A 288,358-nucleotide genomic window follows, 5' to 3' on the forward strand; every position below is an offset into this window, starting at 1 on the left:
AAGTGCTAATCAAAAACAGTACAAAAAAAACTTAATTACGAATCTAATATAGTTTTAATCTTCAAATATTTCTGTGTGAGCGACTCGTATCATCACTGCATCGTTATTAGTATCTCATCAAAGCGACGTATTTTATATTTCTTTCAAAGGCCGTTTCAGGACAACGACCGTAGATATAAAAAAACAAACAGAGAGTTGTCATTTCTAAGGCAGATTAACAAAGAAACTGTTTTATTTTAAAGTATTTAAGTGAGATTAAACTCCCGACAGGAATATATATATATATATGGATATATAAAAGCTCAAAAATTTAAAACTCAGGCCAGCTCCTAATGGAAGTTCCCGCCTGTCTACTACTCAAATAGTTCCCTCCGCCATGCGTTCCATCATTCGCCTGAAGGAAATCTACGGCAACTGAATTCAACCGGAGATACCTTCTAGCGTCTCTTCCTTCACTCGCCCATGTCATTAACCACTCGAGCGTAACGATACACCCAAAAAAGTAAGGATTTTATTAAGTCAACAGGGACCAGAATAAAACTCCTTTCAGAAACGACAGAGGGAACGAGACAAAGGGAGAAGATACAAAAATCGATATAAAATCGGTTTTAACCACGAACAAATGATGTGGGCCTTATATCAACAGAACAAAAGATTCGGGGAAGGACATCTCATTTCTGTTCGTCTCTTTGGTCGGAAACAGGACGGTACGATTTATTTTTCTCTTCCTTTCAAGTCAATATTTGGACAGATCTCAAATATCGGTTTTAGGAGCTTTCACTTTCAAATGTGGCTCCGATATTTGCAACTCTTTTTCGCTTCACTTCTCTGTCATTCCTCCTCTTGCTTTCTCGCCTCAAGCTTCGCTGATTTCGGTTCCTCGATACTTTTTGTATCAAGGTTCTTTTTTTTTTTTTTTTTTTTTTTTGTGAGACAACACCAGACATTGTCAGTTATTTCTTAAGACTCTCGAAACCTTTAATTACCCATTTAATGTTCTGCTACAGTTATGTTTTGTTTTATATAACACCACAGTTTCCTCAAGAAGTTGTCCATAATATGAGTCGTCCATTATATCGAAACAAAATTAGACGTACGTACCCAGTTCGTATCCAAAAGTCTTAATTGGTCTATACAGTGGGGTATTTATATTAACGAGACATACTGCATAACCAAGTTCCATGCGAGGGCCAAGGGTATAAATGTTATTTAATTAGTGAATTATAACTTTTAACAATTTATCCAGCATTTAGAAAACCACCTTAACAAATTTAGAATTTCTGAGTTATGTATTTCTCAGCCAGGCGTATTTCTTTGAAGTCAACCGTTAGTATCAAATATTCATCGATTGTTTTGGTGGTAATAACGATAGAGCTGTCATAGTCATAGGATCTTATCGAATCAAATGGTCATAAAATAAGACTTGGCGTAATACATATTTTACAAATATCAATACACGTATATTTCTACACATAGCAGAGGAAGTTTTCATTACAGCGCTCTAAGGATAGAAAGCAACCGCGAGACAGGGAAAAAGACAAAACGCGGAAAATAATATATTCCAACGTATTATTGATTTTTTTTTATTGATTTGTGGTGGGAACTACGTAGATGAATGGGCCGTATACCATATAGTGATTTTTAGCCACTGTCAACTAAAACGTGATAGACCTGACCTCGCGGTTGCTCAGCTTGCGATGTGACCAACATCGCGCACGTTGTTTTCTTTTATTGCTGGGACATCTACCTGCAAATATAGTCAGAAATGGTCATGGACAACTTAAAAAACGACGAGCGTGGCGAGTTTCAAGCAATAATATGATCGCCCGGCAGCCAATAAGATCGTTGCGTGACTCGACAAGAACGCCGATGAGCTAATCACATAGAAAGAGACCTGAAGGTAAGAAGCAACGCCCTAGGTTCTTAAACTGTTGGTGAATAGTGTATTTAGTCGTCCGTACAGCCACGCAAATCAAGTCAAAGTCCAAAGCAAGTCAAAGTCCATAAGCGGCGTGCTAACGACTAAAATTGACGCGAAGTAAGGAAATTCTTTTTAGCACCGAGCATTAATCATTTGAGGTTATTCGTTCAGTTTGGGAGTTCGTAGGTGATCGTAAGTTTAAGCGTAGATTGCGGTTGATTTAGAATTAACAAGACGCTTATTAACTGGGGTCAGAATAGGTTACACAAGGTTACGTTATGGCGGAAGGAATAGCGGTCGTCCCGTCCGTTTCGTACGGCGTTCCGAAGTCGTCTCTCTTGCGAAGGGGCTTCTGCTCGTCGATACGTAACCCGACGACATGTTCCTCTCGCCTTGGAATCCACCTGGGACACGTAAACCGGGGGGCCCGATTTTGGTGCTCCATGGAGGTGCAGTGGGAAAGCCTAGCCTGGACGAACTTTAATGCGAAAGCATTAACTGTCCCATGGAGCGAGCCGACGTCATCAGCTTTGAAGCCGCGCCAAACGACACCTTAAATCCATTCTCCAAGTGAAGCCAGCTCCCAGCTATGAAACCACGCAGAAAGCCTAGCTAAACAGCACCTAGTTTCCCCGATCCCAAAGGTGAGGACTAAAGCTGATGGATTTCAGCTTCGGTCCCATTGGCTAACGCGCGTCGACGAGGCTCTCATTGGCCGCTTCTAGTCAGTTTCAACGACCGCCCCCCCATGGCACTGCTTGTCCGCGGGGCAGCGGCTCCACCGCTCCACGCCCAAGGTCAGCGCGCTGAGGACAGCGCGCGCGCTCGACCGTCGATGCAAGTCCGCCGCAGACGAAAGAAGGGAGCGGAAGAGCGGCGTGCATGCTTTCGCATTCACAGCTCATAAGAAGTGCTTAGGTGTACCACGAGCCTTTTTGGTTGACTGTCTGGGTCTCTGCCTGGCAGCCTCGGTGGCCCTCCGCGCGGAAGGCGCGTGACGCTGACAATCCTAATAAAACTTAACGATCGTAATTCACGTGAAACGACGTCCCCTTGCGTCACGTTAGTTCTTCCGGCCTGCCATTTTCCCGTACTTTTTAACGCATAAACTTTTAATCAAAACTGCTAAAACTCACAGCGTGCGTGAACAGCAGCACAGTGACAACAAATATACCGATGCAAAAGCCAAAACCGATACAAATATGCTCAAGAAAACAAGCATAAATATGTATTCTTTATAAATTTCGGTAATCTATTTATTAGCGATGTAAGTGAACGGCGGAAAAGGGGGCAAACGTATCACTGACACACTAATTACAGTGACGTTTTTGCTAATAATTTTCTGTACATATTTAAATAAGAATAAATAAAACTTCTGTAAAAACCTACCTCCGAAATTTCACCGAAGCCCGAATGACGTCACTGTCGGTAGGGTGTTCGGGGCAACGTTGGTTCGGTGTACTCCAGAACGAACTGACGTCTGTCCAGAGCTTAGGCAGGAGACCGTCTTCATTTTATTACCTTTACCGGCTTGCACGGCCAGGCGCGATTGGTGTCCCCTCCACTGGCGTGCTCTTATTGTTCATCTGCCATACCTGCGCCCGCGACTGCTGAGCGCGTGCCGACGGCGAGCTTCCACACTTCTTTTTCAACTTCCGTTCCGCACCATCCAAATTTCTGTTCTGAGCAGCCCATAAATGTAAGCTCGTTCTCAGCATGCTCGTCTGGACATGCGAGGGGGTCGCAGAGCATTGTAACGACGCCATAAACTCACTCCCTGAAGAGGCAAGACCAGCTACGTACAAGGACTGGACCCGCCCCAGGCTCGAGCACCCGCACCGCAAACACATTCTCGATTCCCTGATTAGTTTCGTCCGCTCATCGGGGATCGCCTGTTACATTTAGCCTCCTCCCCCTACCCTTCCCACAATCCCCTTCCCCCCTCACGATTGGATGACTTTATCAAAAAATCGTGATATATCCCATTCCTTTAATAAATACGTTTTCTCACTCACTCATGCGCTTTAAAAAGCGCACTCAAATATGGCGTCCAGTGAATAGCCCCTGCATTGGGCTAGTATTCACTGTACGTCATATTTGAGTGAGCTATTCAGAGCGCATGCTCAGGACGAGCTTACATTCATAGGCTGCTAAGACCGGCAATCTGGACGGTGCGGAATGCACGTTGAAAGAAAATGTGGAGGCTCGCCGTCAGCACGCCCTCAGCAGTTGCGCACGTAGCAAAGGCCACTATCGCCGCTTGGTGGCATTCTTTCACAACGCAGATTGAGAATACTCATAGCCTCCTCTATACTGACAAAGCCTGGCAGATCGCCACGAGAAGCGGCCGCCGAAATCAAAAAGGTAGAGCGGCAGACAACGGATGAGAGGAAAGCCACGTGACGGGCGCCCCGCTGCGGCGAGACGCCGAAACACACTTCTGCCGAGCGATGGAATGTCCGCTCGTGCTCTTCGCGTTCCTCGCTCTACCGCTTCTTTTTTCGTCGGGTTTGAAAACCATGTTTCCTGTCCTCGCAGCTGCAAAAGCTGTGCACTCGCGACCAGGTTCCCCGGGAAATGCTCTGTGCTACCACCTCCTCGCGCTCCAAATCTGCGACCGGGCACTCTATGGCTCCGTCGTCAACCTGCCAGACTTTGTAATTATAGAAGAGGCTGTGGGATACCTCGACTTCCTCTGCTGGTACAAGCGTGTGCAATGCCAAGCTTCTAGGCACTAAGAAAATTAAAACATAACCGCGTGGGTAGCACCTGCACTACCCAGAGTGAGAAAAAACAGACGAACCCCTAGCGAGCTTCTTACCGCATATAGACCATTCCAGAAACTGGCTTCTGGTCGGTGCTATTTTCCGAGCTACTGCGTATGGTGCGTGTTTTGCTAGCTTTCGGGAGCGATGACCACGCGCGTGCTGGGCTGTAATTTTGTAAACATTGGAACCGTTTATTTGCCCCATTTCAATGTTTCCAAATCCGCAGCCCAGCGTGCAATCTCCGCAGGACAGTACACCATGTTCGTCACTTTGCATAGCGAGCAAATCACGCGCCATACGCGCACATGCTGAAAAGGGCACCGCTTCGCCTAGAAAAAAAAAAAGAAATTCGTCCGAACCGATCGCAACTCAATAACACCGTCCTTCCTCGAAACAAAGTACGACAGAGAGAGAGAGAGTTGTAAAGCAAAAAAGGGAGAAAGAAGAAAAACAGAACGTCTAGTGGGGGGCGTCTCTGTCTGCATCGAGAACGGGAGAAAGGGCACACTAGAATTCGCTTCACGTCTCCCATTACGTCGGCCTACACGCCGCCATATTGCAGCGTCTCCCCATCGCCGCCGCCGCTGCCTAGCCCCCTCCTTTATGCAACATCCATAAACCCAGATACGTGATCGCCCCCGACAGCACGGCCTCGCAGGTTTCCTCCGGCTCTCGGCGCATCAACCGGCCCGATTCCAGACCTGGGCACACACGGCGTCTTTATTGCAAACCCTGAGCGGCGATCGTATACTACACGTGGCACTCCCACAGTGTCTGCTTCATCCTGCTCCTGCTGCTGCCCCGATAGGACCGCGCGGACGTCTTCTGCACCCCGTTCACCCCTAGGCTCACAGCGCGGTTGAAGCTAAGCGTTCGTTGGACCAATCATAAGGTCCGTCTATCGTCACGTGATCGCGATCCCGTCCATACCCACGCGCAGAGATTGAAGTTAGGCGATGAGAGAGAGACGTTTGATTGGTCCCTCCATGCACGTAGCTCCCTCCGCACTGTCAGCCTATAGGGTTGAGGGAAGTGTACAACTCCGTTTCACCTTACGATGGATCACAGCGTGTGCGCGACGAGTAATTCCAGCCAATCGAGCGCTGCGAATTTGTCACGTGACTAGTCGTCTTGTGCGTCGTTGCTTCCCTCCCGTGGGTCACGTGACTCTTGTGCGGCTTTCGATTGGTTCCGATTGCTCGTAGGGATCTCCATGGAGTCCCTGGTAACGAAAAACGGGGTATGCAACGCTGCGTGTATGTGTGCGCTTGGGGGAGAATCTCCTCGAGTAAATAAAGGAGAGCCCCCCTCCGTATTAAAAGCGCTACTGCGGGGGGTAATGAAAACATGAACGTGGGGAGAGGCGATCAGTGAAAGAGGGGTCGTCGTATGGCGGCAGCCACGGAGTCCGTAAACGACGTTGTGATCTTGGAGGATTATCGCGGGTCTGTAATGGGGTAATGGGCAGAAAAGCAAGAGACGGGAAGGGTGCCCTCATCTATTGATAAGAGAGTCCAAGGTAATAAAGGCTGTTTATCGAGAGACGGGCTAATATTTTTATTGCTGATATTGTCGCGGCGGCGGTATGAAGGCGCTATTGTGTCTTCCCCGTCGAAGCGGCTTTTTTGCGAAGTGCTTTGTTTATTGTTAAGTGATATCCGATTGGGACGATGAAAGAGATATTACGACGTATATTATGTTTACGTCCAGGTTCTTTTTTTATAAATGACGTTGTTTGTTGTTGTTTTTTTTCTTTTTTTTGTTGTTGTTTTTTGCTTTGGGGGAATGAAGGAGTTACGAGTCTGAGCTTTCGTGAATGTTTCTACGCCGAAAATGTAGTGAATCGAAGTCGTCTTTCAGAGCCCTGAGCCGGCGCTTCGTAATCTTAACGACTTGTGCCCCCTTGAGTAGGATGTTAGCTGATGGAGGCATAACTGATACATAAGTCGTCTCTTTTGTTATTATGTTATTTTACAAACTTTTCACTTCTCTGCAGTGTTAGTCCGACTTAAATGTAAAATTATTGTATTAGACTTGCTGAGTATGAAGGTGGCAATTGTAAAATATTATATTTTTGTAATGTACAGCTATGGTAGACTCCAAAATACACTTCGCAATTAGGACATAGACACTTTTCTGTTTTACTCTGGTAGTGCAAAGAAACGCACTATTTTTTAGAGTTTCTTAGAGCCCTGAGTGAGCGATTTCTGCCACTCTATAGTAGCTTTGAATGATGTCTTTTAATATTAATTCTAATTAAATACAAAGAAAAGAAGGCGACCACATCAAGGCGCCACCTCTGTCGCGCCCTGTATATTATTATCCTTACAGAGAAGTAAGGCATGGTAAACATAAACCACTCTGGCGAATATTAATTTCACTCTCTAAATGGGCTAGGATCGTAACCCAACCGCAAATAGAAATGGCGCCGAAGATTCATAATAAACACACAGAATGTGTCTTTAAAAAAAAATTTACACCTGTTCGAACGCAATATAGTGCCTGTTGCATTAAATGTTTTATCGACAGTTTCTTTGTTAGCAGTATTTTGCTGCACACGGTATTGTCATTTACTTGAAAATTTAAGCCATTCTTTCGGGAAATTAGTTAGGTTTTCATTGGCTACTTAGCACAATATCAGAAGCCTCTTGACAATCTCTAAATTAACTTTTTTTCTTTTATTTCATTCTACCATCTTTCTGTTTCTTTGCTTTCTTGAAAATCACAATGCCATCTGCATGGTCTACTTTGGTATAAAATAATAGGTTGTTATTTAATAAAGTAGGACACTTCAACTCAACAATATTTAAATTGATACTCTGAATTTATATTACTTTACTCGAATCCAAAGGCTTCTTTATTTTTATTGATTAAACATTCATGTATATCTCACCCAAAGCTTTTAAGTATTGCCCCTTATTTCGCACGTTTCTTTCTTCTCTTTCGTATATTAGTCAAATATGTTTGCCAATAATGTTCTCCAGTGTATACACAATTGGTGACTCCTAGAATTCGTTCGCTATGAAACCAATACATAGATCACTTGCATCGAAGCTTTTTGAAGAAGCGAGCACACCGCTCTACGCTGCAACTCGAGTAGGCAATTGAAACACACTTTAAAGCGAAAACAATAATAGCAAAAAAATACACTTATACAAAATCTCATTCAAGGAGTAGGGGAAGGAAGAAACTTTAGTTGAAGCATCTCCGCCCCTTCAATATCTGAATCAAGGTTCCGAGTGCGGAGGCCTGGACAGAAAGTGCGTAAGCCTAACGCGGCGAGCAAGCTCTCAGAGGTCGGCGAGAGTTTCCAGCGCGGTAAAAGTTTTTCCCAGATGGCTTCTGGCAGATAGCCGACACAAGCCAAGCCAGGCTGGTTGTCGGTGACCGCAAAGCCAAAGCTATTTATCTGCGAACGTGGACCCATGGTAGAAAAGGATAACAGTAAAAACAAACGAACGCAAAAAAAAGAAGGAGAGATGGGAGGGTCTGGAGGCAACCTCTCGTCGGAATCGCGTCTCACCAGTAAATCTCATTGGCCCAGATGCTGTCAAAAAACAAGAAGAGAACACAAAAACACGAAGCGAGGAAAAGCAGGGAAAAGTAGGGATACTAATGGGGAAGAAATAATAAAGAGAACATCGCAGTCTCCGGGGGAGACTTTTATTAATAAACTGCTCCCCAGAGAGCGCACGTGTGGATTCGTTCCCAGAACCTCGCTAATAAAATATCGCCCAGAGTAGAAGCTCTCGGCTGTTCTTTTCTTTTTCGTTTGCTTTTCCTCGACGTGTGCTTTGGTGTGGTGGTCGTATTTAGCGTCCATTTTGGCGTCCCCTTTGGGTTAGATTGGCCTCGCATGGTTTAGGTACACGCGCAGTTACTTCGTTTTTTTTCTCTCTCTCTGTAACTCTCCGACCAGAGAGGAAGTGAATATTCAAATCAAGTGCACTGCGCACTTGAACTGACTATGACTTTCGTTTTGTCTAGGATCGATTCACGTTAAATGCACCACTGGTGATTGCGCGGGGACTACGTAAATGCATTACCTTAACGCCTGGTCGAGATTTATTTTCACTACCACGTATACACGCAACGGCACGTTTCCCACCTTTTCTTTGTGATCGTGATTGCCGATTTTTCTAAAGTATGGTATTTTTTTTTAATGATTACTGCTTGAGTTTGTGGCGTCACGTTTAATCACAACAAGGGGCTTGGTTCTTACTCCAGGGAGTCAACGCGCTTTCCACTTTTGACCGCCTCCTCCTTTCCTGTATCCTTTGCATGTTTTACCTTGCCCCAACTTGGCTCCCCTCGCAGCTTAGGAGAGGGGATGTGCTAAGAGGATTTTCTTCCCTGCAGAAAACCGAGGTTATGCGTCGGCCTTTAAACAAATGCGATATCCTCACCTCGTTACAAACATTTCTCAAAGTATTTGAGTGCAAAAAGCCCCACTTCAACCCATTACACGTACACGCAGATGCACATACTTATATGACGAGATGTCTTGTGTGGGCCTCTTTTTATCTGTCCTTCCACGTGTTGCACATTAGCGTTTCGTAGAGTATTATTTTTGGTTACTATTAAAAGAAACACTGAATTCCCGCCCCTCACCAATCTTTCAAAATACAAAAAGAAACAAAAAAATATTTTAAGTGCGCAGGTAAAGCACGCATGCCCCAAAATATATTACAAATATATTCAAGCGCAAGAATTACGGTGCCAGGCTCATTTTGTGTTTCCTATGAATGCTTCTATTTCCAACGTCGAACCGGAAAAAGAAGCTAGAAATAGAGAAGCACCTCGCGTGAAAACCGACACAAGTCTAGAAACGCTAAATATTGTGGTAACCATTTGTTTCTCGGGGAAAGTTAATGTTTTTGGCATACGAGCTCGTAGAGTTGTTCTAATATACGCTAAAGGTTTCGCTGGTGCTAGCGTCAATGCGACTTCCGAGATGCAAATTCAAGCAGACAGCAACCAGTCTACTTTTGCTGTGCTCTTGTGCATTCCAATAAAAAATAAAAAATATAAAAACTTTTTTATTTTTTTTTTATTTTGTTGAAGGAGGACCAGCGAAGCTGTACTCTGGTGTGAATGAAGTGACGGCCGGCCGCAAGTCGGCAAGCCAGAGTGGAAAGGCTCGAAAGGTTGCGCCATCTATGGGCAACGGTGCAAGCGGACAACCGGCAAACACAACACTCTGGACAGTTACCGCCATCTATGAGTGACGGCGGCAACCAGAGTTTTGTGTCGACATTTCTTCGCGGGGGTACGATCCTAGGGAAAGTAGCCCTTAACAGCTTTGCTGTTAAGGGCTAGCGCGTGTATTTTGTCTTTTTTTTGCCAAAGATTGACAGAGATCGCCGTTGCTACTTCGTACGTAGCGAATAGTGCGCGCATTTATAAGCATTGCAAATGTGTAATTGCTTTATTTACATCATTTTTTTTATCAGTTAGTGATACTCAACTTCGCCATATATATAGGTCCAAAACTGCGTTCCACAGCAAGCGTGTAAAGCCGAGAAACATATATAAACGAGCTAATAATTAAAAAGAACGAAGAGTGTTCTCAGGTTTGCCACCATTCGGATGACGTTAATATATTGCTAATATACCAGCCCTGTCGCTATATGAACATCGCCCCTTCGTGCAACTTCACAAGCGGTAAGAAACACTCAAAAGGAAAAGAGCAAAGTACGTTGGACATAAAAAGTGGCACTTTACTTTTTATAATTTATTATGCCGGGCAGCTCTCATCGGGCGCCTGTTTTCTGACTTCTCCCTATGTTTGAGGATTTTGAGCGTGCAGATAATGCTTTCAGCGTGAACCAGGCTTACTTTCACATGTGCATGAGCATATATAATAAAAAAAACTTATTAATTGTAAACCAGGGTTTACTTACTACACCTCCGCTTTATTTCGGTCGTCTATACACGGGGAGTTACTGATCCAGTGTTATTGCGTAGTACGCCGTCTCTGATGTTCCAGATGCCCTTCGCTGGTTAATTGGACACGTGAGCCCTCGCTGCAAAAAAGCCCCAATTCCTTGATCCCGCTAACAGTGTCCGACAGCGTAAATTAATGCATGTATGAAGTTATTTTAAGATTGTGTTGAATCCCACGAATTTGAAAGAAAAACATTCTAACCCTTCAATGTATTCTTCTATGTGATTGAGAAACCATCAAACTATATATTAGGTTAGTATATTTTGTAATATATGCTCTTATAAAATTATAATTAAGCGTAGAAACAAAATGCACCCAAGTTGTTCCACTAGGAATGCATTACCGGAAGCCACTTTAGACTGGTCGCTGTTTACTTCAGTTTGCATCAGCCCACTACCGCCAGCTGAACTTCTAGCGTATATTGTAAGAAGTTTATGTACAAATTCTTATCCACGAACTTAAAAAAAAAGCTTTTTGCGCAAATTTAAGTGTTTCTTTAAGCGCGATAAAAGCTGTAGGTCATTATTGTAGCCGCGCAAAACAAATCAGAACCCCATCAGCGTGGTCTAAATACCGAGAATGCGCTTCGAGATGTAAGCACAAAATTAAGAAAGCTAAGCATAAGTTCTTTAACATCGACCTCTTTAATTTACTGAAAACAAACCGCAAAAAATTCTGGTCAACTATAAAACGTAAGCAAATTAGACCATCCCCCCGCATTGTTGACTCAGACGGAAATGAACTCTCGGAAAGAGAAAGCTGCGAGCGCCTCAACTCTTACTTTGGCGACGTCTTCACTGAAGAGTCTTTTCCATTACCCGACCACATCCCTCAATATACAACCGTAGCCAGTATGGACTCTATTTCTGTTACACCGCCTGGCATCGAGAAACTGATCGACGACCTTCCTAATAATTCTGCCCCAGGCCCGGACGATATATCAACTAAACTGCTCAAATTAACCAAATCAGTTTCTAGTACTCTTTTATGTGGAATATTCTAACAGTCTATTGACTCCGGTGACATACCCCTTGACTGGAAGCATGCTAGGGTTTGCCCAATATATAAAAGCGGTGACAAAGACTGCCCCAACAATTATAGGCCTATTTCTCTCACTTGTGTTGCAAGTAAGTTGATAGAGCATATCATTTACTCAAATATTATGAACTACATGGCTGATAATGGTCTACTTTTTGTAAACCAGCACGGTTTCCGGCGGTCTCTGTCCTGTGACACCCAACTTTTCGAATTCGTAACAGACATTCCTAAAAACCTACATCTTCGTGCAGAAACACATGCTATTTTTATAGATTTCTCCAAAGCGTTCGACAGGGTTCCTCACCAACGTTTATTGTTAAAACTACGATCGCTTCAAATTGATGAGACTCTGATTAATTGGGTAGCTAACTTCCTCTCAAACCGAACACAATATGTCACCCTCAACAATAGTTGCTCGTCATCTATAGTGGTCAAATCTGGAGTACCTCAGGGAACCGTGCTGGGTCCTTTGTTATTTCTCATTGATGTGAATGATTTACCTTCGCTATTAAGTCTTCAATTAGGTCAGGGAAGGGCAAAATACATGCAAATATGTATCGAAATACAAATACAAAATACGTCGTCAAAAATGTATTTAATTACAAATTTAATTACATTTCCAAAAAAGCATTTAAGTACAAGATACAAATACAACCAAAATGTATTTGGTCTCCTCCAAATACTTTTCCGAATACATTCCTCAAATTTTTGCGTCAGCGACTTCAGGGCACCTGCAACCTGTTTCTGGGCATCTCATTTTAATTTTGCATCGCACACTCGGGAGTTGGTGTGCGAGGCTCTAGTAACGTAAAAGAAATATAATTTAAAAAAAAATGTAATCAGCTTGGACCGTATAGGTGAAAAAAGTACAGAGCTTCAAGATGCTTTTTTTTTTTGTCGATTACATTTTGGTATAGACCAAAAAAGAACCGAGACGACCAAGACGCGCAGCACTAGCTAGAGAATTTTTTTTATTGTTGCAACTCGCACCATGCAGTTACGAAAATCTGGACGACCCGCGCATTTAAAATGTTCCAGGCAAAAATATGGATGGAAATCAGGCTGGAAAGCATCACAAGTTGTCACATTTAGCCAGTCTGCCTGTGAACGTCGATTTCGTCACTATTCTTGCCCTAGACTAGCTCCGTAATTACAAAGTTACTAAACGCTTGTGCTTGATTGAGAGACACTGCATGCGGTGCAGAACATAATTTTTGTCCTGCTCTGGACAGTGACAATAAATTTGAGGGATGTATTTTCCCCCACAAAATTATATTTAATTACAATTGTATTCAAAATACCCACGTTTTAGTATTTAAATGCCCACATCAAATACATTACCCAATTTGTAATTAAATAGAAAGGCAAAATACACAAAGTATTTGAAATACGTATTTCAAATACTTGTATTTGAAATACTGCCCATCCCTGAATTAGGTTTTATGCTGACGACTGTGTTGTGTATTCTAAAGTAACCAATCGCTCTGACTCTGCGCAGCTTCAAGCAGATCTATGTGCTATTGAATCTTGGTGTGAAAGGTAGCAGATGCAAATCAATGGAAATAAAACCAAACAAATGACCTTTACTACGAAATATAACACAATAAACTTTCAACACTCCCTTTCCGGTAATACGATAGAAAATATACCAACTTACAAGTACCTCGGTGTTAACTTAACAAGCAATCTCTCATGAGAAAATCCTTTAACCCCTATTATTAGCAAAGCTAACCAGACACTCGGCTTTCTGCGACGCCTCCCTTGCCTCCAAGGAAACTAAATTATTACCCTACACCTCACATGTCCGTCCCCGAGTACGCCTCATCTGTCTGGAATCCCCATCAGGTATTTCGAGAAGATATGGTAGAAGCAGTCCAAAACCGCGCGGCACGGTTTATTCATCGAAATTATACCTTCCCTACTAGTATCACCATTAAAGCTCAACTTGGTCTTCCCTCTCTCAAACCGCGTAGGACGTATCCGCCTTAACTATCCTTCATAAATTTTACTACCATCTTCCTTTCCAGAAAACGTTGTACTGTATACCCGCTCCTCATATCTCCCGTCGCTTAGATAATTCCTGCAAACTATTTTTATCCACTCCCAGGACCAATACCTTTAAATTTTCTCCCCTGCAGCTTTCCGTTAGCAATTGGAATAAACTGCCAGATCCAATAGTAACCATATCGAAAACTTCAAAATTTAGAGAAGCACTTGCCACCTTTTACGGCGCGTAACTGACGTTTTTGCTATCTTTTGTTTGTTTTTCTTGTTTGTACCGAGTACTTAAATCTCAGAAATATTGCCCGCCCCCTTTATGTAAAGCCCCACGTGGGCATTTAAGGGATAAACAAATGAAATGAAATGAAATTGTGTTTGCTATGTCGTCTTCTTAGATCGGTTCATTAGTGCAACAAAACTTCGAAAGGCGGGAGACGTTATGTCTAAAATGAATAGAGCGACCTGACTAAACATACAAAAGAAATTTGTTAAACGTTTCGCCTCCGAATCGGGAGGCATAAAAATGCGAGATGAACCTTTATATGTGAATATATTTTAGTTATGTGGTGCAGTAGGCGTCATATATACGAAACTGTAGATAGACAAAATGTATTTAAAGTCCAAGTTTAACAGTCGTACACCCCGCTGACTAAAGTGACCCATTGCACGGGAGGTACAGTCCACCTGACAGGTGAGCGGCTTTTGGCAACTTTCGGTTCCTTAGGAAATTTTGTTTAGCTGTTGACAAACGACGACGATGATCTGCAAGCTCGTCAAGCATGGTTCTGAAAACTACAGTCTGGTGGTTTAAGAGTTATGCGCCCACAGGCTAGCAGCTCATTGTCGACGTTTTGACCGTGCACCAAAATTACCTAAGGAACCGGAATTTTCCAAACGCCGCTTACCTATTCTAGCGCCGGTTCCCTTTCCACTCCCTCTAAAATTTAAAGAACAAGTGTGCCAGCGGGTCTGCTTTATAAAACTAATGTGATTTTTTTTTTTAATCAGAAACAAAAGTTTGCAACTCTCAACATTTATGGTTTCGCAATACTGTCTACCTGTATATTTTGTTTTTAAATTATTATTATTAATAAATAATATTATTATTAATAAGAAAAATTTAAAAAAAGAACAAATCAAATGTTAAGGCCGATGTAGACCAGCCTGGCCCTATCTTTTACCTCTCGCATCCATATATTATCGATGGCTTAAATATTTGAATTTTTAAATGTATTGCTGCTGTTAAGAGAAAACGATGCGCCGAGAAACTGAGGGAGAGGACGAGACGGGAGGGACGTCCGAACGCCGAGCTCCGGTTGGTAGGATTAGGGGGTAGACCTAAAGCTAGCTGCCTTTGTCTCCCTGTACTCGTCGAACGCGTTAGAACGCGGAACGCCGGCGTCCGGAGCTTGGCTCCTTTCTTCTATCGCGTTCGACGAGTGCAGTGGAGATAAAGGCAGCTAGCTTTAGGTCTACCCCCTAATCCTAGCAACCAGAGCTCGTCGTTCTTAAAGCCCCTTCATGTTTCAAAAGTAGTGCAAGGTGGGTCGATGCACGAGGCACGTGCAACGTGCAGCCCTTGGGACCATCACGGCGAAACAGTGCAGCCCCGAGATAGATTTCGGACGCCATGTTCTTCCCAGAAGTGTCGCGCGGCACGTGTTCAGAGCATTTGCACAACAATGAATGGCGCCAGTTTGCCCAGGATAGCGGGGCTTTACTAAAGCCGCCGTTCTGACGTCCCCGCGTCCTTCATCTTCTCTTCTCCCTCATTTTCTCGACACAGAATGCGCGAGTACTTTATAATTCCTTTCTATTCCGCATTGGATCTATTTTAATGCATAGAAATGCCAAATTATAAGCTTTATTTATTGCAAATTGGCCTTAAATTATTATTGTGTCCGAGGCTTATTCCAGATTTCTTTCCCGTCTCTGTGTCTCTTTTTTTTTTTAATACATTATATCACCAGCTCGAGCACGCACTTTATGTGTCCGATCTGATATGTAGCCTCAATAGACCTTTCACAAAATTTGCGGTGCCCCCGGCGTCTGTGTTTAGGCATCGTGGCGTTGAGATGTGTACGGCACATGAAATTATTCACGAAACAAAGACGAAGAGCTCGTTTTTTGTGGTTTTACAACACAGAGAAGGCAGAAGGTAAGCAAAACAGAGTATTATGACCTTCTATTACGTTTGCTTGAGATTTTAATGCGAAAGCACTCTTTAGCTACCCCCCCCCCCCCCCCCCCCCCGGATTTCTTGGATCAAATACTTGCTTGGACCTTCTGGCCTCCTTTCGGGCCTCCCGCTATGCAGTAGATCATTTCAGCTCCTATTCTCACACTCCTTCAAATTGGCGTCCTCTTCGAAGAACCTGACAACCTTGACGTCATCCTCGGCGTCGCACTCGAGGTCGTCGTAAAGGTACCTAGACGTCGTTTGTGGCGTCGTCTTCAAAGATTAGATTCATGACGTCGTACTTGAGGTCGTTCTAGAGGTCGTCCTCAAAGATGTTATCCATGACGTCGTACTTGAGGTCGTTCTAGAGATCATCCTTAAAATTGCCCGAGGGGTCGTCCTTCAGGTCGCACTAAAGGTCGTCCTAGAGGTAGTCCTTCATGTCGTTCTAGAGGTCGTCCTAGACGTCGTCTTTCATGTCGTCTTCTAGGACGTCATCCTCAACGTTGTCTTAAAAGTCGTTCTTAATATCGTCCTAGACAAATGCTATAGACAACCAATAATAGTGGTTTCTGTAACATATTTTGTATGTTCTGAGCTTCTAATGATAAGAAAAAATAAATCGTGCCGCTACCAGGATATACGAAGCGTTCGAGCCGGCACGAGCCGTACGTACACCCGGACAGCCTCACAATTCCTATCGTTGCAAGGTCCGGGATATTCCGGAAAGTGCGGGACAAGCAACTCGCGGAGCGCGCAGTGGACGATTGCACACTCCGCGTGCCATTGGCGACTTCTATTAGGGAGAAGACTTCTTCTCGATGTTCGCTACAGCTTGGAAAATAAAACGAAAGCTCGCGCTGCCAAGCCCAGCTATCCTGAGTTGAGTCCCCACCCCTACCCGTTTCGACCTGGATAAGCCTCCTACTGGCGAGCGGGCGTATACTCACTACTATGTAATACACGTTAAAACCCCGGGCTAGCAATGGTACTGCAATGGCAAAATTTCTCATCCCCCGTGGAGACATTGCAAATGTCCATTGAGGTTGACCTGAGTCGTGTACACAGAGGGTTTGGTCTATGGGAGGCGCGGGCAGAGCCAGGGCGCGCACCAGACGCAGAAAGGGGGCTTGGCATGCTCTATTGGCCAACCAGAAACCTAAAAGAATCCCCTAGCGGTGGTAGCGAGAAACTGTTTTAATCAAAGGTATGTGTTCCTATATGGTTTTAATAGGCGCGTAGGAGTGAAGTGCAGTAACCCTTCCTGGTTGAAAATAGGGTGCACGTGATGTTTCGATCATGATCATGCAGAAAGATGTAGGAAACGAATGCGCCGCTAAACTCTGTTTTGCTCGGACAGTGTGTGACCGCTCGGACGGCAGATTCCCGGCCGTCGGCGCTTGGCGTACGGATTATGTCGATGGTTCCACTAGTCGCACTTTTCCATCATGATTTTGAATGGCCGCGATTAATACATCCCGTGCACCATACCTTCAGTCACCGAGAGTTACTCCGATGCACTTATCAAGTTTGTTTCTCGCGACCACAGCCAGGGTATTATTTCCGGCTTCTGGTTGGCCACATTCGAATTTCTGAAGACGCCCTGGAACACAGCCAGCCCGCTTTCGGCCAATGGCGCCTCCTCATTTGCCTCCTATACTTCCCAACGAATGGCGAAACTCTCTACATATACGGCTTTACGGTTGACCTTATTTCCGCTGCTTAAGGCCACGGTCCCACTGAATGTGGCAGTTTAGGTACTTTTCGGCAGGCCATTACTCATCTCCTTTTAAATACTGTTTTGTGGGATTGATGTCATTTGAAAGACAATGCAATCCTCTTTCATTTGATATTATGTATGTGTTGGTTTTTACTGTTCATGCGCATTTGTAGCGTTGCGAATATGATGGCGCGGACCCTCACTTGCTCCTCTAGTTCATGTTTTATGAACGATCCATTAAAGATAGCACGGTTCCAATATAGCAGTTTTGTTAAGATGATGTCGGAGCAGAATCTAACGATCCACTTTTTTGATATTTGCAATACTTTGTTTTTTTCATCCCTCCAAATATTGCCCTAAAATTGACATTTTTCCGCACAAATATGTTTTTAATGAGAAGAGCTAGAGCAATGAAATTAGATACACATGTAGTGCTTATAATTGGTAATATGCAGAAAAAAATTTAATGTTGTGTAAATATTTTTTGTTTAGATATTTTGTATCAAACGTAGCACTTTCTTGTGCTTCGTGTCATGGTAGTTCAAATGCCGCCGAAGAAATAATTAAACTATGATAAAATCTTTTATAACATTTAGAGCTACAATGGTTGCCCAAGAGGTGGACGATGGCTTTTTTTTCATTTTCAAAGTCATAACGCTCCAGGAGCCCTTCAAACTTACCTGTTTTTGACGCATATCTGTTTTGGACATCAAACAGATTTATTGGCATTTAATAACATTTATAGTTTGGAATATATATACCTTGCGATGTATTAAATTTTCACAATGATATTGCTTTGGTTTCTTAATAGGTGTAGAGCTTAGCTAATTATAAAAACAATTAAAAACTGTTTGGGTGTTTTGTTGCGCTACCTGGCGGATGGCAGACAAACTGCTGATTTCTAATGTTCAAAAAATTTCCGAGGGCGGCGTTGGCGTCTGTATCATCATCAATCTCAGTGTCTTTTTACCCTCACATTTAAAAAATATATTGGAAGATTTACTATCGATAACTGAATGGTTTAAGTACTGGGTCAGGCTAATAAATCTAAGACCAATATTTACACAAGCGTAGCGTGATATAATGTGTTCATTATTCGATATTATTGAAATCAATAAACAATGAAGACGAAGAGGAAAAGAATATACCCGAGTTCACTTTATGCTTAGAGTCACTAAATGAGCTTTAAAGTATCGGCACTCCGTTCCCCAAAATTGTTTTGGGCGCCGCCATTTTGGGTCTTGCTCAGAGCAAACGCAACTGCCGATCATCGTGATCTAAAAGTATGACTTCCTCAGCATTAGATGCGGTGCTAGGAAGCTGATGCAATATTGCAATGCTCTGTCGCGGGTTGTTTAAACATTTGTGAGGGAGGGAAAAGCGTTTCCTGTGATTTTAGATAAAGCTTCATATAACTGGCAACCATGATTTTAAGCCACAATATGGCCAAGTGTCGTTACTCTGAACCGTAGCTAATTTACTGGCACAAGCGGGAACAATGAAGAAGAGGCAGGTGTCAAAAGGTAGTGGCTTGTGGAATCCATGGGGCTTACGATATGGCCCCTCCAGGTATTACTGGGTGGAGCACTTCATGTGCCCTTTGCTTAGGGTGGAGCACGACATCTGGCCATTTTGTCCCCCTCTTTTATTTTTATTTTTTGTTCAGAAGCGCGTGAAAGAGCGTGTCCCTGCACGCGCTCGTGGCGCTGATTGTCCTATGGCGGCATTTTGTTTTCGTCGATTTCTTTGTATTTTCCCCGTGAGCGCGTGCTGTCGGCATCGGGTACTACAGAGGGTGACATCACCCTAAACAGAAGGACATTGAGGCACCCTAGGTATTGCGAGCCTCTTGAACAAGAGCATGAATAGTGTTATTAAATAAGCTACGCTTCAGAGTAGCCACGCTTGGCCTTAGTATGGCTTAAAATTATGGTTGCCAGTTATTTGAAGCTTTATCTGCATCACAAGAAACGCTTTTCCGTCCCCCACTTTAAACAGTTTGCGACAAAGCAAAGCAACATTACATGAGCTTCCTAACACCGAATCTAATGCTGACGATGTCGCACTTTTAAATCATGACGATCGGCAGTTGCGCCTGCTCTGCACAAGCACCAAAATGGCGGCGTTCACAACACTGTCGGGGAAGAGAGTGCCGATACTCTAAGCGCAGCTCATTTATTGGCTCTAGTTGCCGCGAAACTCCTTTTCCCTGACTGAAACTGAAAGTAAATATGAATAATACACCATTATTATAGCTTATTTAGTTATAACCAAATACACATAATGAGAGGAGGAAGCGGGCGGGTAGGAGAAACGCGGGTTTTATACGCGACCGTTCTAACCGTCTCAAAAGGGAGAACGCACGAGCTTGCGCTGGTTTAGAAAAAAAGGCATCCAAAGAAAAGAGGCGGCACACTGTGTTCTTTGTTATTATGCGTCTAATTGCAAATTGTTGCGTGTATGTTTATTCAGCCGGAAGTTAGTCTGCCTTAGTGGGCGTCTGGTGTCTCAGCTGTAGATGAGCAATTTAGCCAGTGCGGTACAACCGAAAACATGGAGTCTTCAACGTGCGCCACGCAGTAGTGATGCACGACCGCACGCCAGTACGATGCTCTTCCAGATCGAAACGGGCAGGGGCGGAGTGGGTTCTGCAGCGCGAGCTTTCGCTCCCAGTGCTCCGAGCTGGTGTGCGCTAGACCATGCACTCGGCAACCAACCCCCCCTTGTGCGTCTAATTTATATACAGGTAGAAAAGTATTTGAAGATCGACAATGGACGTCGATCGTCTCGAGGTAATGTAACGTAATAACATTATATAAATTATAAACTGGTTGAAGGACTGAACGACTTAATTTTTCAATTCTTGGATTGTAATCTGGCGGTAGCCTATTGTACTTACTGTTGATGAAGAGCAATATGAGGTGACGAGGTAATCATTAAATGATGAGGCTCTATAAGGACGACGTCATTAATGGGTGTTGAACCACAACGTAAAGTGCCAGACTTGTTTCAAGTATCGTGTACCCAAAGACTTTCTTCACCCGCAACAGTATATGGTAGAATCAATGAGGATGTTGCTTTACAACTATACGTGGAACAGGAAAACTGCACTGTGCAGAAGCGCGGCTTATTCGTTAATATGAGGGACGGATTTCTAGCAGCATTCCCTGATTGACTACTCGGAACAAATGGCCTCGTTGACGTAAAGTGTCCCCGTTCCAAAAGATTCTTGAAGCATACTTAAACCGCAAAGGAGTATGAGGCGAAAAATAAGAAAAAGGAGTCTGGTGTGAAAGGTCCAGATCACCACCGTAGCTTCTACTATCGAATACAAGGGCAGTTACACAATACACAAAGAAAGGTTTGTGATTTAGTTATATTTACACTTAAGGGCATTGATATCCAACCTATTCAGAGAGATGACACCTCCTGGTCAACCAACATAGAGCCTTTTCTACTCAAGTTTTACATGGAAGGCCAGACTTCCGCTGAAATTCCTCACGTAGACGAGTTGTCCGACCGAATAAACTGCCATTACTCCCGATGTGGTTATCTCTCGATCTTTGTTCGTAAGCGATAGTATCATGAGATCGAGGGGTGTGGCTGTTCTTCCGCCGAATATTGCTTCGGCGGGTTTTTTTTTGTGTAAGATGAGACCGACGCGTGCTGCCGGAACAAGAACCTGGCGATTCTTCACTGAACTGCTTCTTCCGTAAGCTTCAAAAGGGATTTTTTTTTCGTTTCGCACACCATCTGTTCTGCTTGCCCATTAGTTGCAGGATGGTATGGTGCACTAATGTGATGCCTGATGCCGTTTTTTTTTTCTTCAAAAACTTGTTTATTTTATTTGAAGTAAGATTTGGCGCGTTATCAGAGAAAAGTATTTTCGGTAGGGCAAAAGTAGGTAAAAGAGACCGTAGAACGTCAATGACGTGTTTGGACGTCGTGGCAGACATCGTGTAAACTTCCAGCCACTTAGAGTACGCATCGTAGATGACTCCGCAGATGTGAATACGTTTCGCCACCCACCGACTGAATAGTGGATCGTTTTCAGTTAGTGTTCGAGTCTTTCCACAAGGTTATTTCAGGTGCCAGGACTTTTGTCGAAAGCGGTAAGTGTTCGAAACGTCGACAACGTCGGTAGCCACGTGTTGTGCTTGAAACTGGACACTTACCAATCGCTGAGAAGAAACTTGCTTGTTCGTCTGCCATGAGTCGTCCTATATCCGGTCATCACCACAACACCATCTCCCGACAAAACTGGTCTTCATTGTCCGCATGTCCATGGTTAGCAATCACGTCAGCTTATAAATTCCCGAACGCTCATAACTTGCCGTCGCTAAACGCCGTTCATTCATAGCGTCTTCATTGCAAATAAACGTCTTCCTATTTCTTCTGATGGTTTCCCTAAGCTGTACTTACAACATAATGTGTGTCGGTACTTCCGAAAATATTGCAACGGCGTTTGTTTTCCGGGAACTATAATATAACAACCTTTACAACATCTTCCGGAGCCCGTGAAACACAATATTTCGTGACGTTATTTTAGTCGTCATTAAAATGGTGAGGTAAGTACCGTAAATCGCGAAGCAGTTTACTGGACGTCCGCTTCCACTGGTTGAGTCTACTGAGCGTGCATTCCTGCAGAGGAAATTTTCATTGATAGAATATTGACACGTCAATCAACATTTGATTCCTTCTGGGTAAGATTTATTGCGAAAGCACGTTACAACCGCCGACCGCATCTCCCTATATCAGAGAACAATTTATACCCAGCCTGACATTCTCGCATACATCCGTTTGCTGGGCCACGCTACTTGAGCTAGCTGAGCACAGCTGGCAGCGGCGCGAGCAAGGCCACGAGGGGAACGTGATGGTGCTCGAGCCATCCCACTGTGAACCAATGTTTCGGCCACCCCACGGGTGCGTGTCGCCATCTATTGGTTGAACTAACCCCTTGTTCAAGATGGCTGCCGTGGGACCGCAGCCTTAAACATACAGGCCACACAATTACTCAGTGGGCGCAAGACGGCAGAAAAGAGAACTACACGTATCTACGAAGGCTTTGCTAGCGGGCTTTGTGTTCACCACCAAATCCCGTAAGCGACAGCGACGGGCGCAGGAAACTGAGGAGAGAGAAAACAGGGACACTGGTGGCAAAACCAGAGCGACGGGCCTAGCAGCGACAAGCAGCCAGTCACTGTTACACAGAGATCGACGGGCAGTTTATGTGCCACCACACGCACAATCCGTTCTTCGCAGTAATTGTAATATGCGCCACGTGCTCTGGTTCTGAGCGGACGTGAGCAAGCGCGTTCTAATATTACGCACTTAAAACGCCCTTGGGACATGCCAGAAAGACAGCCATTGGTTTCTTATGGTCTCTCCTCCTCCCCTTCGCTCCAATATCGCAAATTGAGGCGGTTGCTAAACCAATTCCAGCAGAAGAATTTTTTTTTATATATTTCTAACGCAAAGAGCAGGTTCCGATTTTCTTACGTGGCCGGGTGTCAGATCATGCACGTAGTCAGCGACACTGCATTATTACCAAGGCATCATATGCTTATTTTACGCCACACTTACTTCCTACTCTCTCAACAAGAATAGAAGAAATTGGACTTATCGATGCATGGTATTTTGTCTTTTCCAGCCGTGTGTCGGCCTTTGCAAAGACCCCATGCCATCGTATTTCTAATAAAGGTTCATTGATGAATTACTGCCTACATCAAATACCCACTCGTTGTTTCCGCGGTTTTTCTTTCTTTAATGTCCAAACTTTTACCCGGTTTCTGTTACCAAAGGTGACCCTTTCTGCAGCGGCGTCCGCTCCTCGCAATCTGTCGGCATTGTGAAATTGAGACGTCCCCAGTCACCCCCCTCTTTAGAAGGGCCTGTCGATCGATAAATGCATAGATCAAACCTATTCTCGTTCTTGTTTTGTTGCTGTCGCTCCTTTCTTTATGAGAAACACGCCGTCCTCGATCCTTGTTAGCCGCCCTGACCCTGGCGAAGCGGCAGCCACCTCTGGCCGATTTGTCGGCGGTTACGGCGCCCGGATCGACCCGGATAGGTCACACGCCGCATGCAAACGACCTGCGTCCTTCCCCCCACCCCCGGCTCCGAAAGTCGCAGTCCATCCAAACAACATCGGGACGCCGTGCACTTCCCTCAATCGTAGCGCTATTTCCTGCCCGGGAAACGTCATCTATATTTCAAAGGAGTCGCTCCTTCTTCTTCTTCCTCGGGGACCCCTCTCGTCATATCTACATTCATCCCACGTATTTGTTGGGGAATGCGGGACGGAGTCCTTATATTTCTTTTATATTTTTTTATTAAGATGTTTGGCTCATTTCCTTTTGTCGCGATGTGTTCCTATTTCCCCTTCCATCTTTTATTTCTCCTTTCTTGTTTCGAATGCTGACTTCCTTTTGCTTCGCACCGCGGGAGAATTTGTCGGAGCGTAGCTGTGTGTATGTCGCTGCGCTCGCTCTAACGATGTGTATATTCAGCCTTCATTTTCTCTCTCTCTCTCTCTCATTCTATTTTTCCCCCTGTGTATGTCACTCGTTCTCTCGCGCCACGTTTCGCGAGCGCTTCTCCGCGCCGACAGTTTATTTCCGTATATATATATATATATATATATATATATATATATATATATATATATATATATATATATATATATAGGTATGCATGCATACACTGTACCGTCCGAGCTGTAGCACAACACCTATTTTGGTTGGATGCGTTCTCTAGCACGCATAAACCTAGATGCATATATTCTAGAATGAATCGCGATGGGGATATGTTCGACTTTGCGCGTAGCTTTTTCTCGAGCCAAAATTGTCGCGCTACATTTGACTCTTTTCTCATTCTCTCTCATTTTGTTTTCAGTCTGTCTCTCTCCATTGACGCTCTTCACTGATGCAGCGACGATGACGAGCTGCCGACGTCCCCTGCAATACATCTTCCCCATCCTTTTTTTCCTCTCCTTTCCGCGTTCGCAACACTGCCCGTTGCAACTCTGTTTCTACGGCTAACACGTTGGAACGAAACGAGTCACCGTTTCGGCACACGGCGACCTAACGTTCTCCGTCCTCGTTCCCTGGGGTCCTGGCCTCGGCTCCTTCATTGTTCCCACACGCATATAAACGCAGAAAAAAAGAGCCACGCAAAAATGGGACAGCGACGTGTTAGTCATAACTCGAGCCCGCGTGATTTATGAGGACCTCTCCCGCTGCTCCCTTTTCAACCCTCCAAGAAGTGCCCAAAGAAGAAAAAGAGCAGAGCACTGCGGTCGGCTCCGGGCTGACTCCAGCGTGCGGGGGAAGCTATCGCTGACTGCGGAAATATGACGGCTTGATTGTAAAGACACGGAGCGTTCCTCGTGTTCGCTAAGTCTCGAGATAGGCCCTGTCGTACGAAGCTCGCACTTCAAATGTAAAAAGTGGGACATGCCACCATTTTGTTTCACTGGTCTTCCACTTTGTTCTATTTTGACTTGGTACGGGGCGTGTCTGGTTAACGGCATTGTTTTCTCGCGAATTTAGGGCGCAATCTTTACATAGGACTACGGAGCGAACGACTACGGATAAGAAAAAAAAATCGGTAAGCAACTATTGAGCGCTTCTTTGCGGATTATTCGTCTCTGTGGTATTAAAGCTGTCATAGTCAAGCTCGGTTCCCGCCAGCGAGCGAAGCCGTCTAAAGTGGAACTGGTGGAACAGCGGCTGAAGCTCGACAAATTACAAAGTCAAAACCTCATCCCTAGGCTCCTCTCTGCTCAGATATGAGACGGTAATTTAAGGCGACGATAGAGCAAGGCAAAAAGGGGGTCACTATGCTAAGTATAGACGACAGCCGGAACAAGATACTAGGTGCCAGAGGCGTATACGGAAACTCGTCACAAAAAGGGACGTTTAAATTTTAATTTTTTATGCGTCCTTTGATTCATTTCTATTTATTTTTAAAGCGTATTTTGAAAATTGTAAAGGCTTATATTGCGCGGCTTAAAACAGGGGTGATTAATATTCACGACACAAACCTTAGTTTTGCGCGGCTACAATAACAACAACAACAAAAAAAAGAAAACACGTGACACAGATGCCAAGGATCCGGTGTTTCATACCCTTTTCCGTACCTTCCAATATTCCTTCTTCCGGGATACATGCCGCTGTCTGAACCGTTATCTTGTAATCCCAATAAACTACTTTGCATTGCCGTTGTTTATAAAACATCTTAGGTAAGGCAGCTTTTCGTAGTGGAGCATGAGATGCGAGAATACTTCGTCAATGGTAGCAGCAATGAAATATGCCAGCAATGTTTTGCAGCATATTTTTGAGATCAAAGCGCCGGAAGAAAGAACTTCACAAACCCTTAGTTTCCTACATAAATTAAAAAACAAACTTTTTTCTTATATTGTTAACGTTTATTACGCACCATCAGGACATACCTGCCTGGCATTATTCGAATAGAGTATACCTTAATGAACGAGCGCATTGGACTGTAAAAATGTCAAACCAAATCTAGTAATTAATCTGTAATTTAAAAAAACGACCTAAAACAAGAGTTTCAAATCATTTTTAGCGCATTTCTAGCGATGGATCAAAAAAATTCCAACCGTCATCAAAAAGGTTGTAATAATAAAAACTATTTTCCGAACCATATTCATCAACCTCGCACTAAACGTGTGCTGTGACAAATATAGGCATAAAATATTGTATTCATATACGAAATCTATTCAGAAACGTTAAAGTGATAGTAAAAACGAAACAAAAACTTTCAATATGTTCAGAGCTTGATTTCTTCATTTCGATGCGGAACTATACGCTCATGTCAGAAACGGCAGTTAATCACCTGCGATTGTGGGTGCGTAGAAAAGACCTTATATAAATACGTGCCCTCAGTGTGTACGAAAGCTTTGCTCAGAATCTTTAATAACTCAGCTAAGGCCAACAATCAACCATGCGTTTTGAAAGGACTTGCCCTTCGGAAATCAAGAGTTCCGTTGACAAAGAAACACACAAAAAAATCGGTGGGAGTTTGAAGTGCAAATAGTATGCTTCTCTCAAACCAGAAATAAAAATACATGAACTGTTGGCCCAAATGTAATATATTCTTTCAACGGAACAAATCCATTTCATTAAACCAGAAAGCAATCTCAGCAAGAGCACGTTTCATACTGCACAAGGCTTGCTAACAGTCACGGTGTCACATCAAAACATAAACCTGTTAGTTCTCAAAACGTTTTCTTTTTATTCACTTTTTTTTAGGTATGTTTGAAAATAGTTGCAGAAACACCCGGTATATTAAATGTACACTGAATCGCTCCCCAGAACCCTAAGTTCCTGGACAGGTTTCGTACAAAGAGTAACATTTAAAAAAAATAATATTTGGAGCAATATTTACGTCGAAAACTTTATTTCATACGGGAGCAAGTCCCAACCAAACTTCTACTTCAGGGTTGACGTCTTTAGACACAGGCATGTTTTGAACTGCTCCGAACTAAAAATTCTGACTCTCAACGTAAATGTTTTTCTTTCATACTTTTCTTTCCTTTTTTTTTTTTTTTTTTGACGGGTAGAGTTTTTGTTGTCGCACACGTGTTCCGTCCAGGAACTCAACAAAGAAATTTATATTGGAGTTCACTCTCTTTAAGAACATCAGCCTAAGTTTCCCATTTAAGTTCTAGCTCTCTCCCCCCCCCCCTCCCCCCCCCCCCCCCCCCCCCCCCCCGCCCTTCGGTGTACTGAAAATCTTCAGTTTTCCTTCTTACCGTCAGAACACGCAATTAATTTTAAGAAATGCTTTGAGGAAAGCACTTTCCGCCAAGAATATGTAGAGACATATAGCACGCGCCTAAAAAATCCAAGAAGTGTTTCTGTTTTCAACAATTATTACGAAATGCCGCTTAAATGTACGGCAGGCATAAAGTTAAACGAAAGTTTGCCTGTAAAAAAGCGAGAAGAGAAAAGTAAGCTAACTAACGTAGCTATACAAATAGAGGTTGACACAGCATATGATTAAATCAGAGTAAAAAAGGGGTATAAATAAAGTGAAATTAAATCAATCTAGAAGAATTGAAAGCCCGCGGTAATAGTGGCTCGAAGGGAAGAAACAAAGCAGACGGAAATGCAGGCCAGCGCGAGGAAAGACGGGACGAAAAAGGTCCCCACGCGGACACGTTGGAACTTTGAAGTGTTAGTAACAACGAAAAAAACGTTCAATATCTTCAAAGTTTGATTTCTTCAGTTTGATGTGGAACTATACGCTCATCTTAGAAACGGCAGTTAATCACCTGCTATTGTGTTTGCATAGAAAAGACCTTATATGAATACGTGCCCTCAGTGTGTACGAAAGCTTTGCTCGGAATCGTTAATAACTTAGCTAAGGCCAACAATCAACCATGCGTTTCGAAATGACTTGCCCTCCGGAAATGAAAATTTCCATCGACAAAGACCAACTAAAAAAAAAAAAAAAAAAAACGGCGGCGTTTGAAATGCAAACATTATGCTTATTTCCAACCAGAAATAAAAATGCATAACCTGTTGGGCCCAATGTAATTCTTTTTTTCAACCGAGCACCTGCATTTGTTTAAACCAAAAAGCAATCTCAGCAAGAGCACGTATCATACAGCACAAGGCTTACTAACAGTCACAATGTGACATCAAAACTCAACTCTTAAACGCAAAAAAAAACGTTGCCAACAGAAATATGCCGAAGCCTTATTCTCCTAATTGTGCAAAGGGCGTGAAGGTAATCTACACATGACAAAGGCAAGGGAGAAATTTGCTACGACTGGCCGACGGCCACCGAGCTCGGTTCCTTGTCGTCACTGCTCACCAGTTTTGTTGATTACAGGTAATCAAATCACTTGTAATACTTTTTGAAGTACTCTTGCAATCGTGCGATTTCTTTTCTTATGTAGTAATTACAATGGTAATCTGAATATGTTTTAGAGTATTGAACTTACTTGTAGCAGTTACTATTCTTGCCACCTCCACCCCGACCTCGGTTTCTGGATTTACGTTAACTTTTCCACCACACATCAAGGTAGAAATGCTGCGAAATGTCCGCTTTATCGGCATTTATATTTTGCTAACAGCAAAGAATAAAACAACTTCTACCGAGCTGTGCGAAGGGAGGTCAGGCTCTTGGTTTGAATAATTCATATAGTAAAATTCTTTGGTTTCAAGCTGGGACTGAAGTAGCTGAGTCCTCTGCAAAAGCCTTTTTGGTGTGAAATTCGAAGCCTAATGTAGCATTTGCGTCTCTAATATTTGTTCGAACAGTACCCTTTTTTCCCCCCATAAAAAATCTAAATCCGGCTCACAATACTTTGACCCCCCCCTCCCATTTCCCCTAAAGTAACCAAAACCGATATACGATGTCAAAGATAATGCCAGTTTTCAACCGTCGTATGGGTGCGGAATTTTGACAATCTGAAGTAAAAAAAAGAGTAACGGATTTTTTGTCAAATAACAGTCAATTGCTTTTCCTCTCAAGTGTTCAACTAATCTAATTCAAGACATTTTAACCAAAAGCAATTGTCATTCTACTCGATTAGTTTCTTTAGTAGCCTGTTTGATACTCTTATCATAGCCACGTTTGCATCTCCGGCCCTGCGCCTGCTGCACGTGTGGAAACTTCAGCGCAGCCCCGCTCTTCCCACGTGCTTCAAATTGACATAAGGAGTTTTTGATGACACTCAGCGCGTTCCTCACTGACACCATATTAATGCCACGGGCGTTGGCGAGCAAGCGCGTGCGTGGCCGAGTGGTTACCGCGCTTGACTGTCCTTTTATTTATTCTTTCAACTTGGCCTTCTCGCAAGTTCGAGAACATTGTCGTCTGACCAAGTTTCGAAAGTTCTACCACGGTCACTCGATCCCCCCTGTTGGTGCGGCCTGCCGATGTCTTTCCGAAAACAAAAGAGCGCGCGTGAGAGGAGAACTTCTCCTATTTTCCGTGGGGGCGCTGCACATCGGTGAGCGGTCTTGTGAGCTGAAAGCTATACACTGTTTCACCCAGTGTACCGCAGGAAAGGCTGTAAGCGCGAGCTCCTTGCTCTGGGGCAGATCTCGGCGGCACAAGCTCTCGTGCAGTAAGGGCAGCTGTCAACGCTATGAGCTCGCGCTTCCAGCCTTCGCTGCGGTACAACAGAAGGTGAAACGGAGAAGGCGCCCAACGCGCTCTTGCTCCGCTGCCCAGATAAAATATCTGCCTGTCATTGGCTTCGCCGATACCGAGGCGCTGCCGTGGTTGCAGAAGGCAGCAAAACTCGCTTTCCCCCCCACCTATGCACCGCTGTGCTCGGCAAAAATATCATAGTGTCACTCTGCGCTCGTGTGTGTGGTTTGTGTTGGCATTTTGGAAGCTGCCGGAAATGTAAATGCGCGTTCTAGTTCTGAGTGCAAGACGGTGGCCTTCGTTTGCGAACAAAAGGTGACCATTTCTATTTGTAGAAATTGTCGTAATTTCAAAGTAATTAGCTGAAACATTCAACCTAACAAAGCAATAAGAATTTCTCAGTGAAAGCAAGGAAGGCTAATGTGTAGAACCCGCTAAACTTTGCAGGTGACGTGTCCTGAATGCAAGCGCAACTTAAGGGAAATGCATCACATGACGGAGCATATCAGTCCATGTTTAGCCTTGACCAAGGAGGACGCAGCTATCCACGACCTGAAGCTGTCTGGCTGTGCAAGCTCGTCTGCGCCTTTGTCGAGAAGGCTCTACAGTCGGCAGAGATTCGTGGTTGTGGAAGGATTTGCAAGGTCCTCTCGAGCGCTGTGCCTTCACACCTTATGGACTGCCCGCAGATGTGGTGTGTTAACTGCCGAGGCCCCTACCACAGTGAAGAGCTCTGCAAGCTCTTTGTCAGAAAACTCCTCAGACCTTTTTTGGCAAACTGGGCTGGTGACCTAAACAGCCCACTAGAGAATATATTGAGGCTTTCGCGGAAGCCTTCCCGAAAAGTACTCCGCTTGTGAACTATATGACTCCCTTGGTCTGTTTTTTTGTGAAAAGTGAAGTTTATATTGCTGAAGTTATGCACGCGGAATCCGATTTTATATTGTCCTTCACAGATGAATAAATGGCACAGCTCGCGCGTGCTCGAGCGTCAGTTAAAACCGGAAATCATACGGCCTAGCTATACCCAACTATAACTCCTATATTACAGTGGTAATAGAAACGGGGCAACAGTAACCGGAACAAGAAAACGACAATTCGCTCATACTGCCAGCAGAATGGAGCTTTAACGCGCAGCCTGCAGGTGAGTGAGCTTTTTGCAGAAAGAATCATGTGCTTTTATTCTACACAGATTTGTCACATCATTCATGCAATCTGGCACTCGTTTCAATTGAGACTTGCGGCTTCACGAAAAAAAAAATCTAAATAGCCACACCGGGCCGGGCGTACTGCTCCTCTCCCACTATATTTCGTCTTACCTTAGCATGGACTAACCGCGAACGCTGTGCTAGCACGAGCGGCTAGCCTTTACTGCCTCGACTGGAGCACTCGCTGCGCGAGCGCTCATGCAGCCGCCGGGGCTTCCTTTGAAGCAACTATCTCGCGCTTTTAGTGCGCGCGGCTAACAAGTACATACTAACGTGAAACGAGGAATAGAGTTCCTCGATATGCTCCCCCGAAAGGAACTCGATCACTCACCGATAACGAGCGCCACGGCTGCCGCTGCGGGGTAAAGTAGAACTATCGCTCTCACCGGCGGAGTGAGGCATACGGCAGGCCGCTCCCAAGGGGAGTCCTAATCGAGTGGCCGTGGTTCTACGCACCGAACGTTCTACGCCGAATGATCCAGAAATCCACGAGGGTACATAAGGGACTCGGCATGGCGAGCGGAGTTAGTCTTCGCCCCTCCGTTCTACTCTGTTGACACGCCGACTTCGACGCCCGCGACGCTCTGCTTTCTTCTGTTTCCTTCTTTAATTTTTGGGCGATTAAACGTTTAGTTTACTCAGTTATTCGCCACCTCATCACTTGTCATTCGTGACAATATATTTACTTTCACTTATTTAAAAAAGTTGATTAGTAAATTTTAGGCAATTATTTTGTTAATTTGTATTTTTTTTAGTCCCTGACGTCCGCCGTGGCTGGCACTTAGTTCCCAAAGAGTTTCTTCTTTTCTTTTTTTTTAATCACTTTTTTTTACGAATGTTTGAACATATTCGCAGAAACACCGAATATATTAAATGTACACTGAATTCCTTCCCAAAAAATTTAAATTCGAAGACAGGACTCGTACAAAGCGTAACCCTCTAAACAAAAATATTCTTTAGAGCAATATTTACGTCGAAAACTTTAATTTCAGTTGGGAGCCCGTACCAACCAAGCTTCTACTTCAGGGTCGACGTCTTTAAACAGGGGCATGGTTTGAACTGCTCCGAACTCAAAATTCTGCCTCTCAACGTAAATGTTTTTCTTTTAAACATTTCTCTTCTTGTTTTCTTCTTTTTTTTCCACGGGTAGAGCTTTTGTTGTCACACACGTGTTCCGTCCAGGAACTCAAGAAAAAAACTTTAAATGAGAGTTTACTTTCTCTAAGAACAGCAGTCCAAGTTTCCCATTTGGGCTCTAGTTCCCCACCCCCCTCTCCCCTTTCCCGTGCTCTGAAAATCTTCAGTTTTCCCATTTACCGTCGGAACACGCAATTATTTTAACAAATGCTTTGAGGAAAGCACTTTCCGCCAAGAATCTGTAGAGACATATAGCACGCATCAAAAAAATCCTGGAAGTGTTCGTGTTTTAAAGAATTATTACGATACGACGCTTAAATGTACGCCAGTCATAAGGTGAAACAAAACTTTGCCTACAAAAACGCGAGAAAAAAAATAAGCTTAACTACCGTAACTTTACAAATAGAGGTTGACACAACATATGATTAAAGCAGAGTAAAAAAACGGTGTGAAATTTAATCAAACTCGAAGGGGAAAAAAAGCAGAGGGGAATGCAGGCCAGCGCGGGAAAAGACAAGACGAAAAAGGTCCCCTCGCGGTAACCGTCCGCCCCCCCCCCCCCCCCCCCCCCCCTTTCCAGATCCGAGCCTCCGCATCCATCGCGTTCGGGGCGTTGTCCTCTCCTGGCAAGCGTAATGAGGCGCAAATGAATGGCGCAATTAGCATTCTTCGCGCTTTTCCCTTCTTTTTTCTTTCTCGCCACGACGAGCATTCTTGTGTCCGTGCCCGCGCACGAGGTAAACTCAATCTACCTCCCTCACGCGCGCGCGTCCCCTCGCGCATGGCCGCAGAAGCATTACCGGGTGGCGGCGTGACTGCGACCTTAATTTTCTCCCTTCAAAGGGAGAACCGAGCTGAACAAAGGTCTCCCGGGCTCAGCAAATGTGTACTCGGCGGGGGGAGAGCATATACTCGGTTGCGTAGGGGGGCGGTTACATCCCGTTTGTTCGCCCGTCCGCCTTGACGCAAAAAGCGCCATCGCCGACGCCGACGCCAACGGTTACGAGTCCATAGGGTCGCCCTCGGAGAAATCCGAGAGCATTTCAGAGGCGATTCTGCGGTGGGACAGTGTCCCCTTTCTCGGACTCTGAGAGCGAAGAAACTACGCAACTCGCGCGGAGTCGGCCAACGACCGCTAATGACGCTCGGGAATTAGAGGCCCTTTCCTCGTCACAAGTTTGCGGGTCTTCGCATGATGAGGCACGAAAACTTTGGTTAGTGTATTATTAAATTTTCAAACTAGTGCGGTAGGTTATGCCATCCTCCGATTGGTCATTATACAGTAACCGAGATGTGTGTCTGCTTCGAGGATGATCTACACTTAACTTAGCTTTCTGAGGCTGCTCTTACTATCAATTATTAACTTTGACCGTTAAAATATTTACCAAACGATATTATTGGCGTTCAGCGCGTTAGATGCCCATGAATTAAAACATTTCATGACACCAAGTCTTCAGCACGGTATAAAGACAGATACTCAAAAGAAACACGTGATGCATTTAAAATTAAAAGTAAAGGAACGTGATTCAATAAGATATAGATATCACAAAGGATAACTGGTCTAATTTCGCGTGTGTTCTTATAATACAATTCAGTTGCGTCCAAATTGTCTCGTCCTTTTCTGCGCCTTGTCTAGAGATTGGTTGAGAAACCTTAACCCCCGAGCTGGATGGTCGACGCTCATTCCGTCTATTAATTGCAAGAATGTTGGTTTTGGTGTGATTGCAAACGAGGCAGCTTACGTGATGCAGCGATGTTGTTTTCGAGCATCCGTTCACTAACAACAGGATGAAAAAACAGCTGAGCTTGTTGCCATCATCGGCACTAAACTCGCCCGGTGTATGGTAGCGAGCCGAGTGCAGGTGTTCAAAGCTCAGCGATAAGTAAAAAAATGCTAAAAGATATGTCTAGACGCTATTAGAACTAAACGCGAAAAATAGCGGCCAAGGGGACATTGTATACAAGAATGAACGCTCATGACTAATATCAATAATAACACAAAATCTTACAAAGGTTTTGATTAAGTTTTTGTTTCCCTAGCGTCCTGGTTTCCTCGTTTATTCTCCTTGTAATATGTGGGCCCATTATTATTTGAAGGTTAACGGCATTACTTCAGTGCATGAGAACAGATGACACTGCAGAACCCAGAGATCCTGGGTTTAATCCCCACCTGTGCCCATTCCGACCTGCAGATGAGCATCTTACCTCCGTGAGGTCGCGTAATCACTAGCTACTGCGTGATTCCCGCTAAAACCCCCAGGCTATTGCCTGGGTTTTGAATGGTATGGCCTGGGGTGGCACTGCAGTGGCTAAAGTTTGCATCTACAGCTGAGACACTCGACACCCATTGGGGCTGTTTAACTTACCGTCATATAAATATGCACACATGACATTTACCAAATAAAACATGCGTGTGACTGTTTGTGGGAAAACTACCGTGAAGAGAATTTCTTTTCCCGCCTTCTAAGCATAGAGTCTATGAAGTATAGAGCAGTCCCCAGATATTACGACGAAAGCCACTGGTAATCTCAAACGCTATGCTAAAGTTCCGAAAAAAACAAACAAACAAAAAAAGAAAACTTGCAGCCTGTCTCAAAAAGAGTGGTTGCCTGAAATGACCAGATATCTAGAAGTTTATGTTTGTATCTTCGTGTATTATTCTATCGGGATGGATCCAGAAAATGAGACCCAGTTTTTCCACTGCCGAAATAAACTACGCATTGCGGAAAGCTGAAACTCTGTGATTATATGACGTCACCTGGGTCAAAAGATACGAAAGAAAGACAAAATTTATCTATGAGCCAACGTCCACCTAAGTCTGATATTCATATCGAACCGAAATTTGAGGTTGTCGGCACTTGCAGGATTTGTTTCAGTGAAAACACTTGTCAGTATGAAAGGCGATGCAGTTGCCTTTCTTGCTGACAAATCCTCGTTTCTTGTTTTGTTTTTCCTTTACTGGGGCATAAACCCTAGAAAATACCCCAATTACGAATTTCGGTTTGATAAATATTACAATTAGGTGTACTATGTCGACTCATACAAACAATTTGTTTTGATTCGTATTCTTTTTATTTAGGTAACGTTATATCTGCTCTAACTTTCGGATTTCATTACAAGGACTACAGGCACATTCTGGCAGAGTTTCCGGTTTCTACGATGCGTAGTGTTTCTTTTGCGGGCCGAAAAGCCGGGTTTCATTTTCCCAAAAGATTTATGCATTATACCTTGGTTTAAGAACATTAACCTTCATTGACTCTTGTTCCATCACCCCCTGTAGGCTACCGCATCACCCAAATACTCTTTCGCGATAAAAATAAGTGCATCTTATAAGAAATGTCATGATATACGTAAGTCCTATTCGCCTAGGCGCGGCCACTCGAAAATGATTTTGCCTCGTCATTCGGCGACCCACCATACTGACACACTTTATGCGACTATGCCCAATAAACATATGCTAACATATTTGATAATACAGGATCTTATATACTCATTATACGTATATTTGACATAAACTCATATATCTTTTTTCTATAATTTTATTTTTGTTTCAGTAGGGCATACGTATACCTCACTGATTGGCTCTCCTCCAAAGCAGTGTAAATATACAAATGGGATTACCATTTCTACAGTGTATGCTCGTAGGCTATAAAAACATAGAAAAACATTAGGTCTTTACTGTTACGACGTTGACCTAGTCAATCTTTGCTGACCTGAACAGCGGAAGATTGCTTGATCGCGTTAAAACACACTGACCGGATTTTCTTGACTTTAAGCAGGCTTTGGCAAGTTTCGCAGTTCTTCGGAGACTCGAGCCTTCCAAATACGTACATCTTCTGCATCGGAGGATATACTTATACTTCGCTTCCCCTTACGATGGACCGCGGTGGACGTTACGAGCCTCTCCCAGCCAATCCGACCCCGGAAAGAGATCACGTGACCACGCCCCTCCCGAACGCCACTTGGTACTTGCACGGCATGGAACTGGCTTCGCCGGCTCGGAGCGATTCCAACGGTTCGTTGTTTGTTGAAAAGAAGAATATTAAGGGGTAAAGCTGGAGCCTGGCTCGACATCATTTGTTTTAGAGGCTCAGAAAGGAAGTAGCGAGAGACACAGGAAGTGACGAAGGGGAAAGAGCTGGAAACATTGTTTCACGGGACCGTCATTAATCATAGAAACGACGGACCGCCATTTAACGACCTGAACTTTACAGGATAAATGTTGAAAACACCAAAGCTCCGTTGGACGCAAATAGTGACGTGGAACTTGATGTCGTTACAAAAGGTTCCCACATCTTGCCTTTTTAACAATTTATGTGTACTCCGTGAACTTGAGCCACGAAGTAGAAACCGAATATTCGTAATGGAAAGAAAATTTGTGTGATAGCGAAAACCTTGACTCCGGTTAAAGCCTGGACAATCAAGGATTCAGGTTAGCTAGTTTACCTATGCATGCATAATAAGCAATATTATAAGCTTAAACAGTGCTTCATTAGTACGATGATTACTCGGGCGTCAAGAAAACCAATTCGTAATGCATTCATACCTCCCCCCCCCCCCCCGCTTCCCACAACAAACGGCTTGCATAAATCGTGGCTTGTAATGATCACTAGTTGCCATTTTAGCGATTTTCCGATCATTGCAATCCAATCAACAAAAAACAGGAAGTGAGAAGTAGAAATCATACGAAGCACGATGGCTACCGAGCAGAAATGCATGCATGTGAAATGCACCGCTGCTTCGGATTTGCTTCATTTGCCTTGGCTCTACAATTTCTCTCTGCATGTTTACAAGGAACTTCCGATAGCCCAAAACTAGACAGACGCGCCACTCTATCCGCCATTGTAGTCAATCGAAAGGCGGGAATCAGGTGTTGAGAATGTGTAGCTATTCATCTCCGGCTTCACATTAATTCAATGCGATTTGAGAAAATCTTATGGCACATGGTGACAAACACAGGAAACTGTCGAAGAAGGGTGTCATTGATTGTACTTTTAGTTTTCCGGTGATTACAGGGGAATACGGACGTACAAACTTCAAGTCATAAGAGAACAGGCACGCCTGATCTGTTGCAGGGTACGGCAAATTACTTCCGATTGCCACGGCACTCGGATTGAATAAACGACCCTCTGACTCGTCCGAGTCACGTTGTTTTGCCCCAGTTACAGCCAAAGCGGTGCTTTCATTTACCACTACACTCATTTTTATGTTACTATAATCTAACTTATTCGGTGCTGAACATGCTTAAACTTAACGGTTATCGCCACTTACCCCATTTCAGAAGTTATGAAAATGTTTTTATAGATTAAGTCATCTGTTTGCCTAATACTAGTTTATGGTGTACAAAATGGCAGTTAGGTTTATAGAATGCAGCACTAAAAGTGTTAGGATGGCTCTACAAAAATTTTCTAGAGAAAAAACAACCGAACCTTTAATGTACGAGGACACCAACGCTCAATAGCCATCCCAAATAATAAAAATTAAGCCATTGTAGCTTTGTGCTGCTAGAAACATTCCTGTAAAAATAAGATCACGGAAGTCTTGATAACGATTACACAATGTTGACACCTCACGCTTTGTTTATTAAAATCTTGGCGTTGCTCTTAAAGACGGGATTCAAGCGATGCTCTATATGATTTGTAAACCATTCGGTTATATTTGTTTATCACTTGTAGAAATTCCTCGTGTTATTTTTTCTTATCAATAGTTATTTTTCAATTATAATATCTTTTTTTAGCAGAAATGCTGTCCTGTGCCAACACCATTTAGAATGATTAAAGCCTGTGCGCTAGAATTTTGACGTCATCACAGTGAATCGAGCGAAGGCACCGATTGGACACGAGTGCTGCGTCAGTGCTCGGCTGAGTCTCGTGTCCAATCAAGACGGTGAAGGACGCTCGGCGTCGGGCTTGGTGGCATCTGACTTTGATGACGTTTGACGGAGGAAATAGCGGGGCGTTCGGAGGCCTTCATTTCTCTAGATGGCGTTCGCTGTGCTCCGTTGCTATTACCGTATGTGCTCTGAATCCGCCTCGTCCATTCCCTTGGCTTTATTTCCCACCAGGCGATTGTTACATTACCTAAGTAACTAAATGTATACTCCTGCGGCCGATTCAAGTATCCTAAACTTAATAAGACAATATTATCAGCTAATAACATTACCTGGTGGCCGCCACTTTCCCTGCGCCTGGCACCCGTATGAATAGGCAAATGTCGTTCTGAAGTATTATAGTGAAACTAAATGCATACCTAGATGGCTGCTTTTAATAATATGTATATCGTTATTTTCACAGTTATGTCAAAAGTAGAACCGCGGCGCCAGAAAAAAAAAAAGGACTAGTTACCCTCTCCAAGAAGGCCTATGGTGCAGCTTCAGAAAAAGGCGACGATTAGACGAATAGCTACAAATGGAGGAAGCCGTGGAGTATATCAGTAGAAAAACAAATGATGCAAGTGCGGAAATGAAAAACTACTTCTGCGTATTGGGTTGCAGGCTATAGTACTACTCTCTTTAAGGCAGACCCTTGAGTATCCACACCTCAGTGGATCGATGCTGAAGGACGTTGCCTCGCAAGGTCGGCGTCGCTGACGAAGGTCCAGGCGTCGCTGACGAAGAGGGTGACGACGAAGGTCCAGGCGTGATTGACCAACTCCGGAGCATCATGAAGACATCATCTATATTGGCCATTGCGAAATATTGATGATATCCTTATGATGAACCCGAGCCGTAGTTGTTTCTTCGCTCGCTGGAGGGGGACTTGGTAGCGGGGACCCGCCGGAAGGAGGACGGTAAAAAAAAAAAAAACCAGGACGCAAGAGTTTAATCAATTTTTATTTCCCGGAAAATGTGTAGAAAAGTAAAAAATACCTTTTCAAACTAGGCTACTCGCATCAATATTTTTGTAGACTAATCAAATATATTACGTTCACAACCTTTATTACAATTCAATTGTGCCTGTAAAGAACGTGTTTCTGAACAAACAGTGCATTCTAAAAGATGTAAGTGGGTTTACTTTCCCGCGGAGCACTTGCAGAGCCAGTCGCTGCACCCTATAAAGGAAGCTGGGCAAAATAGATGGTGAAACTTATGCCTAGACATAATAATGAAGTGGGCAATGGGATGTTGAGCAATAGAAAAACTGGCTCAGTGCCCCACCACAACTTCTGTTTTGAGGCCTCAACATGATCTTAATCTCGTGATTCGTCTAGTTTATTCTGCAGTCCTATGCCCTATTCTAGATAGTAGACACACGGACATTTTTAAAGGGCATAGCAAGAAATTCGTCCAACAGATTATAAAAAATAGTTTAGTGGAACCTTAACAAGCAGCCGTAAAAACGCAACCATTCATGCACACATAAATGTTGTGTATTTGTGTTGCAACACACAGGTTACCAAACTTAAATGTACTGAAATAAAAAGGTAGGCATAGCAGCATAGACATAATGCGCAGAAGAGGGCACCAAGGGGCAACAATCACTAGTTAAGATTAAAGAAAAAAATGTCGCATATATTTGTACAAATCAAGTCCACGCAGACGATCTGTTTCACTATGTCTAACCAGGTTGCTTTGCAGACAGAGTTATGGGGATGAAGAAAACGTGATTTATTTTATTTCCAGGTACGACTGTCATCCAATAACCCATCAATATTTTATGTTACAAAAACATTTTCATCGGTGCCAATTAAACAAGCTTTGTTTTTTAAGTAAGTTTATATTTCCGCATTCTATTTCTGGCCGATTATTTTATTAAAAAAAGGCGGATAGTTAAAAAAGGCGCATACATTGCGAAGGTTTGCACGAGAGTGTGAATGTATATAGCGTGCGTTGTAGCTTTGTAACTTGATATATTATAGTAAAAGAGGGCGGCCATTTTTTTTATTTTTTAAATTCTAATTTCCGCAGAAAAAATCTGATGGGCATATATATGTTGTCCAGCAGGTCGCATAATGTTAATAGATGAAACAATTTTTTGAAAACAAAATAAAAGTATGTAAACACTCGTGAAATCGCCAAAAATTAAATTGCGTTTTTCTAAAAAGGCGTTTCTCTAACTGGGGCTACAAGTTTCACACATTAAAACCGCTAGAAATATATCAAAGAGGGTTGTATTTATGTAAGTGCAATTGCCCAGACCTTAAAAACAACATGCCACTCTTTCAGTCTTTTTTTAATAGAACCGTTTGATTTGAGACAAGCTTCCAAAACTTCGCAACTAAAAAAACAACTTTTTTTTTTACTTTTTTTTTACATGTACACAGTTATCAACTGGAACGAACTTCCCGGATCACCTTCTTTGTCTTCCTCCTTTGTTCTTCCTCCTCCTAATGGGTCGCCATTTGCAGACACAATGTGTTAACGACTGCACTGTCCGATATATGCATTGTTATCCTTCTGTATCACTTAGTCGCTCGCGTGCAGTCCTCCTTTATGTAATGGCTGCAAAAAACAAGACCACTGCTACTGTGTGTGTTTTACTTCCTTTTTTGTTCTTGACTTTCACTGAGCGTCAATGAAGGCCTTGCTCCTCTGACCGGCGTCTGTACTTTCACACGTGACACAGATAAAAAAGGTATGTCATCTTGGATACAACTAAAAGTCATTACTGATGTACTGTGTGCAATTACTTCCTCGGTGGGGTCGGTTATACGTCAATGATGGGCTGCACGTTGTGCGATTTGACATACGGAAAGAGCAGGTGTAATGAGTATTCATTACGGAGGTCCCCCAGGTGATGAAGCGGCCCCTAATCACCGATCTCATCAGTCGGCGGTCTGTATGACAAAGCACCCCTTCTACACCCTAATCAGGTTTCCCTTGAGGCTCAACTGCCGTAAACGTCGCCGTATAACACGGGCACAAATATAATACATGATCTTAAATTGCCGCGAGTGAGGGCTTCAATATTAATGTCCGCGTACAAGCTCGAGGTAATGCAGTGGCACTAATAAATTCCACCATATCGCGCAAAGCGATGCCCGGAGTTCATCATGGATGACTACCAACACGAAAAACATAATCGCGTGTGTTCGTTCCAGGTTTAGTACCAACACTTCTAGAATAACCTAAATATTTTCATAGTCCTTATCAAAATAAACGAAATCGGCATCTTACCTGCATTCTGACCTGTGATTGGTTATATGAACAATATTATAGGAACAATGCGTAAACGTGTTCAAGACCCTACTTGCTTTGGTTATTGTACATTATAAAAATACAAATAATTCGGTTCTTAATAAGTGTACGGTATGTATAGATCCCGTGACATACCCGGTTCGTAAAGCTGTAATGTTGTTTAGTTCATTTCCGCTCAACACATATAAATGAATAAACAGTTCGAAAAGGTTCCAAACATCGGCGCGCGAAGCCCTTATCATTGGTGTAGCGACCACGTGACCCTGAAGAAGACAAGATAGAAAGACAGCAGCGAAGTTGCCCGCGTCTCCTCGCCCGCGTTTTCTCCGTCGCCTCCGTCGTCTGCTTCAACCGCTTCTGCACCTAGACTTCCCGGCATTCCATTCGGCGCAGCGGACGGCGCTGCACGTTTTGAAACAAGTCCATTGTGGTACTAATAGTACATAAAGAAACTTCGCGACTCCTGCATGACGGACTGCGCATAGCGGAAAAACCCATGATATCACATAAACGGAACTGGCTGCTTCGTGACGATAATGCAATTAATGCAAATGTGCAATCGAGCTGGACAAGAGTGACGATAATAATCTCTGGAGAAAGGGAACGCCTAGTTGTGTTTGGAGATTTGTGTTTGTCCTAAGTCCCCCTTGTTTCCCTTCTTCAGAAATTATTATCGTCATGCTTCATGACATTCCCCTTGACTTTCAACGCTAAGACAGAGCAACCTGTTGGTTTATACGAGTTTAAAGTCTCAGGAACCGTCCAAGAGAGAATAATTAAATGAATGAAAAGTAGTCCCGAGAAAACCAATACTTAGCCCTACTTCCGGTATGATTATGCATCAGCAGCAGACATCTGCGTCACGCGTTACTTCTACCTAGTTACTTGTTTCGGTAACGAGTAACCTAGTTAGCTATTTTTTTTTAGAAAAATAACGAGTGACGTACTTAGTTGCTTTTAAGGCCAAGTAACGAGTAACGGTATTTTGTTACTTTCGAGTAGTAACCTGTGCTACACCGTGTAAACAGCCTCGCTTTTCTTTTTATCTCATTACGCGTCTATTACGACAAAGGCAGATGGGCAGACCGAAAAACAGCTAAACCGTAGGACAGTATATCAACGTTTATCGCTGAGCCCGTCAGTTGAACTCTACAGCTTGGAATGTCCTTTACCCAGCGAACACAGTAAGTTTCGCTGTTTGAACCTTCTAGAATCGTGTACGGACCGAATGTAAAACCGGAGGTTACAAACACGGGAAAGCACAAAGCCCATTGGCAACTTCGAACTTTAGAAGCAGAGAGAACAAATGAGAAAGGGTAATCACTGATTTATTAGCTTTTCCTGAAGCACAGCACTTTCGAGCGAGTCAGTAGAACCACTTTTCTCCACCGCCGAAGATATATTCCCAAAGAAACGGGGAAACATAACTGATGAAAACTTCGAAAGGCAACTAATGCTTAAGTGCAACGACTTCTGAAAAGCAAACAATAAAACACGAAATAAAAGCAGTGGTGTACTTAGTTTACAAAGCAACGTGAAAAATGGCTCGTTACTTTTGACGTAAAGTAACGCGTTCCTTATGAGATTCGGTAACGAGTAACGTATTTAGTTACTTTTAGAGGGAGTAGCGGGTAAAGGTATTTAGTCACATTTCGGGCGGTAACGTGTACATATCTGATCATCGGTTGCCTACGTTTTGGTTCTTATTTTAGCCACGTGGACACGGCTACGATGGGAGCCAAACGCAGGCTACCTGGTAATTAATAATGATAACAGAAGTAACCGGAAAAAATACCAAGATCAACACTGCCCCGTGTCAAGAAGGCGTTGCGGCGTTGTATAAAGAAGGTGGCGTAAGATTGTCGAATTGGCCTAAATTGAAGCAAGGAAGGATCCAACAGGGTCGCGTAACCAAAAACGAACAAAATTTCGACTCAAAATTCCTCAGATTATCTAAAGAGAATAGAACTCATTCGGGTATATTTGTTAGAAAAATATTGATACGCTTCCGTATACATTGTTTGAGCGAATGAATAAAAGCTCCCCACCTCAAAATGTATAAAACAAGAACTCGGATTCTGAGACGCAGAAAAAAAAAAAGCGACTCCTCGTAGGAACCAGTTTGTTTATTGTTCTGCCGTTTTTCGTTTTATTTTTCTTCCTCTGTAATATTGAGCCCTTGTTTTTCTGAACTTTATAAGAGACAGTGTGCGAGACCTTCACCGAAAAACAGAGAAAAAGGAGGAGACGTGATGACGCCGAGTTCTGGTTGGGAGGTTAGTGGGTAGACCTAAAGCTGGCTCCCCTTGTCTCCACCGCACTCGTCGAGCGCATTCGAATGCGACAGCCAAATGCCGGACGCCGACGTTCCGCGTTCCAACGGGTTCCAAGAGTGCATTGAAGACAAAGCTTTGGATCTACCCACTAATCTCTCCAACCAGAGATCGGTGTTCTGACGTGTCCTCTCGTCTCCACCTCTCTCTCTCTCTCACACTTTCTGCCCGCATACACATTTTCCACAAGGGCGCCGCCATCTTGAATGTCGTCACTTTCAGTAGGGGCGAACACATTGTTTTGTCATCCTTACGCCAAGAGAAGACGTTCAGGATATTAGCGCAGGGGCGGATCCAAGGGAGGGAGGGGGGGGGGGGGGGCGCGACGGGGGCGGCCGCCCCCCTCCCCCTCCCCCCTTCTCGGACGGCGATTTGACATGGGTGGACCCTCCGGTGCAAAATAATGAATGGGAAAATAATATCTTTACAAATTACCCCCCCCCCCCCCCAAAAAAAAAAAAAAAAAAAAAAAAGTTCTGGATCCGCCTTTGTGTAAGCCTAACCGTCGCCCATTCCCGCCTTGCCCCACCTCTTTTTCTTTACTATTTGCGGGTTGAAAGGTTTTCTTTTTCCATCGTTTCTACCAGATACGTCTACCATGTGGTTGGGGAAAAGAGTAAACGAAAAAGTTGTATAGCAAACTTAGGTATTTCTCGCTTCATTCATATATGGTCGCTTCGTTTCTTTCTTGGTCGTACCAAACCTGTAGCTTTGAGCGAACCGCACTGAGAAAAAAGATTGAACTTGCTTGTTTATGCCACACGAGTGTAGTGCTAAAAAAAATATGACCACCCAAGATTCCTTATCGATACCCCGCGCTTTAAAGAAGGCACGCTCGCTGTGTGGCACAGTACAGCAACATTAGGACCCACACACACTCAATGAATCTGGCGGAAACTAAGCCACATTAAAACGCTGTGTATCTCTTGGGTGTGATCTCTGTCTGCGTTGTTTTCTTTGCACTGTTGTTAAAAATCATGCTAATCCACCGGATCATCCCAGCATTGACGACTTTCGCATCACATTCACCCTCGATGAGCAGGTTGTTTGTACAGGCTTCATTGGTATTCACGTGAAAGCCAAATCTTAAGTTTTAATCCTTCGAAGAAAAAATCTATTGCGTGACTTTAATGTTGTATATCTTTTGTCTATTGATATCAATTAAAACCCTTCAGAGATCTGGGCCCGTTTGCTCGAAGCGCGGTTTTAGCGCTAACCGCGGCAAAATTTGCCGCAGTGCCAAGGTGAGGGATTTTGAAGTCACGTGACTGGCTCGGTGGGGATGCCGGGAGCCACGCAAGACCCCGTCGCTTCGTTCGACGAAATGGCTGCGGCGTACGTAGTTTCCACGTTCGCGATCGCTTTGGTGTTTGTCTTCAGGGCCCGTTTGCTCGAAGCTGGTGAACTTTAACCGCGTTTAAAAGTTTAACCGACCTTCCCTACTAGGCACCTAGAAGTACCTAGCCAAGTTTGATGAGGGCTGGATGACCGATAGCTCCGTGTTTTATCATAGGGTGATAGCTGGTGTCACCTACTGGTTCTAGCGAATATGAGTGGCTTCCGTGGAAGAAGTTCCCAAAAAGTGGGGGACCCAAGAACGCGCGCTAGCGAGTTCTCAAGACGCAGCGCGGCATATATTTGAACAGACAAATATTTTCTTACTCGTAGTCCAGATATTAGGTTAGGTTAGTATTCACCCTTGTTTGGAAATTGCCTAGATGCTTGGCTGTCGGAATTGAAGACAAGCCCAGTTGAAATTTCCTTCCAAGTTCAAAAGAGGACGACGAAGTTCAGTCTTAGAATCGATAAGAAAGAAGTGAGCAGTGAAAGGCGGGCGATACACCGGCAGCATGGTTGGCCAACGTGTAAGAACTGTGTATTGCACCATCATAAATTGAAAAACCTGTAATTAGGTTCCATTAAAAATACACCTATTAGTAAATTACCCAGCATCGAGGAGAGCGCTGGAAGTGTAAATCTACGGTCCGTGCGCGCTGGCCTTCCAATTATAAAATATTCGAAGTAAATCATTATTAGAAGGCTTTGACTGACACGCGTGCCAGGCAAAAAGATTTTTAGACTTTTTGCTTTACAACATTTACTACTGCAGACGCAGGCACGTGCAACGTCTGTAACTACACTCGTAGCGTGCACCTCGGTGCTTGGGAAATTTAGAGAAAGGTTTATGGGACGCTGTCAGCTTTTGTGCGCTATCAATACCCGGCCGATTGAGTCAAGGCAATCCACTTTCCAAAGACGTTGCCATGCCGACAATTATCGCGTTTATTTAGGCTCGAAAGACTATCTAAAAAATGCGGCGAGGTCATTGCTCATGCTTTGCAAGTTAAGTGAGGTCAGGCAAAGCGAAAGCCTCCGGCACCATTGAATGCTGACTAACGCGGCCGATATCGCAGCTACACCGACATATTAGTTCCAAAGCGAGCGGCTCTCACTCACCGGGGCACCGCCATGTTTCCCCGCATCCCTACCGAGCCTAGTCACGTGATTTCAAAATCCCTCTCCTGGGTACATGCGGCACACTTTAGCCGCGGTTAGCGCTTAACCGCGCGCCGAGCAAGCGGGTCCTGTTAACTATGAAAATAACTACTAATCTGAAAAGAAACGAAATTGTCAAAATTATAGCGACGTTTTTCAGTTATGGCGACAAAAATTGTAGATCCCATGTACTTGTTTCATGAAATCAAAAAATACAAAAATTTACGGTCAAACTTAGTTACTGAGCAGGAGGTCGCGCTACAAAAGCATTTCTCAGAGCGAAGTGCTCAAATTCACAGTATTAGGTGGCAACTAAAACCGCCGATATAGGAAGCACGCGTTCTACTTTTGTCAACATAAACAACAAGTATTGTGAAAAACCACATGGTTTTTTCCTCCCACCAAGAAATTAAGGTACCTTTCATTCCTCTGAATCCGGACGTCGCTATTTTTCCGCATGACTTCCTCTTGCTCTCCCTGTTTTCGTTTTTACCGAATTTCCTCGCGACAGTGTTCTTTCTGGGTAGCAGCGTCGCCGCTTTGCCCCCCAAGTTGGACGTTTCCGAAACGAGTTGCTCCATCATCGCTGGATCTGGGACTCGACGAACGACAAGTCTGACAGAAGAAAAAGAAATTACTTCAGAAGCAAAACGAGTACCACGTTTTAACTCGAGTAGTCGACGTTAGAAGAACGAAAAAAACAAACCAAAAATCTAATTCCGGAAAAATTCAGCATAGCGCACACAAAAATAAAAATAAATAAAAAGATAGCGTCTGGAACGGACAGGCGGAGCTCCTACTGAGCGTCAATCACTCCCTCCGGCGCAATATCTGAAGCTTTTGTTTTCCACAAACTTCGCGGGTACCCGTAAGCTTGAGCTCAGTCCGCCACATCCGCCAACCGACACCCACACTCTGACGGCACCCCCCGCCTATGCCCTTACCAAATTCCCCAAACCCCTGGCTATCGTATTTCTGCGTAAAGAGAAAGAGCACTTCTTTCGCATTTGAGAACTGATCCGAATTTCAGATGAAACTGCCTATCGTTTACCCGACACAGCGTCAAAGAAAAACGAATCGTCGGCTAGCACGCGCCTCACAGAACGTACAAAAGAAAAAGCGATTGGGAAAAAAAAAAATAATGGTGTCTAGAAAAAAAAAAGGGGGGGGGGGGGGGGTCCTCCTCTTCTCTATAAATCATTCGCAAAATTTTAGCCCTACTCCATTTTTTTTCTTTTTTTTCTTTTTTATTATGATTATTTCATACATCTCATTCAAGAACGCGTATCACACTGCGACGGGCTGTATCAAAAACTGCCAAGATATAGAAAAAAACTTGACAGTTTTTTTTTAATGCGGGAGTATATGTATGTGTGTCCGTTCGGTTTATTTTCGTTACGGGGTGCAGGAAACGACGCGCTATTCGGTTTTTCCTATTGGTCCAATATACGATACGTTGAAAAGCATACTTTGAGGGATACGAATTTACAGACACGGAAGGTGGATCTGCGAGGATGAGGAAGAAAGAAAAGAGGAAGCGTACTTCTACTTAACCTTTCAGGCGTTGGTATTTTTCTTTCTTCCGCGCTTCTTGTTCTCCCGATATCGCAAAAAAAAAAAAAAATATATATATATATATATATTCCGTTTTCTAGCGGCATATATGTTTCAGAAATAGACAAAGTAAAATTTCAAAAAAAAAAAGGAACTAAGAGCGAACCCCTTCTCCGCTAAGCTTCCCCTCCCCAAGCCACGCCACGCCGGGCCATTACTTTAACGTGATCATCTCCCTGATCCCGATAAGAACACTGGGCCTAGAAGTCCCTCAAAACGTGCCTCTCACCGCACCGACCGACCGCGGCAGCTTACACTTTTATCTCTCCAAAGAGAGCTATATAAAGAAGGAGAAAAAAAAAACTCCATCCTGCCTTATTTTTCGTTTTTTGCAATACTTTCTTATTTAGACAATTCTTCGCACATCTCTCTCTTCTGTTCAGTCGTTGCGTACTTCTATTTACTTTCTTTAGTTTTCTGGTCCTGCATTTGACGAGCAAATGAACTAGAACGTCGGAGGTAGTATTTGCGGTTATCGCATCCCGCTGTGTGGAAAAGGAAAAAAACAGTGGAGACTTAGAGGCTCGCGATTTTGACATCTTATGCCGGCGGCGTCCGCGAGCTTATCGCTTCAGGTGCCAGAACATATGACACTCGGTACTTTGGGAGCTCGCTTTTGTCTCCTCTCCGGGATTCTGGCTCGATGGCGTTTTGTTCTTCCTTAAATCGACTCATATCGAAGATTATAACTATACGAAAAAAAAGTGTCGACCGATTCTCCCTCTTTCTCTCTCCCCCTCCTTCTCTTTTTCCCTATCACACGAGCCATTTGTGGGGAATTCCAAATGAGTCTCGTTCGTCTGAGTTATGAATGCTCTTTATACGTAAGATATCGAGGGTGTCGTTAACGAGGGGACTGGCGCCATCACTGCTAAAGCGTAGAGCCCGGAGGAGCTCAACATCTTTCTTGGGCTATGCATTGAGACAAATGACGCTTCACTATAAATGTGTTAATTTATTTATTGGATCGTTGGTTATGAAAAGTCTGAAGCGCACGCGAGAAAGGAAACAAACAAGTGATACAGCAGAAGCGGACACGAAAACAAACACACACACACACACACACACACACACACACACACACACACACACACACACACACACACACACACACAAAGGAAGCAAAGCACATTTCCAATAAAGCGAGCGTTTACAACATAGTGTGGCCCCCTCATTAAATTTTCACACCAAATATTAATTTTAAAAAGTGTGCGTGTTCTTCGATTTAAAAGTAGGTAAAATACAAAAATACCGTAATTCACACTTCTTGAGTAATTATTTGCTCTTCGGATGACCCATTACGGCGCTGAATTTTACGCGTTTAATTATTTTTTTGCCCGAGACGCGAAAAAACAAAGCATGCACCTGAGACTTTTTTTTTTCTTCCTATAAGTGAATTGTTTATTTATTTCATATGATGCACACCAAAATTGTAAACTAAACTAAGTCTTTATTTCAGGTAATTAAGAACTAGGCTATTACAAACTAAAAAAACACTTAGTTATCCCAAGCAACTCGTACCCAGAATAAACCCCTTGAATGCGAACGCAGCCTGCGTTCGTAGTTGGCTTCGCAATTCGTAGTTTCCGCAGGATGATTTAGGTAAGAGTTGCGTGAAGTGTAGTAGGTGTAGAATTGGCGTTTCATAGCTAAAGCAAATGACATATAGTCCAAAGTATCTAAAGCGTTTGTATATAAAGTAAATAACGAAAGGATGCAAACGTCATGGCGGATCTTCTCTTGTTCGGCCTCTAACGCGAGCTTCCCAGCTTTGACAATGCTTCGGCGTCCCGTGAGCCTTGCTTGAGTTCGTGCAGCCAAAGAACTGCGAAAGCATAGCCTCCTCTATACTCACAAAGCCTAAAAGTTCGACGACGCAGCCATAGAGCGTCCGGTCGTAGATTGGGAGCGCGAGGATCTGGTAGCACAGAGGATTTCTCGGGGTACCTGGACGTCAGCGCACAGCTTTTGCAGCCGCGAGGACCCGAAACACATTCGTTCACTCAGGAGTGCTTTCCGGCGTCTTGCCGCAGCGGGGCGCCAGTCACGTGGCTCTCCTCTGATCCGTTGTCTGCAGCTCCACCTTTTCCATTTTGGCGGCCGCTTCTCCTTGCGATCAGCCAGACTTAGGCAATATATAAGATGTTATGCCGAAAAGCGACAAGCACGTGCTGAAGGACGAACATCGCAAAAATTTACAAGGGGCAGGGTTGGGCAGAAATACTCAAAAATGTATTTGGAAATACAAATACTGGGATACATTAAAATAGTAGCTAAAATACTGATACTAAGATACATCTGTAAAAATGTATCGCGATATGTATCGGAAATACATTTTAAAAAGAGGCAAAAAGTATTTGGAAATACAAATACAGGAATACATCTTAGGGAGGGCAGAAATACAAATACAAAAATACTGATAGTGCAATACATTTTCCAAACTTTCTGAGACGCAAACTAAGATGAAGCTTGAAGTTTGAAGTGGATGTTTTCGATCCCGAAATTACTTTTCCTTGAAGGTAGTGGTTTCGGACGACAAGGATTCTTCAATGGGCCCAAAAAAACGTTCCATCAAGGGCTGACCGCGGTCCCTTCCATGACATCTTGTCTGTTTGACGAGGGAATCCTGCCAACATTAGCCACATGATGTCACGGTGGAATGAACTAATAATCTTTATCTGTAGGTGTGGCCTTGAACATGAAACTTTACCAAGCTGCTGTATGAAAGGACAATACGTACTTTCGTTGTAGGTTACCTAGTTGAAGATCGTGCGTACAGTGTCATTTGGAATTTTTGAGAATAGTGGACCACCTGAAGCATCTCGGACTACATGTCTTATCTTCTGTCACGGTTGAAAAAACGATACGGTAGCATCCCTGTTCTGAAGGTTCTTACTACCGACCCTCCGCCGCTGACGCACGGATTGCAGTCCTCAAATTTTGCCTAGCATTATCCAAACAGAGACCTCGTGGATTGCGAGCTGATAGCGCCGGCACAGGTGCGAGTTGTCCGAGAAACAGCGGTCTCGAGACGAGTCGCGGGAGTACGTAGTCTGGGATGGCACAGCGAGGCCACTTCTGGCCTCCTTCTGGGTTTCGAATCACCAGAGCAGCGGGTCATGTTCACGTCGGCTGATGACGTACCCTTGAGCCGTGCAATGTTACGGGCGCAACCGCAGATGCATTCGAATATGTGTTGAACTTCACAGCGTGAGTCTTCCTACTATTTTAAGTCAACTACCGCCAGGCTCGCGCTGCAACGGAATGCGACTCAGCTTTGCCGGCTTGGTGTACTCTGTACGCAAAGGCGAGAGAGACGGTTAGCAGCGGGCATTGGATGCCAGCAAACAATGACTCAAGATATCCCTACCTGAAGACCTGCGGCAGAAGATACTCTGACCCCGCTCCTGGCACTCCACTACCTGGTTCCAGTCCCCGACTACGCAACACTTCTCAGAAGAGAAAAGAGGACGCATCGAAAAATAGTTAGCAGAATCAAAAGGAACCTTGGTCAGCACAGTAACAATGCCCCAGCATCTCCTTGACTCTAATGCCCTCAAAAAAAAAAAAAAAATGCGTTCGGACTTGTTTCTTTTTTTTTTTCTCGGGGGGGGGGGGGGGGGGGGGGGGGGGGAGTATTTCTCAAGAAATGTAACGAAATACATTTCATCCTGATTGTATCGCAATACAAAAAAACATTCCAAATGTATTTCGATACAGGATTACAAATACTTGTGAAAAAAATGTATCGCGATACAGAAATACAGATAGGAAATGTATTTCTGAAATACTATCGCGATACATTTGTATCGCGATACTGCCCAACCCTGACAAGGGGCGATGCAACGATTTTTGTTCTTTGCCAAAATACCGCTTAGAACGGACCCCTGACGTTAATGTGCTGCGAAACACCCGTTCGTTTTTCACCCCTCGCTACAGAAGTCGCAGAAAAAAAAAGTGAGCAGCGTTTACGCCCTTAAGTCGCAGTCACAACAAGCGGCCACGTGACCTGGAGCCGATTATACTCTGTCAATGTTGATCATAGCCACGCGCTGGGGTTGGCGAGGCACAGGACACACTCTAAGTTTCAGACATCGTTATAGTTACGCTATTGTCGTCATTGCAGCGATTGAACACGGGCCACTACCCGAAAGCTTTTCAAGCTATCGGTTATCACGAGCCAAAATAGAGTGCCCAAGCAATGCTGGGGTCCTATCTATGAACGGCGTTCAAATATCGTAACTGAGGGGTATTGCGATCCCCCGATTACATCATCAACTTTCGCGAAGGAGAGATTGAATGAAAACGCTAGGTTTCGTCTTTAAAATTACACCGCAACAGAGGAGTTTCTTGTCCAGTGGTGTTGTGTAAGAGTATCCTTGAATCCCACTAGTGCCAGTAAGATCGTGTAAAGTGAAAAACGTTCCCATTTTATATCGTTCCACCGCTCCCTTTAAGCTTCGCCTTTAAAAGTGGAACGCGAGAACTAAACATGTAAACTCCCCCTCGTTCCCAAGCAGTGAAAACGAGTCTGCGTGGCCTAGTCAGCAGCTTGTGTGGCTCGCTACCGAAGGAACTTGGGTTCGAATCCCACGTACAATTCCTTGAAAGCTATTTTTTCTTTCGACAAATGAATTACTTTATAAAGTGAGATCATTTTAGACATGCGGCGACCTTTAATGCGCATTACATGTCATGTTTTTATTCACCTTCATTTCACGCGGGACGTGAGGTCTCACGTGAGCGTTGTCTGCAATTCCCGCGCGAGGTCGTGACTCTGACGTCGTGACCCATTCGACCAATCAGGATTTTCCCGTCACAACCGACGCCGACGCCGGGTTTTCTGCGACACAAGCTCCTTAACGCTTTCGCGCTTAAAGACGCCCTATTGATTACACCTGGTCAATGTGAGGTACTGGTCACCTCACAACCGGCTATGGGTACTCCCTAACGAACGGTAAGAATATAAACAAAAAAAAAAGCTAGGTCAAACTAGGCTTACCTGCAGCGATATTGGGGTCAATTAGTGTAATCTCTGTATAAGCTGATCAGAGGAACGGGAAGAACGAAACCAGCTGTCACAAATTAAAAAAAAAAGGAACTACCCGGGGAGATTTATGTTTAGCATTAAACGCATGAACCTGAAGCATTTCAGTGTATGACGCGTTCTTGAAGGCACAAAAAGAAAACACTAGAAAAGCTATTACTCCTCAACTATTAAATATATATATATATATGCACACATATATATATCAAGAATAAGAGGAAATAATTAACCTCGTCCCATTTATTTTTTTCTTCCTTTTTTGGACTTGATCTAAGTGATTATTCCGAATTCTTCGCATGCCAAAATTTTCTTGTCGCACCATAAAGCAAACTGAGGAGACAAAAAGACATTCTGAAAAATGGGTCACGGTCTACGCGTGCTTTGAGAGTGAAGGAAGTCCAAGTTTTTTCACTCAATTTTTTTACACACTTTTTAGTTTTAACCCTGATTCCACCTAATGACCCTGCCCGTTCGAAAATTATGGCTCGAAACAACTTTTCTGCGATTAAGTATAATTATAAATCAATTAGTATCCCCACCCTTGCATCGTTGCTCGGTCCTGTTCAAGACGTTTTTCGTGATGGTCTTTCCTATATTAATAGTAGTTTCGGCTTGCCCCCTCTGAAGTAAAAAAAAAATATTATTTGCGCCTTTGTCAAACTTCTTGCAACCGTCGGAGAGTATGATAAAATGAAGAAGCTTTCTAAATATTTTTTTTATTCAAATCATCATGGAATCAGCACTTGTCCCTTTTTAGAAAACCACTGACGGTAGCTTCTAGAAATGACTAGGCAGATTATCGGCGATCAAGATACGAAAAAGACAGGCTGTATTGATTCTGATGGCCAAAACTTTAATTCTTTCATATGTCGGCCATTCATTGCCAAAGGAGACGCCGCAACTTTTTCATGTCTGGGATCGGCACGAAAAAAAAAAATAGTAATAATATGGGTAAAGAAGCCCCTAAACTTAAAACAATATTTTTCAATAAATTTTCAGTTTGCTGATATCATTCTCTAAATTTCTAGATAATGCATAAAACCTATGTAGTTAAAAAAAAAAAAAAAACATAGAAGATGTAGAAAAAAAAAGCCATAAAAAACGGTTGCTTACCACGGAAATTAAAGTCGGCACCGAATTACTCAATATTATGACCTATCTTACATTAAAATACAAATATTGAAAGAAGCCATTTTGAGTCCCAATAGGAGCTCCAAAAGGAAGGGACTGAGATTTCTTTGAGTTATTTTTTTAGTCAGCTTGGATTTAGGTTGCAGCTACAATACCTTTCCCCTTTGTTCTCTTAAAAATAATAATTGAATTATTCGCAATAACTTTTCAAAGCCTTGTTTTTGTTGCGTTCTAAATAAATGACAAAATTTCTAGTGTATTCAGAAACGGCACTATTGAGAGCCATAAAAAGCAAATTGAGCATGGGTGCCCGGAACTTTTGAAATAGCTAAAATGTTCAATTCACCTCATCTGTTCAACATATCAAAAGATTTGAAATATATTGTTTTTGTTGTTGCCGAAACTTTTTTTTAAAGAGCCTTTTTGATTATGTTTCAGGGTGGCTCCCGCCTTGTAGGCGACGCACCCCGGCGTTTGCTAGCGAGATGTCAACGGTGTGAGACGCCGCCGCAAGTGAAACACGTTTTATTCAGTTGAGGTGGACGTTATCCTGATTTCTATGAACCCGTAGCCTGTTCGCGTTACGTAATGATACCGGCGTCTTAAGCTTACTCTACTCCTGCCCAGGTAACTACGGACGAACGCAGGCCTGCATCGTCTGCTTCCTGCGTCTGGGAATCCATACTGCGCGTCGGGCTCGTCTGTCGTGCTTTCGTATCAACGAGGTAGAGGGCCTTAGAGCGATAAACTGGAAGCTGAAGTAACTCCCCATTGGCCGCCGCCATGTTGCACATTTCTGACTGCTACACACGGGACCTTATAGTTTTCCGTCTAAATGTTAACGAAGTACCACGCACAAGTAATTGCTAATTGATCTTTGATATTCGTACCGACGAGATAAGTTATGTTTCGTTTGTTTTGAAGTCCGAGATGTGCTTTTACGACAAAAACTCTGGCAGCTTCGGAATACCTCCACTATATGCCGTCAGCCGCGGTGCTGTATTTTGGGTCTTTATCGGAGCTAGACACTGCATCTTTGGATAACAGTATTAAAAAAAAAAAAAGGTTTATCATGCTGTTTTTTTTTTTTGTTTGTTTTTACAGCGATCGCAATACAACTCTCGGCTTAGCTTTGCGTAGAAGCCTCGGGGTTAGGTATTGTAAATTTTTTAATAAAAAAAAGGCTGCTTTTGTTCTTGTATGGCAGGTTTGGACCAATAAAAAGTAATTAATTCAACTGTGCATAAAAGTTTAAATATACAGTAATTGTCTCTTCCCTTTTGTTTTCAGTGACGCAAGAGACTGAATAATCATTGTCATGTTTAATAAAGCATACAGTGATAAATAATCACGTTTTACGGGGATTTAAATCAAACTAATATGACCTAAGTCAAATAAATTTGTTTTATATAATACGAATTTGATTTAAATCAAATATTCCAGATTTATTTAATTTAAAAAAATCTATTTTTTTCTACTGTGGTTACCGGTTAATTTTTTCACTGTTTCGGCTCCGGTTAATACCCAAATCTTATATCAGTTGCATTCCGTTTTCGGTTACCAAAAAGTAAATACCGTTCTCTATCGGCTTTCAGTTCGGGTGGCGGTTCTGCCCTTCTCTCAACCTCGTCTGTATAATCGCCACTGCAACGCTCGAAACACGAAAAAAAGTATCACAGCAAAAAATCAATACATGGGAAGAATTTTAGTTCCAGACCGTCGATGACAACTCGGCACCTCTCATCTCATGAAACTTGGTGCAAAACATAGTCGCGTCCATAAAGTGCTACATGAAGAACGAATTACGTTCTTGGGGCTTATAGTCGTCTCAGCCCAGGGCAAATAAGTCCCAGCCCGCGAGGCCCAAGGTCGCAACAGACGTGTACAAACAACCAAAGGCAGCAACACCAGCGTTGTGCAACGGCGACAAGAGCACTAGCAGAGGCGTCTCTGCTAAATCCCAACGAGGGGATACCATACAATACTGACGTGAAGCAGCGTCTTAGCGTCCCATTATGCACGTTCCAAAGCTATAAACTAGCGTATGTCAGCGTCCCTCGGCGCCTGTCCCCGTGCACTGACAAAACATTTGAAAGTATGCAACCTGGCGTACAAGAGATACCCGACCTAAAGATGACGAATCTTACTCGCCAGGGGCGCTGTTCGAAATCTTGAGAGCTACATCTCTATTAAGAAATTTAAGTGCGATGCATTCGACGATCACGGAAGGCAGAAAAACCGGTTGCGAGGAGCGCGTGACTGGCCGGGAGTGGTGGCGCGCTCCTGTAATCCAGCTTCCCGGAGGCCAGGTCCAGGGACGGCCCCGGTCCGGGGTTGTGGCCCCGCGCCGTGTCCGTGCCGACAGGGCGTCCGCGCTAAGCGGGGCGTCGATATGGCGGGCCCGGGGGAGCCCGGGGCGGCCAGGTCGCCTAACGAGGAGCGCACCGGCCCAGGGCGGAGACGCAGCAGGCAGAAGCTCCCGCGTCCCGCAGTAGCCGGATCGCGCCCTGGAACGGGACACGCGGGGCTGCCCGGACTGGGAGTCCGGACCTGGACCTTTTTGGCTCACTTTTGATGCCCCGTTACGAGATAGGAGCTTCATTTTTGTTTTGGGCACTTCGGTATGCCCCATTTCGCTTTCGTTTGCTTCTGTTTATTTTTATTTGTTTTTTTGTACGAGCGGGATTTAGAAAGTAGGGTTTAGAATTTTACAACAAAATGTGTTTTAATTATAAAAATGATAATGCTTATTTCCATCACAAAGTTGGTGGTGGCAATCAGAAAAAAAAAAAAAAGTTTTAAGATATAGCTTGACGGCCTGACCGCCTTAAGCAGTGGCCACAGAGCGAGGAAATAGAATAGTAAACAAAAGAAAAACATAACTGTACGATCACCATCATAACATGCTGAGCAAGTGCTTTAGATTATTTCATCGTTTATATATCAAGGCATGATGAACAACAAAGGTAAGTTCATGGTGATAAAAAAAACTATGCACAAACACCGACAAAAAAAAAAGTGACTAAAATTAATCATCAGTGAAAAGAGCTGATTTAACGTCTTTTAGCGATGACTTAGCACAATAGGTACCTTTAGCTATATACAGATTGAGTAATTTAGGAATGATGTATATCAGCATTTGCGTGTCATAAATTTGTTCTCGGTGTGGCCTCCTTCCAGCTTTCAGCTCCGCGGGTAATGTAATTGTGAATATGTTCTGAGATTTGTCCGAAACTTATTCAAAAGTTTTTTATTTCTAACCTGCTCTACTTTTAGGCTTGTAGTTGCTCTTGTTTTAGGCTACTGTTAAGCCTATATTGATATAATGAATGGACATTTACGACATGAAACTTCTGGAATAAGGCAGCTGCATTGAAATCAAACGATATTTTATAGGCCCTACTTCCCTGCAAAAATTATGACACGTCAATTTCCTCGCCTAATTTTAGAGATTAAATTTTGGTCATGTAATGTCAAATTCATTCCCAGAATAATAAATATCATCTCTAAAGCTAAAACACCTCTTCTCCACTCTGTCTCCGAAAGCTCAGACTGAACCGAATGACACATATAAGACTTCATCGATGCGAAATGATGATGGTGATCTCGCTTTTCTATTGAACTTAAATGTATTTTGATAGGATATGTAGTGCTACTGAATAATGATGGCAAAAGAATTTCACTCTTTGCGGCGGAAGCCTCGCACCCCTGAGGTTCCGTTCATGTGCAGTAATTTAGACTGCGTCATACAGTAAAGGCCAGCAGAACATATCTCGAATTCTGAAGTCACAATTATTTTTAAAGGAAGTGCGTTTGATAAGAGGTACATGTGACATCTTCCACATCTGAGTGCCAGGTTCGGCGGATATTAGACGACGTTATAGCCGTCATGGTAAACCGTTTGTTTATTTATCGAGTTCATTAAATTTTTAAATAATGGTTTTATGGCGTTTGACAATTGCAGTATTGACGCCAACACAGTATTATCAGAGGCTTCATCAAATAACAAAATTTGCGATATGGCAATAGATTCTTAAATACTCTTTATCGATTATTTTCGCGTTTTCCATTTCGATTTCAATAGTCCGCGCAGAAAGATTGCCACAAGCCCCGTCCACAATGCGCCTAGAAGAGTGACGTAGGCGTTTTCATGACGTCGTGGCTATATCGGCAGCGCGTAGTTAGTGGATGAGCCAAAGGACTCCAATACATCTCTGTTCTAAGGAAATGCATTTATGTTCAATTGGGAAGTGACATCTCTGTTATCATTTTGCATCGGTAAACAGCTATGTGGTCTAAATTGTTTTTTTCATCTGGACATACGACAGACGAGGAAGACGCGTTGTACGCATTCCCAAACTCGGGAAGCAGACGACAGAGTCATGCGTTCGTCGCAGTTACCTGGGCAAAAGTAGAGTAAAATGAAGACGTCACTATCATTATATAGCGTAAGGAAGATACAGAAGCACGGAAGTCAGGATAATGTCCCCTTCAACTGAATAAAACATGATTTGCGGAGATCGTTGGAGAACTCGCTGTGGTGTCTCACACCGTTGACACCTCGCTGGCGAACGTCGGCGTGCGTCGCCGAGGCGGGCGCCTGGAGGCATGGTCGGAGAGGCTCATCTTTAAAAGAATAAGTTCTCAGCAAGAACAAAAATTACGTTCCTATTTTTATTTTCTTTTATGTGTTGAACAGATCAGGTCAATTTAATATTGGGGTATTTCAAAAGTTCCGGTCACCCATGCCCACATTGCCTTTTATGGCTCTCAAAAAGGCCGTTTCTGCATAAACTGGAGATTCTGTCGCTAATGAAAACGCAACAAAACGAGGCTTTAAAATTTTAATTCCAGCAATTCAATTATTATTCTTAAAATAACAAAACAAAAAAGAATTTATCTAACAGCCTAATCCAATATGACTAAAAAATCTCATAAAGTCTTTTCTTTTTGGAGCTCCAATTTGGACACAATATTTCTATTCGAATGTAAGCTAGGGCACATTATTAAAAATTAAGCTCTCGCCTAAAGTTGTGTGATCAACAACGTTTTGCTTACAATGTTTTCTTTAATTACATAGGTTTTATGCAACTTCCACAAATTTATAACATGATATCGGTAAAACAAAACTTACTTATCCACAATATATTTTTTTTAGTTTAAGGGATTTTTTATTCAAATTGTTTTTTTTCGTTTATATCCCAGACATGAAAAAATTGCCGGGTCTAATTCGGCGTGGAATGGCCCATCTGTAATCATGCTTCGAGTACAGTCATATTATCATGCTACACGGCGAAATTTAGAAACCATAAAGTGACTTACCATCCACTGTGTATTAAAAGAAGATGTGTTTGTTTTGGTAGTGATGGTTGTATCGCAGTAAATCGGTTTGCTTTCAAATGGCAGAACGGGTAAACGTTTGTAGAACGCCGGCTTCTCAGACATCCTGGGGCCATACCCGCAGTTGAGCCTTCTGGTAAATCATGGTGTGCCCCATACGAAACCGATTGGAGTAACACATGCACTGTTTGAAAACACAAAACCCGCATGTTTTTTTTCCTTGTTTTTTCTTTTCGTTAGAGTGCACGTATACACTTGGTCATTGTCCTCGACATAAAAAGCCCTATGAAGTAAGGAGGTCGAAAAAAAAAAATTGCGGTGGCTTAGCTCGGCTATGCCAGGATAGACGTTGCGTGAGCTTATGCACACGGAATGAGAAGCGCTATCAAGCGGCTCCGGTGCAGCGTCAGACTTGGCTACTGCGCAACGGAGGCGCACAGCTGGGCACGCGGCAGCGCCAGTGCTTCTGCCGCGGCTATGATGTCACTTCTCTGGAATGCGCAGACCGGCGCGAGGCGGGCGAGGTGGGCGCGGCGGCGGTGGAGCGCGCGGCGGCGGCTTGAGTGGCTCTCATAATGAGCCGTGCACATTATGAGAGCCGTGAGAAACTGCTCAACCTTGGCCAGTGTAGCTCACGCTACAAAACGATGCTCCACGAAATTTTTTTAAGATTCCAGATTGTCAAAAGTGACTTGGGTAAAAGGGATGATTGCGTCGAATCAGTCCTTTGCTGAGCGTCAGATATCGTCCAAAACGTTATTTTCTCCCTTAAAGCTGCGCGACGATCTTCCCTAACACACTACCGCAATTCGCAACTTTGCCTAGAGGGAGCGCGCTGACGCCTATCAAAATGACTTTCGTCTGCATGATCGACGCGGGACCATAGTATACCAGGTCGGAACATCGTACGCGTACGTGAGTTATCCTAATTTTATTAAAATCCGAGCGATTTTAGAGCTTTCCATATCTTCCGAAATTGTTTTGTTCTTAATCTGCAGCGTCGACTTATATGCAAGGCAATTGAGAGAGTGAATGGCTGTAATTTACCGAGCGAGCTGGGCGAGTGACGTGGCAAAGAATATGTCTAAGCCTTAAAAAACGTGTATCCGGTGTGACATTGATGACGGTGGCGAAACGTGATGCTGGGTGCCACCACGCAGACTTTTCTTTTAGGTCTAAATATATTATCCGTCTCATAATTCGCCCCACTCGTTCCGTAAATTGCGGCGAATCGGTTCTTCCTAGAACTTTGCAAGAAAGTACACGCATTCTTTTTTTTAGTGAGAGTGCATAAAAATCTAGACAAACCTTTTCATCCTGAATCCACGAACTAAAAGGAGCGCGTTTGTCACACCGCGATACCATAGTTTCTGAAATCTGCGAATATGAAAAAGTAGCAAATTAATTGTTCGCGCCTTCGTATTGTAATTCCGTCTATTTCGCAATCCACGCTCCGGAGTTGTACACACATCACTGAGACCGACACCGCGAAGTTATTGACCCGCGCATATACTGGAGCGCTGCAAGGGGATTACAAAACGTGACAACTCAGAACTTCAGACTAACGATTCGCAAACAGATTATCCACGCAACAATAAAAGTATCATAGTTTTCTTCTTTTTTCTTTCATTTACTCACAACGCGTTTGCGCAATCAATCAAAGACCAGGACTCTGGCATGTTGCTAGGTGATTTTTTGAGCGTGTGTGTGTGTGTGCGTGCGCACATTATACACGACTAAACCAGTCGAGCAACGGAAACATGTCACGTCACGTGACATTCTTGCGTTCGTGCGTGCGTGTTTTTTTTTGTGCGTCTGTGCGTGAATGTGTGTGTGCGCGTTTTTTCAGCCCTCGCGGTACTGGGGGGAACTACGGCGAAATAAAATACGCTAGAAGAAGAATGCAACGCGAGGCAACATTCCTGCTGACGAAGCAGTCCGAACCTACCGGTGGCTGCAGTACAAAACAAAAAGGACACAAAGAAACCTACTATTCCAAAAACAAAGCAGTCAAGAGTTTTTCTTATTATTTTTTTTTTTTGTGCTTGCGACATTTTTGCGTTGCCTACTGTTTTTTTGTTGTTCCATGGCGCAATACCCGGGACAAGAGAAACGTTGCAGAGATATGTTCCGCTCTTACGAAAACCTGCAATTTGGTTGTTGCCGTTTTTAGTGAGGATATTTTTTTTTTTTCGGTTTGAGTATAATAGGATACAACATTCCCGGGTATGCGATGTGTGACTACTTATACTCTTTCAACACAAACACGAAGCAAATAAATATTGGCGGTTTCACTGCTACAGTTTTGTTATTCGAGGCAAAAATAAATTGAAATTATAAACTGAGAGCAATAGGCTTGAGGGGTAACGTGTTTCGATTTTTTTTATATTCAATAGTTATTATAAAATGTTTCTTACACAAAGAATAGAATGAGATACGCGCTAACTAATACTCCCACAATATACACTTTGGTTATCTAAAAATATTATTCTGAACACAGCCTTAATTACGATATTTATATTTCAACCTATGACAAAAACTTTGTCATAAGACATTATTAACAAAAAAATAAAACACTTCTCCAAAAATAAAGATATTGGCATGTATACTTGGTGTAACAACTTCACAAAAAAACTCATGAAAGGACTTTATGAAAGGCATTTGTCTCTTTTGAAGCTGGCGGCGGTAGTACTGCTAGTACTTGAATCTAAAGGGGCGCAATTTAAAAAGGGGAAAACCAACGTGCGCACCACTAAACGTAAATGTGCTCTGTGTAAGTTTAAACATGGGGACGTATACGAAGACCCGATGGGTGTCTGGGGCATCCGCTGTAGATAAGAAAGAATCTAGCCAGCGCAGTACGCTTAGTAGCCTAGTAAGCTAGTAGCCGGTTTTTTTTTGTTTTTTTTTACGTGCACGGTGCTACAGGGGTACACGGCCGCACGCAGGTACTATGCTCACCAAAAGTTAAACGGGCAGGGCTGTTGGATTGAACTCGTGATCTCTGGATATCTCCAACGCAACGTAAGGATTTGAAGCTGAAAAACTATGAAAAGATTGGCCGTTTATTGGTGATTTTCATCGTGGGTTTTTGAACCTATTTTCACGGCTTCGTATTTAGACAACCAGACACAGTCAATATCTGATTCGCTCGAGAAGGCTGGCGAGTGAACCTACCGCCACAGTTTTCCGTTCTAGCCGCCAGCCGCCGTCAATTGTGCTGTAGTGGCTAAAACAAGTACTATGAATGAGTAGAGTGCTGAGGAAGTTAGTCACATTTACTGGCGGAAGAGTAGGAGTGCTGAGCGGCGACTGAAACCAAATAACAAACGAAAAGATGGCAAATACTCCAAAGAGGCGACTGCGAACATACAGCGTCGCCGCATAAGAATCGCCATCCCCCTTCTTTCAACTAAGACGCGACAATCGTCTCACTCTGACTAGGGTGCCTTCATGTGCGCTTTGCTTAGGGTGGAGACATGTGGCCATTTTGTCCCACACTTTTATTTTTATTTTTTTCATTCAGAAGCGCGTGAGAGAGCGTGCCCCGGCTCATGTTTGTGGCGCTGACTGTGCTGTGGCGACATTTTGTTTTCGTAGATTTCTTCGTAATTTACCGTTGAGCGCGTGCTGTCGGCATCGGGTACTACAAAGGCTGGCATCACCCTAAACAGAAAAACATTGAGGCACCCTAACTCTGACCATCTGCTATTTACAGCGATGTGGGGAGGGTCATCAGTTTGAGGGCATTTCTCATCGAAGTTCGGGTTTCTCACGCGGCACACACAGTGAATTTATATTTTAGTTTCATCACTTCTTCGAAAGTAAAAGACAGAATAAAATTCACAGCCCTTTCTCGTACAGCGAGTTAATCCGGAAGCAATAAATGCTTTCAGTAAAACTGTCACAGAAGTATTGCCGGCAATGCAGGTGACACAGCTGGAGCGAGAGTCGTGGTGACACGTGATGCGGAAGCGTGGCCTTGACAAGACCCCCAAGGCGCTGCTGGATCGAGAGGCAAAATCTAGGCAAGCAACGCGGAAGCGTGGCTTTCACGAGACTCGATGGCGCAGCTGAATCATGTAGCAAAATTTTGGCACGTGACGCGGACTTGTGGTTTTGGCAGGATGTCATGACGCAGCTGAATGAAGAGACGAAATTCGGCACGTGTTTTGGATGCATGGTCTTGACAAGACCCCTCAACGGAACTGGGTGGAGAGGTGGAGCATTGATACGCAACGCGCAAGCTTGTCCTATACAAGACCTTATGGCGTAGCTGGATCGAGGGGCGAATTCTTGACACGCGACGTGGAAGCGTGACATCGGCAAACTGCCATGACGCACCTGAATCAAGAGACGAAATCCTAACACTTGGGGTGGAATCGTGTACTTGACAACGCTCCACGACGCAGCTGCGTCGACAGGGGAAGTCGCGACACGAAACGCGGAAGCTTGGCCTTGATGAGACCCCAGGGCGCAGCTGGGTAGAAAGGCAAAATCATTGGCACGCAACGCGGAAGCGTGGCCTTCACAAAATTCGACGACGAAGCTAAATGAAGAGGCTAAAACTTGAAAAGTGACACGGAAGTGTGGCCTTGACAAGACCATACGACGCAGCTGGGACGAACGTTGAAGTCCGTACACGCGACGCGGAAGTGCGACCCTGACAAGATTCCACGACGCAGGTGGACCGAGCGGCAAATCTCAACTTGCCAGCTCAACAATGTTTTTTGTACGCCTAAAGGCCCGTTCACACTCTTGCGATCTCTTAAACCTGGGTTCCAAAAATTTCTTAAACCAGAGAACACACTGGCGCCTACTCTTGGGAAGCAGTGTAAACTCGGCCGTCCGGCATATTTTTTTATTTCTCGCGCATTATCCTTTCTTTCTTGGCTCGAAAAACTTTTGTCAATGTTATAAACGAGCCTTTCTATGGGTATTGCGCACATTTGACCTCGGAAATCCCGCAAAACCTTCTTTTTGGTGAAATGCAGTTCCAGGGTCACCGCATAGATGGCGCCACAATGGCAGTGTGTTCCCTCATTCTAAAAACATTTACGAAGTTTTAAGAGATCTCGTCTCTCTCAGTCGTACTCGGTCGCAAGAGTGTGAACCGGCCTTAACGCGGAGGCGTCCTTGGCGAAAAAAAAAAAAAAAGAATTTTATCGTATAGTACTTTTTGCCAAGCCGTCAAACCCCCGCGTACGATAAAGACATCCACGGGGTTCTAGTCCCGAGCGCATCCATGCACACTTGTTCACCTACTTCCGTTTGAGTCCGCTTGAGTACGTTGCGTTCCTTGGTAACCGCTTAACTAACTGGTTCCCTGGCACCATCTTTTACAGCCCATCTCTCATAGATAGTGCTTAGATTTGACCTCGCAAATACGGTAAAACACGTCCAGTATAGTGATACGCGGTGGTTCCTGGGCCCCCTGGTAGATCTCCCCAGTGTGCCAGTGTGTTTTCTCGTAAGTGGTTACAACTAAACGCGAGGCAGTCGTGCACAGTCAAACGCAAATGTGCCAACCAGCCCATACGCACCGGCACCCGTACACACGCTCACACATGATGCGGCTTTTCTTATCGCAGCTCGCCTCAAATCTCGTTTCCAAAACACGGTCGGTAGACAACTAAACCGTGGAAAAAAGAAAGCTCCTCCGACAATGCATTATAGCTGGTTAAGAGTGCGGTCAGAGTGAAAACCAACAGGATTTCCGAGAACCAGTTTCGCACAATGTCAGTTAGAGTGGACGCAGACCAGGAGCAACGCTGATACACAACCCCCCCCACCCCCCCAAAAAAAAAAAAAAAAAGAGAAAAAGCTTAAGATGAAAAAAAGCCCGTGCAAAACAAAACGCCGAATAAAAAGCAAAATAAGTTAAAATATTTCTTATTCCTTTTTTTTTTCTTCTTTGTTTTTTCTTTTTTTTTTTTTGGGGGGGGGGGGGGGAGGGGGGGGCTTGGATAGGAGCCAAGACAGAGAAAGGTGGGCCTGGGACTCGGGTCTATAGCTCTCGCATGGCTTCCATGGAGGGGAGAGCTGCGATCTCTTCTCGTCCATCTTAATTAGCGCAGGCGCGGGAGCCCCTCCGGGCGCGCGGCGCGTGTCGCGTTGGCAACAGCGTCTTTTTTCTTCTTTTCAAAGCGAGGCGGCAACTCCGGAGCGAAGCAGCGCACCGACGAGCCCAGCGAAAGAGACACCAGAAAGCACTCACACTGGGATTCTCTAGGTGGCGGCAGCGCGCTCTACGTAAACCCGAAGCGTGAGAACGCCAATCCGTCCGTGAGGACGGCCTGACGTTTCGTATCGTTTGTCAGCGCCCGAGCTTCCGCGCAACGTCGCCCGTGACGAAACTCGGCGGACGTTGGTTTGGTGCGAAAACGAAATGCCTCGTGAGCCACGCTTGCAGCTCTTTGTTGCATTAAATCTTTTTGGCACACGCTTTAAAAAGAAAGTCTGCAGCGCCGACTTTGTATTAAAAATCGGCAAATCGTTTGGGAGTGTAAATTGTCGCAATATATTCGGTGCGATATTAGCGAATTTTTAAAATTCGCGAAATTTAGGGGCACGCGCAATTTCGGTTTATAGAAATTTCAATGCAGGTGTATGTAATTCGCGAATTTAAGTGTCCGCCATTATGTCTTCTGTGACCGATTTGGTAAAAATAATGGCCGCGAAATGAAGGGTTTTGTATATGTTTGATCCCCGAAGTTCCAAGTGCGGCCCCGAAAAATGGTTGGAGTTTAATCAACAATGCTTCCCCTCTTTTCCATTCCTTCATCCTCATCCACCGCACGCACATGCACGCAAAAATGACGAGTTCTTTTTTCCCCACTATTTTGTGCCTATCTTTCAAGTACTTGCAGAAAAACCACAAAGATTGGGTTTCCGCTTCAATATAAGACGTTTTGACAACAAAAACTACCGCACCAACATAAATCAATAACAATATAATCTCATAATCTGGCTCTTCCTATTTGATAGTGGTTTGCAACAGCAATGCTCATAAGCAATGAATATTACTTTCTGCGTATTTCAATTGTGCAAAACTTGGATTCTTTTTTTTTTATTTCAGTCCTTAAATTACTTAATGTAAAATCCCGTACGCCAATGCATAATTGTATTCGCTGGTCCCAAATTACCCAAGACACAAATGTTATTATTAAGTTGTTGGGTAACATAATGCCTTACACATAACACAACAGCGTTGCTAGAACGATGCTTGGTCAAAATCCTAGCTGCTACGAAACGTCCCACTTCTACAGAAGGTTGCCGTAGTCAACCATTAAAAGCGAATATCAGAGATATCCCGTAAAACTGTTTAAAGCTACGACACACAGGCCCATGTATGGCTGCAAACTATTTTGTATTAATCGATTTTCTAATTGCGATTGCTGAAATCACGAATAGCGAACCGGCTGGTTAGATAAAAGATTTCAGCCCCATCGTGCGATAAGTGTGAAATATGACCATTAAAATAACCCGCACTCACTCGTTTCAAATGTCGTAGCACATTCAAAGTTCTGAGCACGGACGCGCACCGGCTGCACAGCCGGAGCAGGCATTTCTCGAGCTTTCATCGCGAGCGAACAAGTGTTCCCAAAACGCGTATTTCGTGCATCAAAGCGCTAAAAGCGGGACGAGCACCAGTCAAAGGACAACATGAAGAAAACGCACGGAACGAGCGATGAACGGGCAGGCAGGCGAACGTCGTCGTTGCTTTAATGTCGTGAAGAAAACAAAAGTATGCGGGCGCATTTCATGGACGCAAAAACGCACAATGTACGCAAGAAGCAGACGAACTGTCGCGCAGTATGCATGGATAGTGTCAGCCGAAAAATTGGTTGAGCGGTCGCGCTGCCCCTCTGGTTGTTTTCGTTGAAAGGATCAAAGTTTGGGTCTAACGGAAGACTTTTCAACCCTGGTTTCAGGAGTGTCGCCAATCGGCTCACTTTGCTACCGCAAGCTCGCCACAAAATACATAGATAATAACAACTAAACTATGATGGGAAGGACGCGTGTGCAAATAACGGATCTTTTTGGTTGAATATCCGGCAAGAAAATTTTGGAACCAGGTCTTTGAAATGATATTCGAGACGACAAACCATTCAAAACCGTTTTCGCGACGAACTGCACTTTCAAACTTCTTTTTTTTTTAATTTTCGTTTACTCTTGGCCGACAACGTCAAATCAAAGCCAGCGACCCAGTCAAGAAAATGTCCGCAAAAAACACGAAAGCCCAGTTCAAATTTTCTGCTCTCGGAGTGTGTGTACGCCCGGGGCCACCAACAACGCAGCAACACAACGCTACAACCAGATCCCTTTAGACCTTCGCAAATGCACTGCTGAGTTTGGTGTCGACGCTGTACTTGCAGCAGATGTCCAGTATATATATATATTTCTTCAAAGCAGGAAAGGATGATGCACCCGAAGCGCCGCCAGACTAGATTCTAATAGCAAAAGAGAAACAAAATGGTCGCAGAGAAGGAAATGAAATGACAGGAAGACGCGCCTGCAGAGTCTAAGAAGAACGTCGGCAATACGCTCAACTGGGACGACCGACTGGTCCGCTCGAAATGGAATTCGGCGTCCTTCCCTTTCAACCGGAGATCTAGTTTTTGTTTTCTGGTCTTCTCGTCCTCTTTTATATCACGAAGCTAAGCCGGCCGAGGTTGCGCTGAAGGAACAAACAACCAGGCGACCTAAGTACAACAAGCCCGAGCTGCGCATCACCCAGTGAAGGGTCCACGTAGCGCATATCGTTATTGGCCAGCTCAAGAAGACGTGGGTCGCACACAAATTTCCTTCTCTCGGTTTACCTCGTCAGCCTTCTCTCGCGTTCGTCCTTTTGTTTAAAGCCTGAACCAGCTGCGGTTGCCTCTGCCTGTGAAAAATACGCACTGTTTTTCCCTCCCTCCATCATCCTCCGCCCCTCCCCCCCCCCCCCCCCCCCCCAATTGCCTTCACCGCACCTCGGAGGTAGGGGAGGGTGCGTTTGTTCATTCCCAAATAGGTGTGTTGCATCGTATATGGACCGCAGTGAACGCTGCGATCCACCCCAGTCAATCCAGCTTTCGGATGTGTCACGTGACTGGGCGCTCCGCACGGTGATGTGCCCCTTCCCAAAGTCACTCGCACGCCATTAGATTGGCTCTGCTGGCTAGTGGGGTCCTCTGCAGTTCATCGTAAAGAGAAACGGAGTATAACAATTCCTGCTCCTTTCTGCTTGGTCATCCTCTAGTCTCTGTCTTTCAACGAAACCTTCCTTTCCGCCTTCCACATTAACGAGACCGTCCCTCCTTCTTTTAGAGAGAGAGAAAGGGAAGAAACGAGAAAGGGACGGTGAATTTGTGTCGTTGCAAAAGAACGACTATTTTATTCTGGTCTTGAAACTTGCTTCGACTTGCTCGACTTTGGAGCAGTTTCTCCTCTTGAGGCTGTGGTCGAAAAGACCGCAACTTCGTTTGGCGGTTATCATGATCGTTTTTATGGTTTTCTTTTCTGCTTTTTCGTGTGTTTTCAATCGTTTTTTATTCGGTACATTCGTTTTGTTCAAGTTGAACGTGAAGTGTGAAGGGCCAATTTGAGGAAGTGCTTCGACGCATTTTCGAGTGCGAGGGATTTAGAGCCTTAAAGTAGAGAAACGATAACGTCTTCCTTTTCTTTCCCTCTTTCGGTTTATCTTCCTGTGTTTTTTTTTTTTTTTTTTGCTTTTTCTTTCGATTTTCAAAAGTTTGACCTACTATTATTTTTAAGCGTGTCAAACATCTGAAGTAGCTTTGGTGTTTGTCGTAAATGGAATATCATGTTTCTTTTTTTTTTCTTTTTTTTTTTACTGGTTAAGATAGCTTTAAAAAAAAACTGAAAATGTAATTCATCTTTATTAGATGTGTGCGGCCGTTGCATTTAAAAACATTGACGTGCGCACTCGTAAAAGAATTACCTAATTATCCTTGACTATAACATATCATATCTCACCTCCAGGGGCAATTTGCTTTGACATATAAAGGGCCATATCCTCCTTTTAGTTAAGTAGAAACACCCTCCTTCTCAGTTAAACAATAATTAAATTCATAATGCTCAAGACCTATCTAGTGTCTAGAGGAAAGTTGTTTTATTACATCATGTGTGTCACGGACCATTGTTTAAGAAATTTAACGAACTTGATGGTGTTTTTTTACGAAACAATTCGTGCAGTCAATATTTAGGCATCTTAGGCCGTTTTCAGTCAAATTTCTTCATTTTGGCGTTTATTTATGACAATATTAGACGTTAATCGGCCTTTCTTTTTAGCGTTTGCGGCACTGAAGCACCTGTGATCGATGAAAGCATTTTTTTTTTTGGCATTAAAACAAAAAGCTACGCACGGAAGGTTTGCGAAGATGTTTTAATTCAGAACACGTGAAATGTACTCCTCCCCCGTTCCGCTGCTTGAGACGTTCTAATATACCATACCCGTAGGCAGGCAGCACTATTATGATCAGTGTTTCTGTGACAATCAACTCTGACGTACTTGTATGTAAATAAACAACACCAAAAATTGGCTTTTCTTTCTTACATTTCAATTGGTATAACAGCTGTGCCCACTAAAAGAAAAAAAAAAAAGCAGCGCTACATTACAGTGACATTGTCTCCTTATCCCTTTACACTACAAAAAAAAGAGCTTCTAGTTCTGCGAACAAGTTTACTGTCTGACGTGGACAAACACTGCCATTACCTAACTAGGTAAAGTAGTACTGAATAAATAGCCCATTCGTTTTCACCAAAACAAGACACAATAGCCTCCAGAGATAGCATGGGTCTTCTTTCCGTTTTTCCTTGCCGTCCCGGGAAACTCGCTACATTGCCGCACCGAGTTCTAAACAAAAAAAAAAAAAGTGACAGAAAATAACGTGGTAGTCAAAAAGCACTCACAAAAATGCTGATTCTCACCAACATAGCCCAACGGGATGGCAATGGCACACGAGCCTTTCTGTTTACACTCTCTCGTTGATGAAGGACCAAACTAACTTTTGTTTTGTCACCCTCCCCAGGCGTTCTCTTTTTAGGACGAGTTCCCCCTACCCCCGCTTCCCACACACACACAAACGCACACTCTGTCCCCCGGTGCTACCTTTTGTTTCGAGCGCACACAATGCCGCCAGAAATCACACCAGCCCCATACTCCGTTCCCTTCTAAGCTGACAGAGTAGTTGGTGCAGAGTGACTCGCCAAACCTCTCAACCACTTTCCTCTCGTCGGCTGACCCGGTTTTTTCGCGCGGTAGTGTGGGAGAAAGCGTGCTCACGTGGCTAAAGACAGACGTGTGACTGCTCCAACGAGCACGTAGCTTCCACCGCACTGCCAGAGTAGGAGTGAACGGAGTACACGGACGACAGCCGAAAGAGACTAAAAAAGATGGAGCTTAAACAAAGGGACACGGTCGGAGAAAAAGCGAGCTGTGGCCAGCCTTGGCTATCCTGTCCATTGTGAAAACATTTCGGGGCTGCTGGTACGGACGCTTATCAGCACCCTCGCAGGAACCTCGCCAACTCCAGCCGACTGGGCAGGATTTTTTTTTTTTACGTTTTAATTGATTTTTTTAATGTTTTTGTCATTTCTCCACGCGCTGAGGATCAGGGACTTCCCCGTTGAGCCCTCACCAGGTCAAAGAAGGCTGCTTTTGCGCAGTGGAACGATGCGTTTCCGATTCAGCAACTACTCTATGCAGTCTTAAGGAAATGCGAGGCATTCAGGACATCCTATTATCGTTCCGAAGCAATGACATTGGTGCATTGGCCAATCAGAACTCTGAAAACCAAATCTTAAAGCGACAAGTTACAACCCTATATAAGCAAAGCGCTGCGCTTCTAAGCTGTAGGTGCTATTATCCACCCTCGCTTATGAGTTATAAACCCAACTTCTATCATGTTACACAAAAAAAAACTTTTGTGCGTTTATTTTTTTCATGAAGCATTGAAAGAAGTGATTACTATACTAAGCTACGAGGGAAGTTCGTGGGAGGACAATGCCGAAAATAGGCCTAGGCAAGGTTAGGCATCATATCAAGTGTCACGTCCTCGACTCCGTTTTCGGGTATGTTTTAAAGTGTACACTTTAAAACATACCCGAAAACGGAGTCGAATCAGAAACTACATAGTTTCTGATTGAGAACGATAAGGAGGGGAAAAAGAGGGGGGGAGGTGGGGGGGGGGGGGGGGGGGGGGGGAGGGGTCATCGGTATTGTAATTTTTTGCTTGACAACCCAAACGCTTAAAACAGCCTCCAATTGTGACGTACCACACACCGTCATTACCTGTGGGTTGGTAGTGCCAATGGCTCTAAAAAGTGACATCTTGCTAACGATCATAATATGGTAATACGATAGTGCTCATAAAAGAGCAAGTGAAGAAGAGTGATTTCTCAAGTAGGCGGGCTAGAAGGGGAAGTGTGAGAATCACGAGAGTGGTCCGGCGATTCTAGCTTACACGTTAGTTAACAACTGTGTGTCCACTTTCCTACGGAACACGAACACAGACAATTGCGGCAAACAATAGAAGGATACCAGAGAATCGCAAAACTCGGCATACGATTAGATAAAAAAAATGTAATGTGCGTAGGGAAAATGAGAAAATGAAACGTGGTGCTTACTAGAGAGCTTTAATGGGGGAACCAGATCACCCGTCACAATCCCACTCGTCGCCTGAAAACTTGTCGCAGAATAACTGGCCACACCTGCCTTGTGGATCTAGGTCACTTCGTCAGATGAACTCAAAGCACACGGGGGCCGTTTGTCACGGGAACATTTGTCGCAAAGCCTTCGGTGTTTTTGTGGGAATAGGGTCAACCTGGTTTTACACTAAAGAAACGCAACGCCGGCAATCACCTTTTTTTTACTGACAAATGAATTTGCACCCCACTTAAATTTGTGTAATGACGAATGAATTTGCACCCCACTTAAATATACGCCTCGGGCGCTTTGTAACACAACATTAAGGAGAGTTTGAAACTAACGAACACGCAACTCACGAAATTTCAACCCTGTGGTACCACAACTTTTGTGTCATTGTACCAAGAATTTTCGTACACCACCAGCAAAAAACGCAGTTCTGTCATTTATTGGGTATGTTGGGATAAGAACAACTAAAAGGCAAATAAATAACATGTTACGAGACCGTTATTCTTGTGACCGTTAGCGGCACCCATACTTATCTGAGGGATCCAACTGACGACCCAAATGAGGTACCTTTTAGGGTATGGCATAAAAAACGCTAAGGTTTCTTTTGACTGTTTTCTTTGAACATAGAGAGTGAAAATGTGCCCTTCGGTTATTTGTCATCTCCGCACTTGATTCTTAAACTATATTTCGCGCTGCTTGTTTGTTTAATTAGGGAGAGTAAATTTATCGTCAGCATTAAATTCAACTTTATGTCCAGGTGTTTCCTGGTATTCAAATATGTTTCCGCAACCAGCACACTTCAGAATATTGCATAAAACGTCCAGTTATTTGTATGACATTTTTGTGATCTGCTTTATTTTTTCGAAACGGCCGATTTTGTTCTTTCATTTACTAGCTTTGAATTTGTCATACGGTCATACCCAACATACTGAGGATTTGGCATGCCAGTTTTTAAGATCGTTAATACGATAACCATTTATTCGAAAAATATAACCGCACGCTGTTGAGCGTGCTGCGAAAGTCAGAGGTACGAGCGAGCAGCCGAAAACAGGCTTGTTTGTCGAGGCCTTTTGCGACGAAACATTCGTGTCAAAGCTACACGCCTAGCCTTTGGTTTCTGGTTCTTAGTAGATACAAAATGTATTACTACGAGTATATATATATATATATATATGTACTTATTCTTTTATTTCTTTTAAGTCTGTGAAAAATTTCCGGGATTGTGTCATAATAATTATTTCGCTTGAAACTGAAAAATTTAGATCTCACCTGTTATAGATATAAAAAATACCGCAATAAACAGATTTTTTTGCAAAAATACATTACTCGTTCACTTTCTATAAAACAAATCAGTTCCTAATTCGAGTGTACCGTGTGACCAGTATTCCGGCACGACAATAATTATTTGCACAAGGAGCCATGTGAGGTGCTAGCCCACCGGACGAGTTCACCTATGAGGCTATGACCAGTTAGCCAGTGACGAGTGGGCTTGTGACAATTTTTCCTAGAAACTTTAATAGACCGTTTCGATTTACCGCTCCCCCCCCGTGACAGTCAAATTGTTATACGAGGGCATCCGAGTTGTAAGTTATTTATTATTTTCTTTAGAACTAAAGTAAGTAAAGGCATGAGAGGAGCATTAAAATAACTGAGAGTTAAATGGGAAGGACTTCCAGACGCACCGGCACTGTCAAATCCACCCAAGTAGCACAACTCGCCGGTTTGGGACTGGGGCGGTACCGGTCTGCCGGTAAGATCCTACTGGGGCGACGCTGGAAACGCACCGCGGGGCGACAACGGGCCAGTGAGATTGCCAGTCACTGGCCAGTGACTGGGACTGTCTGGGACGCCCGGCACTGGGCGTCCCAGCGAGTTCCCGGGATGCTGCCAGCACAAATCCCCAGCGTAGTACCAGTAACGCGGTAAGATACCAGCAAGACCCCAGGCTAGCGGCTTCAAGCCATACAGTCCCCGGGCTTGTTTTGTCCCAGCGAGTTCCCGGGCTGCTGCCAGCACAAATCCCCAGCGTAGTACCAGTAACGCGGTAAGATACCAGCAAGACCCCAGGCTAGCGGCCTCAAGCCATACAGTTCCCGGGATGCTGCCAGCACAAATCCCCAGCGTAGTACCAGTAACGCGGTAAGATACCAGCAAGACCCCAGGCTAGCGGCTTCAAGCCATACAGTCCCCGGGCTTGTTTTGTCCCAGCGAGTTCCCGGGCTGCTGCCAGCACAAATCCCCAGCGTAGTACCAGTAACGCGGTAAGATACCAGCAAGACCCCAGGCTAGCGGCCTCAAGCCATACAGTTCCCGGGATGCTGCCAGCACAAATCCCCAGCGTAGTACCAGTAACGCGGCAAGATACCAGCAAGACCCCAGGCTAGCGGCCTCAAGCCATACAGTTCCCGGGCTTGTTTTGTCCCAGCGAGTTCCCGGGCTGCTGCCAGCACAAATCCCCGGTGCACTACCAGCAGTACCGCAAGATACCAGCAAGACCCCAGGCTAGCGGGCTAAAATCGTACAGTTCCCGGTCTTGTCATACAGCCTAACATGTGGTTTTGTGTGCAATTTACACCTGAATAGAAATGATGTAGTTCATAAGAAGAATAATTTTAACAACAAATGAGTGTAAACAATTATGTTGCACTGTACATGAAAGTAAATTTCTGGCATAGGTATACACCTTATTGGTAAAGCGGCTGCCACAGCCATCTGTCGCTCATACACATGATAGCAAATAAAACATACAAAATTGTTACCGTAATTGTTTATTGTCAGCTCCAGTGAAGCTACAGCTTGGCTGGTCATCATGGGCTTGTCGCTAGAGGAGTGCGCTGGATGAAAGAGGCTGCATGTCACGGGCCTAGGAAATGTTCTTCACACTTTTCATGCAGCTTGTGATGTAAGTCGACCATGCACCCAGGAAGGGGAGTCCTTCATTAGAGCACCTGCAAAGAGAATCAACAGCACAGTAAAATGACAGGGTAAATAATTACCAGCTGCACATGATAATCCAGAAATTCCAAACTGGGCAAGCGCTTAAAAGGCTAAAACAGCGCAAAGGACGACGGACAAGGTAAAGGACACGGACAGAGCGCTGACTCGAAACCAAATTTTCATTGAACTCAACGGCGCAATATATACACACTATTGAGAACAAAAAAAAAGAAAATCAGCCTGAAAAACACCCAAAACAAAAGCACAAGAGCTAAGTAAGTATCACCTCTAAAAAGATAAACCAAGCTAATCAAGTGGCCAGAAAACCAGAGGCATGACACAAGAAGCCCATGTAAAAGAAAAACTTTTTGTAACCAATGCATTAATTGTCTTCATTTCATTTTCAATCTGGAAACTATATCAAAACAAAAATACTTTGATTGCCCTAAGGGACACCTGTTACAACACACTGGATAACCAAGCGGCAAAAATGGCCCAGTTATCTCATAATCAAGGTTAGCTATTTGCATGAAGAAGGCCCACTTCAAAGAAAGGCTCGTGGAAATCATCTACTTTAATTCAAAAGGGCATGTCGAGAGACGGGCAAACTCGCCGGAGTAGTTGGCATGTAGTTTAACATTGCCGTTCGTCCCGATAGGTGCGAGAGATCCAGCATTTTTAGGTAAATATAGCGATTCATTAGTCTTACTGAGACAATGACAAATCATATCCTTGACATATTCGCGACCCTAGCAAAACGGACAGCACCAAGCAGGAAAACCGGGAACCAGCCAGAACAGGTCGCTCTGCGCCTCTCCACGTCTCTGGCGGCTTTCGCGGACACGTGTTGTCGACGCGGTGGCAAACAATGTAATTTGATGAAGGTCTGAATATTTCTCAAGTTTGCCTGAGTGTTCATCAGTGTGATGAAGCCTCAGTAAATTGTTTTTTTCTATCACGTGTTTGAAAGCCTGTTTACTCCACAACACACAATCGCGTGCTTTCAATTTCTTGGATGGGGAGGAATCAAGGAAAAACGTTTTGATTTCTTCTCTGTCTCGAATGACATTCAAAGTGACGACTACTCGGTAACTGATAAGTGGTATGTAAAACAGACGAGGTGTTTCACTGGAGGGAACCCCAATGCTGCAGTCAAGTGAATGGGAAGGTTCATTAGCTGCTTTTCTTGAATTTGGCTGTGTTTGATTAGCGTCAAGATTGAGCCACCCACGCTGGTCGGTGCATTGGCTATTCATCTTGGCAGCTTTTCACCGAAAAAGCCTCTGGACCACACCGAAAAAGTTGGGCTGATTTCGCATCTACTTGATTCTCGAAAACCTCCTCGCTGCATACGATTAATGAGGGATATTGTCTGCTTTCAAAAAATGGAGGACGCGTCTCGCAAAGTTAGAAGCTGTCACGACATTATGATCTATTGCGCCTCCAATATTTATAATATACCCTCGTTGAAGCCAGCAGCAATATTCGTCTACATTGCTCAGGTTGTCCGGCCACAAAAGATACTCTCTTTCTCCATTCAGGATTTGAAGTCAAGTTTAATGCAGAGGGGTTCTGCATGAATCTCCGATGAAGACTCTCTTCAAATTTGTCCGCAATCATCTCCGTGCTGCCGGCTAGAACCATATGGCTGAGTTTAGGTAGTATCTCTCCGTCTGTCAAATATACTTTGATTCAGCAGTTCACCTAATAGCTTGTCAAGTAAGCTCATATTTCAGCCCAAATAACATACTAATATCCCTTTAGTGGGACATGGTACGTAATATAATGCATAACCCGCACATTCGTCAAAATGACTTCGATTGCCACTAAAACCTGAGTTGAAATACGAGTATCAGCTCCTTAGTGGGGCTCAAAAGCTCAAGCTTGGCTCAAGAAGCGCTTGCTTAATTTTCGCCATTTTCCTGCAGCCTGTGTTGCTGATCGAGCAGACGACTGGAGCTGTTTCTTAATACGCACAAAAGCTCGATTTCGCCGACAGATAAGTTGTATGGTCGAGTGATGCGAGTTAGTTGAAAATTACTGTCGGTGGAACAATTCTGTAGCCATCGCTGCTTTCCTTACCTGATCAAAACTGATTAGAGTCTATTACCGTCTCTCCGGAGCCCATAGTTTCGGTAATGAACAAAACCTCCGAAACAAAAGTTTGACATGAAAAGAACAAAAAGCACCGGGAAAACAAAACTATGCTCTGCAAGTTTATCTGCACCGGCTACACTTAACCGTTGCAGTTGAAATACCTATAAAATAGGGCATTAAACAAAAGAAAATCTGTTAAATTGAATGCGCTACCCGTTCAGGCGGCCCGGCCGAGCCGACGCGACCTGTTCCCAGCCGCCATGTTTGTTTGGTGGTGGCGCCCCCTATAGATCGTTGGAGTCGCGAATACAGCTCATTGTTGTACACATACTAATGAGATTGGGTAGACACATGTAAACATATAATATATTGCAGAGTATGGCCCCTGTGTTCCCACATAATGGCAACTTGACTAAAACTCATCTGCAGACTTCACCAAATAAAAAATAGCGACTTACCCAGAAACTAGTATATATTATTAGCGTCTACCATAAACTCACATTGAGTGTTTACCATCGGCATGCCCCATAGCCCTTGAAAACGCCCGCAAGCCTCACTTACTTTAAGCATATGACATCATATGACAAGAAACGTTCCCTCGTGATCATCATTAATATCTACAGGTGCGAACAGTTCAGGCAAATCAATAGAAAGATAACAAATCAGTAGTGAGGTGGTGTACAGTGGCTGGTAGGTGCAGGTTAATTTGTATGGGACATCTATTTTCTGAGTAATATTGCTTATCTGGTCAATTTTCTTCACAGACCCATCACATACTGAGACAAGGTTCTCAATACAGTGAAAAACAGGAAGGAGGAGTGAGTTCCAGATTTAGCTTTGCGCAAGCTATGTGGCAACTGACTTCATCCTCTTAGAATTTATTGGAGTGGATCTGGGTATGATTATGTCTAGCCCAACAATACTGCTAGGAGCACCTTCAAAACCTTCAGAAAGGGGTAGAGGAAGTTTGAATCATAATTTCCGTATTGCGATGAGAGCTGCTTATACTGAGAATTGATGTGAGCCAATGTCGGCCATCCTTCTGCCTGAAATATCTATGTGTCAGCCACCCCCTATCAGAAAGAGTTTTTGCTGAGCGCTTTTTACGGGCCGCTCCGCTCAGCCACTGAGCAGGAAAGTAATTAGGCACGCACGTAACGCTCAGTCGGCAGAGGTCATCGGGGTGCAGGAGTTGTCTGCTCCATCGCCATCTGCGCTCCGACTGGTCGTTGCTGACTGAGCGTTGTGAGCATGCAGGTGCTTTCCTTTTGAGTGGAGCGGGTCGTAACAATGCTCAGATAAAACTATCTAATGTCTATGTCGCAGCCTCAACAGCCAAACGAGCAGTCTTCTTCCTCGCTTGCACAATAGACCAAAATTGCACTGCATACTGCTTTAGAGGCTTGTTGGCATGTTTCACACTTACTCTCTGCAGACAGCTAGGACTGTCGGTAAGCGAGGAAAAAAAAAAGTGTGAACACATATCATGCACGCCAAAAGAAAACATCAATGGAACTACACGATACTGCATTAAAGTTGCCAATTGGGCGCGTTTTATACCGCACAGCCACTGTGTGTGCACAAGTAAACTAGCTCTACATATACCGCTCAGCACACCACAGCTAGGCTGAATCACATAAGTCTCACACTTGCCGAGCTTGAAGTACAGTCGTGATCTCTACGAGTGTGAACAAGCGATCGTCGACTGCTCAGTACTGGGAGCATCATGCACCAGCGCACTTGCTCTCCTTTTAAAATGCCTTGCGAACCAAGCATGGTAAGTCATCTGATAAGGAGAGAACGTCACCACGGACAGCACTGAGTAGTTGATAATCGCCTGCTTACCTTCATATGTATCAAGTCTCTACCTGGCCGAAGTAGGCAGTATGTGTGCAGCAGAAACGGCTGTACTGAAATCTCAAAAGGATGAAAGATCAGAACAGGCTTGGTAAGCTTTCACGTTGCAAGTATGCCCATGCGAATTTCACTTTCTAAAACATAAACACGCATTTCAAATTGTCATCCAGGACAAGCTGCTATTACACAGCTGTATATATAAGGCAGCTTACCATCAACAACCTTTGCAGACTGCCATGGACCTGATCCTCGGGTCGGCTGGTGATGCAGGAACGAATTGGCCTAGTCGATGCTAGCTTCCGTTCGGCAAGGGCTGCACTGAGTATAAAGGTGAAAAAAGTGTTGTAGATAATGTGAACCAAACAAAAGCAATCCTAGCATCCACAATTCGCTAGAGGCACTGAAAACAAAAATCAGAGGTTGGGTCAATTATGTTAATGCAATATACTTCGGACACATACCATGACTGCAGGTAAGATATTTGCTGCCTTCAATCTAGATCTGCTTGAAAATTTACCAGCCAAATAACAAATATTTTATAAGCTGAAATATATTTCGATGGAACTACAAAATCTGAAGACTATCTCTGCAAATATGGTGCTATCTAGTACACCAGGGATGAGTAGAATTGGATTACAGCATCCCCCTTACAAAGATTGAAGCAAAACAAGTATAGAGTCTGCCGTGCCACTACAGTAAAACCTCGTTAATTTGGATCTCATGGGATCGGCAAAAATGTCTGAACTATCCGAAGGTCGAAATATCGAAAGAACAAAGAAAGCTGCGCGAAAACGTTTCCTTTATTTTGAAAAGAAATCTGTTATTACCGCCTGCTTTCTGGACGACACTTGGGCGGAGACGGCAACTTTCCTTAGCGCGGTCGAGTGCTCCACCGCACTCGCACTGTCGGAGCTACGCATCCCGTGCGCTGACAATGTAGTACAGCAAGGCCTCTTCTAGTTTCGGGTGCACCACCTTCCAAGGCCGCTTTCTTTTCGTGTTGAACTTTTCGCTCTCGAAAGCCTGTAGGATATCGGCCACAATTTTTACGTATGTAGCCAAAGTGCTTCTCTTGACGTCGCAACCTTCCATCACTTGTCGAGAGACGCCGCCCTCCAAGGCCCTCAGTATTTCCACTTTCGTCGCTAAATTCTTAGCCTAGTACAGCTGCAACGGAAAACGAGTAGCAAAACTGACCAGTAATCGGAGCGGCGAAATCGCGACAGCCGGCGCTATTTTCCCCGAGCGCCGATAGCGAGAGTGCCAGTCACGTTGCATTTTTCAATGCAGGGGTGGCCGGCGAAAAATTGAGGGATAGGATAGTTGTTAAAATGGCGGGCTTTAGGATCCCCGCGTTGAGGCATAAAACGTGACTGTCACTCTTGCTATTGGCGCGCTCGGGAACAATAGCCCCGCGTGTCGCGATTTTGCCATTCCGGTCGTCGGTCAATTGTGCTACCCTTTTTCCGTTGCAGCAATGCTTCTGCTGCTTCCATGCCAGGAGAGTAACGCGCTGAAGCACGGCGATCCAGAGCAAAACTGGTGCGAAACACGGAGAACCGAAAGAGCGAAGAACCATGGGAAAACCGGAAAAACCACGTGCGCACTTCGGATGGATAGCGGTCATACCCTTTGGAACAGACGGTAGCTAGCACCACCTGCCGAATTTGTCCGAATTAACCATAGTGCGCCGCGTTCCCTCCGAATTAATGAGCGTTTGCTGCCATTGACTAATACATATGTTTGACGGGACCGGATCGACAGTTCAAATTATCCGAATTAGCAGGGGTTGAATTAACGAGGTTTTACTGTACAACAGAAACGACTCTACTGTGATTTCGTGGAGATCAGAGTTCGGAACAGGCATGAAGGATTTGGCACGAGAAATATGCCAATGTCATTATTCATTTTTGCAACATTAAAATTACTCTGAAAGTGTGACCAGCTGCAGGGTGTATTCACGCAAATCTTGCGAGTGCTGAATTGTAGGCACAGTGCCGTGGTTGTGTTCATGTGCGATATATGACCAAATACCATCGAGACCAATACTGCAAACCTCTCCGAAAACCAATGGGTGCGGTGGCGAACGGCGTGAGTGGCGCTGTTCACCTCTCTTGCCGTCCATTTGTGTTTGCGTGTTGCCACTTCCAATGGGAAGGCTGCAGCCATTATTGGGAACATTAAACAAACAAATAAAAATACAAACACAACACACACAGCAATACTGGCAGCAAGTTGAGACGCACTTCTGTTGTAAACTCAGCATTCCGCTTACGAATGGGATGCGCAATTCCGCTAGAGTGTTTCATTCCACGTGAGTGGCATCGGAATTGCTAAAGGCCAGTCCATAAACACAGTCTGCGTTAAAAACAATCCTATCAGCAATAAGTTGCTATTATATTGCTCAATATATAGAGCACCTTACCATGAATAGCCTTGGCAGTCTTCCATCAAGCCTGGCCTTCAGCAGAGGAAGCTGTCATTCTGTGTCGTCTCAGGACACTCACATCAGGATGGTGAAATTGAATGCCAACTTCTACTTGGTAAGGACTGCAGCAAGTATAAAGATGAAAACACAGATTAGAATATACGATAAAAAATATCATGGACCAACTTGAAAAAAGTGCACAAAAAGACAAGGACAAAAGGACAGGAACACAGAGGACGCAGACTGGTGCACACTCACAACTTGATCTATTGAGCATAAAAGAAAAAAGAAAAAGAATCAGAGAAATCAGAAAGGCTGTGTTCGGAGAATGTGAGCTTCAGAAACCGGGGCGTGAGCAAAAGATGTCAGGTAGATTGTTTTACAGACACTTTGGAATTAACAACAGCCTTTCCATGTAATAAGGTGGTGAGTTCATTCTGATTGAACATCCTGAAAAATAACAGACAAAAAACAAGGAATAAAGGAGAGGAATACATACACTACATACGAGTGTAGACTCCCAACTCACAAATTGGAGAAGAAAAAAAATAAAGAATGCGGAAGGAGCTTTAGCAAAAGTTCGAACAGGTCCAAGTGGAACGTGCTGACTCCCACCCATATGCATAAGACTGTAAACACGATTTTCTTGGCAGCTCAGGTAACAGACGGATGTGCGAACACATTGGTGGCCCATACTATGAATAATAAAGGCCTAAAATAATTCCCTTGTATGTTTTTCACAGTATCTGCTAATTATTCACGTTTTCTCTAAAAGCCTCGTCCCACTAGAGTGACAAACACCGATTTTTGTCCGACGACACCACAAAGTTCCGTGTCGCCGATGCTGTCCCACTGCAACGGCCAACACCCGCGACAATCGCCGACAAACCATCGACGACGGACGAGTTCTTGTCTGTTGTTGGACTTGAAGCGCAGCAAGCAGTCCCACCGAGGAACATCTGTTGGATACAAACTTATCCTCCTCGCCCGCTTGTGCCCTCTGTTGCTTCTCTTTCCACCCTTCCACCCTTCCTCCCGTGGCTTGCTCCACCGCTCGACCTTCAGAGAAGCCCTTGGCGGCCTCTCCTCGTTCCCGCAGTTCCAGTCCCTCGATTGCTCATAGTGGTCGCGGGCGCGGCTTGCTTGCTGGCGCTGGGCAGTCATGTTGCGAAAGGCTTGTCTGTGGCTGGTTTTGCTTGCAAAAACTTGGTGCGCGATTTGGTGCTTCAAGACGCCGAGGTCTACGCCCCTAAATCAGGATGGATACACCCATGTTCGAGGACTGACCAAAGACCGCTCACCACGAAGTAGGACACGACGTTCCGCGGCAAGCCATTCCGGCAGACGAGACTTGTCATTACGTTCTGTGATGATCGGGATGCTGTATTGTCCCCCATAAAACGCCTGCCCTCGATCATTCGGATATGAAGTTTTAAACATCCTCAAAATCAGGGTGAAATTCCTTGGTGCTAACTTAGAATTCCTCGAACGACCCCCCCCCCCCCAAAAAAAAAGGAACGATTCGGGTATTCTAGTTCAGAAAAAGTTTAGTGTCAATTGTCACGACTGTTTGTGGAAAGTCGCCAACGGCAAATGAAGAGAAGCGGAAGCTTTAATCAAGAAACAAAGTAATTGTCTCCACTTTCACCGTGTTTGTCGGCGCATTTAATGCCCAAAGAGCAAAATATGAAAACCGCATTGCCAGACTGTTTATCTGTGTATTTTGAAGTGTTTTGTTGACAACTCCAATCCCACTAGGAAAGAAGTTTCCTCGTCCCCGTGTCCTGCGTCGTGTCCGCCAGGTGGGACAGCGTGCGTCGTGTGTCGCTCGTCGTGTGTCGCTGTCGTTTGTTGCTGTCTGTCGCTCTAGTGGGACGAGGCTATAAGGATGACACACGAGCAGTGTAAATAGTGCATAAGTAGGTGACAATTCATCGTAGACTTTAGAGAGAGATTAAGCTGTCTTTATGTATTGGCCATCAATCTGTTGCCTTAACAGACAAGGAAATTATGGTTTTAAAATCTGCTCTTGCTAATGGGTGAATCGGCGCATTCCACTTGGGCCGGTGCTTGAGCTCCTTCCGCATTCTTTATTTTTTCCTTCTCTGTTCATGCGAGTCGAGAGTCTGCGCTTGCGTATGGTTTACACGTAACTCTGCTTGTCTCCTTGCCTTTTGTGGTGAACTGTTTTTCAAGCTGTTCAATTAGTAAAGCTCACCACCTTACTACAATCATGCAACAACTAAAAACAATTACAACCTACACCATTCGCTCAAGGCAGTACCAAACGAAAAAATACAGGGATTGGGTGAGGCATGTCTAACACTATATACTTACACTGAACTAAATATACCTCTCATAAACTGGCGAGACACTACCTTAATCCAGGACATGCTTGTAAATTTCCCCAGAAGCGGCATCAAAAAATTATTTCGTGGGCACAAAGTTTTGCGATCAGGAGCGGTATGCTATGCAAATCACCATGGGATGAATTCATCGCGGCACCAATTTTTGACAATTCTTTTCTGATAACGAGTCACGAAAATAAAGCCGTTTGCAGACGACTGCGCGGCGGAAGCTACGGACTTGCTCGATCCTCCTCTGCCTTTTGCCTGGCTCAGCTCTCCGGACGCAAATACGCACACGGAATCCACCCGTAGTGTCTAACCAAGAGCTTAGACGATGGAGGGGCACCGCGCTGAATTGAGTGCTGTCTATTTTTTTTTTTTTTTTTTTTTTGGGGGGGGGGGGGGGGGGCACCGCGCTCTTCCAGACATCCTAGTTTACCAGTGAACAATACGGTGGAGGGAGGCAATCAAACTTCCCCCCCCTCCCCCCTCCCCTTTCCGCCTCCACCCGCCGGCTAGCCGGCTGGCCGGCCGGCCGGCCGCCCGCACGCCCGCCGCCGCCGCCGGCGCCGCCGTCCCCCCCCCCCCCCCATCTCCCAAAAAGTTCCGCCGCTATTGATGGACCTGGACCGAGTACACAGCCTATTTGTGAACGAAGCAAAACAGCCTCGCATAGCACCATTCGCGCACAATTAGTAATACTGGTAAAAGCAAGCGATCTAGACAATAACAAGCATTTTGAACGGAAAAAAGAATAATCTAGCCCTAACGGGCAAAGAAAGGAACTTACTTTGAAACGACCGTGCCATGATCTTGGCTGTTGAGCAGATTCGACGTAGTTCCACGGCTCACAGTCGCTTCCTTCTTTTTCGGACACATTTGAAACTAAGTTAAACTCCACGCATCACGACTAATCGGTAAATTGACCTCAAGACAGAGACGTGAAACACACATGGCCAACACGTCCGGCAAAATAAGGCTGCGGATTGGATTGGATCGCGTTCGTTGGCTATTATGGATGTCTAACGACTTCTCTATGTTCGCGTATCTTCATCACGCTTGCAATAAAACGATCAGCAAAGCGCATTAAAAAACTATTAAAAGACACAGTAATAATAAATCATTGAGTATGCAAAAATTGCCACAATATTAGAAATACGTCCTGAACACGTAACAAAAAATTACATACGAAACTAACCGTACAATGTATTCAAACGAACTGAGCAGACATATAAACTACTAAAAACTACGCGTTTTTGATTTGGCGATTTGGTCTTGGTGGTTAACGCGCGATGCGGGTGATCGTGTGGTCGGTGGTTCGAATCCCGGAAGCGCGCAGTTTTTTATTGTTTTTTTTCCTACGTTTTTTATTTCTTTTTAATATTTTTTTAATGTTTTTTGCAGTTGCCGGCCCCTTACTTTAGGGTACAAATCACGCAAAATGTGGAAATAAGAAGTGCGAGCCCAAATTTAAATTGATGGAATGCACAAGCCGTGGCCCTCTTGTTTTGCCGGGATAATTCGCTCCCTCCGTGCTAATTTCTGGGTCAGTGTAGTAGGCAAACAGCGCAAGTCCTTTCAACGAAGTAAAGAAGGTTATAATAATGGGAATATTGAGAGCAAAATGAGAAAATGTGTAAGTGGTCAAACTGCCACAGTGATGCAGCCGAAGTTTGTCTGAAGGTGGTCAACTTTACCCACTGTTAAAACAGAAATACCGCTATTTTAAGACAGTTATTTAGCTGAGCTCACAGCGCGGTACGTATTAAGCACATCTCTTATTTTTCTAACTTACGGAAAGTAGTACTTAATTTTCTTCTGGTACATCAGTGATATTTCCCTCGCCTGCCGCCTGATTGTACTTATCGAGGTTGCGCTCCGCAGTTTTACTTTTTTATTAGGCCTAGACATGTTTTTATTCCTCAGATCCAAGAACAGTGCGGATAATTAAACTAGCTTTCAGAGACGGCATCGTTCGGTATTAGAACATTTATGTTTCGCAGCGTCAAGGGGTCACATTCACGACCCGGCAGTGTAAACATCCACAACGCCTTTATCGTGTTAAAAAAAAAAAAAAAAATAAAAAAAATGTTTTTATATTTGTTTTTTTGTTTTTTTTTTTTGTTTTTGGTGCGGTATGTCGTATATAACATAAGCTACCGGGGGACAGATCGTCTGGCTATGTCAAAATTTGAAATATTTCTGTTAGATGATCGTAACTACCACAGAAAACAGCCGATTCTTGACTGAAATAGCATATTTTCACACTCAATTAAAATCACCAATAACACGATCTCAGGAGAGTTATGTACCTCTCGTAGCGTCATAAGCAATACACACATCCCTTTCTTGTCCAGATTCTGCAATGCAATGCAAATTATAGTTTTTGTAACTCAAAGCGCGTGCTCAATCATGCCACGTGTTTGTTAATTGTGGTTGTTGCTCTTCATTCGGATTCTGCGCTATACCGTTTTTATTTTAATTTTCTTATCAGAGCCAAATACGTGCGTATACCACCGACCTTAAGTATAGTGCATCAAATTAAACTAGCTTCCTGAAAAGGTATCGTTCGGCGTTGTGTAATTTATTCTTCATGGCGTTGGTGGTCAGATTCTCGAATCCTGAACTGCAAATGTTCCTCGCCGCAGTGTTTTTTTCTCGCGTTTTCGCAATAAAACACGGCAGCCTTGCCATGCTGGGATCAAATACACCAGCGTCGGCAGTTATTTGCGAAGGATCGATCTATGCGAGTATTTCCACTCGCTATTCATGAATTGCCACAGTTCGTCAGAATCTGAATGACTTGACTGCATAGTAAAAACGGCCAAAAAAAAAAAAAAAAAAAAGATAAAACGATGTCGGGTAGTAAACGGAACTTCCATGGCGGGGCTCGCCAGCCTAAACAGCAAAGCGCCGATGCCGGCCAGTCACTGAACTTCCGTGTAAATACTGGCCATCAGAGACAGCAAAGTGCCGATGCCGGCCAGTTACTGAACTTCCATGTAAATACTGGCCATCAAAGACAGCAAAATACCAATGCCGGCCAGTTACTGGAACCTCCATGGAAAGACTGGCCAGCAAAGACAGCAAAAACCCGATGCCGGCCAGTCACTGTAACTTCTTCGGCTGAACTGGCCAGTGAGCAAGACGAAACCCCGACGCCGGCCGGGGCCGGTAGCTCACCGGCGCCAATGGCCGGGCGCCGCCATCCTGTTACCGGGACCGGCCGGCGTAGTCCCGATACCGGCCGACGCGGTGTGCTACCTGGGCATCGACCGCACGTAGCGCCACCTGGCCTCATCAATATTGCAGGCACTAAAAATGGCGACGTCCGTTATCATGGAACAGCGTGTGATACATCCTGTTTTTTCTGCGACTCCCCCACGCCGAAAACTCTCTGCGCTACCGCCTCTGTAGAGAAGATTATGACGGCCGCGTTTTGAGACAGTGAAGACGTCTTCCTCGACTATCGTGTCCCAAAAGAACATCGGTGATAGCTGCATCCTAAAGAGGTGTAAAAAAAATGTTTTTCGCATTAGAAAAAAAAAAGACGACCGAAAAAATCAGCAACCGTGGTCGTCCTTCATGATAATGCTCTAATTCATGAGGTGACACGAATTCAAAATAATCCTCAGGCCCCATAGCCCCCTGAACTTGCGCTCAACAATGTTTGGCTGTTTACGTCCGCGGAAGACACTCTCCGCTATCGATTTTGCTTAACCCTATACGTTTACGTCAGCAATATCCCCGTGGCTCTAACTGACCCGAAACGAAGTATTCGCAGAGGCCATACAATAGAGTCGTTGATGTTGCCAAAAAAATACTATTTGTAACTGCAGGGTTAATACGTAGCAGTCTTGTACACGTTACTAAACAAGTAATTGATTACAATTACAAGTACTCTCGAACTAAAATTAAACAATTCGATTACTTGATTACTTCACAGGAAAAGTAATTCACTGTTATTTAAAGAAAAGGTAACCGTTACCTTTCTGATTACTTCAAATTTTTAAACCGACAAATGTATCTGGCTGTTCGAAAACGAGCCTTTCGTGCTGACAATTATTGGATTAGAATCACGGAAATACAAACTACTCATCTTCTCAACGCCACAATTTCGGCAGGCCATCCTTTTGTCGGAGACTTGGTTAGAAGACACCTTCGAAGGAAACTTGTAGAAACAATGCAAGCCATCAGGAAAGGGAGGGGAAAGAAGTAATGGTTACGAGTAATTTTAGCACTTTGAAAAGCAACCAGATTACTCTTGCGATTACTTTCTTACAAAAGCAATCAAATTATTACAAAACTACTCCAAACGTCGACTAGACGTCATTTAATTAATTATAATAAGTACCGTGAAATTTTGCTCTGCAAAAAGCGATGAAGTTTCGGCTTTCTGTTACAAGAACTTTCTCGTAAAAAAATATTAGACCTTTTTGTTAGATTGTCCTCCGTAGTTATGAACGTCGTATAATCCGTAACAGATTTCGCACTAAAACGCAACGCCTGACTCAGGAAATACAATATGAAATGGCACTGGAACGTTATGAGCACATTACATCTACGTGGCGCTCCGTAATCTACCGACTTCGTGCAGGAGATTATGCCGTGTTGAGGTCTCTAAGATGCCAATTCCCATTTCTCTCCAGAAGTATTTCTTAAACATTATTACATAATCGGGATTTCTATTCTCAACGCTTTAGAAGAGCAGGGGAGGGTATGCTCCTCCTTCCCTTCCGTAACCTCCCCACCTCCTCTCCCGCTTCCCTCCCATTTAGCGCAAAATTTTCGCTAAATTTAGCAAAAATTTCTCCTCTAAATACAGCGGGGAAACTTTCCCGCTAAATTTAGCGGTAACATTTCTCTCCTGAATACAGTGGAAAAATCTCCCTGCTACATTTAGCAGAAAAGTTTCCTTCTAATTTTAGCGGAAAATTTGTTTCACTAAACCCTCCCGTCCTCTTTCGTTCCTTTCCCCTCATTCTCATCCGTGTCCTCCTCCTTCTCCGTATCCTTCCCTCCTCCTCTTCCGTACCCTCTTCCTCTGTACTCTCCCCTCATCTCCCTCCGTGCACTCCCCTGCTCCTCTCCATACCCTCCTCCGTCGTACCCTCCTACTCTGTATCCCACCCTCATCCTCCGGCGTACCCTGCCCTCCTCCTCCGTACCCTCCCCTCCTCTCATCTTCTTCCGTACCATCCCTTCCCCTCCTCCTCTTTCGTATCCTCCCGTCCTCTGTACTCTCCCCTTCTCCTCCTCCATACCCTCCCTCCTCCTCCTACGTATGCTCCCCTCCTCCCCAGGTTACGCCGACGGGGACGCCGACTCCAACGCCAACACCGCAAAACACCGGAACTAGCACATAAGAGCTGCGTTCTAAAACAAAATATCGCTCACAAGCTTTTGTTTTGCTTCAAAATATTTACCCATTTCCTGGAGAATATATAAGGGAGCTAAATTAAACCTCATCTTCAAGAGCACTTCAATAATTGTTCAGTATTACGCCGCCGATACGCCGCAACAGGTAACAAACAAAAGAAGCAATGTTGTGAGATAACGAGAGAGGTCACGAGGCGTTCTTTCAACCGAAACGCCTTTTGAATAAACTATTCGTTGTGTTTCGATGCAGCACTTTCGAGTCACTTAAATATGATCTCCCAAAAAAACAAATTTTAGTGTTTTAAGTTAGGAACTCACGGAAGCCGCCCAAAACACACGCACACACACATAAAGAAAAACATTTCTGCGTCTATATGTATATTTTTTCCACTAGACTAGATTTATATGCAACGCCGAAGTGATCCTAAAATTTTCTATTATTGCGTTTGTTTGGTGTTCGAGTGTAAACAGAAGCCGAAAAGTCGCACACGAACACGCAGCATAACCCGCCTTTACGTGTTCAAGGAAGATCTGTCTCCTTGTTTTTGTTTGGCGTATGTAATATAGTGAAAACAGTATATGCTACACACAACACACTACAAACGCTATAGATATCTTAAACGCTTGTTAGGCACGCTTTATCCCTCTATTACATTCGTGGAACAATAAAAATATAGTAAGACGGCAAAAAAACTTCATAAAACCCTCTTTCTTTTTTTTCTTTTTTTTAAGAGAGCAGTGGCCCTTTTCAAGAACCCTCTTTTCCACTGACAAGCGTTGCTTCGGGCGCTCTTCATTAATCACGTTTAAGAAAGAAAGTTTCCCGTGAAGCCTCTCGAAGACGTGGTTTCGCGCCTCCCCGGCGAGAAACTTCTTACTCCTATCCGGCGAGACCTGAGCCAGCCGCCGGGACGAACTAAGTGCGCCCTTTATTATTAAATTCGCGTCCCTCCTTGGAATAATTTAGGGACATCTAACCTTCTTCAATTAAGGCCTATCTTGCCACCACCGTTCGCTGAGCGCATGGCCAGACACCCTTATGGCGCAACGACACCGAGGTAATTTCGAAGAACGTTATTATCCTTGAGAGTATTCGCTAGTATTGTACATGGCATCAACAGGACTTCGGGAAGATTGAACTCAAAGCTGAATGTTCTAGCACGTGTTGTACATTAGTCGAAGTTTTGCACTTGTTAGCGCCAAGCTTAAAAAAATACAGGAAGATCCACTGGTGGCTTCTAATGAAATGGGATAGCATGGACCCTTCGGAAAGCCATACACGTCCCTCTTTGAAAAACGCTAATGCTGATTGCTTCACTTTTCTCTTATGACTTTCTTTTTTGCTTTCTCTATTTCTTGCTGCCACTTTTTGACCTCGTTACGGGGTCAGTGTTAACGTTTCCCGAAGGGGGACCAGTGTTGTGTTTCCCAAGGGTGATGCTAACGGATTTTCTAAGAATACACCAATGGATTTGCCTGTGATATTTTTCATCCCTTTTCTATACTCTGCCTGTCAGAGTACGTCGACGCTCTTCGATACGGTCATCCATATCACTCGTGCAAAGAACCACACCCATGCCACTGGTGGTTGGAACTTCATTCATAACTCTCATGGAGGGAACCGCATTCATCGTTTTAACTACACACACACACGTCACAGCCCACGTACCGCTACTACGGAAACCCAAGGCGAAGAACAACCGGCGACGGCAGAGCGGCAACTGGGCACGCCCGCATGTCACTGCGCCGCGGCGCAACACCTTCTACGTAGATAACAAAGCGGTAGTGCTGAATGAGGTGGCGTGGTCAGAAAAGGCCAAAGCTGGGCAAAGATTGTACACGACGATTGCGTCAACGTTCGGCTCAAAACGTGACTCGAAGCCGAGCGCTGACGAGCACTCGTTTCCAGTCTGTGTCCTGTGTTGGCCCTCTCTGACCACGCCATCGCATTCGGCACTACGGCTTTGCTACATAGGAGGTGTTGCGCGCCGCCTCCTCCTCTCTGGCTCCACGCCAGCTGTGCCAGTGACTTTGACGAAAAAGAAAGGTCTTGTTTTGACGAAGAGGTACACGCGTGCTGACGTCAGCGCTTTGGACCAATGTGTGCGTCCCACTGCGTCAAGCTCTCTCTCTTCTTTTCCCTCTTTTCCCGGCTCTGACAAACGAAAAACACCGCCGGGTTTTCGTCAAAACGAGCGTTCAAATGCTTACGCATCAAAAAGGGTTCCAGTGACCAGTGCTTTTTCTTTACCGTAACGTGAGAAAACATCCTTAATCACAGCGAGCGGACCAAGGAAGTAATTTTTTTCTGGTATTTTCGGGGACGTAGCCTCTCTATACTTGGTTTCAGCTTAAGTCCAGACGCAGCCGACACTATATACAAGCTAATGAGGCCAAGCAAGCAGCGTCACAAGCACAAATCACTGGCCTTTTTTTAGAATTGGTTCAGCGATAAAAAACACGCACAGAAACATACCGATCACCATGATAGTGCTCTTCTGAGGCTGTCTTAACGGTCCCATCAGCTCAGCACACGCGTTTCTTTGAAAATAACTTTACCATAAAAAAAAAAAACAACGTTCAGCCTTTCCACTTTCGTGTAGAAGGAAGACCAGCGGAGCTGTACCCTATACACGGAGTGTCGGACGATACGCGGAGTGTCGGACGAGAAAAAGCGGGAAACAGGCGCACGCGCCCGTTTCCCGCTTCTTCTCATCCGACACTCCGCCGATCCTGGATACGTCTCCGGTGAACCAGAGTCAGTCGCACACGGCGCACGTGACGCCAATGGGTAATCCACGAACTCCCTTTGGAACCTCGCCGTCGCGCCCGGGAACAGTTCAGCTGGCGTGGAGTGCAGTCGTCTCCGGGCCTCGCGCTTGCGCTTGGCCTCCGTGGCACAATCGTCGTCCCTGGCGTTGGCCCGCCGGCGCCCTTTACATCGATGGTTTTGTTCTCGGCGGAGGCTTTCCAGGCGAGCGATGTGCTCTTCTTTGGCAAGGGAGTCTGAAGTACTCGACGCAGTGGAAGTCGAGGCGACAGCGGCTTTGCGGGGGCGACGGACCCATTCGCGCTGCTGCGTACGTCGCCGCTTCTTCCGCAGCCAGTCTTCTTTCCCCGAAAGGGCGTGCGGCCGACTCATCCTAAGTTCAAAGCGAAACGGTATGCGTCTTTTTTGCCGTCGTCTGTTTTTCGCGCTGTTTCCTACGATGAATTCCCACCAAAGTGCCTATCTATTCCTTCTATGATAGCTGGAAGGGTTGGCGCCATCTACGAGCGACGGCGTCAACCAGACTAGTTCAGAGCTTGCCGCCGTCGCTTATAGATGGCGGTAGCTGTCCAGGTAGGTTTGCGTCGACATACCAGACACGATCCTGGGAAAAGTAGCCGTTAACAGGTCCCCTGTAAAAATCATTTCTGCGCAATATTTACGCCGTTATACGCAATTTAGATGTAGGTCGCGGCACGCTTTAAGCCCCGCCACAGAGCAGTGGCCCCAATCATTACTACTAGATTGGATCGGCTCCTCGGACAAACATGCTCGGAAGCCTAGCCTCTCCATTTCGCGACGTCTGGCGCGTCGAGTCTAACATCTGACACAATCTGCTAGTCATGGAGGTAGGAAGAAAATTAGGCTACATTCCGGCTCAAGCCAGCCAAACGAGAAAATCACAAGTGAAGCCGGAAGTGGAGGTCCCGAACAGTTGGAACGCCCTCAAGAGTGACCACTGACCACAATAGCTGTTGGCGCCACATCAGCTCTCCTTTTCGTCCAATAGCGTCTTTTGGTTTCGGTCTTCGTTGGAGGCGTGTCCCTTCAAAACGGAAGTCTCCCCCAGCTTCACCTCTGGTGGCGTCATGCCACCTCCAGACGCTTCCCACCTCCAAGCTGCTTGATGTGCAAGCAGACGCGCGGCAGCCTCCTGCATTTTCGGCTATTTCACCACCGTCTATCGTCTTCTGAAATGCCCAGACGTGGACATGAAAGCTGCGCGTCGGCGTTCATTTTCGGCTTCGTCCGTCTGCTATTTGCCCCAGTCTAAAAAGGTGTCCAACGCTCGAAGGCTGCGATAAGGAAAGCGGCGTCGTAGCGTACCATCGTGCACGAGCCGTGGTCCAACACCAGCCTCTGTCAGCGTCTGTCGATGTGCGGTAAAAAGCGACCGAGGGGACGGACAATTAAAATTCGACCTATAGGTATTCACTTCCGCAGGCCAGGTGAAGTGCAAAACTTGAGCCACTTGCCTTTAGAAGCGAAATGATGGGAACAAACCCGGACAAACTAGATGCGAGCCGAACGCCCGATTGTCCCCAGCCAAACTGCCTCGCAAATTCTTACCTGGGTAGGTATCTTCTCGGGTGTTAGGATAAAGGTCGCTATCACGATGGTTCCGCAATCCACAGAGCAGCGGGGCCGCTTTTACGGGAACCAACATCTTTATTCAACATCAACACGCGCAAAGAAAGAAATCAAGAGAGGTCGATCGAAGGAGTGAACGTGGGACGCTAGATTTGGGCCAGTCCCGGTACAAAAACAAGCACCCGCACAACGCTTCTGAAGGCGCGTACTTGCGAGAGTTGGTTGCAAACTACGTCGATAGAGGAGATCTTCCCCTAAATACCTCGGTGAACGCCAAGCGACTCGCACTCGCAAAAATAGGCGAGCCCGACGAGCAGCGGGCGTTGCGCACACTGCAGACGCCGACAGTTATCTGCGTCATCTTTTCACATTGATGCGGAAAAGGCAATATTTGGAAACATTTTGAAAATAACAATGATTCTATCTAGATTACTTGTTTCTCAAACATAAATATATTGTTCATAAACCTATTACTACGGCACTGAGAACCAATTTTACAGAGAACAGTCCACACGTCAGTCATCTCACCAACCAATGAGAGCCGAGGAACGGAGTGTAGATAACTATAATTTCCTGGGCAGGTCCAAGGTCGGGCTATCGCCCTAAATATGGCCTAACGACGTAAACAATGCAAAACAATATAGTTTCGTGGGAAAATGTACAAAAAATGTGAACATTTATGCCCTTTAAAAATGATTTTCCTTCTTTTTCGTTTTAGTATCTCTTTAACTTGATACGTAGTAGTTCTTATGCTGCAGCAGGCTATACACCAGCTCACCTTTCTGACGCCACGTCACTGCGGTGGCGCTGCTGTCAGCACTGCACATGCGCAGAAGCTTCGCGTCACATGAATCTCATTCCTGCACACGCGCAGAGCCCCCCGGTGTGTGGAAACACTGGTTCGTTTGTAAACAGACTGGTGATGTGTATAGCCATAGCCTTCTCAATACTCGCAAAACCCGGCAGTTCGACGACGGAGCAATAAAGTGCCCGGTCGCTCGGGGAACCTGGACGTCAACGCACAGTTTTCGCAGCGGCGTGTGTTTCGGCGTTTCGCCGCAGCAGGGCGTCAGTCACGTGCCTTGCTTCTCATCCGTTGTTTGTCGCTCCACCTTTTCCATTTCGGCGCCCGCTTTTCGTGGCGATCAGCTAGGCTTTGCCAGTATGTAGGAAGCCATGGTATAGCATAACTCCGTTTCAGAGGTACGTGCGACCTCAGCCGCCGCAGTACAATCTGAGGGAGCTAATCAGGCACGCTAAAAAGTGCATCGCCACGCCGCTTGTTGTCTTTGTGAGTTTGCTTTCACTCGCTTAACCACACACACACACACACACGCACACACACACGCACACACACACGCACACACGCGCACAAGCGCACACACACACACAAGCACGCACGCACACACGTACGCGCACACGCACGTACATACACACGCACACATGCGCACACGCACACAAGCGCACACGCACAGAAGCGCACACGCACACACGCACACACACACACGCACGCACGCACGCACGCGCACACGCACACACACGCGCACACACACGCGCACACACACACGCACGCACGCACACGCACACGCACGCACGCACGCACACACACGCGCACACACACGCACGCGCGCACACACACACACACGCACACACATACACACACACACACACACACACTGAGGGTAAAAGCCGCCATTCTGCACTTTCATCAGCGCGCGATTGGTCTTGCCGGCGATGGCAAACCCACAAAGACTGTGACCATGGCGACGATTCACTTTTGGCGATTTTTTACAAACCACATGAGATTGCAACGTCGGCTGAGCTTGAAGTCAGACGTAATATGGCTCCACCTGTACGAGAAGTCAGTCTGCTGCCAGTGTAACCAGCCGATGCTTTTACGTTGCAGAATCATGTCTGAACGGAATCGACCTGGGGATAGAAATCCATAACATAGCCTCGTTTCCCACTTACATTTTGTTTTTCTTTTTTTAAGCGTGTAAAATATGAAAAATTTCGTCTAATTATTTGCTTCGTGTAACTCTTTTTGGCGTGAGGAGTGTGTACACTTGAACGCTCGAAGTAATTGCGCAATCACTTCGCTACACTAACTAGGTTACTGAAGAAAGCAGAACACAACTCTTTCACCGAAAACAAAATAAAAGTCCACGACACGACATTGAGCAAAAGGTTTGACATACTCCTACCATGCTCAGAGACCTGAGGAACCGTTTGTGTGCAGGCATTGCATAGAGTGTACAGCACAGTTCGTGACAGCTGATGCTAAACCTTGTGAGAATTGTTCTAAAACGCAACGAAACAGAAACGGCAACCTGACGAGTTATTTCCTCGTGTGTCAACTTTTTTCAAAAAATTACGCCAAATAAAAGGTGTTTCTTTAATTATATAATTTAATAGTTTTATTTTGAATGCTTCCAGAAAACAAAACTTCAACCTCTTCTGCAGCGACAATGACAAGTTTGAAGAGAACAAGAAAAATTTAAAATGATGCTCTTAACTTAATTGGAAAGTTTGAGCTGAAAGCGACATAGAAAAAAAATTAAAACGGCTTTCCTTGAGGAAACCTGTTTTTCTGAAACTAAAACAAAAGCGATCGGTAGATATCCTTCTTTTTTTACTTCAAACTAATAATGCATAAATCCACTAAACATAAGTTCCGCTAAAAACTAAAGTACTACGGTCAGTCGTTCTTGCTAAAAAAAAAAGTCTAAACTAATGGTAAAAACGTTGTGTGAAGAAAAAGGCCAAGTGAACTCGTGTCATTCATTCTCATAAAAAGCATCACTTCGCCAAGGAACACTTTAGATAAAAACTTTCTTGGCACTAAGTAGATGGCGTATCTTTACTGGACACTGGTTTTCTTAACCGGGCTAGACATTTATGAAAAAGCGTTTTGATTGAATTAGTTTGTAACTAAAATGAAAACTTTTTTATCCCGTTGCCTCGTCTTTCTGTCGTTCCAATCGAGTGCAATAAAGCTTCGCCCGCTCTGGGCGTATTCCCCGAAGTACTGTACAGACATTGCACCTAACGTTGTGTAAGCTTAGGTCGAATACGTATCGTAGAATGTTGCGTTATCCTAACGCTGATCATTTGACAAAGGCTCCATATAAAACAGTTTATTAAACTAGCAACCAGTGTAAGTAGTCTCTTTCCAATGATAGGACTTGGTAAAAAAAGGTGATAATTGTAGAATTACTTGAGACTGCAGTGATGACATGGAAACAACAGGAAGAAGAAAAGAAGTCTCAAACTGGTGCTTGTGGTTCTTGTATATATAGGAGCACATTTTTAAAAAAAATGCAACATTTGTGAAAGTTACAAAATCAAATAAATGCACACAGCTACCCCGCTTTCCACTGTGTCAACCACTTGAAAGACCTAATTTGAGATAAAGGACTGCGCAGAAATATCTCAGTGGATCATAACTGAACGCTTAAGAAACAATGACAAGAGGAAGAAGGAACGAAACGCTGGCGTGCTAGCTACAGAAGGTTAAATTTGAAAAAACGACACGCTTATATCCGGTTCGTAGCGCACCGCGTCATTAACCTAGCCTCCACGTTTTCTACAAAAGTACAAATTCATCATCAAGAAGAGGCAGTGAAGGCTCGCTGACACGCTTGCTTGTGTCGCTTGTTTTTATTTGAAAGGCTTACAGTATTTCTTTTGGTGTTTTACTCCCATGCCTTCCGAGGATCTCAATCTTCGAAAAAAATGTGAAGTGCACTTGCATCTTAAAAAAAAAGTTGCCCGAGGGTGACTGTTTAGTCGCCCTCGGCAGTTTAGTCGCGCAGTTTCGCCCACGTAAGACCAGCCGCATGAAAGTGGAATGTCATACACCACGCATGTAGAGCATTCCACAATTTTGTTTGTGTGCTTTTTCTTTGAGCCATCCAATCCAAAAAGAGGGGAATTTATTTTTCGGAAGAAACAAGATAGCTTATTTGGAGCAGAAAATCTACCGAGGCATCATAGCGTTCAGAACCTTTTTTTTTTTAAGTTGTGAAATAAGGTATGTATGTAAAAAATTATTGCGAGCCTTTGTCTCAGGCGCTCTCGGGGGATCCTCTCGGCGCCGGTGAGCTTTTTTTTTTTTTGTATGCCTTCTGCAAACTCAATCAACGTCTGGTGTGGAAACCTCGCACTCAAGAGTCGGTCGACCTGTCTTTGAAAGCTGCTTACCGGTTCATCAGGACATGATTTCGACAAAGAGGCCTCGAGACAATAAGTTTCTACGCCTATTTTTACCAGTTTGGAGGGGGTTCAGCTGTATGGCAGTACAGCTTTCTTTGAACGGGGTTCATAAGCCCAACGAATGTTGTCAAGCGAGAATTTAAGTTTTCAATACAAAAGCTGGATTCTTACCTCCGAAGTTCTCTCATACGTAATTTTTAATTCATGAGCGCAATCCGTAAAAATGACCAACAGATCGGCTGAAACTGCGTCCGAGAGCTCAATGGGTGGGAGACCAATAACCAAGTAGTCATCTACATAGAAGACACTTCTCGTTCTTCACAACGTCATAGCTCACTCCTCGTTCATCGCATCGTTTACTTCCTGCGAATCAAATCATTTAAGAAACAAAATCCGTCTGGCAGCAAGCCTCGGTTTTCGCCGTCTAAGATGACACCATATTAGTTCTAAGAAACACTATTACAGGGATACTGACACCCTTAATATATTTTTTTTTATTTCTTGCCAGGCGATGTATTATTGTGTGAGAAGACTACACTTTCACTAGTTTGCTACAGCGTAACGTGTATTTTCAATAAAGTGAAAAAACGCTACTGTTCAAAACCGAAACCGAAACTGGACTAGGGAAGAAGAAGAAATATAGGGGCGTAGAGAGTTGGCGGAAGTCACGTGGGTGTGCAACTTTTTTTTTTTCTTCTATCATCGTATATGCGCCTTTTTAGAAGACACGGACAATGGGTATCATATTTCTTTTACATTCTTAATATTGAGTGAGTGCCTTCGATGACATATTACTTTGATCATATTTGCTGGTTATGTCTAAACCATAGAAAACGGCACGTGGCTACGGAGAAGAGAGTGAGCCCGACTCAAACCGGCCAGTCCTCTATCGGCGGTATTCCGGAGGAAAGAAAACGAATTTTGAGCTCCAAATAGTGTTCTGGGTAGCTGGGCTCTCATATGTCATGTACAAATAAAAACCTTGGCGAGCATACATACCCCCCCGTAAGTGTCCCTTTAAGCCTGAGTTCTCAAATAGTAAAATAACACCAAAAACTATTAATGTAGCCTGCAAGTCTTGAAATGCAAGAAAAAAGAAGCGGAGACTGTGGGTTATCATAGTTGTTTACAGCTAAAAGTGGTGAAAGGACCTTTCTAGCCCTCTGGGTCACGCGGGCCACGCTAGTGGCATCACCATCAGCGAAATAGAGGTGGCCATGGAGTATTCTTTGAAATGGCGTAGAGACAGAAGGCGATAGAATATGCAGGCTTCCCCACTGTAACACTTCAATTGAGGAGAAGCATACTTTTTGGCCGCAGTTTTTTATCGGAGTCGTCAGTCCTGATTAATCACTGAATAACTTACGGTATTGACACTACATTTCCCGATTAATTGGAGGCGGCACCATTTTTTTGCCTAGTGCAGAGCGAATGCAATTAGTGACAGCTACGGCAAAAGAAAATGCGAAATGTTTGCATTTAAATTCTACATCTACGGCGCTGGTACACTCTGTCGTTTGCTCTCGTTTCCGCGTGACCGCAAGTCGTGACAAGGAGCACGCACATTGGAAATTGCGCAGACGGTGATGTTCGATACATTAGAGGAAGAACGTAGTATTAGTACATTGTGAGTAATTATCTAATGCCTCTCCCAAAAATGTTTGTGGGTATTCATAAGTCGTTTTTACTTATTTACAACACCTGAAGCATGAAAATATTGAAAAACAATACTGTAGATTTGATTTACGTGAAATATTACTGAAAATTACATGTATTTTTGCAACAAACTTATATTTGTAAATTCCGTGCAGAAAATAAAATGTATACTCTCTGAGCACTTCGGAAGCATGCTTCTATATTGGGGTCGACGTCTCGATAAAGAAGCCCGTTTGAGAACTGCTGCTAACGAAAAACAAGCCTCGCAACCTAAATTTCGGACAACAGCGTTGCTCTTTGGGGAAAGATTTTTCTGCAACATATGGGGAGTGCAAGTTTGTCTGCTACTTGCACGGGGGTTGCGATGATGTCAGAACGTCAAACTCTTAATGGCTGATTGAAAAAAATAAGTAGTGGGTAGAACTAGAGGCATCTAGCATTGAGGTCTACCCATTATCCTTTCAATAACAACCCAAGCAGCACGGATTTTGGACAAGCAATGGCCAATGTCGGGCGATGGTCTTTTGGCCAGTGGCCAAAGAGTGGCCATTCACTGGACAAGGCTTGGCCGATGGCTGGTGGCCAGTGGCCATTGGCCAATGGCCAGATACAGGCCAGTCACCGGCCAGTCTCTGGCCACTGTCTGGCCACTTGGCCAAGGACCGCCAGCCATTGGCCGATGACTGGCCAACTCTGTGCTGCTTGGGAACCAATCAGAGCTCGGCGTCGTTCTGACGTCACCGCAACTCCTGCGCAAGAAGCAGACGAAATTGCTCTCCTCATACATATTCTATTCAGGAACTCGAAAAACAAATGTATCCTAGAGAGTTTACACGTCTTTAATATAAATTTTAGAAGGGATGTCGAAGAAAAAAAGTAACTCCTCGATATGCTGATTTATTCGACACAAGAAAATGTGTTTACGTATGATGCCCAATTACTTCAACTCAAAGGTTGCTGCGAATAACAAAATATAAAAAATCAACGAACCTATTTTTTCTTAAACGGTACCTGTCATTTTCAAAAGTACACTTTTTCAAAAAAGAAAAATGGCGACTGAGGCTTAGCGAATTATGCCCAACAGTAAGATTGAAACGGGGGCGAGAAAAGAAATAAAAGAAACACACAATGGCACGCCTTTTCGAACACGCAACCTAAGAGATTTTGAGATAACATATTGGCGTGTCTAGGGCCGCTTGTGAGCATCGTACACCAGGACACCCACGAATATCCGGGCTGCGTTGGAAGGAGAGCGTTTTTCCTTAAAGTAATCTTTCTCACCGGAGCTTGGAAAAACTTTGGCAAACCCAGAGATTGAGAAAAATGAATCACGAAGAAATATTCCTAACCCCTGATATCTCCGTGCGAGATGCACCATCTGCCCGGCATTTCGCTTCTTACCATTCAATGTTATTTTTTTTTATTATTATTTATTTATTTATGCTTTCCTAAACCCTGACGCGATTGTATCTCAGTTTCCTTTTTATGCTTCCTTGCGTGAGGAAGCGTTGTTTAAGAAAAAAAAACGCAATTTTTTTAACGTGTTCTTATAATTTTATTTTGGTTCGCTACCATCACTCACGCAAGTCGTCGGCGAAGTAGAAGAGCGGTAAAAGTTTAGGCGAACGATACAAGCGACATCCCGCTGGGCATAAGGTGCACCATAGTCTCCTCTATGCTCACAAAGCCTGGCAGTTCGACGACGGAGCCATAGAGTGCCCGGTCGGAGATTTGCAGCGCGAGGATCTGGTAGCACAGAGCATATCTTGGGGATACCTGGACGTCAGCGCACAGCTTTTGCAGCGGCGAGGACCCGAAACATGGTTTTCAAGCCTGACGAGAAAAGAAGCAGTAGCGCGAGGAAAGCGAGGAGCACGGGTGGACATTCCATCGCTCGGGAGAAGTGTGTTTCGGAGTCTCGCCGCAGCGGGGCGCCCGTCACGTGGCTCTCCTCTCATCCGTGGTCTGCCGCTCTACCTTTCTGATTTCGGCGGCCGCTTCTCGTGGTGATCTGCCAGGCTTTGTCAGTATTGAAGAGGCTGTGGGTACGCATAGGGTAATTTTATCTAGAGCGTTCTTAATTTCTCTCGTGCACGTTTTTCGTGGGGCTGACTAAGATCAATCCTTGTTTTCGATACTTAATCACTTTTGGTATAAAACATTTCTTTCCGAACACCTCTCAATAACCTCAGTCCTCGGCTAGTAATCTTATGCAAAGTAGCAGATGTTCAGAGGAAGAAAACTGCGCGACACCGTTACAGTATAAATGACGGCGCATTTTCGCACCTACTTCGAAAGGGCCGGTACTTAATGGCGGAGGCAGTTATGTGCCCAGAGTGTTCGGTATACCTCGCGGACCCGGCGTGGTTAGACCAGCCAAATAAACGGGCCAAAAATGACTTCTCCGAACCGTTCTAGGGAAGGCTTCTAAAGCAAGCAATAGGCTCGACCGCATCTACACCCGGGGGGTTCGACCGGCCCATTGTTCCTTGGGACGAATGAAATGGTGCTTGGCGCTGGTGGGCGTGGAGACGATACTTGGACAACTCGGATACCGTCTGTGCTGCCTGCTTCGTAACATTGGATTCTACCATCAAGAGGCTTCCACTCGCCTTCTTTATAGTTTCCAACCGACCTGCCTTCAGTCGCCCAAGGTTGCGGCTCCATCCGCCGCCGCGATGTCGGTTTTGACGCAACCCTTCCCCTCGTCATTCTCAAAATTTTCTCTTTTATCAGCTGTTACCCCCTTCACCCCCCCCCCCCCCCCCCTCCCTCCTACCCAAATAACAGTGACCGTCTTGTCTCCGACTATGACATACGTTTTAGTATTTCCTCTTTTGCAAGCCTTCTTTCTCTCTTATGTGCCCCGGGTGAGTGCTTTCCATCTCAGAAGTATTTTTGATGACAGCGATTCGATTCTTCGAGAAAAACAAGAGAGCATCGGATGGTCGCTTCCTCGAGCTAACAGCGTCGCGCGATGTACGTAGCAAGGACTAATCAAGTTATGGGAAAGGGGCACGCCCGCGGCGTCGCCTCTGTCGCATATTGTTCTTAGAGAGCCTAGATTGTAGAGAGGGTCCAACTCGAGCCATAGCGAGCGTTTGCTGTTTAATGGCGGGCGCCTCCCTCGGCGATTGGTCTAAAGTGCGCATGCGCTGCGTTATCGCGTTGCTATACTTCATTTCAGCTTAGGTCCGGACGCAGTTGACGCTACAAGCACGAGCACGTGGCCCTGAACAGTGCTTGCACAAGCGGGCGGTTCTGCTTGGCACGGACGATGAATGCCCGGAGCTCGTGCTTGTAGCATCGGATGCGTGTGGAATTAAGCTGAAACGAAGTATAGGGGGAAAGCAGGCTTACAGGCGGAAACGCTCTCGGGCGACCAAAAAAAGTCAGGTGCGTATGCTTCTACAGCCGAGGATTTAGTCTGCCTCAACGGGCAACTTGTTTCCCAGCTGTAGATGAGCAATTTAGGCAGTGCGGTAGAGCCGCTAGCCTGGGGTCTTTAACGTGCACGACGCAGCAGTGATACAGGACCGCACGCCGGTACGATGCTCATTCAGATCGAAACGGGCAGGGGTGGGGCTCGAACCCAGGGTCCCTGGGTTCTGCAGTGCGAGCTTTTGTTTCACGTGCTCCGCGCTGGTCCCCTGGACTAAAGTTGAAACGAAGTATAGCTCTGGGATGCCGCCAATGACGTCACGACGCTCTGGAGTCCAGAGCGTCGTGAGTCCAGAGTCTGGACGGATGACAGGCGGCAGAGAAGATCACCGCACGCTGCGCATGCCTGACGACAAACGCTGCACTATTTTACCAAAATAAATGCCGTTTACGTTTACTTCTGCCCAACATAAGTGCGATAACTCAATTCACGGGACAGAAAGCTATGCGGAGAGCAAGTTGTCTGCTTCGTGCGCAGGAGTTACGGGGGCGTCAAAACGACGCCGAGCTTTGATTGGCTTTGCTTGAAAGGATAGTGGGTAGACCTCAATGCATGATGCCTTGAGATCTACCCACAATTTATTTATATCAGTCAATCAGAGCTCGGCCTTCTGACATCATCGCAACCCATGTGCAAGAAGCAGACGAACTTTCGCTCCGCATAGAAGTTCGCTCCTAACTTATATTTATTGAAAAACGCTTCAGCTTTTCTTTAATGCGGAACTCAGCGCCAGACGTGGAAGCGTTCCTCGACGAAAGGTAAAATCAGAAGTGGCTGCAACCACTGGATTGGTAGGTTAAGCTATCAGTTTTCGGGCGCTCGGTAATGAGTTGGCTGGAAAAAAAAACAACGATAAGCAGTTTTATTTTACTTCACCGAGCACTGTTAGTATCAGTGTTGACTCAGGAAATGCCGGCCAACTAAGTGGGGAATAACGAAAAAAATCGAACAGCCGCTGAAGTGCCACTCATTCACACGATCGCCTAGTTGATAACTCAGCTACCTTCCGCTAGATGGTACTGGTGGTCTTTGGAGCCAAGCGCTCGCCGGGGATTCTTCACGCCGTCCGCGACCTACCAAGTCTCTTCTCTCGCCATGAAGGAAAACGAAGCGCTCTGTCAGACTCAAACACAGATTGGTGAACCAGGTTTTAGAGTTCTTATCTTCGGAAAGTAAGGAAGGTGGCACGCGAAAGGAGATAAGGAACGAGTTGATTAATCGTGGTTCGGGCCCTTGTTTCGCGAAAGTGGCGGCCTTCAGTCGACATATTGGGCGGCGGCGAGTCTGGGACAAAAGTTACAGCGGAACGCTTGTACGTCAAAGCCGAGAAAACGAGGACGAACAAAGGAGCTACAGATCTCACGACTCGACCGGAAATTAGAAAGCAGCGTGAAATTGGAATCCCTCCCTTTTTTTTTTTTTTTTGCTTTTTCATTGCGTCTCGGCGCACAGCTTCACTTCGGGTTTTCGTGCCGGCTTTCTGGCCCCGTGAAAACGGAAGTTAAAATTTCAGTTTTCTTCTTTATTTTTTCTAAACAACCCTCGCACGCTTCCGGCTAACAGTCTACCTCCCGCTCTGAGTTTCACCGGAATTACTATTTTGATTGCCGGCTTCGCAATTTTACTTAAAATGTAAGTTTTCGCTTTTGTTCTCAGTTTAGCTTAAAATTTGCTTAGGATGAGAGCGAAGGAAATGAGAGTACGTTTTACTGACAATGCTAAGACGCGAAGGAACAAATCAAACAAAAAAAAACATTGAAGTTCATTTCTCTTTTACGTGATATATTATACTGTTGATTTATTTTTTGTTAGTCAAAGCTGCCTCGTAAAATTACGGGTACATTCAATATGAAAACTAAAATTCGTTTTTATTTATATCAGAACACATAAAAGCAGTGACACGAAAAGACGTATGCAATCAGTTCCCTCGGTGCCTTTCCGTGTGCGAGTCTATCAGCTTATATGCTTTCCACACTTTTCACTTTGAAAGCAAATTACCCTTTTTGTTCTCGCGCGAGAAAATGCTGCAGAGAATCAAATTTAATCACCCGGTTGCACACGAGAACGCCGAGTGAATTTTAACGTGGTTTCTTTGTGTTTTATCTGGCGTGTCGGACCTAAACCCCAAATTTTGAACATCCAGAAGGGTGCAAACAAGGTATCTCAAGAACTTACACCCATGGCTACATTATTGCAGCGAAGCACCCCCATGCTACTCTTTATTGGAGACCTTAATTTGAAGAGTACACGGAGTTCTCGAGAAAAAAGAGACCCGTGTTTTTCAGCTTGGCTACATAAACTATGCTTTGCAGAAACCTCACACTCCGTGAGAATGTGACGCAAGCGGTTGGGGTAGAACGCGAAAGCTCGCGAACATGGCGGTACCTGAATTAAAAGATAATTGAGAGCGACTAAAATTCTTTATGAGCGGACGTCCCCCTAATACCCGTGCCACGCGGGCAACTCGAATGTCATTTGCAACGGATGACATTTGAGCGGACGGCAAATCAGCGCGCGACAGTCCGGGCGTAGCGCATTCCACGCGCGACAGATTGCGAGCTGATTCTCCGACCACACAAATGTCATTCGTTGTAAATAGTATTCGAGTTGCCCGTGTGGCACGGGTATAAGCCTAATATCGATAAGACGAGAACTGACATTGTGGACGCTCGTGCGATTTATATCAGTGAAAAACTCTCGTCAGCCAGAAAGTGGATATTGTTTTCTTTTTTGCTGACAAGTTTTCTTTCACTGAAATGAATTCTACCGGCGCTCAGATTATTTTTTTGTTTTGACAAGGTTCAGCGTGTACTTCGGTCCATAAAGAAATTCCGTCTTTCTCGATTATCTTTTCATCCAGGAAACTTCAGGTTATAAAAACTTTCGCGTAATATCCAAACTACTATCGCCATATTCTCACGAAGTTTAAGCTTCCTGCGATGCATAGTTTACTTACCTGAGCCAAAAAGCTCGGTTATCTTTTCTCGAAAACTCCGGGTCCATTTTTCTTCTTTAATTGTAAAGGCGGTACATGGTACACCCTTCGCTCTTGAGGAGTGCGAAAAGGGTTTGAAAAAGGGTGCTTGTGTTCAGTCCGGTGAAGCGACGATAAACTCGCCTTAAAGGGGCCCTGCAATGACTTTTTTACTAATTTTTAATTTGCACCGCACCTGAGCGCACTGAACGTAGTAACTTCGTGAAACTTTTCTTTTCTCGAAATTCTCTTTATTTTAAAAGTTATAGGCAAATTAAAATTACAAAAACAAGCAAACAATAACCTTTCTCATGACGTCCTTGGTTGCTTGAGAGTGGCCGTGAACTAGAGGAGAAGTAGTTAGCTCATCGAGCACTCACGGCTGCCGCACTCCGAGTCGACGGCGCAAGAGGGCGCCATTAAAGCGTGTTCTGGATAGGCTGTATGCAGCGGTCAGCCAGAGCGGCTCTCATTGCATTTGCTGCGCGATTAAATACTAGTTCGGCATGACACTTCATTGGTCACAAACGACAGCAAACGCAGGGTAAAGATCAGTTCAGAACGGGAGCCACTTCGCGCTGCCATACCGCCAAAGGGCTAAATCGCCAGCCAAGCCCGCGCCGAGAGCCTTGGGAACGCTCGGAACCGGTCGGATCCTCGAGCCGGTATACGACCGCAGCGCCGCCGCGTACATCCGGGAGCTTTCCGTGTCGGCGCCTGATCCCACTATTCCTTTCTAGTATGCGCCGCTTTTTCAACCGCTTGGTGGCGGGTATGTCGACGGGTCATTTCTTGTTTCCGTACTTTATGAACTGCATTCGTTTCTTTTTTTTTATCTAAAATACTGAACAAAAACTACTTTTATAAATAATTGAAACGGTTCGCGCCACTTGTATTTTGTATTTCGAATAAAAAGAAGCTTTTAACGGCTCTGACTAGTAGTAAGCCCAGGACCAAAGACGTCACATTTTGCGCGCTTTGGGTACCGCGGGTCGCCCTCGTCGGTGGAGGAGGTTTCCGCGTCGTCCGGTTAAAATATGACGCACTGATATTTAGTTACTCTCTCCGTGCCCGCTGGCTTCCCCGAACCCCAAGAGACGTGGAAATCGCAAAAAGGGTGGACGCTTGAATATGATTGCAGGGCCCCTTTAAACAACTTTCAGAAAAGATTGTTTTTCCCGGATATGTCAACTACGTTTTGCATGTATACCAATGAAACTTACTATAATCGCAAGCAGCTTACCGAAATCAGGTTGTGGCTCAATATTTGAATGCTCCTGGCTTCGTGATTGGGTCTTGGGCGCTCATTATCGGCCAACGCCACAATCTGATTGGCTGCAGAGAGATAATGAGATGCACGGGGCTCGCCACGCCATGCGTTTCTTAGCAGTCAGTGCTGCTTTACACGAGACAAATCCCTCGATCCCGGAAAAGCTATTGTTTTTGTACAATGGGAACGCGGAAAAAATATAAAAAGGCTTCATACAAGTAAACTTATTAATGAGGTTATCACGGGCGAATGAGTACCTTGAAATAAACCCTTTTTAAAAAGCCCACCAAGCAACATCGGCGGTCGCCATTGCTTCGACACCAAGCGCTCGATTGAATCCGAGTCCTCCCTGAATGCTAACGTCAGCACTCGTGTCCAATACGATTGAGCCGAGCTCACGCCGACTGTTAACGGAGGCCTCCTGTCCAGTACATGCTCGGGGTATGTCATCGAGAAAGGGCGGACAGGCGTCGGCGCGGACTTCTGAAAGGGGTCTAGTAAATTGTCGAGTCCGAAGGCGGTGATGGAACAGTAAACAGCGCCGTCGTATACAATGTCTGGCGAATGCTTCGTGGCGTTCTGTATTTGTTGTTCATGTTTACGCGAGCGGTGCCTCTTGCTCGCGAACTGTGTGTCGATGTTCTGAGACACCTGCAGACACGGCTCCCAGAAAAACCCTTTTTTGTGCGGAATGTATCCTTAAAAGTGTGCTAGCCGTGGGACAAGCTTATTTACATCTTGAAGGATGTAGAGATTTTCATTTTTTTTTTTTGGTTGTATTATAAGTCAACAGGCTTTTTGCGAGTGCCGTCAACGCGACAAGTTGGATTTATTAAAAAAGAGAAAAGTCACTATAAAAAAGAGTATGATAAAAGTTTTGATTTTTATTTCCTGTACCAGTGCTCAGAATCAGCTATTTGCGTTCATAAAGCGCAAAAGAGATACAACGTGTTGTTTTCAAACTCTGTGTTTGTTAGTACTAGAAAATATTAATTTATAAAGGGCAATTGCTTTTTTTATCGAATACTATGTATTTTCCTCGCACAACTTTAATCTCAATTAATCTTCGTTCAAAAGAAACGAGTCAAAAAAATTCTCATTGACCTTTCCGGCATTTACTGAAACGTCAAGCGCTAAGTTTAAAGTTTCTGAAGGCGGGTTTAATTTTAAGTGAGGCTGGCAAGTAAAACCCTTCCTATGGTGTAAGTTTGCGCCTCACAAAAAACTGCCTACAGTTTTAGAAGTGGATGCATTTCCCACGTAGGGTGCTCAGAAATCTTCTTATCTTCACACAAAGACAATCTTGGTTGCATCAAGGGCCGCCCGTACGTGACGCATATATTAAACTTGAGCAGATAAAATGGCGTGAAAGCACTAGCCAAAGCTCCACGTTCACGTGGAGAACTACCGAAAAACGTGCACTTTGCAGACATACAAAACATTGTGAAGGACAAAATGGCCGTTTGTTTAAAGACACGTTACAGGGACGTTACCTTAAGCACCAACAAAGAGAGCAGAGTACGCCAGCGTGCGACTACAGACAGGATTGGACTGCGCGCGACCTCTCGCGCAACAGAAAGGCTTTAAAATTCATACCGCAAACAGGACATACCACTTTCAAGATAAAAACGGTAGTCACGAGACGTAAGGGCAAAGACGTGCTTAATTTTTTCACGTTCATGTTGCTATTGTTGCTGTTTTTCCTTTGGTTTTTGTTTTTGTTGTTGTTTGTGTTGTTATTTTTTGCTTCTGTTTATGTTGTTGTGTTCGTTTTTTTTTTGTTTTTGTTTTACTGTTTTTGTCTTTTTTTTTTTTTTTTGCTGCTGCTGTTGTTTTTAAAGAGAGTCAGTTCAGTTTTGTGTTTGAAGCAGCCCCTTCACTTTCGTGCGACCCTGACAACTTAAGAACCTCAGGGCGTGGTGAGGCCGTTTTATAGACGGGCAGGGGTGGAGTTCATTTTTGTTTTCTTTGGAATTTTACATTATGGTAGATATTAAAATTAAAATACAATTCTGCTTTTCTTTTTTTTTTCTTTGCGGTGACTGGGTGTCAAATTGCACGGGCTCATCTAAACTTTAGCGAGTGTTCAGGACCGTTCGTGGGATCTTGTTTCTTCGACTACACGCCAAAGTACAAACATAGGATCTCTAGTTCCGGTAATCACCCGAATCTGTCACTTGGAGGCCTGTGGGTTGTTTTCTAATGTGTAATTGCTCTGGAACTACACAAACTACGCAGAGTGTTTAGTTGCAACTTAATAGTGACGTTGTCGTGTTTTTTTGTTCTTGTTTTTTTTTATCTCACGGGCCTTTTTTATAATAGGCTACGTGCGTTTTTTCCCAATTACAAACTCTAAAACAAATTTCTGTATTACTTTCATGCAGATCACGAAGACAGCCAATCATGGCCAAATCACATGAAAATCCCAGGAAATGACAAAACTCTGGATACGAATAGATCGGAAAAAGTTAAATGTGAGCATAACGTTTAATTCTGATCATTGTCCTTGCACACATCAGATTCTTCGAACCTGATTGTATTTCAAACTTTGACATTTACCGGGACCGTTTATGGGTCGTCGTACCTGACCGTGTTTGTGTTCTGCAAAAGCGTGAACACACTTTCATTTTTTTAGAGTTCATTATGCAGATTTGGATGGTATTCGTTACAAGTATTCAAATGACTTGTAAACAACGACTCCTTAGAATAATCTACACTTATTAGACAGTATTTGCTTGTGAAATTTGTGTACTTTTGTCAGTAATAAGATTACTTATAACCGTCACTATCCCCCCCCCCCTCTTCCTAGTAACGCCAATTCTTTGTACAAGTTTACTACTACCAAGGAAACCTCGAACCAAGTCTCCTATGGGAGGGTCGTTTACCAAAATTGGTGAATTCAGAAGATAATGAGTTGATAATTTGGTGATTCTAATCCATTAATAGGCAGTACGAAAGACCCGTTCCAAACAGGCACAGAGATTTGTCGTTTTGAAATTTTGAAGTAATTCGTAATCGCAAAAAGTCAGAGGTACTTTTTTTAAGTAACGGCCATTTACTTTTCTTTTCTTAAATAATCCAGTAATCTAATTGACTACGTCTTAACCGAGAGTAGTTTTAATATAAATCGATTATTTGCATTATGTAAATCTACAAGTAGGGCGAACATTTCCGGCTCTGACATTTCTTGCAAAGTATTGCGGCAAGGCCTCGCTTTTCAAAAAACCCTAGAGCTAAGTTGATTTTTTCTTCTCGGCTAGAAGTAATTTGGTTCATTTAATCTGTACTAGAAACAAAAGAACGAGAAACAAAACTCTCTAAAAAAATCTAAAGCCATTCCGCGTGTTTTACTCAATTAACAAAGACGAATACCTCCTCTACATCCGCGTTGGAAAAGACGGTATTTAAAATAACCATAAAAAAATACAAAGCCTAACAAAGACCAAGTCAATGCATTAAAAAGGTACGCCTAATCAACGCTATAGCACAAACACGAACAAGAAAACGGAAGTTATAATAGTGCCTTTCATGAGAAGAAAGTGGATTTTTAGCCTCAGGACTTTGAAAAGACTCGCCAGTAATTAGATATTTTTTTGTCTGTATTCAGTCCTGTTTAAATATAATTGTGTTTATGACATCTAGGCAAATTAGGTCCTTCTGTCAAAGCTAAAGCAGCGTAATATAATATTACGCTTAAAAAATTGCGTCTTCCCTTCCTTGTAGAACCCGGAAAAAGCCAATCAGAGCCAACAATCGAAATACTGCCAACAAATGAACTAGATCTGAAAAAAATGTGATGCCAGCATAGGCAGTGAACTAGCAAAACGTCAAGCTCATTGTTCCCGCGCGGATCTGATTTTTCCAGGACTTATCGTACTCCCCACTTCATCATTGGCTTGGATCGTTTATTGTTTCTCACATCCAGATACACCGGAGTAATACTCCGTTTCCCCTCGCAATGAAACGCATCGGAGTCAGTCTCGTTTCGCGTGGGAATCACGTGACCTTCCAGAGGGGTGCATTGTCACGTGATACGCTCACGTGACAATGGCGGCTGATAACGTGCACCGTGGCTCGTTATAACGCGAAACGGAGTATAGCAGGAAACATGTCGGCTTGACTAGAGCTCTACCTCACGCAGATCTGTGATAGCCATAAATTTCACGTCTACCACGCACAAATATAAAAATATATCTCGTAAAAAAAAAAAAAAGCTATGCGCAGCGCAAGTTCGTCTTTTAATCGTCTGCTAGAACCTGGAGGCACGTCTGCGCCGTGCCTGCTTCTGACGCAGGGGGTTGGAGTGGCATCGGAACGCCGAGCTATGGTTGGCCCTGATTAAAAGGATAGTGGGTAGACCTCCTCAATGCTAGCTGCCTTCCAGGTCCCTACCCACTATACTTCCGATCGAAACCAGTCAGATCTTGGCGTCCTGACGTCACTGCAACCCCTGCGCAAAAAGCAGACAAACTTGCGATTTGCGTAGAGTCATTGAAAGCTTCAGAAGAGCAGGGTGTTGAAAATCCCGGCCATTTTATAATTGCTCCGAGATCATTTAGGTTACGGTATTTTTTTTTCAGCTATATAACTAATCCAAACACCACAAAAAGTGCCGGTCTCTAATCAGTTAAACCTGGCGTCGTTTACATAGCTGCACGTTGCTTCAAAGAGTTTTTCTCGTAACTTTACACTGCCTCATTTCTTTTTCTTTTTTGGTTTTTAGATAACCTGTCGCCGGTATTAATTCGACTCTTTGTCCTTCCGAAACGTTTTTGCTCAATCTCTGCTCTATTGTCCCCAAAATATGTCGAATAAAACATTCGACATGAGCTATTTATGTCTCAAATATTGTTCATATTTTTAACGGTACTCACGTTCAATGGCGAATTGTCGAGTTCTTTTTTTTTTTTAAGTTGTATGAAAGAAAAATGAAAGGGCTTTGAAACGGAATTCGCGAATAAACATACTCTATGTTCAACATTAAGATAGATATTTATCCGCCGCTACGCAAACGGCATTCAAGCAGCTTTCATTCTGCATTTGAATGTGTTGGGGCTAGCCTTTGTCGCTAGCCGAAATCTGAAGTTCACGCCATTGGACAGTTTTATAGCTCCATGAACTGCTACTTTTGTAACAGTCCGGTAAACAGTGGAATTGTTCTTATCCTCCATGTAAAACTTACTGCCACTGATAATAACAAAAATATTTACATTCATTTACCATCTACCATATTTCGTTCAAATTCCAGTCAGTCCAGAGCGCCATATAAAAACTTCGGAAGTAGGACTAGGAGTCGGTAAGTTTTGGCCCTCATGACGGTGACCTCGATTCAACACGGCCGTTAACTTCACCGGCAAGCCAAGACTTCTAGAATTCCGGAGAAATTCGTCTATTTGTACATACAAAACTCAATAACGTGAAGGGAGGAAGGAGGGGAAAAGTGGGAGAGCCAACGGGGGTGAGAACGGGAGAGCCTCCGGTGAGGTCGCTAACGTTATGTACGAATGAAAAACAGCTCTCTAATGCTTCAAAACGGGGGCTGTAGGGAGCGAGCTGCATTACGCATACAGCAACAATCCCATCCGTCATGACGAACGCCAGCGTAATACCCGACCACGCATAGAGTCCCGCGACCTGGTGTGTCGCTGATCCCACAAGATGGCGCTAGCTTTCAGGTCCATAAATAACGCGCCTTTCTTTCGTCGCCGAACGTTGCGTGCCAGCTCCACTTCGCCTTCCCGATTCCTGCACCCTAACCCGCGACGGGATGCAGTGCTGCGCACAAAGGCATGTCGACGGACGTTGTGCACACACACAAACACACACACACACACACACACACACACACACACACACACACACACACACACACACACACACACACGACAAAGCGTCGCTATACTCTCTATCGCGCGCGCGAACCCTAAGCCTAAAAGCGTACACAGGCTTTCGGAAACGCCCAGAAAACGTCCGCCGGCGTTCCCGTCAGAGATAAATGTGAGTTTGCCTAGCGTTGCAATACGAAAGAGATACGAGGGGACGAAACGCGCAAAGTCCATCGCCCATGATTTATTGGGGTTCGTTTTCTCCGCTTTGAACTTATTTCGGGATCGCCGCTGTAGCTGTTGCAATGATTTCCCAATTCTTCTTCACGCCCCAATTTTAGTGGCGTCGCGAAAGTGCTGACGCAGTCGGATACTCGCAAACGCGAATTTTTACTCTCCGTTCTTATTGTTCTTTTAATTTGCTTTACGAGGAAGGATACGGGGAACGGAGAGAAATTCCGGTCAAACATTCGCCCACTTAGTGTCTTGCGCAATGTCCGCGGACAAATGCTGTTCTCCATTCACCCCCAAGCTGACAGTGCGGCAGAAGCTACGCGATCGTGGGACAAGTCATGCGCCTATCGCAGCAGGGTTGAAAGCAGGTCTAGTTGGTAGTAGTTCGTGGGGAAACAAAAATCCCACAACACAAACACTTTTTTGTCCTGGTTTTTTGTGCGTTCTTTTTTATTTCATCAAACGTCTATCTTCCACCTCGTGATCACCCTTTTCCTCAAGCACAGAGAGAGGGGTCAGGCGATGAAAGAGAGGGTGTCCTTCTTGCAATGGATTGCAGTGGACGCTGCCAGCCATCGGAGCCAACATCAAACACCTTTGAAGCCAATCCAATCCAACGTTGTATTGGCTCGAATGGCTCGTAGCTTCCGCTGCGGTCCGACGCAAGGGGAAAGAAGGGAAGATGGGAAGATCCGGCGAAGCGCGCTTGCCGATGTGCAACCCATGAAGCAATCGGGGCTCCTTTGTCTCTCTTCCAGTCCAATCGACACCTCCCCAAAGCGAAGGACTAGAGGAAACAGAAAATATGTATGCATTGGTGTCTACCTTCGTGCTGTATCCATAATCGCTAGCTTTACGCAATGTAAAACTCAGAAGCGGGAGCACTATGCGCAGTTCCAATGTAGTCTGTAGAAACTGAGTTTAAAGTGGAATTTAGATCTGTTATGGTACCGCAGATCCGCGTGATCTCTCCATTTTTGAAAAAAAATAGCTGTTGATAGGTCTTCAAACGTGTTAAAGCTGGTTTATATCCGAGTAATTTAATAATCTAAAACAATAAATAGTTGTTTCTTATCTCTCGAGAAATTAAATATAAAGAAAGATGAAAACTGGGGGAACTTTCTGGAGCCAGTAGTCATTTGCTCCGCCGGACGCATAACCGAAATTCGGAATGACGTCTCACGATCATTTTATCTAAGGTTATTGAACAAACGCTTTCGTCATTTACACCGAGTTAAGTTGTTGGTCCTCCCGGTGGTGGAGGAGGCAGGTTCCGCTCCGATGGTCTGGAGCGTGGTGGCACGAACATCGCTGAGTGACGGGTCGACTCACTGCTTGTAGAGCACTATGTGTATTTATTTACACTAGTTAAGGGGTATTAACGCGAGGGAGAAATCCCGAGGATTTCTCCACGGCACGCGCATCCCGCGACGAAAACGTCAGGCTTTGCGATGTGCAAAAGCCTCGCATTTTCGTCTCGTGGTGCGCGCGCGCCGGGGAGAAAACCCCAGAATTTCTTGCTCGTGTGAATACCACTTTACAAGTCCCAACCTGGGAAACCATGCTGCCCCGTCTAGCGTCTCGGCCCTAGTCCCCCGTCTCCCTAACTCGAATCCAAAATCCAAATCAACCCTCAAAATCCTCTCTGTATTCCTTTTGTAGGCTCGTAGAGGCCTCCTGTCACCTCACGGACCGACCAATCTCTTCAAATTCCACCACTCCCACGGGGTACACAGTTACCCAATGGTCGGCGAGCCGTCTGCCTGGGGCTCCGACCGCCAAAACCAAATTCCTTCTAGAGTCGCCCCCTGCATTCTCTCAGTCTGTCTGGCGCCAACAGCTAAATTATTACACCGGGCCAAAAGCGACAATTTGACACTAAGCGGCGAAATCCTCTAGATACAGGCACACTCGGTTAAAAGCCACGAGCAGGTCCAAGTGCGGGCTGTCCCAGGCATCTGTGGGAACCGCTCCCACCTCTCGGCCGCTCTGCCCCCGCAAATGATCCTTCCAAAACGCTGACACCAACATAGAAAGCTAAACAAAAACAATGCCGACGCAACTCTGGAACGATAAACTTTTCTAACAAAAAAAAAAAAAAACACCTTAATGAATAAGAATGATATCTATATGCTTAGCTAACGGGCTTTAGGCACGCGCCACCGAAAACAAAAAAACACCTATTTTTTTCAATAAATAACAGCTGGAAGACATAAGAAGAGTGCACCTAAAAGTAAACACTTAAAACATGCGAATATCCTACTTTTAATACCGGGCGCCGGTCAAGTGATGTTCCCATCCAACTTTACGAACCTGAGGTCAGCGTAACTCGATTACGCTGCTCGGTCGATACTTGGTCTAGTTCAAAAGTAACTTTTTTCGAGTGTGTGTTGCTTCTGTTTATTTATTACCGCAACACATAAATATTGCTCCATCTCTCTCGGAAAAGCAACCCGACCTCTCTATTTTATTTTATTGACACCGATTGCTAGATTAGAAATTCTCAAAGTTCTCTTTTGCCTTCCCTTTTTTTTTTTTATCTCAGCAGTAAAATTCAGTCCAAACATTCGCCTTCCTTTTGAAAGATAAAAAACAAACGTACGGCACTGGCCATCAATGTGTCATTTTCCTTTTCCAGTTGCGAGTGGAATAGAAACCAGACTCAGCAGTAGCAAACCGAAACTCAAGACCGGGCGCATAAGTATACACAAAAAACGTATAAACGTATAGAAACGGGGAGTCGTGCATTAAGTAAACACGTACCGGCTGCGTACGCTCTAAAGAAATCAAATGGTTCTTGGTCCGTTTAAAGTCACAATGCGGACACTATCCAAGAAAGTTTACTTCAATACGTTTTTTTTTTTTTTTTTTTTTTTTTTCAATCTTGCCGCGACCACGAGGTCATCATCCGCGTAAAGTGGAGATTCTGACTTACATTACTTACAAGCCCTCTTTGATGTCGCTGTTAGGTCGACGCTGTCGAATAGATCGACAATGTCAATCAATTCGACAAAAGGACACGCACCTTCAAATTTGCCAATAAGAGACATCAAGATTCGTTTCGTTATCTTCAAAAACGTATTGGAACAGTCCGACCTCAACGTATAACTTTTTTTTAGTTATTCCTTTAATGTGAAAAACAAATATTGCTTTACTGTGCGCGTTGAATTGCAGGTCCAGTGATTAGGAGCTGAATGTAATCGAATACATACATCTTATAGCATAGTACCGGCCCATTCGCTATTCGACAGCCATTAAAACTGTGATTCTGACCCCCACACGAGTAAACAGAAACCATCATTTTTAGCGAGCGCCGGTTATCGCAGCTCTCGGTGTTACGTTTATTATCACTCCTGGCTCCCCGGCAAGGCGACTTTATCCGAAGTAGGTGCAGGTTGATAGGACTGGGAGATGCCCGTAAACATGCACACTGCTCGTGGTCTAAAGCAGACGTAAATTAAAAGCAAAAAAAAAAAAAAAAGAAAATGAAAAGAAAACGAGGCAGGGAGCGAAAGAAAACGTTGTGGCGGAGCTTCAGGCAAAGTGACCTGAAATATGGGGCTCGTCGGAAGGTTCTGCGAGCAGCCCGCATTGAGATAACAGACTCCAGGTGTGCGTTACTGCGAGTGGAGCACTTTGAGGCGCATCCTCTAAACAATTGAGTGAGTGCCCGTTTCGGCTATCGCCTCCGGCCTTATCTGGGCTACACGCTATCCACCTCCATCCACCGCATAACCCCCGCCGCAATATGATTCCCATCGCGTTCTTCAGGGCTCCGTAATGGCCATTCCCCTACGAGGTCATCTGACTTCCAAAAATTACATTCAGGTTTACTTGCGCGAAGTAATTTAGATAGATACTGTACCTCGGAAACTAAAAAAGACAGGAAAAAATCTAATCTCGTTAGGTGCCGAATCTAATTCCAAGTTAATGCTAAAGCTCATCCCATACTCAAAATAATGACGTTCTTTTTTTTTTACTTTTTTTTTTACGAAGAGCCACGGCCGGACGCTATTGTTACCGTTCCCGCCACTGAAATAGAAACAACTAAATGTGATCTATTCGGTAGCGTTCAAGTATAACAGCACTGAAATCTCCGTGGATAAACGATAGATTATAATGCGGGCAGAAACTCGGGGAGAGGAGGACACGAGAGCACACGGGCACGTCACAACACCGAGCTTCGCTTGAAATGATGAGTGGGTAGACCTAAAGCTAGCCACCTTTGTTTCCACTGCACTTACACATACTTACACACATACCACTGCGTTTGCGAAGACCCGAAGCGTGAACCTAATAGGCCACATACCACTGTTTTTAAGCTGCGCGTGCCCATAGGCACAGTAGTAAGAATATCTCGCATTGAGTTATATGATTGTGGAAGTCTACTTCATCTTGTTAGCATATTCCATTTTTCTTATTTTCGCATTAAATTTGTTTAAGTAAAGAGAACGTACAACGTTTGTAGATACAATTTTTTTTAATTCTTAAGCCTACGATTAAAACGTACGATTATTATATCAAAGTGGCAATGCAGGCGAGTTGGTTCATCGTTACAAAATGGAATCAGCGCGCAAACTACGAAGACACAAGGAAGAGAAATTGACAGGACAAGCGCTGGACTTCAACTGAACGTTTATTGAAAAAGAAACTAACGAGGAAAACAAACAAACCACCAAATCATCACCCCATCAAAACGTGCTCAGAAAAGCTACCTCTCTCTTAAGTAAAAAAATCGATGTTTGGCTGACGCATTGGTCACCTTCCTTTCCTATCTCAAATGCTTCGAGCAGCTCGCGTGCTGTCTTATCGGCCCCTCTTCCCAAAATCGAGATGCGATCAAATATCGGCTCGCACGAGCAAGTGCTGCAGTGTAAAGGCAAGTGACCGCCCGAGGTTGATCGCAGCGAAAGCGCGTGTTCACGTGCTCGGTCATTAACACATCGGCCAGTCTGGCCGATGTATACTCGACCACAGCTTAACGGGATCCTATAAACTACCCCCATCGCGCACTCGACGTACTTGTTTCTGTGCTTTACGGAACATTTATTCCTTCCCGTTCCCCTGTCCGCCACTCTGGGGCATAGCTGCAGCATCTTGCTGGGCGCCGAAAAGACAACCGGTACATCATAGCGCCCCGCAATCTTTTTTAGATTGTGGGATACCTTGTGTAAATATGGGATTACTTGCGGTCTCCCATTTGGCCGTTCTCTTGGTTGTTGGGGTCCCGTCTTTACCTTTCTTAGTAGCTTTTCCCCAACAACCAAGAGGGAGCCCAACAACCAAGAGAACGGCCAAATGGGAGACCGCAAGTAATCCCATATTTACACAAGGTATCCCACAATCTAAAAAAGATTGCGGGGCGCTATGATGTACCGGTTGTCTTTTCGGCGCCCAGCAAGATGCTGCAGCTATGCCCCAGAGTGGCGGACAGGGGAACGGGAAGGAATAGATGTTCCGTAAAGCACAGAAACAAGTACGTCGAGTGCGCGATGGGGGTAGTTTATAGGATCCCGTTAAGCTGTGGTCGAGTATACATCGGCCAGACTGGCCGATGTGTTAATGACCGAGCACGTGAACACGCGCTTTCGCTGCGATCAACCTCGGGCGGTCACTTGCCTTTACACTGCAGCACTTGCTCGTGCGAGCCGATATTTGATCGCATCTCGATTTTGGGAAGAGGGGCCGATAAGACAGCACGCGAGCTGCTCGAAGCATTTGAGATAGGAAAGGAAGGTGACCAATGCGTCAGCCAAACATCGATTTTTTTACTTAAGAGAGAGGTAGCTTTTCTGAGCACGTTTTGATGGGGTGATGATTTGGTGGTTTGTTTGTTTTCCTCGTTAGTTTCTTTTTCAATAAACGTTCAGTTGAAGTCCAGCGCTTGTCCTGTCAATTTCTCTTCCTTGTGTCTTCGTAGTTTGCGCGCTGATTCCATTTTGTAACGATTATTATATCTTGCCTTTCTCGCGTTGTGGATTTATTTTGAAAGCTTTTCGCGTTAAGTCCTCGCGACTCTAATGGTACTGGTCCGCTAGTGGTTCAAAAAAAAAAAGTTTAATTTGTCGGCTGCTGCGAACTGAGAGGATCGGCAAAGATCGAGTCTCGGACAGGGCGCGAGTCACAAAGCAGAGTAGCCTCCCCCAGAGCAGGGTCGCAATCACCGAACCGCAAGTAGCCAGTAGAGTTCACCGCAATGTGTGTTTTTTTAGCTTAGAATGTGTTTTATCGGTCGATTTTTATGAAGATCTGTAACGTTTTGGGTGTAACGCTTGGCTGTAACAACAAACCGGCAATAAAAGCGTTACGCCCATAGCAAAAAACGTGAGAGGACTGCAGACCTCCCGGTTTAGGATTTGAGCTCATCACCTTGAGATCTTGAGCCTAGCGCTTTACCGACCGAGCTAGCGAGAAACGCCACTTCCTCTCGACGCGAAAAAAATATACATTTTCGCGCGGCGTTCGAAGGCCGCGCGCCCAGGCCAACACGTCCTAGAGAGCTTTCAAAGCCTGCGCGTCACGTGACATGACGTCATGTCCCGGAGGCCTGCACGGGCGCTGATTGAATGCGAGTGCCGCGTCAGCGTTCGCGTGGGACTCGTTTCCTATCAAAGACCCACGCGAAGGCGGACGCGGCACTCGCATCCAATCAGAGCCCGTGCAGGCCTCAGGGACGTGACGTCATGTCAGGAGACGCGCCCGCTTTGAAAGCTATCTAGGACGTGTTGCCCGGGCGCGGTAGCGCTCCTTGCGGCTTTGAAAGCGTGTAGGCATGTCATGCTGCGCCATCTGAAGGTGTTTGTCAGAACTGGCAGAAGCAGCAGGAAACGCCTACACCAGGGACCCCGGAGACGGGCGCCGATAAGTGTAAGGTCTATCACACATTTCGTGCTACCAGTCTTTCTCACCATAATCGAGCTTGTATGTTTTTGGTTCCTTCGTGACTGGCGCCTCCTTTTTGTCGACCAATACTCCACACGCAGTTACTCTAAACCGTCTTTGAATTAGTCTTCCTGGAAAACGCGTAGACAGTCAATCGCGGAGAGCGATGGAAATTTCTCAGCGAATTATAAAGCTCAATATAGAATAAGAAATAAAAAATGTGATGCAGCCTGGGACAACGAGCACGACGTTTTACTTGCTCACTGTGTCTGCGCATATCACTTTTTTTTTTGGATCGAGGTGCACTTTGAGCTTTGCCGTTCACTGTGATCATTCTATTGTTCGCCACGATTAGCTGACTCATTCACGTGCAGGAAAGTGAATTCGCAGATATTTTTTTGGAGTGTAGAGAAAGCGGCCATAAGAAGCAGCAAATATGGCATGCCCTGCGAAATTCGAATTCTAAGCGTAAATACCTTAAACTGAGCACGGGAACGTCATTTATAAAATAAATGTTTGTCTACTTTTTTAGAGCTCAACTCAGAGTTGCTGATATTAAATATATATATTTATATATATATAAAGAGAGAGAGATAAAAAACGGCGGCCGTTCATTTCCCATGTCCTATACCGGTCTCCTCTTCGTCTGCTCGCTAGTTTGCTTGATCGCTTCCAGGTGGCCTGGTGAACGCAGTAATTATGAGAACGACGAAGGGGAGGCTGGGGAGGAGCGGGATAAGCGCGATAAATAATGGTTTAACGAAATATATGAAGGATGATGCAGTTTCAGTTCTCAATAAAAACGAGCGAACTTCATGGTTGATTAAAAAAAAATAATATTAAAGCAGACCAATGTTTGTTTTCTTTTGTCGTCTGTTATTCGTTCGTTTCCCCTATGCACCGTCCGCGCCCAGCAGGGTCGCGCGAACGGATAGAAGGCGACACAATGATACGAACGTTCGTCTACTTTAGAGTTTATTTGTTTATCAAACTGAGATGTTCGTTTCCTTCCAAATGAGAACTGAAACTGCAGCATCGTTTATATATTTCGCTAAAACCATTCGTTATCGCGGTTATCCCGCTCGTCACCAGCCTTTCCTATGGCGTTCTCAGCGTTTTTGCGTTCATCATGCCACCTGGGAGCGAGCTTGCAAACCATTTCGCAGTCGAAGAGCAGACCGTTACAGGACAGGAAAGTGCACGGCCGCCATTGATGCTGTTTCTTTTTTTTTTTTTTTCTTTTTTTGTACAAGTTTTGGGTTCAGTTTAAAAGCAAATAGACATCGCAGTGCTTAAAAAAAGGACGTCCGCCTGCCCAGTTTCGGGTATGCACGTTTGGAATTGCGAGGTGTGCCAAACGGGCCGGACTTCATTAATGAGGTTTAGAATTGCGAGCGAACGCCAGCACTCTGCGTTTGCGTTGGCGTTGCGCGTTCCACACTGCGCGTGCGCGGAGCCCAAACTGCGGTCTCCGATTGACGCATGGCGGCGACGCGCTTGCGTACCAGGAAGCAGGCAACGCTTGCGCACAGGGCTTGCGTCTGCTCCTATACGCAACCCGGCTCGGAGAAAAAACAAAACTGCTGAAAATATTTAAACAGAGGGACGGAAGAAAAAAAAAGTGCGACACTTTATATAAACATTGTGATGTATATTTATTTTTTTTTTTTACCAAACTGTGGAGTCTGGATAACGCTCATTTGAACTTTTTTTTTCTTTTTTTTTTATTGTAGCAAGACTGTGTTTAGTTACGTGGTAGCAAGAAGGATGTTTGAGGCTTTTCGTATAATCTTTTCACGCACTCATTAAACATTAAGACTCGAGCACTCAACCTAGGTTGTTCCATTGAAATCTGAATGAAGCTCTCTCGATAAAACTGTCGCTTAAAATACCAAACATTACCAGAGAAACGTTATCTATAAGTTTGTAGGATTAATAAATGGGTTCTCGTCGAGCGTGGGTTGTTTAAAAAGGGAATGTACTACATAACAAGGAAGACGCTAAGTGCCGCCTAGTATAAGGAATTAAAGAACTCAGTTTTTTTTTTGTGTTTTCATAATCTCTATATTGTCGTTCGTAGATTGCTGATAAACCCATAGGCATGCATTTAAATGAGGGGTTCCACGATATCTTCAATTGGAATGTTTTGACTTTACTCGAGCATACTGTCACTAGTGGGACGCCACTAACTAAGAAACTCCCTTGTTGCGGTGTAATTTCAAGGTGAAAAGCGTGCATTTCCTTCCAATGTTTCCTTCGCAAGACTCGATGACGTAGCGTCACCGCCTAGAGGACAAGGCCGTGGTGCTGACACTTTTTGCGCCACCAGCGAAGGCCAACACTGGGCGCAGATTGGAAACGAGGGCTGCGTCAGCGCTCTGCTTCGAGTCAAGCTTTGAGCAGAACGTTGACGCAATCGTCGAATCCAATCTTTCACCAACGTTGGCCTTAGCTGATAACGACGTCTCTATCAGCAGTGTGGCTTCGTTATCTATAGGAGATGTCGGCATAGTACCCCTAGGGACTGTATTGGAACGCGGCTCATAGATTTGGGCCCGAGCATTGCGTGAGCACTCGAACTGGCCTCGTGATAATCGATAGCTCGACGAGCATTCGGGTGTAGTGGCCCGTGTTTAATCGCTGCGATGACGACTATAGCCGAACTATAACAATGTCTGGAAATCAGTGCGTGTCCTGTGATTTGACCACCCCGGCGCGTGGCTATGATCAACATTGGAGGCATATCATCGGCTCCAGATCACGCGGCCGCTTGTTTTGGCTACGAGTTGAGGGAATGAACGCCGCTCGTTTTTCGTTAATTCTTTTTGTTTTCCCGCGACTTCTATTGCGTGTGGTTAAAGGGGAACACGTCTTTCATAGGTCATTAAGGTCAGGGATTCGTTCTAAGCGGTATTTGCGCGAACTACAAAAATTGTTGCATCGCACCTTTAAAGCACTCGCGTATTGGCCGGAATCTAGCCTGTGAAAAAAACCTACTATAGTCAAGGATAGCTTTAGAAACGCAGGTGTAGTGAATCCTGAGTATATGAATATCGCTTTTCGGCCAGTAAGATTGAAGCGTAAGTCAATAGGGACGCCGAAGAACGTATAGGCAGAGCCTAGAAGCGGAAACATCTTAAGGTTCCGCGTTTATTGAGCTTACACCGACAACAAAATGAGCTGTCTTTATTCAGGAGAAAACATTTGGGAGGGTATAGAGCTAGGCTCACGCCAATAAAAAGAATTTCGCCGAAGATATACTAAACCGATAGAGACATCGCCTGTCATTTCTTGTTAGCGTATTGCCGGGGCGTTTTGCGACGGGATCTCCCATTCAGACACAAGACGGAACTAAAAACGAGCGCAGGCACGCGCGCAAAGGCATTCGCGGAATTCCGAAACGACTGCGAAGTGGGAGCCCCCAGATTTCGAGCATCCCACGCATAACGCGCGTTCTAGCGTTCTCGTGGGAAACAAATGCGTTATTTAGGAGCCGGCGGTCTTCAGCACGGGCGCAATCCCAACGGCAGCCCGTATACCCAAAGAGGCGCAGAAAGAAGCGCCCATTCCGAGCTCCTGCATTATAAAAAGGAACTACTACTCGAATATTAAACGCGCGACGAGAATGGGCGCGAAGCGACAGTCAAGCTCGCACGCGAGAGCGTAAGAACGAGCAAAAGAATCGTGAGTTTTGTTTCTTCTTGAGCGTCGACAATAGGTGCACTTGTCGGGACGTTGTGCAAGTCAACAACAGCGACAAGAAGAAGCGAAGTTATTGACTTTGAGAGTTCGTGGGGCCGGAAAATATAACTCGTCATTATTGGGCGATTTCATACCTCTAATACTGGCGCGAATTGAACAGCAAGTCAACCAACCTTGGCTTTAGAAATATTTTTTTGGAATAAACCTGGTAAAGATTCTGCAGACTTTGTGTAATTGTCCAGTCGGCGGCAATAGGAGTTGGTCCAGTGTAGTGGTGTCTGAACAGGTGAAAGATGTCGCTTGGAGTGCCTCCGTCACGCCAAGCTATGAAACCGACTGCCAAATTGCGACACTAGAAAATTTGACAGTGTATTCTAACTTAATTGATGAACACCTTGATGTACCCGGAACCTCGCGCGTGTGTTCCGTGATGCCCCGGCCGCTGGGCTAGCTCCTGTTCGCTCACCTTGTAGTACATAAAACCTGATAGCATAAAACGTGCACCGCCTAGTTTTTTTGTTTTTTTTTCACAATAAACTTAGTTTTATTTATTCGTAGTATCTTTTGATTGGGGTAAAACTGCGTAGCATAGTGGTTCGCAAACTTCCCACTGCGCGACGCTGTTTGTGCGAACAAGTATACGTTAAGAAATCTCTGGCGTTTACTTTCTCGCAAAGTACTTTGGGAAAGCCAATCAGTGGAATCTAAAGAGGGAGCTCGGCCAGTTACGAGGTTGCTAATATGTTTAGACATATAGAAAAAAAAAAAAAACGGTTTGCGCTGCGGTACTGAGCAATACTTTTCCACCGTGCTCAATGCTACTGCGCAAACTTATTTGTTTGTTTGTTTGGTTAAAGGTATTATCTGCTCCGTTATTGACCAAACTCCCTTAGATTGCTGCGACTGGTCCTCCCAGGTGCTTTCCAGGAAAGTATGGTCACTCCAGACTTTTTCGAGCGAATAATCACCAGTTTCATCATCTTTTTTGTTTTTCTTCTTCTGTATTTTTTTTTTTTTTTAAATAAAGGGGCTGCCATCGGAACTACTTGAGGTGAAAGAAAGAGTTAATTATGGGCTATTCCGTAAATGGTCAAGTTTAGCGTTCGCCAAGACGCCAAGTGAAGTGTGAAAAGCTGGCAATTGTGTCGTGTTTGCCCTATACTTCGTCTCACCCTACGATGGACTAAGGGCAAAAGCTACGGACCGCCAGATTCAATCACGAGCCACTTAGAAATTGCATCGTATTGCGCTTTGATGCACGTATCAGTGCCCGCGTCTTGGGTCAGTGATGGGGATGGCGGACAGTGGTTCGAATCGAATAGCAGCGAGTGACTCAACAATTTTTCTTTGCAAAGAAGCCGCGACGTACAGGCTGTTTGCAGCCTCGAAGCTATAGAAATGATGCAGCGTTTTTGGGTTCGGAGCATTATTCGTCCACCCCTAATCAAAGATAGGCATGTCATAGTTTAGCGTAGAACGTGATTGGACCTGGCGGCCCGTGGCTTTGGCTTTTAGTCCATCGTGGGATGAGACAAAGTATAACAGTTTACAAATAAAGTTCATATGAAATGAAAAAAAGCTTATTTACTGTATTACATAACATATGACACAATGAGAAATTTCATGACATGCATGGACATCTGTAGCTAACAAAAATGTTATTTAATTAAGTAACTGCATTTATCATGTAGTCAAGATTCTATCTTTATGCACGTCACAAGGGAACATTAAGAGTCAGTTCACAAAAACAAATTTTAAAAATAAAATTCGTTCAAATAAAAACCTTGGCAGTGAGAGCTTCGAGACAGCCCTTCAGATTATGCTGCATTAGGCGTGGCTCCCGAGAGGGCGATTTAGAAATTTTCGGCACCCTAATTACACATTTCCACGCTGCGGACTCCCCCAAGGACCTAAAAAATAAAATTGTTGTTTGTTCGTTTTCGCTTGTTCGCTTCTCGTTTTGATATCAGCGACCGCCGCATGATATGCTAATAAAGCGAAACTCCCGCTATTCCCCGCAGATTGCGAAGTGACATCTAACGTTAGCAGTCGATGACTTCTTTCTTTTTCTGTCGCTTCCTCCCCTCTCTTCCATTTAGATTTCTCATTCTGTCTGTATTTCTTCCGATGACATTTCGAGTAGCGGCGGCGTAAGCGTTTTCCGCCATAATAACGATCAAATACGAGCCGTCACGCTAATTTCGGCAAAAACCTAATTAAGCCTAAACACGCAAACGCACGCACCACAAAACCGCGCACGCGCGTGGCTTGCAGACGACGGCTTCGGGTGCAAAAACAAAAATAAGCAGACAAAAAAGAAGAAAGTAAATAAAAGGAAGATGGCGCTTCCCACGGGGCGGCACCGGCCAGTAAGAGCCGTACATTTCAATTAAATGGCGGCTCGGCCCGAGAGAGTCCGGCGAGCGACGCAGTTAGTCCTAAGGGGGTCGCGGTCATCACGAGCACGCAAATCTCGCTAATTATAAAGATTAATGAATTTAACTCAAGTCCGAACCCCGCTGGTGATTTTCCGGACCTCGCAATTCGCCCACCCTTTTTTTAAACTGTTTCCTGAATGTTTTTTTGTATTATTATTATCTTGCTCCTGCCGAGTTAATATTTCATCCGCACTCGCGGTTCTACTAAATTGGTTCTCCAGATTCTGGACCGCTGTGGGCCGCAGAGAGCCTGTGCAGACTTTCTGCGGGCTCAACGTGGATTGCGCTTTTCTACACAACAGTATAGCCGTCATATTGGCATCCTTGTGAGTATGTAGAAAACCGTGAGTTGAGCAACTTATTTCGCTTGTGGAACTTGCCAGTTTTGAAAGGGACGAAAGTTTAAACAGGCGTGGAGTCTATAAAAGCCTGGTCAGAAAGTAAGATTCACGGAGTTTTTCACCATTTGTCTCATCGTTGTCGTAGTTGTACCGTCATATTTGAGAGCCCCGACATATATGCGACCACTTAAGAGTTTCTGGCTCTTGAAGTGCCACCGTTAAAACCTTACGTCCCATAAAAATGCATTATTTTTGTTTTGCTTTTTAAGTTGCGTACGTATTATTTGATGTCCACAAATGATTATACCTGAAATTCTTGACCCTCCTTAGCGTAAACCGTTAAAAAATAAAACTTCAAAGTGTAAAATGATTTCCAATAATCGGCTACTGAGGTACCAATCTGACATTTCTCTCGAGTGTATGTACTACAGGAAGATTTGTCACGAGCAAATTGAAAATATGAACTTTTATTTAGGCAAAACACAAAGATAGACAAAAAATATGCATGTGACGATAAACCATGGGGTCAAACAGAACTTCAGGCGTCTTCAATGTTTGATTTCGTATGTGACACTACTCTCTATAGCCTGACGTCTGGAATTCATGGGCCGGATTGCTAGAACAGCGTATCAGCTGAGACTGGCTGAATGAAAGCACTGCAAAGGCTGGGGCACGCGAGCATCTTGGGGCGCAGTTTGAGTCTCGCTCAGCTCGTGCGATGGCTTTGGCAGTGCTTTCTTTTCCCCAGTATCAGCTGAGACGCTGTTTCTCGCAAGCCGGGACAAACATTCATGCCCCTGTCTTTCGCAGTTTTTTTTTTTTTTTTTGGTATGCCGCGACTCGCCGTGGGCTCTGTCACTTAATTTTGGGTTCAGTTAGTTACAGGTTACTTCAAGAAAAAGCCAGGTGCACTTGCGCAAATTAAGTACGTACTTAAAGACACAGACAAGAGCGGAAAACGCGGCTGTCATAGTGAACACAAATGAACCCGTCACTTGTCATTCTTTTTCGCGTATTTTTTTTTTTCTTTATTGCTTTAGTAACCCAGAATGAGAATATGATTCTCGTAATTGCTCTAAATTAATTTATTTAATGATTTACCACCGCGTGACGGAGGTTAAAGTCCCGATGCGAATAATGTTTAGAGATGTTACGTATTGTTTTTTTGCGCATTCCATTGGGTAGCATTATTAATCAAACAATTTTGCTATTACAAAAAAAAAAAAGAAACGAGAGCAAGACAAGTAACGTATGCAAACACCAGCGAATACATCTCCTTGTTTCTAACAACGAAGCACACGTTCACAGTGCACATTTTAATCTTTTCAAGCTAAGAGCGTTACCACGGATTTGAATGTGTTAAGTAACCAATAGAAAACCAGAGATAATTAACTTTCGTCCAAGAAACAGTCAACATTCTTTTTACACTGACGCCTTGAAAAATGCAGAGCGTTTCTTCTTACTCTTGAGCTTTTCTTGCTTTGTAACTTGTCCTACACTCTAAAAAATGTATGTGCGTCTACTTTCCCACACAACACTTAGAGAGTCAATCACCGCAACTTAAGGAGGCAGCTCAGCGAATGACGATGCCGAAACATATGTTTCGACCAAAAAACGCAGTCTGAGTTGTGACATTAAGCAATGCAAGCGTGACGTTTTGTATTGCATAATGTCAAAACTCAGACAGCTTTTTTTGTCTAAAGATATGTTTCGGCAACGTCATTCGCTGAGCTGCCTCCGTAAGTTGCGCTGATTGGCTCTCCGAGTGTTGTGCGTGAAAGTAGACGCACAGACATGTTTTAGGGTGAGGGCGTTCTGACTGGCCAGGTGCCGCAATATCATCGGATACTGCGGGACGTTAAGGGAATCGGGATTCTTAACTTGTTGCAGGTTATATAACAAAGCATACTCGCGAAATATTTTAAACACTTCCCACTGTTTTCTTTAAACAGGTGCCATGAAAAAGTCCTGTAGCTAATTATTTTGATCGCTAAACTCCCACTTACTTCTATTCGGCTAGCTTACTGAAACTGTTCTACTATTCCAGATGACTTGTTATCACTCGCACAATATGTGTTCATCTATTCCCAACCTAAGCTATTTTCTCATCGCGCAGAATGCTACCAGGACATGTAAGTTATTTTTTTATATAAATATATCATCTTAGAAAAGATGTTGAGAGTATCTTCGGTGCACCCTAAAGTTTTCACACTGCGACATTTCCACATATTAGCACTTCACAACCCACATGAGTACAAAGCATAATTCAATTTCAGGTAGGAAGGAACCCCGCTTCGCCCCCCCCCCCCCCCCCTCCAAATAAAAAGGTCGTACAAACAAAAGGTTTAGCAGTAGAGAGCAATAGTGCAATTGATATGACCCACCACAATTATTATTAGAAGCTTCTAATATCCAGATTAGCTTATGCGCAAAAGATTTTTCGCTGTTACGTTCCCTGCTTGTTAACAACCTGAATAAAATAAACTTTTATTAAATATTTACGCAACATTTGTCTGCAAACATTAACATTAAACGTGACTCACCGATATTGGGGACTTTTAGAAAACCGTTACCCTATTCAGCGTACCGCACTACAAGAGCCTTTGAAGCATGCTTCAAAGGCTCCGGTTGTGCGGTATGCGGAACACGGTGACAGTTTGCGAAAATTCCTTATTGTTCCTCCAACTGGACGGCACCACGCGATCGCTCACTTATGATGTTTTAAGTACTGTCCTCATGACTGAGCGAAAGATCGATCACCCTCTTTTTTTACAACGTTCTTTTCTCCTTTTTTTTTTTTTGGGGGGGGGGGGGGGGAGTTTTAATAATTGTTATTTTTTAGAAAAACACTTGGAACTGTGCAATATTTATCGGTGAGACAAGTTACGGTTACTTATAACCGGTAAAAGTGCTAGGAAAACCAGATGTATAAACGCATCTGAATCTCGGATAATCAAAAAGTAAGCAAGCGTCAAGCTCGGTCAACGTATACATCGGGTGATAATTCAGTTGGGTGATCATTCAGTTACATTCTCATTCGAACCGCTTTACTGCAAATATTATAACTGCTCGGCTTGTTGCGCTGATAACGCTGAGATATCGCCTGCATGATACATTTTTATTTTTTTAACAACATCGTTGAATGCGAATGTGAGGCTTCCTCTAAAGCGATTTTTTAAGGTGCATTAATTAAAAAAAAAAAAGAATACCTGCCTCTTTTTGCAGCCGCGGTTCATGTAGAAAAAAAGTTATACCTGCTATTTGGCGAGCTTCACAAACGCAAAGGTTGTGCAAGGAATCGATAAATGCATAAACGATTACTCGTATCGATAAGGTAATGGAGCGATGAAAGACGCATCCGCAGCCGCGTTGCATAGCGGCAACAGCCGGTCCAATATTCCCCTACGTCCCCTCTCTTTAGGCCCGCCTGCTTCGGCGGAACCTAGTATACGGCTCGGATGCAAGCACTAATGAGAAGCGCAATTAAAAACGGCGCATTTCGGAGGTTTCCTGGGTCACTTTGGAAATGTTTATAATTGCTTCCGGATAAATTGAAAGCATCTTTTTTTCATTTTTGGGAACGTTTTTGCTGTCGTTGTCGTTTTCCCTGGGCACCTTAGTCAACCATCATCCCATCTATAGGTTCATTTTTTAGTTGACGTTCGTTTGGCTTTGGTAATTTATTAATGCTCTCTAAACTACTGAGTTCACGACTATACTATTATTTTTTTATTTACAGCCGATTGATCAATAGAAAGGTCCAGCAATGGGGGAGCAAGACTACATTCTCCTGCGCTCCAAGGAATCTTGAGCGTCAACTTTTGCGCGAAGTATTTGAGAGTACCGATCGCTGCAATATACGGGGGAGCTCGGCGATTGCCGAGCTCGAACGTATGTTTACACCTATACTCGTTGTCACCTCAGGAAAAAAAATGGTTCGCTCATTATTGATGGGCTGCGCAAAGTTGTCCTTACAAGATCTTAGATAACGCAGGAAGAAATGATACTTCTAGCGCTTGAAACATCTACGTCTTGATAGGATAACATAAAGCTAATCTAAGAAGCACCTACATATATATTTTCATTCAACGCACAAAAGGACAAATTAGCAACGTTCGCCGGAAAGTTGAACCCTTTTTTTGTTATTTTGTTTTGTTTTTTAAATGAAAGACAGTATAACAAAATGTTTACTCTCTGACACTGAGCGTGACGCAAGTACGCGAAACTTCATGCTCACTTTACGAACGCAAACGGCTTTCTTTTTTTTTTTTTACACACTGGATTTACCGTCGATTCCAGTAACGCAGGGCTTGGCTTGTGATGTTCAGGCTATTGGCTTCGTGATTCCTTCTATCAACCTTCTCATCGACCAATGCCGCGATCTAATTGGCTGAGAGGGGCTATAATGAGATGGCGGGGACATCGCCTACGCCCCGCTTTTCTTAATCACGGAATGGCCACAGTCATTTTTAGGGGAAAAGTACAAGCAACCGATGTATTTTTTAGAGTGTATGTAGTGCGCAGGACCATCGCCTTTCCAATACTTTATAAGCCGAATTCACGTTGCTCATAAATCATTAAACCAAAAAGGGCACGGTGCTCGCTGCAGACCCGATGACAACATTCGAGAGTTATAGGGAACCGTTTTTGCACATTCCCTAAAACTCTCCACTGTATCGGATGTGCAAAAACGGTTCCCTAAAACTATCCACTGTATCGGGTGTGCAAAAAAGTGAAAGCCGTTTACAACTCCCTGTAACACCGAATTAGAGCGCAGCTCTTGAGGAGGAGGAGGGAAGGGCACTGGGGGGGTGAAGTGACCTGGGGGGGGGGGTCGCGTGACCTTGGGGGGTCACGTGACGATGCCGATGATGTCATCAGTGACGTCACTGATGACGTCCGTCATCAGTGACGATGACGATGCGGACTCCGATAACGTCATCAGCGATGATGACGATGACGATGACGATGCGGATGTCGGTGACGTCATCAGTGACGTCACTGATGACGTCATCTGTGATGATGACGATGACGATGCGGTTGCCCCTCCCTCGAAGTCACGTGACACCCCCAGGTCACGTGACCACCCTCAGGGTCACGTGATTCCCGCCGAGGTCACGTGACCTCCCCGATGACGTCAACGTCACTGATGACGTCACCGACAACCACTACGTCATCGTCATCATCACTGATGACGTCATCAGTGACGTCACTGATGACCTCACCGGCATCCGCATCGTCATCGTCATCATCACTGATGACGTCATCAGTGACGTCACTGATGACCTCACCGGCATCCGCATCGTCATCGTCATCATCGCTTATGACGTTATCAGTGACGTCACTGATGACGTCATCAGTGATGATGACGATGACGATGCGGATGCCGATGACGTCATCAGTGACGATGACGTCATCGGGGAGGTCACGTGACCTCGGCGGGGGTCACGTGACCTGGGGGTGTCACGTGACATCGGGGGGGGGGGGGGGGGTCACGTGACCTCGGGGGAGGGGGGGGTCACGTGACCTCGGGGGGTCACGTGACTTCAGGGGGGGTCACGTGACTTTGGGTGTCACGTGACCTTGGGGGTCACGTGACCTTGGGGTGACCTTGGGGGTCACGTGACCTTGAGATGACCTTGGGGGCCACGTGACCTTGGGATGACCTTGGTTACGCCGACGCCGACGGCGACGCCGACGCCGCTCAAGTTGGGAACGGGCCCCTAAGAGCTGCGCTCTAAAACGGTTCCCTAAAACTCTCCACTGTATCGGATGTGCAGAAACGGTTTCCTAAAACTCTCCACTGTATCGGATGTGCAAAAACGGTTCCCTAAAACATTTTACAGTAGCGAATGTGCAAAAACGGTTCCCTAAAACTCTCCACTCTATCGGCTGTGCAAAAACGGTTCCCCAAAAAGCTCTCCACTGTATCGGATGTGCAAAAGCGGTTCCCTAGAACTTTCTACGGTATCGAATGTGCAAAAGCGGCTCCGTAAACTCTCTACTGCATCGGATATGCAAAATCGGTTCTCTAAACCTCTCTACTGTATCGGGTGTGCCAGAACGGCTTTCTAAAACTCTCTATTATCCGCGTATACGACTCAAGCATGTTCGAGGCACGCATGCTTCGAACACATCTGAGACGGCTTTTTTTTTTCTATAAGCAATACGGCAGGACACAAGGAGAGAACACTTGTCGGTGTCTGCAGACTGTCTGTTGTGTCTGATGTATTAGCAGTGTGAAAGGCGGCTTTAGAGTTGCCTAACTTCATTCAGGTAAAACAGGACCAAATTCATCTTTTCGTCGCATCGCGCGTGACTGACGAATCAGGTGTCCAATGGCTCAACCGTCGCCTGCTTTATTATCTTTTTACCTTCACCTTTTTTCCTTTATTCGTTCTCTCTCGAGTTGGAGGGTCGAACGAAGTCTGGCTAGATCCCGGCCGGGATTTAATTAAATTTGGGGGGCCCAGCGCCGCGACCACAGCGGCCCGGCACGTCGGCGCGGGCGAGCGCTCCACGCTACCGGCACGGCTAATTAGAGCGCAGGTACGGCAAGGCCGCTTCGACGCGCACCGCTTAGAGCTGCCATAGTAACCTGTAGAGCAGAATGCGACACGCTCGCCTATTCTCCTTCATGCGCCGGAGAACGTCGCATTCTTGCCTCTTTGCCAAAGATTTCCCTCTCGGAGCCGGCCACTCTCTGTTCCTACTTGCATACTTCTCTTCCTTTTCTTTTTCTACCTTAAAAACGTAATATATATATATATATATATAGAGAGAGAGAGAGATTTATTTAATTATTAATTAGATGACACATGTCAACTTCTGAACACCTTGTTTGGTGTGATAATAAATTACTTCTGGTACACTTGTCCTGGAGAGCTAGAATCTATGCGGAGAGGAAGTTCGTCTGCTCCTTGCGCAGGGGTTGCGATGATATGAGAACGCCGAGCTCTTATTTGCTAATTGAAAAAAAAAAAACTAGTGGGCAGACTTGCAGGCATCTAGCATTAAGGTATACCTGCTATCCTTCCAATCGAGATCAATCAGAACGCGGCATCGGTCTGTCGTCACAGCAACACCTGCTCAAGAAGCAAACAAGCTTATGCTCCACTTTGCGAGCATATCGAACGATGCTTTCTCCATTTTGATTTCTTAGTGTGCCTATATTTGAGAGTATTTCCGACCGCTCGGTCGGGGTAATGGGGTTTAAAAAGAGCCGAAAGGGTCGGTCGTCTGCAAGTGTCTTTGAACCTTGCTCCGCCCCTCCCTCCACTCTCCCCTTTCTACGCGTCAACTGGCGCATGCGCGTGAGCACTTAATTTGCGCGGAATTCGTCCGCCAATAAAGAGTTAAACACTTTCCATGGGTGAGGTCTTAAATGTAAACTTTTTGTTTTCCACGTGACTCGGTGTCTGCCCAACGCCAGAGTGAGTTTTACTATTGCGTATACGCCGACAAACTGAGGCAGAGGAGGAGGGGAGAGGGGACGTCAGAACGCCGAGCTCTGATTGGAAGGATTAGTGGGTAGACCCAAACCTAGCTGTCTCTGTCTCCACCGCACTCGCCGAACGCGCTGGGACGTGGAACGCCGGCGCCCGGCGTTTGGATTACGCATTCGAACGGGTTTGGCGATTGCAGTGGTGTCAAAGGCAGCTTGCATTAGGTCTACCTAAAGCCCCTCGATGTGTTTGCGTTTGTCTTGCAAGTAGCGTCAAATGCGCGAGTGCACGAGGCCCATGTCTCGAGCGGCCCTTGGAAGCAAATGGCGGCGCAGCACTGAAATGAGCGGGGCTTGGAAGAGAAAGGCGGCGGAGCACCCGCTCATGGCACGTGTCTCGCGCGCTTCCACAACAATGGTTGGCGGTACTTGTAAAAAACGCTTTTATCAAGGGGCTTTAGGTCTACCCACTACTCCTACCAATCAGAGCTCGGCGTTCCGACGTCCCCTCTGGTCCCCTCCTATCCCTCAGTTTCTCGGCGCATCGGAGCAAACGTAATCGCTGTGCGTTCGCGTTTGTGCTGCGCGCTCCGCGCTGCGCATGCGCGTCATCACCATTCGCCAATCCGAGACGCTGTGTGGAGCTCCGTGCACGCTCAGTGTGAAACACGAAACGCTAAGGCCAACGTATACAGTGCTTGAGATTTTTCGTATACGCAATTCTAAAGCTCACCAATGCCCGTGGATTTTCTATGTCCTCTTCCTTAGTCGATCACACGACACGGCTAGATGGAAAACAAATTGTGCGTCTGCGTTCGGTGGCAACTCTCGTTCGACTGGTGCTTCACACGTTGGGCATCAACGGAACGCTCACACCAAGCTGAGCGCTGCGTCCGGAGCCCAAACAAATGATTCGTCTTATCGTTTTCTTCCCTATGAGTTTAGTTTTCTAGTTAGCCACTAGGGCCGCGGCGGTCGGGTCTCCTCCGCAATATTTGTTGACGGATTTAAGAACCCGATAAATGCTCCCCCTCAAGGGCGCGAGTTTTCTGCCTTCGATAACACTTCGTCGAACGCGCATCAAGGCCCGTCACAAGGCAACGAGCACGCGCTGAAGGCGGACCATCTACCATAAAATGAATTTTGGGTCTGGGGTAAATTATTTTAGATAACTATTTTACTAATCGTATAGCGTTTAGTGGGCCAAAAAAAAAGGGGCTAGAAGGTCTCCAAAACCCGCATTTCGGTACGAAAAGTTTTAAAATTTAGTGGACTATTCCGTACCTCGTTTCTTTCGAAAGCTCTCCTCCTTGTTTCACTACGATGCACCGCGGCGTCCCAGCACGCCAGCCGAACCAAGCTTGTGCATTCGAAACGAGCACTCCATCACTCGGACGAATGTTTACCGTCGATCCACCACGAATATTTGGATTTGCGGTCGTGGCCGATGAGTGCCGTGACGACACTTATCCTCAATTGCGAATGATAGGTTTCATGGTGTGCCAAAAAGGCACAGTGGAAGCTCAGGGTCCTCGCATCCGGTGCCTAATTGGACACCGGATACGAGCGCGGGGTTTCTGATTGTGCTCTTTAAGTACACCATGAAGCTCGCCATCGATCGGTAAACTCTTTTCGCCGTGTGTACGTATAGACGACGAAACTTCCGCACCTATTCTGGCTTCATCGTAGTCTGACCCCTCGCCTGCATACTTCCTCTCCTTGCTATTCTATCTTACCGCTTCCGACTAGTCCGCTGAGAATCACCGATTACACTTTATATGCCCCCTCGATGGCTACGTCATATGCAATCTTGATTTCGATTCTCGCATAGAGTTGCATCTCTCCGGCGGCTCGATATAGTCACACAATCTATTTAGAGCAACGGGGCTGTTCCATCGAAATTCCAATCAAGCGTTCGCGTTGATATTTAAAGAGCGGAACATCTACCCGCGTGCGGATGCAATCTTTCGAACGAGAGGAGCAACTTAGGGAATTTATAAGTCACCGAAGGGTGGGTTCACACAGGTGCGACTGCTTACGACCGTGCGCCTTAAAAACTTCTAAGATATCTTACGACTAGAAAACACAGTGGCGCCATCTCTTAGGTAGCCGTGAAATACTGGCAGTGTCTGTACATTTCGTTTTTTTTCTTTTGGCGCATATGATTCGTTGTTTTTAGTTGTTTTTGTTGTTTTGCTTGGACAAAATTTGAAAATGTTATGTAATGTAATGTTTTATTTGCTCAGGAGAGCCGCGGCACCGCAGAAAGGCAAGAGCCCGTACCAAGGAGGCCAGCGGTGCCGTGTCTAGTGATGGTGATTATGTGATGATGTAATGTACAGATGAAAGTTATGGTGTGTTAGGCCTAGCAGCAATCTTCGCGGTGATGGTCTTCGCGGTGCTGCCATGGGCTGCTATGGGGTAGACGTAACTCGGTAACGGTTCGTTACAAGTCACTGTTGCTGTGTTGCGTTGGCTGTGAACCGAGTCCTTTTGCGATTTACCTTCTCGGAAACCAAAAACGCACAGCGCAAAAAAGGATGCTCGCGGACGAGAAGATTTTTCCTTCCTCGTAGTAATTTTCGGAAGAAGGCAAGCGAATGTCCGATACGAAATTGGCTAATGCCCCAAAGTGCGGCGTAGGCAATCGTTTAATAATGAGGCCTAATTTGCGATATAAAAGAACGTTTAGGAAAATACATTAAAAGACGATCGGGAAAAATTGTTTTCACGACAAGATAAGCACGTTATTAATTTAAGAAGGGCGCTCGTAATACATTCTCCAGTTTATAATATTCTATATTTATTTGCATTAGCGAACTTTCCTTTCTTTTTCTTCTTTTCTTTACACTTTTTTGCTTGATTTCCATCTTCCGCACGTCAAACCCAGCAATGAAGCCTCATTTTTGTTTCGCCAATAAAAAAGAACATGAAGAAGAGAGCCGGTTTCGGCGTTTTCCTCTGAAAGCCGTTTGAGCAGCGAAATACCCCTCAAAAGCCCACATCTCTTTAGACAATGAAAGGCAATCCTAGAAAACTTACAATAAAACAAAAAAACAAACCCATTTCTCCAAACCTGACAAAACCAGCTGCGGCGTACACCCGCATGCCGTACAGGTATCGCTCGGGAACGCGCCAGGCGCAAAAAGAAAACAAAACAAAAAAAACCGACTTGATATATATATATGTTTTTTCTTCTCTAATTGGAAGTTAGGCTGCCAGGTTTGAGAAAAGATTAGACCGGTCAAGGCAGGGAAAAGCTAGAAAAAACTATACAAGTATAAAAAAAATGTAAACAAAGGAGTCAGGTGTGTTTTCTGTCTTTCTTTTTATTATTAACTGTTTCTTTTTTTTTTTTTCTTTTAGGAAAAAAAAGAGGAACGTTTCGTCCGGCTTGGCTTCGCTGACGTAATTTCGGAAAGACATTGGCGCTGAGTGGCGAAGCCCGCCGTCGGGGACGGCTGACCAAGAAGGATGGAGATGGATCGCGCGGACGCCTGGTTCCGACCTATCGGGCTAGACCCCTGAAAAGCGCCGCTGGGCCAAAATGCCGGCAACCTTCTTTTTTTTATCACGGGGCTTCAGCGCGGAAGTCGTCGCGGGCCCCGGAAACAAAATGTCTCCTCGGGGAGGTCAACGCTGGAAATTCCGGGTCCGCAGCTAGGACGCCGAAAGAGCCGCTTATAGCGTGGGCGTACGTGGCCCTAGGTAAAAAAAAAAAAGCAGTGCACCGAAAGTGGGTCCTCCGTACCACATTAGCGAATGACAATTTAGCGAACAGCATCATTTGAGAAAATTGACGCTTTAGCCAATAAAGGGGGAGCATGTGACCCCCCCCCCCCCCCCCCTTTCTACCCCGCGATGCGCACAAGACGCTTCGCGGCGGCAGTCTGCGGCGGCTCATTACAAAAATGTGAACCCACTTGGCCCACCCGTAAACGCTTCGCAGCGGCCGACTATTCGCTAATGTGTCTTTCGATGAAAATTCGGCGCGCGCTAATACGCCGTTCGTTGAACTGAGTGCCACCCCACCGAAAATATACTAATATACCTATTGCTAAATTACCCAAGCATCAAGGAGAATGCCGGGATTGGTGTTCCGCGCGCCACACGGGCACGCCTTCCCCCTATAAAAGATTCGAAGTAAATACTCCGAAATAGAGAGTTGAGGAACGCGCGTGCAAGATGCAATTTGTTTTAGGCGTTTGCTTTAGAAATTGCTACTGCTGCTGAGGCTAGCACCTGTGGCACCTGGAACACTAATCCCTGCATTCTCCTTGATGCTTGGGTAATTTAGCAATAGGTCTATTGTGTATTTGTACGCGATAAAAATATACACTTGAGGCTTATTTTAGAGCGCAGCTCTTAGGCTTTTGCCGATTCTTGGTTGAGCGGCGCCGGCGTCGGCGTAAACGGGCGTCGCATTATGGGACGCTTCCCATAATGACGTCACACGTAACGTCAAGAGGGTAAAATTTTTCCGCTAAATTTGGTAGGAAAATCGTCCACTAAATTTAGCGGGAAATTTTTCTGCTAAATATAGCGAGAAAATTTTCCTGCCAAATTTAGCGGAAAAAATTTCCGTAAAATTTAGTCGAGACTTTTTCTCTCGTGGCGTCACGGGACAATACAAGTGATGTTACCGGTGACGTCACGTGGGTACCCTCGTGACCCTCGTGACCCAATTTCACCCTCATGATGTCAAACGTGACGTCATGTGTGACTCCATGATGGGAAACGTCCCATAATGCAACGCGCGGTTGCATTTGGGACGTCACGTGAACTCAACACCAATTCAGTTTCCTCGCTAAATCTAGCGGGAAATTTTTCGCTAAATTTTCCCGCTAAATTTAGCGGGAAAATGTTGGTAAATTTCTCTCTACATTTAGAGAGAATATATTCTCGCTACATTTAGCGTGTAAATTTTCGCTAAATTTCCCGCTAAATGGTAGGCGAGCAGGGGAGGGTACGGGGGAGGGGAGCAGGGACATACCCTCCCCTCCTCCTCCTCGAAAGCTGCGCTCTAATTCGGCATTGCACAGAATCGCAAACGTCTTTAATTCTTCAGTAGACTCTCTCAATATGAAAGCTATTAGGGAGTTCTCGTAGATCGCGCTTCCCCCTCCGCAAAGCCCTCCGCAACGAAGAAGCCTCCACTGCGCCTGCGCGCCTCTGGCCTTGAGTGTGGAGTTCCGAGTATCGTAGCGAGTTCCGGAGAGCGCTGCGGGACAGCGAAAACTATCTACGAAAACTCCCTATTGTGTCGCGTGTTTGTTTGGACAGCGTAAAGTTAGTCGGCCCCTATTGCGCGCGGTGAAAAACAAACGCGTTTTACATAGCTCATTGACGACAGGTATTCGTTCTGAGCGGTATTTGCGCAAAGTATAAAAATCGTAGCATCGCCCCTTCAATGTTCAGACGCCGTCGACGCTACAAGGTAATGGGACTAATACAGCATACGTCAAAAGGTCAAGTCACTGGGACTTTTTCTGTTTGTGATTGGTTCTGCGATGATAGAATACGTCGAACACCATGAGGGCGAGCTTTTGAGGCTGTCTGATTGGCCTCATCCGTTCGTAGCGTTGACTGCGTCGGGAGTTAATGTGAAACGAAGCACTATATAGATAATGAAGCCGCAGTGCGGAATTTGCTTTTGCGTCCCTCAAAAAGGCCCACCTACGGCACAGTCTAGGCATTTGTGTTAACGTCCTGCGGGTCCTAACACGAGTCCTAATTGAACGACGACTCAGCCATTGTGTCCATATTGTTCTCTTCGCAGGCCTTATTTAGTGACGTAGAAATGAAGTGACGCACTATGCGGAGAGCAAGTCGTCTGCCTCTCGCGCAAGAGTTGCCGTGACGTCAGAAAGACGCCGAGCTCTGATTGGCTCTGATTGAAGGATAGTGGGTAGACCTCAAAGCAAGCTGCCTCGAGGTCTACCCACTATCTTTCCTTCAGAACCAATCAGAGCTAGGCGTTCTGACGACGCCACAACTCTCGCAAAAGAAGCAGACGAACTTGCGGTTCGCATACCTTCCCGTCCATGGGGTGTCGACTCCAACCGCAGATTGTTTCCAAAGCCAAAGCCAAAGCCTTTGTTTCAACAAAGGCTTTGGTTTCGACGAGAAGAGAGTCGTCGCATGGCGACAGGTTGTTTCCGCTTTCAAACGACTATGTCTCCCTTTAGACAATTCGGTCTTTGAGTAGTGGAGGGGCGCTTCGTAGGAGATAGCGACAGTTCTAACGTGTCGTGAGTAATTTGACACGATAAGTGCACCGTCTGGTGTGGCGACGCGGAAGTTTGCCTAAAGAGAATGGCGCTAGGACAGGAGAGAAGGATCAGGGGACACGCTCTGGTGTAAGATATATAGATTCGCGATACAATCGGGGTGACATATTGCCGTCTTTTAAAATTGCGTTCCTTTTCATCGACACGCGGTTGAGGCTTTATGGTACGACGGCAGTGGTCTTCTGAGAAGGTGAGGCCGTTTTTGTTACAAAGGTCACAAGAACCTTGACTAGAAGGTGAGTCATCAATAACGTAATGCGATATGCAATGCCGCGAAACAAGTCACTACTTAGTTTTTTAAAATACAAACGAGTGCGTGAGGTATATGGTTAATAATCTAACGCGTAATCGGCCACACTTCAATTGTAAAGTGTTGCATCCAACAGCTTTATTTGTATTATTACACAACTATAATAAACAAAAAAAAAAGAACGCGCCTACATTGTATTGCGGTGTCAGACCAGCTACGGTGTGTATCTAATCCCATTTTCAACAATTGTTTTTTCATTAAAATGCAGATCATGCGGAATTTCGAATTCCTGCGTATATTCCTATCTTAATAATTTCCTCGTGATCTAGAATATTTGTTCATTGTTTTGACATATCACTACATTATCGCCATAATGGGTAACAAAGCAAGGAACAATTAATATATGGGAATAAAATTAAACTCAAGTTCACTGGTGAATCACACATGAGCATGGCGCAGCAAGACTTTGCAAGATTTCGTGAGCGCTTGACCCCTGCCCACACGTTAAATAAAGCTCTAGCTTTTGTTAACGTGTTTTGCTTTTACCGAGCAAGCATATCATTTGTCTCCTGCTCCTGGGTTACCATGTCAACATTGAACCAGCTTGGCTGCACACTTGCTTATTGACTTCTCTCATTGACGGTACAAAAAAAAAAAAAAAGCGCTCGGGGATTAAAGAAAGAAAAAAAGAGGTAAATGCAGGAGGGCGCAGGAGAAGACGAGGAGAGGGAGTCACAAATCGTTGTGAGCATTAGGTAAACTAAAAAGATAAAGCGAACCTCAAACTAAAAAAAAAGATAAGAAAAAGCGAGTCAAATTTTGGAAAGCAAATAATATTCCACGCGAAACCGATCCCGGAAGGCTTGGTACAAGCTTGGAGCCGTGTCCCGGATGATCTAGAGTAAATAAAAGAAATGAAAAAGAGGGGGGCCAGGCTGGCTTCTGCAGCTCATTTCCTGCAACAAGGGGCTTCGATAATGACCCCGCAGAGATCATAAAAAAACGAATCCCTCCACCCTTCCAACCTCGGCCCTAACCCCCTCCCTCGCACCACCCCAAAGCGACTCTGCAACTCTGCTTATGAAGGCCTAAAGCTCGGAGACGCCAAAAGAAAAAAAAAATGATTGAAACCACGAAAAGCGAATTGTTCCACATTTCTAACTTCAATTTGCAACCTCCCATATTTTTTTTCTGTCGTTTTTTTATTTCTTCTTCATCTCCTTCAACCGTATTCGCTTGTTTTCAAGACAGCCATCATTCTGGATGAAACCCCGCTTGGGATGTCTCGGACCAGAGATGAAAATACAAAAAATAAAGAGCGAGTGAGCAAAATTACGTAAAACGCCATAAGGGGGAATTTCTTCTTCCAAATTCTAACAAACGTAAAGGTAACAATAAAAAAAAGAAATAAAACGTTGCGTCTTGTCCTGCAGTGCTTCGGCGGTTCCTAAGCATTTTGCGCTCTTCTTCTATTGCGTTCGCATTTCATTTAACTTACTACTGGCAATAAATGGTGCCCGAGGACCCTGCTTCCGCGATGAAGAGCGGCAGTGGCCTTTCCGTTCGCTTGTTGTTCTTAATGGTTCCTCGGTCATGCCGTCGTTGTTTTTTCCCGTTTCCTAGCGTGCCTGCCGAGTCGGGCGACTCGAATCGAATCGAAATGGCCGCAACGAGCCCGCCCGCATACCCCGTCAGAAAGAGCAAGACGTAATCGTTTACAGAAGCCATCGAAACGTGACCTTGCGGAACTTTTTTTTTTCTTTTTTTCTTTTTGGGGGGCGCCAGTCGATCACGATACTGAACGGTATGTGTGGTACGGTACGGGTCGCCGTCGGCCGTGTTTCCAAGAAGCCGAATGATTTATGACACGAGACTGCGTCGTCATCATCGTCATCATACTTAGGGGATCTCAGCAATGTGCGTCGAGGGTCACCATAGTCACGTGACCAAAGCGCGCTCTAAATGCGAATAAATCGGCTAGACATACACGCGTTTTTGAAGCATAAAATGCTTTCCAAAGGAACGCTCCCCCCCCCCCCCCCCCCTCCCCCCGAAATTCCAAACTTTTGACCATTCGTACATCCGTGCTTTTCTTGCTAAATTAAGCGGAGAAATTGATGTCACGTGACATTTACGCCAATTTAGTTTCCCCGCTAAAATGGAAGGGGGAAACCGACGTCATTTGAACCGACGTCGAGAGAGCTCCACATCCATTCATTTTCTTCGCTAAATTCAGCGGGAAAATGGGCGTCATTGACCTATTAGACCAGTTTGTATTCCACGCTAAATTTAGCGGAAAAATTGACGTCTCGTGGCCTGCACCGACTCAGTTTTCCTCTTACACTGACCGAATAAATTCATAAAAATATGGGTTCTTCGCTACCCGAAATGACAGTTTTAATGCATTCGAAACAAATTTAAACGATCGTTCCTCAAATATCGCATAAAAGGATTTGAAAACCAGAAATCGCTCACAGTTCTTTATTTCTTTTTTTTTTTTTTTACGTAAAACTTTTTTGGTTAGTCGATATGGATTTTGTGAATTCGCATTTTCATGAGGCCGTGAGTTGTGGCGTCATATGACTTCAGTTTCTCCGCTAGAGTTAGCGGGCGGGAAAATTGACGTCACGGGACCTCCACCAATTCAGCTTCCCCGCTGAATTTAGCGGAAAATATGACCTCACATGACTCCGTGTCATGTGACCTCTACACAAATTCAGTTTTCCCCACTAGATTTAGCGAAAATATTTGAGTCGCGTGATCTCAAAGCCAATTCAATATCCGCGCTGGATTTAGCGTGGAAAATTATTTCACATGATTTTATCTCACGTGACCCACAGACAGATTCAGTTTCCCCGCTAAATTTAGCTAGATCGTTTTCCGTATGCAACACAATTATACCCAGTGTTGTGCGTAACGGCACTCCAAGGAACGGCGTCCCTGGAACGCGTTTCTTTTAGGAGGAATGTAGGAACGCCCCCGTTCCATTTTGCGTCGTGGAACTGGAACGGGAACTCGTTACCATTTTACTGGAACGGAAAAAAAATGGCGTTCCTTTTTCTTCCATCGGGTTTGTTTTCATTTTATTTCTAAAAGGGAAGTTTAAAACTATAAAACAATTTCTTTACGACACGCAAGATCTCGTTAACTTTTTGGTTACTTATCTTAGGATTTATTTTGTGCGGTCTTGGATTCGTAACAGTCGGGTGCAGGAGAGTTAGTGGACATTGATTCTTTTTTGAGTGCCCGAGACTGCGGTAGCAAACCTTTTAGTCGAAGAAAGAGACACAGAAAGCGGAACGTTTCAAACTCAGCTACTTTCTTTCCTTTCACGAATCCTCATGTACTCAGAAATCTAAGGCCGACTACAGCCAACACTGAACATACACAAAAAGACCTACAGCTACAACAAAATAGCATGTTACCGGATATTGAACGCACCCTTGTATTCCGAGCATTGGTAACTTAAACGATACACTAAAATTAAACTTTATTCCTTGTGCGATTGTCCACCACCTTTAAACCGAACAGCGACTCCAACATTCTCGAAAAGGACTTGCAATTTTCAAGACTGACCTTCCAAAAGCCCAGACCCTCTTCTTCACTTGCTCGTCTTGCGGACAGCGACATTGAGAAGCAACTGTTGTTAAGTTCGAACAGGGGACTTTGTTAGATTGAAACGTGAGAGGTTGTTGTAAAACACTCGTGGAAGGTGGGGTAACAGCACATTTGGCTCGTTCGAATCGTCCACAACAAACATAAATATGTTTCAAAGCTTAGAAATTCAAGCTCGAATATATCAACAAATGAAAACCTGCTTTCGCTTGTTTTCTCCTCCTGGTGCCCTTCCATCACGGCATTAAAATTCTTATGTTTCCATCTGATGGGAGAGATTTAAAAAATACTTTGCTTGATGTAACTGAATATGGAAATCATCAAAATGCAAACGTAAGGTATATGTAACGATACGTCCGATGTTTTTTAACTGTAAAGGGAACGAGTTTCTTTTTCACATATGGAACTTGTAACGGGGACGCGTTCCGAAAATCGGAAGGAAAGACGAACGAGCTTTAGTTCCTTCTTTTGAGGAACGTGTACAAACTGATTATCTCTCGCAATCAGCTATGCAATTTTTGTTTCTATTCGTGTGCTTAATGTCAGATGGCCAATATGTGACATCAATAGAGTCACTGCTAGTTTCGGAAACGTAGGGCGGGGCGATTCCTATGCATCTCATTATTTTTCCTCAGCCAGTCAAATTGCGGCATTAGGCGATCCCAGCACCGAAGAACCAATCATGAAGGAAGAACGTACCAAGCCGGAGTGCCTTGCGTTTCTTAAGATGTGATTGATTCCAACAAATTTTTACAACACAATTTTTTTTTCGGGACTTCGGTATTTTTCTGCTTTTCTGCCTGGACAAAGCTCATGGCCTGCAGTTTGTAATAAAAAAATAAAGACGTTTACAAATCTCTGTGACGCGAAATTAGAGCGCAGCACATGAGGAGAGGAGGGTATGCCCGTCCTCCCCTCTCCTCCTCCCCTCCTCCTCTGCTCCTCCTCCTCCTCTCCTTCTTTCCTCCTCCTCCTTCGTACCTTTCCTTTCTCATCCTCCCTCAATTTTCTCGCTAAATTTAGTTGAGAAATTGACGCCACGCGAACTCAACAGGAATAAAATGCCCCGCTAAATTTAGCAGGGAAATGAATTGCTGTTAAGGTCGTCTGACGCCATTTTTACCCGCTAAATCGACTGAATTTGTTCATAGGCGACGTGACACCAATTTATGTGACGTCCTTTTCCCAGCTAAATTTAGCGGGGAATTGAATTGGTGTTGAGGTGACGTGACGTAAATGTTCCCGCTATACTTAGCGCTGTTACGGCGACGCCGACGGCGACGCCGACGCAGCGAAACCCGGAAACGGCGCGCCTAAGAGCTGCTCCTTTAGAATGAACAGATCTGTTTTGGTTTTTGTTTTGCGGCATGAGAATTCAACTTTGCGGCGACCAGGGCAATATCACATGTATTGGTTGTTCGCAAATATGTACTCAAACAAAAAAAAAAAACGCTCGTCTTTACTTACTCTTTAGCCCGGTGCATTTTAACGCGACAGCATTTAGGAGCTCGTGTCACAGAAAATGCGGCGTCGGCGTCGGCGTCGGTGGGACCAAGGAATCTCATAATGCAACGCGCGCAGCCACGTTTGTCACACGTCTCGGCACAAGTGTGCTGCGCGCGTTGCATTATGGGATTGACCCGCTTAATTTGAGGGGAAAATTTCCTGCCAAATTTAGCGGAAACCTTTTGCGCCAAATTAAGTGTAAAAATTTCCCCCCGAATTCGGAAGAAAATTTTCCCGACAAATCTAGCGGAAACAACTTCTGCCAAATTTAGCGTAACATTTTCCGCCCAAACTTAGTGGATCGATAGGGTCATGACGTTCCAGCCACGTGTGACGTCACGTGGCACGTGATACTACCAACTGGACCACGAACACACGCTTGCACGTCTTAGCAACGAGCACGCGTTTATATGAGGAGGCTTTGAGAACCGAACTTAATAACGCTATCGTGTTCTACTCTTAAAGCCAAATTTTAAGCGTTCCCCTAGGTATTTTAATACACACTTAAGGCTGAACTCCATGGGACGAATATGCTGCAAAAAATAGACGAATTTTGCACGGCGGCTTTTGCTCTGCGCGTGGAAATAGCACAGTGGCTGCTACGCCGCGCGCAAAGCGAGCCTGCCGTCGGGCGACGTTCGTCAGTTATTCGTCGCAAAATTCGCTCCATGGAGTTTAGACTTTAGTTGCATTGTTTCAGTCGTTTATCACGATCTATGTTGTGTATGCTTTCTAACAACACAAAGCGAAAATAGCCTATGCTCGCGCGCATTGTTAGTTGCAACTTCAATGAATCAGGATGTTTCATCTGCACATTATACAAGTTATGGCGCACTCCTAACGTGTTAATTGTTTTTAGAGCGTAGCTCTTAGGCGGCGCTCGTTCCCGTGTTTCGTGGCGTCGGCGTCGGCGTGACCACGCGCGTTGTACTATGGGACAATACAGACCTATACACGTATTCAATTCCCCGCTAAATTTAGCGAAGAAACTGAATTGATGTGTAGGTCTGTGACGTCCCATCATGCAACAGTGCTTATTCAGTTTTCCCGCAAAATTTAGTGGCAAAAATGAAGTCACGTGACTTGAACATCAATTGAGTTTCCCCACTAAATTTAGCGGGGAACTGATATGGTGTTAAGTTCACGTGACGTCCATTTTCTCGCTAAATCCAGCGGAGAAACTGACTTTGTTCATAGGTGACGTGCCACTAGGTCATGTGACGGCAGTTTTCCCGCTAAATTTAGCGGGAGACTGTGGAGGAAAGAGTAGGAAGAGGGGAGTAGAAGGATTGGAGGACGAGGAGGGGAGGGTCCTCCACACCCTCCCCTTTTCCTTCTTCTCCCATCCTCCTCCTTATATAAACAATTTTATAACAAATAATTAATGTAGAAAGATAAATAGATAGATATACGGTGTCCCAAGTCACCAGGCTCGATCTCAAATAGACGGTAAAAATCGACGCCTGTACGTAGCAATCTAAACTTTCCGTCAAAAGTTTATTTAGAAAATTAGAAAGCGTAGCTCCCTCTTTCTGTAATACATATGGCCAAGAAACTTGCCAAGGTCAACGGTGGGTGGCGACGCAGATGACCAAGTCGAGTAGCGAGGCGGGTTTAGCGCTCGTATGAGGAAGAGGAAGAAATATCTATATCTGTGCATAAAGATATTTCTTCCTCAAATTCTTTAACACGGTATATCGCAAAATCGAACTGCCTCAGGAGCTGTGCTCTAATTACGCAGAGATATTTGGAACCATTTCTTTTTTTGTTGTTGTTCTTTTAGCAAACGATGTTGTTATTTCGGCGGAACACAGTTTTCAGCTCATAATGAAATTCCAACATGCTTGCGTGAAAAAAAATAATTCAGTTTTTTTGCTTTGGTGAAGAAGGAAGACCAGCGAAGCTGTATTATGGTGGGAATGAACTAATGGCCGGCCGCAAGTCGGCAAGCCAGAGGGAAAAGGCTCGATAGGTAGCCGCGGTCGCTCATAGATGGCGGTAGCTGTCCAGAGTTCTGTGTCATCAGGTCATTTGAGGACGGACACGATCCTGCGGAAACTAGCCCTTAATGGCTCCGCTGTAAAACTCAAGACGCCAAACTTTGTACAGCAAAGTGCTTGCCGAGCTACAGAATCTTCACACGCAAGAGACGACGAGTGCATCGGCAAGGAACGGTTGCTAAATTCTGTTATTACTGTGCGCCATCTTTCACAAATAACTACCACCAACACGGATAACGAAACCCAACTTGCGGGAAAAATACGGCCTCTTTTGAGTTTTTTCTGCCGCTGAATGCCGCCATTTTCTTAGCTTTCCTTGTTTTTTTCTAATATCTCTACCTACAGCTAACGTTGCAAAGTGTGTTGCCTTTAAACCCTCGATAAAATTCCCGCGTACGAGTACGGCCAATCATTGTCGAGGAAAAAAAGCCGCTCATTTCAGTGCTGCGCCGCCATTTACTTCCAAGGGCCGCTCGAGACACGGGCCTCGTGCACTGGCGCACTCGAATATACTTGCACGACAAACGAAAACACATCTAGGGGCTTTATGTCCGCTGCGTGTAACAAGACCTTCAAGTGCACCTTTTATTTCGGGAACGAAACCCGCTAGACAAACAAACTAGAAAACAAAAACAAAAACTCGAATTCCGCCCGAAGGAACGAATGTTTAATCTTTCTCAAACGAAAACAAAACTTCGGGCGTCCCCCGGAACACACACTGCAGTAATCGATAAGCCGGAAGCAAATTTAAAAAAAAAACTGAAACAAAAGCACGAGAAATAACACACAATGTCGCCTTTATTTCCAATCTGTGTTCCTTGTTTGCGCTGTAAGAAGCGGCATCGTGTATCCAATTTGCTTTGGAGATAAGGGGCTGGCGCATCGGGCCCCCCGCTGCAGGGTCTAAGCTGTCTCGCTCGTTCCATCTGCGCCAAGCGCGTGGGCCACGCACCCTGGCGAACCAAGTGAACCGTGCCCAGAATCGTGCGCTTTCCGTTTTCACGTGTGTCATATCCAGCGCCGCTTTTTTGTTTTCCAGTCGAGGGCACGCCACCATCAAGATCGGCGCCACGTGGCGCACCCCACCCTGGACGGGGCGAAAAGGCCTCGACCCTCGCTCCACTTTGTGCGCGAAAACCGCCGGTGACGCTCGACTCTTTAAAGGAGATCAACTCGCTTTTTTATTTACGTGTCAGCCCGAACCTCTTTTCCGACCGCAAAGTTCACAACAATCAAATAAAAAAAAAGTTTGAACCGCGATTGAAGTAAAATTTGGAACACAACACTCGCTGCTCGGCAAAAATGAGGCTGAAATACAGCGGCACTACAGCGTGCCATCCGCGCTGGCGCTCTTTCTCCCAGACGCTCGTTTATCAGTCAGTTGGCGGCACGATGTCTTCGACAAACCGGAGCCTCTCTCCCTCGTCTTTTACACTTTTTTTTTCAGCTTCTCGTTCGTATTTCATTCTCCTTTTATTGTCTCTCCCTCCCCTCTTTCCGAGTTTTAGGGCTTTCTCGTTTCCTCCCTTCTGGGTCTGCTACTGTTTTCATCTCGGTGTTAGCTTTGACGGGGCTGCGGGTCGACTTGGAACAATGGAACGGGAAGATCCTCCGTTGGCTTCTAGACGAGATGGGCGTAAGAGTAAGACCAAGAGGAAGAAAACGCGTAAAAAAACGTAAGCGAAACGCTAGGCCAAAAAGAAAAAGAGGGGATGGGGGGAGCCGACTTCAAGAATCAATTGCATCGTTCTGGAGCGCGGTGGAAGCGGGAGCCGTCATCTGCGGCGTCGTCCGACGTAGGACAGAACAAAGAGAGTCAGGTTTGTTTGGAGAGTAGATGTCTGTTTATTCCGTTATTGCGTTTTCATTCGTTTTTTTTTTTTCATTTCGTCAGCTATTTCGCTCTCTCTACTTCCGTATACGATACAGTCGGCAAGAGAGTTCAACAATTTGAATGCGACAACAAAGAGGCGAACGGTTGGCAACGCGTCCCTATACGGAGCGCAAGTTCGTCTGCTTCTAGCGCAAAGGTTGCGTTGTTGGGAGAACGCCGATCTCTTATTGGCTGATTGAAAAAAAAATAGTGGATAGGACTCAAGGTTTCTAGCGTTGGGGTGAATCCACTATCCTCTCAATACAGCCAATCAGAGCTCGGCGTCGTTCTCACGTCGCCGCAACTCCTGCGCAAGAAGCAGAAGACTTGCTCTCCGCATAGTCCGTTTCGCACTAAGTGCGACCGAAGCGCGGGCTATGATATCCGACAGATTAAATCGGGCAACGCCAAAAAGTGCATCGTCACGCAGCTCGCTGCCTTCGGTGGATTTTTGATCACTGGTGAAACCGCTCCCAGAAAAAGAGCGCAGGATCACGACGCATTCACTGCGCGCACTCGGTGTAGTCTGCGATATAGCAAACGCTCAAGGACGACGAGCGTCGTGACGATGCACTTCCATGGTTAGCTTGATTGGCTCTATACTCTAAAAAAAGAAAAGAAAAGCCCGTGAGTCTACTTTCTCGCACAACACTCAGAGAGCCAATCACCGCAACTTACGGAGATAGCTCCGCGGATGACGATGCCGAAACATATGTTTCGACCAAAAAAAACTTAGTCCGAGTTGTGACATTAAGGCAGACTTCTGCGTACTTCAACTACTCTACTCAAGTTACTGTAGTTTAACTACTTTTCTGAGTAGTTGAGTAACTTGCAATTTTATTTTTATTTTGGTAATTAGCAGTTTACTTTAATTACTTTTAGTAACTTCTACTCAAGTTACAAATTACTTTCGAATTTTAGTGGTTGTTTTGCCAATCAAACATTCCTGCACAAAGGAGATAAAAGTTTGGAAGATCAGCTGATATTTGCAAAGGGGGAAGCATGTGGCGTAGAAAGGGGGGGGGGGATGGTTTGGAGAGTTCGAAACCCCCAAAAGTTTCATAAGCCCACCCCAGTGCAACAACAATGCTACGAGGGGCGGGAAGCGAACAGACACGACGCGAGAGAACCCGAGGGACTCCGGGATTGGCGCCAAAGACTGGCGTTTCTCTGTGTCCTGAAACTCAAGGAGACGCGACCCATTTGAAGAAAGGGCTTGTCCCGCTTCTCCCCAACGTAGAAACTCTCGCCCACTGCAGGAGGTGCACACACTGCATCCTCACTCAAAGGAGGCAACAATATGCAGCACCTGCTCCGAAACTCATCTGGTGCTCCCGTAGTTTGTGCTGTACTCGAAGAGTGGCGTTGTAAAGGGCAACGCAAAGATTACCATTTTTGGATTGCCTTTCCTCCCAAAACTCAGAATATGCAGATATTCAAAGATTCGAAGATCGCTCGAGAAACCTGTAATAATTCCCCCAACGTTCTTATATAAAAAAAATATTAAACGAGCAGTGTTAGGAAGTGCTCTATGTACATGGTACCTAAAGTACTGCTGTTTAGAAAAACGTACATTACTTGAAGTACATTTTATGAACATGTACTTGTATTTTTCGAGGAAAGTAGAACTCCCGAATTCAATGTATATTCCCCGAATCCGAAAACAAAAAATGGCGGTATCGTGGTGTGAAAACGCGCTCTTTCGAGACGTCATCTGGTCATTTCTCTGAGTGAAGTGATGTCGGCTATAAGACTGACAAAAATAAGTGCCTTATAAGTTGATTGCGCCAAATAGTTCGTCAGCGAGAGTAAAACAATTACTCTTTGGCGACTTGACTTCATACAATATTTGCAGTCATTTCCGTAAAAAACTGATGCACCTCCGATTACCCCTGGAGCAATGCATACCAGTTAAAAAAACACTGTATAGGGAATGAAAGGGCATCATGAAAGATTATGTTAAAAGTGCTTGTACTTTACCTTGAAATATATCGTATTTATATACGTTACTTCAAGTACATTGCACGCGGTGTACTTACTACTTTACTTGAAGTACATAACCTTTCATTTATTTTGTACTTTACTTCAAGTACTTTTTAGATGTACTTTACGCTACACTGTGAACAAGCAAGCACTGTTTAAAATATCAAACTCAGACAGTACTAAACATCAAAGTAGAAATGACACATTCGCAGTACATTATTGACCAAACAAACAAGAAAGTACAAAACAACTAGGCACGCAGAAGCAGAACCAACTATTAAAACATTTCTGTGAAAAAAACAAGCCGATTTCTACTTGGCTAGCACAATTTCGCTAACGGATCAAAACCTCTGTACTTTCTTTTTACCATAAAACACATATAAAAGTAACTTCAAAAGTAACTTGAAAATCAAGTCCCTACTTTTTTGCGATAATTAGTACTTTTTTCAATTTCTTTCTACTTGAGTAATTTCTACTCTACTCAAAATACTTTTGACGTCAATACTGAGTAACTTAACTTAATTAATTTTTTTAGTAACTTCTGGATGTCTGCATTAAGGGCCGGTTGCACCAACGTCGCTTACCTTAATCCAAAGCGGCGTGGCTCTTTCCTAAATCAGCTTAGCGCCCTAAGCCGAGCTCGGATAAGCATGGGTTTAAATTCCGGTTGCACCAACATTAACCCGGCTTTACAGATGCGCCCGCAGCTAAACGCTGGATTTGCATAGGGAATGTAGGGACAAACAGAGCGAACTAGCGAACGCTCAAAGGGATGAATACGATTAACAGAGAGGAATCACGTGATGTAAACAAAAAAAAAATTGCCGTAGTAGCCGTCGTTGGCGTCTGCTTTTCGCTGTATTTCTTCGGTGAGTAACGAATTGAAGGTCTCCAAATTCAATCGCTTTTTCGCTTAACTTTCAAAAACAAGAGTCAAAGCGTTAAATAAACACGAATTCTTCTTACATCTGTGATTGTGTGTTTAATATCGGTTTATAACAAAATATTTTGACAGTGACAGTAGTTTTCGTGCTCACATTTTGAGATAACGGAGCCATCGGGGGCCCCTATCTCACCGAACGCGAGAAGGGCGCTCTACTCGCTACATCGCTGCACACAAAACATCATCAAAAATAAGTAGGCAGGTAAGATGACTACTGAAATCAAGTCATGCCTGAGACCGATGAAGTTCAAAACAATGACGAACTCGCCACGGCAGCTGCGAAAATGACCGGAAATCGTCGAATAGAGGTCGTCGATAGATCAGGTCGCGAGGTCCTTGCATCGACCGTACTCGTTGCTATCAGCAAAATGACAGAACTGCACTGTACCGTCGTTGAACATCCACTGTAGCCTCAAACGGACTTCAGTTTCACACTGTCGAGTTCAAAAAAAAAAATATATAAACTTTTACTCCACGTGTCCCCCGCAGGCACAGAATACTTCTCAACTTTATATATGCCCCAGTACGCCAATATCCTGAAAACGGCCACCCCGGTGAGCGGTTTGAGCAGCCTTGGAATTCACAAACCAATAATCCAAACCTGAGTCGTTTGGTTATCGTATAACCGAAAGAATACACAAAAAAAATTACACCAGACTTTTCCCTGTAACCTCTTTATGACCTTCCCTGCATTTATGGCAAATTGCAAAAGGGTGAGAGGCGGAAGCTAGCTGTCGGCGTACAGGAAACAAGCTAAAACATTCACAATCGGGAAAATTTTGAGCTTCCTCGGTTACTAAAGCTCTTGGATTGTGAACTTGAAAATCTCCACAATATCTCATGTCAAAAGGTGGCTTGAACTAGTCGGAATAAATGTCTTGCTGTTGCTCATTCTTGTGCCTTTATGCAAAAAGGATCGCCCTTTATTCGAAGCATCATGTTGTGCTTTTTTTATATTTTCATATTTGTCTTTCTCATTGTTCGTCTTTATATGCGAATTGCCAACTCACTCAAGTTACCATTTCATAAAATTACATTTGTTGAAATATGGAAATATGTACCTGTCTAGTGCATATGTAAATAATTAAAGCAAATCGATTGTTCATAAAAGTTACAGAGATTTACATTAACAATTATGACTGTAAGCTTCCTTTAATGGTTTGTCCTATTGCACTCTTGAAGTGAGTTAATTATATGAACTACACAATTGAAATTCTGCTTATCAGGTTATTTTCTTGATAATACTGAAAGGTCTCGCTTACAACATAATGCTTGGTAAGTCATAGTCACCCGATAGATTAAAATATAAGCTAACAATCCCACAACACTTTCAACACAGTGTTTTGTTTACCAGCTATCGTTGAATAGCTTCATGAATTTATTTTTCCACGGCCCTGGTTAGCTGTCTCTAAGCTTTGTTCACTTGATGGTTACCTTGAGTAGCAAGTCTTGCACAGAATGGAGCTCGTACCCATTCAGTATAGTCCAGTGGCGTACCAACTTGTTTTTGAGTGGGGGACAAAACCAGACCCTCCCTCCCCCTCCCCTCCCTGCCCCGCCCCCGCCCCCCCCCCCCCCCCCCCCCCCCGAGCTGGGGGCTATGCCCTTGGTATTCCTTGGGCGGCGCCAGCCAGTGTTTGCCCTGCCCAGTGGCGGCTGTTCCAGGGAGGGGGGGGGGGGGCAAAACAGATGCCTTGCCCCCCACCCATTCTGAGAACTGGAGGGGAGGGAAGCAAGGGGCCCCCTTGCCCCCCACCCCCGGTTGGTACGCCCATGTTATAGTCCCATTATCGGAAAAGGCAATTCAGGCTAAGCCACCAAATATCAAAAACACCTAAGAACAGTGAGATATCGCCTAGTAAAATTTTAATGTGCTTAATTTCAGTGCTGCATCTGTAATAAGAAGTGAAGTACCTTTATGTCTGTCTTTTCACTAAATTTGCATGATCTAGTTTCTTAAGCATCTGTATGTCTGCACCAAGTTAGAATTACAATTTTGTGTGTAAATAATTTTGAATAATTTTAAGTGATCACACTTTTTATTTCAAAGATCAATCTACAATCTGTGGACGATGACCATCCCGTGGTAGTTCTCAGCACTTTAGTGCCTTCTGGAGGTAAGTTGGTCACCAGATAGAAACTTTTGTTGTAAAAGTACCACCTAAGACCAATGATTGACTGCAATCTGAGGACGACGACCATACCGTGGCAATTCTCAGCACTTCAGTGCCGCCTGGAGGCAAGTTGGGTCACAAAATAGAAAACTTTGTTGTGGTGGCACCATCTAAGACCAATGATTGACAACAACCTGAAGACAACGACCATCCTGTGGTAGTTATCAGCACTTCAGTGCTGTCCGGAGGCACGTTGGGTCACCAGATAGAAATCTTTGTCGCAACAGCATTGTCTAAGAACAATGATTGACTATGATTTGGGGACGGCGACGATCACGTGATTGTCTTCAGCATTTCGGTGCATTCTGGAGGTCCCCCAATGCCCTTCGGATGTGTCTCCGCACCTTCCAAAACGAGGCTAAAAGAATGGTTCAAGCATGTGCAGCCTCTACAGGCACTTAACAGGACTATATTGATCTTTTCTCTCACTGTGGCAGTTGAAACTATCTATAGGGAGGGAGGCTACAGATTCTAAAAACATCAATGACCTAAAACAAAAACCTGGTTCACAGAAATAGAACACACTTCAGAAATGGCAAAGCACAATCTAGCATCCATGCTCTCTGGTGGGAGCAGTAACTCTGTCAATTATAAACTGAAGAAAAAAAGAGCAAAAATCTTAAATACAAAGGTGATTAAGAATTATTCATGCCTATAGAATTTATTTTGATCAAAACGTTTCAAAACCCAAGCCTGTCATGAATTGTTGCATGGGAAAAGCCTTGGCTGATTTGCAAATTATTTATCATATCATCCACTGCCACTCGTCTATCCGGCAGAATGAGTTCACAAGCTCGCTGAATGTTGTCATCAGTCGTCGACACGCATGGGCATTGGCTCCTTTATAGCTGACACTTGTGGATCCTTCATATAACGTTTGTATCCATTCAAACACACTTCTTTGCAACAATACATTTCCATGATATGCTATGCACAAAGTTTTTTATAACAATTGGCACCTGAAACCCCTTCAGACCGCGAAAACAATGACTCCTCCACTTCTAGATAGATAGATAGATATTTATTTCGGCTCAGGAGAGCCGCGTACAAATTACAGATGGGCAACCATTCTTTCTTGCACGACTGCCACACAGTCAGAACTGCCTGCACAGCAGTGACTGTAGAGACAGCAGCCTTGTACAAAAAGGGGTGACAAGACAGTGTGGCCAACTTTAGGTGCAAGATAACAGAAGTGTTAATAATTTTTTAATCACTGTCGTATAACATGAATTCTTTTTAGCGCCTATAATCCGGCTCCGAACTTATTTATTTCTCGATTTCTTTATTTTGTGAGCCAATTTTGGTAACTGAATACATATAGCATTTACACCAAGGCATTCTTGTATGGTCATATCCACTACATATGTGATTTATATCTTTCTCTAAATTCAAACTTATCTGCTTTGACTTTATTATGACCATAAACGTTAAAATAAAATGGGTTGTTTAATCTTTAGAGAGTTTTGAGTCAGTCAGCTATGAAATTAGATGGTTTGTGTCGCCCCTGAAGTGGGCAAACTTTCGATATGCAGCACGACTGCTAACTTGGAGACCCTCCAATCTTCTGTGTACTAGATAAGTGATCATGGTTCTGCTAGCCCGAGGGTCACAAGTGGCCAACCCCCTGACCTGGTACATCATTTTCCAAAATAAATAATTCAAATGCCCAAATCAACCTTCATGAACATTTTGTTTTTGTTAATTATACAAATCACTTCCGTAAGCAATTTCATGATCGAACGTTTGAATAAGCAAGGCATGACTCTAGGGCTAGTGCCGAGTTCTTAGCCAAGAATAACTTAAGCTCACATATCTATTGAAATGCGAACTGCAGCCAAAATACTAAAATACTATACTCTGTCTGTCTGAAAAACTTTATCACAGGTATATGAGGGAGGTAGTTTGAGGTGGCCCGGAGAGAATTACCTCTCACAAACACTAGATCGGCTCCTTAGGTTAGGTAATCATGTCCTTCAATATATTCCATTTCATTATAAAAATTAAATATAATTTTTATCTCTGGGGTGTGCTTTGTTGCAATTCACAAGTGTTGTGTGGTGAAGTAGGCATCATGAAAACACCTATACTCGGCAACAACTTTTCTTGGCGATGCAGCGAAGAGAAGGACAGCCCTCGCACAGGCTTTATTCAGCTCTCAAAATGGAAGAAGGAACGCGTGCCGGTACCCTCCGTTACATTGCCAAGAGTAGTTCTCGGCTAGTATAGGGTGTTTTCATGATGCCTACTTCACCACACAACACTTGTGCATTGCAGCAAAGCACACCCGAGAGGTAAAAATTATATTTAATGAAATAGAGAATATTGAAGGACATCATTACCTAACGATTGTTAGCTTCTACGATGCTGCGCAACATGTGGTAACGTGTGTACCGAGAGGGCTATGGCCTATATGCTGTGGCACAGTACACTGCACCACAGGGCGAATATGATTCTGGTACGGTGTGGTTCTAGGTACACAGATGAATGCTGAATTCATTATTGTACCATTCAAGATGATATTCTACATTAGCACATTCACCACACTCGTCACTTTGACTAGAGGCTTGTAGGTATAAGTAAAATACTGCGGCTATAGGTTTGACTTGTGCCGTATTGTACTTTGTATGCACAGTTTGGCTCTCATGCCATCACCTATTAGATAACAATATCTGTCATGTGCTTCTAAGCTCAGTATGAACCTAATTTTTACTTTTATACTTTTCACATATTTCCTAGTTCCAATAAACTAGTGGATTCTCCTGACAGTTGCTGACTACTTAATTGAAAATGCAAAACAAAAAAACTATGGTATTCCTAACATTATTTTTGCTAAGCGGTTAGGGAATCATCAACAGCTGAAGGAGGAGTCTCAGACAAACAACTGATAGCCTAGAGAAAAGCAAAACACCAGCAATAGGTGAAACACAAAGAAAAACTGAAGTAAGACTTACGATGTTGACAATCTGATGCTCCATCCCAGTTGCTTCCTGTTTTTCCTTAAAGTTCCTATCTCCAGTGACAAACTTATCAATATGCAGAGTAGGCAGTTGTTTATGGCAGCAGTTTAGGGATAAGCGGGTGGGTCCTAAATTTCAGGAAGTGGCTCTAGGCAAGTATGTGATTGAGATATACGAAACTCCAAGTAATCAAAGGAACATGGATCCCGAAGAAAAACCCAGAGAACAAAGGAGACACTCACCAAAGATTACTAGACGATATTGATGGGAGCAGACGCCTCCATAAAGAGAATTGTCGACTTTATCTATACTGATATGTTTTCTGTTCCTCTGCTTGTCTGTGTGGTAATGCACCAACAAACAATTTTCGAGAAAAGAGTCAAAGTACAGGCTAGCTGGTGGAAGTCAACCATTTCGTCGTTTACCCTGAGACTGGGGAGTTTTTTTGAAGAGCAGAAGTAACAGAAAAAACAGACAGGTCTCTGAGACCTGTCTGTTTTTTCTGTTACTTCTGCTCTTCAAAAAAAAACCCAGTCTCAGGGTAAACGACGAAATGGTAAACAATTTTCATCGTGCTTGAAATGCATCGAAAACTACTTTACTAGAATCAAGTCCAAACTTCTGCACTTCTCATCGTCAGACGGTATCGTAGACCGTTGTAACCTTGACCTTGGTTGGCGTTGTCAACAATGCGTTTCCCGGGATTTGGTCATCGAGCTTTCTGCGACCCCCCGCGGCGACGACATTCAAATGCGGCTCAAACAGTGTACACAAGCACTTCGTCAACATTGCATTTGGGTTCGTGACAATCAATGTGCCTTGATATGCATTCGGGTAGTGGCTCATGCCCAATCGCTGCGATGATTAGATGAGCCGAGCCTTAACAATGTGTGGAACTCAGTGAGGGCCCTGTGCCTTGCCAATTCCAGCGCGTTTCTATGATAAGCATTGGCTGCATACAATCGGCCAATTCAGATCACCTTGCCGCTTTTTCTGGCTGTGAGGTATAGAAGGGAATGATGCTCGTTTTTCTCTCATTTTTGTCTGCTACTGTCTATGCTTAAAATAAAAACTAACTAACGAGTGTTTCGTGAGTTTTTAATGTCGAGGAATAATTCAAGACTGTATTTACTGAAAGTACAAAGCTTGTTGCATTACCCCTTTGACTTCGTAAAACTCAGCACGACATTCCATCACACGTAACCGCAGGACGCCAGATGTCCCTGAAAGATACGCTATACATATACTTAAAAGGGCGGTGCAACCATATTCAATTGGAACAATTTTCACTTCACCCGAGCCTGCTGGCACTAGTGGGACTGTCACATACTCGAGCATCACGCCGCTGACCAAGAAACTTTCTTGCTGCAGCGTAATTTTTAGGAAAAAAGCGAGCGTTGTTCTTCCAATATCTCCTTCCCAAGAGTTAATGACGTAGCGTGGGGGGTCGCATTTTCGGAATAGTACCCCCAGTGACGTTATTGAAACGCGGCTCATAGATTGGATCGGAGCATTGCGTGCGCACTCATTTGTGCTCGTGATAACTGATAGCTCGACAAGCCTTCGGGTAGGGGCCCATATCCGATCGCTGCAATGACGACAATCGCCAAACCATAACAATGTCAGGAACTCAGCGCGTGTCCCGTGCCTTGCCAACCCCAGGCTATTATCGACGTTGATGGCGTATAGTGGGCTCCAGATAACGTGGCCGGTTTTCTGACTGCGAGTTGAGGGGGTGAACGCTGCTTGTTTTCAGTTAATATTTTCTGCGACCTCGACGGTTTGTGGTGGAACACAGATGTGTGTTTCATAGGTCATTAACGTCTTGGATTCATTCTAAGCGGTATTTTTGCAAAGTACACAAATCGTTGCATCCCCACTGCAATGTTTGCAAACATTACAATCAGTACCCACCACTGGGGAAAAAACCAAGGACCTGACCTAGGTTGACTTCCTCATAAGTTTTACTGTGACAGAAGATATGGGCGCGCTAATAATGGTCCTGATTTAAACATTCCTATCTTCCATGCTGTAAAGAAATCCGATATGTTTTGGCGTGCTCTTGCAACCTGAAATCTACGAATGGCATAGGGCTACACGATATTTACGCTATTCGCCTCACTCGTACAAAACGCACAATGTCCTCGAAAAAAAAAACCGCATCGTCGAATGCTCAGTTTTCGGCCGGATGTAGCGCCATAATTCATAGCAATCGAAACCTGATGCCAAGGTTTCAGAACAAATCCTCGTTATATTCAAAAGTTATAAGGAACATTCGAAATAGTTTAGTAAACAAGTTGGTGACAAAGGCTACAAATAAATGGGGCCGAACGTTGCAAACTACCGAGAAATGGCAGCATGTTTTATAAAATATTTGTCAAAATCACTGGAAAATCACTTTAATTTTAACTCGTGCATAATATCACGGTGACGTCTGAACGTAAGGCATCTCGTCCGTACCTCTAGTGCTTCATTTGGACGGAGACCGGACGTCTGGTGACAAAAACGTCAGTTTTTGTGTGAAAAAAAAAAGAAACGAAAAATCACTCAATTGTTTGGATGGACACACTGTAAATAAAATGAACATCTCGAAAGGGCTCTAAAGAAAACGAATTTTCTTCCTCAAAACTGTTTTCTTTACAGAAAAATATGTATCTCCTTGAAATGTTTTTTTTTTTTTTTTTCTAATTTCTTTCAAGGTTTGGAGGCGGAAAACGTAATGATGACTGCTTGGGGAGGATGCGGTAATGGCTTGTCGTATCTGCACTTCTCTGCGAGCGCAGCAATCAGTGGTTTGATGGGCAATTTCCTTTGGGTATAATTGCGAGATGGACCAGTTGCTCCGTACTCTTGTAACTCCTGTCCAAATGCGATGGAAAAGGGACTGAGTGTGAACGGCTACAAGTCAATAGCGACGAATAAATACACCAGTCCTTCCATCCAGTTTCAAGCTGCCCGTTAAAGACTTTGTTGTCTGCTTGTTTTTCCTCCATAGCCTTTCCCGCATTTCAATTTTCTAATGTCCCAATGATTAATCATCATTTCCTGGATCGAACAAAGCAGGAATTTTTTCCTTCCAGTTCTAACGCCATACCACACAACGCTTTTTTTTTTGCGTTTTAGACATTTATAGCACGGGGAAACGATAAAATAAAAAAAAAACAATAACTAAGAACCAGCAAATGTTTTCTATCTGGCCAATCATCACAGTGTTGCTACCGCGCACCACTCGTCTTCCTTCAGACACGAGCTCGCGGATTACGAGATTGTGCTTCTTCCGTGTACATGGTGATTACTTATAGGATTGTTTCGCTTCTCAGAAACCGAGTCCCAAATAAAAGAGAAGAAGAAGAAATCCTTTGCAATTTCACGCTCCGCTATGCTCAGCAAGAACGAATCCCCCTCACCCTTGTCCCCGCTTTGTGGTCCACGTGCGCGGCAACAGTAGAAGAGGGATTTGCATCCCCCCCCCCCCCCCCCCCCCCCCCAGCAGTTAGAACACCGACGGCGCTGCAGTCGTTTTCGATGCGCCGCTAAAAGACGTACGATGCCGATTACAAAACTTACCAGCGTCTTTCTCCAGCCGTCCAAGAAGAATAACATATATTTAACCGTCAAGACATATTACGCCGTGTTTCGGGAACGAGCTTCCTTCCAAATGAGAGACGGAAAGAACAAGAACAAAACAAATAAAAGCATCAACGACATAAAAAAAAAAGGAATCTCGCCGTGTCGTATCCAGCAGCAGCAATCGCAATTTCCTTGGATGGCCGGGGAAAAAACACCACTTATTTTACCTGGATTCTTGTTGAATATACGCACCTGCTAGTTTCTCTGGAACTCGGTTTTGTGAGTTTTGCCGTCGTGAAAACAAAGCGCTAAAGAAGACGTCCACGATAACTATATGACGATAAATGTATGCTAAGGCAAGGGTTTCAATTAGTCGCTAGCATGTTCCGTCATTTTTATTTAACGTCGAGGGCTCTGGGCGATGGTGCCGAGCTACACCGAAACAGCTCTCACTAGCAATGTTCTTTTCTTTATTTTAACACTGACGTACACTTATTTTTTTATTTTCAGTTTCCTAGCACTCACTTATTTACAAATCCTATCCCTCCACAATCAGGGATCAATTTTCTTTCTCTCCTCTTAGAACCCTTCCGCCTTCGTTTTTTTGCGCACGAATTGCGCACGAAAGTGGCCGAGCAAATATTAGGAAAAGCTCTCCGCTTTGCAAAAAATTGATGCTCTCCGGCGGCATTAAACAAAAAGATAATTACAAAAAAAAAGAAACTAGAGATCTAGGATAAATATGAATGTCTGAAATGGACAATGTTCTTGTCCCACTTTTTGTCCGACTTAAGCCTGATTTACAGTATGCAATTTTACTTGCCATGTCGCACTTGCGACGTCACTTGTATGGCAAAACAAAATATGTCTGGTGGAAGTTGCGGTGCTCAACATCACAGCCGCCAATTAGCAAACTAAATCGCACCATTTGAATCGGGCTTAAAGGCACGGGTAGTTTTTTTTTTGTTTTTTTAGCACTTTGTCACAAACTTGGTATTTTAAATCCACATGGCGATAAGAAACCGTAAAAAAAATGCTCTTATTTTTTATACAAGCCATTGCGGTGTGTGTGCGTGTCTAAGCGTTGGAAAGGTAGTTAGCCACAATGAGTGACTGACGTCACCGATGTATAGAGTAATTTAGGCAGCGCAGTACATCTGCTAGCTGCCTTTAAAGCGGTACGGAAACAAAATGTTTGCTGTTCCTTTTTTGTTTAAATGTTGTGACGGCAGCCCAGAAACCCTAGTCTATATAAACTGTTGTTTTTGGGCTTCCTGCAAAAAAAATCGAAAACAATGATTCTTAAACAAATGAACATATTTCAAGATTGCGCCAAGCGGCGATATGCGAAGCTCCGTTGGAATGCCGCCGCGCCATAGGCCTCTAAGAAGCAGTGCCTGCTCGCGGACGGCAGTATGGTTCGCTCGTGGAGCTACTACGTCCTGTATGTGACTTGGCACAAAACGCTAACGAGCCAACTACGTTGTATATGTTACCTTCCACACTGCTTCCGCAACGTGCATTCCTCACCATCAAGATAGCCGTTTTTTGCAGACGTTAGGAAGGATCTCTATCTGAGGAAGCGAGGATCAACCTCTGCCAGATTAACCCCCGCCCCCCTCTTTCGGGGTGCGCTGTGAAGAACGCACTTAAATATGGCTATTAGTGGATACCTTAAATACATAGCTTGCAGGTGTAGCCATTGCTGTGTACTGACGGCTCTTTCTAGTTATTGCGTTTACTCGAGCTGCGGTGTGAAACTAATACGGTGAACCGAACGCTCGTGGCACATAAAATACGGCCTGGCCGCGAATGACGTTACGGGCGAGTTATGTATATAGGCCATATATGTATACAGCCCTCGGATATCACTACTATGCGAGATTGTCACGCGTTGACGCCACCAAGCGGAAACGCACGCAACTAAAGTACTTTTGGCAGTGCAGGAGCCACTGACGTCACCACCACGATGCGCATTGCTCTTCTCGCTGGGCGATTTTGAAGTGAGAGCCAGAGAGCTCGCGGCCACGTCATTTCGTTCCCGCACCCCTCTAAGGTTCACCACGCTGTAAATATTACACGACCTCACGCCGGTACGATAGTCATCCAGAACAAAACGGGCAGGGGTAGAGATTCACTGAACCCAGGATCCTTGTATTCTGTAGCGTAGACTATCGCTCCACGTACTCAGAGCGGCGGTGAGTTAATTTATTCGGCCAGCGGTCTCCCATTTTCTTCTTATGTCCAGAGAAAAAAAGAAGAAGAGTCTCTCTACGGGTCAAGTCACAAACCTCCCGATGTGGGAAAGGGGAAATATAAATTAACGTTCGAAGGATAGAATGGAGACAAAGAAAGAGTACTTGTTATGTTGGCATCAGTCTTTTGTTTGTTTGCCCAGTTGAACGAGGTTTAGTGGCGAAGTTTTGGGGTAAAGACGCAACGCGGGTTCTCTACCCACTAGAGCCACTCGAAAACTAGGCTCAGAGTATCGGAAAGGCTTACCCCCATTGTCCAACGCCACTGAAGCGGTTATTCGTCCGTTCGAGTCCAATGACATTTGTTTACTTAGCAGCGGCTCGCGGGTGCGGGCAGTTCGGTGCTTAGAACAGCACGGCGACCGTTTGCGACGGTCATGCTTGTGAAGTGCGACCTTTTCGGCAGTCAAAACCCCGTTCAGACGTCATCGCGGTATCGTTTTGCTCTCTAGCGAGCTGTTTAACCAGGCAGGACGAGAAAAAGCACTCTTTGCATCTTCCGTCAGGCGCGTCGGCGAAAGCTGATCACAACTGGCAACATTGATTGTACGCCCCAGTACGGCTGAAGCTTCGTTACTGAAAATGCGTAGCTTATTTGGTGGCTCTATTACCCTACTCTAGTAGCGGTAGGTTACGTTCATTTCCCCCGAAGTTAACGGCCGGGTTTCCGGTCAACCGCGAAACAAGCGCCTCGCTATTACGAGGAATCTCTTCGCAACTATCCCGCGCGCCCTAACGGCTGCGAAGAAAGCGTCTCCGGCCGCCCTCTCCTCTCCGCCCCGGCAGAGAGGTATGAAACTGTCGTTAGGGGCCCGGTGCGCTCGTTCGCCCTCGGAGACACTATGCAAATTAGGGAAGCGGCTTCCTCGAACTGGAAGGGAAACAAAGGAAACAAACATGGCGCTGACCACCGCAGCGCGGGCCGTGTCCGTCGCCATGCCATGCTGCCGGCCGAATGTCTCTTGGTCGCTCGGATTCTAAAAGCACGCCTAATCGAAACAATCATATAGGTATCCGAGTGTCATATTTTAAGACGAAAGTCTTATATGTCCAATTACGCAAAAAGGCGTCGGCGTTGTGTCCGAAAGATGGCCATAAAAATACGCCATCAAGCACGCGCCTCTCAAGGTCAAAGCGGACGCGCCTCAGGAATAAAACACAAAGAAAAGTAGAGCAACGCAGATGCTTCGTCCCGGAAGCCCTGAAGCCGGCGGGGAGGAAGCTGCTCAAGGTCACAGCGGACGTCCATCAGAAATAAAAGGCAAAGAAAAGTACAACAACGCAGGTGCTTCGTTACGAAAGTCAAGAAGCCGGCGGGGCGCTGCGCCTGCGCAGGGGGGCCGGGAGCGTGATGTCACCGCCGGAGTGCCGTGTGCAAAAGGTGCGCTTCGGACTTTATCTGTGCTCGTTGTGTGCTTCGTGCGGTGGACTGTGAGGCGACCGCGCGGGACTATAACACTTCCGCGTTTCTACACGTAGGGAGTGTTAAATGTCCTCTTGTATTTTTCATTGCTTTCCTTAACCTGCCACACGCGGCCATCATCATAGGTCACACTGCTCATACATGGTACAAAAGGCAGTGTTCGCAGCAAACATGACGACGGAATTGTCTCCAGACGCGTCCTCAAGCATGCTGGAAGCAGGTATGCTTCGAAGTTTCCTCATACGTGTGTACACTTCGAACATTTCTGCAGACGGTTTTTATGGTATACAAGGAAGGTCTCCGACAGTGTCTGCCGACTGAGTTGTGTTTGACGTATTACCGGGTCACTGCGGTTTCGGGACTTAGACCCCTTCTGGGACTAGACGACCTAGACTAATCAACGCGTGTTCGCGTCTTCCTCCTTCTTCGCGAAACATCCCGAAGCTATAACGTCTCTCACTCGGGGATTGGTCCCGAGCCCTACGTCGAGCGTCCGTCGACGCATTAATTGGGTGCACGTCTCCAACCAAACGACGAAGCAACACTCGGTCACAGTTTGTGCCCGCACCAGCAGAAGAGTTCTGCGCGTGCACGCGATTTTCCTCCACCAGCAGCGAAACCTCAAATTATTATGGTCGGTGGACGGAAGCGGAAGTGTGGAATGCTCCGTGAACAGATGCTTTACTTCTACTTCCTTGACTTCGATTCGTGTGTTGCCATGTTTTTCTTGAAATGAGTGCGGCATTATTACGCGGACTTCAGTCCTTAACCGGGAATAAACGCCCCTCCCTCGAAATATTTTAGGATCTTTCGGGAAACCTCTTTGAGACTCCGATCGGGCTGAGAACCGGCACCGTTGCCAAATGACGTGCCGAATCTCCGTTCTCGCTAGCAACACTTTGATGGGGAAAGGTGACAACGGGAAAGATAAAGAGACTGCAAAGGAATGGTTGCAGAGGTTCCTTTAAATATATTGATTTCTTATTAGAAGTTGGAGTGAAACGAGAACGAACTGCCGTTATGTAGTTTGGGGTTGTCATTGTGGAGTAGTCGGTGGCGCGAATGACCACTCGATTAAAAAGAGCGCAGCCGTATGTATCCTTGTATTCATTCGTCCGATCCTACTGAGGATAGATAGTCTGTCCTCCGGACGCTCAGTGCCGTCTTTATGTGGAAGATGTCTATTGTATCGTCTCGGTGCTCAGCGAAAAAAAAAAAGAAGAGATGCACGGAATGACAAAATGAAGAGCTTGGCCTATTTTCGAATAAATACGGAAGGTAATTTACCGTGCCTATTCCTTCCGAATACGCCCCCGTTTTTCCCTTTTATTTTTTGTGCAAAAGCAAACATGTGACGTTGCATTTGAACACTTCTCTGAGAATGTTTTTGTGCACTCGTGGGCCGGGGCATATGGCCGACATTCCGCTTCGACGCGGTAGATGACAACACATTTTGACGACCACATCTTGGCCCGTGCGATATAAGGGCACACTGGCAACTTGGCAGTTAGCCACGCGGAAAGACCTTTTCTTTTTTCTTGCCTTCTCCCAACTCCATTACTGGGAACCACGCAAAAAAAAAAAAAAAAGCCGGAGTAGGCACGCACGTAAAAATAAGCAACCAAACAAAAATAAATCAAGAAACCTCGACACCTCTAACAGACAAGTCATCTTTTTGAACGTCGCACACGACACTCACGTCATTTCAAGCAGTAGCAAAAACAGAAAAAAAAAAAAGTATGTTTTTCTTTCCTTTTACTTTAGGTTCATTTCTCTATATACAAGACATAAAACAACGCTGCGTCTTATTTTGGATGAGCGTGAAACCATCCCCAGCGTCTTGAGCCCGAATCCTAGCCCAAACTCCCTACCAGTTTTGCTTTGACTCATTTTTGGTAACGGAGATTCCAGACATTTCTGGAGAGTGTCTCGCTGCAATATACCAGAATTCGACTATAGTCATCGTGTTGTTCCCGGATACAATGTGATAAGTGTTGCCCAACTGTATTCCTGGCTCTCTCTTTGGTTTTGTTTTGTGGATGTTGCCGTTTATTTTCTGATACAAGTGCGTAAATAAACGACAAATCAAATCAAGATATGATGATGGCCTCTCAGATGAGGGGGCAGCTTTCAGGTGAAATTGAGCTTAGTGGCGGACACCAAATGTTTGCAATAGCCGGAATGTCTCTACGCGCCATCTAGTGTCGGTTATTGGAGTTTGTCCGCAGCAACATAAAGAAAAAAAAGGCAAAGTTGGTACCGGATGTAATAACGTAAAGAAAGGCATGACGAACCAGAGGTTCAGTAAATGGAACAAATGAAAGCTGGGCCCCGGGATTCGGGGCTTTGGGGTTTTTTTCCGCAGCAATAATAGCTTCAATGTTTATCGCCATGGGGAAGCAATAAAATCAGCCTTGTCGGTTATTTCGTTCCTATAGACTATTGCACGTAGGGCGACTGGCTGGGCGGCAAAGAAAAGCTCACGGGAAGAAAGCTCACCGTAGGAAAGCTCACCGGAGGAAAGCTCACTGCAAAACCGGCAGATGCGGAGAAAAGCTCACCGGCCTTTGAGCAGATGGGAAGAAAAGCTCTACCGATTTTTTACATATTTTCTTAGCTTAGTGGATTGTGCGACACACGTGGCGATTTCGCACAATTAGAATTCGTCACTTCATTAAAAATAATTCCCCTTTTTTTGTATTCTTAAAGTTCATTGGGCACATTTCCTAATTCCTCGGAAATTAGTAATCACCCATTTTGTATATTAATGATGACGCAAGTATAAAATCAGAACATCGGGCACCCGTAAAAAAGACAATTTATTGACAGCTAGACAGTGCACCGTCGGTACCTCTGTGAGATAAAAAGGTTTGTTTTTTGCGAGTTAATATGAATAGCGGTGTGTTAGACGTTTCAGCTCTGAAAACTGTGTGGTACCTGTTAGATAAGTAAGTGTTTTTGACGTAAACAGTGTCAGCTACGCTGCTTTTTTTTTTCACTAATAAAACTTTAGTTGAGAGAACAGCTTCGTCATGTCGTGCTTGTCTTCACTCCGTCTTCGTCCTTTGAGTTCTTTTCATAATGTATAACGTTTACCAACTTGCCCAATTTGCTACCTTACAGAAATATAGTTCTTATATAGGTCACGAGTAACAACGGTGACAGTGTGCAGCTCTGAAGGCTATGGGTGGCTCTCCGTAGAAGGGCACTATCACACAAAGGCAACGTGTGGAAACACCAGCACGAACGGCTAGGAAACGCGCATGTCCGTGGAGGAAAGAAACCTCAATATCCTACTGACCGTTCTATTCTGTTTTCAAAGGTTAGCAAAATATTCAAAGAGAGTTTCAGGCACCGCGCTGTTGGGCTGCGCATGCCCTTTCGGATTTTTGGCATTTACAGTCCTCTTTTTTTAGGTTTTAGACAGACATTAATAGGTGTTCGAACTTTTTCGTGTTCTTCAAGTTGATAAAGTTTTCAGTAGGGAGGCTTTCGTTGCCTAGAGAGTATACCACAGAAAACACTCGCCCGCAATTATTCATTTGGGAGCAATATACTCAACAAGCTTAACAAATATGTAACAAAAACATTTTCTTTTTTACAAAGTTGACAAATTTTAATAATAATAAATTGATGTATGTTACGAATGATCCAACAGCCTCCATATGAAAAGAAAAAGAAATTGGTGAGATTTTCTCCACGTACGCTCAATGGCTGGTGAGCTTTTCTCCGCATCCGCCGGTTTTGTGGTGAGCTTTTCTCCATGATTCCGACTGGCCACCTTCCAAGCTTTTGATCGTGCGGGCACGTCCATGCAATTGTAAGCTTGCCATAGCTAATTTCACGCGCACGCTGCACGTGCTCGCACGAATAGATCACCAGTCAAAGCTCCATGCTCGCAATTGTCTATAGCTTGTTTTCACTTTACATTCGAGCGAAGGCAAAGCTACAAGTGCGGGCATGTTGCATCGAATGATGCAAGCATTGGATGAATGCGGGTGCTTGTCAGGGACGTTGAAAGCTCGAAGCTCACTCCTTAGCTTCTGCTACGCTAGGACTTGACATGAAACGGAGTATATAGTCTTCCTACCTTGCATGTAGAACAATCTGGTAAACGCGATAGCGTGATAAAATAACAGTTATGCCGAAGTACCTTTAAAGCAACCAAAGAGGAACAACCGAAACCGACAAGCCCCAAGTACACACGAAGCGTGCGCGCGACGGCACCTTTAGCAGTCTTCCAGTCTCTGGGTGCTCGTAAATTAGCCACAAGTGATCGCAAGCCTTCCAAAGATACCTTCGCGTGCATGATGCACGTGTTTCATGCTTGTTGGAGTCGGTTCTTTCTGTTTGTCGCTCTAGGAGGACTCGAGCATTAGAGATACTTCTGAGTTGTAAGTATAACTTTAATAGAGTAAAAATAGCAACCAATTCAATGATGATATCAATATAAAAATTAATTACGCAAAACGTTGCTGTAACTTACATTCGGTCGAGAAAAACACAAACTTCCTGTCGCGCACAAAGGCGTACGCGATCGTGCGGGTTAGCGAAGCTTTAGAGCGCGTGCCATGGTTCAGCACAAATCATTCCCTATCTCAAGCTACAGCTGTTGGATAAGTAAGCGCGAAAACCTAGCTTCTTCGATAGCTTCGTCTGCAGGAGCACTCGCTAACGAAAACATTTTCTTGCGCTTGCTGTATCGGGGAGCACAAAATGTGTTGAGCGGGCCAAGCAGGCGAGTGCTCATTCCATGCTTCAAAGTGACGGCATGGACTTCCGCTAGCGAAGCGCAGCTCGGTAATATATCGTAATAAAAATTCTCTACTGTGTGCGTGGTTTGCGCTCTACTCGTAGACAACTTTTCGGTGACCATGCAGTCAGATATGGCAACGCATGCGTGAACGCCGACCGAAGCTGCGCAAGCGTGCTCTTCACTCTAAGAAAAAATGGAGGAAAAAGGTAGCAACGGCGCGTCTTCCTCCCTTCTACTGACGCGCCCCCAAGCGGACGCGAGAAACAGGAAGGAACGAAAGGTTTTTCTCCTTCACCAGGCAGACGGTAGAAAGCTTTCGCCCTCCCGACTCTTCTTTCGGTTTCGTTTTTTGAGCACGTCACACACGTTGTTTAATAAATGTTGTTGAGTTGATTGAGCTTCAACGGCAGCGAAGGCCGCCTGTAATTCCGTCTTCTATTCTCTGTTTCATACTTTGCGTGCCACGCTGTCAAGGCTACTGGCGCGAGCGCGTGGCTTCACCTATGGTTTTGTTTACGCGAGAACTCGTGCAAATGATCAACGAGATCAAGCCCCACGCTCGCACCAGACAGCGTTGCACGCTAAGTATGAAACAGAGTATAGTCCAAACGTGCAGAACATTTCGGTTTTCATTGACGTTTTTACCACTAATTTTATCAAACGAGCAAACGAAACCGCTAGAAACAGCGAAGTTACGGAGCAGTGCCAGCAGAGCTACGTACACTGAGTAAGGTGGCCGTCTCCAGATTGCGGCTACAGGCGCTACAGTAGCGGAACCACGCGGAACTGTGCCAACGTTTTCGACGTTATGGAAATCGCAGGAACTGCGTCCAAGACCGGCAGGCTTTGCTGCCGGCTGCCTTCCGTGCTGTGTTCGGTTCTGTTTTCCGATGCCGAGCGCCAACCGGCAATCGACGTGGCTTTGTATTTCTGCGTGTCAGCAACATAGCAGCAACATCGTGATGGCGGTGTTATGCGTTGGGAACAGAAGACTGGAATTATCGCCGATGTGACCGTGTGTTCGCGTATCAGTGGTGTAACAACAAGACGAGATGACGCAAACTGTCGGGCATTGATGCCGCTGGTCGGGCCGTGATCGGCTGTGGGTGGACTAGCTCGCGCTTGTAGCATAGGCTGCAGTCTCGAGCTTAGAAGCGGACGGAGGAGAATGAGGTCGTCACCTCCACGTGACAGCGAACTCTGCATGAACAACCTCTACAGCTGTAGGGTTTCTTATATAAATGAAACTGTACACGGCCGCGCTATATTGAAAGTTTCGGTAGCGCAATTTTTACCGCGCACGAGCTCGGCTGAAAAAGGGCACACAAACCCCGTCCCGGTAGTTTTAAGCTGACGCTTGCCTTGGAATTTTAATATTCAGGCGCCTCGGCTCGAACGGAATGCGTTAATAAAACCAGACGCTTCCGTATCGCCTTTTTCTTTTCATAGCACCCGTACCATTTTTTTTTTTCTTTTGCTCCTTGTTTCTCCTCCTGTTTTTTCTTTCTTCGGCGTCAAAGGTAAAGTGAAGTTGAATAAATCAAGAATACGGCCGACAGGCTCGTTGGTTAATTAATAATCGAGCGCTTCTACGCCCAGTTAGGGTACACCGCCGTCAAAGCTGCTGGCGCGAGTCTGAATATTTATTGAGTTATCCTTTGATTTTCACAGGCTCTCGTGAAAATCAGATGCTATATCGAGCCACGCACTAGCTTCGATGAACTGTTGCGTAGCAAGTACCACAAATAAACGTTCAGTCTACATTTTCGCGGTTTTTGATTATAGTTTTGCTACCGTCGAGGTTATATGTCCCGTGTATCGCTTTTTTTTTTCCATGTCCAGTGATCGAATCATCCAAAAAATTATCCAACTGATTATCCAATGAGTTATCCAACAATTCAATTCAGCTGACTTTCGATCCATAAAAATAATCCTGGCATTGTTTGTTTCTGCAGGGTGGCATCTTAAATGGAACTTAACCGCCGGAACAGCTGTTTGCGAAGAGAAATATAAAGGAAATGCAAGCAGGCGTGTAAGCAAAGCTTTATACCTGTCTTGGTTTTAAAATAACATTAAATGCTTGTTTTGGAAAATAATTAGTACAAATAAATCATCTGAAGATCCCTTAATCTTCCGCTCAAAAACTTAAGAGGCCCTGATCATTCATTATTGCAAAGAAAAGCAGATTGGCGGGTGTGTATGGCTGATAACGTCAGTAATCACTGGAGAAAAAAAAAGGTGGAACTTTACACCGCGCAGGAAACAATTTCATAGCAATTAAAACACCAGTAAAAAGTCGAAAAGCACTCAACTATACTACGTAATTAAGCATCGCACGGAACGTGCGCCGGCATAATCACTTCTTCACGAAGGCCAAATCCACGATTAGCCACGTTACGGCGTTAGACAAATATCCCCTAAACCAGCAGGGCCACAAGGTACATAAAACGAGGGAAGATGGAGTTGAAGCAAATAAAAACTCAAGTACAATAAATAGTTTTGATACTGCTCTCATCGCCTTGTCAAACATATCTGATTAACGGACTTTTCTCGCGTTTCGACATAGCAAGCTCGAACAAAAGAAGACTCTTGCGAACATAAAGGCAGAGCAAAACAATTCTTGGGTGACCCAAAATGCCTGTTTTTGTTGCCTTGCCGCACACAACCTCGGTATTTGTCGAGCTGAAAGAATAAGTCTTACGTTCACGCAAGCAAGTGGGCTCTAGCAGATCCATAGACACCTCTCGAATCTAGCCTCTCTCTCGCGTTATTTGTTTATTCTACCCATCCGTCAGTCGCTCAGAAGCAATGAACGATACAAAGGTATACACACTGAAAAGGAAAAGGAGACAAGAGAGCGCGCTCGCTGCCTTCTACCATACTTTGGCAGATCGTACGCGCTGCCAAAGCATGGTGGAAGGCTCGTGGCTCACTACTTGACGCCGAAGCAAGCTCATTCTAAAGGCACGACACCTGAGAGGCTTGACTACTCACATACAAAGACCGACAAAAAAGAGAAACGCAATAATATAAGTACGCCTATCTTCCGTCTCATTTAGCATCCGGTGGACAGACATATCCACGAGACACACAAAGGAAACTTCAATTACACGACATATACCGCGCGTTTTGGCCGACTCGCTTTTAACTGTCTGGAATTCGCCAAGAGGAAAGCTAACTTGAGTGACGGCCTTGAAGGCGCTTCGTAATTGAGATGCGTTACCTCGGAAGGGCTTGTCAAGTCGTCTCAGACCTGTAATGATAATGACAAAAGAAAAAGGACTCCGAAACGACGCCAACTGTCTTGCGCGAACCGAGCTACGCCGTGGATATTTCGTTTTGCTGCCCCGCGCACGAGAGCTTCCCCACTGAGGTCTTCAGGGAACCCCGGACGCGCAGAAACCAAACCTTAAGGCTTACTTTTTTTAGTTCTTAAAGAAGGAAAGCAAAATGAGCTCCGGCCTCCTCCGAAGCTTACTTTTTATTTTTTTATTTTGCAACGTCGTTTCTTTGCGAAAATTCTGCCGTAGACGTAAATTGGATTGCACTCTCAATTTTTCTCCGCGGCAAAGTCTTTTCTGCGCCGACCAGGAAGCCAAGAAGCTTAAATTGTCAAAATTTTCTCGCAAAATGTGTTTCTTTAGAGATATTAAAAAAAATTACATCGCCGAAAGCGTACAACGGTAGTTTGGATATGGTGTGTCAAAACAAAAATGGCGATCAAGCTATCACGCTGCGATAACTTTTAAACTAATGATTTAAAAGCGTAGTTTGTACACTTCAAATTTAAAAACTCGCTCAGGTGTCTGTATGGCCCTCCACCGTGCTTTCGCAGATCGCACGCACTGCTAAAGGGTAGTGGAAGGCTCGAGGCTCACTTGCGCACAATTGCTCACAAGTGAATACACATATATATATATATATATGCTCGTAATAACGGTAAATAGTAACGGTGGCTAATGAATTCCGCCTTCTCAATTACAGCCAAAACAGATTATTTCCTGGCTTTCTATTAGTGTCGCGTACTTCCCGCATTTTTTTATGATGCAACACGGAAGGCAAACAACTTTACCCAAAAAGCAAACACAGGGCCCAGGTCCTAGAAGCGGAGCGTTGCGCACTACACTTCCCTGCTCAACTGACTCGCTGCAAGCCATCCAATTCACTTCACTAGCAAAGAGCATCGAGCCACACAAGCCGCTAACCCAAATCGCCATTAGCTCAGCAACTCAGTGCATCGAATCATCAAAAGTAGAAAAAAAACGCACTGATCCTGAATTTGTTTCTTCTATCACCCTCCTCCCGGCTTGTGAACTCCATCTTAATCAGTTTCTCGCATTACTCCTCTACCACCGGATTCTTTCAACGTTTTTTTATTTCAGCGATACCTTCTGACCTCTCATTGCAAAGTCCTCCTCGGCAGCTTGGCACAAAGTAACGAGGCCGCGGGAACACAAGATGGGGCAGCCATCAACGAAAGACCCAAGTCAGCAGTGCGCCTCCGATGTCTCCCGGCCCCAAAGTGCCCGACACTATCGGTTCCTCCTCGGAGTGGACTGCGCCTATCAGCTCCAGCGAGATCGGGGTTCCAGAGGAGAGCCGAAGCGGACTTTTAGCCCTCCCGGACGTCTGATGTCTCGTCGACGATCTACGGACGCTTTCAGGGCACGTCGCGCCAAGAGGATATACGTACGTTTCTCCTCCTCCTCCCCCTTCCCGTCTTGGACGCCACGCGAGCGGTATACCGTGACGCTAGTGGCGGAACCAACCGTCACCGAAGAACAAGAGGCTTGAGGCTCGTAAGTTGTCGCTTCTCTTAGATCTCTCTTTCGACTCTCGGTTGCTCTCCCACTAATGTCCCAGGCCAATTTATCCCATCCTTCCTCTCTCTCTTCGTCTGCTCTTCTGAATTAACTTTATCCTTCGTTTTCTGTCTTCCTCTCTCTCTCTCTCTCTATCTTAATTCTTTAAGAAACAACAGCGTAGCAACCACGTCAGAATAACCTCTCCCTTCTTCCTCAAGACACCCTCCCCTCCCCCCTAATAGTCAAGGATAACTTAAAAAAAGCGTGGCATGGAACAATGCGTCCCGCATCGTGATTGGCTCTCCGCAATTCTTATCAGTCGATGCTGCAATCTGATTGGGGGGGGGGGGGGGGGGCGAAGATAAGATGGTCAAAACACGCCACCTCTTGCTTTTTTCCTTTTTTTTTTCTGTGAGATTGTATTTAGGGGCGGATTCATAGGGGGGGGGGGGGGGGGGGGTACGGTTGTCCTGACCCCCCTCTTGAATTCTGCATCTGTAAAAATTTAGGTCCTGTAAACGGGAAGAGGGGGAGGGTCTTTAACATATGATACGCTGACCAGCACCTGACCCCTCACACAAGAAATACCTGCGTCCGGCCAACACCACCTAGACGGAAGGCCTCCACACGCGTCATCATAGCCAGACCGATCGAGGCGAGAGATTGGGCACGAGTGCTGCGTCAGTGTTCGGCTGCGGCTCGTGGCCAATCAGCGCGTCGAAGGTCGGGCTCGGGTCCAATAGCCGACCGAGCGCGATCCGACTGTGATGACGTTTCATAGAAGAAGAGGAAACCATGCGGAGGCCTCTGTCTAGGTGGTGTTGGTCCGCCCTGACAGTATTATGTTGCCTTCCTGTGTTTCGAGAATTGGAATGTTGGTGTGCTGGTTTAGAACTTCTCACGAAACAGAAAGCACGCCTCTTCTAATGAAAAATAAAAACTTTAGGTGTCTGTACACGACGAACGGCAACCCCAAAGATTGAACGGAAGAATTATGGATGAAATTATGGGGGACTGTCTAGAACAGAGGTCTCGAACACGCGACTCCCGGGCCGCAGGCGACCCACAGGCAACTGGCTGCGAGTCCCCGTTATCATTTCTCGAGCTCTTGAAACGGTATACGCCATAAAAATCTCACTTTGCTAATCTTCTTTTCCTGCTCAAAACGTTACTTTCTTCTTTTTTTTCTTTTACGTATTTACACAGTCTATGCTTATCTCTGTTAATTTGCCGTAGGTTTCGCTTGATATTTTGCTTTCCCAGCTTTTTGTCACGTTAATCACCTGTATGACAGTTCCCCTACTAGGCTACAAACGCGAGCTCTTCATTGAAAAACGCATCTCGGCTCCGCGAACTCTCAATCAGCAGAAGCAAGATTCAAAAATAAGAATATGAGCTTGGGATTCCCGCCTATATCGCCATTAAAATACAAGTCAATTCTCAGATATAAAAAAAAATCGTCAGAAAAGCAAGAACTGTCACAGTGACAGTTTTCTTTTTTCGTTTTTTTTTTAGATTCGAGTGAATCGAGCAAGGGGAACGACAGTGTGCTTGTTCTCTTGACCTATTCAAAATGAAAACACGTTCGCGGGGAGGTGCCAGTACATTTCTTGTTATCATATGAAGTAGCCCAATGTAGTCCTACAAACAAATCAAAGCTAAAGATGTCACTGGCAAAACTGCGAGTTTAGAAAAAGCATAGAGCTCGAGGTCCCTCCTTTGCGAAATCTTTTAAATCCCCCCGCACCTTGCGTTGGCCCTCGACGTTTCGGGAGTGGGTTATCTGGCCCCCGCACTCAAACGAGTTTGAGACGCCTAGTCTAGGAGGCAACCGCTAGAAATAAACTAACGCCGGGCCGAAACTATTTTTGTTTCTAAATTGCTCGATGCACTCTAAATGACGAATGCGTCTTACTTCTGTGCTTCGTCTGGTGCTCGTCTGTCTTGGAAGGTCGTTCCCTAAATGGCCAAAAAAGAAGCGATAACTATACATATGACGCTCTTCTTTCAATTTTTTTTTTTTGTGCCTGTTCTTTCTGGTGCTGGTGGCGAAGTAAGTTTTAGTAGCCACTTTTCGCCGCCGAAGTAGTCAATTTTCTTTTAAATGCGCTTTTTCTATGTTGTTCGTTGATTGGCGTGCCCCTCCTTCCGTTGCGATGTGCCAAAGACGCCTTGGGGAACAATTGCTCGCCGTACAGGCTCACTAAGTATAGCTTTTTCATCAAATAGCAAACTTGCGCACAATCGCTCACAAGTAAATATATATATATATATATACTTGTAGTACGTTCATTAATTTTGTAAACTCGTGAAGGATCATACTTACAAGAGGAATAAACTGAGCTAATTTGTTATTCATTTTCTTATTCATTCCTTCCTTTGTGCGTTCATCTGGCTTTATCCACAAAGAAAAAGATCCTACTTCGCAGCCTTCAAATTAATAAAACTATGAAACGATTCGAGACGGAATTTTACTGACTGCATGTCGTTTATGGGGTATTCAGACGAGGGAGAAATCCCGGGGATTTCTCCCCGGCACGCGCGCATCACGAGATGAAAACGCGAGGCTTTTGCACATCGCAAAACCTGACGTTTTCGTCGCAGGATGCGCGTGCCGGGGAGAAATCTCCCGGATTTCTCCCTCGTGTGAATACCCCTTTATGGGATCAAAAGAAAACTAGCGCGCGAAATTAGGAAGGCCTCATTCAAATTTTTGGCATGAAAGTTGAGCGAATAAAAGCGGACTATATTTTACACTCCCCCTGTCGCACGCTCGCAACGAAGTGTGTATATGAATGGGAGGATTAATAAATTAGTTGTGGCGATACTTTCTGTAATGGGTGGTAGCCTGGGCCACCTATTACAGAAGTGATCGCAACATTCATAGTGTCGGAGTCTTTTTTCCCCGTTTTTCCGAGCACGTCAGTTAAATTAGCTTCCGTATTTGATACAAGTAGTGTGTAACTCGGACTTTGCTCGCAAACGATGAAATTGTCGATGAATGCCCTCGACGAAATGACAGAGTTCAATGTCTGGTTGCCTAAGCTTCACGTGAACAAGAGCACGAGAGGTTTCTCCACGAGGAATTTCACTGGGAATTCCTCGTTGGAAAAATCCCTTTCTATCTTTTTGTGTTCGCGGCCGAAATGTTAACCTACCATTCTGTACCGCGTAATCGACACTCCTTCGCGGCCGGTTCCGGCGCCGAACTGCTACGGCCTCAGTTGGGCGTGTTCTTGTTTTGCCGCGTGGGCGTCCCGGCGTACGGAACAAGGCCCATGCTTTCACTGTACGGAAACATTTTAAGCTGCACTTCCCTCAGCTGCGACGTGTCCATAGTCACGGCGTTGATCGCACAAACTTCGTGGACCAACGTGTCCTACGAAGCAATCGGCGTTCATGGAAACCTCTGTAGGTGACGTCTTTTCGACGTCCTTGCGTCGAAACGTCGTTTCGACGCAAAGCGACGCTTGACTGACGCGGCTTCGTCGCTCGGCTGGAAAAACTTCCGTTTCCGGTAGAAAGATGTACTTTATGTCACGGCCACGTGATTTCACACGTTGACGGCCGACTCTGGTCGAGTTGAGGAGGAAAGCAGATGTGAGGTTTCATCAAAGATCTTTAAATAGGGCAGGACCAACGTTGGCAGGACCCGGCCCAAAGTTACCAAGAACCCAATCCCATACTGCCTTGCGGAACGACGCACTCTCATCCAAACTAAATCCAACCAAGCTCCAAGCGTCCGGTCGCTGCTCGGTCCACTGCGTTAGGCTAACGCTACGTCTGCTCCGTGCCTGCGGTTTGCTTCGTCTGCTCGCTGTCGCGGCTGGCTTTCGATGCGATCTGCGCACTAAAAGAAGTTTCGACGCCAGCCCGCATTCTCATCATAGAGGAAAGAAGCGAACACCTTCTGGAGGCAGGGCTTGTACGGCTTTCTCAACCCGCGGTGCCATTCTCTGCGTTCGTGCTGAGAATGGCACCTGACACGCTCGCTTGCCAAAGCCGCGCTATGTCGACTTGCTCTATATAGACTACAGTCCCGGCACGGTGTCGAGAGCGCTACACGCCGAACTCCTATACTGCTCAGGCAAGTGTTGGGCTCCCAATCTCGCCTGTTCGACACCGATTCAGTGGACGTTGCGATGAAATTATGGGGCAAACAGCCGCGTTTCTATGGCATTACCGTGGCAACGCGGTTGTTTGCCCCATATTTTCATGGCGGCGTCCGTTAACCGAGTTTTCTAATCATAATGAAAATTACCCGAGACTGTGGTAAAAGATAGAGAATTTTGTAAAATAAAAAAGACAGAGGAAATAGATCGTCTCAATAGCCAAGAGAATAAGAAGGCATTTCGTGGCTCCGCCTACTTCCGTTACACTCCGCTCCATGTATGGAGAGTACGGACGCCACCTCCTGCCCATTATAACCTTTTTGGGTTTCATCCTTTTTTGTGTGTGTGTGTGTGCGAAACTTGGGACAATAAAACGCAAACATATTCCTGCTCAATGTTTTATGAACATTGAAGATCAATTGGCGTCCTTATGTAGAAAAAGCTGGAAAACCATGTGATTGTCGCTTTAATTATTGAGTAATTGAGTAAACCGCCCGAAGGAACGTTCTGTGAGAACAGTTATCTAGATGGCACTCTCAATTCTCGCCCCGGGAGAAAGTGTAAAGAGGCGTATGCGCTTTTTTGCGCGCCACACGTCCTTCGTCGCACACGGAGTCGCTATAAAAGAATTATCGTGCTTATCAATCGGGTGGGCTACTTTCTTTTCGAGAATACCAAAAAAAAAAAGTTATGCGGGGATTTCCTCCACATGAAGTGCTGTACATTTTGTTTCTTTTATATTTATATATGTTAAACGCAGACTTAACGGCGGCACCAGGGGCAGTACGGGTCGAAGTTAGGGAAGCGATGTTTCAGTATCAATGTATTGATAAACGCTGGATGCGGATTGTTATGTTCACGGGTCTTGCTTCCTGAATTATTATTTGGCCTTCTTATCGGCTAGTGAAGCCAGGGACTTTAGCTATGCAATCGTGTGAACGGATGAAACGTCCCTCGATCGCTGCGTACATGTGTAACGACGGCGACGCTTACAAAAAATACGTATGGGTGTCATATGTCCATACTAGTGCCGTTCTATTACCCCTATGTCGGTCCTATTGATTCCTATAGACAGTTCATGGATCATTTATGGACCACTGGTTTGCCATAGAACGGCTATAACTACGATATAGGGATCTCCCGATACAAAAACGTTTTTCATTACTTCCTACTGCTGTGCTATTGCCCTGGTGAATCTATGGACATCCAAGTGTCTCCCTATAGTGTGAGCTATAGACTGGTAGATTAATAAAGTTATGCCGTGTAGATGTTTTCGTTAGGTATAGGGGTGCCCGAGTTAAAGAGTTGTTAATTAATTAAGCGCCGTGCACATATATGTTACTTTGATGTTTACAAAGATGTCGAACGTCAGGGCATATTCAATGTGGAGGTGGAAGTGTTCAGTAGGTACCGAAATAAATTTTACCATTTCTAGAATGTTCACTTGGGTAGTAACACAAAGTCATTACTCGACGCAGAATACCTGTATTTAAAGCGAAATTATTACCGCAGGAGATAGAACTTGATGAAAACAATATATAGAAAATAAGCCACAACGGAAATCGGAATCATGAAGCAATCAAACTAAAAGAATCAGAGCAAACACTGATTCAATATAGACACTAGGAAAGAGATAACGTGAAACAAGTAATACTCATTTCAGAAAAAAAATAATAATGGTAAGTAGAGCTGTGTCTTGTCTTCCTTCCTTGACCATGTCTTGTTGCAATTTTTAAATACTAAGAATCATATGTTCACCACTCAAACATTGCTAGGTTATCATGACAAAAAAAAATTCCATCAATACTCGCACCACTAAACTCGTGCTCATAGAATGACTGCGGCATTACTCATTCTGAGAAAAAAAAAAGAAGCCTATAGCTGAGTAACAGAAGATGTCTAATTCTGACACTTTTGAATCCCTATAGTCAATGCGTAGCTCAAGAGAATGTGTGGACATCTTATTTTTCAAAACGAATGCTGAAAAGAGAACGTCTAGGAAAGTGATCGGTGTGGAGAGAAGTTCCCCAGCAGAGCTGCAGGGCCTTTCCACTCAGTCAGTCTACCTTATTTTTTAGACCAAGTTTTTCGATTATCCCCAAGTCAGCAATATTTTTAAGGCCTATTTACACATGCAGCGGAGCGCTACAAGCACAGCGCTGACCCCGCGCTAAGCGCGTGCTGACGGGAGCCTTCACCAGCTTTGTATTTCACCGTCAAAACTGTTGCTCATGGCAGACATTACATATCTCACGACAAGTGAGCAGCGCTACATCAGCGCTTCGCTGCATGTGAGAACCGGCCTTTAGAGACTCATGTTTGTCAGATTCTTGCGACATCCATTTTAGAACACAGAGCCATGTGAATAACTGATCTTAAATGCACAAGCCAGTGTCTTAGTTCACCACATGAAGGGGAACTTAGTAACATTCTTAAGGAGTTCAAGCAGTTTAATGTGGTATTTGAGGTGAAAATTACTTCAAACGCTTCGGTAGTGCTGTACACGGAACACGGTAACGGTTTGTTAAAAGTCAATAATGGTGAATTCCACTCGCAGATCACGAGCGCTCTAAAAGCGCTCCATTTGGAGCGCGCATATTCCGCTCGCAGATCTGGCTGAAGTTGGTCATCTTCCGCTAGTAGATCTCTGGCAGCGCCCGCTCCACGGAGCGCCCCAAACTCTGCCGAACTTGCTCTGCGGGATTTCACAGATCTCTCCGGAAGTTGGCAGAGCGGCCCACCTGATTTCTGTCTAAATCGGCGGTGCGCATGTCCGGCGAGGTTGGAGAGATCGGCGGGCCGGTCGGGTCGTGCAGTTGGATCTGTTCGGGTGCGTCGGTTGTTTACTCTAGATTGTGAACGCTTCTACCCCGCGTAGATCAGGGACAAAAAGCCGGGAATGTGGAGCGTGGCAAATCGTAAGCGCTGACGTCTGTGATCGTGAGAGAAAGAACGAGGAAAAGAATGACAGAAAAGCCGGAGGCAGACGCAAGGCTAGGCCTATTCATTCTGCAGCCAGTGATTGTTTACCTTTTTACACTGCATTCCGTCGCCGTTTTCCCGTGAAATAAAGCAAGAAGTGGTTAGGCAACGACCGCGCAAGTGGTGGTTTCTTACCTTTGTGTTTATTAAAGTCGTACTACAAATCTGAACTCCACCGCTGGCAATCGCTGTCCGTGCCCCGCCGCTTCGAGGCGGCCGAAAGGTATGTGACGGTGCCGAACGCGGACGTCTTCGTTATTTGTGACATGGGCGCCGTGGTACGTATAATTTTGCCCGGCCTGTGTCGCGTGTTTCTTCTGCAGCTAAGCAGTGACAGTCGACACTGGTCGTCGGAAAGATCAGCCGGCTGAGGCGTTGGTGGGCTGGTCAAGTTCGAGCAGCGGCCATTTTGTGCGGCGGAGGGGGAAGGGGTGTGGAGGAGGTCGCTCCAAAAATGCAAGTTTATCTTCCCTCGTCAATTCGGAGCAGGTCCCACGGAGCGGAATTTTGCCTCCCTCGCGGATTTTGGAAAGCGCTCCAGATCTACGAGTGGAATTCACCATAAGAACTGCGAACTTACCTCGTCCAGCGTACCGCACCACACAGCTATCCACGACGAAAAACCCAACAAAGCATCAGCGCGATCGATGAGCGCATTGCATCGCGTTCTTTGTTAGTAAACGAAGCACTCGGGGAAATACACTGCAAGAGCAAATTTCGTTTCCTGTTTTTTTCTTTTGTTTTTTTTTTTTGTTTTTGCTTTTTTCATCGAATTTCTTTTTTTACTTTTTCCTCAACTTACCGAGCTTGTTTGAGGAGGCGTTCAACGAGACCATACCTGCTTGACAGAGCGGTTCACATAATCCTCCTCGACGTTCGCGGCGAGGCGACACCGGAGCTGGGGGGGCCGGCGGCTTAGCTCTGCGGTCGCAATTAGCAGCCTCGCTCGCCTCATTAAGATGGCGTTCCGCACGTGCCTTTAGAGAAGCGGCTCCATTAGAATCTCGACGGAACCGCGATCCTCCTCAAAGCGATGGAGTTTCGAAAGGGGAGTCAAAAGCCGTTTGGTTTGTTACGTATATTTACGATTTCAATAACCACCACCTGCGCGACGCCATGTTTGCCCGTTGGGCTGCGGGTCGCGTTACATTCATAGCAGTGAAGTCTGATAAACATAGTGAGGTTTTACTTGCGAATTTTCAGCTGCGATGTTGGACACCAGAACTTCCACCGCACATTTTTTAAAATATTATTGAAGTGTTTAGCGACGCAGTTAGAAGCGTCGTTGTGGCCCCAAATCACGATCGGCCAATCGCTCACTGTGAGGTCGTTTATTTTCATTTATATTTCTTTCATCGACGGAAATCAACGCGATTTCAGAGTGTCAAATGTGACGATGTTTGTGTAAGAATGCGATGACTCTGAGCTGCTATCGTTATTTTTACACGCGCCATCGAACCTGCAGTTCGCAACCGATGATACGTAGTCAAGATTGCACAAGTCCTGACGTCATGGAGAAACAAACTCTGATCAAGACGTCACAAACGGAAACCGTAAGACGGCGCCACCCAATCATCTGGACGCTAATAAAAAGATCTATAAACGAATTGCACCAGTGCCAACTAGTCGACATTAAGTTAAACCGCTCCTCCGCTGGTGTCTTCCCATGCCCGTGATTGTCCTGCCATATGTTTCTGGATATTCCCGCGTACCAACTATAGTTTGTTTCACTTTCAGCGTGGCTGTAGCCGAAGTGAGACGAGCATGTTGCCCTGAACAATGATTGCAGTGCACGACAGGCGTGCTTGGCAGGAACGCCGAAAGCTCGTTCTTGTTGCTTCTGCTGCGCTCAAATTTAGCGTGAGACGATGATGACCTCGCCCGGCGTCTATTCAGAAGGCTAAAACAGACTTCTGATATCAGAAGGCCCGAAAAATGCCAAACATACGCAGCTTAACTAGTAAAGCAATAGTGGGCCGATCAAAGTTTTTTAGCCCTTCACGTCAGGAAGTGTGACCGAAATCTCATATTCATCGGATAATGTTTTATGTTTCTTTCTGTTTTCATTGCTGTTCAATGAACTCTCCACGCCGCACTGGGTTTTCTTCTTTGCCATTTTCCATTTTCTTTATACCCAACAGCCCACGGACATTATTGAAAAAGATTAACGGCTCAGGGTAGTATGCAAAATAAAAGTGAAAGAAAGAAGACAGAACTAAAACAAGAGGGGATGCACTCTCGCCTGCTTCCTTCCTTTTCTTACCAGAAAAAAACACGCCTTTAGTACTTGATTGCATTCTTTTCAGGGCAGATAAAACAAGTAAGAAAGTTTTTGTGTTTTTGTTGTTGTTTTTCCTCTCGCGATTTGTTTGTGTTTTCCTTTCCTTATGTTATCCTTATGGCTTCACTCTTGTATAAACATAAACGCGCATATATTTACCCCCAAGAGGAAAAAAGGAAAACGCATAAATACAAAACTCGAAAATAGCAGTTTAATCTTAGTAAAATCGTAAGCGGTGCGCCTCAGAAAACTGCTTGACGTGCTCATGGTTCAACCGCCGCATGTTCTCTCGTCAGCTAACAGAACGGCTTCGACAAAAATACTATGACAGCTAATAAATTCTAAGAATTTTATGACTACACGTAGCCATTTTGTTTGCGGAGAACTCTTGCTCACGCGGGAAATTTCGTACTTTCGGAATTCATCGGTGGACCAACAAATATTTGCATGTAATGTTATAGGTATACGCACCCTTTCTTCGGAGTGTGTTGAAAAAAATAACATACGGCAGAGTCATTGAACGTTTCATACCGAGCTGTGATTAAGAAACTTATAAAGCAACAAAAAAAAGTTATGTCGAATGCTACAGGATCATATGTAGCGCGCTACCAAAACTTGTATACTGAGCACCTAGCTCTGCAAGCTGCTTTCCTTGCCCGAGCTAATATTTCTTTAGTTATTCTCCTTTTCTTGTATAGCGCCATTGTGGGAACATTCGCATAAGAAAACACGCAACAATAAACATGGTCGAAAATTAGAAAGGCTAAGAGTATACTGAGCGGAAGTTCGTCTGCTTCTTGCACGCGGGATCGGGTGACGTCAGAATGTCGAACTCTGATTGGCTCTTATAGGAGGATAGCGGGTAGACTTCAATGCTAGCTGCCTTGAGGTCTACCCACTATACTTCCGATTGAAACCAATCAGAGCTCGGGGTTCTGACGTCAACATAACCCCTGCTCAAAAAGCAGACGAACTTGCTCTCGGCATACACCTACTCAACTGTCTTACGTCATGTCGCGGTGGAGGCGCTTGGGGCGCACTTCCGGTCCGCAGTTTGGGCGGAAGTCGCCATGAAGGCCGGGCATTGCTGTGTTGTTTTAGAAGAAACCAGACTAAAATCTGCCTTCTCGTCAAAACGCCGCGACTGGGGATGCACCAAAAGAACCGGGAAAGGTGTCAAGATCAGAGGCCATGGATTCACGAAACGATCCTACGCCAAAAATGTGCGTAAGACAAAACTTCAGAACAAATCCGTATTCACAAAACGAAATTTTCGTAAGTTTTGCGCAGGTTATGACGGAATCCTATGGCAGCTCCAACTGTCTTACGCACTTCTTACGATCAAATCAGCATGGGCGACAGCGTCGCTCAGTTACTTGGTCGGCTTGGTCGCGACGACCAACAGACGTTTATTTTTCTACGTGCGCTTCTCACGCGTCCCAACTTCAAGCAGCAAGAAAAAAGTAAAAAGTACTTGAAACAGACCACGACGAACAAGAACGCTGGATCCAAAAACACCCGGGAAAAGCTACAACGGCCGCGATTCCACCAACTCCGACCAAGCGAGCTCGGCAGATAGGCCTAGCAGGCACTCCGACTCGGCGCAGTGGTGCTCCGACGGTCCTTGGCCAAGACCGTCTGCCCACGACCGGCTGGCGTGCTGAATGGAATATGCCCGCGCGACCCTTGTGAACCCTTGCCGTATTAAAGTTTGATCGCTGACCTCAATTTTAGATTAAGAGGTCAATTTCTTCCTCTTGCCATCTCCTTGTTTTCCGAAGCAGCGGTGACGAACGCTGTCGTCGAAGAGGGGCTCTTATCGATTCTATCTCGTTGTTTTGTGTGATATAGAGCACAAATAAACGCCGTATGGATTACCTTCGCAACACGGTATGTACACTTTGTTATTAGTATGCCATTTGTATTCGGACACGACTGCACCTCATTGTCGATCGCTATTGCAGTTCGTGGGTCGCAACGCCGGACCAACCTTTCTTTGCCGGGTGTCACGCCAGCATCAAGTTTCAATCGTAAAGGATCGGTCCCGAAACGCTTACCAATTCGCAGTCCAACAGCGCGAATCCATTTCAATCAAACGCGCGTGTCCGCCCCAAGTGTGAACAGGCATTACGTGGCTCATGTTGACACTCTCGTAGTTCATACGTATCTTTTTTTAATGCAGCTCGCTCCTGCATCTCTGAGGCCGCGAAAAACGCCGCGGCAATTTGTTTCCATCTACGTCGCTTTGCAAACGACTGACACAGGCCATCTTTTACCAACGATGAGAGTTGTGTTGACTTCGTAGCGATCGAGTTCGTAGCAGTCAACTGAGGCGGTTACGCATCCCGGCCTCGGCATTCGGGCGTGTTTAAATCGTGTAAGCGTTGACATATCACTGCACGGACACGAGCCCCAGACAAGCGGTAGCAGAAAGGCCGCCTGTGTTTGTTATTAAAATTCACGTGCTCCGAACGGCTCCGAACCATGCCAAGCTCTCCGATTGGTTGTTCGTGCTGCCGAAGACGCCGTCGCCATAGCAACAGCACCGGTAAGTTCTAGTTTTTCCGTACGAGAACGTCGCTTTCCTCCTGTCATTTAAGAACGCGTTCGTGAATACCGATTTCTCCTCTTCTTACGATGTTTTTAACTTACGAACCTCTTAGCTAAGTTTTCGTAAACTAAGAAGCTCTTCGTGAAACTGGCCTCAGATTTAACGTATTTTCTGCCTACCCGTTTCGTCCGAGAACGTGGATAGGTGCCGTGAAAACAGAAAACCAGACGCCGTTTGACCACGGTTGCTTGTGCGGGAAGAACTTTGGGTTGAATTCACGGAGACTTGTCCTCAGATTTATCTGTTTTGTTCCAACATGAACGCGGCTAAACAATCAAGTTGTCCCAACCACCCGCGGATAACGTTCAGTGCGTCTTCACGTTCAAACGGCCAAGCGATCGTTCAAATTGTTATCTGCTCTTTCAAAAAACGCCTGCGTTTTCAAACTGGCTTCTGCACGTTCCGACGACAACGGTCCGTAGAGCACAGATTGACCTGTAATTTGCGATAAGAGGTAACTGCAGGTCTCAAAATAAGTTTAAATAATTTTGGAGGTTGTTAGGGTAAATAGGTTCAGAGTTAAGGTTCAATACAAGGGTATGTAGATCATTGTTACCGGTGGGGGCCATTACCGACTTGTTAGGCCTAAATCACTTGGTATGATTCTTGCGATTTTTACTACCGACGTCGAGCATCGCAGCTGCCGTCCACGCTTGTGCAACCCGAGTGATGTCGAAACTAGAAATAGCAAGCAGACTCTCATCATGTAAATTAGGCGTTAGTGTTCATTCTGCAGCATTCATGCAGAATGAATTTCCGCACGTCAAATTATTTACACGAAGTTTGAAGGTGAGCCTCGTAATTTAGCTCTGGCCACTAAAGGCCCGTTCACACTCTTGCGACCGAGTGCAACCGAGTACGACTGAGAGAGACGAGTTCTCCTAAAACTTGTTAAATGTTTTTAAAATGAGGGAACAAACTGGCATTGTGGCGCCATCTATGCGGATTTCCGAGGTCAAGTGTGCGTAATACCCATAAAAAGGCTCGTTTATAACATTGACAAAAGTTTTTCGGGCCAAGAAAGAAAGGAGAATGCGCGAGAAATAAAAAAAAAAAATATGCCGGACCGCCGAGTTTACACTGCTTCCCAATAGATGGCGCCAGTGTGTTTTTTGGTTTAAGAAGTTGTAAGGAACCTAGGTTTAAGAGGTCGCAAGAGTGTGAACGGGCCTTAATGTAGAAAGACATTGCTAGGAATACGTAGAATCTGTAATACTATCGCGAAAAAAGCAAGGGACTCGCACCGACGCCGACCACATAGCATTCCAACGGCTTGTTGCTGCGGGACGGCGCACTTCTTGCCCACACCCCATCGCGCATGCGCGGTGCCGGTGGTGCGCCGCTAGGGGCGCTGTGATTTGTTCGTAAACATGAATTGGTGTATAATCAGAGTCCTTCCACACGCTACTAATCCCGAAACGTGTTTTTTTTTTTTTTTTCTCTTTCTAGAGAAGGTGAAACGGTTAAGGACTCAGCCATGGGGAGAGTGTTTCAAGCGTCTAGTAAGCATGCAGCTCCGTCGAAGAAAAGCTATTTTCTGCTTCCCATAAATTCAATCGAGCTGACTCTACAAACACGAACGCGTTGTCTTCAACCACGCTTTCGCTTCACGAGCTTGCGCGCATTACAGTTTAGTTTAAACATAATTTCCTCTCAAACCGCGAAAGAATCTGGCCGCTGCAAAGGGGAAAGGACGATGAAAGAAGAGAGTGCGCGCAGGGAGACACCGGCTAGGCAGGGGACTCGCTCAAGCAGCGCAAAAACTGCCGCTGCTGTAAAATCCGAAAACACGGACGTGCTGCTTTTTTCCTCTTTTTTTCTTCTTGTTTTGCGATAGAAAGGTAAGCATTTTGTGCTTGTAGCGTTCGGAAATTAATTAACACGACCCCTCGCGGTGACCGCGGCTGGCGGTGAGCTATGATCTCGGAGGTAAGGCAAACAAACACCCAAACGCAGATTTGTTTCGCGGAAAGGCCGCAGACCGTCACGTAGCGCTGGCTGAGGGAATACCCTAAAGCGCTGGATGAATTTTATAAACAAATACCGCCATACTGGTGCATGTTGGGACGCACTTGAGTCAAAAATGGTGGAGCGTCGCTGCCAATCTAGCTTGTGCGCGTCACCGGCAGTTACAGCGGACCAATAGGAGCGTGAGCGTCTGGATGTGGGATGCGCTATGAGCCAAAAATGGCGACGCATCGCCGGCATGAAGAAAAAGTGCCTGCGATACGTTCAAACAATGTCGGTACTCGTATAAGTCAGGATATTCAGCGCTTTAGAATGCCGCACAAGTGGATCTGCACTACGATATCGGTAGCCGTTTGGCGCTGTTTCTCGTCTTTTTTTTTTTTTTTTTCGGCGGCAGGGCGCTCCGTGGCTTAGTCGGTAGAATCTTAAGTATAAAGGAGGATATGCGGTGTGAAGCGTCGAGCTCGCTCACGCAGCTCCTTTTTTGCTCGCAGTTACGGCGAAATGGACGGGCGCCTGCAGAACACTCCCTTTTGTTATGATTGCAATAAACAGTTGTGCAGTACTCGATTCTCTAGTTCGGTTGTTCCCTTCCTTTTTTTTCTGTTGAGTGAATCGGCTTTCATTTTATACCGAAAACTGCGCATATTTTCCCGTCTGCTTCGTAAATTAAAATTTACGTGTGTGTTGAGGCAACCGATTTCTACCAAAATTCAAAATTCTATTTGCTCACGGCACACTGGGTGGAGAAAGATACCGCCTAATACAATCGGAATCGCCTCTATCAGTCAACCAACCCATTCAGGTAGCAGTCATCTATGTCTATAGCCATGCTGCGAAAGCAAGCTTCTTAACAGGAAGTCGAGACCAACTTCACAACAGCCGTTACGGTCGCCAATCACTCGAGTTTCTTTTTTTTTTTTTTTTTTTTTTTTTTAGTTACGAATTTCGAGTGGTTCACTGTAGTATTATAAGACCGCGCGCTGGCCAACTAGTCTTCGGGGTGATGAGGTGCCGTTGACCTAAAGGCAGGTTCGCCGGGACATCGCTGTATGCGTGAGGTACGACTCACCGGGCTGCAGTGTGGATTCCGGTAAACGGCCGGTCATTTCGGAGCGGCGATTCCTCCTCCGACATCAGATCCCGCAGAACGAAGCCAACAGACACGTTCATTATGGTTGTGATCTGAGCGTGTCCTCGAACGATCGGCCGGATCGCTCGCCTTTTATTGATTTTATAACAACGGGAACCGCTACCCAATCAGTGCACTCGCGTGATGTGATGTGACGTAACTTTCTCTTTTGCACATCGCTACACTCACTGAGAGTGCTCCGGCCAAACGAAACTGTTCCCTCCGAAAATGTAGCGACCCCGACGGCAGCCATCGACCTTGTACCAAACTTTCACCAAAATCTCGTGACCAGTATAGCGTGTACTAAAGGACTCTGGTATAATTAAACAATGGCGTGAAATCCGCGCCCCCGGTGACATCACACCGGTAGCCATTCCTGTGTTCCAAAGAGCACTAAAAGGATCTCACTGAGAGCTGAAGAAACGTAAGGCGTGGCTATGTTTCCGCTTCTTGCTTCAAGATTTGCTTTCCTGAGTCCTTATCGGCCAATGCCTAAACGGGATTGGCTGCGGAGAGATAATGAGATGCTGGAAACTCGGCACGCCCTGCGTCTTTAATAAGTTGTCGGGGACTACGGTGTCCTCCGTCGACTCAGGCCTTTTGTCCGTCGCCGCGTCCTGCGGCCACGCGCCACAGACGAAGGGCGATGGCTTCCTCGAGTACGCACTCTTCTGTTCCACTGCCCCGTGACATAACCACTAGCGTTGGTAGTGAAATGACCACACCAACCACAAACTAACCCTAGATTGCAATCAAAAAGGTGTATCCGATCTCTCAAAGGTTCAATCTGGTACCATTCGATGTGTACTAGTTAGAAAGTCTTTTTGACTTGGTTCTATATTTCAGTCGAATCGCAATCAAGCGGGACATTTAAACTCTCAAGGCAGGATCATTGCAGTGGAGCTTAAGGGCAGAACAAAACGCAGAAACTGAAGCCATTGCAGTCGCAGGGCTGCAAAAAAAAAATTAACGTTCTTTTTATTTGTGTTTTTTTTTTTTTTTCAGCTACATCTTAAATTTTTTGGCTTTAAAAGTGAGAAGGAATGATAAATTAGCTCTTCTACAACAGCGATCTGCGACAATATCACGGTCCGACTTTCGAGCAAAACGACCGGCAAGCGAGACCAGTTTTCGCCACACCAACCCTATTGTTATATACCATCTCTGCCCCTCGTTCATCTCCATTTTGAGCCGAAGGCAGTTCTCACAACGGCCAAATCCGGCATTTTCTTTTTATTTCTTCTTTCTTTTTCTTTTTTTTTTTTTTTCTCGTTTTGTCGCAATCCTTGGTAGAAAGTGTCGACAGCCCGGAAAGCGTCGTCCGACCAGCCGTATTTCTGGGAGCAATCTGGCAGCCCGTACGTGTGTCAACCATTTCAACTATGCTCTCCGGAAATGTCCTTTTTAACGCTGGACGCAGTGACGGCACACGTTCCTACGGGCTATCATAACAGCTGCGATTTTTGTAAAGTCTCGGTGAGTCTACGCCGCTGTGTGCTAGACGGAGCAAAAAGCAAAATAATACGGAATTCCCTCAACGGGCTTGGAGCGTTTTTTTTTTTTTTTTTGGTACCTTTTTGCACGTGCAAGCCCCACTCTCGCATTTACCGCACGAAAGGCGCGAACATGGTGTGATTTTGTATCACTCAAAATCCACCGAGGAGTTCGAGCTATTCAAACCAAAACTGGGCGGTAAAACAATATTTTCTTAGAATGTTTTTCCTTTTTTTTTTTTTTACTTTACAGGAGTTGATTGGCTGTAGTGGGACCCCAAGTATGCACCAACACTCGGACTTGACGTCACGTCGCTGAGATGGGGCTGCTATTTGCAGGGAGCTCGCGCAGAAGCTCCATTCCACGAGAAATCTGGTTCCTCTGCACGCGCTATAGTGCCCACAGCTCGTGTGGGAACTGCGCATTTTCGTACACCTCGTGGAGTGCTTGGTTGGAAACAGCGCGTTCGCCTATATACTCGCACGCAACGACACTTACCAAAAAAAAAAAATCCTTTCGCGGTGGAATTTCAAGAATAAAAGCGAACGTTGGCTTTCGATCTCCCTTTCGCAAAACTCGATGACGCAGCTCGGACGTCGCCGTGTTGACATAGTTCCTCCCGAGAGAGAGGCGATATTTGAATTCAGCTCATAGATTGGGCGCAGGCATTGCATAAGCGCTCGAGTTTGGACTCGTGATATAAGCAACAGCTCGACAAACATTCGGGTAGTGACTTGTGTCAAATTGCTGCAGCGACAACAAAAACAGAAGCCTAACAATGTCCGGGACTCGGAGCGAGTCTTATGCTTGGCCAACCCCGGCACGTGGCTACGATCAACATTGGAGGCATATTAGCCAGTTTTAGTAGACCGTCTTTCCCCTCCGCTACGAAGAAACCGCCACTGGGCCTGCGTGCCGATGGCCTTGGCAGTAGAGTTCCGGGTAGCGGAGGGTCTTAGCGGAGGGGGAAACACGGTCTACTAAATCTCGCTACAATTGGATTCACACAGCGTGGCCTCACTGTACGGCACGTGAGATTATTCAAGAAGCGAAGAAATAGACGTTGTATAGCAGTTCTTGATATCAAAACGCAGAGAAGGCAGAAGGAAAGCAAAACGGAGTATTTTACTACCTTTTTTTTCCATTCGCTTATTTTTTTACACGTGTTGTGAGTTCCTGGTGATAAGCAGGGTTGTAAAAGTTACTTTTAGAATGTACCTAAAATACAGTTACAGTTGCTCATACGAAAAGGTACCTAGGAACGAACCTAGGTGCTTGCTTAAAAATGCACTATAGGTACGGGTAAAGTTACTTCGAAGATACTTGTTTTATTTGCCCCAAATTTGTCAAAATATATTGAGAGTAAAGCTTGTTATACAAAGGATACACACAAAAACGAGTTCGATAAATGTGCTTTATTGATGTCAATGCGAGAATTCAGGAGAACCGTATTCACGCGATAATTCCAGGACACGTTATGTATTTCGGTTTGAGTTGAAGGAAGCAGGTCGCTTTTCCTTAAATGAATTTACGAAGCGATTCGATAATTTGGTGTCGCTAGAACGGCATCGCTACTTCATTGTTCGCTCAAATGAACACCGTCATTCGGTAAAGATGAAATATCATGGGCGGGGATATGTTTGCTAAAACGTTGTTCAATCAAGTCACTGCCTCCCACGTCGTACCCAGCTCGACGCCAAAGGAGCCGTGCAACGATTTTTAACGTTGAAAGAATTTGCGTCTTCTGGCAATGTTTATCTTCTCACAAAGGACAGAAAACACATCTCCTTCCTTCGAAATGTTCCGATTCCGCCGCGTAATAGCGAGACAAAAATTAGAATATTTGTCGGCCCGCAGCCGCGAGCGGCGGACATGAGAACCACGGGGCGTGACGTCAATGGAGTACGGTTTAAAAGATAGGAAGTTGTGCAAATACCTGCTCTTAAAAAGGTCATTTTTTTATATAAATCTTGTCGTTCCAAGTTAAATTTAAAAAAAAAGCGTCAAAAACCTGGTATCATCGGCAAAACGTTTGTTTACGGAGCTTTAGTGGCGCCATGCATCTACCCGAGCTCAACAAAACCGTCGGCTCTATCTGCTACCGCGAACAGCCTCACGAAGCCGGAGGTTTACGGGGGCAGAGCCGGACGGGGATGGCCGAACCAGGGCGAGACTTTCCTCTTTTTGGCATGGTGATAGCGATTGCGCTGCGCAAGCACGTTGTCACGTGGTCGCGACCGGGTGAGTTCTCGCTGCTCGCTGATGGCTCTAGAGAGAGAGCTTCAGCGGAACCCCGCGCGTTCCCCTTTCACGTCACAGTGCACGTGACTCGGAAGATGGCGAAGGAGTTGAGAGGTGCCGAAAAACTCAATCTTTGTCAATTTTTAAAATAAAACTAGAACATGCAGGCAAAAGTGTTTTTTTTTTTTTTTTTACTTCGGAAAGTTCGAGATACCAGCTCCCAAATGATTTAATTAAGCAAAGCACGGAAATTGTTGCACTATAGTCCTTTAATGACGGCAAATGGTAGTTTATTAATACTCCACGATTTATAGTTTCTACCATTTTGACCAAGTGAAAAAAATACCTGTAAAAAGTAACTTCACTCAGTTACAAGTTACTGGAAAATGAACCTAAGATACAGATACAGATACCGAGAAATGAAAGTACCTCAGTAAAACAAAAGTACATAGATACCGATTTCCAGTTACTTGTACCTAGGTACTTTGCAACCCTGGTGATAAGGAAAAAATGAATCGTGCCGCTACCAGGATATGCGAAGTGCTCGAGCCGGCACGGGCATACACCCGAAACGCCCACAATTCCCCTCGTTGCAAGGTCTCCTGGGATTTTCCGGAAAGGTCTTTTGGGTAAGAGTGCTGCGTAAGTGCTCTACAAAACGTCGTGTCCAATCGATGTTCGGGCTCGCGTCCAATTGCCGAGTTGAAGTCATCCCACGAGTATGAGGACCTTTCATGGAGGACGACGGGAAGGTTCGCGGGCCTCGATTATTCGATTATTCCAGGCGGTGTTAGTTATACCTAGGGTTCAGAGTTTTCGGTTTAAACCGATAAAAACCGATAAAAGTACGCCGAATCTATTTTCGGAAGTTCGGTTTTAACCGAAAAAGGTCAGTTTTTAGGTTCGGCACTTCCGATTTAAACCAATAAAAACCGATAAAAGTATGTCGATTCCATTTTTTAAAATTCAGTTTTAACCGGAAAAGGTCACTTTGACCTTCATTCGTACCGCAGAGCCGTGGCGAAAAAGTGGAACGACTGTGTCTATCGAAACGAGTCCGAATGTATGGGATACACGGATGCCATCACGACGTTTTGGTTTAATGTACGCATCATCAATCGAAACGTGATGTGCGAAATGCCCCATGACTCCGCCATGGATGCAGGAATTTCCTGAAGGGGGCGGGGGGGGGGGGGGGGGGGGGTCAGGTGTTGGTCAGCGTAGCATATGTTTAGGAACCCCCCTCCCCCCCCCCCCCCCCTCTTCTTCGTTTTACGCCCTAAAATTTACACATGCAGAAATCAAGAGGGGGGTCAGGACATCCGAACCCCCCCCCCTCCAAATCCGCCCCTGTGTACGAGCATGTTTTCAAACTCGTTGTAAGGAAGACTGACTTGATGCAAGCTCCGCATGTGGTGTTGTGCTTCAAAACGTCGCACCGTGTCTCTTTTGGTGGTCACAATTGGTTGATTAATCGGCCGATCTTGACTCAGGCAGCGCTCCATCTATCAGCCTGCCCATGTCCAGTGTTAGCGTTGAGAGAGCATTTTCGAAGCTCAGGTCATATTAACAGTAAATAAAGAGTGCGAATCAACGAGAACATGCGAAAGTACGTGTGTGTGTACTATAATAAGATCACGTAATCCGGATGTGCAGAAGGTAAAGTTCCATGTTTTTGGGCATAGGCTTCATATATATAACTTGTGTGTACTTCTGTTTTTTTTTTCTTTTACAGTTGTAGACATTTGCCAAATAAAGTGTCAATTTCGTTTTCAATGCATCTGCTCCGCTATTCTTTGAGTGATCGCAAATATCAGAGCTACAAGGATCATCATATCCGGTGTACGTTGGTGTTTATTTTATATTCATAGAAAAGAGCCGATCAAATTTTGTGGAAATAAATATACGCCGAAAGAAACCGAAAATATGATTTTAAAATAAACACCGAAAAAAGTACGCCGAATTTTGAAAAAATAGAAACCGAAAACGCGGAACCCTAGTTATACCCCGTTGCGTAGATACGGGGTAAGATACGGCAAAGCCAACCGCCTGATTGGCTTTGCCGTATCTTGTAGTCGTTCGGACTTAAAAGCGAATCGGTGTGTACAGTTACTGTCGGCTTAAGGAACGCGGGGCGTGGCAAAGTCTGCGGAGCATCTCATTATCGCTCAGCAGCCAATCACAATGCGGCTTTAGCTGATAAGAATGCCCAAGAGCCAATCACGAAGCAGGAAGCGGGAACGTTATGAGCCCCACATTGCTTAAGCTTTCAGTAGCCGCGGATACAAGAATGCGACTGTAGCGTAAAGAATCGAGATAAGACAATTGTGATTGGGTGGAAGAGAAACAAGCAGAGGGACCGGGCGTCTGTGATTGGATATTTCTCAATTCTATGCTCTACTGCCGCATCCTTGTAAACACAGCCATTGACCATAGCCGTATTCCAAGAACCCAATCAGCTTCCCCCCGAGCCAGGCTGACGAATGCAAAATCACTCTGGCACTCGTTAAAATCGGGATTAATTCCGAATGTTTCACCGAACCTTCCTTTTTTTCTTTTTGCTATATTAGGTTTTGGTTCTTCGAGTAAACTCCACAGTTGTTTACGGAGAGTTCGTAATGTTCCCTGCGTCTTCCCGCGTGGAGATGCGGCGGTGTAGCGTCGAGTCCGACTTATCTTCCCCGCTCGTCGCTACCCAGCACGGCAACCCCCGGAAAAGAACTTCCGACGTCAGCTTTTTCATCCATCTTCCCGCTAATGAGCTCAATTCCGGGAAAATCTCGCGCCAACGTGTGGCAGTGATGGATAAGCGTTGCTCGGATGTATCTATGCGCCGACAGCGTGGGCCTCGCATGCGAACGCGCGTGGAAGGCTGTCTTCGCTGCTTTTTTAAGCCCGCCTGATGGATGTAGGTGTGCTAGTGAATTATTGCGAAAGCTACGAGTTTGTTTGCCTCCTGACACATATTCCCCTGCTCTTGTCTGTTCTCAGATAATCTGGGGACTCTTTTGCGTTGCATCGTTTTTCGGTGCTTTGTTTTATTTGCCATTGAAAAAAAATGAAAGACGTTTACAATTCCCTGTATCGCAGAAGCAGAGCGCACCTCTTGAGGAGGAAGAGGGGAAGGTACGGACCACAGGGTATGCCCCTCCTCCTCATCCGTACCCTCCCGTCCTCCTCTCCTGCTTCCCTTCCATTTAGTGCGAAACTTTCCCTAAATTTTTCTCCAAATTCAGCGGAAAAAATTTCCCGCTGAATTTAGCGCGGAAATGTTTCCGCTAAATTGAGCGGTGAATTTTTGCCACTAAATTTAGTGGGAAATTTTTCCCGCTGAACTTAGCGGGGAATTTTTCCGCTTTTTTCCACCAAAATTAGCGAAAAATTTGGCAGAGTAATTTTTCTGCTAAATTTAGTGGGAAAAATGACGTCACGTGTGACGTCATTATGGAAAACGTCTCATAATGCCACGCGCTAATAGCCCGACGCCGACGTCGACGGCGACGCCGCTCAGGCCGGAAACGGGCGCCTAAAAACTGCAATCTAAAAAAAGAAAAAAAACTAAGTGCTTTGTTTAATGCGGTAAGGAGTTCGTTGTTTCGCTGCATGCGACTCGCAATTTTGGATTTTCACCCCAGTTATAGAAAATCTGTCTTGTCTTGTGGTAGTATCGACATCTTAGCTTGTAACAAAAGGTTAGAGAACGTCATACCTCTCTATCGGTTATATATTGAAAGACCGAACCATTTTAACCAGGAAGCCGGCGTTCCGCGGTCCAACGCTTTCGACGTGTGCAGTGGAGACAAAGGCTGCTAGCTTTTGGGCCTACCTGCTAATCCTTCGAATCGGAGCTCGGCGTTCTGACGTCGCTGCGCGCTCTCGTCTCCTTCTCTCCCTCGGTTTCTCCGCGCATATATCTGATACAACACCTCGTAGAACACAAGGCCGCGGAGTGCTCGTGTCGTGACGTAGCTAAAGGAAGGCCATCGGGGCCGCGCGTCGAAGCGCCGAAGCGAAAGCGACGCGCGTGGATTGACCGTCGTAACGCACTTTGAGTCACACAAGCGTGTTTCATTAGCGAAAATGAAAGCTGCACATAGCAACGGGGCTAGAAAACATTTTACTCTACGCGCAAAATATTACACCGCTAAATAATCAGTATGAGATGCTATGCGTATAAGACGTCTCTACAAATGCAAACGTGATTGTTTTAAGTCGAAACTATTTAGCCGCGCAAATATTCCTATAGAAATGCCTATTTTATACAAAAATAGTTCCGCGAAATGGCGAGACAGGCAGTGATTTGACATAGACAAACGGATCACAAAAGAAATCAGATTGACGTAGTCAACGCGAACACGGCTATGTGCCATTTACGATCATGTAAGCGGTGTTAAGGCATGCATTCACTCACTTCTTACATTATATACCGGCCACATGGCTAAATTATTGCAATTTTGATCGAATGACATCAGGGGGTCCGAAAATCAGCTCGCGACTCTCGTATTATCACTCAGGGTTGCGAGCTGATTCAATCACATACCATTCGATGAAATTATGTTAACTTTAGAATTTTGGTAGGGGTAGTAAACTTACTATTTACAGTCAACTAATTTACTTTTTCCTAGGGGCTTGAGCTGCCTTAGAACAAAATGTAACTTATTTTGTATACAATAATACTATTGCCATAATACGGTTAGGGTTATAATATAAACGCGGTAAAGGAAATAAAATAACGTCGGTATAAATAAACACATAAACGAAACGCAAACAACGCACTTTCAATAATTGCATATAAACGTGTTATTTACTTTCCAGGGAAAACTTCAATATTTCCATATGAAGCGCTTGCGTGATTGGCGGTTCGAAAATCATTACAAGGTAATGTTCACCAGTGCCAGTGATGATCAAATTAACGTCACAAGTATTTTTATATTTTATTATCATATTGCTTTTCGCTCGCTGGTGGATTGAATAGACGTGCTGGAATTGAGGTGACTGCGGCTGTTTTTGCTGAGCTCAAAAGGAGCTGATCTGTATACTTAATAGGTATTGGGTAAAAAACTAACAAAACAAACCTTTAGCGTCAACTGTTGCTCCCACGTTTTTTATAGCACTGTGCGCAGGTAAGTTAGTATCGGTTAGAACCTAAGTTCGGCCGCTACACACGATATCTATGCGAAATGCTTCTCCTACAAGCCTCACCGTGGCGCCACTGTCCTGTCGCGCCCTTCCAAAAGATAAATACCGGTTTAGGCCTTCTAAAAAAAAATGCTTGTATCAAATTTAATATAGGAGAAAAATTAACGTAAATAAAGCTCGTCCATTTAATTCTTTTTTTTTTTTTTTTTTTTGTCTGCATTGGGAATTGTTGAAACCCTGCGGGTAAGACGCGGTTGAACGAAGATTAATACGAAAATGTTCTCTCAAGAGTCCTTTGATCATTAAGGGCCGGAACAATATTTTTTTCTTCCTTCGAAAATTAGAAAATCGATTATATTTGAAAGTGCCCATAATCTGCGCACTTAACGGAAATTATGTATTTTAAATAGCAACAAAACTAGTAAACTTGCGTTTCGGCTCTAAACTTTCCTCTCTCCTTGCACTTTTTGTTTTTTTCTTTTTCAGATCGCTCGCAGTATTTCTTTTTTTTAACTTACGTTTAAAGTCCAGCCTCCTCGAGGATATTGATCAACAAAAATTATCGTTTTATCTGCGGTATTTCTTTTTTTTTCGTAATTCTCTCTTTTTACCAAAACAAATAAGTTTCTATCTTGTCCGTATGTATTGTTAACGCTATCTGGACTCCCTATCCCGCCCCACGGCAATATTGTTGTGTTATTTATGTGCACGTTTAAACGCGCATCCTCGGTCCACTAACTGTTGTTGTGTTTTTTTTTTTTTTGTTTTTTTTTTCCTTGTTGCCGACATGTGCTGCAGTCCCCGGAAATATGGTTATCCCCAAGCGCGAAAGCAAGCGCTGCTGCGGCCGACTTTTTATTAAAGCGCCAACAATACATAATTTTGGTTCGAGCTGTACGAACAGCATACTGACCAGTGGGGCATAAGCATTCAGAGATGATGAGGCAAAGTAAGATTTTCCGAGTCCAGGTAGAAAGCCGATTCAATCGACCTATGCAAAAGCGGACGTTTTCACTCTCGTAACGTCGCGTGAAGAGCGGTCGCAAAGCATCTCTCTATGCCGTACCCTCCAGTAGCCTCATAGTCATTCTATAAAGAACTAAAATATAAAAATTGGCCTTCATAGTCCTAGAACTATACACATTTTGACGATTTAGTCGGTGATGTTCGGTCAATTACGGTACTTCTCAGTGTATTTGCCCTTCAGGTTTCCGTCTGTGCGTTTCATACAACAATGCAACTTATATATTTTTCTTTTTTTTTTTAGATATGAACTTGGTGTATACCCAAGGTGTAGGCGCATCGACATAATTGCGGCAAAGAAAAGAAGGGCAAAGCACTCTTTCAATGTTTCGAAGACGGCCCTTTATAGAGCGGTAAACAACGTTGCGACTTTTAGACCAGAAAATAGCGTAACACTCCGAAATACTGAGGGCGAAGAGGAGACGAGGGGGCACGCGGTGCCGTCAGAACGCCGATCTCTGGTTGGAAGGATCAGTGGGTAGACTTAACCTAGCTGCCCCTTTTTTCTCCACTGCACTCGTCGAACGCCTTAGAATGTGTCAGCCAAACGTTGGACGCCGGCGTTCCGCCTTCTGACGCGTTCGACGAGTGCAGTGGAGACAAATGGCAGCTAGCTTTAGGTCTACCCTCTAGTCCTACCAATCAGAGCTCGGCGCTCTGACGTCCCCTCTCGTCTTCTCCACTCCCTCAGTTTCTCGGCGCATCAGTTTATCGGTTTAGTATTGAGGCTGATAGAACGCATAAAGTATACACCAACTCATGTTTACAAACAAACCGGAGCGCAATTAAACGGACGCCACCGGCGCCGCGCATGCGCGAGGGGGGTGTGGGCAGGAAGCTCGCCGTCGCCCATAGACAAACCATTGAAATGCGATGTTGTCGGCGTCGGTGTGAGTCCCCCTGCTTTTTTTCGCGTTCGAATTGTTCATTTTACGTCTTCCTGGCAATGTCTGACTACTTGAGCGGCGCCAGCGAAATTACCGAGGCTCGTTACACCACGAAACTTCGCGCGAATAATGTGACGTGTGGCGATTCATTCCGCGTGGACGCCGCAGTATGTACGCTAAAACCTGATTCGCATGATGAGATTTCGCTCGCAATTTTCAGTCGCGACGCCGCTCGGGCTGCAAAAGCGTGAACCGTAGCTGAGATGGTCGACGTCGATACTGAAAATCGCAAGCAGAATCGGACCAAGTCAATTAGGCGTAGATAGTCAGTGATAGTCACTGGTAACAATGATCAACATCTTGTATTTACTGTTTACATCGAGCCTGCTTACCAACCTTCAAACGTAAGTCTTTTGAGGCCTGCACTTACTTCTTATCGCAAGTACCGGGCCAACGTATACGGGCCGGCATAGTCTAAGAGAGCAGACGACAAGCAGAAACGTTTGAGAGAGCAGACGACAGCTCGAACGACCAGGCGGCCGTTGAACTTGAAGACGCACTGAACGTAGTCCGCAGGTGGTCCGCACAACTTGATGGCTTTCTGGCGTTCATGTTGCAACAACACAAATAAATCCGATGACCACAAGTATCCGTGAATTCAATCCAAAGTGCTTCCCGCCCAAGCAATCGTTGTCCGAAGGCGTCTGCTTTTCCCTTTTTACGGCACATATCCTGATTCTCGGACGAACTGAGCACCTGAAAACTGACCTTCAAACCTTTCTCGACACTTTTGGTACGGCCCCAGTCGCGGCGTTTTGACGAAAAGGCAGGTTTTTGTCTGGTTCCTTTCAAAACAACGCAGGAATACACGTCTGGCATGGGGACTTCTGCCCACAGCCTCAGACCGGAAGTGCAACCGACGCGCCACCACCGCGCCGTGACGTCACAGATATGAGTTGGTGTATACCTGAAACGCGTCTCCGACAGGTGTGTTTACCGCGAATACCAAAAATGTGCACTCCCGATTTCCGCCCGATGACGTCATAGAAGGGTCACGCTGTCGCCGGCCGCGAACCTGGTGGTGTCCTGCAGCAGCGGCTGTGAACGTGGCAGACGCCCGCTCTACTGCAGGTCGTTCTCCCGTGGGACAGTCCTCGGAAGCTTCGGTAGCCAGGTGTTGTGACACTGTGACGGCAGGCGACACTCACGTTCTCTCGTGCTTGCCGCCGGCACTTCTAGGACCAACCACCAGGTTCGCAACATTCGACAGCGTAACACTCAAGCTTTTTATGACGTCATCTGCTGCCACTTCGGGACCATTTTCGACGCATGGGCAGAAGAGGACGCTAAACCATAGCCTTATATATACTGACAAAGCCTGGCAGATCGCCATGAGAAGCGGCCGCCGAAATTGAAAAGGTGGACTGGCAGACAACGAATGAGAAGAGAGCCATGTGACCGGCGCTCCGCTGTGGCGAGACGCCGAAGCCCACTTCTCTCGGGCAAACAAGTGTGTTTTGGGACCTCGCCGCTGCAAAAGCTGTGCGCTGACATTCAGGTTCCTCGAGAAATGGCTTTTCGATGCTCTGTGTTACCAGATCCTCGCACTCCAAATGTGCGACCGGGCACTTTATGGCTCCGTCGTCGAACAGCCAGGCTTTGTGAGTATAGAGGAGGCTATAGCTAAACACACCAGTCGGAGACGTGTTCCGGGTACCGTAGTACAGCTAGATGTTATGTACAACGTTGTACTTCTGCTGAGCACAGTTGCAGTAATTCGTGTAGTCCGAGTGATGCCACCGGCAGTATATGTTTTACGTTTCCTTTCATTTGCTGGTTAGTACGGCATACATTTAAATTCCGCTGGTGGTAGAGGAACTGACAGAAATGACCCTGCGTAGCGTTTTACTGACGGCGAATTGCCGGAGCAGCTACTGAGTGCCACTTACCTAACTAAAAAGTTTGAAACTCATTCCCAATTTTCCTAAACATCAACGCCTTGCGGATTTCTAAAAAAAAAATGAACAACAAGAAACTTCGCAATATCTTCAGGGAATATTTCGGATGATGGCCGCAAGATATCAATAAGGAGTACATGAGCATTTGTACGTGTGTGGTTTTTTTTCCACTGCTCTAAAGTTTCTTTGCATTGAATCATATAAGCCACATTCACAAAATTATCACTTTCTGTTTTTCTTTACAAAGTAACGTATTCTTCCCAAGGACTCTAATTGCGTGGGTATCATAGAACAAAAATAATTTAAAGCCTTGGTATATCCTTGAAAAGTTTTAATTCCCCGTAATGTCCCCGAAATTTAGCATGTACAAAACAAAAACGTTTTCGATACAAGATCGACATCAGGTGAAAATGTACTAGAATTAACTGCCGGGCTATTTGGTAATGCATTATAGGGGACAAGAGCGCAAAAGACACGGACTGGTAGGAGAACCGGTCAGGACAGGACAAAGAGCTTTTTCCTGTCCTGTTCTTCTACTCGTCCGTGTCTTTTGCCGCTCTTGTCCCCTATAAAACGTACGGCTGATCATTACTCACTATTAGAATAAAATGAATTCCTGAAAAAAAGGTGGCAGGTGTATACTTTCTAAACATGGCGTACAGAACAAGGTTTGTCTAGGATTAAACTTGCGAGGTTAATTTCGACCGTGACAAAGATTAGAAACACGTGACATTCCCACGCAAGAGTGATTTTCACAATTTTTGAACGATTCTTCGGGGAAGTAATTAATCTGCGGTATTCACAATAATCGCTTGATCGATAGGTTGATCGATTATTTTTTTTTTACTCCTTATAATTTGTACAAATGCAACACGTTCGGGTTTGGTATTTTTTTTTCATTTCTCTGATGTTACATAAAGCAGTTACACGCTGTTTTCACGTGCTTTCACGTCTTTCTAAATAATTAAGCTTGGGGTCTTCTTTTCTTTGTTGTTGTTGTTGTTTTTTAAAGAACTATTGACAATTTCATATTTAACCGTTTTCACGCTTCGCCTGATAATTAGTGTTTGTGAAGTCATCAACAGTTTAAGAAACGCCGGTACATGGGGACTTCCAGGCACTTCATTGCCTCTCCACAGCAAATCAGATTTCAGCATTAGGTATGAACCTTTCCAAAGAATGAATCAGGAGCAAGACGCGTGACCGTGATAAGCCCCGCCCTCTTCGTTTCTTCACCTGTGAGTGATTATACCTCGGTACGAGCTTTAGAGCAGTCCTCGACACCGAACGGTGCGCGCACAGTAAAGGCATATGAACACAGTTGCATTTGAGGCAAGCTTGAGTGCGTCTGACTGCGTTGCGATTGCAAGTGATCCGAACACCCGCACTTTGTACGACGCCTTCCAACTCCGAGGTACTCATTGACTTGGTAGCTTCGCTTCATATATAAAGCACGCGTGTACCGGTGACTCCCCGCCGTTTCTCAACGCGACGCAGTCAAGAGCACACGCAGCGCACTCAAGCGCAATTGTCTGTACATGGGCCTTGGCACGGGGTAAGCGCGCCGCATCATTCAACCAAAGCCTCCTCTATACTATCAAAGCTTGGCAGTTCGACGACGGAGCCATAGAGTGCCCGGTCGCAGATTTGGAGCGCGAGACTCTGGTAGCACAGAGCACCAAAGAGACATTTCTCGGGGAACTTGGACGTCAGCGCACAGCTTTTGCAGCGGCGAGGACCCGAAACACACTTTCTGATCCTCGCGTCTTGCCGCAGAGTCTCGCGGCAGCGGCGAGACGCTGCGTTTCGGCGTCTCGCCGCAGCGGGACGCCGAAACGTGGCTCTCCTCTCGTCCGTTGTTTGCCGCTTCACCTTTTCTATTTCGGCGGCCGCTTCTCGTAGCGATCTGCCAGGCTTTGTAGGGATCTGCCAGGCGCATACACGAGGCGATGACTCAACAGCAACACGGAGCGCGGCAAACACCACTGTCAACACCGCAATTCGCGCGTGACGCGCATGCCCCAGAAGACAGGTCCAGAAAACAGATTAACCTCAGTCAGGCGTCCTTCTTTCCAAACGATTTCCTTTACACGCAAAGCAGAGCCACTCCCTCCGCGCGGCTCGCAGCGAGCAAAGATTGTGCGCACAGCGCACGCAAACAGCTAATCGAGTCACACTTCCCTTAACTCGCCGCATTAACATTTTCCTCTTTCTTCGCGACAGACGCGTACCGTATTCCCTTCACCCCTAAGCGGACGGGGAAGCGGGTGCTACGTGCCCGTTGGGCCAGTCACATGCCGGTTTATCGCCACGTGATCAACGCTCCCGCTTATAGCCACGCGCAGACAGAGCCGTGTCAGGTGGTGAATGCGAGGCGGTTGAGCGGTTGGACGAGCTCGTAGCTCCCACCGCACTGTCAGCTTTCAGATGAACGGAGTGGCTTCATTGAAAGGCCCGTACTCGATGCGAACCGGCGCCGCCGCACTCGTGCACAAAAGAAAGTTGGAAGAAACAGCAAGCGCTCAGTATGGGAGAGGCGCAACGGGCAGCACGCGCAGGTCCTCTTTACTAGAGACGGCGCCTAGCGCCCCTAAACGTAGCTTCGGCTGATTTAACGCGATTATTCTCGGCGCATTTCCGATTCGGGAAACCCTCTAGTGTGCGACCAGATTAATGAACTTATACCTGCTCGCTTTTTTCCGACCGTCGAACCGAACGAGAAATCGAGTTGACTTCGGGACGCCTCGAGGGAGCATCCGGCTCAATTACCGGTTATACACACACATCGGTCGTATGACACTGGCGTAAGACAAATTAGCGGAGACTGTCTGCTTCGTTCGGCTCTATTAGGTTTCGTAAATACATCACTCTCGTAGTACACTGCTCGAGCAGGCGGCTTCGCCAGTTCACACTGTTTCTGCATTATGTTTTATCTAAGGTCTGGCTTAACTAACAGATATTTTGTCAGTATGAAAAAATTTGAACAAATATATTTCAGTATAAATCTGACCATAGGATCTCATTCACATGATATGGCATATATCGCTGTTGTAATTTATCTGCCACCGAATAATGTGAAGTTTGATGGCACCGACATATTATCGTTGTGCAAGCATGCAAGCCAGCAAGTAGTTTTGCTTCTGACATCGCGGGCGACCAAACTGTGATCTTCTAAAAGAGATGAAATGCACTCGGTTAAAGCCACCTTTACAAGTTTCATCAAGATGCTATGAAAGCCTTTTGCCCGTCAACTCGGCTCGTCAAAAATACTTTTGTTCGACATACAGACGTCCGTGTTCGTCGGCCGGCGAATCTGAGCCTGAAAAGCTCACGTTGTGAGGACAAATCGCGCGATGAATCTTGAAACATCCGGTTTTGGTATCATGCTAGCAGAGGTCATAAGCATGCTTTCAGAGAGTCTATGCGCAAGCGTACAGATATTCTAGCTTTATACAAGCCTCAATCTCTTAATTCAGCCACAACACTTCATGGAAAATAGAAATACGAAAACTCCAAGAAACGCATAGATCCCAACAGAACCCCCCCCCCCCCCCCCTCCAAAAAAAAAGAATACATAGAATGAAACCTCCAAAGTCCCTAATACAGAATGCTGGAGAACGCCGCCAAAGAAATAGCATAAAAATCAAGCAGCCTTACACCGTGCTGATAAAATTCTGATTTGCGAGTGATTCCAAACTACGTGAGAGGAAAAGCGCAATGTTGAAAGGAGCGAGAGCGGTGAGAGGTATCGGTGGCATCATCTCATGTTTTATACCTAAAATATTTCAAGAATGTGCAGTGATTGTGATTCGGGTAACTGATACGCATTTCGGAACAATATGGTTAAATAATGCGAGCAAGAAAACACTATTGAAGCAGGGTTCAGAAAGCTTGGACATTAAACATTTTACTTTTCAGTAGAAAAAGATCTCCACTGACGAAAGCCCCCTTCATTGTATGACAAGGTCGCGCCCAGTTTTGATATAGGTAGGTTGCCAAAAGGATTACAGTCGGCAAGGTATATTATTAAATATATCTCTCTATTAAAATTATTTTCACGTCCGAGGCTCTGGTGGCCGTTTTCCAGGCCCTTTCAGTGCGCTGCAAATAATCACCGTTACTACCCTTGCGTCTGACCAAGATTTCTAATCATGGAAACTAGCATGTGACAAGAGTAACTAAATAAAGCTAAGCTGTGACAAACCTGCAGCAAAGCCTGCTTTAGAGACAAGTAAACTGTGCTCTCTAGAAAACCAACTACCACCCTTAGTGATGAGCTGAAAAAGGCATAATTGAAAAGATAAAAATGGATGAACAGCTATGCCTTTCTTCAAGCAACTACACATTATTCTTTTTTACCAGCGTGAAAGCTGTCAGCTGGGCCTGCAACCTTTCGAATGGGTTCTAGATTTTACGCTGGTACTCTTGCAATGAACGTGATTCTTTCAAAATACGAAGGCTCGTGCCGGCTGCTATGGCTGAATCTAGGCTAACTGATTTAAATAAACCTAAAAACGCGAGCCAAAATTATTTCTACCCTATGCTATTACAATCACTCTTCTGCTAAATCGCTCGGTTTAACGACAATTTATAGCATTGTCAAAGCGTCGTGTACTTTTACTCGAGACCGCAACGCAACAAAGGCAGTCAACCGCTTGAAACGAAGTAAACGGCGGGCGCTGGGAACCATTAGGCACCATCAAAAATCAATCAAGAAATCATTTCATGCCTGCCTCAGACCGTTTTCTGCGTGCGTCGGTTTCTTTCTGAACTGCACACTCTGGCAGGGACTTTTACCGCAACACACTGTCACTCGGAAAGGAACGTAAATAGTATTATAATTGCGCGTTGGCGTCCTAAAATTGTCCTGGAGTATCACGGTATCCGAAAAGAACGTTGCAGTTGCTCCGTGGTCAGGTCAAGCGGTATGGAAGGGCGAGTCCTTATCCCGAGCGTGGACGTAAGTAAGGGAAAGAAAGGCACAATATTCAACCAGCCTGTTGCACTCGAGTAATGAACAATTTAGGGTAAAGGCAAGACGTTTATACTTGAGCGTGTTAGTATGTAGACCATTATACATTGCGGCTTGCGTGGCTAATGGCCAGGACCATGTCCATGGAGAGTGTAGATTCACGGGAGCGGTAGGTTTCTTATAGAAACAGAGGCACTGCTCTAACTGAAATTGGAGTAGCAATCGTATTTCCATTACTTATTAAAGAACATCGAACCCACGGAACGCGATAAGACCTAGATTGTGGTTAACCACGGAGATGTAGCGGCATAGACAGCCTTGATTTAGTACTAAACCCGATACTGCTCCGTCTGCACAGTCTAATGAATGAAAATCGACATTATAGAGCTCGGTTTAAGTTATTAACAGTATAGGGGGAAGTCAAAACAATTCCTGGAGCAGAATTATCCCAAAATCCGTCAGCAAGATATTTCACGCTACGTTAGTTCAACAATGCATGCTTTAGGAAACTGCAAGCCCCGCGAGAACAAACCCGTATACAGGTGAAGGGTAAACGATACAATTACATATAACGCCTGCTGACTGCCTTACAGATCGATTAAGAGTCTAATATTATTTTATCGTAAAAGAGAAAATAAACAAGAATCCAGGCCGCCTCGGTAACTCCAAAAACAATACTTAAAAAAGGCCTCAGTGACTCCAAGGAAAAGCGCCGGCCTAGGGAACCCCAGGTGGCGGGTTCGAATCGCTACCTTGGTACCCGCAATATGACGGAAGCTTATTGCGGAGAAGGCTCCGTGTAACCGAGCTTTCGGTTGCACGTCAAAAGATTCCCAGTTGGCCGAAGTTAATCTTCAGTCCGCTCCGCTGAGCGTGCCAGATTCCCGTTGTTGGTTTGGCACGTAAAACCCCTAAAATTTGACTTTGATGAACAAGAACTCAAAAACCCATCTTTGCATTGTTTGTTTCTTCTAAGAAAAAAAAAAAAAAAAAAAAAAAAAAAACGCGACGGCAAAACCTTGTTAACGACGACAGAAAACCGAACTTTATTTTTTAAGCGTTAGCGTTGCGCTAACGTTTAGAAAGCCGTCTTGCTACACTATTATGGAGCAAGGCTGCTGAAATGCAATCAAAATAGCAAAAGTGACCGACCGATTTACCAGAGTGGTTCTGCCCGCCATGCATGTCCCTGTTCCCCACCAAAGCAAAACGTAAGCTGTACCTTTCGCGAACAACATTTCCGCCCGCTTAGTCCGAGGGCAGAGAGCTCAAGCCAAGCGAAAAGGCCAGGGGCTATCAGGCGGTTTGAATCGCAACGCTAAGCCTGCAGCTTCCCACCAAAAGTTAAGCCCAACGTGGCGTCGCGCTCCCTCGCATTAGGGTTAGCGTTAACCCTGACAGCCTCTCGCTCCAAAACCACACGCAAAAGGACGTGAAAAAAAAAAAAAAACGCTGGTCCGCGTGTTTGTAATTCTAAGTGCACGCAACGCACGCCGCCGGGCCAGAGGTCTCGTGTCTCGTTCGCCATTTGGGCAATTGAGGGTTCTCAGCATTCGTGGCCGCGTACGAGTATGCGGGCGTTTTAACGCAGCGCTTGGAAGATAGAGGACGGCTTGGAGGGAGAAGAACGCAGAGAGAGAGAGACAGAGGGAGAGAAAGTTTGAGAGAGAAGGATTGCTGGGACTAGAACTTCAAAGACAAGCGGGAACGGGAGGCGCGGGAAAGGGAAAACACGGGAAATGGAAAGCGTGGGAAGCGAAGAGCGCGGGAAGCGGCGAGCGCGCTTTCCGAGGCAATACACACTTCGTTAGCCATAGGCACGGGGAGCCTCACATTAGGACCTCGGATTTGAATTCGCTTTTATACGCCCTCCCGGGGTGGCGCGCAGTCCAGGAGGTCAAGAGTGCAAACGAAGCCAGGGAGGGCAATGATGAGGCTTGCACGTTGACGGCTCACAAGCTGCGCCTGCCGAACCAAAGTGCTGATGACGCTTCTGCGATGCAGTCGCTATTTTCAAGTGCCGCGAATGTGGTTGCGGGGCGCCTTGCGTAGCTATTTGAATCCTATAAACACGAGTTTCAAGTGTACACGTTTTCAATCAAAGCTTTCTGTACGCCTGTGTGTTTGTTTCTGTTGAGCTTGTCCTTGGTTCTTTCTCAAGCGGGTGATGGGAGGAGCTTTCAGAACCAATATGTGCGTGCACTTCTAAACGATGAGCACTAAACACCTTGCATAGTATAACGTTTGCTATTCAATCATGTGTATCATTCGTCGTTTCTTCTATAAGCCTAAAGACAGGTGAATCAGGTTGTTGGTCCGCTACCTTGAAGAAAATTTACTTGTCAAAACACAGTGAATTATGATGTTAACGTAATAACTAAGAGCTATTTTATCGTTTTACTCCTCTTATTTTTATTCTTATCTATTTTTGTCATATTTACATTATCCACTTTTGCGATTCCCAAATGCCAAGTAGTCAACCTTCACATCTTTCTCCATTGACCGCTCGATCCGCACCCCTTACGGAAATGATCTCACTAGGAAAAGTCCTTCAGAGATGTTGCAAGAATTGAAAAGGCAAACCCACCGGTTTCACAATATAACTTTGATACATCGCCAATGAACCCAAAACTCAAGGCTAATTCAGCCGTGATTCAACGCTGTGCGGGACTTCGAAATATCAACACCGGCAATTTCGGTGCGCTTCAAATAATCACCATTACTATTCTTATGTCTGGCCAAGGTTTCTAGACATTGAAGCTAGCTGTGACAAGACTGACTAAATGCATGCGTGCGAGCGTGTGTCCCAGTTGCTTTATGCACCCTAAAGACCCCAGGCTATACTTTGTTTCACTCTAATTAACTTGGCAATGAGAGAACGCTGCGTCCTCATCGATGTAATCAGAGCGACGGAGGAAGATCACGTGACCGCCCTCATCAAGGTACTACAGGAGTGAGCTTCCCCAGACGCTCTTTTGTGTGTCCCAGATGTCAATTTTGTTCCCCTCGAAGATTATCGCCCGTCATCCAAAATTCGCCTAGGAGCGGCTCTTCTCCATTTCCCACCCGAGGCTTTAACACCACAGCACGATACTAGTGGGATGGTGTCACGTGTTTTCCTTCGACGTGGTCATTGGCACAGGATCGCAGCCTTCGCCGTTTGCCGAGGTATGGTAAGCCGGAGTGCAGCTGTCGTACTGCACTGCCTCAGTTTATCATCAACAGCGAGAAACTATGTTCCCGTACTCCGACAGACTAACCTCAAACTGTCTAAACCTCGCACGACTAATTTGTTTTCTTTACTGTTTCCGGAATGACCAGTGCGCCTTTCTATAAACTCCTTTACTTCCCCCGCTATGCAGGAATATAATAACATTGTGATTCAATTAAACATAATAAAGTAAAGCCTCAATAAACGTGGGCGAAGAGCAGTAGACAAAAACGACAGGACAACGTGTTTGTTTTTTGTTCTTCGTCCGTGCTTACTCAGGCTGTATTTCATAATGATTAACTGTCACCAACTGGAAAATGTTACAACCCTACTTCAAAATCCAAACTGGAAAGGACGCGAACATATGTGCGCACTACTGCGCTTACGTGACATACTGGTCAGTTGTTTGGGGACGCTGACATGTAACACCCAGCCGAGAAAGCATGCATCCCCAAATATCTCAAACGCTTGTCCGCCCCCCCCCCCCCCCTTAAAAAGTCAGCTCTGGCCCTGGTTGTTGGTTCTATTCTTACTGTATCAATATCGTTCATAATATTTGGCCTGCCTCACTTAGTTCAAGCTGCTAAGATTTTTTTTACCTGCTTCCGAAATCACTGCATATCTTATAGTCTGCTGCAGGTTAGGAAAAGCAGCTAGGACAAGCTACTCCCGCAAGGCCATTTACCCTTTACACTTTATCAGAACGGCCTTCGGAGAGAAGGCCAATGGAGAGGAGAAAACCACCAATCCTGGCGAACAGGGAGCTTTGTGGGAGGAGCTCGATAGCCCCAACAGTTTTTCAAGCAGCGTTAACAGCGCAAAAAGAAGAATGAAAAGGCCACCGAGAGGTAAAAATAAAAATACCAAAGCTAGCAAGAAGACTTAAAGGGTATATGACAAGCCCTGTAAATAAATAACAGTTTTCTAAACATTTAATGAAGCACGTGATCACATTGTAATTGGGATTGGGACGATGCCGACGTTTTAGATTGGTTCATCCTCTAATGAGCTTTTGGTTCTACACGCCTGTAATACATGTCGGGACTAATGCCAGTACCGCGAACATATACGCAAAACACGGTTTTCTGAAAAGCATCTGATATAAAGACTACTAGCAGATTATTTAGCGCTAACTCATAGAAAGCATTCAATGAAAAATTCCTACACTTCTGAGGCAAAAAAAAATATTGTTCGTTATAATATCTAGTCTAGGTAGTTCATAATTGCGTGTCAAAGAAAATAAAAAAATACAAGGGAAACATGTTTTTTTTTTTTTAATGATATTATGTTTAGATACGGTGGTGTTTCGGAGAAAGTATGGTTGGCAGTGTGTACCACTATTTTGAAAATATACCTTTTTATGTAGACTTCGCTTGAAGATTTCACTTCCGTGTTTTTATTTTTACAGATTATGAAGTATTTTGTATTATTCTCTATTCAATTATCATTTAGATGCGCGCTTCTTTATTTCTATCCAAGACATACTATTTAGGTGGTTGGTGTTGTAGTGCACTTTCATTCATAATTCTGCATTTACTTCCGAGCTGCTGTGTAAGGTGCCTCGCTAGAAATGTCTTCCTTAGTTCCTTCTATAAAAGAATAGACAGGCTTAATTAAACTCAATTCAATATTTTATAGAAGACAAGCCAAAGAAAGTGACAGGAGTTCCGTTTATGCTAACATTATCAAACAGACGTTCTTTACACTGCGTTAGATGACAGGCGAAGAAGTTGTACTTTCTCTTCTAACGGTTTCGCCTTCCCCTTTCTCTCGGCCAATGTACCTACCCCTGTTTTTGTGACCTGTCCAACCCCTGCCTGTTTCTTGCCGTCTTTCGCGCCTATTACTTGAAGAAGGGCGACCGCCCGAAACATCGTGTATACCTCCTTGTCCGCGTATGTTTTTGAGAAGCACAACCCTATTACTTGCGATTACGTGTTTTGGCTCATTGTGCTCGGCAGCGCCCCCATTCTGTTTGTTAATGTTCTGCATAAGAACGCTTTCCGCCGCCAAAAGGTTCTCTTTTCTGTGTGCCTGTTCAGGACAGCTTCATAAAACAGCCAACTTTTGACGGCCCGAATGCACCACTAGTAAACAGTCCATAGCCCTTCTACCATGCTACACTCAGCTTTCGATGAAGAGTAGGCAAAATAGCAGATTGGCAGACATTTACCTCCGTAGGAGAAAATTAACGTAAACGCTGCGCATAATTGCCATCACAAGCACGACGTCGAAGGAATTTTCCATCTTACTTCAAAAAAGCATTGCCGGGCACCGAAGTTTAATAATGCCCCAAGCGAGTTCTTCCCGAACCCTGGAAGCTTTGAGTATTTGATAGTTATCATTCCATTCTGAAAGAAAAACAAAACGGCAGTCCCGTATTCATGCTAACAGTGTCTCGCTATGTACGTTTGATGTGATCGGCGTCTGGCATTGCAAATGTGCCTATTTCTTCCTCTTTAATGTGTACGATGCTGCAGTCACGTTCCTTGAAATCGGGAAATATTCATTATATGCCGTTGGAATTGTCAAAGAAAAAATAAGTTATACATTATGCCTTTAAAAATGTTTTCTAAGTTAGTCTGCACTAATTGCTTTGTATAAGCGAGATTTCAAAAGCCTAAGAGCGATATGTACAGGTTAAAAAAAAAGAATAATCCCGTGCTTAAAAATTCTTACCTTTTTTTTTTTTTTTTGCGAATGTTGCAGACGTTTTGTTTACTACAAGGTTTCTTTAACTTTATTCAAGTATATTTTGCCAAACGGACGTTATTTTAAGGTTTTTTTTTTATTTAGGCGCCCGTGGTTTGTACACCACAAGCGTGCACGTGTACGTAAACAACCCACATGCTGATAAATGCGATTCTATCAATTATTATTTCGAAACGAAGAATTGTATAGGAGTAACTTTAGTTAAAAAAGTGTCTGGTCGTGGTAGTAGTAGAATGAATATGTCGTGGTAGGTGCAGCGATTCAATTATTGGGATCCAAACTAAATTTTAAGTTTAAATAAATGTAAAATGTGTAAATATCAAGCCTAATGCCTGCGCCTTACGTTGGTTTCTACACATTACGCACAAGTCTTTCATTTTGTGGTTAAACAAGTTATTTTATTCATTACGTCTAATCACTGCCAGCAGCAAGCGATATTCTATTTATCCTAGGTAAACTTCGCGTGCCACTCTGTAGTTGGATGATAGAAAAACGTAGGAACGCTTATTTTTAATGTAAACCGTACGGCGATAATAGCAAACATTCAAGACACATTAATCAAAGGTTGAATTACATTAACATGAAATTTAGAAAAAAATGTCCTCCATGGAACGATGGCTCGTTAGCTGCAATCGGTTCGTTCGTTAAAGCTTCGGTGAACCTTGCAATCATGTTATCATTCTCGTAAGGACGTTCGCGATGTTTTCCAAACAATCGTGTGTTTTTTTCGTTCGATAACATTCGTACTAGCGTCTTCAAAAGCTTATAAAACCATTCCAATTAAACCTAGAATTCTTAACAAGTAAGATTCCCAAATTTCACGAAGTTACCCCCCGAATAAAAGAAAAAAAATGTTTTGGAAATGCCTGTGTTTTTTAGTCATTAAATAGATTAAAAAGCCGAGAACGCACGCGAACCAGTTCCTATACCAACGAGCAATTCTAGTCTTATTTTGAGCTGTTTCGCTGATTAGGCAAAAAACTACTTTTGACAAGCCTCCAACGGGGGTGAAACCGTAGCTGCACAATCCGTAGGTAAAAGCTACGCTTGTTAAGGAGGAAACAGGAAAACCAATCCAGTCTGCTTAAAAGGGGGCTTGGAATGTTCTAAGTGCTACTAAGCAGCGGTATTTTCATAGAGAATGTTTGTACTGTCTCAAAATGAAAAATGGAGCTAGTTGTCATTACTAGACAACTAGCCCCGTCTTATTGCATTACGTACTCTAATCACCCTTTTTTCAGAACTGTTTTATGTCATCACTGTTTGGCTTTTTCCTATTGAGTCAGTTCATTAAACGTTTTTTTTGTTTTTTTTTACATCCTCCAAAATTATTTCAGACGTACTCAGGTAAAACCATAACCGCAAGACCCTTGTATCATTACTCACATTTTCAGTTTTATCTTCGAAAGAGAATGTTCAATAGTTCGAGACACTTTCAACGCAAGCCAAGCTTAGGGCGTTGTGGTCGTCACTTGTCTTACTGAGACGACTAACTGCTAAGCCTGGTCATAATGAGACACCAGAAAACCGTTTTTGATGACAAGAACGTTGTGGTTTCTAGAAATACAATAACATCCCGTGTGGTCACAGCAATAAAACGTTGACAAAGAAAACAAAAGATGAGAACAAAAATGTTATGAACGTGCGCATGCAGGATTGTTTTTAAAAAAAGGCTCCTAAACACAGTGATAATTTTATATTAGAGTGAGACTTTATACCATACACTGAATAAAACAGCATACATAAAGTTAGTAGAAACACGTTTTCTCGTTTCCAAAACATTAATTCCAAAGTTCCCAAACTCATCATCGAAACCGGCAACGCGATAATAACAGCACATAACGAAAGATTAATAACCAGGCTAGACTCTATGTCTTTCTATTCTTAATAAAAATAAACTAACTTGAAATCATGGCGTGCATGCCAAGAGCTAAATATAAAAACAACACTACTAACATTTGATTCTTATGTGTTTTTTTTCCTTTGAATGAATGATGTTCTCTTCAGGAACCAAACTATCTCATTATGATTGCACAGACAGTGGTGTTGCATCTGAAAGCTGTTTATTTTTTTTCAAGATGTGCAGTGATTGCTGTTTCTTGTTATATTCACTTTGTATTCACATAACGCACTGAGAGCGACTGTTCTGTCAGTTATTTCTCTACTGACTGCAGAAATCCAAAAATAAGAGATCTTCCCTCAAAACTCAAGCACTGGCTTTAACATAAAAGTCATTTTCATTTCATTAACGGAGCACAATCAATCTTTATGTAAGCATATGACAGCCGAAACCGCAAAACAAAGACTTTGAAGAAAATGCAATTCGTTTAGAGAATGGTGGAGAATACAAATCAAGATGATTTAAACCATGGATAAATCGGGATTTAAATCACACCAGTTTTCCAACAATCATACAAATAAACATTTTTTTGCACAAATTATTTCCCGAAAATATTTTACTTACAATTTTCCGTTATTTGATCTGCATTTCATTTGTATATAATACAAATACAATACAAGCAAAAATATTTATAGCAGTCTCAAGATCAATAAAACGCTGTGCAAGTTCCAGAAAATCTAAGTGTTGAAGAAGGTTTCTTTTTTTTTAATTTCTACCTTTCACCTGGTTTGTCAGTTACATAATGCCATATTTCCTGAAATTAAAAAGCAAAAGTAAGGAAAAAATACAAGAAAAATATTATCATTGTAAGGAAATCACAACACTAAATAAAAAGCAATTGAAGTTGTTTCACAACCAGAAAAAAAAAAACATGTTGCATTTCTTCAGCTATGGCGGGATTTGAGTCAATAAAATTTGTTAAGTTGACTCTACTTTAAGTTTACAGTAATTCTTTCTTCCGCGTGGTTTTCAAGAATCTAGCGAATTGAGCAGTAAATCTGTCACGTTAAACATATATTTATTAATAAAAAAATCACTCCTTTCTACCCACAGTTATTGAAATCAAATAATTAGATTTAAACCAAATAAATCTTACCTAAACTTTAAAAAAAAATCAAATTTATTTGATTTTTTCGTGCATCATTTTCATTCTAATGTAGATTATTCTAAAAACAAAACAAAAAAATAAAGGTGTTCTTTTTTTTTTTTAAATCGCTGCGCTTTGAGAGGGTATAACTATAATTATAAGGAGTGCTGCGACAGTATGGTTAGATCTTATTGTATTGTAGTATTAGACCTAGTTGGTGAGCGTTATAAATCATGGTGTAAGGAGCAAAAAACAACGGACACAAGGAACAAGACACACGCACAGGCGCCTGAGTGTGTCTTCTTTCTTGTGTCCGCTATTTTTATTTCTCACCTTACACCACGCATTTGTATATGCGTGTTAATTCAAACGAAAATATGTCACACATTTTTGTTGTGGAAACAACCTGAGTGCATCTAAGCGAAAGCTGAGTATGCATGCAGAATGCTACTGCACCAAGCGCTACTGGACATCGTTTTTTTTTTTTTTTCTTCTCTTCTCTCTTGGCTTCTTTCTCCCTCTTTTTCTCTGTCTCTTTTTCTCTCTTTCTTGTTTTTGTTTCCCCCTCTGAATTTCGCTCGGGAAGGAGTCGTTTTATTCTACATAGACCTTTTAGTACTTCTGTATTTTGCCAATACATCCAGTATGTCGGAATCGTCTTTCTTAAATGCCCTTTCGGTTTTACGCCAAATTCCACAAAAAAAAAAAAAAGAATTCCAACCCTGCTTTTGAAGTTTTCCGGCATTTAGATGTAACGTCCCAAATTCTTCAGCAGTGAAAGCAAAAAGTGTCAGACTTGTAGGAGTCTACAAATTATTAGCACATATCTTAATCGTTCACTCTTTTCTTCTTGTCCTCGTCTTTCTTTTGTTGTCGTCGTTCCTTGTTGCCGTCGTCTTTTTTTTTTTTTTAATCGTTTGATTCACTGCATTTATCGGGACTTCAGAAGTAGCCCCTCCTAGGATAATAGTGAAAAACGTTTCCAATCTAGGGGGTCTCCGTCGTCTGGTTGGGGCCCAGGTACCCAATCGTCTTCACTAATACCTGCTGTGCCGCCGTTTTCAAAGCGCGTTACGGCCCACAGAAACTGGCATCACACACAGTGGTTTCTTTTCGCGCAAGGACAAGATCGTCAACATTAAGTTTTGGTATTCCGGCGTTGTGTCTTCTATTAGCATTTCGCTGCCTGTTGCTGCGATACTTTGGTTTCTCGGCTTCTGGTTTTGGTTTACTCTTGAGTAGCAATTGCTCTATTAAGGTCAGCTTCTGATCGGAAGGTAGAAAGGAACTTTTTCCAGTGGCCGCAAAAACCGGGCTGCATCCCAGGCCTTTCGTGTGAGATCTATTATGGTGAGACACAGCTGACTCAAGGCAGCACTTCCATAGAAAATAATGAATATGTATTCATGTATTGCTTGATATCTCGAATCGCACGCTCGGACAAACCGTTGGCTGCTGAATGATTTGAGGCAGAGCACTTGAGCGAAATATCTCGCTGTCGATCTCGTTGCTCGAGTTTCTTGATTTGGAAGGCTGGTTATAATTTTCAGACCTCAAAACCTTACCGTCCTTGAACATTTCGCGGTTAAGAAGAATTATACCGATGCTCGTGTCATCTCTCAGCTCTTGCGGCCACCATTGTCCTGTATTCATCGATGCAGAGAAGAAAGGCTTGCGTTTGTCTGAATCCTTCACGCTTCTTTTTCAACTCTGCAACATTCAAGTGCAAAATCTCAAATCGCTCCTTCGAGTACTCGGGAGTTGTCATTACGTCTGTGGCTTGCTTGAAGTTAACATTCGTGACAGGACTGGATGTATTTTCTTATATCCTGCTTCAAGTTTTAGCACGTGATCCTCGTGGTGAGCTTTTTCTAGGTTCGCCAGAAGGTTCGTCATCCTAGATTCGTCATTCTAGGTTCGTCATCCGGATTCTGGGTTGTCATGGTATTCCTGTTAAACAGTGGGAATCATTGAAGGAGGAACTTGGAATTTGTGACCTTTAAAAGACAAATGTTCAGTTCCCTTCCACAACTTTCTTTGGTTTACTTTTTCTTTGACGTCGACATTAAGAGAAACAAGAAGCCTTGAAAGAGCGCCTGCTTCGGCCAACGAGGGTCCACGACGATGTATAATGTGGAACTGAAACTGCTGAAGCTGGTTGATCCACCCCGCAAATCGGCTTTTTGGCTATGTCTTGTGAAGAAGGTGTGTTGGTTGTCTGTAAACAGCTTAATATAAACGAAAATATCTAATAGCCTTCAAAGCCACCAGTAATTTTCCTTTTGTTGTTGTGTAATTCAATTCCGGCTTATTGAACGTAAAACTGAAGTAGCCCACCCCACAAAGTTGTTTATGAGCGGGATCCTTCGGATTGCGCTGGTAAAGCACTGGTCCTGTTCTATAATGTGAGACGTCAGTGTTTATCTCGAATGAAAGCGTGAAATTGGGCTAAAAGAGGATTGAGATTGATGAAAGGGCTTTAACCATCTCATGGTATGCTCGCTCACACTCCTTTGTCCAATCAAAGTTCACTCCTTTGTGTAAGTCTTGTGAGACATTTCGTCTCAAGAGCGTAATCTGATGAACGCTATGAAGTGGACAGAAAGACTGAGAAATACATGGAGAGAATGTACAGTCGTGTACGATATGAAGGTGCACGCCGGGCCGTCGACCGCTCCGTGCTATCAGCGCCATGACGCGGCTGCCGTGGCAGCCACGTCATGGCGCTGATAGTGCGGAGCGGTGGACGGCCCGACGTTCACCTTCATATCGCAATAAGAAAGCGAAGCGTCACGGCAGCCGCGTCATCGCACTGATAGCACGCAGCGGTCAACAGTCCGGCGGTCACCTTCATATTGCCGCGGGTGTACGCGTCATACGGCTTAACCAGTTGTGAAATGCTTGCCACAGACTTTTCTGTTGTACTTTTTGTAAAACCGCCAAAAATGCGGCTAAGGAAAACTACCTGGGACTGGAAGAGCTCGCTCTTCTTAAAATTATCGTTAGTTTTGCAAAGGCAACTGTAACTGTTGTTCATTATTCATGCAAGATATTTTTATAAAATTTGGAGTTTTGCAGTTATGCAAAGCCAACGGTAACTGTTGTCCATTCTTCATATAAGTTTGTCGTGCCGTCCAAACTCTGAACTTGAATTTTCTTGACCCTATATGTTCTCAAAGTGTTTGTTTGGTCCTTGTTAATTATTGATATTAAGGCGCCACTATCGACAAGGCCACGCAGCTTACGTGCATTAATATCAACGGTGACCTGCAAAAGGCTTGAAGACAAATACACAGTCTCATTTGGCATCTTTGAGTGCGACTCAACACCCTCTTTTATTAGTATTTTTTTTTCCAGAACTTGGCTGTTGCTCCTTGACATTCGTAAAGCATGACGCCTCGTTCCAATTGACAAAATAGTCTAGCGTTAAGTTGCAAGGCTATTCTTATGGACGCCTTTGCTCACGCATGTTGCTCAATGTCGTACGCTGTCCATGCGAGATTGAATATTAATGTCCTTGACATGAATTGAGTTCGGCATCATATGCGGTGCAGCAGAAAGGAGGAGGTTTCTCTCCACACAGTTGCCATGGCGATGTCTGGCAAGTTCTGAAGCAAGTTTTCCACGGACGTGGAATTGCGTGCTTGTACTGGCTTTTGAGTTTCGCGTCGAAGTTCATGCAATATCAAGGATACCGTCCCCGACTCTGGTAGTTTGGGTTCGGCAAGTTGCAGGAGCCTTCTCTTCCCAAAACATTATTCAAGGAGCAGGCCGGTCTTGTACTTGAAGAAGATGACTGGATCCCTTCGGACAATTCGCTCGCTTTTTAAGCAGGTAAGGACATTTGCCTTCCAGTCACTCCAGCTTGTGTCCGGGTGACCCACAAGGCGATGTTTACACCACTTCTTTGCGACGTTGTTCTAAAAAAATGCACATTTTCTTGATGCGGTCCTCTTTAGACTTCCAGAAGTTATTATCGGAGCCCTACTCATAGATGTCAATTGTTCCTTCTGCAGTTGAATAATGACCATTAAACATGTCTGGCTTTGCCATCTCAAAGCGGGGTTTTTGCTTTGTTTTGCATCGAAGCAACAATGGCCAGCATCAACTTATTTTGCTGGGTTATTTGCTGGGGTTGTATTTGCAGAGCTTTGTAATCATCGTCGGGTTTGAGGTCTTTTCGGATACTCTCCGGCATGGCCGAAGAACCATTTCTTCAGGAACTGAATGTTGTAGGTTCATTTTCGCGTATCTTGACCTAAGAAGTTCTGTGGTCGGCTTCTTCGACCTTTGTTTGACCAGCTCCACCAGGTGAGCCGTGCTGACGTGTCGTGTAAGATTCGTCGTGATATCCTCTTTAGCATTGTAGCGCGAAACCACTAGTTCTTCGCGAGAGCTGGGATTTATCTGAAAAGTTACCGATATTTGTATAATCCTGTCGGCTGCGCCAAATTTTTAGGATTCAACAACTTATTACCACATATCTTAATCATTCACTTCTTTATTCCCCCTCCTCGCAGAAAATGATTTATGAGGCGGAGGCGGGAGAGAAGGTCACAGCAAAATGGAAGATATATATATATTTTTTTTTTTCGGGGGAGGGGGGGGGCATGGGGGGAGGCCCCCCTTCCCCCCGTATACGTGCCTGGCTTGTATCATTATCATGTTTCAGGTCTCCTTGGAGACTCTCCAGCATGGCCTATCACTATTCCTTTCGGGATTTAATGTTGTAGGTTTACCATCACGGATCTTGTGCTAAGAAGTTATGCGGTCGACTTTTTCGCCCCGTTTGACCATCCTCGACCAAGTGGGCCGTGCTGACGTGTCGTGTGAGATTCGCCGAGTTATCGTCTTCAATATCGTACCTCGAAAACACTAGTTCTTTGTGAGACCTGGGATCTATGTGAAAGGTTACTCACATTTTTCTGATCCTGTCGGCTTCGCCGAATTCATAGGAGCCCACAAATTATTACCAGATATCTGGTAATAATTTTACTGTTTCCAAGTTTGTATTACCAGATATCTTAATTATTCAATCGTTTATTCTACGTCTTTCCTCGTTGTCGGCGGCGTTTTATTTTTTATTTTTTTGCTTCTTTTTTTATTTGGTTTCTTTCTTTTACTGCTCAAGTCGCTTGAAGGCTCGTAGAGGCTATGATCTTAAAAGCTTCGAAACTCCAACATAAAATATGGAAAAAATGTTGGGCAATCATTAAAGATTAGAGTTCACCTAGCACATCAGACTCCCGATAATTAAAAAAACTAACACACAAAAAGTGAAAGCCGTTTACAACTCCCTGTAGCGCCAAATTGGAGCGCAGCTCTTGAGGAGGAGGAGGGAAGGGTACTGAGGGGAGGGTAGACCCCTCCTCCTCCTCCTTCACCTCCCCTCATTCTTGAATATGCTCCGGGGGGGGTCACCTGACCTCGGGGGGAGGGGGTCACGTGACCTCGGGGGGGGGGGGGGGGGGGGTCACGTGACTTCGGGGGGAGGGGGGGTCATATGACTTGGAGAGTCACGTGACCTTGGGTGTCACGTGACCTTGGGGGTCACGTGACTCTGGAGAATGGGTCACGTGACCTTGAGGTCACGTGACCTTGGGGTGACCTTGAGGGGCCACGTGACCTCGCGGTTACGCCGACGGCGACGCTGACGCCGCGTGTGAAAGCATCACGTTTATTCCCGCTTTTTGTTCTCTTGAAAGACAAGACCCTAAAAGTCCCACTTTAAACTAACATCAATGTTTCAATAGACATTATTTATTTTTCCAACTCTCTTTTTCTTTTTGTTTTCCCTCTGTACTGAAGCCTAGCGATGTCAGATTAAAAATTTGCAAAGCGTGGAGCGCCTTTCACGGCAGCGTAAAGGATTCTGGGAACTGACTATGTAGAACCGGTTGTAGCAGACAACTGACGACACGCAGGCCTGCGATTGCAGGTGGGCAGGCCTGCGATTGCGCTATGATTTTTTTTTTCTCTTGCCCGCTTCTATACCTTGTGGAAGGAGCTGCAGGAGAAATTAGAACTATGCAGGTGAATCTCATAATTCGTCGCGCCGTCTGCAGACCTTTTGATTTCTGGCAGAAAGTGTATTGTGCATCGTCTCGGATTTTCGTGATACTGGTGATGATTGTCGAAATTAGACTGACACGTTCAGTAGCACAGGTTGAAACAGCAGACACTTGCTCTATACTACAACTTGTTGGCTAAGGTGCAAGTCAACAAGAACTAAAGCAGTTATGAGCTGCTACAAAAAGTGAGAATAAGTGAAGAGTTTGTTATTGTAAAGTAGAAAAACTTGCTCTAAAAAAAGAACACACGAAATGGATTTCATTTTGTTCCCGATATTCTTCCGTGGCGTGCAATAACCGAAAGAACCTATTTTTAAGCATATTTAGTTTCTGCTTTGTATTACTTCGTTCTTTCATATTATGTCGGATTATTCTTAAAGCATGTGAGAAGCTACCTTAAAGAAACAACGACGCGGCTTCAGAACAGGACGTAATTGTACCGAAAGCAGTTTGAAACTACAAAAAAAAAAAGAAGCAAATTGTATTGGCTCTGCGACTGAATAACGCGTCGAGGTGCGTCGAGAAAAAAAAAAAAGCAAACCTACAAACGAGACTAGGTTCCCCGACGCCGCAGAGGAACTGCAGCGGCGGCGGCGTCGAGGGGATTAAGCCATTAATTCTCCGTTCCGTCAACACATTACCGGTTTTAAATTGAGCGAATGCGCCATCTTTTGTGAGCTCGTTTGGTTGTGCCGCGTCGTTTTCGAATGGAAGAAGGGTGCGCCAGGAACGCCGCACAAGAAGAACCCTCTCCACCTATCATTAAGGACGTCTTCGAAATTGTGAAAGCCGTCGGCACTCCGAAGGGAATTCGAAGCCTCTGTTGGATACCCCGAGTGCCGGACAAAGACGCTTCAGACGTTCAAAGACGCTGTAAGCGACTTAACCCGAAGGGGTTCCCCGCTTAGATTGCTGACGATCTTTGTGCTGGAGAGTTCGCTTTAGTTGCTCGTCCCTCTACTCTAGTACACACCAACTCATCTCTCTCTGACTCAGCGGCTGTTTTGGTTACCCTCCGGAGGCCCCCAGAGGGCGACCGAAACAGATGCTGAGTCAGTGTTGCTTTTCGTCCAACTGCGCGTCTTGGTGTTGGTCAGCGTTGAGGACTTGTCCCTTCACGCTTCTGGCTCCACCTCTGGTGGCCCCGTGTCTCCTCCAGAAGCTTCCTATTTCCATGCATTATCTCGTGCAAATCTGGTTTCAGCGCACGCCCAGTGGCCACACCGCGTGTGGAGATACGTGGGCTTGTTTTGTGCACAGCGAGTTGGTGCTATTCGCCCTTTTTTGTTTGGCAACAAACTCAGTGGTGCCATCTATAGGGTAGCCCTGGCAGACCTGCGGTTTACGTATATTTCCTAACTGTGTACTTACCACATTTTTCTCAAAAGAGGGAATTAAGTCTGGCAGGGATATGAGTGGCCATTTACACAAGAAAGAGTGTATTTATGATTTCGCAAATGCTGGGAAACCTGCCGTCAAATTCAGAACCCGAACTGGTCGGGGGCTATTTGTTATTAGTTTTATTGAAACCTAAGACCTGGACAAGAAGCTCCGCCTTCAGCACGTGCAGATTTACTTCCGTCTCGTCTTCACGCCGAAGTGTTACAGAAAGCAGAAAGCTCGCCCTAGGCATGAGCTTTCTGCGGCAAGTCTTACGTTTCAACAGACTGCAATGGAGCATGCACGCAATAAGAACTAAGCATTTCCTTTTGCGCTTCCTTTCGCCTCAAGTACGATCGAAGCCAACGCTTCCATCCGATGAAGCCAGTCAACCAGCACCAAGATGACGTCGTGAATACCATCTTTATTTGTCTATGTGTTTGTTATTACCGGCTAACCCAATCTCGCGCAAAAGAGAGCTTACGATCAAAGTGTATTCACTGCGTGTGAGTGGCTTTATCAGCGATAGGTAACGCACAAAGGCAATGAGTGCTGCAACGATGCCCTTTTGGAATTGTTTGATTGGCTGCATCGAATTGTAGCGTCGGCTGCTGCCGGGCTTAAATTAAAACGATTCATTGCGCACGATCCTTATTCGCATCATTTGTTCGTACAGTTTACACGCGGCGCGCCGGTTTCTCGCCATCACATCCGAACCTCCAATCGCTTTTTATCTACGTTGATCATTTTGCGCCGCTTACGGGCCTTTTCAGCCTTTAAAAGCCTTTTCATAAATCAAACTAAAACATATGAGCTGCGCCTGAGCGAAACGCGAGACCGCGCGAGTACTTACTTCACGTAGAGGATTTCCTTTGTGAGCAACCAGTCGCGCGATGAAAGCACGTGCCCGCCCCCCCCCCTCTCTTTCTACCAAAATATTACAAACCTACACTGCACTTTTATTCTAGGAGAGTTTCTGCTCACCGGCACGCCCTTCTCACGCAGCGGCTTAAGCCCGAACTACGATTGGTGTCCGGTACAAAACTGGAGTTGCACTCCCTCTCGTGTCGCTACAGTTAATACCAGTTAAAATACAAGGCCGGAGCCTTTGACCCGAAAACGTCATTCCTAGTGGATGGACACCTAACTTGCGTCACCATCGACGCCAGAGCGTATTCAAGCGTCTCACAAAAAGCCGGACCTTAGCCCGCGGCGACGCCAAGAAGGAAGCGTCTGTCGCTTTGCGGCCACTCTCGCGTAACTGCCTTTTGGAGCTAGCAAAAGCGTTACGCGCCGGCCTTGACTTCTAGGAGGTTTTGCATTAACCCACCTCGTCTTCAGCTTACCCACTCCCTACATCTCGATTCTGCGAAACTTCGTCTTACTTCAACATAAAGTAACGGCAAAGGCTACGAGCGCGAGCTGGTCGCATTGGGTGGTGCCATAGCCTCCTTTTTATACTGAGAAAGTGTGGCAGATTGCCACGAGAAGCGGCCGCCGAAGTGGAAAAGGTAGAACGGCAGACAACGGATGAGAGGAGAGCCACGTCACTGGCGCCCCGCTGCGGCGAGACGTCGAAACACACTTTTCCCGAGCGAACAAGTGTGTTTCGGGTCCTCGCCGCTGCAAAAGTTGTGCGCTGACATCCAGGTTCCTCAGAAATGACTCTTTGATGCTCTGTGCTACCAGATCCTCGCGCTCCAAATCTGCGACGGGTACTATAGGGCTCCGTCGTCGAACTGTCAGACTTCGTGAGCATAGAGGAGGCTATGGTGGTGCTCTCTGTGTACGACAGTCGTGGCGCGATCAAGCGCAAAGGCATGATACTTGTAGCGTCTATGGTGAGTTTATGTTACGGTCTGACGAACTAGCAGACTAACTCTTCAAAGCCAATTTAGATGCTCCGCAAGAAATAAGTTTGAAAACGTATCGCGTTGTGATTTGCCACAGAGGTTTCGGCTATTTGGTGGAAGCTTGTAGTGACAATACCAACGAATGAACACGCCGAGTTCAATAAAAGAAAAAATCAAAACTGGCTTTGCTAAATCTACAGCAGAATTCGCAGAAAATGTCACGACCATGCTCGTCTAGTTGTATCAACTTCTCAACTTCCGACAGATGTCTGAAGCGTAGAGTGCGCGCCCGAGTCGAGCTTAGCAGATTTGTGGTTCGGAGATGATTGGTCGATGCGCCGCATACTCTCGTGTCTGACGCTGCGCCATCTGTCGGCAGCACAGACAACTAGGTGAACTTGGTCATGAAATCGTCTGCGAATGCCGTCGTAAATTGCGCGAAACAAGTACCTTTGTAGTAAATCTTAGCGCGATACGTTCAGATACCGATTTTTCTGTACCGTCCGAAATGGATTCGAAGCGTTAGTGCACACGCTGAATTGGGGGCGAGATCAAGGAGTGGCGCTCCTTAGCGGCCACCTAGAGAACTAACTCTGTGTAGCAAACAAACCCTTCGACCGCAGTCATTAGTGCATTCGCTCCCATAGAAGACGACGACGCAAGGCTCGTGAAGGATATGTAGCACTATTATTTTCTACTAAAAGCATCTCGATAAAAGCAGCCTAGCCTCTCTTGTGTTCAATTCCATCGAAGTCCTCGTGGAAGGCAAAACAAGCGCATGTATGGTAGCGACGGATTCAGAGGGGGGGTCCGGATATCCTGAACCCCCTCTTGATATTAGTATGTGTGAAACGTTATGGCGGGGAAAGGGGGGGGGGGGAAATCTTGAACATATGATATGCTCACCCCCACCCCTCTAAAAATACATGCGCGGGCCCATGCGCCGGGCTAGCCGCGTTGTGTCTGCCGCGCGCCCTGGATTGTGAGCGGCCGGTGCGGCGTCCATGTTTTTCTGAATTATTCACAGAACACGCACATCTTGCGACAATCATGGACGACATCGGCGAAAGCAAGCAGTGTCTCGTTGAAGGAGAGGACGTGCTGAACTGCGATCATGTCATCGAGTGCAGCGTTGCACCAGAGCCGACGGCGGACAGTGTTCGCATCGTCGCGTACGTGTTTCAGTCCTCCGCGCTGCATTATCCCGGTTTAAAAACATGCTTCGAGCAGTGCGGTACGCAGCAAGTGCGCACCTTATCGCTACAAACAAATATGCAGCGAGCGCGGAAACGACGCGGTTTACGCTAGGCGAGTGCTGGCGACGGAGTTCTTTGCCACACAGCGATTGTTTGCGGTAATGATGATGATAATGAAACTGCGCCGCCTATAGTACGATCTCCTCGCCAATAGACAGACAATCGGTAGTGTCTTTAGGCTTATGCGATGTCTTCTGCTCCGTCAGCTGGCGTATTGACTTCACTATACTTGAAAGGCGTTCGTCTAGGGCCTATTAAATATCCTTTAAGGGCAACTCCGCTCAATTTTCAAATCATCTGGATAATGAGTCATTTCACCTTAGAAAGCACTAATAAAAGGCACTACGTCAATTGCTTCGCAGAAAAAGTGGTATCTGTATTGTTAAATATTACTTTAAACATCAGCAGAAATCGAAACCGAAACTTCGGCTTCGTTTGTGATCAAGTGATTCACTACACAAAGACGGGCGGGATAGGGGCGGGCCGTGGGGGCACACACAGTTGGGGCGGGCGTGCGCCAGGCACAAGTGTCTTCTGCATCACACTCTTCACCACCTTTTGGTGTGTACGATATTCGACGACGTCTGCACAACTCCGAGAGAAAATAATCACAAACGGTGAGACGATGAATGCGGTTGTGACACGGGAGATGGCGCTAGCGGCGGAACGGCCGGACGACTCCCGAAAAGCGCGCTGCGCAGCCGCATTACGCCAATCACGTGGATACCGCTGAGCGCCGAGAGAAAACGTTGCTGACGTCATGCGCTACGCTTGTTCAGAGAATTAAAAACAAACAAAGAGGGCAATAGTAATGACGTTGAGCTCAATGTTGGCAACACTAACGCCGTATCCTTGACCTGCGCTTGTAGTTAGCCTCAATTCACCCGCTAAAGCCCGCCGATTTCGGCAAGTTGGCGGGTTGCAAAGTCTGCCGGACCGTTTAAGAGTCGTCTAGACAGAACTAGGTCGTAATATTTGACGGGTGGTCTTCCTAGATAATACTAAAAAATAAAGATTGCTACAAAAAAAAAAAAAACAGAATGGAGCGGCGTTGACTTTGACAGACATCACTCACAAATAAAGAAGTATTGCACCGTCTGAGGCGTATTGCTTTTGCATATTGCAACAGGTTAATGACGCTCGTCTGCGCACTGCACCAATCAGTTCATCGAGTGTGAGGCACGATGGCAGGAGTAGAAGAATCGATCAACTTGCGCAACTTTCCTCCGCAGTGGAGGCAAAGGCTAAGCCATAGGACGATTCGAAACAAGCGTCCTGTAATCGCATATGAATGAGAACATGCCACTGGCAAACTTACGCAACTCTGGAGCCGCCGTCGCAGAGTGCTCAACAATTTTTATTGTTTTTTTTTCTTTTTTTTGTTGTCTTTTTTTTTTTTTTCTGGCGTGTGAGGCTGGAGCTTATCATCAACTGCATCTATATTTCCTCGTCACTACATCTTCAAAGTAAGATGGTTTAATAGAAAACAATCTCCAAAACCATTGAATTTGCACTTTTGCGACAGGAGGTGTTCGATACTAAAACAACTGCACGCCCGCAGTCGCGATCATTTCAGACTGCGAAAATATACTTTTGATGTTCTCGAGTTCCAAAATTATAGTTCATTCCGTTTTATACCTTGAAGTTCACGGAGACATGTCAATACGAAGATTTAAGACTAATGCCCTTGAATGAAAAAGGTAGTGACATCTCCCTCCTCGTCGGACGCGCACACCTTCTATCTTTATGTCTTGCGTTTTTACACCAGCGCGTCGACTGTAGCACCGCCTGGAATGACCCAAGATAGCAGACGGCCTTCCTGGGGCACTAAGCTGGACGCTTGGCGAAAACGACAGCGAGAAATTTGGCAGCCGCGATTGGCCAACGCTACACTTGACCTTGGCGCCGGCCAATCATAGCCGCCGAATTTCTCGCCGACTTTCCCGCCAAGTGTCCAGATTAGGGCCCCTGTACTTGAGTCAGAGCGCAGTCAAAGGCCTGAAAGACGCGAAAATACAGACACACAGGCTAAAAGCGCACTGTCATGGTCTACCAGCCTCGAAGGATGTGCTCAAAGAAGGATTATGAAAGCCGTGACTTCGCACAGTCGGCGTTATTTGATTGGCGACATGAGCATAGCGCGCACTGCACCCCGACCAACCATAGGCATTCCTTCTCCGTCCTCCTCTGACACGCATACCTTTTATCTTTATGTTTTGTTCTTTTTACACCCGCGCGTCGGCTGTAGCGCCGCCTGGATTGATTCAAGATAGCGGGCGGCATTCTTTAAAGGATGTGGCGACTTTTCCGTTTAAAGGGGCTTTATTTAAGACGAGTTGCCAACTGTATACTTCATCTCACACCACGTCCGAGAGAAAGCGACCTTACGATTTGATAGAGCCAATCAAAAAGAACCAAAAGTGCAACGTCACGGCTCTCGTCGTCTTTGTGCAACTGCTATCAAACCAATCGCACACAGTGATTGCGCCGTGATCCTCGGCTTCTTTTCGTATCTGGTTGTTCTAGCTGGTTATAGCGAAATGAGCTGTTAGGCTAGTTGGTTTTCCCTATTTACAATGTAGCGCAAAGACAAAAAGGAAGTAGACAGAGATAGGAAAGAACGCTCCTTTCCTATCTCTGTCTCCTTCCTGTTTTGTATTTGCGATAAATTGTAAATATGGTTATAGCACACCACTAATGAAGACAAGTTCCATGACGATCCACTTTCTGTGCGTGTTGTTTGGTTGTATCGAATTTCCAAGTGCGTTTGAACTTGGTGTATAAAACGAGGTGTAGACACATCTTCAAAGTTGGCGCACGACTCTTTCAATGAAAGCACTACCCGGTGATGCCCAAAAGAAAACACATTACGACGAGGTATCTTTGCCTTTTCGCGCAGCATCTCCCGAAAAAGCCCGAAAGACACCCGATACGGTTGAGAGCCCGAGGAAGTGCCACTCACCGATCTTGATGACCGGCCTCGTCGGGGCGGCGGCCCTGGCGGAGGGAAGCAGAAGCAGCGTCGGGAGCGAGTGCCAGGCGGCCAGGACTATCCACAGGGGCTGCCAGGTCGCAGACCGGGCTCTTCTCATCGCTCAGCCGCCTCACAACATCACAGCGCCAGCCACAGTACCCCCGAGTCGCACAGCTGCCGCCACTCACCGCCGCTGGTGTCCGACGAGTCTCAAGGAACCGCTGCCGACAGCACCGTACTACCGCTTGTCCCGTTGGGAGTTTCAGCAGGGTCTCGTCGAGGTCTCGAGAAACGTTTCGTGGTGGTCGATAACTCCGGAAAGTTATTGCAAGCGGTATTGCTGACGTCTTTTACTGGTCTGGTACGAGCGTCCTAGAAGACCGCTAGCTCCATGGGGATTTATTTGATGGGTCTCGTACGAGACCTCTAGAACACAGCTAGCTTCAGAAGTATTTCAGGCGCCTTGAAGCTCCAGGTGCTTATGGACTCCTCAGACTTTGAGAGGGGACCCTAACGGATTTTCAGAACCATCTAACATGTAGCTTCCTGGAAACTAATAAAATTTGCGTACGAGGAGCAAGACACGTTGCGAAACAATCGGCAACGAGCTCCAGCCTGCTAAACTGCTTGCGTGTTCGTTGAAACTCCCGTGAACGCCTTTTGCCGACCTTGCGCAAGAAATGTAGACGTTTTGTGAGTATTTCACACACCTCCAGGGTCGGCGGGTTGACGATCCATTGCGAAATTTCCACTGTAGACTTAATATTCAGTCCGCTTTTACGGAATGCAGAAAGTTTCTAAGTCGTAGAAACCACGAGTTCGCCTTCTGTTCATGAACAGTTCCTTGATGCTTGTTCTTCTGCCTACAGGAAATGTGAAAAACAAAAAAAACACAAAAAAAAACATGGACGAGTAATTAGGGACACGAAGTGCATCAAATGTACTGAAATATATTACACGTTTCACTTTGGAGACTTTGCTATACAGATATTTTATTTTGACGTGTAATTTTTTTTTTGAGAAGCTGAATTTATTTTGGCGCAGCCAATATACATCTATTTAGCTTTATCATAATCGAAATATTCAACTTCTTTCGACCATTTTGACAGACCCGGGATCACAAAATCTGCCATGCTTTCATCATGGTTAGTCGCGATTTCTTACTTTGAGCTTTGGAAGGTTTTGAATGTGTAGCACACACGACACACTTCTCTGCTCACCGGGTTTATCAAAATGATCAAGACAATTCAGATTTAGTCAGGAGTGGGGTGCATGAAAAGCATGTTTTAAGGAGAAGCTTCCACGGGTCCTGAAAATATTTTGTTAGGGAATGTATCATACTCCGCGAAAATTCAACGTTCTTGACGCCGACAATTTAGTTGGAACGGCTGGACAAGGGCAGCCTCGGTGGTTTCTCCTTTTAATTGGGAGGAGTAACTGCCGTCATCTATCGTCGTGGAAACCCGTTGAGAGAGCGGAGGCAGCCGTCTCTGCTGTCTTGGCGAATCCGCTATCTCGGTGTGTCGGTGGCGGCTGTCTCCATTAGGGCAGCGCGAAAGCGCGACGGCGTTGACAGCGTGATGTGCACATGTTCTTGTGGACGGGGTTTTCCAAACTACTCGAGAAGGATTTGGCGCGAAGTACAATACATTATCCTAGTAAAGTATTTGTTTTTCGCTTCTTTGGAGGGTGCGCGTTGCGCCTTGAGCCCTTGGTGCTCTTGGATTATAAGGAGCACTTTGTGGTAACTGAAGCAATCGCGAGCGGATGAGGTTCATGACAACCACTTATCTGTCTATTGGCTGCAGGTGCTCAGTCGTGACGTCGTACTCCCACCGTACTATCCGTTTGTGCCTTACCATCAGCTCCGCGACGTTCTGGGATACCGTGGGGAGCCACGCTTTTTCTTTCAAGAGCCAGCTGTGCGCGTCAACGATCGCCTGTTCACGCAAGCTCGAGTGAGTCATACTTAGTCTGGCTACTTGCGGTCTTTCTCACATTTTCCTCGTGGCCCCGATCAAAGGCTCAGGGCTGTCGATCCCACGGTCCGGGATTCGACTCCCATGAAACAGTTTTGTAATTCTCGCTTATTGCAGTTAGTTACGCCTATTTATTATTACGCATCAGTAGTTATGACTAAGGATGCCATCTGCTTGGATGCTCATATCCTGCCTTGTAGAAGCTGTGTATGCTTTGCGTTGACCTGGCCTGCGTGCGACGCTTTTTTGTGACTCCGGAGAGTGAGGCATTTCGGTTAAAATCCACTCCATAAACACATTCCGTGATAAAACATATCTCGGCACTTAATTTACCAAACCTTACAAAAGGGGGTGAGTGTTATCGGCGAAGCAGATAAGGCGGATCCACATTAGCAACTTCTTTCTTTTTCATCAAAAATATAACCCGAATGGGTTTTAAAAGAAAAAAAAGTCGCAAGCAATAAAGTGATTAGTTTTAAACTGACTCCAAATTGGTGGACGAATGCTTGCAAAAACCTGTTGCATGATAGGTCCCCGTCATTTTATTTATATTAAAAAATACATTTTTTGCTTGTTTTTATAGACATTTCCGCGCCCAGGTTTCTAAAACTAAGCTACTAGTTATTCATCGACAGAGTCACGTCTGCTGGAGTTCAGAAAACATAGACGTTTAAGAAAATGTCCTTTCAAAAGTCTCAAAATTTAAAACCGCCCAAGCATAGACCAGCTGCATTACACGTTCATTAGCATCCGTGAGAGGCACTGCCTACACACAAATACTAATATGATTAGAATCCCTACAACATAATTGAGGCAACTCACAAATAAGGTACAACAAAAACTATGTGACTCACCGTCTGTTCGAAAAGTCCGCAGGAGACAATTGCAGACACCACAAGCTGACCAAGAGCTAAAACGAGGGATAGCTTAAAAGATGGAACTAAAATAAAGAGTGCAGAGCAAACTGACCAACAAACACGATCAAAAACCTGAATCTAAAAGCAGACTAAAAACAACAATTTCTCAGTGCTCTCTTAGTAAGCTACCTTCTCGTTGAACCACGCCGACGTCGTGAAGTCCCGAGACCGCAGGGTAGAGCCTCCGGAAGCAAGGCCGCGCTACACCAGACCGTGTCGTCATTTCCGGTCACCGATCCGAAGTCATCACCGAGTTCCGATCACCTCGAGAAGCTCAAACACGGTACTAAAAACAAAAAAGAAAACTAAGAAAAAACAAACAAACAAAAACAAATAAAAAGCGACCGACCGAGCACCCCTCCGCCACGTCACACCTGTTTGCACGAACACATGCACTTCTTTATCGAACCGAAGAAAAGGAACACAGCGCGCGTGACGAACTCCAAGCTGGTCAGAAAAGGGGGAAGCCGACGAAGCGGACGACCACTCGGCGGGAAAACGTCCTAATAAATATTTATACGTATAAAAAAAACGTCGAAGAGAATCGTCCCCGGCTGTAGAAAGGGGGAATAGGTGGAGGCGGCGTTCGGAAAGGCTTGCGTCGGGAGCCACCAGTCGTCGGCCGAATCCCGTCTGCCGACGGCACCGAAATCCCGGAGATGCTGCCGACGGCCGGGATGCGAATAGTTCGCGGGTCGTCCGCCAGGCGAAGAAAGGGAACGAGGGAAAAGGTGTTGCGCGACACGTGGCGCGCCTCTGCGCTTGCGCAGACGAGTCTGGGGGAATCCTCCCACGTCGCTTCCCGATTCCCCCCCACCGAGAGAAGAACGGGAAAGATGGAAGATCGAAACGACCGGCCGGTCTCCGGATATTCGGCGCTGCAGTTGCTGCTGCTTCTTTCTCCCCACGCTCGCGCGCTTTTGCGAATTCCTGCGAGTGCGGCGATTGACGGATGGGGAATGAGGAGCGTTGGGGTTCCTCTAGTGGGCCGCCTTCAGACTTGTGCGGAACAAGTTACAAATAACGCGTTACTTGCACCTAATTACTGTTTTGAGATTAGAGACGAGTAACGTGTTCGGGTCACTTGGCGAGGTAAAAAGTGACAGTATTGAGACTTCTACGGGGGAAGGGGGAAGGGCGGGGGGCGTGTACAGCATCAGTACCCAGCCTAGTCATCCCATAACCTCGAACCTGTACTTTGCACAAAGAGAAAATTGGTATATAGACCATAAAAAGATAGGCTCAAATTATGTCAGTAAAGCCATAGCTATCCCTGCATGAGCGCTTAAGGAATTATTAATGACGACGAATATTGGAAGAGGCTACCGCTTCGTGAAGACGACACATTAAGTGTAACAAGAAAAGAACGCGTTACCTTAAAGCTGAAATAACGCATTCATTTTGAATCGCAGTAACGAGTAACTGTATTTGGTTACTTCATTTCAGTAACGAGTACACGTCCGGCCAACTCTGACTTCGGCCACGAGGCTACCAGGGAGTTGCAGCTCAACCTATGGGAACGTCACATGCGCGGCGACTTTTCCAGTGCTTATGCTAGGGCTCCGTGTTTTCCAATAAATCCGATGAACTCCCAAAAACATTCGCCGGTTTAATTTACAGCAAGTCAGATTTATCCGAAAATCTCAGAATTTTGAGGTCACGATGGAAAAATTAAAATCAAACATAAAACAGGATTTTACGAATAAAATATTTCAGAGCAGAGGGCTAGTAATCCCGAAAAAAGGCTTTTAGAGCGCAGCTCTTAGGCGCCAGTTTCCGGCTTGAGCGGCGTCGCCGTCGGCGTCGGCGTAACCGCGCGTTGCATTATGGGAAGTTTCCCATAATGACGTCACAAGGTTTACGGGTCACGAGGGTCGCTCTCACGTGGGTTACGAGGGTTACCCTCACGAGGATCACGAGGGTTATCCTCACAAGGGTTACCCTCACGATGGTCACGAGCGTTACCCTTACGAGGGTCACCCTCACAAGGTTCACAGAGTTGCCCTCACGAGGGTCATGAGGGCCACAAGGGACACCCTCGAGAGGGTTTTGAGGGTTACTCTCAAGAGGGTCACGAGAGTTACCCTCGTGACGTCACACGCGACGTCACACGCATCTAACATTGTCAATGTTCCCGCTAAACTCAGCGGGGAAATTTTTCCCCTAGATTTGGTGGGAAAAATTCCTGTAGATTTACCCTAGTGACGTCACGTGTGACGTCACGAGGGTGAAATTGTCCCACTATATTTAGCGGAAACTTTTCTCCGTTAAATTTAGCGGGGAAGGAATAGGGGCATACCCTCTCCTCCGTACCATCCCCTCCTCCTCCCCCTCAAGAGCTGCGCTCTAATTCGGCGTTACAGAAAATAGTGAACGTCTTTAATTTCTTTTTTTTCCATTACTTAGTATTTTGAATTATTGACAAGAATGAGTTCCCCGCTTATCTCGTCAAAGTTTGTTCAGTACAAAATGGGCCGATGTACTTCTGGGGTGCTAGGTTGTACATTTACATGCACGTCTTGAAAGGTCACGGAGGTGACATAATGGCGTCTGATTGGCGGAGGCAATTGACTCCACCCGTCAGACGCCATTACCGTCACTTCCGCGGCTTTTTATAACGTACATGTAAACGTCCAACCTAGTCCCGGTTCAGGACAACGGACAACAACAAAAGGCCACTGTTCCGGATTCCAGTTTAAACCGTACGATTTTTGCTCCTCAGAAAGAGGCGAGGTTGTGTTTTAATAACAGCCAAAGATATGAACGCGTAGATTTCATAGGATGGGGAGGGCAGCTGAAGATTTTAAGCGCCAGGAGTTTGGCTATTTCAAAGTATCGACGTTTATTGAAGTAATTCTCGTTTTCAAGATTTCTTGCCGAAGATTTAGTACTGCCAACCAGAAGGGCGCCAATGTCAAATACAGCTGCAGAAATATCTTTTGATACCGGTGATTCTTTTGTCACGCATTTAGTGTAACGTTTTTGATCGGACTTTTTTTTTCATTTAAAACAATAAGAGCACGGAGTAAAATTAAACTAAAGTCTGGGCGAAGCAGTACTGCAGACAGTTCACATCAAATTACACGCAAAGTGAACGCAAAACGTGGAGGGGCTGGCGGGGGAGTTTTTACATTAATTACAGTCCATGGCGACACGCCGACACGATGTCTTCCTCGAAATCGGAGTCGTTTGAGCTCAAATCCAATAACTCAGTTCCATTGCTCTCGCTGTTCGATAAAAGATTCATTTCCTCGTCTTCTGAATCTGAAGAGACGTCACAATATCTTTGTTTTCGCCCCAATTTTAAGGCAAGATCGTCGCTACGAACGCAGCGACCAGAAGTTGACGTCGCCATTTTTAAATCCCCTGTTGCGTGCGTTAGAACAATTTGCTGCCAAATTCAGAAATTTACCCGGTTTTTATTTTCCGTGAAGCGCCATCTATCCGCGGCAAAGCTCACTAGAAATACGTGGACTAGCCCAGTTCGTCTTCGGGGGAGCGGTACAAACAGTGTGAACGAACTCAGGTCGTCCATGGTAGGCAAGGGGTTATGAAAGGGGTCGGGATATGGGGAAAATAAAATCTGAGATGATTGTGGCATTCGATTCCACAAAGTGTAACTATACAGGGTATTTCACGTAACTTGAGCTAAGGTTTAAAAATATTTTGGTGTATTTTAGGAAGACGAAACCAAAAGAATAAGTTTCTTCACTCTTTCGAGAAAGTAAGGCTATTTTTTTTTTGTTCTTTCCCCAGTTAACTAGTTAATGAGGATTAATTAATTAACTTTCTAAAATATTCAAATCAGAGCAAAAGTTGCAATAACAGGATTATGTAGCGTACTCAAATTCACCCATTTCAGTGTTTTTTGTTTTTTTTTTCTTTCAAGGAATTTTAAAACATTTGTTTTATGGGCTTCAAAAAAAAGGTTGTCGAATTATGAAAAAAAAAACATGAGTTTGCGCATGTGCAGTTTGTATTCAAGCGTTCTCAACTGTGGCTTGAATAAACTAGACTTGCATGCTCAATGGAGCACTGTTGACTGGACGCTGTTGATAAAATCTCGTTTTGTGACTATTTTTCGTTATGCGGGCACTTTTGTTGAAGCCCGGAAAAACGAGCCGTATTAGAGGTTTCTTGATAAAAACCACTGAATTAAACCATTGAGGGGGAGTTTGTGGTCGAGTATGGTAACATACCTTGACCCATTGCAAGCGAAGCAAAAACTCGCGCTGCAAAACCCAGTTAGAAGGGCTGAAGGGTAGGTATACTTTTTTCCTAAATCGATTCAGTCCAATGATTCAGGACGGAAGTAGATGTCGCATTAGTCAAATCCGATGATAATCCGCGCCAAGCACCGCGCGGCTTTTTGCCACGCCGCCGAATGTACTGGGGCCATCTGGTATCGATAGCTGTCAGTTATAGCCAGTTTTATGCTGCTGATGACCGCTTTTCCAACCCTTGCGCTTTATCTTATTTCGTCTAACGGTCTTACGCTACGAGAATTAGCTCATATCTTCATGAGAATCGTAGCACGCCGAGACTCACTACGAAAATTGAGCAGTTGGACTGAGGGAGAACCTGTAACATGCTGATGTCCTTCTAAAAAAAGGTCTGAAACCTTCGTAGAATCTTAGTGTTTCGACGAATATTATAGATGTACAGGCGCCCCCTACCTTAAAAGCTTTCAAAACAAACTCGCACAGTAGTGATCTATTGTCCATATAGCTATTCGAGAATATTTGTTTTCCAGGTTTGGAGTCAGACATCGTGTTCTGGTGTGAGAAGAGAAAAATGTACTCTTCTTGTGTATTCCTTCGGGACAACGTACGTGATATTTTTCTCTTCACCAGGGAATAATAGAAATCAGCGTAGTTTCCTTACTCGTCACGGGTACTATGTAGCTTTATTCACATTATCAAAGTGTAATTTATTTGGTTAATGTTTTTTTTTATTACTAAGCTATGTTTAAGTTACCGAAAATTGAGACACAGGCCTACGTTGAACAGCATATGCCAATAAAAGCTATCAATTCAAGCAAAAAGAACAATTAAACACTGCGTATGGTTTATTCAAGCTGTAATAACATTCAGATGATGCAAACGAAACTGAAAATGACTGTGGCCGGATCAATGGAGATCCAAACAGGCAATATGAAGAAACGTTGAACAAATAAATGCGTCAACGTTTTGTTACGGTCGCTAACGCTCCGCGAAAGAAAAACACATCAGAATTTATGTCTTGTTCTTTCTAGTGCTAAAGGGCTATTGTGACGCGTATGATCTGTAAGATTTATAAAAACTCTAGCCTAAGAAACAGTTCATACACGGCCAAGACGAGACCGACTGGACTGCGTGCATGGCCTGAAAGTGATAAAAGCAACGAAAACAACGTGGAAGCGGAACAGATCCAGAGAAAGCTGAGCTAAGTTATAGAGTGGGTGGCACATGTATTTTTGCTACCGTCTGTGTCGTGCTAAGCTACCCTGAAAGTTGACACCCCATACCTTCGTCTAGAATGCTGAATGAACAAAACGAATGGTGTTTTACCCTTCTCTGCATACATACCATTCACACTCGTTTTTTGTGATCGATGTATATCTAGCATGCGCTTACTTGCGAAACGATTGGCACACAACACCGTTGGTGGTTTCGACACTTTTTTATTGTTCTCAACAACGGAAGGACGGTATAATGATATAATTAGTGAACACCCTAGTGAAAAAGCCATTTGTATGAGAAATTTCTTGTGTTCAATAAACACATATGAATCATATACGATATATAAAACCAGATAGGAAATATATAAGAACTATATAAGACATATAAGGACATATAAGAACCATATAAAACTTGCAAGAAAATTTTCACAAGTTTCTTATATGGTTCTTATATGTTCTCATATATTTTATGAGTTATTTTATAGTTCTTATATGGTTCTTATGTGATCTTATGTATCTTGTATGATTCATAAGTGTTTATTAAATACAGACATTTCTCATACAAATGAGATTTTTCAATATGGAACTGGCATGTTAACCATAACTTTTTGCCTAAATACTAAAATAAATCGTCTCCTTATATGTAGGGACCCCAGAAATACCTCCAAAACGGAACAGGTACAAATCGGCTTTGTTTTGCACATGAACAGGGGTTTATTCGGAATTCTCACCCTGTGAGTGTGTCACAATTTTTGGGGGGCGTTGTAGGTGGCGTGGGGGAGGGAGGTATGCATTTTGCACAGAAACTTCTGGGATCAGTGAACAAAAGGTAAGGGCACAAACGAGCTGGTGGTGGTTAAACATTTCGGAAAAAACCCGAGACTGGGACAATAAGGGACGGACAAACACAAAGTCTCAAAAGTCACAAAGTCTTGAGACTTTGTGTTTTGTGTTTGTCCGTCCCTTATTGTTCCAGTCTCGGGTTTTTTTCGAAATGTTTAACTTCTGGGATGGTGTCGGTTTCAACCGGGACGGTGTTGAGGAGTGTGCTTAGATCGCTGCACATGGACAAGTGGTAGGACATTTTAGAGAGCTACTGGTTGCATTTATAGCATATTTTATAGCACAGTATTATAGCACTTTGAGGCATCTATGATTCATGAAAATTGGCAGGCATATATTTAACTGTGTGTAGACTCTATAGGACGACTTTGGGACAATATGTTTTGTCATTTTAATGTACATAATCAAGTCACTCTAATTAATTTCCACGCAAGTTGCAGGAAATTCTACTAGAGTGACTCGGTCATATTTTTTTTTTATGTGCACCATCGTGTTGTGCTTACTGCTTGCGTTAGATTGTTTTGGAGGTGCGGTCAGTTAGTCTTCGAACAAATTAACCTCTTCAAGGTCTGGTGCCCATTTACGAAAGGGGACTAATGCAAACCTTATTTCACTTAAAGCAGTAAGTCTATAGTAATATTTTATTTTGTGCTCTCCAAGACTTTATCACGGCTTTTCTTATCGTCTGCAGAATTTTTAAGGTATGACTTGGAGGGTATAACAGCTTAAAAAACGAGAACAATAAAAGAAACAGACACTACAAAACAACAGCTGTTGTCCTGTAATGTCTGCTCCTTTCATCGTCATCGTTTCTTGAAGCTGTTATACTCACCATGTCAAACTTTAACCAGCTCGCCCAGTTCACCTTCTTGTTACTATTGACGGTTCGTCTCCCAATGACGTTTACAGCTTTTTTGTACCAATGACAAAATATGTCTACATTTGTTTTGTGCTCTCATAACATTTTGGAAAGGCATATCGGCATGTTGATAACATATATGTGGCCTGTCTTTTCTGCATTAGTTTTAATTTTGTATTTTGTCGCTTGCTTTCTTGTTGTCTTTCTTGTTGAGCCAATTGTGAACACAGGAAACAGAATAATAAATATCTGCATTCGCTATACTCGTATTTTGTTAGCTTACACTTACACTGACACACGATTCTGAGGCTGCAGAAATGGTGGGTACCGCATCTTCCTTGAGCCTGCTCTTCTCATACAACCCTTCTTTCAAGCAGTGCAGCTCGAAGTGTTGCGAGCGAATTGCGTGGTGCGCTGCTGGAGCAAAGTTGGCCAGACGCGTAAAAAGGCTGCAGAAGGCTGTCGTTTTTCCGGGGAAATCTGGAATATCAAATAAGGAGCTTCAATGCAAGCCATATATGAGCGCGGGCGGTAAACATTTTTTTTTCGATCCGATGAAAATGTTGCATAATATTCTATCACTACCTACGTGTGAAATAACAACGTCGAAGTCTTCACTTCGCAGTTTTTGCAGTGCCCCAATGCGGCGCATAACCGGAGCGTTCCCGTTTTTTTGTTTGTTTTTGTTTTGTTTTGTTTTGTTTTTTTTTCTTCTTTTTTTTTGCGATTTGTAGCGCTTTTTTCACTTGATTAGAATTGCGCGCGGGAATAGTGAATAGCAGATGTCAACCGGGCCAGTGTTATTTGATTCCTGTTCTCCGTACTGGAAGTTTGCGCGTGGTTATTAACGAGAATTAAAAGGTACGTGAGGCAACAGCGGGTGTTACTTTAAATAAATAAATAAATAAATATATATATATATATATATATATATATATATATATATATATATATATATATATATATATATATATATATATATATATAACAAACAGCTGTGACCGCGTGCTTAGAGCGTCCTGCTTTTGACAAAAATTACGAACGACAGAACGAAACTATATTTTATAATCTATGCATAACCAGAAGGCCGAAGATAAAGGTTATTTATTTTGGAGCAACAACAATCGTATTTATTTCAGAGCAACACTCTTTTTCTGCTTTATTTTGATTATTCCTGCAGAGTTTGTTACTAGTCCAGTACGTGTTCTTCGTTCCATAACTCCATGCTTCGTTCTTGTTGTCTGTTTTGATTGTTTGCTTTGGCACATATTAGGCATACGTTTTTGTGTTTAGTCAAGCTGATTCACTATGTGTGCTTCATGGCATTGACTATATGCGTAAATACGTACCCTATAATAGCAGTCTGCAACGTCAAGACGTATTACAAATGCGTATTGGGCTAATTTAGCGCTCTGTTCGACGCCATGAATTCTAAATGAAAGGGCTCTGACACACATGTTTGTACATGCGATTGTAAAACGTTCCAAACTTTTTATTTTGTCACAACACTAAGCAATATTTGCTCTTATAATGGAGCTCGAAGAGTAAACGCATTTGCGTTTTCCCATAGGAATGTATTACCGGAATCCCTCAAAAGCAACAGCACACAAGCGCCATTTGAACCTCTAGCGTTTACTGTTAATAACTCTATGTGCTGAGATAAAAGTGGGCGAGGCAGAAGTCTCTGGTCATAGCTGGGCGAAGGTTCTTCGGTCAATGAACAATATGCAAAATAGCAGCTCCGCTATCGGTTCAGGTACACTCTAGGACGCTAGCGGTTCAAGTACGCTCTAGGAGTAGGAGGCTGTAAACGAGTAGTTTTGGTTTCGGTTTCGCCGGGCTGAGCATGTATTGTATGTTATCTTCTCCTCGCCGCCATTGCTCGCGTCGTCATGAATAGCTCCACACTTACGCACGATGCAGTAAGTATCATTTTCTTCTCGTCGTTAAATATCAGAAACAGCGAATACCGAAACGATTACGATTTTGCTGGCACGGAGAGCGAGCGAAACCTCCGCAACGGCAAAGTCAAGTGAACGCAGTTCGACGCACGCCGAACGCCGTGACGGCTAACTGTGTGCATTTGATTGCAACCTCGAGAACAGCCATTGAGACTAGTTCTCCAGTTTTATTACACCCTCTCAAAAGTACGAGTGCGACCCTAACGAGGGTGATGTCGCATGACAAGAAACAGCTGCAGATAAACTATTTGATAATAGCAAACTTCATAAAACATGAGATGCTCGGTCTAGAAGACGTTTGCCTAGGTGTAATGTTATCGGTCTGTTGTGTATAGCGCGATATGAGCGCAGCTATTTCGTTGTCGCGCTTCGGTATGACTTGACGAAACTGTATCCTGCTCATCTATTCTAATGTTACCTGAGATAGGGATATATTGCATTGGTGAAATGAACCAAGAGCTTGCACCTCTTTATCGGGACCCACGGCTGGAAGTCTTGAGTTCATCCCAGCAGAAAGAACGACATGGTGTCAGAAGATGGATGACACACCGCCCATCCCTTGTGCTTCGTCACCCATTCTCTGCCGTGGCCGCCATTAAAGGCTAACCAGGCACGCTGGACTGCAAAGACAAGGTTTTGTCCCGCCCGGGGCATTTCCCGGTACAGCAGCCGCCGAGCTTCAACTTCGAGAAATTGTCCGAATGACCTGCTTGGGTTCATGACTTCGACGATTATCGGTTCGCCTCTGGACTAAACGAGCGGACACAGGAAGCTCAGGTGCAGACTCTACTGTACAGAATGGGACGGGAGGCACGCATTATATGCCAGACCTTCAACTTGCCTGAAAAAAACTCGAAGATGTACGCCTTCGTCAAGCAGAGATTCAATGACTTCTCTGTTGCTGCTCGCAACCTGGTTTATGAAAGCGCCTGCTTTCATCGTCGTTGTCAAGAACCAGGACCAAGCCACAGCCCTGCGTACGTCGGCGGACCGTTGCGACTTTGCCAACATAAATGAGCGGTTGGTTCGCGACCGCTTTCTTATGGTCCTACGCGCGACGCCAAGCTCTCCAAGGAAATGGGCGCGACGTTAACGCTGGCAAGCGCCCTTGCCAAAGCACGGCTGAAAGAAACTGTGCAACGTCAACAGAAGGAGCTTCGCATCGCTTCCACGCCACTTTTCGGGGACGGTGTCGTCATCGACAAGCACCGAGGTTGACGCGGTCCGCCGGTAGCCCGAAGAAGAGCCAACGCGGCGGACATAACGCCAACAGCTCTCCGAGATGTTCAGCATACGGAAGAGGTCCACATTCCCGTTTTTCGTGCCCCACCCGAGGAGCAGTGTGCCGCAAGTGCGGGAGCCGAGGACATTTCGCCCCCGCCTACTGGACTAAACAGGCAAGGTCCTTCAAGGTAGGCGCCAGCAATGACGAGGGTGGAACGCGAACAGCTAATTGTAAGAACTTTGTGAACCTGCACATTCAACGACATACACCAACTCAACTGCGTTACGTCTCACCGTTTGCGCGGGTCGTTCGGCCCACGCTCATGTCTAGGAGTGTGGGCCGAACGACACTTCCGCTTACAATACGGTCTAGGACTGTGGGCGGAAGTCGCCATCCGGGATGGGCATCCCTGTGTTATTTTGAAAGAAACCAAAATAAAACCTGCCTCTTCGTCAAAATGCCGCGACTGGAGCTGTACCAATAGCCGGGAAAGGTGCGAAGATAATTATTGAAGTGTTTTCTGCTTGCTCGGTTCCTCCGAGAATGTGGACTATTGGTGCAGTGAAAAGGAAAAACCAGACACCGCCGGACCGCGCTCGCTTGTGCGGGAAGCACTTTGGTTTGAATTCACGTCAAAATTCACGTCGTCGTTCCCGTCGTCAGATTCATTTGTTTTGATCCAACATAAACGCAGAAGAACCGTCCCATTGTCCAGATCATCCACGGACCTTGTTCAGTGCGTCTTCATGTTCAAACGGCCGTCTGATGGTTCAAGCAGATGTTTTTCCTTTCATACTCGTTCAAATTGCCGTCTGCTCATTCAAACGCCAGCGGTCAGTAGGCAAAACGTCAAGGTAAGAAGTAAGTGCAGGCCTCAAAATACTTTTAAGCTTGAAGGTTGTTTGGGAATACTTGTAAATATATCAGCTTGAACTTTAGAAATAACTAGAACACAAAGACAGAAAGGACAGGATATGACACACAGCTGTAAGCGTTTGTGGGTCCAGTAGATGAATAGATAGGATGGAGGGGCTCAAATAACTAGAAAGGAACTGAATAACGGTTACGAGTTGAGCTTGTTGGTACATAGTTGTAAATATATCAGCTTGAACTTTAGAAATAACTAGAACACAAAGACAGAAAGGACAGGATATGACACACAGCTGTGTGTCATATCCTGTCCTTTCTGTCTTTGTGTTCTAGTTATTTCTAAAGTTCAAGCTGATATATTTACAACTATGTACCAACAAGCTCAACTCGTAACCGTTATTCGGTTGTTTGGGGTAAGTAGACTCTGCGTGAAGAGTAAAGATACACGATGTTGATCCCTTTTACCAGTGGCCATCACCGACTTGTTAAACCTGACTTACTTGGTCTGATTCTGCTTGCGTTTTTCTTTTTATCGACGTCGATCATCGCAGCAACAGTCCACGCTTTTTGAACACGAGCGACATTGTGACTGAAATGAACTAGCAGAATCTTGTTATCAGAAATCAGGCTTTAGCGTCCATCCTGCGGCGTTCACGCGAAACGAATCGCCGCGCGTCACATTATTTACATGACGCTTAGCGGTGTAACGAGCCTCGTTCATTTCGCTCAGGTCACTAACGTAGTAAGACCTTGCTAGCATAACGTTGAAACTACAGTTCCAACGCAGAAAACAGCACGAGGACTCACACCGACGACGACAATATAACATTCCAGTGCTTTGTTCATGCGGGACGCGGCGCTTCTTGCCACCACTTCATCGCGGCGCCAGTGACGTGCCGCTGGAGGCGCTCTGGTTTGTTTGTAAACATGCGTTTGTATAAGTACATGCACGCTAACATCGCGACCGTGTTTCGATAATTCTCTTGGCCAAGTTCTTCACCGTGACGCAGTAAAAGGTACTAGTTCGCGCTTGAACGCACTCTCGTACAGTGAGGTTCGTCATGCACCGCGTTTGCTCGAATGAAATTTGCGATCGGCGTAGCAAGGCTGTTATAAAACTGGAGTACTAGTCTCCGTGGCTGTCTTCGAGGCTTTGCCAACAAATGCCCGCAGTGAGCTGGCACGGTGTTCGGCGTACGTCGATCCGGGTTCGCTTGACTTTACCGTTGCGGCGTCTTCATTCGCTCCCCGTGCCAGCAAAATTGTAAATGTTTCGTTATTCGCTTTGTCCGATATGTAGCGACGAGAAGAAAAGGATACTTACTGCATCGCGTGGAAGCGTGGAGCAAACCACGACGACGTGAGCAATGGCGATGCGGAGACGATAGCAGACGACAGATACAAAACCCGTCAAACCCCAAGTCGAAACTACCCGTTGGCAGTCCCCTGCTTCCATAGTGCACCTGAACCGCTAGGGGCCGTGCTATGTTGCATATTACCCATTGACCTCTTGGAAAATCAAAGTGATCCTAGCGGCGTAGCGCCGTGCAAATTATCTTGGCATCCCAATGGCAGCAATTTTGGATTTGATTTGCCTACCTCACTTCACGACATCCCGTCACGACAAACACAGTGTTAAAACTGCAAGTTGAGGCAGTTGGTACTGATTAATAATGGGGGATATACGCCAAAAAAACCAGGACAAGAAGATGAGTAGCACACGGGTCTTGTGCGCTACTCATTTTCTTATCCTTTTTTTTTTGGCGTATATCCCCATTACAAACACAGTGCTTGTATTTTCGAATATGTAACTTGTCTTAAATTTATAAAACTTAGGAGTCGCCTAGCAATGCGGAGCGCAAGTTCGTCCGCTTCCTTTTGCAATGTTTGTGGTGATGTCAGAACGCAGAGATCTGATTGGCATTGATTGAAAGGATAGTGGGTAGACCTCAAACCAAGCTGCTTGAGGTCTACCCACTATCCTTCCAATCGGAGCTGATCAAAGTTTGGCGCGCTGACGTCACCACAAAACCTAAAAAAGAAACAGACGAACTTGCCCTCCACATAGGGATAGAATTCTTCCGCGCATTGTTTTAGGCTTCCGATGTGCCAGAGGTTTTGTGCAGGCAAACACGAAACTACAATAGAAGGTATAAGAAGTATGCTGGACCGACGATCATCCCTTTTATTTATTTATTTTTTTTTTCAATTTCGTAGGCCTCTTAAATGAGATGTAAGTCAGCAGGTACATGCTGTGCTCTGGGGCAGTACCAAAGCCGCCAGAAAGGTACAACCGGCCGCGTTCCCACTCCTCGCTAATCCTAGGCAGGTTCTTACGGCCACTGGAGATTCGGGTTTGAACGGGGGCTATTATGAAGATTACTGGGGGGTGCAGTGCAAGCGAGTGCTGACTTTATTTTTGTGCAGTGCCGAGATGCACAACTTCGTCAACGGGGCAATCAAAATCAAAACCATGCCACCACTTTCAAAGGCCAAGAAGGTCCCATAATGCCACGCCCGCAACGCTGCGCGCCGTGATTTTGGGAAGTAACCTATGAATAATATGCCGGAGCCTGCCCCAATGCGACGAGCCCAATGTGACGAAATTCAGACGCTCCTTGTGCTCATGCGGCAAATACTACACGTCTTTAAAGGCTCTGACAGAGCACACGGGTGCCGAAATCTAAACAGATCACGTGCTCACCTTAGTAATGGTGGATAAATTTCAACCTCTTCGTTTCTTTCTGATCTCAAACAACAAATTTTCTAATTTGCTATAGGACAAAGTATCGTGGGTCACGTGTGACTTGAATGATGGTGACAGCCCCGCTGTGATAATCATGCACGGATGACGTTCTGCCCAATACGGAGACCGGCACCTTTCGTCCAACTTTAAAAACGAGGACTGCTCTGTCGGGGACCGCATTATTTAGGCTGCAGCGAAGGTACCAAAACGACACAAAAAAAATAGCACGCTTTGCGTGCACGACAGATAGGGCAGCCGCACATGACACTTGAAACCACTTTCAAGGATTTATGAGCTCCGTGGAACAACTAATGACCGGTCGCCTTCGTTATAAGCCGTTTACACGGGGGAAAAGTCTGAACACTTAAACGCTAAAAGAGTTCTAAAATGACCGAAGGCGGCTATGAAAATCCTAATTTGCCGTGCACGTGAAGCACGCCACGTTTTGTGCCTCTTGGGAACGCCCTGTTTTTATTTTTTTTTGTCTGTTTTTACTAAGGAAAAACGCGTACTTCTAAAAACAATGCCATTTTAATTGCGGCACGTGCTGTGAGTACGACGTTGTTTGAATCTTTAAAATTATTATGCTTCTTCATTCTGGTGGAAACATATCCAAGGTTTTATACAAACGTAGTCCACAGCCTCCAATAAAAAAAAAAAACGCATGAACGTACCGGTTTTAGGATTAAAAAGTACATGTTCCTGAGGCCTTAGTCAGTACTTAATATTATCGTATTACCACAGTCTATAATTTTTTGGAGGAATATAGCAACGCTCTCAGCAGTTGGGCTAATATCAATTTCACATCGGTGCTCTGAGGGGCAGAGGTTCCAGGGTCTTCAAGGGAATCTGCTGAGCCAAAATCTGGATTCCACGAAACACGGTGGCAAAAGCGTGCACGGGATGCTACAAACACCAAAACATCACTCATACAGCGATATCTAGAACGAATGAGCATATTTTCTAAAAAAAGGAGGCGCATTTGACAGATATGTTGGCGTCTTGTTTCTCCGAGAAGAGTCGAGAAGGAGAGAGAACGGCCTCGCGTCTTCTCTCCCTTGCAGCCTTAAGAGGGCGAAGCGAAGAGCGGAGGAAACAAGATATGTTCACGTCACGCGCCTCGTCGGCCTCGTTGAATCTCGACCTTGTTTTGCAAAAATGCGGCCGTCCATTTGAGATATCGCCTTACAAGTAGTGTCGTGGGGATTGTAGCGTCCCGCCTAGAGGTCCTGCATTGTTTTCTGAAATCCGAATTTCGGTTCACCATTTCTTTAAGCCTGTACTCCCGTGCAACACCCTCTGGAAACACTGATTCCCGGCTGCTCACCCCTGTGGTGTGTTTTGGTTCAGTCCATGTTGAGGTTCAAACTGGTGTCACACAATAGCATCCGTTCCCCGTCCTAACACCTTTCTCCTCGTTGGCGCAGTTGTCTGAGCGACATGGCGTTATAAACAGGTCCAAGGATCGAAGCATATGGGCAGGGAAGATGTTAAATACGAAAGTGTTTTTTTATGGTCGCGTAACCATGACATTGTGTAGATAGTTTATGTTTATATGGTTCCCTATGGGCACAACGCTTTTCGGTGCTGGTTCCTCATTACGGCCGGCCGCTACAGCCTCTTATTACAGCCATACGTTAAAGAACTATATGAAAATCGGCTGATAAAACACATTCTGTGTTAAAATATGTTCTCTTCGCGAAAAAGGCCTTTGAATAAAACAGAAAACTTTAAAAGTTCAAACTTTAACATCAATATTTTTAAACTACATTTTAAGTACATTGTTTGTTTTGTTTTGTTTTCGAATGAAGAGGCTTTCGAATGTTCTAAAATATTCAATAAAAATCATATATATATGGTTTGGACTTACAAGTGCGCAAATTCGAAAATACGATATATGCATGTGAACTTCAATTTTGATATGCGAAGCTAGGTTGTAACCGTTTCTTTCTGCCAGAGTGTTAAATATTTGTTGGCACTTGCTCATTGTTTTGGTTCGCTTCAATTTAACAAATAATTAAGCATGTTATATATAATATATGAAGGTTTTCATATATTACATGAAAACCTTCAGATAGTATAAAAATCGAAGAAATCTCAAGTAAGAAAAATACATTTTACTATATTGAGTAAAACAATTAACAGTTTATAATCATTACCCTTTGAATGTCTTATCCGGAATATTGTGGCACTAGGGACCAAAAATAGTATTACTGGTACGCCGAGAGGCCTAGGCCGAAATTTCGACATTTGCCAACTGCCGCTTCGCTACGCACGCTGAGCCTAGTGATAAGCTGAGCTCGCTAAAGTTCGCATATACCGCGGAAAAGTACAGTGTTCCCCAAACTTAACGGCGCCATGAGATAAATCGGTTTAGTCCCTTTTCGTGCTATTCCAGGACCTACCGATCCAACTACGCTGTGTCGTTTTCTTCCCCGATCACAACCTAGCAAGGTGAAGACACTCCAGCTACTCCAGTAACTAATTTAGCTCTGAGTACCTGGCAATAGATGAATATTGAAGGGTGCATGACCGAAAAGGCACGCTTCTCCATGATTTTAAAAGATTCGAGTGCTCTTACCCCGAGTGTACAATATTAGGTTTTCATCGTGACCTTGCCGAGTCAATCTCGCCCTAGTTCACTCCCGAACATTCAAGGTCGAATATTCGAGATACCTACTCTAGTAGTTAAGGAGCCGAACGTGGCCTTGCCGACTCACTCACTCTCCCGACGACAGTTAAAGCACACTCCCTATAGGGTGTATTCACTGGCGGCCATGGCTGTGTGCGCGAATGTTGAGCGCGTACTGATGGCGAACTTCCACGGTTCTTTTGCAACGTGCATTCCGCACCATCAAGAGTGCCGGTCTTAGCAGCCTATTGATTTGTGCTCGTTCTGAGCATTCGCTCTAAACAGCACCCACAAATATGGCGTCTAGTGAATACTCCCTATCGCAGTCTCGCTCCAAACATCTGTCACGCCGACTCCTCGACGTTCGCTGCTGCTGTTCCGACGTTCATTACTTCTTTTGCTTCTGGCACAAGTTCTATGTATCAAATGAACCAAGCTGCCGCCCAGAACAACCGGACAGCGCCAGCCATAATCTCAAGCAGGTGGATGCGCGCGGCGCCAGCATCGGGGTACTCTGTCTCAAGAGTTGTGTGCAGCAATGGCAAAGGTATAGGCGCGAAGCACATGGCTTTTAGATTTGCTTTCCTTTCGCGAGTGCTCGTGAAAGGAAGGCAAATCTGGAAGCCAAGCGCTCGCGCCTATGCTTTTGCCTTTGCTGCCGTCAACTCATGAGATAGAGTATAGGCGCCATGCAAGTCCTGTTTGTTCCGTACCAGTAAAGATCTGGATGTATAAAACAATTGGCGACGAGCAAACGGCACGAACTTCACGACGGTAAATACAGGAGACCATGGCGACTCACGGCTCTGTGAGGAATTCTCGGGAAAATGCTGGTCGTCCTGGGCAGAGCGACTTCAATTGTACTTCCAAGACAACGGTATTACAGACGACGTCAAGAAGCGTGCGATCTTGCTGAAGCTATGTGGGCCGGCCACATTCGAGAGCGTCAAGGCCTTAGTGGCACCAGGGACGCCCAGCGATTGCTCATTCAAAGTAATCGTCAGTCTGCTGCGCGTCCACTACGATCCACGCCCGTCGGAGCTGTTCAACCGCAGCAAGTTCCAGCGCTGGGACCAACTGCCGCAGGAAATAGTAACCGCTTACGTAGCAGCGTTAAAAGCTCTCGCGGCAGATTGCAACTTCGGCGCTCTTCCGTACCAACCTTTGAGCCAGCCTCCTATCCATCAGCGTCGGAATCCTCAAGGGTGACTGCAGCCATGTCTCCTGCCGTTCGGCCAGACGTGAGATCAACGACATTGCCCATCGACGTGATGCTGCGCGATCGATTTGTCTGGGGCCTGCGAGATGACAATCTGCAACGAAGTTTGTTTACCGAACAAGATCTAACGTTCGCCAAGGCATTCGACATCGCTGTGCGAGCGGAAAACGCAAAAAAATATTTAAAAAAAGTCAAAGCTAACGAAGTCAACAAGACCGCACGCACACATGCATCTCCACCAACGCAGGAGGACATAAAACCTCGCAAACCTTGTTACCGTTGCGAAGAGTGACACGATCCAGGGACGTGTGACTTTTCGAACGCACGATGCCGAGTTTGCAAGAAAGTCGATCACGTAGAAAAGGCCTGCTTCAAGAAGAAAAACGATAGCAGCTTACCGAAGGGTCCTAGACGGTTGCACGTTTTTGACTCCTCACAAGAGCTCTGGGAGGCCACGACTGCAGAGGGGAAAACTTTGCATGACCTCAATACAATGACACCGGTGAAGAGAGCACCGCACAAACATATTGCCGCGCGCGCAGCCGGCCAAGCAGGCAGCGCGCGCGTGGCCTAACGGTAATCGCGCTTGCTTCCCACGCTGAAAGCCAGGGTTCGATTCCTGGCCACGGAGACGCATTTTTGTTGACACTGTAATGTAAGGTTCTGGTGAATCCGAGAACCGTCTTGATGATTCGAGGTTGGAATGTTCCACGCGCCGAACCTTCTACGCCAAACGATCCAGAAACCCACGAGGGTACATAAGGGATTCCGCAAGGCGAGCGGAGTCAGTCTCGCCCCAGCGCTCGATTCTGCTGACACGCCGACTTCGACGCCCGCGACGCTCTGCTTTCTTCTGTTTCCTTCTTTATTTTTGGCACAAGTTTGCCACATTAAACGTTTATTTATTTCTGTTTATTTCTTGTTTATTGGTCACGACTCACCACCCGTGACAATATGGTCTCATGGGACGTACAAGGCTTGCCGCTGCTATTCGAAGTGGATTCAGGGACTGCCTACTTTATAATTAGTGAAGACACATATCGGGAATCATGGCCCCGTCATCGGCTACCACTTCATTCCGCCAACATCGCCCTGCGAACATGGTCAGGAGAAGGCCTGCAGCCACTAGGGACAGCTCACGGGAGGTTGCACTTCAAGCACCGCAGCAAGGAACTACCCTTATTGATAATGAGCGGCACAGGATGCATGCTCCTTGGTCGGAACTGGTTCGATCCTCTAGGCATCAGCCTCAACGGCATTCACCGCGTTCTCCAAGAACAGAGCCTAGTCGCCATACTTGAGCACCACTCAGTACTGTTTGAGGGCGACTTAAACAGCTTCAAGGGACCAGCTTTAACTCTGGAGCTACAAGAAAAAGCACTGCCCAAGTTCCTGAGAACATGAAGCGTTGCATTCGCACTTCGAACAGCCGTCGAAATGGAACTGCAGCGCCTGACAGAACAGGGAGTTATTGAGCCAACGCAAAATTCGGAGTGGGCAACTCCAGTCGTCGTTGTTCGATAAAAACATGGTGGCACTCGACTTTGCGGCGATTATCGTAGCACTGTGAACGCAGTGACCCGAGCCGCGTCATATCTTTTCCCAACGGTCACGGAAGCCTTGGCGAAACTTCGAAGTGGAAAAGTTTTCTCTACAATCGACCTGGCACAAGCTTATCAACAGCTCTAGGTCACCGACATTACAGCCAAGATACTAACTTTTAACACTGCTAAGGGTCTTTACCGTGTCAATCAACTGCCCTTCGGTGTATCCGCGGCACCAGCGATTTTTCAAAGATGCATGAACATGACGCTCGCGGGGGTACCAGGTATCAGTGCATACCTAGACAACATCATCGTTGCTGGTTCCACACCACAAGAACGCAACCATCGTTTAAACGTCGTCCTCGCGAGGCTTGAGCGGATAGGTCTTTGCATAAATGAAAAAAGTATGCCTCTGGAGTGCCAGAGGTTACCTTCCTCGGCTTAAAGATTAACGCAGCAGGAATCCATCCAACAGATGACAAGCTGAAGGCAATCCGAGAGCTACCAGAACCGACATCAAAAGCGACACTACAGTCATTTCTTGGAATGATCGCGTTCTACGACAGATTCCTAGAGAACAGAGCAACAGTGGCGAAGGATCTTTATGCGTTATTAGAGAAGAACGCTCTATGGAGCTGGGGTACGGCCCTCAAGATAGCATTAAGGAAGCTAAAAGAGCTCATCCTGCAAAGAACCACTCTAATTCACTATAGTGAATCTAAGCCTCTCATGCTCTCCTGCGACGCGGCCTTCTACGGCGTCGGTGCCGTCTTGGCCTAGTTAACAGCGCAGGCAGTGAAGAGCCGATAGCGTTCGCTTCAAGGACATTAGGAGACGCTGAGAAGAATTATTTTCAACTAGCTAGAGAGGGCCTCGCAATTATTTATGGTGCAGTACTCTACTCTACCGGTGGAGCGTACGGTGGTAGAGGTACCCATAGACCCGGTTCAAGTGTATCGACGCACCAACCCTCCTCGGGCTAGGCCCCCACTTTCAATATATGGACAGTCAATCTAAGGGCGACGAAGGGTTATTTATCAAGCAACCAAGCTGTCTCACAGAACAACTGGACAGTAAAGATCTGGATGTATATAACAACAAGCTCGCCGATTAAACCTTTATTTTCATTTTATCCTCGTGGTGCTCCTTTCCAGCGGCGACGTTTTTGGTGAAGGAAAGAGTAATTTTTAATGCCCCTTACTCGTACTGCCCCAAGCATCCATCGGATCAGATTGATTTTAAGCCCCAGAGAACTTATTTTTATGGAGCCAGACGACAGCCAGGTAAACATAGATATGGTAACCATGGAGCGAGGGGACAAATATGGACAGAAACACACGAATCTCCAGCGTTACCATGTCTATCCTTAACCAGCTCCCCTGCCTACTTGTTCTAGCCCGAAGAAGCCGCCGTACTCAAGGCCAGCAGCCGGACATCGGTCCAGTGGTGTAACAGCCAACAAAGAAGCCGACTAACCAGGAGCGATTCCCAATGGCCATCCGGCCGAAATCTCTGCTGCCCCATACCCCGTCGTGTTTCTGGCCATCGCACCCCGTACTCCGACACGCTTTCACGGCGACGTCTACGAGGACATCGACGATTGGAAACACCAGTATGCGCGAGCTGCCCGTCAAAGTGAGTAGATGCTAGAGCAATGCCTGCAGAATGTCTACATCTTTCTGAAGGGAACGGTCCGTACCTGGCTCGAAAACCACGAGGCGAAGGTTACCACTTGGAAAGTCTGCAAGGATGAGCTCCGCCGAGCGTTTGGGACCCAGCGCGGACGAAAACGCGCTGAGGGGCTGCTTCAAGCAAGTATTTAAGGCCCCAAAGAGAGCATCGTCAACTTCGTCGAAAACGTGCTTCGAATCAGCAGCCGAGCGGATACCGAAGCTCTTGAGGCAAAGAAAGGGAAGCCCCTTATGCGGGGAGTCAAAGAAAGCATATTTGGGGGTCTTATGCGCAGTCCACATTCGACCTACAAACAATTCGTGACGGAGGCCATGAATATTGAAGGTGTCCTCCAGGCAAGAGCCTCGCACTACCAGAGACTACCTGGCGATGATGCATCCTCGTCGTCATGCAGCTAGCTTGGCTCCAGTCAATCGGACATACGCAAGATCATCCGGGACGTCGTGCGAGAGGAGATCCGAAACCCGCTCCCCGCTACTGAGCGCCCCACCTCGTTTTCAGCCGCCGAGATCGTACGTGACGATATCCAAAATGGGATTCCAGCCGGAAGCTCCCGTCAACGTGGCCACCCCGGAGGAGCCGACGTTGATCTACGCCGCCATGACCCGACGGCCGCCACCGGTTGCCCGCCAGTACCACCGCCTTCTCGACGCGACACGCCTGTACTCCAGTGCGCTCAACACCAGGAGGAACCACCCCAGTACGTCCGCCAAGGACAGCCGGCGCCAAGGCAGACGGATGTCTTGAGAACGGCTGACAGACGCCCGCTATGATACCATTGTGATAAAGGCGAACACATTTAACGCCGATGCCCCCACCGGCAACCTGGACTTCGCTGGGTCCACCCCAACGACCTACGCCCACGGTACTGTGAGCCTCTACGAGAAATCGACGCGTATCTTAGCCACCCACCGTCTCTTGGGCTTGCTTCGCCCCAAAATCACTCACCTTCACCGCGACGCCCTGCATCGCCTCTTCGTCGGTTCCGCCGGGAAAGTCTCCCCCCCCTGCCTCGCGAAGGAAACAAAGTGCGGTAATACCGGGCGATGGTATTGCCGAGGACGAATGACTCAAGGATCCTCTACGAACATTTTAAGGCTCCCACTCTACCAACGAGACGCATAGAAAAGACGCTCCCATGAAGGTGTCAAACAACCTCAGCGTTGCCACCGACGGACACGACGCGGCGGCGCTCATCATTAACGGAGCAGACTATTCCGTTATGAGTAGGAAGCTCTCTTACCACCTTCTAAAAGTGATAACGCTGTGAGATGGTCCACAAAATCGAACCGTTGGAGGACACCTCATCAAGGCAGTATAATGGCGCACGGCTCGTGTCAAAATGCACGGTGAAACGCGCCCAGGGAAATTTGTTTCCCTCGATGGCTGTGCGAGGAACACCATTTTCAGGATGGACTTTCTTTCTGAATATGGTGCCGCCATTGACCTGGAATCAAACAAGTTGACGGTCCGGAAATCCCTCTTAACGCCGAATGATCCCGAAACGACGTCAGTCGCTGTCCGAATCGTTGCCGACCACGTGAACATATACCGTAGCGATCAAGTGTTTCCATGGTTCAGACGACCCCACAGTTTACTTTAAATAGTCCTTTGGTTTAGCTTTGTGTTAATTTATTTAAGGTTGCGTCAAGACGATGTACTTCTAAATGGGGGAGTAATTCCGCATTCATAACCGGGAAGGAACGCTTCTTTGTACTTTTAGAAGATTCGAGTTTACTCTTACCCCGAGTGTAAAAGATAAGGAGGCCAACATGACCTTACCAAGTCAGTCTCGGCCTACCTCACTCCCGAATATTCCAAGTCGAATATTCGAGATGCCGAGAGAAGTAGATAAGGAGCCAAGCGGTGGCCTCGCCTACTCACTCACACTCCCGACGGCGAGGCACCACTCTCTATCCCAGTCTCGCTCTAAGCCAGCTGTCACGCCGACGTCGCGACATTCGCTGCTGATATTTTGGCACTAATTCTATTTTTATTCTTTTTTATATTTTGTATATGGCACAAGTTTGCCGATTATACCTTTAATTTTAGTTTACGCTCCTCGAGCCCCTTTCCATCCGCGACAATATTTGGGCAGCCGAGAGACGGCGTTAAGTTCGAAGACACTGTACATACAATTACATAAATATCTAATACCGCAAGTTCACAAGAACGCTTATTGTGACGAAAATTCAACGTTAAAACGGCTAAAGGTTTGCTCTTAAGTCTTAGCAACTCGTTTTCACATAAAATTGAGGGATCCTCCTTATGTCTAGTTTTCGTCCACAATAGACCGATCTCAGCAGCGAGTTTGACTACGCCGCCGCTGCCGCAATGCATCGAGGGAACTTTAGTCTTTCTGCACGTGCGACAATCTCGCTAGAGCTCTGCGCGTGTAGAGCACGAGACGCCACAAACCCTCTCGCGCACTGCCATTTGCCTCCAGTGAACTAAAGTTACGGCGGCATCACGCATGCGCCGAACACTTGGTGAGATCGGTCTATTCGTGTACAGGACGTTAGTGACAGGACCTGCCTCATAAACGTTACCCGAGAAAGATAATCGATCAGCTCTTTGTTAAAAAGTACTCAATTATGTTGCTCGATTACTTAAAACGAAAAATAATTGGCCCTTACTTCAAAAAGCAACCATTACTTGGCCGATTACTTCAGAGGTTCAAAGCGATAGACTCGATTGACCGTTTTAAAACGTTTTTTTTTTTTCGTACGAGTCCATTATTAGACTAGAATCAGCGAACTATAAACTAGTCATCTTCATAATTTATCACTTTTGGTAAACCACCCTCCGTAGGAAACTTGTGCCAACAGAAGGCGCCATTGGGAAGGAGAGGGAAAAAACGCAAGGGTTACAAGTAACTTTAGTACTTCTAAAAGTAATCGAGTCACTCTTGAGATTACTTCCTATTAAATGTATTCAAATATTCGCAAAAATTACCCAAAAAGTAATCGATCATAAGAAATTTGATTACTAGCAATGACAGCTGATTAAGTCTGGACAGGACAAAGAGACTCCTGGTCTATTTTTTGCGTCTTCGTAGCAGTAGGCCAGATGTGCCGCATAATTTTTTTTGGAAGAACATTTCAGGCTTCAGGGGCGACTATCTAAACGAAGCTGCGGTATTGCAAAAGAGGCTCGATGCTTCGGTGGTTTCTACGCAACCACGACACGAAACTTGCTCCACCCACATGCCGTCACGGCACATATGGTTTACAACCTCGACGGCAAAAAAAGGAACGGAATATCGTAAGTTTTGTCAAGAACATTCTGTCGTACCTCTAATGAAAAGACTCAAAATCAGTACGAGTTTCTTGATGCTATGGTAAACAAAGAGCTAATCATCGAGAGTAATGTTGTAACCCGTGTTAACTACAGCCTTTCGGTCACATGAAACGTTCTTGTGAATTTGAGTTACCAGATACCTTCTAAACGCATGCACTTCCCTACCGCCTATGCAAGCTTTATTTTAAGAAAAAGAAACAAAATATTTTCAGGTTTGGTCGAGCCTACCTTGAATGTGCGTAGAAAAGCGAGGGTTGGAAAAAGCTGAAAATTTGTGCTAGGGCTGTCGGTACATCGAAAATATTTTGCTTCGCACAGCTGCTTCATCATTCCGAATGAATTTTGCGGATGTAAGTATCTATAAGTTTTTTTTATTCTTATGAGAAAATTTAAAATCTATTTAATTGTTGCTTCCGACTTTTTAAAGTTAGTAAGTTCGACAAGTGTATAAAAACGCTCATATATTAAACATAGCATCCTGTATACGCACCAGCCTTACTTCATTTAATTGTCTTTCAAATTAAGGCCAAGGAATACTCTGACAAGGCGCCATGAATTAACTATTAGTGGGGCTGAGCACTTGATCGGTTAACCTACAGATTAATCAATTAGTGTCTTAACCGCGATGAATCTTTCTAACCGGTTAGTCGGTTAAATGTTTTTAAACAAAAAAGTACAAATTTAGCACTTTCCATCGCATACGTGTACGAGTATCCTTGTAGGAAGGCAAACTTAAGGTAAACATTTCACCTAAAGTCAACTGTAGAAACGAGATTTGACACTCCAAACAAGTGGAGAATGGGTGACCTTGCCTCGTCAACGCCGTGCGAGTGTACGTTAAGCGCAGCAGAGACTATTGGTAACACATGATCAAAGAACTTCGCTATTGCAGGAGCATATCAAGAAATATTTGTTCCCATGTGCCTGAATTAATAGTATAAGAATATGTATCTTTTGACTGTTCTCAACCACACACCAACGTTGATTGAAAACCCGAAATTGTACATTGTGTCGTTTGTCACATATTCAGCAAAAGCAAAAAAAAAAATATTCTTTTTGAAAACTATTGTGCAGGTAAATGAACAAAACCGAATAATAAAATAATTGATAAATGGTGGCGATTAATCGGGTTGTAATTTTTCGTCAACGCCCAGCTCTAGTTAATAGGCAAACAAATGGCGCCCAAGCTTCGCATCTTAAAATAGAACTTTAGACATTTCGTATTTTTAAATGTACGGATCAAAATGTGAAAGCCGTATATTACATTTGATTTTTATTGGATGTTTTAGACCATAATAAAAGTCCTTCATACGAAAAAAAATTGATCGCCTTTTTGAGATATTGTTTGTTGAAATTTGTACTTTTATAGAGTTTCTTATAATAAGGAGTTTTTATTAAAAATCTTTACTTGATTATAGCGATATTGGGATTGTTTAATAGATATTTGGTTAAGCTTTCATTATATTACTGTTACAAAAGTTTTCATCATACACATCTGATAATTATTGTCAAACAAATCAAGTTTTAGATATTTTTACAAAAATAAGCAAAACGAGCAAAAACATTAATGAGCAGCATGCACTTTTCATCCAGTTTATAAAGCTAAAATGTTTCTTCGCTGTACGGAAGGTATTTGAGCTTGGAGATGCTCTCAAATATGCGACCTGTGACTTTCACCCAAATCCCCAAATCTGCCTTGGCTTTTCGTAAGTCAATAACTAGAGCGAAAACTAAAAATATGACGGAAAAACGGTGTTCGATTTTGTCCTAATGAAGACTTTAACAGAAATATAAATAATAATAATGCAGCCCTCTTTCATTTTAAGAATAGACTGGACGGCAATAAAAAAAAAAGGTAAAAGGAAAGTTTTTTTTTTACTTCTGTCTTGATTTAGCGAATTTAGATTGTTATTAAAGAATAAGTTTGATTAATCGGAAACTTTGCCGATTAATCACCCACTGCCAGATCTTATGTTATTACTGATACGTGAATTGACTTTTCGACGTCTATGTGACTGTATTCAACGTAATCAAGTGACGTTTGCTTTACCAATACTTAATCGGTGATTAATCGTATCTATTCTTTTTTTTTCACCGAAAACGACTCAACGTTACTTTTAACGGGATATTACCTGAACCTTATTGGCCACTTGTACTCCCTCCTCTTGGAAAACAGTGCGCTAGACACACTCGAACAACGTCCTTTATCTTTCTGGTAGGGGTCTCCAAACTTCTTGAATACGGGGCCGGATTAGAAATCTGTCACAGCCTTGTGGGCCAGGGAAAAAGGAGTTATTAAAACAAGCAAAAACTAAATAAATAAACCTAGATAAGCGTTAAACAAACTTAATGAATCTTAGAGTAAGTATTCAAAATCGCTTAGACAGATGCATGCATATACATGGTGTTTGACGGAAAGTGGACAAATTCGATATTGCCAAAAACTACGCGTCCCCCCCCCCCCCCCCAAAAAAAAAGGCTTCTGGCGTTTTGGTCCTGGGCCAGGGGCCTATTTAAAAAAAAAAATTATTGAAGTTCGCAATAATTAGGTTGTCAATTACTTTTACGTAATTAACAATCTAATTATTGCGAACTTCAAATAAATCTCCTAAATGTGCCAATGACCTAAAATTAAAATAACACAAACCTTTTTTTTTTTTTTTTTTGCGACGCGTAGTTTTTGCAATATCGAATTTGTCCACTTTACGTGAAACACTTTGTATACTTCACTTTGAAATTTAATATTTAGCTAATTTTGACACCGTTCCCCGATTGTGAGCTAGGGAAATCGCCAGGTTTCCATAGCTCAAAGCGCATAGAAACTCTGGCACATTCGCACATTGAAAAAGACTAATGAAAATGATAAAACTAATCCTGACAATATGAAATAGTGCAGTATGCCTTCCTAGATGTATATGAGAGCGCGAAGGGGTTTGACCATAATCGCCCAAACATAAAGCGGAGGACTAAAAATGGTGGCTGATGACTAAGAATGGTGGCGAGAGGGCCAGCGTTACGATGCCGTTTCTATCGTTCCTTCCGGTTTCCTCGTTTCCGCACTCGGAACGCGTCGCGGCACAATTTCATTACGCGCACTTCTTTTTGCGCCGGCAGCTGCGCGTTTGCTGGAGTGGGTCGCGGGCCGGACTTAATTGGAAGGACTGCTGCCTGCCGCGGGCCGGGAATAAGACTTCCGCGGGTCAGATTTGGCCCGCGGGCCGGGGTGTGGAGACCGCTATACACAAGTCAACGAAATATTGGCAAGTTTCCTCAGCCTCTCCCAAAGCAGAAGATTTACGCTGACTCAACCTGTTCGGGAGATCAACATTGGAAAAGAACAAATCAACGACCCAACTCAATTGTTTTCACCAAAAGGAAGCAAGATTCTACCGAATGCTCTAGGGCATGCTTTTAAACAAAATATCAACAAATTGTTTTTTTCCTGATTCATTTCTATTTTTATTTTATCTAATCTTTACATCCTTCCCTTCCTTTCCGATACTGTAGAGTAGTCATCCCACCAATCTCCGTGGGATAGCCTCTTCACACATCCAATACGTATATGCCTCTATGTGTTTATGTTCTCATATTTTTCGACTTCATCATAAAGATTATGAAAAAACTACGTGAAGAAACGGACACAAATGCATAAACATATTTAAAACCGCCTTCAATAAAATGCATATTATCCCGATTTTGAGACGTTGATTGAGCCGTTGAAATCGCAAATGCCGAAGAATAGGCAAAATTGTCATGGGAAGCTTTTATATTTCTCTGAGACAATAATATACCAGAACACAATAAAACAATCATTTTACAGACAATCAAATTTTAAGAAATGTTAATGTTTATTTTATAATTTGAATATATATTTACCACAAAAAATTTATGTTTTGTTTTAATTATATTTATGATTGCTTCCAAAACGGAAGACCGTGTTTACAGGATTGCAGCTCAAACATGAAGCATTACCCAAAAGATAGACGTTTAATCCTGAAAGAAAACCTCGCGAAAACATATAAGGTCGCATTTAAATTGACGCGAAAACGTTGCCATTAACAATGTGCCGGCAACCCAATTTCACTGACTAGCCAAAGCGAAACTAACTTCCCCATTTTTTTTTTGACGCCTAAAAATTTCCAATCATTACAGTGTATGCATGCGAGACTTTAGATACCACTAGCATACGGTCTCAACTCTAAAATCGGCCGATGTAATGAGATATTACAAAACTTGTTGGGTTGTTGAAAACCACGTCTAACTTAACCTCTTTTATATAGTTCCGTCAAGGGGATGTTACTGCATAAACTTGAATATAGGTAGACCTTTTAGTGAACATTTTTTGACGCCTAAAATTTTCCAATCATTACAGTGTATGCATGCGAGACTTTAGATACCACTAGCATACGGTCTCAACTCTAAAATCGGCCGACGTAATGAGATATTACAAAACTTGTTGGGTTGTTGAAAACCACGTCTAACTTGACCTCTTTTATATCGTTCCGTCAAGGGGATGTTACTGCATAAACTTGAATATAGGTAGACCTTTTAGTGAACATTGGCCGTAGCCGATAAAGGGAGAAAAAAATAACGGTTTGAGTTGAAAACGTGGTCGGTGCTGCAACGCAGTGTGTGACTTCCCTATGGTCGGAGCCTCGGCGTGGAGGCCGTTTTAAACCCTAACTTTGTCTGGGTCTTTTTCCGTAAATCACAACGTTGCTTAAAAAAATTCTTCCTTTCTTTCTTTCTTTCCTTCTTTCTTTCTTTCTTTCTTTCTTTCATAAATTAAAACGTGATGGCGCCAGTGAGAAAACAGCCTTTACACACTTTACGGTTGTTTTACTTTATTTATTTCCCGAGTTCACCGCGTAGGGCCCAGAGATAAAGGCGTGGTGCCTTACAAAACCTTTGTTTTCTAACGTTCTGAAGCTCACGATATACATACATACATGCATAAAAATGTTCATTGCAAAATAAACGAGTACATAAATTTCCCAGGCTCCCAAAGTGCGTGTGCGTTTTGGTTGGGACAGTGTTGCAATGAATAGCAATAGCGTTTTTACTCTTACTCAAAACAACGCGACGTCATGCTTCCGGCCTAAAAAAAATCGAAGTTACATGTTAGAAATGACACAATCCCCACGATTTTAAAACAAAAATAAAAGCAAGAAGGAAAAGTGCGCAGCAGCGCATTTATTGGGCAAAAGATGCCATAATAAGTAAATGTTAGTCGTGTTAAAACTTAATACAAAAAATGCCCAAACCCAGAAAACTAGAAAACGAATATATCATATATCTCCGTACATATGAAACACAACTAAAAAAGCAGATGACGTTGAAATAAAAGCATATTTCTTTGAAATCTGCTGGAGACATACAAACTAGTGTGTAAAAGTGCAAAATCCTGGCCCCCAGCGATGAAAATGGGAAATAATAATCTCAAACGCAGGCTGTTGTGGAGAGAAGGGCTACGCAAAAAACAACATTTCTGGTTCTTACAGGGGGGGGGGGGGGGGGGGTGGTTAGTTTCGGCTTAAGTCCCCTGGTTTTGGCGCTCGATTATATTTGTCATGTCGCGAAAGAACCATCAGCCAAGGTAAAAGAGAAACAAAAATTGAGCCGAAAGAAAAAGACGCGCTAAGGATCGGATTATTTCGCACGATTAATTCCCCGCCAGCTCGACTCCGCTCTTGCTGACTTTCCATGCTTTTGATATTTCTGTTCACAGCGGCAAGTCTGTGCAACTTGGAACTCGCTAAATTTACCATTGAGAGTATCGCTGCTCGGTGGCTTGCATTCAAGGAGTAGCGATCATTAGTCTTTAAAACCACACTCGCACTGTCGCTATCACGTCATACAAACAAAAACTGTTTGCAAACAATGTCTGAAGCGTTATTCTTCTACATATGACAGTCTCGTCAATTTAATCGTGCAAACTGCCTTCACACATGACGGCCATCCTGTCTGCCGCGAACACTGTGCATTTGGTAGGATTTTGTATGAGCGTGTGGCTGCAACTTATAAGGACATGCCCAAAATATCATGTTTGAAATTCGACTCTAATAACACTACGTTTTTCCCCAAGCCTTGTGCACCTATAGATTTCGCTCTGGATTTGCACGTATAATAGAGTTCTGTAAGAACATCAGCTGGGAATGTTTACGAGACATTTTATAGTCGCGTACCTCCCGTACTACATAACCTCATTCTTCTTAACTTTCTTTTACCTGCCGTCGTTGTTTGAAGTGAAAGTGATCAACTTTCTCAAGTCTGACCTTCTTTTTTTTTTTTTATCAAACACCGGATGTGTTTTGAACACTAAAACTCTCAAGTGCCGCAGTAGTAGAACGACACACGAAACTGCCAAGGCAGGTAAGACCGCTTATTATTGACGAACAGAGAACGAAACGAGCAGCCGCCGTGTTGTATAAGACATAAACTGGCTAAACCGTGTCGGAGTAAAGTTGCGCCGGAATTGCGAATAGACGGTTTCGCATTTTGGACGACCGCTTTTCTTCTTCCAGCTACGTCAACTGGAGCCACAGAGTATATACAGGGTGTTTTTTTTATTCTTACACATTTTTTTAAAAAAGAACCGTGAAAGCTACACTAATGCGGTTTGTGCAGGTGGGTTATACGGCCAAGCGGACATTATGTGAATGGCTAATCTTTGCGATAAGTTGGCTAATTAATTAAAATTCGTTAATTAACTTTTTAATTAGTGGAAATAGACATGTGGTTCCAATTAGAAACTTGTAGAGCATTATCGAAAACCACTAAATCAACCATTTTTGGAAGGATATAACGCCGGGGCAGCATATTACAGCGTTCTGTAAAAACGCTCCATTTGGACGCATTTCCAGATTTCGGTTTCTTATCGGAGCGCATCACCGCGCCCGCGGTCCTGCTCCCCAGTGACTGACACGCGCAACACACGTGCGCCCTGCTTCCCTCCATTCTAATTTGGGAGGCGAGGAGGTGGCTTCGCGCCGCGACCACTGGGGAGCAGGATCGCGGGCGCGTAGATGCGCTCCGATAAGAAACCGATATCTAGAAACGCGTCCGAATGGAGCGTTTTTACAGAACGCCGTAAAACGCTGCCCCGGCGTTATATCCTGCTAAAAATAGTTGATTTAGGGGTTTTCGATGGTGCTAAGCAAGTTTCTAATTGAACCCATATGTTTATTTTCTGTAATTAAAAAGTTAATTACCGAATTTTAATTAATTAGCCGACTTATCGCAAAGATTAGCCACCCTCATACTGTCCGCCTGGCCGTATAACCAACCTGCACAAACCGCATTAGTGTAGCTTTATCGGTTTTCTTTAAACAAATGTGTAAGAATAAAAAAAAAAACCTGTATCTCTCGTACGGGATGTTCCGACACCATAATCGAGGCCTGCGAACATCCACCTCTTCCTCCATGAAACGATGTCACATGTCAGATGCAGCCAACTCAGCAATTAGATCACGAGTCCGACGTGACGCGTTGATTGGATACGACGTCCAGCCGAGCACTGACGCGGTTCTCGTGTCCAATCGGTGTCTTCGTTCGATCTCACTCGGTGATGACTTCGAAAATTTGAGCGCGCAGGCTTGTGACTATTCTTGATGGTGTCGGCTGCTCTCGGCGAAGCGCACGTAACTCAGCGTCCTCCTGCGCGAGCAAGCAGACTCCGTGCCACGCCCTGACTGCACTCTAGTCAGACAAAAAACCTGTCTCCGCCCTAAAACAGCGCGACTGGAAAAGGAACGGCGCTTCGCTAACGGTCACTCCGGTCTCTCTATATCCGCGAGTGTTAATCAGTGTGATGACATGAAAGCCACACCTCAACCCGACATCTTTTCTTCGTTATATATTTCGAGGGCCCCACCTGGCCTTCGTCAACTGTCGCGACCTCGTGACTTTTGCGTGTGCCCTATCGTCATCATAGCAACCGGTGCGTTTGTACGCGTGTTGGTTCCACATCTCGCTTGCCGCGCTCTCGTCCACCCCTTCCCCCTCTTCCCTGTTATCAAATAATAAAATGAACATCTAGATCTTTACTCTAAACCAGAAATACTGAATAAAATAGCATTAAGAGGATTCCACGACGAGCACTTATTTGATTTAGGCTCACACACACACACACACATGTGGTTTGGAAGGTGGAGCGGAAATGGCTCCGGTTTTTATCAAAGATCAGGAGGAAAGCGTATATATAATTCGATTTGTCTTCTACGCAGTTGAGTTAGGGGGGGGGGGGGGGGGGGGGGGTTAGAGGAGCGAATTAGACACGGATTATGCTCTGTAGAAATTATATGCAGAATTATTATCTTTGCCCTGTCCAAATGAACCCAAAGAAGCTTTCGTGGGCGCGTTGAAACCTATGAAAATTGCTGACTAGAGCAGGGGTCGGCAGCCTTCTTCAGCGGCAGGCCGAGACGCCACGAAGCCGATAAGGAGGGGGCCGAACGACAAGTAGCCAAAAGAGGGGGGGGGGGGGGGGGAGAGGAGGGGGGGGGGGCGCAATCAAAGAAGAGGCACAAAGAAAGTTAAGATGTTCTCTTTAAAAGTATGGGGTGCCGTACGTCCAATCTCCATTTAAGGTCAAAACGGGTGTTAATTGTAACGCGTTGCGAGTAACTGCGTTACTAGTAACCCTTTACTATTTTCAGTAACGTAGTAACGGACTCGTTATTTTCAAAACAGTAACGAGTAACGTAACGTAGTTACGTTACTCGTTACTTCTTCACGAAACTTTAAAAAAAAAAATTACACTTCAATTTGTTCGTATCTTAAGGCGCCAAGCCTTGTGGATTTCTGAGTATTTTCCGCTTTTCTTTACGTTTTTTTTTAGTATTTAGGTGTAACTGGGTAAAAAAGATGAAAAAAATATGTTCAGTTTCTGCATGAACTACGCCATATGGCGCTTATGCATACCTGTACCGTCAAAAGAGTAAAACGTGTTTATTCATAATTAAAGAAAGTAACGGGAAAGTAGCGTGCGTCCCTTTTATATCGAGGTAACGTAGGTCGGTATCGCGTCCCTTTTATTTGCAAGTAACGAGTACGGATTACTTGTTCCGTACTTCGTTACTTCTTTTCGACAACACCTTCAACAATGGTCAAAACTGCCGTGTGGTCCTTGAGTCTGTGTGATGAAGCGGCAAAGTGGGGAGGGGGGGGGGGGAGGGTGCATTTTGATGTCGTGGCCGAGGGCCTCGTGAAACCGCCTCGTGGGTCGTGAGTTGCCAACCCCTAGACTAAAGAAACTTTGATTGGTTTTTCACTATTCTATACACGCCCACCGCATCTGTTCGAAAACACCTCGACCATATTACGAGTGCCCCTTTACGTGAAAAGCAATGTTGGATATTTTTGTTTGTTTCTTCTTCTTTTCGTTATCGTTGTCAAAGGAACAATCACTAAAACTTCAAAAAGTCGGACTGCGTAACCCACTGCACGTGTCCTCTGAACCCGGAGCAACACAATTGTTAAGAAAAGATTAATAATTTGTGTTTGTTTGTTTTTTATACAAAAAAAAAAAGATACAGAAAAAGAGTGAGGTATGTTTTAGAGAGTGCTTTATCTCTCTGGATATTACTGTATTTGGTGAAGTAAAAAGTAACAAAACGTGAGAGAAAAGAAAAAAAACATTGTCTACTCAAAGAACATTTTATATATATGCAGGGCGTATTCCTTTTTTTTCATATAAAAAATGAAACGCCACCATTAAACCAAGTATTTTTTGTATTTTTACGGTCTTTTACTTGATAGTGCATAGGAGAAGCGATCTCCCTAGTCAATAAGCAAGTAGGAGCAGACGAGATTTTTAAAGCCAAGATATGCCGAAGATATTGGTATTTGAGGCGTTATTACGCAAGTATTCCCTTAAAAAGTATCTTTTGAATCGAGTTCTGTATAACTCCTCGTAAAGCCAGCTCCCTTCCCGTGCAACGCTAAGAGAAAAATAGTCCGAAAGGCCTTGTTCTAAATAATGATATATTTGATGGCGACGATAACGAAAAAAAGCTCTATACGAAGCTTGACGTCTCCTTGAACGCCTACAGTGCACAGCAAAAGACGCACAGCAGGAAATAAAAATATAGGAGAGAAGCAGTATACAAAAGTCACCGTAACAAGTTCAACTGAGATCAAACGAAAAGACAGTAAATGCAACTAATAACCATAAGCCTTCGTGAAACAACAATGGTTAAATTACTGATACTGGCATTTTGTCCAAATCCAAATGTTTACATAAATAAAAATTTAGTAAATTAGGGATATTGTATTTTAGCGCTTCTGTGACATAGTTTGTTTAGCATGACCACCTCACAACACCTGGCGCCACGTGTACGATCCACATTAATATATGTTTAGAGACAGCCTAGGGTTATTAAAAAATATATTGTATTCCCAGTGACCTCCATGTTTAGGCTAGTTCTAAGTTTATAGTGATACAAAATGTGAAGGTTAGTGATGCGAAGTTTGTTTTTTTTCGATACGTCAGATATATGGTACTGAAGCAAAATAATTTGTTGGCCCTTACTGCTTTTTTTTATTGCAACAGGTGCATGTTTTAAGATTCGTTGAAGTGACTGTGCCCCAAACTAAATAGCAATAATTTAGGTAGGAATAAAACAACGCTGCGTCTAAAGGTACGTCGGATACGTATCCGAACCTCGGAGCCTTACGATACATGTCGGGCGTGCGCGGAACCGGGAGATGCGTCGGACGTAGCCGCGATGGGGAATGGTCGTACCACAGGGGGTCATAGCGTGCCTTACTGAGATCCCCCCGGCAATTTTCATTCCATCTTTATTTCTCATTGCTGCCATAATTAGTCCATTCTAACCACTACTTTATTTTCACACCCTCGATGTTCAAGGAGGGGAGCGGGTGTTTACATTCGGGAAATGCTCCGGAATTACAAAATTTGTACGATAAATATAAATTTATTATAGCAAATTAATAAGATAAATGCCACAGAAGGAATAAAACCAGCCCTGGAGAGAATTAGCCAGCTCGCCGTCAATTTTTACCGCGCACCACAGTCAACCAGTAGCTCTCACTTCGACTCGACGAGTCCTCGGTGGCCCCGCCCAGTTAGCTGCATACAAACTCACAGATTTTTGTCTCGAGTTCCGGACGTCGACATTTGCTTTATTGCGCGGTCCCGTACACTTTTTACGGGTCTAGGCGTCCTTGAATGCATACTCCCGCGGTCTTCTCCGCCGTATCACACATTATCTCAGATGCTCTGCAGTGCCGTGGTTCCCTTCGTCTTTCGCGTACGTGATCACCGTTCGCTCTAACTTCGCTGTGTACAAAGTCGTCTTCGCGCTCATGGTGGACAGGAAAGCTCTAAAGGCCTGAACAAATGGACTAAACCACGTAAACGAAACAAGGGGCGCGCTTGCAAATCAGACGACGGATTCGAACGAACGGCGACGAAACAGAAACAGAAACACCCAACGCCTTACTTGTGCCTATATTCTAACAGGCCTGCGCGGTAGCTCAAGTGCCGTTGTGTGCCTCCAAATACCAACTGATGACGAAAGCCAGTGCTAGGGACCAAAGGGTGGTGTGCTGCCGGCAAGTGAAGGCGGGCACAAAACTAAAAGCGTGGATAAGACGTGCAAAGAGAAGGGGCAAGGAAACAAACGACGTTTCGGACGCTCAGCTTTGATGGAGAGCAGATATCGCATGTCGCCGATCTCTAATTTCTTGAACAGAATTGGGCTGCTTACAATATGTCCAAAGTATCTTTAGACTCGACGTTCCGGATACGTCCGACATACCTTTAGACATAGCGTTAAAACAAGATATTATAAACCCTTAACTTAACGCAGATCGGTAAAGATTTCGGTACAAGATGCAACTTGTGACGACTTGTTTTTAATGAAGTTAATGTGATTATCCCATGACATATCATCAGAGAAATTGACGCCTAGACTTTTAGGAGTCTACAATACCAATCTTTGTTGAGTTTATGCTTAAGTTTTTTCGTAAGGGTGACTACTTGATTTTTGGGACAAAAAAAACACGACTTTTAAATGTTTAATGTCTATTTGGAGTAAATCAAATCTACTCCACCTTTCCATCCCAAAAAACGTCAGGTTTATTTGCCAAATAACAAGTCAAGATTTTCTTAAGAAAAAAATATACTTGTGTCATCTGCATAATTTACAAATGTTGGTTGTGAATTAAAATTGATGATGCCATTTACACATATATTGAAAAGAAAGGGACTTAATGTACTACTCTCCGGTACCCCGGAGGAGACTGGTTTTGTAAGAAATTTGTTGCCATTAATAGAGAGGTGTTGCAATCGATGCTCCAAACACGATTTTATCAGCTACAAAGCACGCCCTCGAAAACCGCGAGTAGCTAATTTCGCTAAAAGGATTTTGTGATCGAGGCAATCAACCGCCTTTGAGAAGTCAATAAACATTCCAAGAACCAGTGTTCTTAGAGCGCAGCTCTTAGGCGCCCGTTTCCGGCTAGAGCGACGTCGCAGTCGCCGTCACTCTCGGCGTAACCGCGCGTTGCATTATGGGACGTTCCCCATACTGACGTCACACGGGACGCCACTGAACCCGGGAAAATTTTCACGCTAAGTTTAGCGTAAAACTTTCCCCGCTAAATTTAGCGAAACAATTTTCCTGCTAAATTTACCAGAAAAACTTTCCCGCCTTATTTAGCGGGGAAATTTTACCGATCGTGACGTCACGCGTGATGTTACGTCTGAAGTCACACGTGACCCTCCCCTCCGTACCCTCCCCTCCTCCTGCTCAAGAGCTCTGCTCTATTTCGGCATTACAGAGAATTGTAAACGTCTTTCATTTTTAGAGTTCAATTCTTACGCGCCTGTTTCCGGCTTGAGCGGTCTCGACGTCGCCGCAACCGCGCGTTGCATTATGGGACGTTTCCCATAATGACGTCACACGTGACGCCACGAGGGTCACGAGTGACGTCACAAGGGCTACGTCACGTGTGACGTCACCCTCGTGACGTCGCGTGGCGCCTAAACCTAGCGGGAATATTTACCCGCTAAATTTGGCGGGGAAATTTTCCCGCTAAGTTTAGCGGGGAAATATTCCTTCTAAATTCAGCGAGCAGTTTTTTCCGCTAGATTTAGCGCAGAAACTTTCCCGCTAAATTTAGTGGGAAAATTGTTCCGCTAATGTTAGCGTGGCACTCTTCGCTAAATCTACCGGAAAACAATTCCGCGCTACATTTAGCGAAAAAAACTTCCCCGCTAAATCTAGCGCGAAACAATTTCCCGTCAAAATTAGCGGAAACATTTTTCCTCTTAATCTAGCAGAAAAAATTTCCCGCTGAATTTAGCGGAATATTTAGCGAAAATGTTTCGCGAATTGGGAGGTGAGCAGAAGAGGAGGAAGGGCATACCCTCCCCTCCTCCTCCTCAAGAGCTGAGCTCTAATTCGTCATTACAGAGAGCTGTAAATGTATTTCCTTTTTATTTCTCGAAATTTAAAAGAAGATATAGTATATATAAACATTTATATATATATATATATATATCTTCTTTTCTTTTAATGGCTAATAGGGCAGTCTTAGTGGACTTGTGTTTGATGAATCTAAATTGTGAAGCATTAGTCAAGATATATGCTTGTTTGAAAACTTAGTTAACCATGTTTAAAGTACTTTTTCAACAGTTTTAGAAAAAACTGGTGATATTAAAATATGTCGATAATTCCCCATTTCGTTTACACTTTAGTTTTTGTTCAATAATAAAACCTTAGCCATCTGCATTTGTTTCGAAAATACGCATGGGGCTAAAGAAAGATTAGAGATATGGGATAGCGCATGTGCTATCAAGTGGACAGCATGCTTTACCGGTCTTATCTGGATACCATCCGCGTTACAGCTTGCACTATTCTTTAGTTATAAAAGTACGAAATTTCTGGTTGTACGAATGACTAAAAATACTGAGTCATTGTTGATTTATCACTAGAAACTAAAGTATTTCTATCAACATTACCCCATATATTGACAAAATGTTTGTTAAAGGCATTTGCTGAAGAACATCCAGTAAGTTCAGTACCGTCATATAATTGTTTTTTTAATTGAGCTGGTGGGACGGTTACGATTTAAGATAGAGTTTAGCTCTTTCCACGTGACGACCGTACGTCCTTGTGCTGCCTTGAAACATCATAATAACGTTATCTGGCACGCTTTAATGATGTGGTTAAACTGTTGCGATAAATTATATATTGCTTGAGATATTTCCGGTCTCTAGAATTGGCAAACCGTCCGTACAAAATATTTTTGGTTCAAATTTTGCGGAACAAGACCGGGGTTATCCATTGTTTTTTATGTGTTTTGTTCTTTTCACGAGCTTAAAGAAAGATATGCATGATGTAGTTCAACAAATATCTTCATAAATGCGCTGTAAGTCCCGTCGGCTGTATCTTCCTAAAGTACCCTATTCCAGTTTATGTGTGAAACGGCGATTTGAAAATGATCAAGTTGATCGGCAGTTATTTTTTTCTCGTTGTCCGCTGGGTTTGGTCTTTTTTATGTTAATACTTTTGGCGATAAATATTGGGAGGTGGTCACTTAGGTCATATCCAATGACACCTGATTTTATACAGGCAGTCGGGCAATTTTACATAAAGATATCAATCGCCGTTGCGCATGGCATGCGATACGCGTAGGTTCAGTAATAACATTTGTGCAAACATTTGTACTAGTTATTAAGTCAAACATACTTTTAGCTGGTGTATCTACAGACATATCAAAGTTACAGTCGCCACCGCAAACAAATGTGCACTTTTTCTTGTTAACACGCGCCAATAACGTTTCGACAAAACTAAAGAAAGCTTCTAGATTGTCCTTTGGCGGTAGGTAGATGACGACAAAAATGTTTTGATTGCTACGTATACATAACGCTTCGTAATCAGGAGTAATACAGCCGTAGTCATCGAAGCGTTCACACATAGGATCTATTGCCAGAATAGACAAACCGCCACCACGTTTAGCAGTGCGATTGATGTAAAAAGAGCGATACAAAGGCAATCTGAAGATATCTGCTTCACTCTTATACCATGTCTCTGTTAGCATTGCAACTTGGAATGAAAAATCAAATTGGTCGAAAAGCAACTCAACGTCGACAGCCTTATTTTTCCCTGGCTGCACATGGAGACGAAAGCATGTCGTGCATGAAATATAATCTTTACCTATTGGTGACCCTTCAAATGTGGCGGCAGTATAAAGGTACAAACCGGAGCAAGGGCAAACCAACCGCAAATCTTCTGCCTCCTTTCACCGATCAACCAAACTCGCAAACTGTCCCGCCAATCGTTGCCGGCCTGATGGCGGCACGGCGACGCCGGGCCCGGTCATCCGCGCATCCAGAGAGCGTCAAGCCCTACGGCCCACGCTGCAGCAGAGCCGACGAGACCGACTCTTCCCTGGCCCCAATCGACCGTAGAACCGCTGCAAAACGTTTGCGACTCCCTGGAAACATTTGCCCCTTCCCCCCGGTGCCTCCAGCGCCGGGCCCAAAAGACCCCCACGGCTCATTGAAGCGCCCGTGCTGCACGCCGTCCGAGCCATCGATCTTGGGAGAAGAGTGGATGTCCTGCGGGAGACCAGTTGTGTCCAGGACCGGCCGGAGAGAGTGTCCGGGAAAGAAGGGAGGGACCCGTCCGGGCTTTCGCTTCGTCCTTCCCACCCTTTGTCCCCGCGTCTTGCAGGCGTGACGTTGCGGACCCGTGGATCGAAACCGGGGTCCCCACGGGGACCAACCGTACTCCAGTCGGTCGTCTGTGGCGGTGACCGCCAGAAAACGGGAAAGGGTGGTGCTTTTCCTATCCCCCCTTTTCAACTTACCGCGGACCGCTCCGGACGTTATGATCCATCGAAGCCAATCAAATCCTGCGTGAGTGTCACGTGATCTTCGGGAGAACCGCAACTACGCGCGGGTCGCGTAGGAACGCGATACGTTCCCAGCTCGGGATTGGCTCGAAGGGCTCGTTGGGTTCGCTGCGGTCCATCGTAAGGTGAAACGGGGCCGTGGTGTGCGCACGCTTGACTGACGGCGTTCGGTCCGCTTGGAGGGAACTTCTGCTGGACCGCGGGTCGTTCGATTGGCTGCCACTGTGACGAGTAAGGGAAGGAGCGAGAGGGGAGGGTAAACCGACTCCGGATGCCTCGCTCTGCAACCAGCTTCTTCTCACGAAGCGATGAAACTATTACTTTCTTGTCATGTGTGTGCGTTCACCGTTTATATCAGTGTGGCCGTCAACGTTTCTACGCCGCATGAAGGCTATATATTTTAAAACAAAACCCCGAGATTGGACTGAAAGACTCCGAGACTGGAACCGAAGGAAGATACACGCCCGTAGCCTGAATGTCTACGGGAATTAGGATAGCGTGGGAGGGTGGAAGACGAAAGTTGAAAAAGGCCGAATTGTAGCCACACCTCCTGGATGACCCAGCCGTCGTGGTGAAATTACGGCGTCACTTAGAGTAGCGCAGGAGATTGAACACGGACGCTGCGTCAGGCTTCGTTTGGTACTCGCGTACCAGCCGAACGCTGACGTGGTAGTAAGGACACGCGGGTCTCGGTTAAACACTGACGTAGCATTCGGGCCCAACCTGTGCCCGTTTTGGCCTTTAATGCGTTAGCATTGGATTATATTAGATAAGATTAATTGATTGATTCAGTGCCTGTCAACAGCTGAGAGGTCTACAGGAGAGTACTCTTCGTCGAAAAAAAACACAGTCACTGTCGTTGCCAAATGCAGAGTTAAACAAAAAGTGAAGTAAACGTCATCAAAAACGAACAGATCAAGTAAGATAACGGAGAAGTGTCTGTGAGATACGTGATGCTTTAGCGATATAATGCATAAATAATATAGAAGGAACACCGTTGCCAAAAGCACGGAAGAAAGAACCGAAGTAAATTAAAGATGTCGTGCTCCAAGCATTTTAATTTGTATGTCTCTTGCAACAGTGTCATTGGACACTTGACGTGCATATCTGTATAAAAAGTGTGCAGACATTCATGTGTTTTCCATATGGGACTCTGAAACACGGCCACGGCAATAGCTGATCAGTAAAGTGTGCCGCGTACAACATTTCGTAAAAATGTCACGACACGTACACACCTCCTGTCATGAAGAGTCTGAAGGCAAAGATCTTTTAAAACAGAGCTGTAGATATAAGAACGGCGGCGATCAATGTGTCTGCTGTACACAATCCAAATGAACTTCCGCTGGACATTTTTTATTAGATTGCAATAGGACAAGAATACAGTTTCAAATTATAGATGCAAACTCTAAACGCTGCCGGACAACTGAACAATAAAGAAAGCGGATGCAGTGTGATCTGCGAAATATTCTTGTTAATCGTGATACAGCACCAAGGCATCGTAGTGCCTGACTGGCTATCTTGAACACATGCTGGTGAAAATCCAGCTTCGAGTCCAATTGAACACGAAGGTCCCGTACAAGCGACACGCGTTGTATCTGACTGCCAGGGAGAATATATTTGAACACGATGCACTCGTATTTTCTGCTTATTGGTATTACTAAGGTTTTCTTTAGATTTAGTTGCAGTCTATTTGTTTTTTGCAACATTATTCAACACAACATACGTCATTTTGTAACAGAAAGTAGTCCCGCACATTCTCACCCTTTCTTAACAATTTCAAGTCATCGGCGTACAATAACGCTTTCGAGTTGTGCACCTGGGAAGGTCAGTCATTAACGAACACTAAAAACAACAACGGCCGAAGATGGAGCACTGGGGAACACCTGATACTGATACGAATGGCTCAGATATACATACCGAAAAACTACCTCGATTCTGGCGATTTCCCAATTAACTTACAAACTATGAACAATAAATCGTGCATAAGCCATACTTATTCAATTTGGAGAAAAGTATGTCATGTGAAACCTTGTCAAAATCCTTTGACATATCAAAATGAATAGTGTCTACTTGACCGCGGCTATGAGCTAAATCGCGCTAAGCCCAAGGAAAACAATCATATTTCTCTCAGTAGACCTGCCTTTCACAAAGCCGTGCTGAAATGGGGATATTTTTTGTTTAAAATAAAAATGTAGGCGTTCATAGGAAACAATTTCGAAAAATTTCACTATCCGCACAAAAGTGGCACTTGACGAAAATTGTTTATATAACCTGGATCTCTAGACTTGAATATCGGGACAACAGTCGCCAGTTTCCATCGAGAAGAAAACACAGCGAGCTCAAATTACAAATTATACTCATGAGTTAGAGCTGGAACCAGGATTTAAGCGCTTCCCTTGATAATGAGGTTTGGGATACCGTCGCGGTCGGTAGAAAGTTTTGATTTCACCTTACGCGCAGCTAGTGACCCCTCGTTTTCTGTTACACGTTCACAAACTAAACAGTCGAAAATTTCCACGAGGTTCAAACCAGCGGGCGTGCTATCTGACAGCAGAAAAGAGGAAGTGAAATGACAAGCGAACGTCTCACATACCTCTTCCGCTGTGTAACAAAGTTTTCCATCGGTTTTCAACACAGTTGCGCTGACATTGTCCTTACTCTGTGTTTGTACATGACGAAAAAAACGACACGGTTGCTTTTTAAATTCCCTCTCCAGACTGTGCTCTTCAAGTCCCTCGTCACGGGCAAGAAGCTTTTTGACTATTTTTCTACAGATTGACAATCTGCAGTGCCAATACTCGCAATTCAGCTTCTTATATAGTTTATGGAAGTGTCGCTTCTTGCACATATAACATTTCAAATCGTTGAAAACCAACTGGGGAATTTCGACTTCACTGGACAAACATTTGGTTTAAATTCTTCCAAGGCATCCTGCCAAATCGCCATTAACATTTCGACGGAAGAATCAAAGTTCGTGACGTTGAAGAAACAAGACCAGTCATGGCTGCGTAGGCGACTATTAAGCCCCGCGTAATCGCCATAGGCATATCAAAACTTCTATAACTGTTGCACGTTTTGCACTCGGAATGAGAAGGAAAAAACACAGGAAAAACGGCGGACGAAACTTGTCAACTGGTACAAGCGTGTCGCATGAGTGACTCGCATCAAAGCCAGGAACATTAGTTATTATCAAATCTAGAACGTTTCCGGCATATTTGATCATCGTGTTAAGCAGATACAGTTCATTAAAATGGTTGACCTCAAATAGGGATTGAGCTTTCTCACGTACTACGCTAGTGCAGTCACTGTGGTTTAAGCCTGCTGACCAATCAACCTGAGGAAGACGGAAGTCGCCATAAATGTGTACTTTGTAGTTCGAGAAATCAAACTCGTTTTCGAAGTCTGCAAAATGCTTTGTAAAAACGCGGGTTTCAGAGTTAGGACGAAAGTAATGCGGAGGGCAAGTTCGTCTGCTTCTTGCGCAGGGGGTAGCGGTGACGTCAAAACGCCCAGCCCTGATTGGCTGATCACGACCCCCTATCTGAGCGTCGTCTGCTCCTCTGCAACGTCGTCTGCTCGCAACATCGTCTCTGTCTGTCTTTACCTTTCCTACGACTTTCGGAAGCGCGGAGGCCAGATTCACGAAACGATCTTACGCCAAAAATGTGCGTAAGACATAACTTACGAACAAATTCGTATTCACGAAACAAAATTTTCGTAAGTTTTGCGCAGGTTACGACGAAATCCTACGGAAGCTCCGAAGCTGTCTTACGCACTTCTTACGATCAAATCAGCATGGCCGACAGCGTCGCGGTCGTGACGACCCACGGACGTTTATTTTTCTACTTGCGCTTCTGACGCGTCCCGACTTCAAGCAGCAAGCAAAAATTAAGAAGTACTTGAAACAGACCACGACGAACAAGAACGCTGGATCCACAAACACCCGGGAAAAGCTCCAACGGCCACGATTCCCCCGAACGCGACCAAACGAGCTGGGCAGTTAGGCCTAGCAGGCACTCCGCGACTCGGCGACCGTCTGCCCACGACCGGCTGGCGTGTTGAATGGAATATGCCCGCGCGACCCTTGTGAACCCTTCCCGTATTGCACTTTGATCGCTGACCTCAATTTTAAATTAAGAGGTCATTTTCTTCCTCTTGTTATCTCCTTGCTTCCCGAGGCAGTGGTGACTCTCGCCGGTGGAAAAGCGGTGAATCTCCGACAGACGCAGGAAAGGTAAAGCACCCATCGCTTTGACTAGCAGACGTAAAGCAGACGACGTTAACTGCGCCAACCCGCCGACGCCGTTTAAGAGTGAGGGGTCTCGCCGCACACGAATGAAGGGGAAAATGTATTTGGGAGGGAACTTGCGGACACTAAAACGCTCACTCTCGGTTCTAAGCAAACAAACCTCGGCGCAACGGGACACCTCAACAGTGAGTCCTTTGACTTCCCTCCTTGATGCGCGTCTGCTAGTTGTTAGACAAAAACAATGTACCGCTCGAGTTATTTCGTCTCCCCTCTCTTAAAGACGAAGTCGAGTTCGCTCCGGAAGTCGTAGGAAAGGTAAAGACAGACAGAGACGATGTTGCGAGCAGACGACGTTGCAAGAGAGCAGACGACGCTGAGATAGGGGGTCGCGATCAGCCAATCAGGGCTCGGCGTTCAGACGTCACTGCTACTTCCTTTCTCATGCGCAGAAGACGAAAATGAGCCCACTTGCGAGGCGTATAACAACCGATGAGACAATGTGAGCCGTCTGACGCTGGCTCCTCAACCCATGACCCATTCATTGTACGTCTCAGGGACTCTCCTTCTGACTACTCGAAATAAAGTTTATGACGCTATGAGGAATTAGACATAGACGGTTAAATATGGGGGCCATTTTTAACCGTCTCTGCGTATTTCCGATTCCTCTTGAACACTGAATACTAATCTGAGAAGTATGAGTCGCTTGTGCAGGAGGAATTTAACCAAGTTTCGGTCAAACAAATGTCATATCATATTCGCGGAAGTAGGCACTAGCGAAAACCTTTTTCCTTTTCGTTTTGAGGACCCTCGTATTTTGGCAGTATAATCTAGTTTTGCGCGACGCCGTTAGTGGTTGCTAGGGTGACACCAGACTTCTTCGAAGAACCGCGGAGGCGACAAGTTGTCATAAAAGGGACAGATGACGCAACCAGCAGGACAGACCTCTGGTTTGTTAACAATTTCCAGCAGTCATTCGTCCAGGGAAACGTGGAAAGAACAGTACGGGTGTTGCCTTGTTTCTATTCTCTTACATGTCTCCGTTCTGTCTCCAATGAACCCTGTCAGAGCTCCTCTAAGTCGGACGCCATGGTACCGGGAGACAAACGAGAGACAAAAAGGCCTCTGGTTGCCGGCGCTTCTGGCGCTACTTGGAGCGTGCACTTCTTAGCAGTGCCAAGCGTAGCTGGAGGCCTTGTGGGATTGCTCACCGGTTTCGCTGAGGGGTGGTGGACCTTGCGCAGAAGACGAGCAGTAAAAGGCAGGGACAGTGCGTCCTCACCCGAGAAGCCTAGGCTAGTCGTGGCGACACAGGCGAAACTTTGCGCTGGCGTTGCCGGTTAACCGGCGAAGCGGAGCGGTAGAAAATAATTTTACCCTACAACACACTCCCGCAAATCACGTATTTCCACACGAACAGTACCATTTTCGACCCGTAGCTGTCGCACTCCAAACGTTAGAGCGCCTATCTGAGTTGTCATCTTCTGCATCAGCGTGACGACGTTCGGGGGTAAAGAGCGCCGGCAGTACTCGCAAGGCTCTGGGCAAGACGCAGATGTGTCGGTGCGTGTGTCCAAGCAGCCTTTAGCGCAGGCAAGCTGGGCTGCAGAGGAGTCAGGCCGCTTCATGCACTTGACGCATCTGTAGCCCAGACTGCGTGGAGAAATTGTACATTCCTCGGATTGAATGCCCAAGCACTTGCAATGGAACCGGTGTTCACACACACACATACACGGTAGAAATAGCTGTCTGCCACGAATGGGCTCGGAGCAGAGTGCAGAGGCGTCCTTCTTCGCCGTTATCTTATATCGTGCACTTACCTTGGACGTGGTTGGAGCACACGTTTATACAGTTCACAAGCTCCCCACGGGATAGTGACACAGCCCTAACAACCGCCGGCAACTTCCCCCTTCAAGACATTGCAGAGCTTGTCTTGTTTCTCTCTCTCTCCCTTACGTTTTGTCACGGTGCCTATTTAAGCACTTTTTTTTAAATAAAAATTTCACCTGTGTTTGCGACCTTTCGGTGTATGTGTCCTTTCTTTTTTACGTAGATATCAGGGTTTATGTTATGTTGCACAGCTGGTTTATTTTCGAAAGTGCCTTATTTTTAAATGCAAAACCGTAACTTGAAAAGGTAAAATGATATGAAAACATGGGTCGCCATATTTCATTCTCGAAAGTAAAAATGAACACCGACTAGCAAAGCACAACGTAGACACTGGGACATTCTTAAATCACAGATGTTATGTCAAACGTTGATCTCTTATTTCAACAGGTTATGCAGCACACTACCTCCAGATTGTATTTCATAACATATATATTAATATACGCGAAGACCTGCCATATTCTGGACAAGATTAAATGCAGCTAGAAAATAATATAAACGTGACATAGTTTTCTACTGAGGTATTCCAGACAAGATGAAAGTAGTTGCTGTTCCAAGTTAGGACTACACTGTAGGTCTGAAAATAGGTGAGCGCGCAGGCGAGCTCGTGAAAAGTGGACATACCTTGACCTGAGACAGGGAAGGAAAGGAAAGGCACGTCTCCGAACACACAGCTGTTTTTGGAGACGCTGCGCGTTGATCCTTTTTTTTTACGTATCTTGTTTCTTCCCTGTCTCAGGTTAAGTTATATCAACCGGATGTTTCTTGGGTTCAACAGAGCAAGCAGGTGTCTTTGTCCAGGTCGTCTGCTTGCTTCCTTCATGACGCGCTGAGACTGTAAAACGCTGGTAACGGGAGCTCTTTATGTGCAGCCGTCAACTGCGCGATTCTTGCCTGCTCCGGCAGGTTGCTTTAAAGAAGGCGCGTAGCGCGCATCCCGCATTCTTTGTAATATTGAAACAACATTCTCTCCAATTAACTCTTAAATGTATTGCAAAAGGACACACAAAATGAAAGCTGTTTCCAACTCCCTGTAACGCCGAATTAGTGCGCAGCTCTTAAGGAGGAGGATGGAAAGGTACTGAGGGGAGGGTATAACCCTCCCCCCTCCTTTTTACCTCGTCATCCTATCTGCTACTCCAACACGGGGGCCTCGTGGCCTCACGGGGGCCACGCGGTCCTCGTGAGGCCACGTGGCCTGAGGTCACGTGATTCCCCCTGAGGTCACGTGGCTTCCCCCTGAAGGCACGAGACCTTGTTGGGGTCACGTGACCTCACGGTTACCCCGCGACGGCGACGCCGCTCAAGCCGGAAACCGGCGCCTAAGAGCTATGCTCTAAAAACTGTATATTTTAACAATACCCATTAGATTTGTATTGTGTTTCAATACTTTTACCTGTGCTAGAACGGATGCGATGGCCAGCGACACAGAGGTTTGGTTGCCGTCAATTCACTAAACGCAGAAACTGCTCCCCACATTGTAGTAAATCCTACCTCGTATTCCGCGCGTAGGGACTCGTCGGGAAATGCGGAGCTCCTTCCCCTCGGCGGGGGTCGGCTCCGGACTTCGCTCAAACGGGTGACAGGCGTCAAGTTTGTGATGACGTAGAGGCGTCAAAGAGGGCAGAGCCGCGACGTGAGTGTTGCTAGGATACGTTCTTCCTTTCGATTACGTCACTTCCATCTGCCTTTTCTCAAATGTCGAACCTAGCTATCCAGATGTTCCTGCCTGGAGTCGCCTTGCGGTTCGTGACCAGGCCTGGCCCTGCCTGATCCTGCCTGATCCTGCCTGGGGAACTCCTCGGTCGCAACAGCATCCTTCAAAAACTATTTAGCGTCTTTTGTTTCCTTTAAAACGCAGCTCTTAGGCGCCCGTTTCCGGAGTGAGTGGAATCACCGTCGGCGTAGCCGCGCGGTGCATTATGGGGCATGTCCCATAATGCACCGCGCGGGACCCTTGTGACGTCACTCGTTGACGTCACGTGTGACGTCACGAGTGGCCTGCTAGGCCTGCCAACGCCGACGGGCAGCGTTTAAGACTAGAGTCCCACATATTGCTTTTTGCTTTTAATGCCTCTTGAATTGGGGGGATCGGTGGCCGAGTGGGCTAAAACGCACACCCAGCTCGACGCGCGCGGAGCGAAAGCTCGCGCCGCAGAACCCAGGGATCCTGGGTTCTTGGGCCCCACACCTGCCCGTTTCGATCTGGATGAGCATCGTACCGGCGTGCGGTCGTGTATCACTGCTTCGTGAGCACGTTGAAGACCCCAGGTTAGCAGTCGTACTGCACTGACGAAATTGCTCATCTACAGTGTAAACCAGTGTCGCTTTTACTGGCGTTCCGACCTTACGCTGTATAAATCACTGAAACGTCCAATTTGACTTTGCCTTTTGCCTCTTGAATTGTGTACCCGTCGTGACTGCGACCATGGTTTCAATGTCGAGAAGATAACGACACCGGTAAGAATTTCCGAGCCATTTGGCTGAAGGCAATCGGACGTTCGGCTCGCATCAAGTTAGTTCAAATATGTTCCCGTCATTTCGCTTCGAAAGGCAAATAACTCTTAAGTTTTGCAGTGCACCTGGCGTGCCAAACCGAATAAGTTCAGGGTCACGTTTTAATTGTGTGTCATGACGCCCTCTCACCTTGCTCGCAAATGCCATTCTGAAAAAGTAAAGCAAAACACATAAAAGTTGCAACGACCGCATATTTATTTTGTTGCTTTTTTTAATACTCTCGGTCGCTTTTTAGCGCACATCGGCAGCCGCGAACAGGTGGTTGTATTGGACCGTCTCTCGCGCACGATCCAACGCTAGAACACACTTTCGTAATCGAGTCTCGCGAGCGTTGTAAAAAAATTTAGATGGGGGCGCAATTGTAGACAGACTAAGACGGAAACAGACGCCGACGGGCAGCGTTCATGTCCGCGTCCTGCGGGCATGGCAGACGACGATAGACGGTGATGAAATAGCAGGCAATGCCTGAGGCTGCCGCACATCGGCAGCCGCGGACAGGCGCTTCTATTAGACCGTCTCTCGCGCACGATCCAACGCTAGAACACACTTTCGTAATGGAGTCTCGCGAGCGTTATAAAAAATTTTAGACGGAGGCGGAATGGACCTTTTCCACATAACGACGGCACCAGGCGGTGGCTGCACGAACTAAAAATTGAAGAAGTGACCTACCTGTGCTACCAATCGGTAATGGGAGCTGCGCTACCAGTTTCTTCGCTCTCTGAGCTGCAACGCGTGCCCAACGCGACTTTAAAGAGGGGAAAAAAAACACGACCCAAACGTCGTGTTTTTCTTTCCGTCCGCTTTCTTTTTTTGCGAAACACAATTATATATATGTTGCAATTACGTGTTCTACTCGCTGATCAACAGCCTCCTTCCGAATTTCCTCGATTTTGTCGTATTGATTTCCGCCGCTTGGCATCGGGCGTTCGCGCGTCCGCAGAACGCTTCTCGGAAAAGGTCCATTGTAGACGGACTAAGACGAAAACAGACACCGACGGGCAGCGTTCATGTCCGCGTCCTGCGGGCATGGCAGACGACGATAGACGGTGGTGAAATAGCAGGCAGTGCCGGAGGCTGCCGCACATCGGCAGCCGCGGGCAGGCGCTTGTATTGGACCGTCTCTCGCGCACGATCCAACACTAGAACACACTTTCGTAATCGAGTCTCGCGAATGTTGTAAAAAAATTTAGATGTTGGCGGAATTGTAGACGGACTAAGACGAAAACGGACGCCGACGGTCAGCGTTCATGTCCGCGTCCTGCGGGCATGGCAGACGACGATAGACGGTGGTGAAATAGCAGGCAGTGCCGGAGGCTGCCGCACATCGGCAGCCGCGGACAGGCGCTTGTGTTGGACCGTCTCTCGCGCACGATCCAACACTAGAACACACTTTCGTGGTCGAGTCTCGCGAACGTTGTCAAAAAATTTAAATGGAGGCGGAATTCTAGACGGACTAAGCCGAAAACGGACGCCGACGGTCAGCGTTCATGTCCGCGTCCTGCGGGCATGGCAGACGACGATAGACGGTGGTGAAATAGAAGGCAGTGCCGGAGGCTGCCGCACATCGGCAGCCGCGGACAGGCGCTTGTATTGGACCGTCTCTCGCGCACGATCCAACACTAGAACACACTTTCGTAATCGAGTCTCGCGAACGCTGTAAAAAAATTAGATGGAGGCGGAATTGTAGACGGACTAAGACGAAAACGGACGCCGACGGTCAGCGTTCATGTCCGCGTCCTGCGGGCATGGCAGACGACGATAGACGGTGGTGAAATAGAAGGCAGTGCCGGAGGCTGCCGCACATCGGCAGCCGCGGACAGGCGCTTGCATTGGACCGTCTCTCGCGCACGATCCAACACTAGAACACACTTTCGTAATCGAGTCTCGCGTACGCTGTAAAAAAATTAGATGGAGGCGGAATTGTAGACGGACTAAGACGAAAACGGACGCCGACGGTCAGCGTTCATGTCCGCGTCCTGCGGGCATGGCAAACGACGATAGACGGTGGTGAAATAGCAGGCAGTGCCGGAGGCTGCCGCACATCGGCAGCCGCGGACAGGCGCTTGTATTGGACCGTCTCTCGCGCACGATCCAACACTAGAACACACTTTCGTAATCGAGTCTCGCGAACGTTGTAAAAAAATTTAGATGGAGGCGGAATTGTAGACGGACTAAGACGGAAACGGACGCCGACGGTCAGCGTTCATGTCCGCGTCCTGCGGGCATGGCAGACGACGATAGACGGTGGTGAAATAGCAGGCAGTGCCGGAGGCTGTCGCACATCGGCAGCCGCGGACAGGCGCTTGTATTGGACCGTCTCTCGCGCACGATCCAACGCTAGAACACACTTTCGTGTTTGAGTCTCGCGAACGTTGTAAAAAAATTTAGATTGAGGCGGAATTGAAGACGGACTGAGACGAAAACGGACGCCGACGGGCAGCGTTCATGTCCGCGTCCTGCGGGCATGGCAGACGACGATAGACGGTGGTGAAATAGCAGGCAGTGCCGGAGGCTGTCGCACATCGGCAGCCGCGGACAGGCGCTTGTATTGGACCGCCTCTCGCGCACGATCAAAGCTAGAACACACTTTCGTGGTCGAGTCTCGCGAACGTTGTAACAAAATTTAGATGGAGGCGGAATTGTAGACGGACTAAGCCGAAAACGGGCGCCGACGGGCAGCGTTCATGTCCGCGTCCTGCGGGCATGGCAGACGACAATAGACGGTGGTGAAATCGCAGGCAATGCCGCAGGCTGCCGCACATCGGCAGTTGCGGACAGGCGCTTGTATTGGACCGTCTCTCGCGCACGATTCAACGCTAGAACACACTTTCGGGGTCGAGTCTCGCGCACGTTGTAAAAAAATTTAGATGGAGGCGGAATTGTAGACGGACTGAGACGAAAACGGACGCCGACGGGCAGCGTTCATGTCCGCGTCCTGCGGGCATGGCAGACGACGATAGACGGTGGTGAAATAGCAGGCAATGCCGCAGGCTGCCGCGCATCGGCAGTTGCGGACAGGCGCTTGTATTAAACCGTCTCTCGCGCACGATTCAACGCTAGAACACACTTTCGTGGTCGAGTCTCGCGAATGGTGTAAAGAAATTTAGATGGAGGCGGAATCGTTGACGGACTGAGACGAAAACGGACACCGACGGTCAGCGTTCATGTCCGCGTCCTGCGGGCATGGCAGACGACGATAGACGGTGGTGAAATAGCAGGCAATGCCGGAGGCTGCCGCACATCGGCAGTTGCGGACAGGCGCTTGTATTGGACCGTCTCTCGCGCACGATTCAACGCTAGAACACACTTTCGGGGTCGAGTCTCGCGCACGTTGTAAAAAAATTTAGATGGAGGCGGAATTGTAGACGGACTGAGACGAAAACGGACGCCGACGGGCAGCGTTCATGTCCGCGTCCTGCGGGCATGGCAGACGACGATAGACGGTGGTGAAATAGCAGGCAATGCCGCAGGCTGCCGCGCATCGGCAGTTGCGGACAGGCGCTTGTATTAAACCGTCTCTCGCGCACGATTCAACGCTAGAACACACTTTCGTGGTCGAGTCTCGCGAATGGTGTAAAGAAATTTAGATGGAGGCGGAATCGTTGACGGACTGAGACGAAAACGGACACCGACGGTCAGCGTTCATGTCCGCGTCCTGCGGGCATGGCAGACGACGATAGACGGTGGTGAAATCGCAGGAAATGCCGCAGGCTGCCGCACATCGGCAGTTGCGGACAGGCGCTTGTATTAAACCGTCTCTCGCGCACGATTCAACGCTAGAACACACTTTCGGGGTCGAGTCTCGCGCACGTTGTAAAAAAATTTAGATGGAGGCGGAATTGTAGACGGACTGAGACGAAAACGGACGCCGACGGGCTGCGTTCATGTCCGCGTCCTGCGGGCATGGCAGACGACGATAGACGGTGGTGAAATAGCAGGCAATGCCGCAGGCTGCCGCGCATCGGCAGTTGCGGACAGGCGCTTGTATTGGACCGTCTCTCGCGCACGATTCAACGCTAGAACACACTTTCGGGGTCGAGTCTCGCGCACGTTGTAAAAAAATTTAGATGGAGGCGGAATTGTAGACGGACTGAGACGAAAACGGACGCCGACGGGCAGCGTTCATGTCCGCGTCCTGCGGGCATGGCAGACGACGATAGACGGTGGTGAAATAGCAGGCAATGCCGCAGGCTGCCGCGCATCGGCAGTTGCGGACAGGCGCTTGTATTAAACCGTCTCTCGCGCACGATTCAACGCTAGAACACACTTCCGTGGTCGAGTCTCGCGAATGGTGTAAAAAAATTTAGATGGAGGCGGAATCGTTGACGGACTGAGACGAAAACGGACACCGACGGTCAGCGTTCATGTCCGCGTCCTGCGGGCATGGCAGACGACGATAGACGGTGGTGAAATAGCAGGCAATGCCGCAGGCTGCCGCGCATCGGCAGTTGCGGACAGGCGCTTGTATTAAACCGTCTCTCGTGCACGATTCAGCGCTAGAACACACTTTCGTGGTCGAGTCTCGCGAATGGTGTAAAGAAATTTAGATGGAGGCGGAATCGTTGACGGACTGAGACGAAAACGGACACCGACGGTCAGCGTTCATGTCCGCGTCCTGCGGGCATGGCAGACGACGATAGACGGTGGTGAAATCGCAGGCAATGCCGCAGGCTGCCGCACATCGGCAGTTGCGGACAGGCGCTTGTATTGGACCGTCTCTCGCGCACGATTCAACGCTAGAACACACTTTCGGGGTCGAGTCTCGCGCACGTTGTAAAAAAATTTAGATGGAGGCGGAATTGTAGACGGACTGAGACGAAAACGGACGCCGACGGGCAGCGTTCATGTCCGCGTCCTGCGGGCATGGCAGACGACGATAGACGGTGGTGAAATAGCAGGCAATGCCGCAGGCTGCCGCGCATCGGCAGTTGCGGACAGGCGCTTGTATTAAACCGTCTCTCGCGCACGATTCAACGCTAGAACACACTTCCGTGGTCGAGTCTCGCGAATGGTGTAAAAAAATTTAGATGGAGGCGGAATCGTTGACGGACTGAGACGAAAACGGACGCCGACGGTCAGCGTTCATGTCCGCGTCCTGCGGGCATGGCAGACGACGATAGACGGTGGTGAAATAGCAGGCAATGCCGGAGGCTGCCGCGCATCGGCAGTTGCGGACAGGCGCTTGTATTGGACCGCCTCTCGCGCACGATCAACGCTAGAACACACTTTCGTGGTCGAGTCTCGCGAACGTTGTAACAAAATTTAGATGGAGGCGGAATTGTAGACGGACTAAGCCGAAAACGGACGCCGACGGGCAGCGTTCATGTCCGCGTCCTGCGGGCATGGCAGACGACGATAGACGGTGGTAAAATAGCAGGCAGTGCCGGAGGCTGCCGCGCATTGGCAGTTGCGGACAGGCGCTTGTATTGGACCGCCTCTCGCGCACGATCAACGCTAGAACACACTTTCGTGGTCAAGTCTCGCGAACGTTGTAACAAAATTTAGATGGAGGCGGAATTGTAGACGGACTAAGCCGCAAACGGACGCCGACGGGCAGCGTTCATGTCTGCGTCCTGCGGGCATGGCAGACGACGATAGACGGTGGTAAAATAGCAGGCAGTGTCGGAGGCTGCCGCGCATCGGCAGTTGCGGACAGGCGCTTGTATTGGACCGTCTCTCGCGCACGATTCAACGCTAGAACACACTTTCGTGGTCGAGTCTCGCGAACGTTGTAAAACAATTTAGATGGAGGCGGAATTGTAGACGGACTAAGCCGAAAACGGACGCCGACGGTCAACGTTCATGTCCGCCTCCTGCGGGCATGGCAGACGACGATAGACGGTGGTGAAATAGCAGACGACGTTAGAGGCTGTCAAGCGTCCGCTGGCACGACTATACTCCGCTTCACGATAACTTGGCGGGCGAACTGTGGTTGCTGCGGCCCCCGCGACCCAATAAGAGCATCGGAGCAAGGCGAATGATAACACTCCATGTTCGAGGCCAGGGAGGCCTTGTTACCGCCACAGCAACCCCTTCGTTCGCGACAGAGAAAAAAGAAAGTTCTAGGCAGTTTTTTCTTTTTTTTTAATAGAAATTTAACTTGCGCGATTCCACCTCTATCGAGAACGTTTAAAAATAAGCAATACATATTCACGACTTTATGAGTTTCAGCTACATGTAAATAAAAAAATGACGCCACATCAGTGTCCGCTCCGGATTTTTTCTCCTTGCAGCGCCAATGTCATTGGCGACCGCAGCCGTAAAATCGAGCGCTTCCGCTCAAAACATCACACTGGGCCCTGGCCTTAGCACCCAGAAAGAGTCGCGGATAAATTGATCGTATGGTTGTCTCATGAACTGTTCTCCACGAGGGCACTAGTCTTGCAAACGGCGATGTTGCGGCGGTGGACGTTCATCCGAACTTGCTTGGTTCCGCAACAGACGCCTCTTGGCCAGCAGACGACAGCCGGTTTTTCCAGGCCTCGCATTTGGCGCTGTGACAAACACGCTCCCGTCACGTGGTATCACGAGCATTGCTCCGACGCCCTTATTGGGTCGAAGGGGCCTTAGCCACCGCAGTTCGCCAAGCTATCGTGAAGCGGAGTATAGCAGGCGCTGTCAGACGGCAGGTTAGACGCACCGTATGTCACGAATGGGAGACACTAGGCTTGTTAGCGTGTTCGGTGGATCAGCTAAGCCAATCCAGTAGAAATGAGTGGCACCACTGATCTGTGGGCGGGGCTTAAAGCGGGCTGTGGCCTCCACCTAATTTGCGTGTAACAACGCAAATATCGCGAAAAAATAATTTCGTGGAAAAATTATTTTACAAAATGCATGTCCCATTTATGTCTTTCAAGAAATCTTTATTGCAGTGTCCCTTTAAGCCGCGCTTGCAGTCAATGCCACAAGCACGGCCACTCGATTAGGACTCCCCTTGGGAGCGGCCTGCCGTATCCCTCACTTCGCCGGTGAGAGCGATAGTTCTACTTTACCCCGCAGCGCCAGCCATGACGCTCGTTATCGGTGAGAGATAGAGTTCCTTTCGGGGGAGCATATCGAGGAACTTTATACTTCGTTTCACGTTAGTATGTACTTGTTAGCCGCGCGTGCTAGAAGCGCGAGATAGTTGCTTCGAAGGAAGCCTCGGCGGCTGCATGAGCGCTCGTGCAGCGAGTGCTCCTGTCGAGGCAGTAAAGGCTAGCCGCTCGCGCTAGCACATCGTTCGCGGTTAGTCCGTGCTAAGGTAAGACGAAATATAGTGAGAGAGGAGCAGTACGCCCGGCCCGGCCCGGTGTGGCTATTTAGATTTTTTTT

General features: G+C 45.3%; 1 pseudogene; it reads right to left on the reverse strand.

Annotated features, from left to right (window-relative positions):
• Positions 1-273,779: 273,779 nt before the first annotated feature.
• Positions 273,780-274,385, reverse strand: LOC120850297 (annotated as a pseudogene).
• Positions 274,386-288,358: the final 13,973 nt, after the last annotated feature.

This window comes from Ixodes scapularis, unplaced genomic scaffold (assembly GCF_016920785.2).
Source record: "Ixodes scapularis isolate PalLabHiFi unplaced genomic scaffold, ASM1692078v2 PGA_scaffold2__306_contigs__length_199485367, whole genome shotgun sequence".
Lineage (NCBI taxonomy): Eukaryota > Metazoa > Arthropoda > Arachnida > Ixodida > Ixodidae > Ixodes > Ixodes scapularis.